Source organism: Gasterosteus aculeatus, chromosome 10 (genome assembly GCF_964276395.1).
Source record: "Gasterosteus aculeatus chromosome 10, fGasAcu3.hap1.1, whole genome shotgun sequence".
In the NCBI taxonomy this organism is placed as follows: domain Eukaryota; kingdom Metazoa; phylum Chordata; class Actinopteri; order Perciformes; family Gasterosteidae; genus Gasterosteus; species Gasterosteus aculeatus.
In genome coordinates this window covers 14,931,700-15,212,759 of record NC_135697.1, presented here as the reverse complement: position 1 = coordinate 15,212,759, position 281,060 = coordinate 14,931,700, and the positions used below count along the sequence as shown (strand labels likewise).

At 47.5% G+C, this 281,060-nt stretch overlaps 15 protein-coding genes and 4 long non-coding RNA genes across 27 annotated transcripts in view; 10 read left to right on the top strand and 9 right to left on the bottom strand.

Annotated features, from left to right (window-relative positions):
• LOC120826222 (cholecystokinin) overlaps window positions 1–2,632 on the bottom strand; it is a 3,210-nt gene extending 578 nt beyond the window's left edge. Inside the window, exons 1-3 of the mRNA XM_040188317.2 lie at window positions 2,490–2,632; window positions 1,761–1,881; window positions 1,514–1,663 (exon numbers count right to left, since the gene is read on the bottom strand). Coding sequence (XP_040044251.2) covers window positions 1,514–1,663; window positions 1,761–1,881 — 271 coding nt within the window. The 5' untranslated portion in view covers window positions 2,490–2,632. The remainder of the gene's footprint in view (window positions 1–1,513; window positions 1,664–1,760; window positions 1,882–2,489) is intronic.
• Window positions 2,633–19,483: 16,851 nt separating this feature from the next.
• Window positions 19,484–41,973, bottom strand: trim71 (tripartite motif containing 71, E3 ubiquitin protein ligase). The gene is made up of 7 exons (XM_040188932.2): window positions 40,015–41,973; window positions 29,513–29,680; window positions 26,463–26,597; window positions 24,327–24,569; window positions 23,740–24,237; window positions 23,053–23,193; window positions 19,484–22,871 (listed from the first exon to the last, which is right to left on the bottom strand). Exons 1-7 carry the CDS (start codon window positions 40,807–40,809, stop codon window positions 22,299–22,301), a joined length of 2,553 nt encoding a protein of 850 aa, XP_040044866.2. The 5' UTR covers window positions 40,810–41,973; the 3' UTR covers window positions 19,484–22,298.
• LOC144383469 (uncharacterized) lies at window positions 41,409–43,522 on the top strand. The gene is made up of 2 exons (XR_013450883.1): window positions 41,409–41,529; window positions 42,868–43,522. It is a non-coding gene; the product is annotated as an uncharacterized LOC144383469 (long non-coding RNA).
• A 252-nt stretch (window positions 43,523–43,774) lies between these two features.
• topaz1 (testis and ovary specific TOPAZ 1) lies at window positions 43,775–53,596 on the bottom strand. The gene is made up of 20 exons (XM_040189395.2): window positions 53,214–53,596; window positions 49,858–51,856; window positions 49,719–49,768; window positions 49,538–49,641; window positions 49,010–49,056; window positions 48,861–48,922; window positions 48,699–48,748; window positions 48,143–48,229; window positions 47,541–47,598; window positions 47,252–47,403; window positions 46,970–47,062; window positions 46,766–46,881; window positions 46,449–46,512; window positions 46,186–46,357; window positions 45,997–46,097; window positions 45,722–45,887; window positions 45,184–45,336; window positions 44,895–45,098; window positions 44,616–44,802; window positions 43,775–44,515 (listed from the first exon to the last, which is right to left on the bottom strand). The coding sequence occupies exons 1-20, from the start codon at window positions 53,425–53,427 to the stop codon at window positions 44,317–44,319; spliced, it is 4,278 nt and encodes a 1,425-aa protein (XP_040045329.2). The 5' UTR covers window positions 53,428–53,596; the 3' UTR covers window positions 43,775–44,316.
• Window positions 53,597–54,013: 417 nt separating this feature from the next.
• On the bottom strand, window positions 54,014–57,834 carry LOC120826835 (uncharacterized). Its single transcript, XR_005713295.2, has 2 exons — window positions 57,556–57,834; window positions 54,014–54,841 (listed from the first exon to the last, which is right to left on the bottom strand). It is a non-coding gene; the product is annotated as an uncharacterized LOC120826835 (long non-coding RNA).
• An 11,677-nt stretch (window positions 57,835–69,511) lies between these two features.
• On the top strand, window positions 69,512–73,421 carry LOC120826690 (1-acylglycerol-3-phosphate O-acyltransferase ABHD5). Its single transcript, XM_040189161.2, has 7 exons — window positions 69,512–70,338; window positions 71,017–71,099; window positions 71,246–71,648; window positions 72,047–72,198; window positions 72,327–72,438; window positions 72,669–72,849; window positions 73,135–73,421. Exons 1-7 carry the CDS (start codon window positions 70,268–70,270, stop codon window positions 73,237–73,239), a joined length of 1,107 nt encoding a protein of 368 aa, XP_040045095.2. The 5' UTR covers window positions 69,512–70,267; the 3' UTR covers window positions 73,240–73,421.
• A 3,178-nt stretch (window positions 73,422–76,599) lies between these two features.
• LOC144383468 (uncharacterized) lies at window positions 76,600–77,494 on the bottom strand. The gene is made up of 2 exons (XR_013450882.1): window positions 77,370–77,494; window positions 76,600–77,169 (listed from the first exon to the last, which is right to left on the bottom strand). It is a non-coding gene; the product is annotated as an uncharacterized LOC144383468 (long non-coding RNA).
• A 595-nt stretch (window positions 77,495–78,089) lies between these two features.
• Window positions 78,090–89,712, bottom strand: LOC120826468 (SNF-related serine/threonine-protein kinase). Its single transcript, XM_040188773.2, has 8 exons — window positions 89,488–89,712; window positions 87,299–87,598; window positions 86,800–87,018; window positions 85,835–86,081; window positions 82,806–82,947; window positions 81,892–82,104; window positions 81,510–81,644; window positions 78,090–80,582 (listed from the first exon to the last, which is right to left on the bottom strand). The coding sequence occupies exons 2-8, from the start codon at window positions 87,419–87,421 to the stop codon at window positions 79,298–79,300; spliced, it is 2,364 nt and encodes a 787-aa protein (XP_040044707.2). The 5' UTR covers window positions 87,422–87,598; window positions 89,488–89,712; the 3' UTR covers window positions 78,090–79,297.
• Window positions 89,713–91,411: 1,699 nt separating this feature from the next.
• On the bottom strand, window positions 91,412–93,870 carry rpl14 (ribosomal protein L14). Its single transcript, XM_040188819.2, has 6 exons — window positions 93,627–93,870; window positions 92,835–92,936; window positions 92,650–92,744; window positions 92,023–92,122; window positions 91,800–91,853; window positions 91,412–91,509 (listed from the first exon to the last, which is right to left on the bottom strand). Exons 1-6 carry the CDS (start codon window positions 93,627–93,629, stop codon window positions 91,450–91,452), a joined length of 414 nt encoding a protein of 137 aa, XP_040044753.1. The 5' UTR covers window positions 93,630–93,870; the 3' UTR covers window positions 91,412–91,449.
• A 399-nt stretch (window positions 93,871–94,269) lies between these two features.
• On the top strand, window positions 94,270–103,966 carry LOC120826469 (uncharacterized). 3 transcript variants are annotated; one of them, XM_078080935.1, is made up of 10 exons: window positions 94,317–94,379; window positions 94,995–95,029; window positions 99,969–100,021; window positions 100,115–100,495; window positions 100,625–100,739; window positions 101,323–102,058; window positions 102,188–102,210; window positions 102,520–102,637; window positions 102,741–102,914; window positions 103,053–103,966. In XM_078080935.1, the coding sequence occupies exons 6-10, from the start codon at window positions 102,056–102,058 to the stop codon at window positions 103,713–103,715; spliced, it is 981 nt and encodes a 326-aa protein (XP_077937061.1). In that variant the 5' UTR covers window positions 94,317–94,379; window positions 94,995–95,029; window positions 99,969–100,021; window positions 100,115–100,495; window positions 100,625–100,739; window positions 101,323–102,055; the 3' UTR covers window positions 103,716–103,966. The 3 variants fall into 3 exon arrangements, 2 of the variants coding, with proteins under 2 accessions (XP_077937062.1, XP_077937061.1); XM_078080936.1 differs by lacking the exons at window positions 99,969–100,021; window positions 100,115–100,495; window positions 100,625–100,739; ... (3 more) ...; window positions 102,741–102,914; window positions 103,053–103,966 and adding exons at window positions 95,386–95,438; window positions 95,532–95,911; window positions 96,037–96,151; window positions 96,820–98,191 and having other exon boundaries at window positions 94,270–94,379; XR_013450881.1 differs by lacking the exons at window positions 102,188–102,210; window positions 102,520–102,637; window positions 102,741–102,914; window positions 103,053–103,966 and having other exon boundaries at window positions 94,324–94,379; window positions 101,025–101,440.
• A 1,946-nt stretch (window positions 103,967–105,912) lies between these two features.
• Window positions 105,913–111,936, top strand: LOC144383031 (uncharacterized). Its single transcript, XM_078080938.1, has 6 exons — window positions 105,913–106,552; window positions 109,243–109,278; window positions 110,465–110,517; window positions 110,611–110,990; window positions 111,120–111,234; window positions 111,819–111,936. The coding sequence occupies exons 2-6, from the start codon at window positions 109,253–109,255 to the stop codon at window positions 111,830–111,832; spliced, it is 588 nt and encodes a 195-aa protein (XP_077937064.1). The 5' UTR covers window positions 105,913–106,552; window positions 109,243–109,252; the 3' UTR covers window positions 111,833–111,936.
• A 483-nt stretch (window positions 111,937–112,419) lies between these two features.
• On the top strand, window positions 112,420–114,462 carry LOC144383010 (uncharacterized). The gene is made up of 5 exons (XM_078080937.1): window positions 112,420–112,554; window positions 112,684–112,706; window positions 113,016–113,133; window positions 113,237–113,410; window positions 113,549–114,462. The coding sequence occupies exons 1-5, from the start codon at window positions 112,552–112,554 to the stop codon at window positions 114,209–114,211; spliced, it is 981 nt and encodes a 326-aa protein (XP_077937063.1). The 5' UTR covers window positions 112,420–112,551; the 3' UTR covers window positions 114,212–114,462.
• Window positions 114,463–118,538: 4,076 nt separating this feature from the next.
• Window positions 118,539–124,024, top strand: LOC144383467 (uncharacterized). The gene is made up of 6 exons (XR_013450880.1): window positions 118,539–118,640; window positions 121,331–121,366; window positions 122,553–122,605; window positions 122,699–123,079; window positions 123,209–123,323; window positions 123,907–124,024. It is a non-coding gene; the product is annotated as an uncharacterized LOC144383467 (long non-coding RNA).
• A 486-nt stretch (window positions 124,025–124,510) lies between these two features.
• Window positions 124,511–126,550, top strand: LOC144383026 (uncharacterized). Its single transcript, XM_078080932.1, has 5 exons — window positions 124,511–124,642; window positions 124,772–124,794; window positions 125,104–125,221; window positions 125,325–125,498; window positions 125,637–126,550. The coding sequence occupies exons 1-5, from the start codon at window positions 124,640–124,642 to the stop codon at window positions 126,297–126,299; spliced, it is 981 nt and encodes a 326-aa protein (XP_077937058.1). The 5' UTR covers window positions 124,511–124,639; the 3' UTR covers window positions 126,300–126,550.
• Window positions 126,551–128,496: 1,946 nt separating this feature from the next.
• LOC144382970 (uncharacterized) lies at window positions 128,497–135,153 on the top strand. The gene is made up of 6 exons (XM_078080933.1): window positions 128,497–129,136; window positions 131,827–131,862; window positions 133,044–133,096; window positions 133,190–133,569; window positions 133,695–133,809; window positions 134,479–135,153. The coding sequence occupies exons 2-6, from the start codon at window positions 131,837–131,839 to the stop codon at window positions 134,685–134,687; spliced, it is 783 nt and encodes a 260-aa protein (XP_077937059.1). The 5' UTR covers window positions 128,497–129,136; window positions 131,827–131,836; the 3' UTR covers window positions 134,688–135,153.
• Window positions 135,154–148,505: 13,352 nt separating this feature from the next.
• Window positions 148,506–175,542, top strand: LOC120826229 (growth factor receptor-bound protein 10). Of its 3 annotated transcripts, none has more exons than XM_040188333.2 (17): window positions 148,506–148,632; window positions 150,629–150,727; window positions 154,618–154,711; window positions 158,403–158,658; window positions 159,115–159,238; window positions 166,544–166,700; window positions 168,602–168,717; window positions 171,028–171,102; window positions 171,360–171,497; window positions 171,722–171,832; window positions 172,777–172,875; window positions 172,990–173,067; window positions 173,369–173,485; window positions 173,786–173,852; window positions 174,224–174,311; window positions 174,428–174,521; window positions 174,842–175,542. In XM_040188333.2, exons 2-17 carry the CDS (start codon window positions 150,677–150,679, stop codon window positions 174,986–174,988), a joined length of 1,812 nt encoding a protein of 603 aa, XP_040044267.2. In that variant the 5' UTR covers window positions 148,506–148,632; window positions 150,629–150,676; the 3' UTR covers window positions 174,989–175,542. The 3 variants fall into 3 exon arrangements, with proteins under 3 accessions (XP_040044267.2, XP_077937057.1, XP_040044269.2); XM_078080931.1 differs by having other exon boundaries at window positions 148,628–149,983; XM_040188335.2 differs by lacking the exon at window positions 148,506–148,632 and adding an exon at window positions 148,652–148,780.
• A 5,333-nt stretch (window positions 175,543–180,875) lies between these two features.
• Window positions 180,876–236,580, bottom strand: LOC120826246 (triple functional domain protein-like). Of its 2 annotated transcripts, XM_078080929.1 has the most exons (63): window positions 236,205–236,580; window positions 223,066–223,116; window positions 215,271–215,345; window positions 213,688–213,802; window positions 211,963–212,155; window positions 209,528–209,632; window positions 209,187–209,383; window positions 208,729–208,990; window positions 207,942–208,064; window positions 207,351–207,542; window positions 205,912–206,043; window positions 204,951–205,181; window positions 204,110–204,232; window positions 203,294–203,485; window positions 202,781–202,950; window positions 200,494–200,668; window positions 200,144–200,339; window positions 199,346–199,512; window positions 199,114–199,233; window positions 198,800–198,991; window positions 198,549–198,698; window positions 198,343–198,457; window positions 197,958–198,073; window positions 197,741–197,863; window positions 197,430–197,624; window positions 197,212–197,327; window positions 196,703–196,769; window positions 196,449–196,558; window positions 196,190–196,259; window positions 195,710–195,799; window positions 195,532–195,624; window positions 195,327–195,438; window positions 195,059–195,249; window positions 194,827–194,928; window positions 193,941–193,970; window positions 193,333–193,478; window positions 193,141–193,240; window positions 192,790–193,033; window positions 192,595–192,702; window positions 192,299–192,492; window positions 192,034–192,204; window positions 189,433–189,528; window positions 189,117–189,265; window positions 188,946–189,012; window positions 188,751–188,854; window positions 188,585–188,654; window positions 188,412–188,501; window positions 188,226–188,318; window positions 188,063–188,113; window positions 187,891–187,968; window positions 187,574–187,765; window positions 187,140–187,320; window positions 186,811–187,035; window positions 186,210–186,718; window positions 185,285–185,532; window positions 185,027–185,165; window positions 184,911–184,938; window positions 184,648–184,810; window positions 184,440–184,561; window positions 184,276–184,354; window positions 183,975–184,175; window positions 183,749–183,887; window positions 180,876–183,399 (listed from the first exon to the last, which is right to left on the bottom strand). In XM_078080929.1, the coding sequence occupies exons 1-63, from the start codon at window positions 236,272–236,274 to the stop codon at window positions 182,842–182,844; spliced, it is 9,306 nt and encodes a 3,101-aa protein (XP_077937055.1). In that variant the 5' UTR covers window positions 236,275–236,580; the 3' UTR covers window positions 180,876–182,841. The 2 variants fall into 2 exon arrangements, 1 of the variants encoding a protein (XP_077937055.1); XR_013450877.1 differs by lacking the exons at window positions 180,876–183,399; window positions 183,749–183,887; window positions 186,210–186,718 and having other exon boundaries at window positions 184,002–184,175.
• Window positions 236,581–239,672: 3,092 nt separating this feature from the next.
• cfap90 (cilia and flagella associated protein 90) lies at window positions 239,673–244,037 on the top strand. Its single transcript, XM_040188905.2, has 3 exons — window positions 239,673–239,896; window positions 240,858–240,974; window positions 243,780–244,037. Exons 1-3 carry the CDS (start codon window positions 239,780–239,782, stop codon window positions 243,918–243,920), a joined length of 375 nt encoding a protein of 124 aa, XP_040044839.2. The 5' UTR covers window positions 239,673–239,779; the 3' UTR covers window positions 243,921–244,037.
• Window positions 244,038–245,668: 1,631 nt separating this feature from the next.
• LOC120826532 (adenylate cyclase type 2) lies at window positions 245,669–277,518 on the bottom strand. Of its 4 annotated transcripts, none has more exons than XR_013450878.1 (25): window positions 276,691–277,518; window positions 269,925–270,122; window positions 266,500–266,661; window positions 265,493–265,642; window positions 263,666–263,814; window positions 262,588–262,699; window positions 261,626–261,753; window positions 260,682–260,840; window positions 259,465–259,597; window positions 256,794–256,970; window positions 256,656–256,696; window positions 256,488–256,568; window positions 255,677–255,746; window positions 255,271–255,368; window positions 254,567–254,651; window positions 253,225–253,365; window positions 252,986–253,114; window positions 252,429–252,613; window positions 250,734–250,818; window positions 248,668–248,809; window positions 247,893–248,039; window positions 247,703–247,810; window positions 246,885–246,999; window positions 246,683–246,807; window positions 245,669–246,578 (listed from the first exon to the last, which is right to left on the bottom strand). XR_013450878.1 is itself a non-coding variant. In XM_040188899.2 (25 exons), exons 1-25 carry the CDS (start codon window positions 276,955–276,957, stop codon window positions 246,426–246,428), a joined length of 3,357 nt encoding a protein of 1,118 aa, XP_040044833.2. In that variant the 5' UTR covers window positions 276,958–277,518; the 3' UTR covers window positions 245,669–246,425. The 4 variants fall into 4 exon arrangements, 2 of the variants coding, with proteins under 2 accessions (XP_040044833.2, XP_040044834.2); XR_013450879.1 differs by having other exon boundaries at window positions 253,225–253,362; XM_040188899.2 differs by having other exon boundaries at window positions 248,668–248,826.
• Between the last annotated feature and the right edge of the window lie 3,542 nt (window positions 277,519–281,060).

Genomic DNA, 281,060 nt, shown 5'->3' with positions numbered 1-281,060 from the left:
CGAGACAGTTGGAGAGAGCTCGTTTTAAAAATTAAATGTGGTTAAATAACAGAGGGAATGGGTTTATTTTATCGTCTGGGATTAATTGCTCTTATTTTATTTAAATAAAAAATTCTGTTATTAAACCCTGGTCGCAGTTGTGGGCGAGAAAGGAAGAAATTGATGTTCTCACATGTGCTAAAATGTGTTTATGCTTCTAAACTGAATAATATGTCATCGCTTTTGGAGTTTAGCAGTTATTTGAGTTTCTTACCAAATGACACTTTTCACTACTTTGTGCTTTTTGTGCTGAAGAGGATTTGTGTTTTTGCTTTCTTGGACATTTCATCCGTCTCCTTGTCTCGTTATTCATCTCGCGTTCTCACCAGACCACAATAATTGGAGACGTTTCACCACCAGCTGGTCTTTTGGGTGATAACACACTATTTGTGTAACCGCACATTTCCGACTGTGCGGCCTCCACGTGCACCAACTGGGCCTCTGTGCCACTGAAGCAGGAGCAGGGATGATAATTCGCTGATCATTTGAACGCTGGAGAAGATGCGTTTTTCACTCCACCCACAACCTCCTACGCACACGCGCACGCACACACACACACACGCACACACAATTTCCCCGGCGTGCTGGGAAGATTGGCTGCAGGAGTCTCGCCAACGACACCTCCCACAAGGAAACGTGCACGCGAGCAGCGAGCACACGAACACCGACACCCACGGACGCACGCGCACGGCCGAACACAACGCGCACGCCTTCCCCTCAGGGATCGCGTGTCGATTTCCAGCGCGACCTTTGACCTTTCACAGTCGACGCCGTCCCGGATGAGTCATTTGGTCGTGTTGCCGCGGACGCTTATGCAACAGCGGGTCATAAACTTTACGTGCAATATGCGAATGTGGCTCCTAACTTTTCTTCGGAGCGTTTGTGACGCCGCGTCGAAACGTTCCACACGTCTTCAGTTTCAGAGACGTGGACGCGTGAAACCTCTGGAATTCATGTTGAGTGTGTGTCTGTGTGTGCGCGTGTGTGTGTGTGTGTGCGCTGTGTCAGAGACGTGCACGCAGCCAGAGAGATCAGAACATGAGGAACTACTTTTTTTCTTCGCATTGAAGGAGGAGAAGAAGAAGAAGAAAACGGAGCCACTGGAGGCCGATCGGGGGGGGTGGGGGGGGAGGGTCGAAGGGGGGGGTGAGCGATGGTACTGAGGCGAATGGCCGGAAGGCATCGCACACTAATACGCGCTCTTCCAAACCACAAAAGCTTTTGAAACCCACTAATTCATTTTACAAAGCTGGCTGTGTGCTGATTCCAGTAATTAGCCACATCGGGGGGGGGGGGGGGGGGGCACTTGTCTCTGATAATGAACCTATTTTGCACGAATACGTAATTACCAGATTTTTTTTGCACGCATAAAACAACTGCCCCCCCCCCGCCCCCCTTAATATCCTTCAAGATCCTGCAGGTGCCGCGAGGATGATGCAAAGTAACACACACACACACACACACATATACACACCTTTCCTGGACGAGATGAGTCTTGCCAGCAGCTCGCTGAGGTTGGCCCGGGGGTCCGCATCCTCCTCGCCCATAGCTTTCAGCTGGGGGGCAGTGCGGCTGTGTTGGACGTGGGGCTCCCCCAAGGAGCGGGTGACACCCTCAAGGAGAGCTGCTCAACACACACACACACACAACATGTCAGATAGGGAAAGGTAGAGTGACACACAGGTGCACCCCCCCCCCCCCCTGCAGTGACAAATAAATACCTTCAGAGGCGACGGATGCGGAGCGGTGGCCGTCGTCCAGCGGCTGGGAGGAGAAGGGGAGCCCCAAACAGCTCGTACACAAGACCAACAGCACGACACACACACACAGCCCTGCAGCCATCTACAGCACGCACAGCGAGAGAGGAAGGGGGGAGGGAGGGTGAGGGGGGGGGGGGTGAAATGGACGTGAGATCCTCACTGAGAAACGATCTCTGAGCCCATCTGCCTGGACCACTGCTCCTTTGCAGCTGCTCAGAAATAATGAATCATAACGTGAATCAGAAACAGCAGAATTCCATCTGACACCCGAAGGGGGCAGAGGGGAGGGGGGGAGTCGGGGGGGGGGGGGAGTCGGGGGGAGGGGGGGGGCGCCACCGTCTCCGTTTCAGCAGGTTAAGTGAAAACCAGATTGTCTCTTTTCCACCAATGTTTGCACAGGAAAAAGTTGTTATAACATAACATGTCATTTAAAATCCAAACCTCAACAAAATGTGACGTATTTTATTACTATTATTATTATATTCTACTTTTCCACCGTACGATAAAATGAAGGTAGAATCGACACAAAATGTTAAAATGTTTGATCTTTCAATTTTTGGACTAAACTATAGATTCATGTCTGAATCCCAGTTTCATTCTAAATAATAACCGACATTTCCCCAGAATTAAACCCATCCAGTAAAGCGACGTTAAATAGAGAGTTAAATAGAGAAGTAGCGGTTTCCTTACCTTGAGGAAAGAGGTTCGGTGTCAGACTGTGTGAGAGTAAGCAGAGCACTTCTCTGGTGAGTGGGAAGGATGCCCCTTTTATACTCCCTGTGTGTGTGTGTGTGTGTGTGTGTGTGTGTGTGTCTCAGCGCACATCCTGTGTGTTCCTCGGTGTGTTTGCGATTCTTATGTGAGCACATTTGCTACAAGCTCAACAATACCAACAGCGGGCTTCACTTTCATCATCTTTGTTTGCCCATCATAAAAATTCAGAAGCTGTGTGACGATGCTTTACCGACAACGTGTGTGTGTGTGTGTGTGTGTGAAAGAGATTGTGTGTCTGTGTGTTGTTCACGTTCAACAGGGGATGATCCGGCATAAAAATGCCTTGAACTTGAAGTTAAATTGAGTGTATTCTTATTAAGCATAACGTTATGACACACATGTGAAATGCATTCATACGTGTGTGTGTGCGTGTGTGCGCGTGTGTGTGCGTGTGTGTGTGCGTGTGGTTGATAGGGAGGGGGGATGTGTGGGTGTGTATTTGCACACATATGCATTAGAAGTCAGTGGATGTTCACACATACTGTGTGTTTGTGTGCGTTTTGTGTGGGGCGAAGTGGGGGGGGGGGGGGAATATTGTATTCTGTTGTTTTAACAGGTGACTGAGTTCCAGCATCCCTCCCTCCCCCCTCCTCCTCCTCCCCTCCCCCTCCCCGTCTCCCCCCTCAGCACACAGAATTAACCCGTCTGATCGATCAATCAGGCCCGTCTGACCCGAGTCGATAGCCAATCACCAGGCTGATGCTTTTATTAACGGGATCAGGGTCTCTGCGGCGGCTCCAGATAACGTGGAGCACAAAACGCAGCCTCGGCGGAGCCGTTAACCACGGAGGAGCAACACACACACACACACACACGTCGCTTTACCGCCGTGGTCTAATTAGAAGGGATGAATGACTGACAGTGTGAGGCTGCTACACACACACACACACACACACACACACACACGTGAGCTGTATTCAAAAGTATCTCTCCCCGGAGCGCTGACATTCCATGAAATATGGATCAAGTGCTCATTCGATGGCAAATAAAAGAAGAATAACGGCAATTACATCTGTGGAGCGTCTCTGTTATAATTAGCAACCGCTGGCCGGACTCTTGAGCTGAGCTGCTGCACCGAGGATGAACGACTGTAATCCAACTGTAAAAAGGAAAAAGGTTTCCCCAGGAACGAGAGTCAAAGGATTGAAATGAATATATTTGAATAGAGAGGGAACAACTTGAATAACAAATTGTATAAACTGTAGATTAAAACTCTACAGTCACACAAGATCCACTATCTTTATGTTGACGGCAGGTGAAACTACATGAACACGCAAACTATGGCGCTACAAATGACGCAAACTACGCCTGAATCCTTTGTGAAACCTTCTTGGTGAGCAGCTCGCCGGGTCCGGGCAGAGTTTGCTGGCACTGCGTCGCCCGGTTGTGTAAATGGCTAAAACAACTGAGCGGCGAGTCGCCCTCCATCACATCGGCCCCCTCTTTGACTCCCATATCCGCGGCTCTGCTGCGCCCCATCAGAGGACGTGAGTGTGGGAGGGGAGGCCACGGCAGTGCAAATTGGAATTAATGAACCATGCGGAGTGGGCGGTTAGTGTGTGTGTGTGTGACGTATCCTTTTAAAGCGTACTCGAGTTTGAGATGTGCGTTCAGTGCCCCCAGGAGGGTGACCTTTCACCCGCTGGCTGCCGCGATGCACGCGGCACACATTCCGGACGGGCAGCTTAAATGACGGGTAAAGCATCTAATTAGTGTCAGCGTGAGAAAAAGATCAAACTTATGGGGAGAGTCGGTGAGGGACCCCGAGTCGATGGTTTACAGTCAGTAGACAAGATGAATAATGCAAAGATCTAAGACACAAACGCACTCCAGGGCTGTGTGATAATTAAACACGATATCCTTCAACAATTTAACTCACTTTAACAAGCAAATGAACAGAAAAACTGCCTTTATCACCAGGAACCAGGGGAGGTCACGTGATGGCGTGAGGCCTTTGGGGCCCCGGACGTCTCTCAGCGAGCGTCGAGCCGATAATGAAACGTGCGCGGCTCTCCGGGCGGGTCTCATTTCGAAGCTCAGCGGGAGCTTCGTGTCTGCAGGAACGCTCCGTGCTGAACACCCGTCTGCCGGGTCTGCAGGAGTAGTCCAGTTTAATCCCTTTAAAAACGAAAAGATACGTGAAATGAGTTCAACCCGACATCAAGATGAGGACACGTTTAATCGACCAGCAGCATCAATGGGATAAAACAGTTATTGTATAGATATCACCATAAACCTTCCCGGCTGATTGACGGTTTCTAACAACGTGTGAATATGGAAACGAGACGTTGTCTTATTTTATACGTGTTGGTTTGTAAGCGTCACCAGAACACGGGTTAAAGTCACTTTGATTCTCCGTACCTGCATTTTCACTCCAACAACAGCCATGAAATAAAAAAGAATGTCAACGTGCATTAAAGAATGTGTATAATTCAGACTATAAGTGATACAAGAACAAAGCCCTCGGATTTGAGGAAAACATCATTTAAATAATAATGACTATTTAGATTTAGATTGTGAATTTATAGAAAAATGTTTAGTAAAATAAACGGCTAAATGTATAGTTTGAATGATTTCCTTTAGAGCCTGAAAGACCAAAAAGAGGATTTATTCAGACGAGGAGTGAAACCTTCTGGTACACAAACTATCGACCATCACACCTCCAACAGACCAAGCGGCCTCACGTTGGTTCCAGACCGTTTCCACCGCGTGGACCATCTGTGGGACTCGTGCCACTTCAACCCAGGTGGCACCAATCTCCCCCCATTTGGAGCCAATTAGCCAAATGCACTTTTATTAATCAAACGTACCTTCTCACGAGCTATAAACAAAAACAAAAAGGTTTTGAGTGAAAAAAAAACAAGTAAACAAATTATCACTTGGAAATTGAATGGAAATTGCTAAAAAAAAAAAATCGTAAAATGAAGTAGTAGAAGTTCTTGGTGGTGTGGTGGGGGGGCGAGAGGAGATGGGGGGGGCGAGAGGAAGACCTCTATCACACTGTGTGCTCCCATTGTTCCGCCTGGCTGGATGATGAGACAGAAACCTGCCTCGGCTCGGCACTCTGGGCCCTTTGTGATGGAGACGTTCACATGTATTATCATGTGCAAATTGCTCAAATCTTCTTCTGGCGGTCGGCGCCGTGTTCCCCCCCCCCAATGTTGTAAGAGAGCGGCTGTTTGATTTACATTGGATCCCCGTCTCCCTCGTTTGTCAATTACAAAGAAATGAAAGTGACCTTCAAACAACAGGAGGGTTCGGTTTTTAATGTCCCGGTGAGGGAGCACCAATGAGATGTGGAGGGACCAGAGAAAAGAGGGAAAATGTGATTTGAAGGGCGAGCTGGTGGTTTAGGAGAGATGTCTGATGCCCGTCTTTAGCTCCGGTGGACTCAAAGGGTTTCAGTCGATGCCACTGATCGGTGTTTCCTCTTTCACATAGTCTCAGTGAATAAACGCTACAACTAGCAGGGTTTGCCGAGTGATTTAAGGGAATAACACAAGTCCAAACATCATGGCAACAACCTGTGAATCTCAGGGAGCCTGACCCAAAGCCCGCCTTGCTTTATGCATTTCACTCTAAACAGGACCAACTTTTAATGAATAAGCATCATGTGGTATCGAAGAAGAAGAGCTGAAACTCACTGAGATCAAACCGAGCCAACATGAATAAAGCAAAGGTAGAACATAGAACAAACTTTATACTCTCGTTATTATTAATGTTATTATTATTACTCCACTCTGCTATATGCAAACCTTTAATAACCGGCCAAGAATAACTAGCAGGAAATATCTATAAAAAGCTTTAAAAGCTTCAGCCGTGGTCCTTCATAATAGTACGAGGGATCAGTGTAATGTTATTTTTCTTGGAGCTTGAGGACTTATGAGGACATTTTTGATTAGAGGTCAGGATTTTGTACTCAACATGTCGCTGCTTACCTTACGACTGCCTGTGCTACCCAGTGCTACCCAGTGCTAACCGATGCTAACCAGTGCTAACCAATGCTAACCAGTGCTAACCGATGCTAACCAGTGCTTTAACACGCTGCTGAGCCACGGACACGTGTTTAAAGATCTATTTTCTCTCAGAGCGGTTTTCTCAGGAGGAATTGAGGCGCATCAATACGTCTTTTGCCCTCGGCTACTTACCTGCAAACTGCTCCTTGATGTCGTGATCTTCGGCTTATTCTCTTGATAACTTGTTGTGTAACGGCAACAGTTTCTCATTTAGAATGCGTTTCCGTCTATTGTCCAAAAACAAATATGAGAGTGTGCTTTTCTTTTTTTAAATGAGTTTGTACGGTAGACCTTACAGCCTCTGTGTGTGGATGCCTCTCTGCAGCAACAGTTTCAAATAGGCCAAATATGTCACAATTGGGACAACAGAAATATATTCCCTGCACATGCAAATATGTGCATGTCAATATTCTGTATCCAGTCAACCTGATGAGTGTTTAATAAATCATGGCACAGTGAAACTCAATTAAAAACAAAACATTGGATGGAATGGACACATTCAGGATGTTTTGTGATTATAATGAAGCTGAAAACCTCGTGCTCGGTGATGAGAAACGGGCTCCTGCAGATGTGGGCAACACCTAAAAAATCACGAGCACGACACAGCGATCATTTTTTGGGCGTGACGAGACCAATCCTCTCTCCTCAGCACCGGACTCGTTGCCGGGGAAATGCCATCACCTGTATGTGAGCCTTTGTGTCTTTGCACAAGCCCACATGGACGTGTGGAGGCATGAGAGGCGGGTAATTGTGTCTCCACAGTGCCTCTTCTGTTTCGGCTGGAGCTCGATGCTGAATTATGAATGACCCTGTGGTGTGTCGCTGATGACAGGGGAGAGTGGATGTAGGTTACTCCCTCTGAGCAGACGCAGGCACCCCACAGAGAAAAGATATCCGCGAGTCCACTTTATTGCCTCGCTTGTACTTAGAGAACGGCTCCATCTTTCTTCTTTTAGAATAATTAAAGAGTCTTCCTCTTTTTGTCACGGCGTTTTTTCAAACCTTCAACCATATTTTTACTTTTTTTCGACCTAATAGTTTTTTTAAAACATTTTTACCTAACATATTTTTTCCCCCATTATAATTTTGGACCTGATATATTTTTCCTTTTTTTTCAAAAAAAATTTTGAGCTTATTTAATTATTTTCTTTTTTTTTAAACTTTTTTCAAGAATTTGGACATTTCTTTTCAAAACATATTTTGACCTAACACTTTTGACTGTTTTTTTAAAACTTGTTTTAACATATTTGGGATTTTTTTTCAAATAATTTTGGACCTAAATTTTTTTCTCTCTTCTTCAAAACGGATTTTGACTTAATATTGTTTGCCGTTTTTCATTAAATATTTTGAATAATACCAAGAGTTTTGAACTGCATGCTTTCATGCAAATATCACTATATATGTGTAAATACATGTAATAATGTAAATGTAAAAAATAAACAAAACTCTAAACAGATCCTTGTTTTAAAGCCTTGATACACTGTGAGCTTTGTGCACCTCTTCTGTTGCTGAGCTAATGAGTGTTTGATATATAAGGAGCAGTGAATGAGTGAACAAGGGAATGATGTCAAACAGCCGGAGGCTTAAGTTGCACACACTGTTTACCTTGAATCAGAGATAATTAATCCCAGTATTAAGGTTATGCCAATAGTAGTTCTTTTTAAATCATGTTGTATTTATTGATTTCTACAGCTGCAAAGAGCAAACACAATCTTTACAAAACATCCAAATATTGATGATCTCGGAATAAATGATTCTTTAATTACTTTCACTTGACAAGGTCTCTGCATAGGCCTGAGGAAATGGAAAAAAAATACAACGCGTTCATCTGCGGAGGTAATGACCACATTGTGTATGCGCGTTTACTCCGGTTTGTTTGTCCGGGGGAAAACAACATTATTCAAACTCTGGCGGGACCAAACAACAGCATCAGTCAGCTCAAAACGAGCGCCGGAAATGTTTGTTTTTCAACCCAACCGGCGACACGTGAAAGTGAAATCCCATCAACGGCTAACAACCCCCCCCCCAAAAAATATCACCATCTCCCACCAAACGGCTCTGCTTGGAAACAGCCGCATTGTTCAAACCACGAGGCGCAATTCAGATTCAACCTTGTGAGTATATGCAGACTCCTGGAGGCTGTACTGAATATGCTTCTACTGGTTCAGCTAGTTGACTACGCCCAAGATATGTGTAATATTGCACGTATGTAAACGGGTGAAAGAAGCCAAAAAGCTGCCGTGTGAATATTCTCACTCGGGTTCAAATGGACACTCAGGACCATTAATTAGAAAAACGCATGGCCCAAAGGTCCTGTTACATAAATGAAGCACGGCGATCGTGTCCAATTAAAGCTCCGGGGGACAATCGCTGCCAAAAATCTGCAGACCAGCAGGTGGGCGTCCTGCACCAATCAGCGATCTCTCTCGCCCACATGACCCTAAAAAACGTGGCTTCGAATAACCGAGCCGTCGAGACTCAGCCGAAGGAGCGGCGACCGCAGCGGACGACTCGTCCCTCGTGTGACTGCTGCTCTGCATCACGCGACAGACAGACAACGGACAAAGGATTCCCACGGGTTTTTCCGGGGGGGGTTTCGTGTCTCGCACTCGTGTGTTTGCCAAGAAATAAGTCTTTCTTTCTCTGCCGCTCCGTTGGCTCGCCGTCCATTTTTAAACACTTGTTGAATGCTAAAGACAGAAGGGGATTTAATGATTGCCGGGGACTCACTCGCCCACTCTGTCTCTGCCTCCGTCTCTCCTTCCCGTTAGATGTAAAATTCATGAGGCGTTTGGCAGCCACTGGTTGTGCGAGAGTTGTTCCGTGCAAACTCCTGGAGGACATGTTCTGTCCAGACAGGCAGAGACGGTGGGACAGAAAGAGCTTTGGCGTGATTGTTCTGCATAATGTCATCTTGGCTCAATCGGAGTTCGGGGAAAAAGAACGTTTACTTCCGATAATGTGACACTTTTCCCTCCAGGGAAAAAGCCTCCTTTTGCCTGATAGATTTCCAGTCGTGTGTGGAGGAAAAACTGTGAATTACTCAAATAAGTTCAGCGGCGTAACATAATATCAGAGAATACGATCCTTCTCTAAACAGATTGTGGCCGTGGTGGACGTCGGATTGAGGACGACGCCATCTTGGGGTTTTTTTTGCAACGGAAGAAACCTCAGATCCTTCAGGTTGGCGGACAATCAAGGAAAAGTCGGATCCGACTGCAAGGAGTAATTATTACAGAAGAAGGAAACAAAGGGTGCTGGCAGAGCAGCGGAGCTTTTCATTACTTCAGATGAGCTACTTTAACGTTGGGACGGATCGGCCCTCGGCCCTCCATCTCGCCGACCAGATGTGGACCTCTTTTGTGTTGCTCTGCTTCTGCTTTCAAAGCTTTCATCGCAGAGAGAAAGTCAGAAGGAGAAGAGCAAACGTGCATTTCTGCCGACCGATTATGACGAGCCTACAATTAGCTATGTGGAAAATGTCGCCTTATAACATTTCTCCATTAATCATCATTATGGAAGAGCAGCTAACCGGAAAAACTTTCATTTCTAGGTCAGTAGTTTTCTAGTAATATTCTCTTGATGTTCTTGTTGGTTCCCTGGAAGGGGATCACATTTTCACTTAACAATCACTGCTTTCTCCTTCATGTTGTGTTATTATTCCTGCTGAGAGAAACTAAACCGGCGTCCCGTGCAACTAAAGTGCAACCTCGCACACACACACACACACACACACACACATGCTGACAGGTAAATTACTCTCATCTTATTGCATATGGACGCACGCCGCCTCTGGACCGTCCCCTCTGCAGTATGCATGGTTCACCTGTGTGGATCATAATGAATGAATATTTCATCCTTGGCATTCCTTGTCTGGAGAAGCAGATGGTACCCGTTCGCTCGCGTGCACCTGGACCCTGTCGTCGTATTAGCATTTGAGAACGTCTCGTCCCGCTCTCACTTTTCGTCCTAACGTCTCCCCCTCGGTACCTCTTCTTCGTCTGTTCTCCGTCTCTCCCCGTCTGATCCGGGGGCACGCACTCAATTTCCAGGAAACATCTGGTTAGTTCGGCATGAGAGGAGACGTCAGCTGCTCGAGACCTTCTCGATTTCCACCACATTTTTAAACGAAATCTGTGCTTAATCCCATCATCTGTCTCTTTATAAACACAGTTGAAGCCATAGGTTCACCAGGACAGTAAGTAATGATTAGTACCTGCTCGGGGACTATTATTTTTATTTTTTGGTTGGTGTTGTTTGAGGTTTGTCCGTGGAAATGCTGCCTCACATTCATTAGACAATTTGCATCAACCTGATGAAAACCTAAAAGAAATGACCTCAATAAGCTGACTGGACGGAGCTGTTCTTCACCCGAGAACACGTTGTATTATTTTGGCCATGAAGCCAAGCTGACAATGTTCTTTCATCTCAATCCTTTTGGAAATTTCCCGACAGGAACTGGAGTCGAGTCAAAAGGCTTAAACAGAAAGAGGAAGTATTTCTTCTATCATTGTAGAATTTACCTTTTAACCAAAGTTAACACATTTGTGTTTGTGTGCACAGCGGACTGAGGCTTGGGGATGTATTCTCCATCCAGTCCACGGGCATCCCATTAGTCAGCCGTGTGGATGCCAAAATAAAAAAGAAGAAGGAGAAGAAGAAGAAGAAGAAGAAGAAGAAGAAGAAGAAGAAGAAAAAGCCACCTGAATCTACAGAGAATCCCACAGAGAAGAAGCCAGACGCGAGAGGCGTCGCTGAAGCTCGACAGACGACGGCGGAGGAGCCAAGCCGCCCATCTCCCAGATGGCTCAGTCCACAAGCAGGGGGGGTGTAGGCACAACTCTCCTAGAGGAGCGATATACGAGCTTAACACAGTCCAGTGATGCTCAATTTCAAGTTTCCTGAGACATTTAAAGTTTCTTTTTATTTCCACATCTATACTTGACGTTAGAAACACACATGGACCAAGAATAAATAACTGTGTGTGTTCATGATAAAACATTTATAGTTCAATAACTAGAACCGTTTCCCAGCATGCTCTCTGCTTCGACCCCTTCAGTTGACTCACATGACTGTAATGGACAATAAGGGGAGTGCGGCACCTCACCGGTTGGAAGATGTGAGTTCGCCACAGTTAATGAAAACCATTTCGTACCAACAGCTGGACGCTTCTGCCATCGAGGTCATGAGAACTAAAATTGTTCCATCCGTCTTTCTAGGGAGAGAAAAAAGCTTTAGGTTGTTTTTGATCGACAGTGAGCCCAATCCTTCATTGTGGGCTGCAGTTTTCAAGCATTTTGACCGTCGCCATCTTTGTTTGTTTTTCAAGGCCAAAATCAATCTCCAGCGACGTCGGTCGAGGGATGATTACTGTACGTAAGCTGTTCCTGCACTTTACTGAGATATTGTTGCAAATTGCAAAATAAACTGCAAATAATTGCAAAATAAACTGCAAATAATTGCAAAATTACAGTTTTCAATCTTAGATTATCTTGATTGGCCGGTTTGGAATTGATGTAATAAAATAAATGGAAGTGATCTCACAATAATATTGTCATACTTGGATCAGGTGACTGATGATAGAAAAATCAAGGTAGCAGGTTTTCTTAAAGCTTTAATACAGTTGCATTGTGGGAGCTCGCAATTGAAATGTGGATTTATATTCCTACATCAAAAGTATCTCCACTTATGAAAAAAAAAATACTTTCAAAGATGCATAAAGAAGTCTATTCTCACTGTGTCTTTTGTTCGTGTTGCCTGTGGCCCTTAATGGTGTCGTGTGTTTCCGAAGTCTCTCTGGTCTTCATTAGGCTCTTTTTTTTTATCCTCCACAACTTTTGTTGCAGATGAAAAGAGAAAAAGAAAAGGGAGGAAAAAAAAGGAAAAGGGGCTCCGGATGGACGAGACAGAGAGAGACGTGCAGCACGAGCGCTGAACATAACAGATCAACGGCGTTGAATCGTGTGAAAATAACTGCAGCCGACCAGCGGAACATGCGAGTGTGACTTATGCAAAACATCCCCGGCGTGTGATTATTGCAGCAGCTCGCAGCTCGCTGGCTGTTTTTACAAACGTAATAGAAAGAGAAATGAGTTATAAACATATGAGAAGCTGTATTGACTCTGCTATAATAAAAACAAATACAATCCATAACCCGTAAACCCCCCTTTTCTCTGTCTCCTCCACTAGAGTTTTGGAGACACATAATGTGGCAGAATGAGTGCATGTGAGCGGGAATCCATCTGCGTGTTTGTCTGCGCCCTTTAAATGTGATCAGGAGGAGAAGGATCAGAGAAATAACACAGTATTGTTAACATCGTGCATTTTTAATGCCCATCGCTTCAATATTTGATGGGCCGGGAGGCCTGACAGATGTCAGCCGACGCTGGCTTCACAGGTCCGGGGGGGGGAAGAACCAAAGAGCTTAAAAGTTTATGTCTCAATTTCTCCCTCCGTGAGAGGACAGAATAGAGACGGAGAGAAGATTACAAAGAGGCGACAGCATTTCCTGTGATGATCCACCTTTCTGGACCTGCTGCTGGGATTCTCTTACCGGGGCTGTTGTGTATGAACCTGGCTGAGTTGCATGAAGCAATAAACATATCATCATCTAATAAACGTTTGAAATGATCATTTTCTATTCATCTGTTGTGAATATAAGTAGAATTGCTTGTACCCAAAATGTCATCACTTCATTGTTGTTTGAAATTGGCACAATTAGAAAAGCATATTTCGAGACGCTGTGAGATTTATTGCGTCATAGTTAAGAACGTGTCTTTCACCATCAGTTTCTCATCACTTCAACCGTCTGAAGAAAGTTTATTAAGACATTCTGCATTCATCCGAATGGATCAAACGCACAACTCAAACAACATCATCCCTACGGCAACGGCCGTAACAACGGAATTAAACCGCCGTGAAGCTTTGAACTTGCTCTAATAGCAGCTGTAAATATTTGTCCTGAAGTGTTTATTTCTCCATAAGTTGCTCTGGAGCTAATTGGGACAAACAAATGTATCTTCAAGAGGATGCACAGACCTCAATACCAAATAATCCTTTTGCTTTTGAATGCGCAACTGAGTGTTCCACTCAATCGATCAGCGATCCTTTGTGCCAACAGCCCCGTGTTTGCTGTACTCCATTTGATATTGACTAAATCATTTAGCACAGAAGCCGTCCCGGCCCCTTATCTCGCTATCGGATGACTTTTAAATGTTGTGCATGCATCATTCCGCTCAATGAGACCTGCGTGCTCGTTGCCTGTCAATCATTAACACTTCAGCATCATTTACCCATTTAGACTTTCTCCTCCTGCTGAGACACCAGCAGAGACGTCTGTGTTAGTGGCTCATGGATCATTTACTAACAAGGACAGTTATTGGATTGTCGAGGGGGGGGGGGGGGGGGAGGGATGACCACTGCTTCGTGCAGGTCGCCCCCCTCCCCTCTCCCCCTCTCCCTCCCCCACAGACCGACGGTGACTCGAGAAATGACGACGCTCTCTCTCGACTTAAGAAGCGAGCGGCCCCAAAGCGAGTCCGTCTCCCAAACATCTCAGCGCCGCGGCGTCAGACGGAGCTGTGATGAACTCCGCCGCCGGGCCTCCGGCTGTCAGGGGGGAGAAATAAATCCTTTTTGTTCAAACACAACCATCTACGAATGAGTGGGAGAGGAGAGGGAGGGCGTCACAGGAAGCAAAGATCATTAAGGGCTGTACAATACGTGTGTGTGTGTGAGCGTTGACCTTTTCACACTGAGGCAACAAGGGAAATCTGTGGTTTGATATGTGGAGTGTGCAGCTCCCCCCCGGCTGCCCCCCACCAGTGAGAAACAAGAGCAAAGAGAGACCAGCAGAATGAATAAACGATGAGGTTTTCATACTGACGGCAGCGTCTAAAAGTGTACGTAACAAACAGCGGGAGACAAAGTGGCTCTGCGTGACTTCCTGTTAGCACCACTAGCTAAAGGTAAAGCTAAATTTAACCACTTTTTGAAGGTAAACCTTTCATAATATGCTCAAAACTTTGACGTCTTGTCGACAGTTATTATTTGGTACCATCTGAGGGCGAAAACATCTGAGGGTGTAAACGAAAACCCTCCCGATTTCCCACCAGACACAAATGTAACATGATATATGCAGTATATAAGATTTATACGCAGGTAGAAAATGCTTCACGTGCTCGGTAATATCTTCCACCCATCTGATAATTACATGTTGTCAATTTCACGCCTTCGTACCTGAAATTTGAGTTTCAGTTCAGCCGGTAAGTAAAAGTTCCTCACGAGGACACATCGGCGCGTCCTCCCTCACTTCCTCTGTGGTTATTTCCGTCCTTGTCGACACACACGCGCACGCATGAGCGGACGGACAGCGGCGGGACGGAAGGACGGGTAATTTCGAGTCGGGGGGAAGGAGGTCAACGAGCCTCGCATCCGTCGCTTTGTGTGGCTGTCACTCCACCGCCCGCCGTGCTGGCTGGACGTGTGTGTGTGTGTGTGTGTGTGTGTGTGCGTAGAGGTTAAAAGGCCCGTGTCAGTCGGCGACCCCCCCTCCCTCCACATCATCCACATTCCATCGCATTCCGCCTGACGACGCCTGAGGTCGCCATGGCTCACCGACGCGGTCGATCAGTTCAATCTGTGATGGGAAAAGGGTGCTTACGTCTGAGAGGAGGGGGGGGGGGGGCGCATGGGGGGGCGGGGGGGTCCTCTGGATGTGATGGTGACATCTAACAGTACGGTGGAGGGTTTGTTGGTCTGCAGGAAATCAGAACATGAGCAACATTGAGCGTGCAACACGAGGAGGATTTTGACGCCTCATCTTCAGCTGAGCTAAATCTGTCTGTGTGTTTCTGTTCGCAGTGCGACACAGACGCACAAACACACAATATGGTGCAACAACGTTATTGTTGCCGATTATAGATGCGCAGTCGGAGAGGCACATTTGCATTTTGTAAACATATTCGGACTCGTGACAAGAATCAGTCACAAGGGCCCGAGTGGATGGTGACCTGTGACCCCTGACTGTGTGAGGCAAAATTACAAAAAAAAAAAAAGAAAAAACACCGCCGAGGGCGAGCGGGTTGTCTCGCCATCTCGAGCCGTCCCCGCGGCGGGGACGGCGTGCGGACGCGTCTCGACCGCCGGTGGAAGTCAGCAGGCTTCAGAAGTGAAATAAAGGACAAAATCAATGTCTCTTCTGGTTTTCCTCCCCGTGCTGCTGCCACACATCTGCACCTCCGTCTTCTTCTCCGTCCTCGACACGTCACCTCCACGTCACCGCCACGCCAACGCCACGTCACCTCCACGTCACCGCCACGTCACCTCCACGCCAACGCCACCTCAGCCGCTCGCTCTGCTCGGAGCGGGGAGACATTTTGTTTCCCCCACCAGCAGGTGGAGAACAAACACAGACCTAAAAGAACTTTTAGACGTTTGTCTAACGGAAACGGGTCAAAGAACGATAACATCTGTAACATCTGCAGGATTTACCAAATCCACTCACACTCGAAATCTGGTGCATGTCGAACACTGAGCCTCTTAATGTCTCCTCGGTGTAAACAAGTAGAGTCGGAAGGCAAACAATCCGGATCTCTGTGGCTCCTTCTCGGTCTGCTACGGCTAATTGGCTCCTCCGAGAGCCCCTCACACACACACACACACACACACACACACACACAGGACCTCCCAGCCATCTGCTGGGGGGCTTGCACATACGGGTGTTCCTCTGCTCCTCTCAGGTGTGTGTGTGTGTGTGTGTGAGGGGGTGGGAGGTTGAGGGGGGGGGGGGTTCATCAGCCTGCTGTTGTGTTCGATCAGTCGTGTCTCGTCATTGTAATTTTTTTGCAAAACCTGCAGTTAATGACTCATCTCGAAGCAAATCACACACTCACCTGCCTCCAACACACACACACACACACACACACACACACACACACACACACACTCACACATCGAGGCGCATCGTTCATTCACACGGTGCCACAGAGATGCAGAGATGCTGCAGGAGTCTGAAGAGAAGCTCTGCTGACATCAAGCTGTGGAGGCGGAGAAGTGCAGCGCGGTCAGAATCGTGTTCCATGTGCGCAGGTGAGATTAGAATCATTAATAAAGCTCAACAATAAAATGACGCAATAATGCATTTTATTAACTGGGGCACTTTGGACCTTTTGTATTTGATCTTGCTGATTTCCTGATGAATGAGAAAAGACGCTCTCAATTCTCAACGGGGGAGGAAATCTGTCTTTCATCCCGTCATCTCCACCAGAGGGGGGGGGGTGACGGCCCATGATGCACGAGTGCACGTGTGAAATGTGCACGTGAGGTCATGCGTTTTTGTTCAGTGCTTTGAAATGGTCACACACAAATCCAGTTTGTAACAGAGGGAAACTTTCTCTGTGGTGCAGCGTGAAAACGCATCCCTGAAACAAATAAACCTCCTAAATGACATTTTTCCTTCATTTGGATTAACATGCTGCTCTATGGTTTATTACAGTGACAGAGTGACGCTACGCCGCGGTACTGTCCTCCCCATTGGTGGAGGTCTGATATTACTACTGGTGGTAACGCTCACTATCTGCAGCCGGTAACCAGTCCAAACCAGTTTCAGGCTGACTGGGACGTCACAAGGTGTGTTTGTGTGCTTTGTTAATTATGGGATGGAACAATAATTTATCATCTACTGCTGTTGTACATTGTTCTTCTTGGTATTAAAATATTTTGTAATGTTTCCATTGAGCAAACCACGTATTATATAAACCTTTAAGGAACAGTTTGTAACGCGTTGATTAACATTACTGATCACATATTGGGAACATTTTCTCACATTTAAAACAGAGGTTTGCAAACAGCCGTTGTTAAACGGTTAATACTTCATAAAGCACACATTAATATTTAGATCGATCGTACAATTTACATTGTAAATAATTGATTCATGGTTCATCAATGTAATGTTTATGTTACTTAAATCACAATATGAATTGTATCTTATTAGAAATCATTCTCAAACTAATTTCATAATAGAAGCTAATAAATTACACTAAAAATAATAAATTAAAAAAACTAAACTTTAACTATGAATTTACCATTTAATAAAGTTATTATAAAGAGACAATTAAAGGCACATATCACCTGTGAGAAATAAGTTCCTTGTGTATACTTTGAAGAAGTTGTATACTGCGTCTGCAGTTTGTGCGTCCTCCCAGTGCGACAAAAAGAGCACAAAACGAGTCACGGGATTTGAAGTCAAAGAAATACAACTTTATTTAAGTGTAAACAAAAAAACAAATGGAAAATAACTGCATAGGAAATGTTTAACGTCCACAGAGTACAGAGACAGCAGCAGGGGGCCAAAATATTATAGTCTCCTCCGACTTTAGACTGAAGACCTGACACCTGCACTACAACTCAGCAGGAAGTGTGAGTGTGTTTGAAGAGGGGGGGGGGGGGGGGGGGGTCTGACTGAACACACACACGGGGGGAGACACACACACGCACACACAGACGAGGATGCGGCAGCAGCAACAATCTAAACTCAGCCGGCCACACTGCCCCCCCCCCCGTCCCCCCACGTGGACTGTTGGGAGGATACATTCAGTGGATTTCTGCTCAAAACATCACGGATGCAGCGCACAAACACAAAAATCCACACCGCGCACAACCGGCTGCCGGCAGGACGCGACAACGCGACACAATACGACAACGCGACACAACGCAAAACCCACCGGAGCGTCTGGACGCGGTGAGCAAAAGGCCCCCGGCTGGTTTACAGGACGTGTCCCACCTCACACTCACACAACGGCTGCTGGGGGACAATTGGCCCCAAAAGCAGAGGGGGAGTGTTTTGTGTGTGCGCGCGTTGTGCGCGTTTTGTGCCAGCAGCTGGTTGGCGAGAGTGAGCATCCACGTGATGTCACTGAACCCTTTTCTTCACAAAATACATTCTAAAAGGGCCAGTGAACGTCAGGCGGTCAAGTGTTTGTACTTTAATTTGAAAAAGAAAGTATAATTGGCAAAAAACATTTTTTTTTTTTAGGAAATAACCCAAATTAATCAGGGAAACCAATCAAAATAATTGTTTCATATTTAGATAATTTGTTTTATAATATGTAAATGAGCACACAAAATAATTAGACTAGTAATGGGAGGTCATCACGTGGGGGGGGGGGGGGGGGGGGGTTACTACGTCATCACTACGGGACACGTTTCAATAAGACACCTGCTGAGAACTACCTGAGTTTTATTTTACTTTTTTTTCTTTCTCCTTTCTAAATTTTCGGATTTTTTTTTGTCTTTTTTCTTTTCATCTTTCCGTCTCCGGAGTTCACAATCGTTAAGAGGAGGTCTACGACCTTGAACATGTCACCTGGTGCAGCTTCGTCTCTTAAAGCCTTTGTGAGGCTTCTGAGGCCAGCAATAAAAATAAAACAAAAAAATGTTTAAAAAAAAAAGGAAAGGGGGTTGGAGCGTTCCCGCCACGAGGTCACGACCTCCTGGCGGGTTCGCAGCAGCTCGTCTGCGCTCAGCAGGGAGGAGAAGGAGCAGGTTGAGTCATAGAAGCACTGACGGCTTTTTTCCGTGTGCGGCCGGCTGAACAGGTTCGTGCTCCGGAGAACAGGAAATACAAAATCGGCAGAGGTCAAAAGGTTAATCCCATCCAACGCAATCCGAGCACGCGCACATCTTTGGGTAAACATTTTGGCGAAACCGTCCCCGCTGTCGGCTTCCAACCCCGAGTTTTTTCTTTTTTCAACACCGGTCTGAGCGACGTCAATACAATACAAGGACTTTTTAAAGCATGCAACAAAATGAAAAACAAATTTTAAAAAAAGAATTTAAAATACATTTTCCCCCCCTCTTTAAGAGTGAAGACCTTAGATCTTAAAGATATAATTCTGCTATTTTAATAAAACAAAAAAAACAGATGCAAACATTTCAGAGTAACACTGAAAAGCCAAAGACAATCTTACTGGTGGAACTGAACTGAAGTGTTTTCGGCTTCAAAGCAGCTGGTCTGTGGAATCAAACTGGCTCCCCGTCAACAGCTGCACCTCAATAACGCGCCACGGGGCCGCGGCCCTACGACGCGGCGCCGCCCAAAGGTCACCGAATGAAAGATGCGTAACTTGTGCTGAAGTCGGAGGTGGTTCTTGTGCATTAAGAAGGCGGATTCGTGAAGTTCTCATCTCTTTAAAAGAGGCCACCTCCTCTTGCCCTCAGCCCACAGATGCAGCACAAGTGGAATTTTTATCATCATCATCATATGTTTGAGGTAAAAGATAAATTGGGCCCAGCCCTCTTAAGTGCATCAATCAGAGAGACAGAGCGAGGCAGAGGAGATGCATCCTCGGCCGCTCTGATTTAACATCTGCACCCGTGGCAAAATGGTCCGGCGAGGTTCGCCGTCCCTCGCGGCCCCCGACGCTCCGCCCTGTTTGGCACGGAACGCTCACAGATCATTTTGGCACAATGCTTTCATCTGAAATATTTGGTTTCTTGACGATAAAAAAAAAAGGCAAAGTTCAGCAGACACTTTCCAGTAGATCCGATTAAACCGAAAGCCGCTCAGAAAAAACAGAAATGTGACTTGCCCCCCCCCCCCCCCCCCCCCCCACCAGACAGTACCATGATCTTTGGTCCTAGAGCTACGGGACATCTACTGTAACACCAGACACTTTCAAAAGAACGAGCTATATTCATAATGCATAAATATCCGACAGCTATGCTTAAATAAAAAACAGTCAAAATGAGGTATTCAGAATGTGTAACAAGTTGAGGTATTTGAGTGACCCACTCGAGGTATTCAGGAGATGAGGAACGCGAGACGGGCGGTAAAACGACCCATCGTGAGGTATGACCACGTGAATCCCCTCAGAGGCGAGAGCCGGGCGCTCGATCTTTGCACAGGTCCCGAGATGCGTTGCTTGGAACGAAGGAAGTTCCCGACAGAACCAGAATTGTCTAGTGCTTCCAGCGGGACACAGATTGAACGAAGAGAAAAACATTTAGAAAAGAAAAAAAAGGGGCAAAGGGGCAAAAGGGGGGGGGGGGGGTTCAAAACCCCACAATGAGCTAGTGTCGCGTCTACGGTGATTAGATCGGGATGCGAAGGCTAATCTGAGACGCTACTTTGAGTCCAGACGAGGAGGTCGGGTTGAGGTCTCTTTGGTGCAGACGAAACCCGGCTCATGGGCCCGAACAAACGGTGACCCCGACACACTTTATCCTACTGAGCCGAACGGTCCGATGACCCGCAAACTTCCCAGCAACGAGAATTTAAGAGAATGTATTTATATATATTTTTAAGTTTCTTTAAATCGCCAAACCTACAGTCGGCCATTGTGCAGAGATTCTACCTTTGGTTGGTCTATAGACCTCCGTCTTTAGAGGAATCGGTCTACTAGCGCTCGGCCTGGAGAGGTCTCCTCGACTCAACAGCGTCAATAAATAGGGCGGGGCTTTGTGAGCGCACCCTCTCATTGGACCAAACCCCGGGGGAGGGTGAGAGGGGGGGCGGCCCTGGGAGCCGATCCAGAGGATCGCAATGTTAATGTTAATGTCCTCTGGACAGCCAGTCGGGGGTCTGCTCGCGAGGCTTTTGTCACACAGCATGCCTCGTCGAAAAAAGGTGTCATTCAAATGATTAAATCTCTACGCGAGGATCGCCAATGGATCCACAGCGCGGATGAAATTCCCCACCAAAATCCTTCGGTGGGCGTTACCTTTTGGGAGGAGACGCCGCGCTCCTTGCATACTTATCTTTGCGTCCTAGTTGTTCATGCAACTGACAGGGAGGGGCGTGGGGGGGGGGGGGGTCTAGATGATCAGAGGATTTCTATCAATATATTCATCGGATCAGCATTCACCAGTAAAGGGCCTAAAAGGGAGAGGCTGAGAAGTACTGAGCGCTCGGCCCGGGTTTGATTCTGTCTGGTTCCGCGTGGCGGCGTCCGCTCTTCTTGACCCCTCGCTGCTCCAGAGAGAAAAAGGAGCGAAAATCTAACGCGGCTAAAACGCGGAGGAGGACGCGGCCGCCCCCCTCCAGTGAGAACACACCATGGGGCCTCTGCAGCGGCCTCAGCAACAACATTCAGGAGGTTCACGCGAACTCATATTTTTCAAAAATGCACAGCAAGGACTTCTTTAATCCTGTGCAAACGTCAACTGAACTCACTATCTTTTTTCTTTTTTTCGTCTTTTAAATAAAGTATAGAGGTAGGCTTTTTCTTCTTTGTAGAACTTCACGGACTAAAACCTCTGCTCAGTGACTGTGAGTACATTCATAAAGAGCGAAATGAGGTAGGTGTGGAGCAAGAGGGTACAAGATTTCAAGAAAAGTGAAAAAATCCCTGAGATGGATAACTAAGGAGAGCTTCCGGAGAGAATTCAGAGCCGCTGAGACTTGGGGAAGGGAAATATGGCTTCGTCGATTGATTATCAATTTGTAGAGGTCCCCCTTCGTGATCCACACCACAGGCATCCCGATCGGGAATGGGGCATTTTAAATGAAAGAAAAGTTCTGTAGTTTTAATTTCCCTTCACGTCGGCGGGCTCTCAATCCTCCCTCAAGTCGCCTCCTGTTGTGTCTGTCGATTCGTTCTCTCGCCCCCCGTTTCCTTCATCGAGAGAAACCGCTAAAAAGGGACAACGGGGGGAGAGGATGCAAAAAAACAAAAAACAAACAAACAAACAAACCAAACAGTTTTTCCTTTTAGAACTTGAGGATGCGATTATTTCCAAAGTCCACCACCACGATGACCCCGTCGGGCGTCACGGCCACGCCCGAGGGGCGGTCCATCTGTCCAAAGCCACTCCCCTGTGTGCCGAATTTGCATAAGAAGTTCCCGTTGGGCTCGAACACTTGGACCCGGTGGTTGCGGGAGTCGGCCACGATGATGCGGTTCTCCTGGTCCACGGCGACGCCCTGCGGCCGCAGGAACTGCCCGTTCCCGACGCCCTCGGAGCCCAGGAAGCGCGCCGACTGGCAGTCCGGCCGGATGACCAGCAGCCTGTGGTTGTTGAAGTCGGTCACCACCAGGTGGTCCTCGTGGTTGAAGGCCACTCCCCGGGGGGAGTCAAAGTGTTTCCACAGGGCCCCCTCGAAGCCGTACTTGTTGAGGAAAGAGCCGTCGGGGGCGAAGAGCTGCACGCGGTGGTTCCTGGTGTCCGAGACCAGGATCTTGCCCTCGGAGTTGACGGCCACGTCCCAGGGATAGTTGAACTGCCCGTTCTTGGTGCCCTTCTCCCCAAACTTCAGCAGGAACTGGCCCTCAAAGGTAAACACCTGTCAGACAGAGCAAATGCCTTAGGGCCCGACATGAGAGCATGTGTTTACACGTGTGTGTGTGTAGGGGGGGGCTGAAGAGCTAACTAAGCTCACTTCTTTTGTTTCGTGGAGACTCACACGATCCACATGTGAGAATCCTGCAGATTCAGGCAGGTGGAAATGTGTCTGCTTCCCCTACCTGCACGCGGTGATTGTCCTTATCGGCCACGATGACTCGCCGCTGACTGTCACACGCCACCCCGGCCGGACGATCAAACTGACCAGGCCGAGAACCCAGAGAGCCAAACTTATGGTGGAAGGCACCGCAGGGCTTGAATATCTGAGTAAGGGGGGGGGGGGGGGGGCACAAGAAATACAAATCATTTGAAGAAAAACCCAACAAAAGATCTCCCTTTAAGCTGCATGCTCAATGTGATGGTTACTTTGCTGCAAATGTACATCCAGCTTCCACATCCGCCATGCAGAGCCCCCATACACGTGTAAGCTCTTTACAACGCAGTCCATTATACAGGGCTGGTTTTAGTTACTAACACAACCTTTTCGGGGCGGAGGGTTTGCGGCGGTGGGGGCGGGCGGGGACGTGCGCTTTTCAACATTCTAACACAGAGTTTGCAAAGCAGACTCTCCGCTGAGTAAACACGCCGACGCCAAAACCAACACGTGTGGAGCCGGTGGGGGAACGACGAGAGGATGATGGACTGCGCACGGCCACCCGAAGTGCAATTCACCGCCTCGTATCCGCGATGTTCGGTGGCGACGGACGGAAACGAGAGGAAAGGCCACCCGCCCCAGCAAGCTTTCACATGCAATAGTTCAACAGACCATCGACTGTCGGCCGCGTGGCGGCGTGTTCGCGGTGCTCTACCTGTATGCGGTTGTTGCTGCGGTCGGCCACCACCACGTATCCCTCCTTGTCCACGCTGATGCCCCACGGCCGACACAGCTGACCGTCTCCCTCGCCCTCGCTGCCGAAGGACGACACCTGGTTGCCCAGGGAGCCGTAGCTCCGCCCCGACTTCACCGTCACCTTGAAGGGGCTGCCCTGGATGTGCTGGTTGCACACCAGCACCGACACCAGGTGCTCCCCCTCGCATTTGGGCAGGTAGCCGACGGTGTACGAGCCGTTCTGGTGGTCCGTCACCTCGGCCGCCGACAGGTTGCCGTCTGGCACCGCCACGGCTACCGCGGACACCGCGTCCCCGCCGGAGAGGCGCGGCTCGCCGTCGTGGTCGTAGCCGATGACGGTGAAGGAGGCGGGCTTGCCACGCAGCGCCGTTTTCAGCCCCTCGCCGTGGGCTTTGGTGACCGGGGCGAAGGCCCCGCTGCTGATGAGCCCCATGGACTGGATGGCTACGTACAGAGCCTGTAACCACGACAAAATACACGCCTTTGTTTAGCGGGACGCTGTAGCACGTCTCCTGCTGCCGCTAGCACCGCACCCCGGGCGCCTACCTGGTCTGGGGGGGTGAACATGAAGCGGTCGTCCTCCTGCGCCTGCAGCAGGCCCCTCAGGGCCTTCAGCTCATGGATCTGGGTGAGCATCCGCTCCCTGGCCAGCAGCACGTCGAGGTGGCGCCCCTCGTCCAGCACCTGGCTGACGGCGGCGATGGTGCTGTCCAACTTGGTCAGACTCTGGTGCAGCTTCTCCACCTGCAGGTACAAGGACTTGGCCTTCACCTTACGGATCTTCTCCACCTGGGAAGCAGACGGGAGAACAGGATGTTTACCACCGCCAAACGGGAACTGTAAGTAGCTCAGTTCAAGTAGCAGCAGTCTTCTGTACCTGGAACCTCCCTATTGGCCAAATGTGGTTACCCGCATTCTCTTTTTTTTTGCACATTTGCAACCAGTTGATCCACTGTGTTTCAATTTGCAGGTAAAATGAGAGCAGAAGTACACAAGTCTCCTGGTGCCTCCCCGCCACAGACGTTTAGTGACAAGTCGGCCCACAGGATGGCAGCAAAGTGCTGAAGAGCCAAATATAAAGCAAGAAGAACTCTTCCCTCAGCTGACAAAGCTGAAAAAAAAGGGGTACGATAGTATTTGTTGCATTTATTATTTCTTCGGATTGTTGAAGCGTGATCGTCAGCTAACCAGGATGAAGATAAAGTCAGTGTAGTCAGTGGGAATAAAAGCCTTAAAAGAAGGTGTTCGATTCTCAGAAGCGTGGATCGGGCTCTCACTTACAAAGAGTCCGACACAATAGCCCCCGTGCCTCTAGAGCTGGAGCAACTATGAACGAAACAAAGGGCCCTGAAGTGAGGCGTCCTTTGTTAATCCCCGGCACAAGTGGAACTCCAATTTGCATCTGTGAGACTCAAGTTGCACTTTATAGTCGCCCCGGGAACAAAGGCTGGCGTCGGGCTTCCTAATGACATCTAGTTTGAGGTCCTCCCTCAGTGGGAAACACTCACTGGAAGTGTCGGTACGTATTTCACAGGGGGAGACCCCGAGGGACTTTGATGACGTCGTATTGAAAGACCCGATAAGTTAAGAGCTCACGTCGACAGAACAGCGGCCTCCCGGGAGTCGGTTTCATCGCACAGTGCAGGAGGTACTGGCCGAGGGGGGCACGGTCATTGGGCTAAAAAGGCCCAAAATCTTTCTCAGTGAGCAAAGCAGGGTAAAAGAAGTTTGCCAAACGAAGCTGTGAGTGACTTTAAATTAGTGAAATCGTTTCACCCCCCCCCCCCCCAAAAAAAAAGCTATCAGATCAATAACAAAAGAAGTCGTTGGCCTCAAAGCAACGGATCAGCACCGCCCTGTTTGCATGCAGCCCTCCTCTGCCCCGGGGGGGGTCACTGGAACCGGCAACAACAGTAAACATTCTCAAAACTCCCCACGGGCACAGCACCTGCATCCATGAAACGTGTGTGTGTGTGTGTGTGTGTGTGTGTGGTGCCTGTAACGACTTTATCATCAGGTTGGGGATGACAAGCGAGAACCTGTAGCGGTGTAAAAAAGGATTAAAGAGGGAACACGGGTAAATGGAAACCTCCTTTTGTGACACTTTGACCTGCGCACACACACACACACACACACACACACACACACACACACACACACACACACACACATCTGCGGCAGAGAGACGGAGGTCTGCTTTTCTCTCAGGAGAAGAGGAGATGGGAATAGTTCGGCCGACCGCAGAGTGTGTTGAGGGCAAATCACTGGTTACGTGACGCCAGACCCTGAGCGACACACACGTGTGTGTGTGTGTGTGTGTGTGTGTGTGTGTGTGTGAATGCACATTTTACTGATCTGGTTTCAGGTGCGTTTGTATGCGTGTGAGAGCCTTGACCGGTGCCATTTCATGCATCTGGTGCAGTTTCCTTTTTTATGAGGTAGGGATTTGGAAAACACATTTTAGAGTAGGTGAGGGGCCTCTGGGGGTGGTGGGGGGGGGGAAATAAGAGGGGCGGGGTTCTTTCCTTCACTGGTTCTCTGGCTAACTGTAAACCAGGGAGGCCGCTGCAGAGGCTCCTTGGATTCTTTTAGCGTGAATATTACAAATGAATCGGCCCCGAGTGTCCGAAGGAAGAGCCTTTCTGCTGCTTTCAGTGCTCCTGACTGAACAGCGGAGCTCACCTTCCACAGTAGTTCACACTCCCTCTCCTCCAGCGCCTTCTTGTGCCGGAGCACCAGGGCCTTCACCTCAGTCTGCACCACCTTGGCTTTTATCTCCACCTGCTCCGCCATGGCCTGGACCTTCTCCATGCTCAGCTGAGGAAACAAAAAAACACAGTCGTGTTGATATAAAACCCCCAGTAGGCCGATAAGACACGTGAACATTACTCACTCCGCGGCGTCCCAAATGTACGATTAAATCGCCGGGGCGCACTGCGGCCTGTTTTATTACACCGATGGGACACGGAAACAGGAAGCAGGGGAACAGGAAACATTCGGACACCTTCCCGGCCGGCGAACGGCCAAACGGCGGCTCGGTGCTCGTGATCAAGCCTTTCTCGCGTTTGGATGCTCATTTAGAGGGAAATGGGGAAACCCGGCTGAGGAGCGGGAAGTCCCTCCAAACCGCTCGCCATGGAGCAACTTCCTGCTGTGCTTCCTCCCCTGCTCCGCGTAGGACATTCAATTGAACGGGATATAATGTGTCAATATAGTTGACATATTAATTAAAAATATGTGGAGCAAATGTGTATTTTAAGGCTGATCCGAGGAACCATGTAATGTCCCTTTAAGTTACTCTGCAGGTCCTGGTTGGTGGTCTGGTGGTCTGGTGGTCTCCTTTACAGGCATCAGCATGAAACTGAGACATTTAAAAACTCCTCACAGTAAAATGTAATTAGTGTTTTCACTGTTGGTAAAGTTCTTCATCGGGTTCGGTACGACAGCCACGTGCGGAAAAAAAGGGAAAAATGTGTTTGGATTTCCTTAAACTAGTGTTTCTTTTTTAAGACATTTCACAGGAAAACACAGCGTTCTCAACGAGGAGTTTACGTATTTCCTGATGCTACAGGCACAGAGTAGCGACTGTACGGCTTATTTAAAAGGTCCCAGCTTTTACAACCCACAATTTGGGCTAAATGCCCATTCCTCTCTTTGCCCCCCCCCCACGGCCCCCCGGGTTTTATCTGGCCTTTTCCTCTGGCATTTTCTGGAGGGTCACAGGGTGAACCGGACCTCACAGCGACGAAGGGGAGGTGGGGATAAGGCTTCTCTTTGTGGTATCGGCCGCAGGGATCAAAGGTCATCTAAACCTCTACAGGTCACGATCTGCAACCCCTGTCTTGAGGCGCATACCACCCCCCCCTCTCCACCCCGCCCTGCCAACCGCAGGAACAAAGCCCGGCAGCGGGGCCCTTTTCTCTTTCGTCTGGCCATTTGAGGTGGGCAGCTAAAAGAGTCAAATAAATCAGGCCCCCAGAGAGGGAACAGCAGGGGGGGCAACGCTGGGCGTGTTATCAATACAGAGGGAGGACGCAGGCAGGGTACAATATAACCCCCCCGCCCCCCCCCGCCTTCCTCCAGATGGCCTTATGTCATCCTTTAAGCTGGTTTTCTCTATTCATTGGTTTTTCTCCATCATTGTTCTCCTTCCTCCTCTGATGTGGTCGCGTTTCCCTCCATCTTGTTCACATTCGGTCTCCGTGTCCCCGGCCGATCTCTGTCCCGTCTCCTCCTAAACATTCCCAGAAGAGCACAGCCGGGCACACAAAGAGGGTCAAACTGACCAATCGGGGCCGCAGGAGGGGGGGGGAGGAGCTCCGGCCAACCGGGAGGTCACGAGCCCGGGGTCGAAGGTCAGGGAAGATAATGTGTGCGGAGTGAGTGGAAATTTCCTACCTCGGGGGACGGGAGCGTGTGTGTGTGTGTGTGTGTGTGTGTGTGTTTACATATTATCTGGCGTCAGCATTTATCCCCCATGGTGACCTGGGACCAAATGGACAAACATGTGATGTCCTGCCAGATGGTCGACGCTGTTGCTTTTGATCCCGCTGCTTCTCATTAAATCAAGATATCGAGCCGCTGGCGACTTGACTCCCGCTGGTCAGGAGCAAGAGGTTTTATTCGCCCTTTTTCTGCATGCGGCCTGGTGTGTCGCGTGACTCGGCATGACCTGCCGTATGGGGGAACTCGAAGGACACCCAGAGTGAAACAAGCGGCCGTCCGTTAACGCACAAAAAGGGTCAAGCTCCACTGAGGAGATGTGAGCGACCCACCGCTGTTGAGCAACATCAGGGCGTCTGCAGCGGACGAGAAGTTTTAAAGGTAAACTGAAGATGCAGACCTGATCCTCCAGAGTCCATGAGACAAAGTGCAGACGCTCACATATCTAACGGAACCTTAACGAAAGCCTTTTGCCAAACAACTCCCGTCAGCACAGATGGCGCTTTTGGACACGGTGAAAAAACGTCCGACTAGTTTGGGTCGTCAAAACTGAGTGAAACCTCTCGTCCCCCCCCTCTCGAGTATTAACAGGAATCAACGGGGGGGGGGGGGGGGCTGACTTACAGGAAACTGACACCCAATCTATAATTACGTAATTGAAGACAGTGTGTTTGTGTTGGAGTGAGAGAGGTTGGGGCAGTGAGTGATTGGCTGGGTAAGTGACTGAAAGGGGGTCGGGGGAGGGAGAGGGGGAGGGGGGGTGCAAAGTCTTCCACTTCTTAAAAAAAAGAAAAGAAAAAGGGCGTTTTCCTTTCTCCGAAATCCTTTAAATACCTCACCCCTCCCCCCCCCTTTGCCGCTACTCCTCCCCTCTGACCCTCAGCCCTGCCCCCCGGCAGACCTCACCCCGTGTGACCCTCCCCCCCTTCCTCCCCCCCTTCCCTCAGGGCCAGCTGGACACCTTTAACCTCTGGCTCCTCGGGACTGGTCACTCTCAAACACAGCGGAGAGCCGACGAGGGGGGAGGCCGGAGAGAGACGCAGCTGCTCCCCCCTCCTCCCCGCTCCGCTTCTCCTCGGCCTCCCCAGGAGCTCGGTGAGCCTGGACACGTGTGCTCCGACCTGCCAGGCCGTTATCTTCTTACGTCGGCATCGTGCGTGTTCTTTGCAATGGTTCAGATATCGCTTGAACCAGCGGGAGCGATCGTCTCAGCGGGGCACTAATGTATCCGCCCACGTACTTGGTAATAAGAAGTACTCGTTATACAGGTTGCACGTTCCCCGTCTCACCTGCACGGCCTGGCGTCCCTGCTGAGCGTCCGCCAGCAGCTGGATGGTGACGGCCCGGCAGTCCTGCACGGCGTCCTGCAGGTAGACGAAGGTGTGGCCCATGTGGCGGCCCACGCTGCACTCGCGACAGATGGGCACCGAGCAGGACTCGCAGAAGAAGAGGAACACCTGAGAGAACAGGGGAGGTGGGCGGACGGATCAGGCGCGTGTTCAAAATTAGGTTCGGGAAGAAAGAAAGACGAGGGAAAAGAGCGGAAATATGATAAACGGCAGAAAGGTTGACGGCGCGATCACACCTTTACACTCAAATTAACCAAAGGTTTGAGCTGTTAAATGCAAATCGATCTTTTCCAACTGTCTCATAATCTCTCGGGTAATAGTTCTGATGCACGTCATAAAATCATAAATATACAACCATATATGAATGTTTAAAGGGTTTAATTATGACACTTGCATGAAAAATCATCTTAAAAGGCAATTGTTTACCAAACTGATGAAAACTATTTAAGCGGTTTAAAAGCCACAGAAGAATTTAAATATTTTATTTGAGTAAATGGGAATTTTCCCAGTGGGGAACAACTTTTTCCTGATTGTTCGAGACAAACACAGAAGTGTGGCGTGTTTTCTTGTGGACAGCGTGATGGAGAACCGCACGTTACTTATATCTGCGTTGTGATATCGACCCGCTGCTGATGTGACAATGTGGTCAGAGCTTTAATAAACGTCTTCCTCAGGCTTCCTGCGGCAGGAGGGCGACGCCGCCCTGCGGAAGCTAATGTGGCTTTTCATGCTGGAGTCACGCCGACAATGAAATTAGACCGGCAGGATGAAAGCATCAATCAGCGTGAGCCTCCTCCCTCCCCCCACCACCACCACCACCACCACCACCACCTCCCCCCGGCCACACAAAGCTAATTAATGAGAAAAGACCATGAATGATAAACATGTCATCCGGTTACCGGGGAGGCTCATCAGAGGTCTTCTCTTTCAAAACAAGAGCCAGGGAGAAGCAGAGGGAACGAAGGGCCACCAGAAGACACTAATCCTCAACATCTGTGCGGCGGGGGGGGGGGCGAGATGTTGCATTTCCTCAAACAAATGTTACCTAAAATACTCAGAAGCTTGTTGGTTTAAATATACATCTACGTATAAACATCACGCGTGGGTTAAAAGGGAAACACGTCCTTCAGTTAGAAGGAAGAAACGTCCATCAGATTTGCTTTAACGCGCTTATCTGGATGCAGATTGTGTGTAATGGAAGACTAATGAAATATACACGAGTCATCATATCCCAAAGAGACACCAGATGAATGCCTGCCCCCCCCCCCTCGAGACCTGAGTGGTCAGGGAGGGGCCTGCAATCAATCCATCAATCACAGCTGCCCCCCCCCCCCCCCCCCCCGGGGAGCAGCACAATCTAATGACACACACACACACACACACACACACACCCCCCTATATCTGACTTCCTCCTCCCTCAAGCCTCTCTTGCATCCTCGTCTTTGCGTCTCCCTTTTCGCTGAGCCCCCGTCTGCCGTCTCCGCACCTCAGCGCTCTTTGCTCATCCCGCCCTCGTCGCCGAATTCCAGAGGGACGTGACACACAAAGGGCAGGAATGCAGCTGGGCCTGAGTGGAGGAGGAGGAGGAGGAAGGTGGGGACGGACGATGACGGGCTCAGGGCGTTTAGGTGGATGAATACCTACTGGTGGCTCTCAGGGTCGACCTTTAAACGCCGGCTGCCGCCTCAACAAGAGCCTCCAAAATCAAACCACTCAGAGATGCTCCAGCGTTGGAGATGTTGAGCCGTTACCGGAGGCTCTTCAGGGTTCGTGCTTGGTCTCATTAACGTTTACATGCGCTTCACTGCGGTGGACACCGGCTGAAATGTTGTGGATGAAACGCACAAAAATCATCTAATATTTAACGTCGGTGCACTTTTTTATTTTGGCGGAAAATATGAAAACTAAAAGGATAAAAAAAAAGAAAAGATGTAAATCGCTTTCTGGAAATGTGGATTTCCTGAAGGTCCTACGTACTAAAATATCACAGCCAGCGGAATCAATTATAAGAAAAACAACGTCAGTGCATTTTAAGATCGATACGACCGATTAGAATTGATATGGACCATTCAGAAACCAATGCCGAATCATCTCACGTCCACATTTATTTATGCAGACAGAATATGAAGAAAAGGAAAACAGAGCAGCAGACGCCCGTTATGAATGAGGCCTGTTTCACAGAACGAGGTCACGTGACAAATAGCTGCAACAGGCTTATGGAATCGTAACGTGGTCACACACACACACACACACACACACACACACACACACACACACACACACACACACACACACACACACACACACACACACACACACACACACACACACACACACACACACACACACACACACACACACACACACACACATCCCCCTCCCTTGGAGAAAAAAAAAAAAAAAAAGGGAAACTCTCATTCATCCCACGAGGGAGCGAATTCTCTGCGAGCCACAAAGTACAGCTGCTGCCTTCCACATGTGGCACGGGGGGCGGAGCCGGGAAGGTCACAGCGGCGCCGCGCCGGAGAACCTGGAACGTGCGAGGACTCCGCAGACTTCCAGTGTGCGTGTGACGTGGAGGCGGGGGAGGGGAGGGGAGGGAAAGGGAGGGGGGTGTTTCGGAAAGACATAAAAAGGAAGGGTGGAATGGGCGTGGTGTCATGCTAATTAAGTTGTAAATTCCACCCTGGGGGGGGGGGCGGGGGGGCTTTCAGGCGGAGGTGACTCACCCACAGAAGGCTTCCCACACATCAACATGCACACAAAAGAACAAAAAAAACCAGAAATACGCGAGTAGGGAAAGCAAAGCGGCCGCGTGCGGTTTGGTTTTAGGACGTCGGGCCGACGGCAGGAAAACAAAACCCGGACCTCGGAGCGCCGCGTTATTGGATTTCATTAGTGCGCCGGATGCCCCTCATCCTCGCTCAGTCCATTACGCTCCTCCATGTGGGAACTACGCTCACATGTTGGGAGGGGGGGGGGGCGTGAAAATGTCTCGCCATAAACCAAAGCGAAGGACCTTTGGTTTTTTCTTTTTCTTTCTGCCATTTACAAGAAACATTAGCAAAACTATTAATGGATTTACAAAAAAGAGGAAAAACACATTTGATCTTCAATTTGAATCATTTTTTAATATATTCTCAAAATAATTGACTAAATGAATCGGCAGCTGCATCACGGATGAAATGAATTCCAGTCATTTGAGTAACTCGCCGGAGTGTAAAACTACAAAGCACCCGAGACACACGAGACGCGGCGAGGGGACAGAGACGTCGTAAATCTGCAACACAACACACAGAGTAATCTGAGGAGGAAAACGGCACTAGAAGAAATCCATGATGGCTTTGATGCCCCCCCCCCCCCCCCCCCTCCCCCCGCGTAGGCACTGGGAACTGTGGGAGAGGACACGAGCTAGCCAGTAAAATCCGGCCCTCGCTGGCTGCGTGCAGGACGTGCAGAGCGGGGGGAGGGGACGGGGGTCGCGTGGTGTCACACCGAGGTGCCAGAAGGGGGGGGGGGGAGAGACCAGAGCCGAAGGCTCAGTTCTCTCAGAGGCGCTTTATGCGAGACGGCCCGAGACCGTCTGCAGCGGGGACGTCCAACTGGTTCGTGTCCCGCCGGGTCGCATGCCAGGTAGGAGAAGTGGACTTCCTCCGCCCCCCCGGGAGGTAGAACTAGATCATTGTGGTCACAGTACGAGGGGAGTACGCGGAATGTCTCTGCAAAGGAAATGAATTAAACTTTAGAGAAGCAATACTCTTAGAGGCCTGATCTGTATTTTTCTCTGTCAGAGATGAGGTCAGATGTTTCCTTTCGGGATTCGAGGTTTTACAGCAGCAGTGTGCCGTGAAAAACAAGTTTAATATATTATTATTTTAACCCTGAGAAACAAAACAGTTCGAAACCACAACGCAAAGTGGGACGATCCATCATCTCACAACAAACAAGGGAACCGTCCAGCTACATTTTGGTATTTGCTTGAACCCTTTTTGACTTTTTTTAAAAGCTTGTTTTTGCTGCGGGGGGATTAACCGTGTTGACCGTAAACGTTCTTTTCTCGTCATAATCCTTAACGCCGTGGGCCTGTGTGCTTTACCACTGAGAGGTGTGCACACAAACAAACACACAACAAAGGGAGGCTTAGTCCGTGTGCTCATCAGCTTCACACTAACATTAACAAAAGGTGGTTTTCTGTTGAGGAAAGACGAGCTTTATTTAAAACAGTCGTCTTAGAGTAGATGTCTGACCTTATTCCCACTCACTCTATAACAATTATGTATACGTACAAAATTAGCTGCTGAGAAAGATGCATATATTCCACAGATGACAGAAATGTGAGCTCAGGCCGTATAACACATATTTGAAAACCAATGTCCCTTATTTAAAAATAATGAAATGCTTTTTTTCCCTTTGAAGAATGTTTCAGACATGGAAATAAAAAGCGGATTTAATAAAAGACATCAGGCCGCAGATTTGAATCAAAAGTAAATCCGCCGAGTACTCGAGAGGTTTGATGACAGACGCATGAACTCCGCCAGTAAAGCTTATTTCACGAACACGCCAAATATTACAGGGATTACACTGCGGAGCGTTGCGTACTGCTGGAGTAGAACTGGATCGGGCCAATGGAGGGAATGTAAAACAGGCTTTTCCTCTGGGAATATAGACGGATGACGGATGATTCCGAGCGCCGGGCTGGGAACCAGCAGAGAGCTTAGCGGAGGTACTTTACTCATGACGGGACGGGTCTGGTGCGTCCGCCACGGATAATCTGGGGAGCACCCAATCCCAGCATTCCTAGCAATCCCGGGAGCGCCGCCATCTGCCAGAAACAACACCCCCCCCCTCCTCCCTTTTGTATTGAACTCGCATCCACCCCCTGTAATCTTTTACAAACACCCTCCATATCGAAGCTCGCATGTGGGGTCCCCCCCCCCCCTCGTCCCGCCCGTGTTCTCCCATTGCAACTCCTGACGGACACAAAACACACACACGGCGATGTTTTCAAACGCGGCCACATACGAGGGCGGCGGCCGCGATCCGGCCGTCTCATTGGACGGCCGGACGGGAGCGAAAACAAACCACAGTCAGCTGGCCTTCCTTAGCCAGAGCGGAGTGTGCTGAGCGTATTAATGCCTGAGCGGGGGAGAACAGAGAGACGGGGGAGGAGGAAGTGGACTGGTCGGGGGGGGGGGGCAGAGCAGTGTGAATGAAATGTGGCGCAGCTGAGAGACGCGCGCTTGTGCAGTCGGCTGTTTGTGGTAAGCGAGACATTAGTGAGCATTGACGCTTGATGACACACACACACACACACACACACACACACACACACACACACGTGTTTAAACATTCTCACAGACCAGCTGCATGTAAAAGGTACCCGGAACACGCAAGTGATCCATGGAAGTTGGTTTCTAAAACTACGAGGAGAGAAAAAGGCACCAAACACTTTATCCTCACAGGGACCAAGAGGTAAACGGCAGATATCAGATACTTATCAGATGTTTTTCCTACAGGGAATCACCTTCACCTTTAACAAGTAAGTGTAAAAGCGTCCACTGAAGGTGGACACAATGTGGCTGGAAGCTTGCAGCGTCCCCCAAAAAGGGCTTAAGAGTCTTAACGTCAAATGTGTTAACTGCGCGATCCCGTTGAGCGAGGTCAAATAACGGCCAATTAAAAGCCCATTTGTGCCGAACCCCGGAGTAGGAAGTCACAGGTTCCAGCTCCTGAATGGGCTTTAAATCCTGTTGTCAAAGCCAATGTGATAAATTCTATCCATTAAATTTATACGGTCCAAATGGACATCAAAGCCGGGAGACGGTCACACATACACATTCCCCCTTAGCCTACATGAAACGCACGCACAACACACAGGAAACAGGGAACGCACTCTAATTACTGGCCACATGTTGTGCATTAAAACCCGGGAAGTACAACTTCATATAATCCAACTCTGCTGGCTCTGTGGAAACACACACACACACACAGACACACACTCAGTAAAATCCTCTTCAGAGGGTAACTACCTACAGATGGGAGATGCACTCAGACTTCCATGAGCGATGAAACGCAATCACTCGCCCCTCAGCGGCGACAGCTGCTCAATCTTCCCGAGGAGACTTTTCGCATCTATAATGTCCATTGTCTCCGACAAAGAGCCGACAAAGAGGGTTGATGAGAAAGGCAGCAGTCGACAAAAGGAAATACCCAGTGTGCGTGTGTGAGGGGGGGAGGGGGCGGCGGGGCAGAAGAGAACCCAGGAGGTATAAACTCAAGTTACAGGAATTCCTCTGGCCTTGTATCAGCGTCAGTGTTGGGTTAGGTTTCCTCACAAACATTCCCTGCTCAGGAGCTCTGGAGTTGAGAGGTGGGGGTGGTGGGGGTGGGTGGGGTTGTGGGGGGGTAGGAGTAAAAACCGGCCATCACACAGCCCAGCATGCGCTTTAAAGTGATCTTCTTCCCCCTACGGAACCCGATAAAAGAGCCGTCAAGCCGCAGGAAGAGACGGAGAATTGGGCAAATGTGTGACGAACTACAAAATAAACTTTAATGGACCTCCCACGGCAACTGGACCACCGGCGCCGGGGCCGAATCGGGCACCCCCCCCCCCCCTCCCGGAGGAGATCCACGAGCGCTGGCGGGCCGCCAACCCGATTAGTTCTACTTCACCTCGTCCTTACGTGCGCGACGCGTTCGCCCGGCAAACGCACTTTCCAGCCCGCTCTCGGCTGCACGCCGGGCCGACGTTGCATTACAAACACGTCCGCGCCACGTGCACAGCCCGGGCGCGTTGCCATGGCGACAGCGATTTAATTCGAAGCGCAGATGGATTAGGTGGGATTATCGCGCCGTTGGCGGCGTCTCTCGGACGGAGGGGCTGACATCCCAGTAGGAAGGGGGCACCGCTTTTGATGTAATCCAATTCTCCATTTCCACTGCAGACGAGCCGCCCTCTCTCCGCCTGCCAGCGTTGCAGATGAGCAACTACCCGACACTTGTGCACCAGCGGATCCCCTCGTGTGTGCACAAAGCCTTTACATACTTATCAGTGGGTAGCCGACTTAGTCCGCTGCCCCGGAGGCCTCTTCTTCCCCACTGAAGCCCCTCATTTCACGGTCCATCCGTCTGTTTCCTTCGTTCCGGACTCAATGAGGTTGTAAATTCTGCCGCATTGAGTCATTATCACCGACACAGACATTTGCCATGAAAACTCAAGCCAAAAGCCAAGAAATGGGATATTAGATTTTTTTTAAACGGGGTCCATTAGATTAAAAAAAAAAAACCCATTCCATACAGTTGATGAAGTTACACGCTCCTCACCCGCTTATTCAATATCAAGCCCCCCCATAAATGTGCCTGTGTGAAAGCTTCCTTCTTTTATTCAAAAACCAAATGTTAAGATTAGATTCTCCAAATCTGGAGACCAGATCTCAAAGCCCTTTGTCAGCTAAATGAATCAGGTTGGCCTGAATAGAAGTAACGGAGCGTAATCAGCCTTGACGTGTAGGAGTGAGGAGCTGTTCTCAACCAAATAAATACCTGGATTCCTTGAAGTTGTTTCAAATGTAAAACTAATAGCCGCCAACTCTTTAGTTAAATATTCCCGGTTTAACCTGAACCTCCAGAAAAGCTTTGTGACGCTAACGCTCGCTAAAGCTAACACGTCCTGCAGCTGGATCAGTCGGATGTCATTAGCTTCAGCGCTGGCGGCCGCGGCTAACTGCTAATGTGTCCCCATTAGCAGAAGCCGCAGCACAGAACCATTAGCGGGCTTCAGTCACGATTGACTTACTGTTGGTCATTAAAAGGCCCTTTTCTTTATTCTATCCTTGAACCCCCTTTTCAGGCCCAGGGGGCCGAACACCGCCGCAATAACAAAAACGGACTAAATCTCTTTTCTTGTTGTTTTGGAGCCACCGCCGGCGCTACCGTTCTCCTGGGAGAGGAGGAATTCCTCGGCCCCCGGCTCACGTAACACTCCCCGCACTACACGCTCCCCTCGTAATGGGACGGAGGGCCCCGACCCCAACGAGGAGCAGCCCAGACAAAAACATGACCTGTGCCTTCTGCTAAGAGCTGCGCTTAAATACACAAAAGGAGTCTACAGCCGGCCGACTGTAGATACACGTGTTGGTTCTGGGCGTGCGTGAGAGGAAACGATCGCCGTGGCGCTGCTGGACATCCCATTTAATACGAGGGCAGGATAGCGGAGGGGATGATTAAGATAAGAGACGACACGCGGCACCGCCGCCGCCGCGAGAGAAAGATCAATTTGATGAGTGCAACAAACGGCTCTCTGGAGCAAAAGCCGCCGTTGTCGCCTCAAGAAATCCAGAGCGATATGTGGATGGAGCTTTGTGCCGCTCTGCTCAGGGGCATCTCGTCTGCAATCATGTGACTGGGTGATCCGCACGATTCAGATGAAGAACACGGAGCAAACTGGAATTGTGGAGTAAAGGGAATCCATGAGATGTTTGGGCAGAGAATGGAAACCAGCATTGAACGAGAGGTGGAGGAATCCGAGGCGTAAAAGACTAATTTTGTGGGCCGTTGGCTCTGAGACCTCAGAACCAAAGCCGCATTGGACTTATTGGTGTCTTGTGGTTTTCCCGGCCATCCCTAGCTAACTAGCTAGCCTCCCCTTTTATGAAACAAAAAGGACAACAGACTATTGTGCCGGTAACTAAGCCAGCGAAGTCGGTCCTCCAGTTCCTGCCGATAGGACAGTGAGCATCACTGCTGCAGCGCGGAACCTGCCTCCATCCCGAACGTGCGACCTCATCAGCAAGGAGCAAATTGGCATGGTTGGCAGTTTGAACTCTGGCTGCTCCATGACAAAGTGTCCCTGAGCAAAGCACCCGACCCCCAATTGCTCCTCAGGCCAAATGTGAAAACCGTGGGTTACAAATGCAATTCGCTTTGGATAAAAGCGTCAGCTAAATGACATGTAGTGTAGAACCAGCGCATTAAATCAATGTCTTCCATCGGGGGAAGGGGTGTGTGGGTGGGGCGCTGCTTCACCACAACTCAAGGAATTTAAGCACATTTGCAATGCAAACGCAAACACAGGGTTTAAAAGAACCAAAACAACAAAGCAAAGCAGATCGGAGACGTTTCACTTGACTCGTCGTTATCCAATCTGAAAATCGGGGGAAGTGCAAACAGGCCAAAACCGGTCCTTCCAACGGAGTGACTGCGAATATAAAGGAACTGTTTTATTATCTGATGGATGAGGAGCCGGCTGATGGACAATGACTGCTTGCTCAGTGCTCATAGGTAAAGAAAGAATGGCCTTCTCTCGTGTCACTCCCTCCCCCAGGGGCGCGCACAGCGAGCGAGGGCGTTATTGGGAAATAAAGGCCTTACTGGAAAACAGGGCTCACCTCTTTACTGGCAATGACCAGGGGAGGTTGGCTTTTTGGTGATCGGAGCCTTGAATACTTTTTAAAACTACGGACAGAATTGCATTCATGCGATTGTTTTAAAATTAAAATTCAGCAGGATCACGAAAATAACTCCGAGCCCGACTTTATACGTTTTGCTTTTGCACCGCTGGTTGTATTTTGGGTGGTTGTGTTTCTCGATGGTTCAGTTAACAAAGAGTATCGGCTGCTTGCTTCGTAACTGGCGGTAAAGTGGACGCATGCTACGCTTTATTCAAAGTTGTGTGAGAAGGTTACGATGGCTTTAACCGCCCGAGTGGATTAATTGAATCCTCAGCGTGAGCGTTAGCGCGCTCTGCACACACAATCTGTCGACTTACCGGATCACTTTTCATAATGTACACAGAGGCAATAACGTGTGACGCTGGTGCTGTATTCTCTCCAGCAGCAGGGAGAACTTCCTTAAGCTCAAGCCCCCCCCCCCCCCCCCAATGCGATTTGTCATTCTTCCCGAACCATATGACCAAACGCAAGAAAAGGTTGGTTTGCGGTTTTACAGGCCTTTGTAGTTTATTATGACCAGATCACATGGTCCCAAAACGAGGAGTTCCAGCTCCTCGTTTGCATTATCAGAGAGACCCTCAAGCTCCAGAATACGTTCATGGATAGAACTTCCAACAGTCAAAGAAACATGTGTGCAGTTACTACGGGGCCTCTCTCTGCCCTGGATGGATGGTGTGGTACAGATTAACCAGACTCTGCATGTGTGTGTGTGTGTGTGTGTGTGTGTGAGAATCCAGCCAAGCGCACGTGCCCGTTTGTCTCTGGGGAACTAGGTGAAGAGCCACTCAGCTCCCTTTGAACCCAAGGCCATATGTCCACCAGTATGGTTCTTACTACACACACACACAACTCTATTAGACGATGAGATTGTGCAACAAATACTACACACCACTGCTTGCCTCCCTTCATAAGTGCCAGAGCCCGACGGACGGATGGATGGATGGATGTATTCTGTGACCCCGGGTGCAGCAGCTGTATTCGCGCCCCACTCACCTCGTTGTCATGGTGTTGGCAGAAGCTCATTTGGTCCTGGAACAGAGACAGCAGGGCGAAGTTGTTCTGCAGGGACTGGGCGAGGGACACCGACACCCCCGGCTGCCCCGGGTTGCTGTTGACGTTGACCCGGCCCAGGTGGCGGTTGTCCCCCAGGCGCTCGATGAAGTGGTCCTTGGTCAGACGCACCCTCTGGTGTGCCCGCACGCAGTTGTCGCACAGGTACTCCTGGCAGTCGAGGCAGTGGGAGGTGGCCGGGTTCTCCTCGTCGCAGGAGCTGCACTGGGGCTCTCCCAGGTGGCCGGGGTGCAGGAGGCCTCCGTGAGGGTGGTGGAAGCCAGAGGAGCCCCCACCCAGGCCTCCCCGCAGGTGGTGTTGCTGGTGGTGGTTGTTGTGCTGTTGTTGTTGTTGGTGGTGGTGGTGGAGGAGATGGTGGCCATTCTTGTTGTGAATCTGCTCCTCAGAGCTCACCACCACGTCCAGCAGGTTGCTGAAGAGGAAGTTGGAGGAAGGCAGGGAGTCCACGCCGGCCTCGGAGATGCACACCTTCTGGTCGCAGGTGGGGCACCGCAGCTTCAGCGGGTCCCCGGGGCTCCGCTGGCCCTCCAGGCACTGCCTGCAGAAGGCGTGCAGGCAGGGCAGGACGTGCAGCCTGCGGGTGGTCTGGCTGGAGGAGGACGAGGTGTGCGAGGAAGACGACGAGGTAGAAGAGCTGGAGGAGATGGGCGCAGAGGAGCCGCACAGCTCCTTGCAGAGCGGGCAGGTCTGCAGGTCCGAGTCCGGGAACGAAGCCATCTGTGGCGGCGCCGAAAACACGGGCTCGGCCTACAGTCGCGCGCGGCGATGACGTTGAGGTGTTTATTCGGGGACGCGTCGGGCCGCCGGGACGCGTCGAAAATAAAGTTGCGTTTGAGGTAGATTCATGAGGCAATCGAGTCAGTTCAACAGTCAAAAACGAGCCGACGCAGATCAACGAGGTAGGCCGTTCTTCAAAAAAAAAAAAAAGCAAGGTTAATTCAGAGGTCACCGAGCGAGAGAAACACTCGTGGAGAGTCGGTCGTGGAAGGCATCCGCGTCGAGATCACAGCAGTCCGACGGAGCTTCGTTCCGGCTCGTGAAATGAAGCCGAATGTGCTGGAGGGACGCTGGATCGGCGTCGGGGTTCTTCTCTTCTCCCCCGCCGGCCCGGCGACATGACTCCGGGGCTCCGCGCTCCAAAAATCCGCCCCCACTCGAGTTTAGAAGATTCCACAGTTATCGAGCTTTTTCTAATAACACCACCACCATCCTCCCACACACACACACACACACACACACACACACACACACAACCACCGCCCCCCCCAGTCCAAATGAGGCCCGTGCGGTCGCTGGGGCTCCTCACTCTAGTCCACCATCGGGGTGCGCGCGGGCGGCGTCGGGGCGCAGCCGCCGGTCTGTCGGTATCCTCGGACCGCGACACCGCGAATGACTCATCAAAGCGAGCTCATCGCACGTCGTCACGCAGGAACACAGGTGTGTGTCTGTTCCGGGACGGGGGCGTGGAGTGTGTTTGGGGGAGTCCGGTAGAGTCAAAACATCCAACGGGGACGTCTGCCGCGGTCCTCCGCTGGGTGAAGTCACCGGTCCGACCTGGCGAAGAGGCCGCCGCTTGGCTCTCCTTTCCCCCGGCGGGTCGGTCTCCCTGCCCGGGCTCTGTGCCTGGAGGAATGCGCAGTGGTGGGAGGGGGTTGCGGGGGGGGGTGTTCACCCCGCTAAAAAAAACAACAGCTCGGTCCAACGACCCAATGGAGCCGAATAACGTCCGGTACGTCGTCGTTATTGTTGTTGTTGCTGCTGCTGCCGCTGTGTACTCCCGTCGCGTGTTACCGTTAACGCGCGCTCTCGCGGGTGTGCGTGCGGCTATCGCTGCTCCTCGAGCCTCTTATTCGATTGAGAGAAAAAAAATGGACCCACTTCCGCCCAAGGGAGGAGAGAGAGAGAGAGAGAGAGGGAGGGGGCGTAGGGGGGGGGGGGCGGAGGCGTCACACGCTCGTTCCTGATGGCGAGTGTGGTCACGCGCGCGCTCACGAGCCTTCGGTGGTCGTGTTGTAGTGGCGTGCACGCGGTTGTAAACTAGCCATCCGGCCTCAGGTCACTCTGGTTAAAGTTGTGTACGGAAGTCATGTTTAAATATGTACAAATATTTCACTTCTTTTAATATATAAACTATATATGTCTATATATTATACACACTTATACACAATTGTTTGTTTTTATTTCTTTTTAAAACCTAAAGCCCTTTCAGCCACACAGACTGTGTGTATGCATGTGAGCAACACACTGTATAAGTAGGAGTGTACATACATTGATACATTTGGAGATGCTGGGGATCATAATAATAATTGCTCCTGTCAGCCACTTAAAAACGTCTCATTTGATGCGTCGCGGTGGCAGGTAAACACTGGGTTGAGAAGCAGGGAGTGGGCTATAAATAGTAATAACAATGGAGGCTATTGATCTGCTGTCTGTCTTCTTTCCTCCTTCCTTCTAAAAACAGGTGGGAGCAGAAACACAAGAGAAGGCAGTAAAACAGGGAGGACTCGCCTCAAAAGCGCTTTAGTCAGCCGTCAGCAGCACAAGTCAGTCAAGAAATAACAATGATATAAAATAAACTAACACAGTAAAGGCAAACATACTTTAGTCAGAATTAAATATTTACTTAAATGAGCTGCGAGTCCCTGAGCGTTTAGTTCCACCACCAGCGCAGGATTGTTATTTACAACCTGGATAAATGCTGTTGAAGACGCGGGTGAAACTCAAAACTGCGCTTGTGTTTTTCTTTATCTAACAGAGGCATTTCATTTGACGCAGGTCACTCCGTTTATCTTGGGGGTCAAAAGGAAAGAACATGGCGGAGTTGATTTACAGCACCCTCTCACAGGGGGGGATCGATGACACGCCGGGGGAAGAGGGGCTTTAAAAGACGCCATTGGTTCTGCTGATACATCAAAGGGAGAAAACGCACTCGCCCCTGAGGAGAAACCCGTGAAGCAGGATGTTTCACTCAGACCTTCATGGAGGCACCGCGGGGCCCAGCGAGCCAGTGTGACGGGCCCTCTATCCCCGAAATATGAAGAATAATGAGGTTATTGAGAGCGAGGACGAACAATGCACTTCTGACCATTAGCAGTAACAAAAACACAAGTAGCTCAGTGTTCAGATGATCTCTGACCCTCACCTACATTGTTATCGGCATCATCTTGATTTAACTTTAAGTGCCCTTATTCAGTCTCAACAAACTAATTTATGACACTAAGTGTAGCACTTAACAGGACTATAATGTTGCCAGGATGGAAGTAATACAAAGTCGGTATGTCGTCTTTGACAAAAGCGGGAGACCGAGCTCTTTTCGTATGAATTCTTACGCCTTATTGCAGGCAGCGGCGCCCCTCAGCAGAGCGCTGCTTCCCTCTGCTGGTTCGGTTGTCCACTAACAAGGATCTGTGAATAAATGCGTAGAAAAGGAGTTCTTTGACTTTAATATCTGACTATGTAAACCGAGGAAATAAAGACATTTAGATTTGACTTTTTAGATGTGGAGTTAGCTTAGAGAGTAGCGACAAACACGCTCTCATTTCCTAATCACAAAGTCTGAATGTTACAGACACAAACCACCGGTTTACAAAGCATCTTTGGCTTCATATTGACAGCGATCGCTTAAAAAAAAAAAGAAAAGAAAAAAAGTTCTATGATGGAAATAAACACTACAGTCAAAACCTTTTGGAGCAGAACTTTTTTTTATAAAAACATTACAAAGAAAATGTAGATCACAGCTCCTGAACAATTAACAATTGTAGTTTCTACAATCAGTACAATACAGCAACATAATACCGTCACAGACTTACCAATATATGTAAATATATACACACAGACCAAAACATTATTTACATTGTTGTTATAAACTAAATCTAATACTTGTAACAACCATACAAAAAGATCGTGGCCTCCACAAAGCTTCCTCAGATGGTAAATCACACAGTCACATTAATCAAAAGAAAATAGCTAAAAGAACACTTCAGCAAACAACGATTTATTGTTGTAAAAACCAAAACACTAAAGAAGTTCTGGCGTCAGTCTTTGTTTGTGATTCTTTGCTTCCTGGTCAAAAGGCAAAAATGAACTACGAGCACAAACAAGCAGGGACGCACATGGGCGGGTTGTCCTGATTTCATCGGCTGTGTTTTCCACTGATGTCTCTGAATCATGAGCAGTTTGGAGCGCACGTGCGCGGCGTATGGGGGCGGGACTGAGCGCGTTTGATCAGTGCGTCCACACCTCATTGGCCCACATGCGATTGTGGCGGAGCCAGCAGCGGGCGGAGGGAACGTCGAGTAAGAACACTTGATCGTGCGACGCGTTCACCGCCGTGTATTGCACGAGGACTTTGGGATGAAGGACGCACGCCGCGGACAGGATGCGGCTGCCGGCGGCGAGGTACTCGCTCTCGCAGCTCTGAGTCCTGGGAGGGGAGGAAGCGGCGGCATCACGCACAGAGCAGATCACGTAACACCACAAAAAAAAAAACACATCGAGCGCGACGGGCGCGCGGGCGGCGTTACCTTTTGAGCGTGATGCTGAGACAGGAAGTGGAGGTCTCGGAAAGGTGGAAGATGCTGGTGCCGTTGACGGCGATGAACATCTCCAGGCTGAGAGCCAGCTCCACCTCCCCCAGCCGACAGGGGACGATCAGCGCCATGAAGCCGGGGGGAGCCGACACGGCCGGGTAGTAGCCCGTGCTCAGGGAGTCTGATGAACGCACGCCACCGTTAATAGACGCCCCTTTTTCTTTGAACCTTTTAGACGCGAGCCGGTCGGAGGAACCGGACGGTGGTACTTACGTCTGAAGACCTCCCGCGCCCGGAGCCAGAGGTTCTGATTGCCCAGCTTGTTCAGGAGCAGCTGCAGCAGGGCGGGGTCAACCGGCAGTTTTTTAGAGAGCATGAAGTTCACGGCGTCCGAAGCCACGGGGAAGATCTGTCGGTCGACGAACGCTCGCAGCTGATCGTTAAACAGAGCGGCGTAGCGGGAAGCATCCACCATGTCTGGATTGAAACGAAAAACATACAATCACATGACATCTGGGAACCTTGGAGTCAGCGCAGCACGGGGTCATTTTCTCTCTCTCACCGTTTGGCTCCTTGAGTCCGGGCAGATTACAGAGGACCTCCAGCGTGTCTCTGTGGGAGGTTTTTTCAGCCAGACGCATCAACACGCGCGTCCTGCTCTCCAGGTCGGCGGGCTCACACGGCCACGCGCACGAACTCACGAACCACTTGTTCTCTGAAACGACAGAAACACGGACAAGAGCCAAACTCAGAATTGTGAAGATTCACCTACAAAGAACCCAACCAGAAGCAAAGAGGTGTTTTAGGCGGTTGAATGGGGGTGAATTTAATTTAATCTCTTTAACACAAACGCAGCACACACCAGATCCGCTGCTTGAGGTCTTTACTTTCAAAATAAAAGCCTTCAATGTACTGCCACATTCTGCGCTGGGTCAACAGCAGCACAGCAGCTGAACTTCTATGAGTGAATCTATTGAAGAGTTTATTGCGGCGACGGTGGCGCATGGAGTAGAGAGGTTTGAACCCTGGCTGCTCCATGTCCCATGCGCCCCTGGCAAAAAGTAGGGTCCACCCGTTTAGCCGCGGGTCGGAGCAGTCACCTCGGAGTGTGTTGAGGGCTCCCTCCAGGCTGCCACTCAGGAGGAAGAGCTCCGTTGCCACGGTGACCAGGTAGCAGCGTGACGCTCCGTCCTCGTTCCCAAACAAGCCCTTCAGTGTCGCGTAGTTAATTTTCGAAACAGACAGAACCTCCACCACCCTCCGACCCTACAGGCGGACACACAAGCACGCTTCAGCGTCACATTCAGGTCATTCAGGCTGGAATCAACAGGTGTGCTGCTTTAGCAAAGGTATCCCTAAAAGAAACACACACAACCTTGGCCCATTGATGCGTTTTGTGGTATCTCAACATGAGAGAGACGCCGATCCGGCCTAAAGAACTCCTGATCGGGTTGTCGATTCTTTCGCTCTGACACACTAAAAATGAGAACAATTATAATGTATTATTATTGGGAAGGAAGAAGTACATGTTTTGTATACTGTTCTGGTCTTTCTAACCCTTTACCGGTCTCAGCGAAGGCTGCAAAGGGCAACGACAGCTTGTCTTTGCCTTCAGAGAGGAGCGCGATGGCAACGCGGCCGCTGATCTTCCCCACCTGGTTGAGACACTTGCTGGACTGGACGATGGCGCTGAACACCGTGCCCATCCTCCCCCAGTCCTCCTGCTTGGAACAAAGCTGACAGAGAGGGGACGCGTTGCACTGACGGATCATACACAAAACTATTCGTTGGATGAGAGTGACAGAAACAATCTTCTGATGCACTAACCTCTATTTCTACCATGGAATGGGCCAGATTCAGGGACTCTGGAAGAGGAGCGCTGGTAAATGACCTTGTAGAACAAATATGAACAGAGAGCAAGCAAGTGTTGACAATAGTTGACACTTTCCCAAGTCCTTCGATTCGGACCCAGTTTGACATCCTGTATAAGTCCATCAAACGCATATTGTGCTTCTGCCCGCCTCGTGATATTTATCCAGGGAGTGCAGGTAGTGACAGCGTGGTCTCCACGGCTCGTTCAAACAGCATCAAGCGCCTGCAAAGGGTTAACTTGTGTTGGTTGAAGTGATGATGATTCCACTTACTTGTTGTTACCAGACACCAAAACGAGGGGGTTTGCGTTGACCGCCTGCTGGAACTCCGGAGTGTTTTTGACGCAGTCGAGGCAGTCCACACTCAGCACTAGACCCGCACTGGCCATCTGTCAACGTTCATTTAAGCACGATCACTTCCTCAACCTCCACATACAACCACCGGGCGGGAAATTCAGTGCGAGGTCGTCACGATACCTTGAATGTGAGCTGCATGAGTTCAGGTACCAGACCGGAGAGATCCTTTTCTCTCACGTGGTTGAAGAGGGCCAACAGGAACTCATGAGTCGGCTGCAATGGGGGGGGAAAGAGAGGAATGAGTTCAGCATCCACTCTAAGGCCCACTGCGAAGGTTATTTGAAATAAAACCTTTGAGTGTTTCCAACAGAACAACGCCCCCTTCTGGACTGCAGGGCGTACTGCAGAGGCACATTTTGACTGAACTGATGGATAAAAAAGAAAAATTAAAACAACACTGACCACAATCTTGTGGGTCAAGCTGACGCTGAGGACCGACAGGACGTCGGACACCATGCCGGCTTTGAGCAGAGCCCAGAGGAGCATCAGGAGCACCTGCATGGAGAAGCACGCTCCCGGTCGGTTGCTCTGGTAGTAGCACACAAACATGGCTCCTGGAGGCCAAAAGGAGACGGTTTTACGCAAAGAAACCGGCTGTCAGGTCACGCAGAAAGTTACATAAAAAAATAAACTGTCATAGTTTTAGTTTAGTCAGTTTTAGTTAGTGAATTAAAAAATAAAAAAAACTCACCTGCTTTTTGAAGGCATGTTGGATTTTTGACGAAGCGTGTCAAAGTGTCGATGCACAGCTGAAAGAGGAGAAGTGACTGAAATGAAGCGGGGTGTTGGTGAGCTTTAGCATGAAGAATGACTCCACCAGGACTAGAACAGGATTAATAAATAAAGTTACAGTATGTCCACGCATTGACCATTTCTAGTCAATCAATTGCTCCTTGTTAACTTGGTCGGACAATCAAAAAAGAAAACTAAATGAATTAAAATATTGGCCATGTTTAGCAGCATAACGTTATCCAAAGATGAATTGACAAACTAGTGATTCCCTCTCAATACTTCAAAGATGCAGGTTGGCTGAAACATTGTTAAAAAAAAAAAAACATTGTCTGGACTCCCAGATGTGAAGCCTTTTAAATGTTACGGTTTAGGTGCAGATGCATTTGACGAACAACTTGGATTCCATTGCATGAGTTATGAAAATGATCAATTGGAAAGTTAAGATTTCCTTTAATCCAAAGTAATAAAAGGAACAGTAGAGATCTTTAAAGCGCCGTGAGCTTAGAACTTGGTACGAAGCTGGCAGGCTTACGAATAAGGGATTTGCCCTTTGAGCAGTACCTTCTCGTTGCCCTCAGCAGGCACATGCTGGAAGCGACACATCTTGAACCCACAGGACAGCGACTCACTGAAGTACTGCCTGCAGTACTGAGGGATCAGAGGAAAGAGCTACGTCATCAAACACAGGAGGTGAGAATCTTAGGAACGCGTGGTTTAGAAGAATCTAGATGACTTATCAAGCTGTATTTATACAATATATAGCGATGACACCAGGCAGATTAACTGCATTAAGCCACACATTATTCTTTCATGGGCTCTTTGTCTTTGTGCTCAAGTCTGCCACAATAGTCACTTAGTACACTTTCTCCTAGAATTTACACAATTTCTGTGATTTCTTTTGAAAAGTCATGACTTTAATCTATGGAACTCAAGATTTTTAGTCTCTTGAAATCAAATCGATCAAGTTTTATCTGTATGGTCCTTTTGAAAAGAGAAAACTATTTTTAGCATTTTAGAGGAAAAACATTGAGAAAACGAAGAGACCAACTGCGAAGCCGCTCCGTCGTAGTTTATATTTTTCAAATAAGCATGTTCGTAATGAGGCCTTAACACTCACAGAAATCGAATTCTGCCGCCTGAACTCTGTGGTATTTGCAGCCGGAGGCCCTGAGCAAGAGAGTGAAAGGACACACCGTCAGACACAGAAGCGGAAGGGACTCTTCAACATCTGGTTTCAGGTCACAGAACGAGTAGCAAAGCCAGACACGTCTTGGTTTACCGTTTCTCGTGGTCGTGGGCGCAGGGAGGTTATTGTGCAGAAGGCTCGCGGTCCAGAGGCTCCTTCATCAAACACAGTGATCGTCAGAACAAAGAAAGATCGAGAGGGTTGGAGAAATGTTTCATTGCGTGACGAGTGCAAACAGCTACCTCTCCGGGACTCGGTTCACATGATTGTTGTTGGCATCCGGCAGACTCTGCTCAGACCAACAACAAAAAAAGATTTAAAATGACAAAATGTACGTCTATTAACTGGTTCGGTCAATTTCACAATGCCTTCCTGATGTTAGAAGATGTACGACTGTTTTTGCTTTCGTCTCAGCTTTTCATTCATCACGGAGGAAGAGTAGTTGTTGCGTTTAAAGGATGGTTGGAAATATGAACAGGACAATGGTTTGTAATGTAAACAGATCAAAGACACAGTAGCAGAAAGTAAAGATTGTTACTGACAAACAGCATAAATGTGTAAAAAAAAGAAGCCTATTAACTAGAATTGTAAAAACAAAACTATATATAAAATAAAAAGAGGAATTTTAAGAGACTGCTCAAATCCCTGCTCTCTTAATTCAATACAATCAGTCCAGTTTCTCTTCATCCTGGACTTTAGTTTAGGAAAGAACTACATGTTCATGTTGGCTGTTGCAGTGCAGTTAGAAGAGTTAGACCCCATTACGTCACCGTGTTGGTGGTTTGCTTTTCTGCATCAGGCCATGTGCTGCTTTGAGTTTTGGAAGAGGTGCTGCTGCTTCCCTGAGGTCTCCATGATCTGCAGTTAGTCTCCTCTGGAAAATACACATAAAAAGTGCAATCAAGAGGATGATCTTCAGATGAAATCGTTGTGGCCGACTAGTGTACTAACCTGCAACATCAAAACAGACCAAAGGAACACTTTTATTACCTGGAGTCAACCTGAAAAACAAAAACAGGGATTTTATTTGAAACGGGCTGAGAAGCCAGCTTTAAGTGTGCGGAGCGTCAACCAGCATAGAAGATCTCACCTCAGTCTCTCCAGTGACGCTGCGTTTATCCTCGGCGACGGCGTACTTCTCCCGGCTACAGGAGCCACAGGAGCCCTTATGGGGCCCAGCTTGAGCAGACTTTGCTCGGGCAGGTTTTCAAACAGCTCCGGGTCGTCCTGGATCACGTCCACCAGCAGGATGTCCTGTTCGTAAGCAGCGATCTCATCCAAAGCGCCGGGCTGCACATGGATCGCTACGTCTGCACCGGACTCATCCGCGTCGCTGCGCGCTGCGTGAGACGGAACTGATCCCTCCTCCTCCTCTTCAACATCATCATCCTCATCATCACTGCTGGGATGGGAGCCGGGTTCTGTGAGCTCCCCTGCGGCGAGGGCTGTGGTCATTTTGGGGTCGGAGAGAACTTGTTTAGATTTTTTGTTACTCTGTTCCCCACCACCATCATCATCATCATCATCGTCATCCGGAGAGGAGTGAGGCATCAATATAGTAGTTTCAGAGTCTTCCTTTTCCCCACTACCATATTCAGGATAATCCTTTCTACCATCAACGATTTGCGGCGTGCGACATCCAGAGGACATTTTGCGTTTTCTGGAGTCTTTGTTGATTTGCTCGTCCTCCTCCTCTCCGTCTGAGCAGCCTGCTGCTTGGAGAAGGAGGCTTGTCCCTGAAGGCCCTCGTGGTGAAGTGACAGGAGAGAGAATCGGAGGAAGCAGAAAATGATTTGAGTCAGTTTCTACATGGTTTTCCTGAAGGACCTCGCGCAACAATCCGTCGTTGACGCGCCTGTGGTCAAAGGGCCACGTATCAGATGGCGGGCTCCTGACGGGGGAGAATCTGTCCCTGCTCTCTCGCTCGTGATGAGGGAGGAAAAGGGAGGACTCGCATGAATGAATGGAGTCAGAGTCGCACGGCTGTGCAGAAGATGGAGTCCACGGAGTCATTGGAGTTACTTCAAAGAACAACGTTTCCTCCACCGCTTTGAACACACATTCGGGTGAAAAGGACGTTAGTGGTGCACCGGCAGGGTCAGTGCGCCCAACGCCTTTGACCTTCACTGGGGCCGATGAAGGTGGGAGAGAGGACGCTGTGGATAGAGACGACATGGGAGACAAAGTGCTGGTGGTTTCACAGTCACTCAGGCCGAGAGCCGAGAGGAAGGGGGTCGACTTGTAGCTTTCAGCTTCGTCGAGCGGAGGAGACGACGGCGCGTCACGCTCCTCTCCGCTCCCACTCGGGTTGGACATGCGGGCCAGCGCAGGCGAGCGAGGACCAGCGAATAACGCTTCTGCTGCCGCACAGTCGGGCGGAAACTCCGCAGCGTGCGCCGGCGTTTCATCTTCTTGAACGCTTTCTCCGTTCTCGTCTCGCGCCTTCACATCGCCGCCACAAAGCCGGTGGGCTGAAGGTGCAGCGGGGAGCTCGTCGCTGGACGAGCCCGGCTGATTTTGGTTTGGTGGGGAGTCGCAGGCGACTCCAGCTTCGGGACCTAAAGCCTTTGCTGGACCGCCTGCAGATCCAGCATGGACTCTACTGGTGGAGAAGGGCCACGTGATGTGTGTGCGCGCACAGCTGAATCTACTTCTCATGATGTAGGGCCTCGCTCTCTGGCAGGTGAATGACTCCGCTTCATCCAGTTCTGCCTCGTTCCCATGAAACAACCCTTCGGACGTCATCTGTGGGGCGTCAGCTTCTGTGGCTTTCTCAATCTCACCACCAGGCTTCCCCCGGACACGGGTATCGTTCGCGGTCGAGCTGCTGCCGACAACCGGCCGCGACTCGCTGCCGTCACACGTCAAAATGCACGCTTTCATTGGGTCTCCGGAGTCGGTTGCCGCTGCTGGGTCCCTGCAGCAGTTGCTTTCTGGACCCAGAGCGGCTGGCAAAACCCCAACTTCACCGCCACCCCTGAGCTTCATCCTCTTGGCTCCTACCTGGCGACATCCCGTTCCAGGAACCTCTCCGACGTCTCTGTCCCACATGCCAGTCCTGCACTCCACCCCCGTTTGTATACCTCCACCTAGTGAGAAAGAAGCAGAACAGGTTGCAGAGCTTTCACTCGTCCAACTCTCGAGGAAACTAGTGGATAACGTCTGTGCACCCGCTCGCTCTGTCGGTGGCCCTCGGTGTCCGGTCGGACTCTGAGACCGACGGACGCTCCTCTCAGGCTAAACTCTGGGGCAAAACTCGCCGCTTGGAGCCGGAGCACTTTCCTTGATTCTGTGGCGGTCGTGCACGAGACAACCAGGCCAGAACCGACCTCCAGCTCCCTTGAAGCAACGCACGACCGCGGTCTTGAGAACGTCCGGCAACACGTAGCCACAATCGGGACTAAAAGCCTCACATTTTCCTGGTACGTCGCAAACTTCGGGTACCGGCCTATCCAAACGATACTCTTCTCCTGGTTCTCAGTGACTCTGATCTCCCTGTTGATCTTAACCTCAAACACGAGACGCTCTGGCCCTTTTTGCCTCAGTTTGCCAAATGTCTTCTGCTGGGGGGGCGGGGGGGTGTTTACCACCACCGGGGGCTCTGACAAATCTCTGCACCACCATGTCCAGTGGGGCTACGGTGTGCGTTTCTATTAATGTCTGCAAGTGGAAACAATCTTGTCAAGTAGTGCAAAAAGCGAACTGGAGTCATTTATGAACTTTTGAATTTTTATTACCACAGAAATGCGTTTCTGTTGATCGCTCATGGACTCCCATGTTCAATTGGATGGTGAGAAGGAAAGCATGTGGCTTTAGCTGCTTTTATCATCTTATTTAACGCGCAATAAAAATGTAATGTTACTCACTGCCGTTTGTCCAACTTAACATCAAAGTACATCACCCCAACTCAATGTAACGTTACTGCGACGTATTAAACGTTACATCAGCGTCCCTACTATAACCCGCGCTGTTAGCTTAGCATCACACGTTGCCCCCCAAAATAAAAATAAGAAAAAAGCTATCAGCTAAGAGTTAATGAACGTTCGTCTTCCAGAAGGCCCTCGTTTAAACCCCCCTCGCCTGAACACCAGTAACTTCACACGCTCGCTCGCGGGTCAATTAACAATCACGTGAACGTTAGCCGAGTTAGCTCACCAGTCGCTAGCATCCCGCTCCGCTCCGGTGGACCTGGCCTTCGCGTTGAGTTTACCGGCCCCGCCTCCGGACCCCGTCGCGCTTAATAACTTCGCGGCTCACACGCGTTTATTTTGATGTGTTTGTTGTTTTTACGGTCGGCTACCGCGCTCTAAGGGCGCGCGAAATTTTTGTTCCGGACCGTCCGACCCGGCTGTGAGCACCGAGCGAACCTCGGGGTCCTCGGGTTCAAAGCCGCACGCTCGCGATCGCCGACCTGCCGTCACGTCTCCGGTTCGGGCCTCTGCGTACCTACACGACTCTCCGCCGGCTCTCCCACGGCGGGGTTAGCGGTCACATTTTCCGGGCTCGTTAGAGACGTCTGGACCGGTACTTCGTTGCTAGAGGCCGGTTTCGGTTCCTCTCGCTTTTTGGGCGGTCGTCTCCGCCGCGGCTCCACGTTAGCTCCAACGACGTCTTTTAACGTGACTCGGTTTAGTTTGACCCGGCTAGCTGATGGTAACATGCTAACAATTAAAACAAATGGATACGGGAGGCTAGAAAAACGGCAATTTCGTAGCCTGGTTTGTATTTTTTAAAACTTCTAAACTTCGCACTGGCGTTCACCATCTGCTCAAATTGATCAACCAACGTTTGCCAAGGTGTATCCGGCCACTGCGCATGCGCGAGGTGTCAATTGGTGTTCGGAGCCACGTGACACGTGTATAAACACAACACAATAAAACGCGTTGAAGCGTGTGTCGAATTTGTGATCACACTACTTAAAACAGTAAATACAGATAAAATGTTGAACTAAAACTACTGAACGACAACCAAGTGAAGAAAACTAAAAAATAACAGATTTACAAGGTCAGGTATGGAAACATGTATTCTCGTGAAAGAATATAGATCAGTTTTTTTTAGAGATAAATTAAACTTGTGTGATTGCAATAATTCTGCCTTTATTATATTTGTCATGAGTTTTACGCTTTTACGTAAAAAAAAAATATATATATATATATATATTTAATGGTGACAGTGGCAGCCTTTTATATGATTCATACAAATACAGTATTTGGTGTAAGAACACAGACACACAAGTAAGGCAATCAGCAGAAGGGTGGTGGTTTATTAAGATAATGAGCAATATACATTTTCATCCCTTAGTGGCCGGAGGTGATCAGCTACAGCTTCAGCAGCTTAAGGGCTTAGTTTGGTGTGAACACACTGCTGTTCATGAGGGGAAAAAAAGTATATACATTCAGGTCATTTTCTGGTGGCGCATTGCCATTATATATTATAAATACTCCCATGAAGTCTTTAACAAGTAGCTTTTATTAAAAGACAAAACCATTGTCATATTCTTTTTAAATTCACATTTAATTCATTTATTAGGGAAACATTTTTTATTGTATTTCATGTCATCATTTTTTGTGTGTGTTCTATGGGGTTTGAAATAATTTAACATTTTTATTTGGGATATTTGCTGTACTTTCTTCTAATTCCTAATTTCAGGAGATATGATGTAAAAGGAACATAAACTCCACACAGATTTGTACAAAGTCCCAGTATTACCGATCGCCATTTCATCCGGAGAGTACAAAGCACTCGCTTTGAAACATACGCTGAGCGGCTCGTTGCCAGCCGAGGCGATGGGGTGAGAGGGGTCAGATCCTGGTGTTGGGATGGGGTGAGAGGGGTGAGGGTGAGACCCTGGTGTTGGGAAGTAGCCGTTCCTTTGATTGTGGCGGCCTGATTCACAACACCAGCTGTCCCGCCCCACCGGGCCAGCAGATGGCGCTCCGATGGCGGGAGAGATGGAACCATTGGTGAGCAGAGAAGTGGTTCCATCTCACCTCGTCCTCCCCCCAGGGTGGTGGAGTCATCTTTCCCTCATCTCTCTCTCGCTCTCTCTCTCTCTCTTCTAATCATCGCTCCATCTGTGAAAACGAAAAAGACAAACAAACAGAGCATGCAAATTGGATTGAGAGGAACCGATTGGAGGTGAGACGCGAGGGAGCTTTCTGTGGGCTCCTCTCGCTGAGCTCTCGTCATAAAACCCCCAGACGTGGGGGATTGTGGGAGTCTCTGCTCCACCTCTCTACACCTGACAGGCATTAGACCATCGGCGAGCCCGGGCCTCCAGCTCTGGTAGTCCTGCACCCCACAGCTCCGACTACATCCTCTATGCAAATTTTATAATCACACCCCGGAAACGAGGGATGTGTGTGTGTGTACAGTGAAGAGGAATATGAGCTTTTACTTAGCATATGAAATGAGTTGGGATTAGAATGAGATAAAGAGCGGCGTGTTACGAGAGAGGTCACTCATAATTTTGCTTCCGCGAAGCACTTTAAATCTTCCCGACTGCTCTCACAGGCGTTGGAATGGCGCGCCGGGCTCAACAGAGGGAGAAAGGAGCACAGGCTGTTGCACCAATAACGGTGCACTTCAAATAAAAAGGATGTAGAATATCAGCATAAGAAAAAAAAAGAAAGACATAATAACCTTTATGGGAAGAAAACCAACCATAAGCTCAGTGAGTCCAGTCGAAGTGTTTTAACAGAACCAACTCACAGCTACTATCAGTATTTGTTCATCTTTTATTACAATAAAAGATGAACAAATAAATAATTCGATTCAATTAAATATTAAATTATAATATATTAAATATCATCTAAGATGCCGTAAAAAAGATTCGACAGGACAAAAAAAGGATCGAATGCTCGGAGAAGCTGGAACTTGATCATCAAAATAGTGAACAGCCGATTAACTTCCTGTCAGTTGACATTGATTTATGGACTCAGCTCAGGTGTCTCATTGCACAAGAACTACAGAAACAACAGCTTCTCCGTCTCTATTCGCTGAGTCAAACAGCGTTCCTGTGGTTGTTATTCAGTGACAATAAATAGAAATTAAGCAAGGTCAAAGGTTCAGAGATACACGGTTAAGTTAAATCTGTGTGGGAAATAAATGTAAAATTCCTCAATCTGTCAGAGATGTGTGAAAGATGCTTCTCTCTGCATTAGGTGCACAGCGGTTGTTCCTCTTCACACTCGTCTGTCCACTGAGAAATGCCTCCCGAGAGAAAAAGGTCTGTTTTTTTCATTTATCGTTATGAATAATGTGAGTCAGTACGTTGCGGTGGCCCCTTCTGCAGATAATTCAAGCATAAGCACATCGCCGTTAAAATAAATCCGCTATCGTGGAGGCGAAGCTTTTTCGGCTGCGTTGTGCAATTTAATGCGAATGGCTTTAAAATGTGTGCAGAAATGTTCCCACTGAACTTACGAGACGGTGCGTTCACGGGTTTAGCCGCGGTGTTAAATGCGAATGCTGCATTTTAATCTGATTTATTTAACTGGCACCTGCACGTGCATGAATACCAATGAGCGGCGGAGAAAACACCAAACCTGAAGTCCATCTGTAGGGAGATTGTAAATTAGCTGTTAAGGCAAATTAACTAAATGTTCAAACACATTTTTGTATTACCGTTATCTTTCTAAACCATTCTTCATACAGACATTAGATTGTAGGAGTGGAACTACAAAGGATCTGTCTTCAACGTCTACCTCTTTGTCTCTACCTGGACCGGTGTGAAGAGGGGGGGGGGGGCGCAAGCAGCAGCTGAATTCCTTTAAATAGCCCTGCCCGCCTCATCATATGGTTGCCATGGCAGCCAGCCCTTCGTTTCAAGATAACGTCCACACGCTCGGCGAGAGCCACCTGAACGCTATGGATCCGCACAGCTGCTCGGTGAACGAAGGAAAGAAAAGGAAGAAGAGATGCCCATGAAAAACGTCGAACAAAGTGGGATTTTTATCTGCTTATTGAAAAGGAATTGACACGTGTTTTGAAGGATATGAGGGAGGAGGAAGAAAATATTACGGAGCTAGAGAAGGAACATGGTGGAAAAATGATAATCGAGATCAAAAGTGAAACAGACGAGTGAACAGCTGGAGTGTTACGGAGAGAAATGAAGGGTGAAGAAGAGGATGAATGAGCCGTGACAATTTAGAGCGAATGAAAGAAACCGAAAGAAAGACAAATAGCCGAGAAAATAATCGCAAATCTCTTTTCGTCGCTTTTCCCATCTCCTTTCTGACGATCCCAGCCCCCATCCTTTGTCCTGCCTGCCTCTCAGAAGAGACGCTTTCCACCCCGTTCTCTCCATTAGACATACGTTCCGCTGAGGGTCAAACAGGCATTAGCAGTGCAGGCTTGTATGCAGCTGTTGTGTGAACATGGATGTACCTCTCAAGCTGACTTTGTCCTGAATCTCTCCCATAAGTGCACTCAGGAAACTATTGTGAGGCTCAAAAAGGTGTGAACTCAATTACAGGAGAGAGAGAGAGAGAGAGAGACACACCTTTAAAGAGCTTTTTAATGCAAGACAAATTCTTAAATTCTTAAATTTAATATTGTGTAAAAATGTATTAATAGTGGCAATATTTCATCTTATTTGAATTATGGCAAATTATGCCATAAACTCATTTGAAAGGACGCCATCAGTCACTTGAAACATGAATAATGCGCTTATTGCTGGGTGGAGAGATATTACGATATTAAGCCTTAAATTAAATGAGTTGAAACATTTCAGTCACTTGATGAGTAGTGTGTAAATAGATAAACATTCACAAATGGGCCAACTTACCTCAGGAAATAAATCTTTATGAGGTGAGTTTACGGGCTTCACTAGGCTTTTCTGTCGCAGCCTGAAAGGGAGATCACAATTAGCAAAAGAAAATCCTTAAGCAGCCGTTTACATTTAGGAAGGATTTCTAAAGAGGAGCCGAAAAGAAAGCTGATGAAGACGGCACCCTCCGAGTTCCCCTTAAAAACGCACACAAGCAGGCTGATTGCATTTGAGAGAGCCGGGCGCGCCTCGCCGTCTCCCGATGCCCGTAAATCGAGTTGGGAAATGAAGACGCCTGCTGTCTGCACTCGAGGACGGAAGCCGGCGAGGACGGAAGCCGGCGAGGCCAGCGGCTTCTCGCGGAGCACGGCCTCTCCTCGGCTCTGCGGTTTCCGACCCCCGCCATCAGCCAGCAGACCGCCACTCGCGTCAATCATTGCTCTCTTCTATTGCGAGAGAGAGAGAGAGAGAGTCAGGAAACCGACACTTCCTCTCAGTTTGTCTCTCTCGCTCGCTTTACGCGTTGGGCCGCGCCGCCTCGCTCGCTCCAAATGGCCGCGCTGAACGGAACGAAGGCGTCTGCGGGATCAGGACGCGTCGCTCCGTGCATCAGCGTCGTCGGGCAGCGAGTGAGCGCTGCGCTCGTTACTAAAGGAGCTGTGGTGGTCAGCTGCCGTTGATAAGGAGGCATCCATTTCCTCTTTACTCGGGTCGAAGAGGCCCCTTTGAAACACACACACACACACACACACACACACACACACACACACACGCACACTCTGCTGTCCTCACGGTCCCTTTGCTCACTATGTGGACATCAATATCTTTGTAGATTGCCATTCAACATGATCATATTCTACTTTGTTTAATTGTATTTTGGAAGCTTAATTTTGGCTTTTGGCCATTTATTATAGGTATTCTTTTGTTTATAATAACAATTATATACATTATATAGCAGAGGTGCCACACACACACACACACACTCATCCATCGTTGTACATCGTCGTCGTCTTTCCTCTCTGCTGCATCTCGACTCGACGGTGTGACCGCGCTACGGCAAACGCATTACAACCGGGGCAGATTCTCGCTTTCTCCCTCCCTCCCTCCCTCTCACGCCCCCCTCCCCCCACACCCACACAGTTGAGATAAGGCCTGAGCGCTGGTAGTCGTTTAGTTCGGCTTTGTCTTTTTACGGTCTCCCTGATGAGAGAACGCAGAACTGCACAAATTTCAATTATTAGCAAAACACAACCGATTTAAATGAGTCTAGTGATGTTAATAATTTGTGCGTGTGTGTGTGTGTGTGTGTGTCTGTGTGTGTAATCTAATGTGAATGGGACAACTTACTTGGACAAGTAACCTCAGGAGTCGTTGCTCTCTTTGTGGCAAAGCGAAATATGCATGTCGATGTTTCCCCTAAGACCGACCCTCTGCTTGTCTCTTGCCTCTTTCTATTGAATCAGAAGAAATACCCCCCTCCCCCTCCTGCCCCCCCCTTCAAGTACATCTTTGATTGTCTGGACTTTGGTTTAAGTGCAGATCCTTAAATGTAAGTTTCTTGAGGATGATGCCAAAGGCGCACTAACCCTGATGACTCCTGCAGGTTGCCAGTTGTGGGCGGGGCCGTGCAGGTTTGGGGCGGGTCCGGTTCAGGTCGGCGGGGGGGCTGGCCGGGTGCTGGGCAGAGAGCTGTAAAGGAAACAACAAGGTCAGCACTTTTGGTAAAAACCCATTTAGCGGGTCTCTTGCACTATGTTGACTTATCTGTCTTGTTGTCCATTGTCTCACTGTCGGATGTTGTGCACCAACGGACAAGTCAAACTCCTTGTTTGTCTAACATTTTGGTAATAAATGTTCCTGATTCCTGAAGGTGGCCGTGAAGGGGGCGAAGATCTTCTTTTTTTTTTACAAATTCATAAATTCACAATCATGCACTGGCACGGTGGTGCGGTTTGACACGTCTCCTACACGCCGCGTATGGAGGTAATTATGGATCAGACTTTAGACACAAAGCAGTCAGTAAAAAGAAAAAGCAGGATCACTCTCACAAACACACAACTCGACAAACAGGTGCACACACAGACGCCTAGACCACTGCAGCCACACACACACGCACACACACACTCACTCTCGTCGGCCATCACAGACAGCGTGCCGGCTCGGCAGCCATTTTGCAGGGCTGCTCCGGAATGTTCAATTAGGGTAATTGTTGCGTACGGCGACATTTCTCAGCGCCACAGACGTCGTATTTGCAACAATGTAGCAGGTCGGGCGTCGCAGCGTGAACCCGGACGCGTGTGACGGCCGACATGTCAGTCACTGTGCGGTCGTGTGTAAACTACTCATGGTCAATGTATGCACTCGTTGTAACGTATGGAGGGGGGGGGGGGGGCACGCCCTACAGCTCATCAGTGCTGGCATATGGAGGAGGGGAGCACAGAGAAAAAGGGGGAGGTAATGGGGAAAGGGTGGGGGGGGGGATGTACAGCCTGCTCCCGACCGCGGCGTCTGGTCACCGCTCTGCTCACGACGTTCTCATGATCCAAGCAACGCCTGCACACGTCACAGCCCGCCGCCGTATGAAACACGCGTGTTTAAGGGATGGATGGAGCTCTGCGTGCGACCTGTGCACTATGCATCCCGTCCTTCTAACACGAGCAACCCGCCTGTCTCCCCCACGCGACACTGATCAATTAATACCACAAAAAAAAAAAAATGCAAATCTACATGATAGAAACTACGCTGGATTGTGCGCGCCCCCCCCCTCTAAAAAAGGTCCGCAATCACGTGGGCAGGGTTTCATAAAGGCCTCTTTCTAAAAGCACAAGAGCGCATCTATTACAGTAGTTGTTACAAAGAGCGGATTGATTAGTGTCGTATGAACAGGGCAGCCCAGTCTGGAGACCGAGTGGGACGGGACAGGTTAAATAAGGGCGTCAGAGACTGGATGGGGGGGGGGGGGGGGGACGACAAGGCAGCGCAATGCGCACATGTGGTCAGCTCGGAGACGACTGCCGCTTCACAGGACGAGCTCAGACGTGACAGCCCGACATACTGTACGTAGAGAACACGCTTACGGAGGCGCCCTTCGTACATGTGAAGGCTCAACACCCTCCCCCCCCCCATCCCCATCCTTCCCACCCACATACACACTCGCTCAGAGTGTGACACAAGACTGCATATATGATCGGCCGCCCTTTGTCTGCCTTCGGTCAGAAATGGCTGGCAGTTCTGCCTATTTACGCTCTTTATCTCCGCACACGCACACGGGCAGTCATGTGATGACCTCACATGTGCCTTCACCTCATTCTGTATGGCATGTCTATCACACATTACACGTGTGTCATGGACACTTCCCCGCTCTCAGCCCCCGTGTCCTCAGAGCACATCCCTCCATACACCCCCCCCTCCCCCCCTCGAACCCCCAGCCTGCCCCCCCCCCCCCCCTACCGGGTGATCATCCGCTGTGACCGTGTCCTCCCATCACCGTGAGTCAGGAGTGTTCGACGGCGATGGGTGGGTGGGGGGGCATGTGAGTCGGGGGTGGAAAAGTGGGTGTGGGGGGAGGGGAGGGGGGGGGGGGGGGGGGGCTATTTGACTTCCTTTCTTTTTCCGATCAGACATGATTGGTGACGGAGAGAACTTTCCCACCGTGCTACAGCGCCAGACAGAGGGGACCCTTTGTCTCCCACCATCACGCCGGGAGGGACGGCGTATGTACACACACACACACACACATTCTGTACGTTCTGTACACACAACCACGGGCGCGCGGACACCAACTTACACGCCGCACTATTAGCACTGATTTGTAGTAGTGACATTACCCCCATCCTGGAGCACATCGGCGGCTGCACACCTGTGTGTGCAGATCAGTTCAGTTTGACGCGTCGTCGTGTGAAACCGACGTGGAACTCATCCCTTGTGCACGTGCATGACATGTGCATGTGTGTGTGTGCGCGTGTCAGAGTGCCTGTGTGCGAGAGTACATGCGTGTCCTCAGACTCACCTGGCAGTGACCCCGGAGCCGGTTGTCGAGGTAATGCAGCATCAGCTGGGGGGGGGGGGGGGGGGGGGGGGGGTTGCAGAGCGGTGCCAGCTGACGTCCCTCCTCTCGCTCTCTCTGCTGTAGTACAGGACCAGCAGCCTCACCCGAGCACTGACAGAAGACAGGGAGACAGTAAGGAGGGGTTCTTATCGAGCCTGGCGGGTCGTACCACCGGCCGCCCGCAGACGGGGGGACGTCGAGAGCTGTTGGGGGGGCGACCCTGACCACGCTCAGTGGAGCGGCCCACCAACCCTCCCCACCCCCCCGCCGTCTGCGCCCAGATGGTCTCTCCTGGCTCGCGCTGCTCCGATTGGACAACGTGCTTCCTCCTTCATCAAAATGTAAAATTCCAAGACAGAGAGAGTAGTGGAGCGTTTGTGTGTGTGTGCGTGCGCGTGTGTGTGTTTGTGAGAAAAAATAAAAAAAATTGCGTGTGTATGTTTGTGTGTGGATTTGATAAATATTTGTCATGCAGACCAGAACAACTGCATGCATGAATGTGCGTGCGTGCATGCGCGCGTATGTGTGTGCGTTTGCCGGAGTTTTCACGTACATGTGTGTGTTTGCGCCTTTGTGTCAGGGAGACGATATACAGGATGCCATTGTCTGTGTGGGCGTGTGGTAGAGGAAGAGGTAGCGGAGGGAGAGACACAAGACAAAGAGAGCGAGCGATGGGAAGACACGGTGAGTGTGTGCGTGTGCATGTGTGTGTGTCTGTGTGTGTGCGGCCCGAGAGCTGTCATCATCCATCTCTCCGCAGTGTGCTGGTGTTGGGCTGCGAGGGGGGCTTGTCGCTCAGTTTCTGTCACAACATGTCCCACCAAAAGGACACACAGAGACACACACGCAAGCACACACACACTCTCCCAGAGGAGATCATGTCAAGATGGGGGCCAGTTGCTCCTGACCAGCTGATCAAAACCCCCACGCGCAACCTTTCAACCCGCTCGCAGGATCAATCCCTGCTTCGTCGCCTCCGCTGGAAGCGTTAGGGGGCGGAGAGGTGGTGCGAGACGACCTGAACGTTCAAAAAAGGGGCGAGAGGCAGATGGCAGCGAGCGCTCGCACACGCGGCCGAGTCTCCCGAGGACGAACCGGTGAAATCCTGCTGACTCACTCTCGCGCTGTGGCAGGCCGACCTCCACGTCCACTGCGTCCGCTGAACGACACGACAAAACGCACAAACACTCAAATGTATGGCTGCTAATATGTAACGTAACAGGAAGAATGAAAAGACCACAAGACGAAACGGTCTCTCGTGCTCGTGCGACTGAGAGGGGGGTTTTGTCCTCTTTTCCCTGGCTGTTCTCTGTGCGTCTCTCTCCTGCTGCCGATTTAATTACCTTCTATATTTATCAAGCTCAAGATGCTATTTTGGTTTCGAGACTCTTGTCACTGATATCGGGAGGGCTACATTATTCAGAGGGAGAGCACCGGGGGCCGTCAGGCGCAGGCCGAGAGCTGCTGTTAACCCCGTGGAGAGGGACGGGGGCGGAGTGGGAGCCGAGGGGCGGGAAAGGGGGGCATGTCGCCCTTACAGTGTGGCCTATTGAGGCCGCGTGCTTTGGCCTACATCCTCATTTCATACGCTGTGAGGCTGTGTGAAAAGATAAGGTGGTGTCTGTCTTTCTTGTGTCTCCATTTTATGGACTGCTGCATCTCAAATCTCCACGCGTCGGGAGAAACACACACAAAGAGGCCCACATGTATACAAGCGGGTTACCGCAGGCGGAAAAAACGAAAAGACAAGAGGCGCTGGGGGCGCGTGCAGCCGGTATAGATCGCTGGCCTCCATATTCGGTTGTGATTTATGATCGCTCTTCAGCAGAGGCCACAGTCATTTGGGAGATGATGGCCGTATCGATCCGGTAAACAGTTTCATTTGCAGCCGGAGCCACGCCGCTCAAACTCACACGCGCGCTCACAGCCACAGCGCGAACGCACGCGTACAGTAGATTCACAGCAGGAACAACCCTGGCTCTCCGCTCCACCAGTTCCCCACCTCCTCCACGTCTGCTTTTCTCTTCCTCTCCTCCTCCCCCCCCTCCCCAGGCCACCTCACCCTCTCTCGACGCTTTAACCCGTTCCTCTTCTGCCCTCCTTCTTTCCGCCAGCGTCCTCTGCCAGTCACCTGCTTCTCTAAAAATATTCTCCCCCATGCACAGCGTGGCCTCTTTGTTTCTTCACTCCGTCCTAAGGTTCCCGTCATGCGTTGAAACAGTGACACATTAATGGTGAGACTATAACCGAAGTGGGTCGACATCCACGGTCATAGTTTTAAAGGCCGGTGATGTCAGGTTTCTTCATCGCGGCGTTTCCCGGTATGATAAAGTGCTTGAAGAATCCCCCCAACGATGCGCGGCCAGTAAACACGGCGCAAGGAGGGACTCATGTGCAAAACAATGCGGAATTCATTTCATTTAAAAACTTTGATCCTAAGAAGGACTTCATCTTTTACTGTCCATGCAAACGCTTCCTGCTTTCACCAAAATAAAAGCACATTTGCATCGTGTTACTACAACGCAGGGGGAATAGTGAGCTATGGCGGCTGGTGCAGCAATAGTCAGGAAAAAAGCCCAAAAGTCACTGATTGTCACTGTAAATTGCGGATGACATGAAACGGCCCAGCTCTTTATTAACGTGGCTAGAAATTTTAAATATCACACACTGTCCTTGTAGCAATGATGGACTGCCGTCAAAACTGCCTTTTCTTTAATGGTACATTATATTCTTTAGTTTGATCTTTTAATAACGATGTCAGGAATTAATCCGGCATTCGAAAGAAGAATGTTTCCAGAGTTTGACTGCTGTTTAATTGGTGTGACGGGTCAAACCGCCTTAATTAGCCCTTCTGGTAACTATAATTAGCAAAGAGTCATAGTGTCTGATGAAGCCCTCAATGTTCATTCAAAGGCCTCAAAAGAATAACGGTGAACCGACTCAACAAACTTATGCTTTTTTAGAATAAAAATGTCCAAATCAAAAGATGTATTGAATATGAATCATAAACATCTGTTGAACCCGACGTGTCCTTCTGTGTTTGTGTGTGTGTAAGTGTGTATCATTTGTATACAGATAACGTTGGAGGAGTAGAACTACACACACCAACATATTCCTACACACACATGCACACTAGAAGGCTTTCAGTTTCTAAATCAATCCCACATCCGTAGCTAATGCAGTGCCGGGCCCTCTTCAGGAAGCATTAGGCCTATTAGTCAAAGTGCGTACGCATTCCTGTGTGTGTGTATGCATGTGTGTATGCTGGAGTGTGTGTGGAAGCCGCACACTCAGCAGTAGCCGATCTCAGTGGATCCTGTGGGGTCAGCAGGTGCAACAGGGAATGAGGGACCATCTTATTGTGTACGTGTGTGTACGCGTGTGTGTGTGTGTGCGTGTGTGTGCGTGTGTGTTCCCTCCCCTTGATATCCGCTAGGCTCTTTATCGCTCTAAAATTATCCTCCACTTACTGGAAGACACTGGGCGAACTGAGAGGAGAGAGAAATATGGCCACTCTAGTTTGAATGCCTTCCTGGATCACTTATGCTCGCCAAACTAAGAGACAAACAGACTTCTTGCTTCGCCAGAATGATCTAATTTAATAAGTTCGGAAAGGTTAAGAAGTCAAGAGTCAGACGAGGCCTCGGGCGAACCGGAGGAGATATTTTAGATTTGTAAAAAGCAAAACATCTGGGTCGCTGGTGGGACATCATCAGTACTAAAGCTGAACTTATAACTGAGGTTACGGCATCGAAGGCTTCTTCGTGTGCTGCATAACGACTGAAACACGCCTGGTAATTACAAGTTACCAGGATGTAACTCCAGTTAGCTACGGACATTTGTAAATAATTAAATAGGTAAAAGACCTGATCATGTTAAGAACACCCGTACAGAGATGAGGTGAAATAAATAAATAATAAGAAATAGCAGGAATCCCATGTGGCCCCTTTTGTCAACTATTAAACCAGAACTCAAAATCAATCAATCAATCAATGGCAATCCCATAGAATCAACAGCAGTCGATGAATCTTTTAAATCTGGCTTAAGAAGCCCTTTGCACAATAGTGATTTTGTAGGAATATCTTTTAGTGGAAAGTTTAGGGTTTTATGAAAGTTCTGTCCTGAGAGAAATCTCCACCCAACCACAAGTTTCTACTTACTGTACTTTTTGCACGAGGAATATTTATTTTAGAAGCTGGCGTCAGCCTTCAAAAACCCATAAGCTTACATCACTACACTCTTGAATGACATGCTTTCATCTTACACATGGCCCTCCATTTTGCCTTTTATCTCTTCCCACATGGCCTCCTCCTCCTCCTGCTGCTGCTGCTCACTGTATCTGTCCCCTGAGCATTCTCACATCGCGAGGTGGATCAAGTCCCTGCATCATCGTGTGAACATGCACGCTCATTGAACATGCACGCTCACAGGGTACATAGTTGCTACATGTATAGAATTACATTTTGCATTAAAAGCGAAAAGATTCCAAATTAGTCATTATTTCCAAATAAACTCAAGTGTGTGTGCTCGGGATGGAGGCCAGAGGGAATATCAGGGAAACCCATATAAATAAAAGCCTTCGCCAATGCCACCAGTAAGTACTCAGATATGTGCAGACAGGCCCAGCTAACAGACCCGGAAAGATGCTGAGGATAGAAGTTGGGGTAGTGGATGGAGAGAGTTGGTGGAAAAGTGAAACGGAGGAGAGGAAGGAGGAAACTAGAGGAGAAAGCGAGACGGTGAGGCTGGCCATTATAAATCATACCCGCTGTTGGCGCCGGCGACGTATCCTAGCAACCAGACAGACCCACACGCCTCCCCTCCATCCCCTCTTCATCCGACGCTCAGAGCTCGGTTACTTTTATAACCCACGCTGCACTGGGCCATGCCCCAAAAACTCATGACAGAGTGCAGTTTGTGCTCACAGCTGAATTACTTATCTACTGTATTAACCCCGTGCTAATCAAATGTGACGCTAGCTGACCTCTGGGAGCAGACAAATGGACACACTGCAGACCAGGTCACAAATACACACAAGGATAGAAAATATAGCAGGGACGTGTTCAGAGACTCTGCTCTGGCGCACTGCTCAGACACAATGATACAGCTGACATATATCACTATGATACAACATTCATTGCGATCAACTTTTTACTGAGTATGCAACAGATCCGGGACCTGTGAGGCGTGAACAATTAAAATAACGATGCATTGTTTGCATTAAGCTCCTCGGCTCTTCACAGCGACATTCTGTCGGATGTCTACGGCTGCTGAGAAAAGGGCGTCCTGTGCGCGGAGAGACTCTCTCGGGCGGAACGGAGCATTCGCTGATGTTTTCTGTCCTTTTTTTCTGCCGTGACACGTCGGCGTGGCTGCTGTGACGAGGGGATTTATGTGACTACAAGAAATGATGCAATGTTCACAAGGAGAGACGTCGAGCAAACTGCAACGTTGGGAGGTCACTTTCCACCCAGCTTAAAGGAACAGAGTGTAGGACTAAATACGGGGCGGCGATGTCGGGGAAACTACGGGGGTGTAAGAAACACGGACGTAGAAAAATGGCGGCTCGCTGAGACAACCTGCTCCTTATGTAGACATGAAGTGCTCGTTCCGAGCGAGGCAAGAACGCGACAATCCTTAGTTCCAGGGGATTATGCACTGATTTAAATAATACTATGAATCCAGTATATATTTGGTTTCTGCTAATTGATTTACTAGAAAACCTACATACTGGACCGTAAAAGAGAAATTAAAAAGGATTTAGAGATTTTTTTCTGAGCCTCCCAAACACCATCCACATTTTCTTTTTACATGGTTTCGCATCTCTTTGAATCGATTTACGCATTGCGTTTTGCAACAATAGTGTGCATCAATCACACAAATTAAACCTTTTTAAGATGCATACCGGTTTTAATGAGTATACGAAACTCTATGGAACACGCGGTTTAAATTGGTTCAAATGCCAGTATTCACTTGAAGTCCAACCAGTTTATCTTTACCCACCTATATTTGTTATTATTTTAATAACGTGGTGTAAGTATTGCAAGATAATGACGTAATCACGACTTTAAGACACATCCTCGTCATCACTGAATAGAAAACTAATCATGCACTGAATGGCGCATGTGTGTCTCTTTGTTGTTCTTGCTTCTAAATGGTGGAACGAGCTCTCTGATGACATCAGGACCGCAGAGAGCCTTCAAGAGACAGACTCTACTTCGACTAAAAAGACTAACAAATCGATGCACTTAAATTATAATTATAATGACTCTTATCTATAGCAAGTTGTATATCGGCTTATTTGATGAAATTGCACTTTCCTGATTCTTGTGCTTTTGTGCCTGTATTCTTATGGTTGAAATGCACTTCGTCCAAGTCGCTTTGGATAAAAGCGTCAGCTAGATTACATGTAATGTAATAATGTGTAATATTTATGCATTCAGGACCTGCACAAGGCGCTTTTCCCCGAGTACAGTGATGCCACTTGAATTGTTACTGTTACCACCTCCAAGATAGATTAGCCATAGACCCATAGATTAGACAATTCAGACCCATTTGTAATACGTCTTGCTGATTGTCCCAGGTCTGATGAGACCTAACAGACGTTTTGATCCAGTCCATTTGCGGCTTACCGGAGGCGAGCGTCTGATAAAAGAAAAGGATACACTGTGAAATCTCTCGCTAGCGTGACAGTACGGCTGAGAGTCACTGAGCAGCCCTAAAAAAGTCACTAAAAGCTTCACGTTACCGGTCTCCAGACGGCTTCAGCCGGCCTCGACTACGCCCTCATTGTCTACTGCTTTGTGAAATGTTGAGTGTTCAGCGGAGTGAAAGGACGTTAACGCACAGCAATAATAAAAAAAACAAAAAAACAAGAGAGTGTGTGCATCTATGAGAGCGAAGGAAATGAACCACTCAGGAACCACTCAGTGGGCGCACAGTCAAAGAGCCCCCAGAAGTGGATGGTGTGAGAGGGAAATTGTGTTTGAGGAATGAAGGACTAAGTTGTGTGTTGTCTGTGTGTGAGTGTGTGTGTGTGTGTGTGTGTGTGTGTGTGTGTGTGCGTGTCTGCGTATACTTAAAGAACACAAGTACGCCACCTTGTGGACCAGGACTGGTTGGACTCCCCTCAAATTGTCCTTGACCTGGAAAAGGGAGAAAAATAACCAAACATTTATGAGAAAGAGGGGCTTTTTTTTCACGAGTCACCACTGAAAATTGATTAAATACACAGTGAAGTTGCTCACTTGCTGTAAAAATAAAACTTTTAACATTTTAACTTTTCTCTTTCAAACATTGTATATAATGTATGTTGTTTGCTGGTTGATTCAGAGGTGGTCTGTAGTTAAGCAGCGTTTCCTGAAGGGTGCTCCTAATCATTTCAAGGGTAAAACCTCCATAGATCTGTAAGATAAACATCCTTTTAACATTTAATGAGATTCAGAGGAAGAAATTTTAAAAAGTGAGGGTAAAGTGAGATAGAAAAAGTGCTATTCCTGCAGCAGCAGGATCATACTGTACCACTCAAATCCTCAAGGATGATGAATTAAATTAACTTCGCCTTTAATCTCTTTTCTTATCTTAAATTATAATAGGAAATGTATGCAGATAAGAAACGGTTTAATCTCTGTGCCAGCGATTGTGTTTTCCTGGATAATATTAGTTTGAGGAGAGCGAAAGTCATCGTCCTTGGTTTGTCATTGCGAAAGGCTTTCTTGCAGTGCTACGCACATTTCTGCATTTCATTTAAAACATTTTCCGAGCAACATGAAGCTTTGCAAAATGTGGAAATATATATATATTTTTTAATGGTATTTACTTAAGTAATGTTAAAGTAAATAATACAAAAGGGTTACTTAAAAGCATAAACTGCTAATGTTCAATGTGCAATTCGGCCTCTGATTGGCTGAGTGACGTGAGACACGTGAGACGGAGTTAGCTAATGCTAACTGATATGCTAGTCGACAAATCCTCATCTTTCCTGGGATTTTAGCTAACGTTACCCTTGTGTTCAATGTTATTCTTCTCTATAAAAACATAATTTATTCGAGGACTGTTCAAGTAAAAAACGTCCCGGTTAATGCAAAATATATTTTTTATAAATGTGACCTTACAAAAATACTACTTCCGTTGTTAACTTGTAACAGAAACCTGGAACAACGTGTTATGCTAATTGACATGCTAACAGTCAATTAAATATCAACGTTACCTCGGTGAAATGAAGCCATTGGGGGTCAGCTGTCTAACTTTAGGGAATTGATTATGGTTACACGCCTCTTGAAGAATCCATAGCATTTATTCGAGAAGCACAAAGTGTGTGGAGGGGGTTTCTTCTAGCAAACTACCGCCAGAGGGTCAAGACGACGACACCGGCTCACCACCAAGGGGCGTCCATAGCACATCTACGGACCACGCTGCTGCCTTCACGTGTAGTCGGACGTATTAACGTCCAGCTCTCTCAAAGCCCTTCTTGTCCACAAAGTGCAAATTCCTCCGGATAATTCGTGTTTTTATTCATATTTGTGTGTTATTAAATAAACAAATGCTGCGTAGACAACGACTTGGGTCAAAGTGTATTTTGCGATAATTGCAGCTGGAACTTCTTTATATAAAACGTTGTGTGGAGGTTTTTGCGGAGTGTACATGAATGCATCACACTGAATTTTGACAGTAGCTTTTCAGATGGTCGCCAGACCATCACACAGCACCATGCGAAGGATGGCAGAGGAGATACAACCTACCAAGGAGCAGAGGTGAGGTTCATCTGTTAAAACGCGTTTTACTTTGAGCCCGTCTTCATACAGTTTGTTGTGTCCCCTTATGAATGAACGGGTCGCTGTGTTGAACTATAACCTTCGTGACAAACATACCAAAACACAATTCAGTTGATTTCTGTTAAAACCGTGTTATTACTGTGTTAGCATTAAATATCCACATGGCGTCGAATATCAGTTAAAATTTATCAGGATCCTCCAATGTTCCATTAGGCTGATCGGCATTCTTCATTCAAATAAAACTTTTTTTTTTAACTCCCTGGGGGTCATTTCGGTCTGCCCCTCTATTACAAATACTACATTTGTTTTGGAACTGTGCCTTGATGAATTTGGTAAATATTGAATTGATCATTGGCCACCAGATATTTATGGTTCTGAAGTAATCGTAACATTAAATTCCCAACTTTTAATCCCACCTGGTGTCAAGATAGAAAACAGTGTAAACTAAGTGTCTGGGCTTCACTCCTTATGTTGTTCGCATGATGTCAAGTTTGTCTAGAAGGGGGATTTCGGGAAATATAGATTGCATGCCAACAGTGATGTTATCAGCAACGTCATATGGTCAAAGTTCAAATGATAGTTTGCTTTTGTCTGAGTTTGCATGTACTTTACGTGTTCTCTCTGCCTGCCTGTGCATGTCTGCTGTCTGAATCACAGCTCCTGGATATTAAGTTGGCTTCCCTCCTGGTGTCCCACCTCCCCCTCTCATCTGAAAGATGCCGAGGAAAAAATGCTCAAGAGTAAGTGAGTTGTTGAACCCACGGCTGAGAACTTCTGTGGCTCAAAGGTTTAATATTTTGTTTTGTAAAAAATGGTCAAAATGAAGTCTACGTGGAGCCTTTGGGCCGAGTCCCATTTCTCTCATGTTTTCCCACAATCCTCCCAGGTGTGAATCGGCCCTTCTCCAGGCAGCACGTCCGCATATCCAACAACAACTACCTGTGGACCTTAGCTTTTTCCACCAGGCCACAGCCGGGCTCGCTCCCCGAGCCCCCCGCCCGGCACAGATCTCCTCTGGTTCTGCTGCACGGCTTCGGAGGCGGGATCGCCCTTTGGGCCCAAAACCTGGACTCTCTCTCCAGCAGCGGGCCGGTCTACTGTCTGGACCTGCTGGGCTTCGGCAGGAGCAGCCGCCCTCAGTTCAGCACCGACCCGGAGGGGGCCGAGGAGCAGTTTGTGGAAGCACTGGAGGAGTGGAGGGAGAAGGTGGGACTGGAGGAGATGGTGCTGCTGGGTCACAACCTGGGAGGATACCTGTCTGCCGCCTACACACTCAAATACCCGCAAAGGTATCTGAAGGTCCATCGCATTCATAGCTTTGTAAAACACAGTGTTATATATACATAGATATACACTTACTTCATTTAGATTTATTCATAGAATTAGAAATTGCACACCAGCAAAATCTTCAAAACCGGATCAGGAATCCAAAACCCAGGATAAAATGTATACAGTAACATAGAGTAGAATTGAATAGATCAGACCCATTGCCACTGGTTTACAATCCAGCTATATTTGAGTTGGTATTTTATAGCTGTCATTAGTCTACAGCCACTATAATGTGCACTCGTAATGATATAATGATGCTGGAAAGCAAACTCTTTTCTTACTTTGTTACACCGCCCTGTTCACACCAGTAAATGGTGGGATCTGCAATTTAGAGGAAGTAACTGGCTTGTGTGTGCAGGGTAAAACATCTGGTGCTGGTGGAGCCGTGGGGCTTCCCGGCCCGCCCCGAGAACCCCAACCACCACTCCATCCCAGTGTGGATCAGGGCCATGGGGGCCGTCATGAGCCCCTTCAACCCTCTGGCTGCACTCCGGCTGGCTGGGCCTCTCGGTGAGCAAACACACAAACACGCTCACATGTACTCTTCTATTTCATATTCAGCCCAATACATCGGCCGGGTAATTAAAGTACACCTCTTTGCGGCTAACAACCACTGGAGTAAACCTTTTCTCTCTCAGGTCCGATGCTGGTCCAGACGATCCGGTCGGATTTCAAGCAGAAATACTCTTCTGTGTTTGACGACAACACGGTGTCGGACTACATCTACCACCTCAACGCCCAGACTCCGAGGTGAGAAGCAATTATTCAAATTGATTCCATTTATTTTGTATGTTCTTTTCCTAAAACGGAACATTTAAAGGGTAGAGAGAAAAGGGGGAACCCGGAGGGAGGCCGGCAGACGGCGTCACGCTTACAAAATGAACGACATAGAACATTTGCAGTGCGTTCGAGGCCTATGACGTAAACGATTGATATAAATACAGAGTTTATTCCCCTGTCGTTACACCTCTCTGTCTCAGCGGAGAAACGGCGTTTACGAACATGACCATCCCCTACGGCTGGGCCAAGCGGCCCATGCTGGAGAGGATCGGCCAGGTCCAGGCCCACATTCCCGTGTCCTTCATCTACGGGTCGCGCTCCAGCATCGACAGCGACTCCGGATACGCCTTCAAGAAAACCAGACCCGACGTGAAAATCACAGTAGGATCTTTTTGTTTTGTCGTCGGTTAATCTCACAGTTTCGGTTTCGGTATGCGGCGTCAGTGGAGACGGCGCAGGTGAACGGGGTAAAAGTTCATCGCCGTCTCTGTGAGATTTTATAACTTAAACAATCACTATTTCTAAGTGTTTTTCATGTATTTCAACATTCTTGTTTATTTTTGTCGACAAAGCTTTTTACTGAGGGGATATTGGATAACGACCCTCTCTCTCTCTCTCTCCCCGTCCGACTGCGTGTTTGTTGTTGTTTGTTTGTTTGTTTGTCAGGTGATCAGAGGAGCGGGTCATTACGTCTTCGCCGACCAGCCCAACGACTTTAACCGGACGGTCCTGCAGATCCTCGCCGGCACGCAGGAGAAAAAGCCGAGATGAGGAAGCGAGGCAGCGAGATCTCCCTCATTCGGCCGACACACACACACAGACACACACACGGGGTCTAAATAACACAAATCCATTACACAGCCTCAGCCTCTCATGCACTTTAGTCTTAAGTGACAACCGTCCCTCGCCGCAGGTTTCTTCATCCGTGTTTTGTAAATAAACGTGAGACGCAGCCTGTGTCGTCCGCTCAGTCTTTTCTTTTAAAACACTGCATTCCATTTGGAAAATACAGAGAAACTGTTGTGCAAATGTCTTCTGCCCAAGAGGAGAAATCCTTCCTCGTGGGGAAATCTCATTTTATGGTTCACATCCAGGCAAAGTCTGTTTTTTTCTGACCCCTCACCCGCTCTATGAGGGAGATATGAGGGAGGAGGTGTTCGGGGCAAAGGGCGGCCGTGTTTTCCACGGAACTCCCTCGGCTCTCGGGGGGGGGGGGCAGAAACCGGAGCAGCGCGGTGACGGCGCCGCTCGCAGCGAATCCCACGGCGAGCGAACCTCACGCGACACTCAGCGGACCTGGACAGTTGTGCTTTAAGAGCAGCGCGACACCCGGATCTCTCTGCTAAGTCACAACCGCAATGACAGAATAGGGTCAGCGATGGGTGCTGGACTAAAAATAGGCCTTCTGTTTCAAGGGGGAGGGAACGGGGGGGGGGGGGGGGGGGGGCATAAGTTAAAGTACCCCTCAAGACACAAGTATGCAGAAATAGTCTGTGATGAATAACATTTTATTTGCCGTGGTATTCCCAACTAAAAAAGGAGCTGAAGCACATCTTTCTCCCTCGCTGAGACGTTCAGGACGCGGGAATAATGTGAAAATAGTACATTGAGCTTTTGGATATTAAACCAACTCGGCTCTTTGCTTTTAATAGCGTACAAACATTTATAACTTAAACACATACAACAAGAAAGCGCTTCTTTTGACAATCGTCCGTCCGAGTGGCACTTTGTGGGATTGCTGGTTGCAGTTGCTCCACACACAGAATTTGTATTTTCATTTGACTAGTTTTTGCTCTTTAATTATCTGTACTACAAAAAGTCACCATGCGGCCTTGTTAAAATGAATCTTAAAAATGTTAAAACCTAATATTTGCACCTAAGTGTTGCACAAAGTGCATTTAATTGAGTTTGCAGACACCTGAACGATGGATCAGTCCAGTAGAGTACTGGAGCCTCGAGGCCTGTCACCTCTGCCCGTCTCTCGTCACTGACCTCCCCCGCCCCAACTGTCTCCTGGCAACAGGGTAGCCACGGAAACCGATCCTTTTGGACTTCCGACCTGCTGGAAGTCACGCGGTGGTGGTTTGGACGGGGTAATTAGGGCGTGCTTGTTCGTCTCGAAGACGCCAGAGGAGCGTTCAGCCTGTCGGGGGACTGAGGCGTGCGGCGCCGCGATACGCGATTGATAAACTCTCTGTCTGTCTGTCACGTGGGCACGAAAATCATGATTAGGAAAAGAGCCCCAGGAGAGAAAAGTGACAGGAGCTTTCATACTGTGTTCGGATATAATTGAAGGCTTGAAGGCCTGAAATAACTGCACATGAAAAGATGTGTGCAGATAGAAACACACACACACACACACACTCAGTGGCCTGCTGGCAGCCTATCAGCTCTCGGCTTCTCTTTAATCAGCATCACCACATGCAGGTTTATGCAGCCGACGCATCAGGAACTCAGTTATAACAGTCGCATCGCTCTCTGCCCTGCAAAAAAACCCTGTTTCACTGATTGTTCTCCCTCCTTGTTGGTGGGCAGCCATGGTCAGGTTCAAAGTGTAAATGTTTAATACGCAAACACAATTAAAGATTAATGTTAAAAACATGCCGAGGCCAGCACCGCTCTCCTTTTGACTCCGGAGGTATTGATCCCCACATTGCAAAAGCCCAATAGAATCATGTGACTGGTGTGATGGGACGTGCACGTGCATCAAGCAACCCCCCCCCCACCCCCCCTGACTGCATTTATTTTTCAGCTGTGTTGGCAGCTAAATCGACATTTGCACCATTTGCATAAAAAAGGGCTCTGTGGCTATGAGGTCTGTGTTGTGAAATGTGAAAAGAATATCTATCTTAAAGGTTAAAGGTCTTTTATTGCATTATACAACAAAATTCCTGACAGTTAATTATTTTTCAAAGAACCCCCGATAAACCCTCAACCTTTATGCAGGGAGAGCACTCCACAGCACCACCGTGCATTTCCCATCATGCATCAGGAGAGACTGAAGTCTGCCAGCTGGCTGCTTGTTCGCTGTCGAGACTTCTCCGGGCGAAATGGATGCAGAAAGACATTGAGACTGTTGCATTGAGACTCGTGCGACGGCAATCATCCCCGGGGCCCAATGCCCAAGTGCCGCTGATTCATAAAATGCTGTAAAGCGGATAATTTATCTCTTTTCACTGAAACTCTCGATTCTGCGGAGCGGGATCTGGTCTTGAAGCCGACTGTCACCAGTTTGTTTACATGGATTTAAAAAGTACAGCTGGGCCTTCCTCCCCACTTATTCATACATAATATTTAAATATAATTAGCATTCAAAGTTAGAAGAGCTTGTTTAAATATAATGAGGCTACAAATGTCAATTTATAATGGAGTTAGTTATTGCAGTGATTGTCAAAATATATTTGTGTTAAAACGACTATAACGCAGCTATTCGTATTACATTGGATCACATGACTACCTGAATGTGAAAAAAGGATTTGAGTAAAATCATATGAATGAAATCATATTTGAGTAGATTAATGAAATGCTCCTATAAAACCAACCAGTGACCTTTCACCCTCACCCTATTTTACCTCATTTTGCAAAAGGTCGCAGCCCACAATGGTTTATTCAGAAAGAGCTTTTTGTGCCAGGATGTCTGCCTCGCGAGGGGCTCTTATAAAAACCTCGTTGGGAAACATCCAAAATAGAAACCGGTGTCCTTCAGAACCAAAAGGACGTGGCTTTGGAGGACGTCCTGTCCTCGGAGCCAGGAAACCCTCCCTATTGTCCATCATGTCTTAGCTCTTAAAGCTGCCATGTGAAGCGTTGGCTAAAGGCAGCGCAGGAATACATCTTCCCCTGTCCCCTCCAATACGCGTCCAGACACTCCAAACGTGCAGTCAGCAGATATTGTTTTTGAAAAAGCCAGCCATGAGAAAACGTCGTGCTCCCCTTCCTCGCATTCTGTCTACGACGGTCCTCTTTTTTTCTCTCACATTACCTCTGGAGCCGAGCCGCAGCCACGTCGGCCTCTCTGCTGAGCTGCTTCGTGAGCTGCAAACTTTTATTGCTGTGATGCAAAATGTTCTCCAGATGTGTCCTGCTTCCTCGCAGTGCAAACATTTTTTGTTGTTGTTTTTTTCATATCCATTTCCTGGTGCACGCCCTGTTAGTGTTTCCTCCTTTCATTCCACCTCACACAATCAGAGTTTTACGGGGTTTTTTGTTGTTGTTTTTGTTGTTTTATTGCGATGAATTCCGTGGTCTCCCATGTGATTACCGTACTGATGGTTTTCTTTTATCCCCTCCTGCCACAGCTAATAAAGAAGCCCCTTTAAATTGACTTCCCCCTCCCTGCGCCGTGGCTACACGTTGTGCGAGATGGGCAAACACACAGTTTCAGTAGCGCTCCGAACAAGCAGACAGTGAAATCAAACGCACACATACAAAGAGACCATCATTGCACACACACACACACCCACACATACCTCTCAATGTCAGGCTCCATCAGGTGGCCAAACACTGTATGTTTACTCTGAGAGCAAATGTGTGTGTGTGTGTGTGTGTGCGTGTGTTTGTGTGCGTGTGTTTGTGTGTGTGTATTTGTGTTGGGGGGCTTTGTTCCTCACAGCAGTTTAATCAGCAGCTCGCATTGACAGCCTGCTGACAGCAGCTCCGCCTGAGCATTCAGCTCCACCGGCGGTCACATGAGATGCTCTGCTGGCAGACGGAGACCACACGACGTTGAAAGAGAGACACAAAAACAGAGACACAAAAACAGGAAATAAGTGGAATAACGGCGGACGGTGCTGAAGCCGCCGTCATTATGCACCTGGATACAAAAGCAGTGCTTCATCTACCTGCCTGCAGGAAAAGTCTGAGTATAGAATATAAAGCATGTCGTCCTTCAAAGGTTTTACCTTTTTGTTGTGGCCGCCTGCTTATGACCTCCGTGTTTGTATATGTTGATGTATTGTTGAATGCATCCGAATTGAATCGGGAAAATCTTTGTCTGATTCCAACGTGTTTGCCGCAACCTAGAAAAAAAAGAAAAAGAAAAAAAAGGGAAGTAAAGGATTAACTTCAACAGACCACCGCTGCCGAAGGAAGGCCGGGGAGCAGATGGTCCGCCTGCAGACGCTCTGACGGATTGATCCCCTTCATGTCGCACACACAGCGTCGCCTGTAAAAAAAAAAAAACACACGCAAACCAAATCTGACCTGCAGGGTGGCCTCACCCGACACGCTCCACATCTGGGAGCTTGCATGACGTGAAACTGCTAACGCAGCGGTGGAGAGAGATGAGGGGGGCAGGGATGTTTCTCGCCGCGCTGGCGGGCGACGTGGGATCTGCGTTGTTTGTTTTGTGCGTGTTTGCGTGCGTACATGTCACACACGGCTCATCCGTCGACCCCGCGAGCTCATCTGGTCTGATCTGATTTCCTCCCAGCTGGCTGATCTGGAACAGTGGCCCAGATGTTGCACAGATTACAACTCCCTGCAGTGATAGGGGGGGGGGCTTGGAGACCATTGAGGAACATAAACACAATAACACAATGTCCTGCTCCATCAAACACATGTTGTGTTGTTGTTGTTTGGCTGATCGACTCTCACTCAGCAAAAGTCAATGAACAGACTTCTTTCACATAGTTTCCTTTTAATATATATATATATATATATATGTATCTATCATATACAGTACAGTACAATATGCTCAAGACAGGTTCGATGGCACATCCACTTTTGTTGTACATTTTGCAGTCGCTGGTTTCGTTGTGAGGCTACGGTAAAGTGACCATGAGAATCTGTTACTTAGATGTAGATACAGCAGGTGGATGGAATAACGTTGCTACAGCAAAAGACGCATGCACCGATCAAGGTATATAGTCCGCCGGCGGCGGGTCGCGCATCCAGTCACACGGGCCGACACTGGAAGGGGCGGTGGGCCCCCTTTTTTGTTGTTTCAGTCTCGGAACGTGCTACAACTGTGGCTACTGCGACGCTGGAGCGCCACGGGACGTACGGCGGCGAACACGCGCCGACCCAGAAGCCGGTCGCTTTGAATTTAAAGAGCTGCCGTCGCGTGATCGTGTAATAAACTCTAACCTCGGCTCTGGGGTTCAACCCCCGCCGTGGACATCCAGTGGGAGTGGAGAGTAATGGCGTGTAACGTTCTAAGTATTCAGGTCCACTACTGCGATACAACTTCACCGTCAATACTACGAGTACAGAGTACTGCTAGGAAGGTTATTCACATATGTACAAACTCTGGACTAACTGATATAGAAAAATAAAACAGTGATAAGACTACAAAACACTGTGGTGGACACGTCGAGTCCATTTTCACCCTGTTCTTTGAATGAAAAAAACACACAAAATATCTGAATTTATAAAAAAAACAGATAAAATGATTGTCTGGGAGAGAAAAAAACAGCATCAAGCACAACACGTAACGTGACACAACAAACACACGGTGTGTCTCTTTTGCCAGCTTATCGGAGAGTGATGTAGGCGTGCGCGTGGACGTGCACAAAGTGCGTACAAACAGTATATACAAGTGTGTGAAGAGCGGGGATGTGAGCACCGTTCCCATATTCCGTGATGAAGGGGCATCGCGGGGTTGAAATGCCCCTGTAGTGTTTAATCTGCAGAAAGTGCTTCACATACTCGGCACCCAGCGTCCTCCACGGAGACTTCTGTTTTTCTTGTTGTTGTTTTTTTTTTTTGCGTCTCTGAATGTGCAAAGTAGGCGTTTGGACTCCCCGTCCTCCACCCTAAGTGTTAAATAATTGTTAAATACGGCACAAAATAACAGCGAGGCGGCGGAGGAGATGGACAGATGGAGCGGCTAGATGACCTGGCAGCAGCTGTGCGGGGTGGGGGCGCACAGCAGCCCCTCCTTGGTGCCGCGGTGGATGTTGACGGACAGCGTCTTGTCGCTCAGGGGCATCTGCAGCACGCGGTTCTTCATGTTCCTGTGGTTCTCCCGGGCCAGGTCCAGCTCCCCCAGCCTCAGCGTGCCCGCGCAGGAGCCCTCCAGCAGCGGGTCGGCCAGCGCGTCCCTCAGCGGGGGCTGCTGGTGGTACGGGTTCCCTCGTGGGGAGGGGCCGCCGAGGAGCGAGACCTTGTCCAGGCTGCCGGTGGAGCCGCCCATGCACATCCTCCACACGGGGAGGTCCTGGGCGTCAGCGACCGCGACGCCGCCGGCGCTGACGCTGCCACCACCGCCGCCGCCTCCGTCTCCACCTCCTCCTCCTCCTCCCCCCGTCAGGTTGTGGAACTGAGAGCTCAGGCACAGGCTCATCAGCTTTAAGCTCTCCACCAGGCCGCTGGCCGCCTTGGGGGGGCTCTTGCCTTGGCCCGAACCCGATCCAGGACTGGTGCAGTTGGAGGGACTGCATTGCCCCGATCCCCTTGTCTCTCCATCCTCTCTCCCCCCTCCGCCCTCACCCGCCTGTCCGCCTACAGTGGCCGTATCTGGTTCATGGTGGCTCCCCGTCTCGTCGTCACTAGGCGCCGGGCTGGGGGTGAAGGCGGCGACCGGTGCCGTTTGGGGCGATGACATGAGCGTTGGTAGTGAGGGTACTCTAGAGTTCAGGTTGAGGCTCAGGCTGGGTTTGGGCGGGCTGAATCCGTGCAGCTCCCTCCTCTCCTCCTCTTCCTCCTCCTCTTCCTCCTCCTCTTTATCCTCCTCGTGGATCTGGTTGAGAAGTGGAGCGCTCATACGGGACGTCAGGCGATTGGCGGAAGCCGACATGGACGAGGAGGAAGAGGATTTGCAACGAAGCACCACCTGAGCGGGAAACGAGGAGGGCGACGAACATTTATCTAAGCCTTCTTCCTCCTCGTCCTCCACCACGCTGAACAGACTGGGACTACGAGGTTTGCAGGGGGTCACTGAGGTCAGAGAGCCCAACCTGAGGGGGTTGGAGTGGGGCTTCACCGGAGGCCTGAGCCCCCTCTCCTGGGTGTGGCTGGACGCCTGCGTGAGGTCCAGCAGGGCCGTTTTGGGCCTGTGGAGGCTCTCGGCGCTGCGGGCGGGTGACTGCGGCCCCCCCGGGTGGGAGATAGTCGGACCCCCCAAGCCGTCACTGACGTCCTGGTGAACGTCCACTCTGGTGGGCCAGGACTGCCTGTGGAGAAAAACAGGTTTATGGAACAGAATGAGCAACACTGCTTTAAGCAAGAAGTAATTCAACATGGTGGTTAATTTGCATATTGGAGCGAAGCCTAGCCTAGCCTAGCTTAGCATACAGACGGAAGAGCCAGTCTGGCACAAAGCACATCCGCACTAATGAACACACTGTAGTGCCAAGAGATAGTTACAGCAATTTGAACAAGAATGTCAAACAGTCCGCTCACACTGAACCTTATTTTAATTTTCCCAACAAAAGCATTGTTAATATTTAATGCAGCATGAGTTTAAAATGAGGATTCATCCCACTAAGCAACTTATGTATGTTATGTATCATTTCACGTAACCGTGCTACGGGTCGGCCTCTGCATCATCTGCCCGACCAATGAATTAGCACGATGCCAACACAGCGGCTGCGTGGCTGATTATACAGCAAGTAGCTCGGTTAGACTACAGAGCAGATAACAAACATGCTGTTACTTAAAGTCCTATATTTCGGCATTAGTTACAATTGCTGGTCCGAGTGCCTTTTTTTGCAAGCTGAAACTTTTATAAATATTCTTTATTCCCTTCGGGAGAGGATTATTTTTACACAAATAGGCGTGATGTAAACACCCGCTTACAAAGGACCCTACACACATATTCATTAATCACACACGGATCTACACGTCTAGACTCCATAGATGGTCCTTCACGGGTATCGAACAGGCGGCCTGAAGATATTTTGGGGGGTACGTTCCCGTTCTAATGCTGATCTGAAGCCTCTCTTCTATTCTCAGTCCGTCCTTCAGTCTCTGAGGGGACGGAAGGCGTCGTCCGTCCATCTGGCTGTCAAACATGTCTTTTGCAAACTGACAGTCTGCAGCCCTGCAGAGGCAGCATTCTGTCCATCACACAGTGTGTGTGTGTGTGTGTGTGTGTTCACCTGAACTGGGCCTTGCTGGGGCTGGGTGATCGCGTCTGGCTGTGCTGCTCCTTCTCCTGCCTCTCCCTCAGCATCCTCTCAGCCAGCAGGAAGTATGTCGCCGTGATGTGGTTGTACTGATTCGACTCCAGAGCCCTGACGTGATGAGAGAGAATTATATTTGAATTCCAAATACACACACAGACACACACACACACACACACACACACATGCCCGCCTACATCCACCCACACATCAGTCAAAAGGATTTGACGGAACGAGTTTTGATTTGATCGCATCAGATCAGGATCGACCGCCGCCCGGTCGTCAATGGCAATTAAACCGTTGACGACACTCAATTGTTTTTTTGCTGGAATCGGACTGCGATAGAAGGGACACGTACTCGGTTATGGTGTCTCGGTCTGCGATGCCCCCCAGCACCATGCGCTGGATGATGGAGCCGTGCTCCTCCTCCGACAGGCTGCGATGGGACACCAGGGGGGTGGACAGCTTGGTGGCCGGGGAGGGGTCGACGCCCTGAAGCCACCCGTGGGCCCCGATCTCCTCCAGGGTCGCCCGTTTCTTGGGGTCCCTCTGCAGCATCCGGGCGATGAGGCTGGGGGGGGGGGGACACATGGGGGATCAGCAGATGCAGAAACATCTGGTCTCGGCGTGCTTTTATTTATGCATTAATATTCACATAGTAGTTTGGATGATGATAATTTGTTTATGAGCTGCAGCCTAAAAGGGATTTTACACAAACGACGGTGTCAGCCCAAACTCATAATAATAATAATAAAACAGATTTATCTTATTAATATGGATAATGTTGCATGTCACACTTCTCTGCTTTTTAATCCTCCAATAATTCTTTGATTATTTATCCTTCCAGTGTTTCCTCCCTCCAACACGTGGTAATGTGATAAGATGCACCATAATCGGTAACAGATATTTAGTGTAATTAAACAATCATAACAAAAAGATAATTAAAACATATTTCAGACACACAATAAGTGAACTGCCTCCGCAGCAGATATTTGAGAGCACTGTTATCCGAGTTTTCCTCTGGGACGATCCTGGAAACATCGACTGAGCCTCTCTCTGCTTCCATGCAAAGCCAAACCCTCACAATGATAAAAATAGAGGCCCGATTTTGAAGGGTGCATTAGATCCACTTAACGCAGCGCTGCGTCTCTCTCCGCCGGAGCAGCTGACCGCGGAGGACGACGAGCAGCAGCAGAACCTCTCTTTTCTTCACACGTCTGTGAACATGAAATATGCAGCAGAGGACCGGGCCCATCTGTGTGGGTTACTCACTCTGTGCATGCACGGGAGACGTGTGCAGGCACTGTGTATTTGCAGTCCATGATCATCGTCAGCGTCTCGCTGTCGTTGGCCTCCTGGAAGGGCGGCTGGCCGCAGACCAGCATGAAGAGGATCACCCCCAGGCTCCAGATATCTGCAGAGACACAGAAGAATGCTGTTAATACCTGAAGGATCCTGTGTGTGTGTGTGTGTGTGCACATAAAGTAGGGAACATACATCTTATTAGTGACCTAGATATAAAAAGAAAAAGATAACAAGAGCTGCCCCCCCCCCCCAGTTCAAATGAAGCATGAATCGGCTGATGAATCATATCAGCCATTTCCATAAATATGCACCGGCTTAGGACACATTTATCTAACCAGGGTTGAAGCTCTGCACTGCTGCCCGCCGCCGGCTTCATGCTCACACGCACAAACACACACACACACACACACACACACACACACACAGGTGTGCACTGCTGCACAAACATGTAGACATGTAGGAAAGTGGGTTAACGTGTTCATCACCCCCTCAGAGCTTCACGCAAACCCTCCGTCGGTCCGACTATCTGTTTGAATAAGAGGGACTTTTTGCTCGGGGGGTTGGGGGGGATGTGGGGGGGGGGGGGGGGGTCCACTGATCCACTGACACACATTCTGAGTCAAAGAGACGGTGAACAAAAAGCACGCAGTCCCGCAGTCCCGTGTGTTGACCTTGTGTGTTTCACCATGCCCTCAAATCTTGCACAAATATTCCGGGGACATTTGTGCAAGATTTGAGAGCTGTAGAAGAGGGGAAATGAAAAAGCACTTAAAGCTGCATTAGTATCAGCAGACGTCAGTGAAATTATAATAGTGTTCTGCATTTTTTAAAGCTACATTATTACTATAATATACATCGATTTGTTGGGCCACTTTCTATTGGACAGCCAAACACGCTGTAAACATGCTGTAAACACGCTATAAACATGCTGTAAACATGCTGTAAACATGACATGGACGTGCGACCGAGACGTTGGCATGGTTTCTTTTTTCTCCCTTCCTCATATGTCTCCCTCACACGGAGGAGTTAGCTGGACATTTCCATCCGCTAAAGTCGATGCGCTGGTTTAATGTGGGTGGCGAGTATTTATCTGTGCGCGGCCGTGAAGCGGGCGTCTCATACTGCTGATGGAAGGAGGGAAGAAAAAAAAAAAAATGCTGCGGTCTCCACTATCGTTCCCATAGCCAACGTATCCTAGCAACCGCAAGCCTCCTCCCTCACTACTTGCGTCAGCGGTCCGCCAAACTTCCTTCCTCGATAACTTTTTTATTTATAACCCAGATGGCGGACACATCTGTAGATACCGTTGCACATCAGCCTAACTTGAGCTGCTTGCTACTTGTTGGCGACGGCGGGACGTGTAAAGATCCTTTTTATGCGTGTTGCATTTTAACACCTAACCGACCACCACTTCCCTCCACGCCGTTTGCCTCCGGGGTCCGAGGGGCCGAGTTCAGCTTCCTGTCATGCTGATCATCAAACACAACGTTTGTTTTCTCCAAAATCCTCCCGCTTGTTTGAGTTAAAAAGGCAGAGATATGCTGTGAGTTGTGCAACGAGCCAGGATGTGAACTTTGTAATCGCTATTAGGTAACTTGATTTTTTGCTGTGCAGCTTGTGCTTTTTGAAGAGGAAGCAGGAACCTGTATTCATCTTTCCCGTTTACTGGAGACAAAAAGGAGCCCTCGCGCTGCTTAAGATCAAAAGGCAAAAAGGAGGCAGGCATCTTTTAGTAGCATTAGACGCTCCTGGAAGTGAGCAAACACGCATACATTGTGCTCAGCCTGTAATTGCCTTCTAATTTTTATTTTCATAGGATTCCAAATATTATCATGTCATGAAAATTCCTTTTATTCTGTCACACTTTGGGAGCTGCGAAGGGAATTTACACTTATGAAAAGGTTTTTCTGCTGGTAAGAGAATCTGACACCTGGATTAATAAGTGTACTTTTCTCTGCTTCTTCGCAGTTTGGCTTAATTGGCTGCTAATTTTCCTCCCAAATTATTTCTCAGAGCAACAGAATCCAAACGATTTGACCGGAGATGCCTGAGCGAGGAAATCCTCTTTATCTCTGCAACAAACCGGGCCAGAACCCTCAGCACCGGTCCGTCTGTCTGCAGCCGGTACCCGCGGCAGCGATGTCATCCCGGGCTCAGGTTACCCGCAAGCCCCCCGAAAGACCGGACGTCTGACCTCCGCTTGGCCTCTTCCAATTCAAACAATCACATCGTGTTCCATCCCGGCCGGCTGGATTATCCCCCCCAATCAAAACATCATCGTCTCATCTGAATGAACAATGCAGAGGACAGAACCGACACACACACACACACACACACACACACACACACACTCACACACACACCTGACTTGTCATCGGGGCTTTTTTCAGAACAGCTGACCGCACACCATCATCCAAAATACACGCCTGCAGTCAAATAACTACTAGAGCTTCGCTTTCGGGGGAGCAGCATTTTTCAGCTCGGCCACTAAAGAGACGGAGGGGGAGGGGGGGAGGGGGGGGCAGAAGAAAACAGCGGCTGCGGATCCACTCAGTCAGAGAAAATGTGACGCAGTGGCCTCGCCGCGGACTGTATCCATTCTCCCGCTCTGCTCTCTCCAAATCTGCATGCCTCTGTTTCATTTCTTTCCCATTACATTTCGGATTGAATATCTAAGCTCTGCGAAGGATCGCTCCCGCCCACCGACGGGAGATACGGGCGGCTCGAGAATGCTGAGAAAAACCAATTTCCCAGCCTGATCAGATATCAGATTTCATTACACACCGACGGGGGCAATGACTGTCAATGAATGGAACCCTGGGGCAAAAATGAACTGCAGACTCTGCAGGTTAAGTTCATATTTCCAAACCGCCTTGTTCGCTGACAGGATGTGAACTTCGAGCGGCCAGCCGCCCCGTCCGCCTCCGAATTGCGAAAGCGGGGGCCCGCGCGGCGCTGGACTTGGGAACCCGGCAATCGGCGGGAGGGTGGCTCACCCACGGCGGGAGCGTCGTACTCGTCGCCCAGCAGGATTTCGGGGGCCGAGTAGGCCAGCGAGCCGCAGGAGGTGCTGAGCGCCTTCCCCGGCTGGAAGCGGTTGCTGAAGCCGAAGTCGGTGAGCTTGACGACGCCCTGCTTCTCGAAGAACACGACGTTCTCCGGCTTCAGGTCCCGGTGCACCACGTGCAGCCCGTGGCAGTAGGAGATGGCGTGGACGATTTGGGCGAAGTAACACTTGGCCACCTTGGAGAGGAGAGACCGGAACGGAATTGAGGAATAGTGACGAAAATCAGATTAGTTACGAGAAAGAATGTGAATTACATGTGTTTGTGGCTTGTGGGCTGAAGACCAAGAGAACAAAGCACAAAGCAAACTAAACTACGACCCCCAGTTTTTATGGTTATTTCTCTCAACCAACTGTGACACAAAAGGGAAGAGCTCAATAAAACCAGACATCTGCCAGTGACCTAAATGTCACTATAATCTAAACACACCTTGAAGACAACTCCCAGACACGGTGGCAAATACCCGTCAGTTAAAGTAAGCACAGATCCTTCCTTCTATTCCATCAAGTGAGCATAAATACTGACCATGGGTGTTTTTAAGAAAATATCAAATGGTAATTCTTCACAGTATAACACTAAAAAAACATGTTGAACATAAAAAGGCGGATAAAAGGTCACTGTCACCGCTGCGGAGCTTTGAGAACGTCTCCTCGCTTTGTTCAAGCTTTCAATGTCAGACAGTTGCCTCCTGGTGTCTGGAATTGATTTCGACTTAAAAAGAATCGGTATGCGCGGTGGACTGGTGCCCTTCACGGCCGTCTCGCACAGTAGCTTAGAGATTCAAAGAAGAAAATGCCATCGACATTTCGTTAATTGGAGAGCGGACCCCTCGCTTGCCGGGTCGGCGCGAACCTCCACCTACCGCTTGACGGGCCGCCACCCACAATCCCCCTCACCTCCTCAGCGAGGCCCCCGTCGTACTTCATGATGCAGTCGTACATGTCTCCGCCGTCTCCCAGCTCCAGGATGAGGTAGAGCTTGGTGGCCGTGTCGATGACCTCGTAGAGGCGCACCACGTTGGGGTGCTGCACCATCTTCATGCAGCGCACCTCCTGGAACAGGTGCGCCCGCGCCACCGGGTCCAGTTTGTGCTTGTCTATCACCTTCACCGCGACCTGGACAGGGGGGAGAGGGGGGGGGGAAACATGGCGTTGGGTTTTTAGAGTCAAGAGTTTCGAAAACCGGCAACCGACGGGGCCCCTCGCCTCCCCCACTCTGGGCAACGGCCGCCGCCTCAAACAGATGGGAGAGAGGTCGGGACGTCCCGCTGGAGGGACACCGCTCGGATCTCTGTGATTACAGTCTCTAAGGGTGAGTAATCTATTCAGGTGTGCAGGAATTCGATCGTCGGCAGCGGGACATTCCACCTGCATGCACAGACACGGACCAGCGTACCTTCTCCCCGGTGAAGACGTGTCGGGCCAGTTTAACCACAGCGAAGTGGCCGCGTCCCAGCGTCTTGTCCAGGTCGTACAAGCCGGCGATCTTCCCGTCGCGGTGGCGCTTGGGCCCCGCCATGGATGCGGGCGGAGGAGGGGAGGAGCTACCTTCTGTTGCTCGCCGCTCCGTGGTCAGTTCTTCATTTCCTCCTCCCGGGTGTGGGGGGGTCAGGCGAGCTTTGTGGTTGATTCTAGAACCGGACTACTCACCGAGCTCACGGAGCGCTGTCCTCCTGCGATCGCATCTTCTGCTGGCCTGAGGGTGAAAAGAGAGAGAGGGGCGGGCTGAGTTCACCCATTCATGTCGACGGCTCCGCCCTCCGGAGGAATTCCTGCCGAACCTGTCTGATGAACGCGTGCGTAGTATCTGGGAGTTAGTCATTCGTTTTGTATGTTTGAGTCCACTAACCTATTGAACACATTCAAATTTGGACCTTCTGATGGCTCGAGATGAACGTCAGGAGACGTGTTCTAATTCCACCGCGTTTTCAATGATAATTCATCCAATGGTTGAGCGATTTAAGTCTGGATTTTGGCTTCAATTAACTACTATTTTTAACATTGATTATTCCGATTTTTCCGATTCCGAGTAATTTTTCTTTAAAAGAAATCAAATGAAATTGTTAATTGCTTTTGCAAAGGGCTTTACAATAAACTAAACTAAATGTTTAGTGTATAAAATGTCTGAAATGAATAAACCCAAGTTAATATCTTGATCTTAGACCAACAGCCCAATAAACAAATAAAACAATGGAGCAAATATTTATAATTTTCTCTGAATGAAAACTATTGGCTATTAATATTATTTTCCTCTACACTGTCTATTTTCCTGATATTTTCCTGCCGCTGTTTTTAGAACTTCTTCATGATTCCTTTTCATTCATTTGAGAGCTTTCGGACCCCTCGCGGGTGACAAAAAGATCTCCGAGGCTCCTCGTGCCGCGCACGCGTTCCTCCTGCAGGAGGATACCTGCGAGGACAGACGACGAGGACACACAACGTCCTCGCACGAGAACATTCCTGCCAGCTGATCCTCGCCTACAGGTGTGCCCAACGCTCACCTGGACGCCCAGACACAAGTTAAGCGTCGCTGGGGAGCACGCCTAACAACACCACCAGATACAGTGAGATGGAAAAGGGAGTAAAAATGAGTCTGTCGTTGCTTAAATGAGAAGTCTGAAAGCATAAGACGCTCTGTGGGGTTTTCGTGTGATCCTCAGCTGGAGGTTTGTGCTCGCGAGAAGAGAGTGAGTCATTTGTCTTATAATAGGAAGATGACATCTGAATGCGTCTCTGCTCTCTCTCTCACACAAACGCACACAAACGCACACAAGTACCCAACTCGTCGCCTGACAATTACAACGTGTAGGTGTTGATGTTTCAGGAACTGTGCGAGGATGCACACACACACACACACACACACACACACGCAGACGCAAGTGAGTTGTGTGTGTGTTTCATAAAGTACATTTTCTGAAAATATCCGTGATAAAAGAAAAAGAATGTTGCTTCACTGCAGATGGTAAGTTAAGATGTAACATTATTTCATGATAATATAGTGGTTCCCATGCGTAATTATCAGTAGTTACCAGTTCAACGGTAGACTTACAGGTTATTGTTATTTTAAATATAATACATTTAAATTATAAGCACTTGAAAAGTTTAGAGATTGAAGAAATATTTGGGATACATCGTTCCTGCTGTACGCAACGCCTGCGCAGGGACCACTGCTACAAGAATACAATACAAACACGACAGAAAACACAGATAAATATCCCGGTGACGCCACAGGACTTGCGTGGTTATAACGCAATAATAACACCTACAGAGACAATCACGTGCTCTTCTTCAGCACCGACACGCTGTTGTGAGGACTAACATCTAAGTGTCTAGAAGCATCACTTCTCCCTGATCAGGTGCTACTGCCCACTTGGGACCCATCCGACCCCCCCCCCCCCACAGTACAGACACACACACACACACACACACACACACACACACACTGTCAACACGCCTGCATCCACAACAACATGACAAGCTGCAGAATAACGACCCAAAGATGCGCATTAAAGGACAGACCCCCCCAGCCTGCAGCTGACTTAACACATGTATTACTATGCGGGGGACCACAGCAGTCCTACTCACCACGGGGGGGCATCCGAAGCAGCGGCAGCCGTCCTACCGTTGGCCCGGTGCGGGGGTCCGCGCGCTGTACCGGGGCTCGGTTCGGTTCTGCGGTCGGTACCGACTGACGAGGGGAGCGACCCGACGAATAGGTCCGAGGAGTGTGTCACACTGGCAACGCGGCCTCCCTCCAGCCTCTCCCCCCTCCCTCGCTCCGTCAGCTGCGCGAAAAAAACAAACACAGGTGGAAGGTATACACAGGAAGTAGAGCTTTCAGAATAAAAGCAAAGTATGATGTGAGTTCTAGCTTCAGATATCGAACGAATCGTTGACGTTTAATGTCGATGTTTTGAGTTCTAATAGGTTATTGTTGAGTTTTTTCATAATCACTTCATTATATTAGGAATGAATTTCGTGGATTTGTAATCGTTTGACGTACAATTTTCAACTCTTGTTATGGATTTAAACTTTAATATATTCACAATGAGGTATTTTTATTACAATTTTGTTAACATAATGAAGAAAAAGAGCTGCGATAAATGAAGCATAAAAACTAAGTAGGCTAAGACAAAGAAATAGACAAACACCTCATCAAAGGTGTGAACAACTAACCATGTGCTGTTATAAGTCAATAGAGATAAAAAGGCTTGAAATCTGATATCCCAGAAATGATCCCCCATGGGTCATAAAATAAGATTTATGTGCTTGTTTTATTTTGAAGACCAACTGTCTTGTTTCCGGTGTCTTTGGTACTGAACGACAGCTCTCCAATCACTGCGCATCCGTACCGTTCATCTCTGACGTCAGAACCACGCTCAAATAAAAAAAAGCATGTTTATGAGGCCTTATAATAAAGCAGAGCTGGAGCTCTTTTTGGATCCTTACCTAAACACACGGTTTGGATGCGGATTTTAGGCATTTGATGCAAATTGATGGAGAGGAAAATATACATATTTATTTTATGGCCCAGGAAAAAATTGATTATCAGTTAAAACACACGGTGTATTGTGTGTGTTGACAACCCGGGTGCTGGCAGGGTTTCACATCAGAAGCTGCTTGTGTCTGATAATAAAAAAAGATTGTTTTATTGATCATCTGCATCAGGACAAAGCCATTGCTTTGTGTGTCGGTCCGTTTCGGTGACACCAGCTCAATTAGATGAATATTGATTTCCTGCCATCCTCTCATGGAAGCAAACGGCTCAGCGTGTGTTTAATCCACGAAGGACTGTTTACAAATCAAACTACACGCATATGTGAGCCGCTATAAAGTAAAAACAAAGACAAAGGAGTCAACAACCACTTTTAGTTTAGACTGTCATCTAGTGGACATTTGAGGAATAAGTTAAGTCATGAGTTTCATTTTGTCCAACTCTTTACTTTGTATGAATTTCACATTTGATTAAACTTTCTAAAATTCCTTGTATGTTTGACATTTTGGTAATAAATGTTTCCTGATTCCTGAGAAGTCAGCCAGCTGGATTGCAGCTCTATTTAAAGTTAAAACCGGAAAGATGTTCTGTTGTACGTGAATAAATCACAGGTCCATTTGTTTTATGTGCATTTGGAGCATTCAAGTGAAAACTTTCCACAAACTGAAAGGTGCTCAGTTGGTTGATCCCTTTAACAGTCAAAATGAGTTGAACATTTTACTCATGTGAAAACATACGTGAAACTATGTTGGCTTATGACACGTTTATTTAAACTGAGCTTCTGAATTCAACTGCAGAGCTGAAATCATTGAATCAAGCTTCTGCATTTATTTAACTTGCAGATTAGAAGTCTTAAAGCGCTTCATCCGCACTGAACCGCAAACATGCGAGAGGCCGGTTCAGCTAAACGAGTGAAGATCATTTTCATGGGACCTTTTCTTTTGACCAGAAACAAGGTTTATGGTCAATAGATTAAACCACGCAAAGCCTTTAAATAAGAGATGAGAAGATCAATTAACAATTGAACAGGAGATTTATTTTGTGGGAACTGTTCACTTCTTTGCTGCCTCCTTCTGGAGCTTCTTCACCTCGTGCTTGATGATCTTGTTCCTCTGTGGAAACAAAGAGCGTTAATACTGTAGGATGGTTCGCAACTTAACAAAACCTCAGCAGTGGAAACAATCAATTCATAAACACAATGTGATTGGGATTTTTTATCCAAAAAGCAATTGATTAAAGTTACACTTTATTCTATGAGGAAGAAGAATAAAATAGAAGATTGTTAAACTACTGACATTGACGTGTAAGCGCACAATCAAAACATTGTTTTTCTTGTGAACAGGATTCATTTGCACGAGGAAACCGGCATTAATGCAGCAGTCAGCGTCTCTGTTGAACTCACCATCCTCTTGGCCTTCATCACCCTGTAGCGGTCAAAGTCAGACATGTTGGCTCTCTGCAAAGAACCAGAGAAAGAAGTCAGGGAAGTGAGACATGTTTCACCACAACATTGGGCGAGAGACAACCGATGTACGTCATAGCCGGTGCATCACTCATAATGATGATAATGATCAAACTAATGTCTTAAGATGTTACATGATATTGACCAGAGACGTAGACTTTACCTTCTTTCTCGCCTCGATCTTCTTGGCCCAGCTGCTTTGTTCCCACTTCTGGTTGACCTCTGCCTTCTCCCAGGCTCTCCTCACAAACTTCTGGCGGGCACTGTGAACCATTAAATACCGTCAGTGCCGATATCGTATACTAATACTTAACAACAAAAGACAAGTCACGTTGACTCTACGGCGCCGTGTCCCCTGACTCTTCTGGAAGTATTCCATTCGAGGTGGTTCCACTTACATGCACGTTTACAGTACAACATGCACACAAATACGTCTGAGACCAAAACATTGGTTTGCAAACCCCCACAACTCACGCAATGCGTAGTCTCGCGTGCATTTTACTATTTAAAAACACTTTGATTCACACCTACACGGGTGAAATGCATCTGTAAGTACAGAAGGAAAATAGTCTGCAATTAACTGGATAAAGAGACTCATTATACTGCACAAGTTAGCAAATGGCTATTTTGAAATAATTTGGGTGTTTTACTGTTGAGAAAAAAAATTGTCAACATGGCGAGTAATGTACACCAATAGGTTTCACGGAGTGTACTCATTTAGGTATTGACATTTTAACTTTAGATCAGACGTTAGACTGGATTGTGTAGAAACTGGTGTGCTCCCACTTACCTGTGAGGTACTTTGATGACGTAGTCTGTGAGCTGCATGCACTTGAAGGGCATGGCTTGCCTCTTCACGCCTGTGCAGGGACCATCAACAAGAGCCTGAAAAGCACAAAGTCCAAATAAATACCAGCACCAGTCAAGTTAACACCAATTAACACCGATCCACCAACTATCCTCGAGGGCGCTCACCCTGTTTTGGTCGATGACGTCTACGATGGCCACCAACTTGCCGTTGTGGGGTCCGAAAGAGATGTAGGCAACACGGCCGATCTCAACGAAGCGTTTGAACACCTGAGGAAAACACCAGAAAGCTGCTGATCAGAAATAGAGTTTGAATGGGACGTTAGGTGCCCCGTGACGTCACGTGGACATTCGAATAGGGCAAAGTGAGTTACAATCACACTGGGGAGACGTTATCGTTAGCATCGTATATTATTTATCAGAGGCGCACAAAATTACACTCTGTTGTTTTAATGAGACGAAATGAGCAGTTTGATTTATCTAGTGAATACGTGTGACGTTGGCCGGCTTGTAGCGCCGAACTGTACAGCAACAGATCACTTAGCGCTAAGCTAACGTTAGCTGACGATAACTAACGTTAGCTTAATTTCACCGCTAACGGCCGGGGTGCCGTTCACAGACGATATTGTATTTAACAATAGGAAAGCACGACATTAAACGCAATAATTTGCGTGGTATAAGTAGTTGTTGTGGTGACGCAAATAGGATAAATGCGTTCGCTTAACCGAGCAGCGATGGGCCTTTTCAGCCCGGTGGACCACGTTGTATTGCGACCAGCAGCCGACATTTTACAGACATAGCGTTTAAACTTGAATATAAAGCCACGTGCACACATCCGACACATCGCCGATATGCTCGCGGTCACGTTAACGACACACACGGCCGCTGTTCTCTCAGAACAAAAAGTTACACGAAAACAAATTCGACATGAAAAAGCTAGAACTCTCATGGCGAACTCACCATGATGGCAGTCCCGAAGCAGAAAGGACGTCACAGCTTCCGCCTGGCGCAGATACGGCTTCCGCTGACACGCTGCGCATGCGCAGTCTTTCCTGGTTTTATACGATCACTCAGCGTCTTATTAAAGCCATTGGGTATTAAAACGTTTCAATGTTTGGAAGTTTCGGTCAAATTACACTCAACAGTGTGTAACGTGAATGTAAAACATCCACCAGGACGCCGTATTACACTTCTGCGTCACATTCTCTTTTGCTTTCACGGACGTGGTGAAATATCGGAAATAAGTACGAGCTGTTTTTCAGAGTGGCACACTGACGCAGAATCCAACTCTTCAGTCCTTCTAGTTAAATTGTTGAGTGTTTTATTTATTACGTGATACACATACCGTGGGAGCTGGAGGTACAACAAGTAGTGTGTATGGTCTAGACAAGTGACATAAAAGAATGGAGAGTGATTTTACATGACTTACAATAAACTGCATTTCAACCATAGGTGCATTTTAACCGTAAACAACCAGATCTACGGGCTAAATAAATGTATTTAAATGTGAAACGTCGAAGGCTTTGGCATCTTCTGTAATAAAGGGAAATTTACAATTGATTAGAAAAACAGAGTTCCTGTAATTTTCCGCGTTATGCCCTTGTAATTCCGATGCGCACTTGAACGCAGCACACGGGTTTAAGGGCGGTGTCGCAATAGCGAATGTTCACTTCCGGGCTAGCAGCGACGGAGAAAACCCCGTCCTTAAACCAGGTACCAAGTCTACTCTTATTTCAATAAATGTAATACATGTTTAATCTTAAAGGATTCCTCTCACCCTTTTGATCAATATATATAATTTTTTTCCGGTCTGTTAAAACAACTTCGTCACGTTATCGACCATAATAAAACAACATGGTTACTTTCTGTTTTGTAAACATTGTTTTCCGGTGAAATCATTTTAATATTTGCGTGTACTTTTCAGATTGGATAGGTTTAAGATTAGTGAGGAGAATAAAAGCGACCGTGGGGAAAGGCCCGAGTATTTTCCAGTTGAGTCATCTGTTCTTGTGATCACACAAAGGGCGAAGCCGAGTTCTTACAACGCTGTTATTCTACGTGCGAATCCAGAAATGTTCCGTATCTGTATCTGCTAAATGATGTGGCCAAATTGGTAAATTTGTTTGTACTTTTTGCATGACGTCATATGATGGGGAAAAAATCAAGTCCGTATATGGTTGATTTTTCTACCAACTGGTATATTTTCTTCTTAGGGATGCATTATATTATTTAGCGTTTCCCCCGTGCTGTTCCTTTACCGTCTTATTTTGTTGTTTACTCGAGTACTACTGAGAACTACTTTTAACATGTATTATTTTGTTCTCTAAGTGCAGAGGAATGGCAGCTGTTCCAGTAAGCTCTCGGTAAGAACCAGTTTTTAATTTTTTATGTGTATCATTAATAATTATCGAGCCCATGTTGACATATATAATGAAATGAGAAGCCTCCAACAGTGTAAATGTGTGGATCTAAGAAGACGCCAAGCAACACGATCTGGACAATGTTCACATTTCTTCTGTGGAAACGTATGAAAATAAAAGATTTGTGTTGATACCAATCGGTTATTTCGAATTATTTTTGCCCTGTAACCAGGGCACCATTATGCCACTTCTCTTCTATATTCTGTCCATTGTTCCTGCAAAATATTCTCAATATGGTCCAGTAAATACTGTCGAGGGTACCGACGCTTATTTTAGTTCTGTTCTTCACTTGACTGCAGGTCTGCAGATGAGCTGTTTACTGATCTTTTGACCCTGACAAAAGGACAGAAAGGTAAACTGCTCACACGCTTGCTTCACACGTTGTGCAGTCTTACTATGATGAGTATTTTCCAAATTGAATCAATACTTTTGACATGTGTTGCAGATCCAGGCTACTCATCATTGATATTGAAGTTTGTGTACGAACACAGAGATGAAAGAATCTCCTTGAAGAACCCACCTGGTGCCACTTTGACGATTGGAAACTTCAATTCAACCATCTACAAAGGGAAGAAGAACATTCTGAATGGGTGGAACAAATTTTACCTTCCAGATATCGTAAGCATGCAGGTCTTGGGCGTAGTGACGGGGACTTCGTGCCCGGGGGACCATCTCGTTCTGATGACCTGTGAGGACGGACAGCTGTACGCCTACGATGGAGAGGAGCTGCATGTGGTGGCTGTAAGCGTGAAGCAGCTACGCAACAAGGGAATCGAGTATCCAGCAGACAAGTCGTACTACAAAGGAGAGGCCTTCCCGAACACGGTGAGAAGTTACAGTGATGTGCTACGAACAAATGAGTGATTCTGCACCCTGATGATTGGTCACCTGTGTGCACTGAGAATGTTTTCATATTTTAATATCGTCTTGTGTGTGTAACTCGGACTAAGGACTGGGAGGAAGTGAGGAAGAGCGCTGTTGGGAGGCGATTGGACCAAAAGCATCGAGAACTGGTGACCGCAAAAACGCCAGAATTCATGCAGAATCTCAAATCCATCCAAACAGGTAGTTTAGTCTGTGCTGCAAAGTAAAGATAAAAATAGTAGTTTTTCTGTTCTGCGTGTATCGATATCTCACATCAACCCACTCATACCTTTTCACGGCCTTTTCTCAATTTGCGTTCTTGTCTGGACGTGATCAGCCAGATCCAATTCTAAAGTCTGCGTCTCGCCAAGGATGCTCAAAATACCTATTGTGACTCACCCCGCCCATTAGAGGAGACTCGTCTTTGTGAGAGCAAAATATCCCAGAATGCATTTCACCTCAGCAACAGGCAACAATGGCAGAGGAGAGTAAACACAACTGTCACTCAATGGAATTTTAGGACTTTTTCAGAGCAGAAGTTAGTCACTTAAGCAACACTATTGTTGTCAGTGTGTCAACATTGAGCCTTCTATTAGCTCCAGGATGTGGGAGATGTGAGGTGTAGTTAACGGGACCGTCAGACCCCTCAGCCTCATCTCACCCCGCAGAGAGCAGCCTGCTCCGCTGGTGTTCACGTCTCCGTTATACATGAGATATAACTAGACTTGTGTGTTCACAACCTTTAATTTATTCACTTATGTTGATAAAAACCTAATGTTTTATTGTACCTTAACGTCTTGTCTGTATCCACATCCAGGCTTGTTATTGTTTATCATTGTGCATTAAAACTAACAATGTTTAAATCAAAGGACATGAGGAGACCCGGGCTGTCATCAAGACTCCAGCAGTCATCAAGAACCAGCAGCAGGACGGCAGCTTAAAAAGGACTCTGGACTGTAACAATGATAAAGCAGCGATGGACGGGTGGGCACGTTGGGACACCGGCCGGACGGCTACAAGCGCGGGCAAGAACACATGCGGGAGTCTGCCAAAGCATCCGCGAGTTGTTGTTGTCTAGTTAGATAAAGTCAGTGAGTTGGAGAATAATCCGAAAATATTTAAAACTACGAATAAATTAATCAAGCACATAATCTATTTTTCTTAATTGTTTGACAATGTACAAGTTCAAGACAAATATACTGAGGTTAATTACTATATTCAGATCATAAGAGGGAAAAATATAGAGGGACAATTAGTAGAAATGTCAATAACTGCCTGAAGCACAAGAAAGTGGTTTGATAATCAAAAGTTCTTTTCATGGGCTTAGTTGGGGGTTCGCTGTCTTGTCTTGATTTAAGAGTTAGGTAAGGGGGGAAGCAGGATGTGCCAAGCAGGCAGACACGAGTCTGACAGGATGGGGAGTCAGTTTATGTCCTGGCTGAGGAATGTAAGGTCTGCGGGTCAACTAGAAGATTTACCAGCCAAAGGGGGGTTAGAGACACACCAACACTATTCAACATACACACTCTGTTTACGATGTTTACGTTAAGTCAGGAGTCTGGACATTGGATGTGACCGGATCTTAGATGCGGGAGGTGGAAGGTCCTCCTCTACGCCAGTTTAGGGCCAATAGAAATATTTCCTTCTCTGTCTTTCAAGGGTTATAAAACATGATGTTCTTGCTGATGTTAGTTAGTTGTTCTTCCGGCCTGTGTGCTGCCTGAACTGCTCCTGCCTTTGCAAACGCAGCGCTGATACTTGACCTGTGATCTGACAAATAAATTTTCCAGAACGAGAGAAGTCATTCGGCTGAATTTTTGATAACCCCGACCAGGCTCCAAATCTTGAACACGTATTCTTACAGGTTGAATGGCTGCCAACTGTCTGAATGTCACTGTCACTTTTCACTCGTCACTTTTGTCACTTCCTGTTCGCTAGTGCACTTTATTTTAATATTGTTTAACTTTTATTCGTATTCTTTTATTTTAAACTAACTCATAGCATTACGTTTTTATTTTACTACTCACGCACTGTTATCGTCTATTGTTGTACTGTCTACTGTTATGCACCAACCGCCATATCAAATTCCTTGTATGTCTGACATATTATGGCAATAAATGTTTCCTGATTCCTGTATTTATTGCTGTTGATTGTTTTATCCTGTAAAGCACTTTGGCTGGCCATTGGCCTTTAAAAGTGCTATATAAATAAATATATAAATAAAGTTGACATTGACATAAAGATTGCTGATTTGTTTTGGTTTTTACTCACCAGAAGTGATTCTTTGCCATTCAATACTGTCTGGTCTTGCAAAGAGGCAGAAAGTGGTGGAATTTCCACAGGAATTTTTGGCTCGGGAATTTTGAAAAAAGTGCCAAAGCTTTTTTGCAAAAGTACATAACGGGGAACTTAAATGTAGTTGAGTCCTAGCTCCGCTGGACCCTGGATGCAGCTGGTTGGGAACATTGTCTTCCAGAAACATCCACGTAAAACGTTCTTTGTCATTATGGAGCATATTGATTATTTGGTGAAGTCATGTTCATTTTAATATCAAGTTTATTTGTATACAGTAGACTAACGTTTTACAGCAGTGAGAGTAGAATGTATGTATCTCCACACAAAATTACACCATCACCTCGACTATTCACTTTCGGGGTCCATCAAAAAGCGCAAGTTGGGCAACTTATCACACTACATCAGGGCTATTGAGGCCACACTACTGCATTTGAGCACAAGTTTGGAAGATATTACTGGGGTTAATATATTATTGATAAGACAAGCTGCTAGTCATTAACAAACTGACATCTTATTGTTTCAGTTTTGAGGTACTGGCTGTGTTCAAAAACTCTTAACAGTAAGATAGCTGTCTTACTACCTTGATGTCTCGTCAAGGTGTCTGACTCATGGGTGAAGCCATCACAAAAAAACGTTTTTCGCTTTTAAGATAGTTGCGTAGATGATAACGTGTGCCGTTGGTGCGCTGAAAACACTAGGCTATCTAACGTCGGCTAACGTGCTAATGTTAGAAATTTGGCTGACTGAGGCCTCGCAAATCACAATTTTCAAGTAGGAGGTTTAACAAACTCTGAGTCAAACCCTCAACTCTGAGTTTATTTACCCTGAGATGGGAAACTGAGTTTTGGTTTCAGAACAGCGTAAGATTGGCGCTCTTCAAAACCCGCCCTCTTTGCGCTTCCGCCTTCCGGTGTAACTGAGATGCCTTCCGTATGCCAGTGAGATTTCACTCACACACCAGTGAGATGCGCATGAGTGTTTCGAGTATTAGTACGCTTAAGAGTGTCTCAGTAGTTAAGTCCTAAACGGCCCCTCATACGACCAGGTGATGTTCACAGGCTCAGTTACCATGGTGACTGACCCTGAGCTTTAGTTACCTCCCTTTGTGAAACAGACAAGCCAGAGTTTCCTTCATCTCAGGGTTAACAAACTCTGAGTTTCCACTAAACCTGCTTCTTGAAACGGACCCCTGGATAATGTTCACATTTCTTCTGTGGAAATGTATGAAGATAACAAGACACAATTTGACAGGACAATCTTTTATGTTTTGCATTTGGCAAGATTCATGTTGATATCAATAGATAGATAGATAGATGTATAGGGGAGAAAATAGAATAAAAAGATACACATTATATACAATATAATAAGATAGAAATATTAAATTATTAAATTAAATTAAATAAACTAAAACTGAAACAAAACAATAACAATAGTTACTTCTCATGATTTGTACCATCCAATAATTCCCGTTGATAGTAGCATAGTTCCAGGGGCACTCCGGTCAACATAAGAATAAAGTGAAATTGAAAGCACTCAACTTTGCCATTTTGTTGATGTCACTAAGGGGATTCTTCAACTGTTATGCCCTGTAACCAGAACACCATCATGCCACTTCTCTTCTATATTCTGTCCATTGTTCCTACAAAATATTCTCAATATGGTCCAGTAAATACTGTCGTGGGTACCGACGCTTATTTTAGTTCTGTTCTTCACTTGACTGCAGGTCTGCAGATGAGCTGTTTACTGATCTTTTGACCCGGACAAAAGGACAGAAAGGTAAACTGCTCACACGCTTGCTTCACACGTTGTGCAGTCTTACTATGATGAGTATTTTCCAAATTGAATCAATACTTTTGACATGTGTTGCAGATCCAGGCTACTCATCATTGATATTGAAGTTTGTGTACGAACACAGAGATGAAAGACTCTCCTTGAAGAACCCACCTGGTGCCACTTTGACGATTGGAAACTTCAATTCAACCATCTACAAAGGGAAGAAGAACATTCTCAATGGGTGGAACAAATTTTACCTTCCAGATATTGTAAGCATGCAGGTCTTGGGCGTAGTGACGGGGACTTCGTAGCCCGGGGGACCATCTCGTTCTGATGACCTGTGAGGACGGACAGCTGTACGCCTACGATGGAGAGGAGCTGCATTTGGTGGCTGTAAGCGTGAAGCAGCTACGCAACAAGGGAATCGAGTATCCAGCAGACAAGTCGTACTACAAAGGAGAGGCCTTCCCAAACACGGTGAGAAGTTACAGTGATGTGCTACGAACAAATGAGTGATTCTGCACCCTGATGATTGGTCACCTGTGTGCACTGAGAATGTTTTCATATTTTAATATCGTCTTGTGTGTGTGTGTGTAACCCGACAAGGACTGGGAGAAAGTGAGGAAGGGCGCTGTTGGCAGACGATTGGACCAAGAGCATCGAAAACTGGTGACCGCAACCAAGTCAGAATTCCTGAAGAATCTCAGATCCATCCAAACAGGTAGTTTTGTCTGCTGCAAAGTAAAGATTAAGATTGTATTGATATCTCTCATCAATCCACTCGTACATCACACATGAACGATCTCTAGAGTTGTTGGAATCACAAACCTGTGGCCAGTTATCAGCCTATTAAGTCAACTCTACCTTGACTTAAACAAATTGTAGCACTTAAATTACACATTTATAAATTGTACTTATAATGGCTCTTATCTACAGCAAGTTGTAAATCGGTTTATTTAATGAAATTGTCTCGTTTCTTGTTCTGTGCCTTATGGTTGAAATGCAGGAATCAGGATCAGGAATCCGGAAACATTTATTGTCAAAATATGTCAAACATACAAGGAATTTGTCTTGGCGGTTGGTGCGTGACAGACAGTGTAACAATAGACAACACTTATTGTAAGTCGCTTTGCTAAATGACGTGTGATGTAACTCAAGTCAGTCTTTGTCTCCTCGGCTCCGCCCCCTTTGGTCACCACTGCCTGTTTATCTGATCACTTGTTCCATCTTAAGTTCTATATGTTCATGTCATAATTTTTTGCTATTGAGCCGTCTAACATGTTTCTTTTTTCTCTTCTCTCCAGCAACATGCAAATGATCCCTTGTGTGGAGTGGTGTCGAATATGTAAATGTGTAAATACACACGAATATCTGAGGATTCTGCAATATAACTGTTGTGTTATGATTAAAAAACCAAATGTACATTGTCTTGAATTACATTTTTTTTTCGCAATTAAAATATTTTCTAAACCCGTGTGAGGATAAAATGCAAACCGACAAACGTATGATGAAGTTGAATTCTGTGACTAGCTTTATTACACAACAGAACTTCACCTTCAAACTCATTTAAATGCCGTTATTTGGTCGTCACATCGACATGAAATATAAAAACACGTTGCTCGAGGACGTCTACATTCTTATGTACCGTCATTACAACACGCCCCGCTAAAGCAGAACTCAAAAGTTCAAACTAGATACTCTGATGGTGTACTAAGTTTCTACGACACCAGCATTTTAAAAAATTGTTTTAGTCCTGCAACTTCTCCGCCACGGTTGAATGAACCCACCGACGCAGACGTCCTGCCGCTGGGGCAAGATCATCTTTTTGTTGTTCATGTTTTTTGGGGAGAAGTTCTTAAAGAAGAAGAGAGAATTGGCCAGTGTTGAGCAAACCAGTAACGACGGCATTCCAGTAGAACAAACACACTGAACTCCTCCCTGATCTCTACGTACTGGAAAGAAACTAAGGAGTGGTACCCGACTGCGGATGTGGAGCTTCACTTCTTGCTTTCTATTTCATTTACTGAGGACTCCGCCATGGTGAGAAGCTGCTCTGAAGGCCTTGTCCATGTCGATATTTAATATCCATATTATTGAACTGCACATTGATCATTTCCGCTGTTCTTGTTGAAATGTGTAACTGTTGTAATGTGCTGTGTGTTATTTCAGGCTTCTCAAGTACAAAGAGAAAGGTGCGTAAACTGATTCATGAGTCATCAGGTGAAACAAAACAGTTTCTGCTTAGTTGAAGTTAAAAAAACTTGGGTAAATTAAAAAAAAATAGTTTTGGAATCTAATTGGGTGATTTGAGATTATTGGAAAAACAGTTTTTAACCTAATTGAAAATGTTTAGTTTTCTTATAAAATAGACGTTGGTTTAAAAAAATGATACGTGTAGTTATCATTCAACTTTTTTTTATTGACAGTTTTTTAAGTACATCTTATTGCTGCATTCTGCTTTTTAATCTTCTAAACACTTTTAAAATATGTATCTTTTTTAGAGAAGAAGCCTTTCTGATAGATCAGGATCCATTCAGACGAAATGCTTATAAGCTCATCGTTAAAATGGCTCAGCTGATTTCCAAAGCTGGTGGTGGTACCACACATCTACTGGATGAGGTATGTCTGAGGACTCTTTTTGAAATGCACTGCTTTAATCACATAAATATTACGTGTCAAGAATAAATAATGACACCTCTTTGAATGTGTTGTGACTCCACAGATGCTTCACAGCATCTTCTTTTTGGGGAAAGTCAACGAGCCGACGTTTTCTCCAGAAAGCATCCTGCTGGATGAGGAGGTGTTAACTGAGTTGAGGGAGTTGTTCCCTCAGGCCTTTGAGCTCTTTTCCACCCACCTACCCAGACGGAGTCCATTTTCATGTGTGCTGGACATGGTAGGATCATAGTTTTTCAAAAAGATGATTAAATTCTTATTTTTAAAGATGCATAGAATATGTCACAGGCTATAATGACTCTACATTGTTGCATTTCACAATTAAAGCATGACTCAGTAAATTTGCAATTGCTTGCAGATTGTCTTCCTGAAAGGACGAGAAGAAGAAGGAGAAATACTCAGTGGCCTACGAGAGCTCATCATTGGCCTGGAGCTCGGTGACTCAAGGGAGCTGATCTCCTCCACCCTCTGCGTCTCACAAAGAACCGGCATCAGAAATCAAGTCAAGTACTACGGAGTCTCCATCGCCGCTGCCAGTGCTATTGCTCCCAAAAAAGGTCCCTTTCCTCGGCGATTCCTCATCGCGGCGTCCTGTCTCTACTACTGGGACGAGTATATAGCTGGTGCAGTGCTCACCTTCTCTCCAAAAGGGAAAAAGAAACCAGATTATGATGGAACCATCCAGCTTTCACAGTGGGTGAGGTGCCAGGCGTTTAGCCTCAGCCAGAAAAAAAAAGAAGAAGAAAATAAAACTCCTCCGTGCCTCTCATGTAGCAATTTGTTTGGTTTGAGGACAAACTCTAATGATAAGTGGGTCTACGGCAACTGTGGCGAGGTTGAAAGTTTGAGCAACTTGTTCAAAACGGAGGGTGACGTCAAACAGCAAGTAAAACCAAAATCTGCCAAGTACTCAGATCAGAAGAGGGACAAATATAAAAGGGAAATGTGTAGAGATCTGATAAATTGCCTGAGAGAAAAGAATTTTACCTGGAGGGAGGGAGATTTCTACAGCCCCTCTTAAAAGGGAGAATGATAAATATCCTGTTGATGAGAAGGCCAACAATTCTTAGGATGATTACTTTTGATGGGGTTATGCCCCATAAAACAATGATGATCTCCCTGCATCGACAGTTACTGGGGAGCTGGTGGTTCAACGCTTGTTGTTAATGATCCAGCTACTTACTTATGATAAAGATATGAATGCAAAGCAGGCAGAAGATATAAAGAGTTGATGCATTGATCATTTAAGTCACAATAAATTCATAAAGATTGCTCATTTGTTTTGTTTTTATTTACTCATCAGAAGAAGTGATTCTCTGCCATTTAACGCAGCACGAAGCCGGTGGCAGCCGACTTCTGGGGGGTCAGTTTAGAGTCCACAAAGAGGATCATTAATATCACCAGGGAGTATTTTCAACAGAAGAAGAACATGTTCAGCTTTACGGATGCTGTGTTCACCACATACGTTACTTCACATTAAAAATGAACTCACCCTGAATTAAAATAAGGGGTGATACATCTTTTCAGATGCACAAATTCCTCACTTTAAGTAGATAGTAGTACTATCCCCCATTTGTTGTGTGACGGCCCTTTGGTTTCGAGCAGAGCCTGCCGTGTGTGTGTGTTGTATGTGTGTGCTTGTCCCTCTGCCCTGTCTTGGAGGTCCATGGTAGGAGGAGCTCGTCAGCGCAACTAGGCTCCCGGTTTCATTTAAGACCTCGGCTGGTTGTTGTTTTGGGAATCTGTCGTTTTTGTTCACGTGAGCTTTATTTGGTTGATAATAAATTACACGTGCCGTCTACCACCCTGGGTTTCTCTATTTTTGTCATGGCCCAAGAGCCAGGTCGTGGCAGTTAAGGTCAAGTCACAAAAATGAAGTAAATGAAATTGTATTTTTAGCATGTTATGAAAAATTATGTTAACTAACTGAAAAAAATGTTTCTACCTCATTCGTAATGATGATTAGCATAAACCTTTGATCTTCTGACCCCACACGTCTGATTTGACTAAACTCCTATTCCGTGGCTTTTGAAGTGTGAACATACAAAAAACTAAGAAGCTGCCTTCAATTAGTATGAACCAGTGTGCTTTAATATATCGAGACCACAATTAGTCTTTTAGCACTTTCTTATTTCAAAACTCCACACTGTAATGTGGTAAAAGTATGTTAACAGAAGTATGTTAATAGATATATATACTGATTCAACACAGATTCACACGCACACGAGGCTGTTTAGGACTTAACTACTGAGACACTACGTACGAATGAAACACTCTTACGTTCGCTATTGAAATGCTCTCGCGCACACTACTGAGATTAGGGCTGCAACTAACGATTATTTTGATAATCGATTAATCGGTCGATTATTTCTTTGATTAATCGATGAATCCGATAAAAAAACAGCATTAAAAAGCTTTAATTTCCTAGCTTTTATTCTAAAACAAAACTGCAAATTCACATTGCAGTACAGGTTGCTCCTTGAACCTGATAATAATATATAAAAAATAAAGAAAAATGCAAAAAGGATTGGTTTTTTCTATACTATACTACTACAATATATATATATATATATGGTTCAATTCAGTACACCCCGTGACTCACTCTCAACCAATCAGAACGCTTGATTTCATCTGCCCCGTATTATAAAAGAATATACAATACGGGATATGAAAAATAACCAGTAGTCGAAGTGCAAGCAGCCAGTTGAATGGTGAATTTATGCTACTTTGTTGTTGTTGAATTCATATATATGGTCCACGACTGCTGATGCAGAGTCGTCCGTGCCGGAGTTCTTCACATTGCCTCTCCAACTTCTCACCATTGTAAACCTTTCAACTGGCTCAGATGTTTTTTTTGATGTGTGAGGCTGAAATGCAAACCACAACGTATGAGGAAGTCTACTTATGAGGAAGAATTCTGTGACCAGCATAACTACACAACAGAACTTCACATGGAAAAGATACATCCAGAAAACCACAAATAGATAAATACGTCAACAAGGTCCAACAAACTCATTTAAATGCATTAAAGGCAGTTAAAAGCAGAACTCATAGTTCTTACTCATCATTGTTACATGGTGTTTTTTTTTTTTTTTGCTTTTAGTTCTGCAAATGATCCCACGGACACAGACGCCCTGACATATGAAGAAGAAGAGAGAATTACCACAGCATTCCAGCAGAACAAACACACGACACATTAAACCCCTCCCTCGCTTTACATCATGGAAAAGACCAAAGGAGTGGAAGGCCGAATGCAAATGTGGAGCTTCACTTCTTGCTTTCTGTATAATTTACTAACAACTCCGCCGTGGTGAGAAGCTGCTCTGAAGGTCTTATCCATGTCTATATTTAATATTCATATTTCTGCAACAGGCTTAGTTAGTCACTATACAATAATAACCTTACTCAACATAGCCTCACCGGTAATTTGCTTGGAAGTAGTTTGCTTGTTTAAACATATTAATTAAAACAGAAAGAAGGAAGTGAAGCTACACTTTTGCACAGACATTTGCATTCGCCCGGCCGTTCCTTAGTTCATTTCCATTATGCGATAAAGCAGGCTACAGAAAGATCCATGTTGAAAAAACGCATTTGCAAATCATGCGACCATCGGGTGAGTCTCAAAAAACGCACACGCAAATGGGAAGCGAGCAACAAACAAATACATACAAATCCACAAATAAATATACGTAATACACATACATACATAATGTATTTTGATCACAACAGAACTTCTGTTTCCGCTTTCGTACTGACCACATTTGACTAAGCACAATGACTGAGGACGGTGTGGCAACAGCAAAGGTTCATTCCTCTTTCGGCCGAACATCGGCGGACATAATCTACTCGTTAAACCAGGTACCCAGCCTATTCTTATTTCAAGAAATGTGATAACACTTTTGATTAATCTGTCATTTTTGTCTGGTTAAAACCAGTGTTGGGCAAGTTACTGAAAATGAGTAATTAGTTAGTTACTAGTTACCTCTTTTGAATGTAAATGAATAACTTTACCAGTTCCTGTATATCAAAAGTAATTAGTTTCTAGGGAAAGCAACCTTTAAGTTACTTATGTCTGCTTTAGTTGAAATGGGCCAACAAGTCTCATCTCTCACCTCTGACCAGTAGCCACAACATTGTACCTCAAGAGGAGAAGCTTCTCAAACTTTAGATCTGAGAGCCTCTCTATGGAGAGAGAATCTGGTTCCCAGGGCTAAAGAGTCTTTCCAGCGGGGCACTGGATGGAGTGGCTGCATTATATTTAAGTGATACTTTCTTCATTATGAGAAACTGATTCAGAGAGTCCATCCCTGATTTAAACTACTCAGCTACTTCATTTTAAACAGAGACATAGGCGTCCTCCTGCCTCTCATCAAAGCTAAAGAATTCATCTTCTTTGGTAGATGGCCGGTGCTGTGTTGTGGGGGTTTCCCCTGGGTGCTAATCCTGCTCTGGGACATATTTTCTAGACTTGTTTTTACCAGGTCCTTCCTCTCCTGGGGTCCGTTTCAAGGAGCAGGTTTAGTGGAAACTCAGAGTTTGTTAACCCTGAGATGAGGGGAACTCTGGCTTGTCTGTTTCACAAAGGAAGGTAACTAAAGCTCAGGATCAGTCACCATGGTAACTGAGCCTGTGAACATCACCTGGTCGGGAGCAGGTTTTCTTCAATAAACTTGGAGTTTCTTTCCCAGTCTCCTTCCTCTGACAGCCGCCCAGCTAATCACACAGCACGCGTTCATTTCCTCATTCATTCACGTACTCTGTATCAGGCGGATTGTAGCGCAGTTTACACATATGCACAAAATAAGATCTGTTACGTTAAAGACTAAAGTGTTTTCTCGGACATGACACGTTCTTTTCTGGACGATCCTGTTGATCAGGGCTGTAGTGGAGGGTAAACGCACGTAAACGCCGTTTACGCACCTCTAGAATTTTGGAAAAAGCGTTTACGCACCTATAAATAGCGTTTACGCACCTCTAAGTGGCGTTTACGTACCTCAAAGTTCAGTGCTCCTTGTATTCTTCCGTTGGAATAATCCGAAATAAACTTGGTGTAATTTTAAAACAGCTAAGACTACGTTTCCTATTGTCGAACATATAAACGCCGTAGTCTGAATCCTTTTCATCTGCGCTGTATTACGGTCTGTGAGCATCCAATCAGTGACTTGCGGCTGCAGCAGCGACCAATCAGGATCCAGGAGGTGTGTAAACCTGCTGTATAGGCTATTTATGATGACATACACACTCATGTTCCAAGTACATGAGTGTTCCTTTAACTTATGTTGTCAGTGTAATTGTCAGTGTAAATTCAACATATTTTTTCAGGCAGTGAGAGGACAGCCAATGATGCAGAGAGCACAGGGAGAGGAGAAACACCAGGTCCAATAGAGAGAGGAGAAGCACAGAGGAGCCATGAACCCCAGAACGCGTGTTTTGGGGTTCATGGCTCCTCTGTGCAAGGCAGGACCTGACGTGGAGGACAAGGAGGCCCTCTGGGCACTACTGTAAAAAGGAGACTCTGTATGTAGATAGTTCTTAATCTGCAATTGTGTTGTTGTGTTGTGTTGACATACTTTTCTTTACTGTTTTCCTAAATTTAATAAACTACAAACTACTAACACATTTATTCATTGTCATTGATTGTATATGACTTTTACTGATAACATAATGTAATATAGCCAGGACAGCCTTACAGAGTCGCGACGCTTTGTGTTGCGTTGCTTCGCATCGCGTCGAGGTCTGCATGATCACAAAATTCAGAGTTTACCCACCTCTAATTTTACCACTACAGCACTGCTGTTGATGAAGAAGTGGTTTTACTTCGCAGGGTGTTAAACACGTCGGGAGAGAATATTGAGGCCCGATTAGATATATTGTAATTTCCAGATAACTACTTGTTTGACTGTTTTTTCTTCACAGTCCATCAAATATGTACATAACCTCATCCGTCCTCATATAAGTAATATCCCCCATCGTGCACATGCTCTCACATACAAGCACATTCTTTGTGTAGCATTACGTTTTCTGCAAACGTCAGTTTTCTATACAACATTAGAATATTAGTAAAGCTGCTGTATGCAGAGCCGTGAGAAACGTGTGCGTCGCTCTGAAACGTCTTTAAAACCTTTTTGTTCCCTGGACACAAACCAGTGAAGCCATTAAAGAGGAGTTCCACAGGATGCACCTGAATAAAACACATCATAGGTTCAATACCATTGTTCCAGTTTTTACCAGCGATATTATTCTTGTGGTTAAATATGAGCATGGGTGTGTATGTCAAGCCTGTGTGTAGTGCATTCTCGACCTACATTTTCGCATTTTCTGTCTAAATAGCTGGAAAACGTTTTCCTGCACATTTGCCCCGAGTTTCCATTTATCGCTGGTATTTTGCTTATTAGTGGCCTCCACTGCGCACCGGGCCTAACACCCCCAAACTGTTACATTATTGGACGATAAAGTACAGCCTCTCGTAACTTATTGTTTTAGAAATATCTCATTTTAGTATTGAATTACTGATAACTACTTTTAACCATAATTATTTTGTTTTCTAGGTGAGGAGTAATGGCGGCTGTTCCCGTAAGCTTTCGGTAAGAACCGGTTGTTTTTCATGGGTAATTTAACTAAGCAGTCACATAGAAAAGGCAGGTGTATTTTGTGCAATCATTTTTAATTATCCAGCCCATGTTCACATATACCACAAGAATGAAGCTTCTAACAGTGTAAATGTGTGGATCGAAGAAGACACCAAACCGGACCTGGGGTCCGTTTCAAGTAGGAGGTTTAACAAACTCTGAGTCAAACCCTCAACTCTGAGTTTATTTACCCTGAGATGGGAAACTCTGAGTTTTGGTTTCAGAACAGCGTAAGATTGGCGCTCTTCAAAACCCGCCCTCTTTGCGCTTCCGCCTTCCGGTGTAACTGAGATGCCTTCCGTATGCCAGTGAGATTTCACTCACACACACAAGTGAGATGCGCATGAGTGTTTCGAGTATTAGTACGCTTAAGAGTGTCTCAGTAGTTAAGTCCTAAACGGCCCCTCATACGACCAGGTGATGTTCACAGGCTCAGTTACCATGGTGACTGACCCTGAGCTTTAGTTACCTCCCTTTGTGAAACAGACAAGCCAGAGTTTCCTTCATCTCAGGGTTAACAAACTCTGAGTTTCCACTAAACCTGCTTCTTGAAACGGACCCCTGGATAATGTTCACATTTCTTCTGTGGAAATGTATGAAGATAACAACACACAATTTGACAGGACAATCTTTTATGTTTTGCATTTGGCAAGATTCATGTTGATATCAATAGATAGATAGATAGATACTTTATTGATCCCTCGAGAGGGAAATTTGGGTATCACAGCAGCATGTATAGGGAAGAAAATAGAATAAAAAGATCCACATTATATACAATATAATAAGATAGAAATATTAAATTATTAAATTAAATTAAATAAACTAAAACTGAAACAAAACAATAACAATAGTTACTTCTCATGATTTGTACCATCCAATAATTCCCGTTGATAGTAGCATAGTTCCAGGGGCACTCCGGTCAACATAAGAATAAAGTGAAATTGAAAGCACTCAACTTTGCCATTTTGTTGATGTCACTAAGGGGATTCTTCAACTGTTATGCCCTGTAACCAGAACACCATCATGCCACTTCTCTTCTATATTCTGTCCATTGTTCCTACAAAATATTCTCAATATGGTCCAGTAAATACTGCCGTGGGTACCGACGCTTATTTTAGTTCTGTTCTTCACTTGACTGCAGGTCTGCAGATCAGCTGTTTACTGATCTTTTGACCCTGACAAAAGGACAGAAAGGTAAACTGCTCACACGCTTGCTTCACACGTTGTGCAGTCTTACTATGATGAGTATTTTCCAAATTGAATCAATACTTTTGACATGTGTTGCAGATCCAGGCTACTCATCATTGATATTGAAGTTTATGTACGAACACAGAGATGAAAGACTCTCCTTGAAGAACCCACCTGGTGCCACTTTGACGATTGGAAACTTCAATTCAACCATCTACAAAGGGAAGAAGAACATTCTCAATTGGTGGAACAAATTTTACCTTCCAGATATTGTAAGCATGCAGGTCTTGGGCGTAGTGACGGGGACTTCGTGCCCGGGGGACCATCTCGTTCTGATGACCTGTGAGGACAAAAAGCTGTACGCCTACGATGGAGAGGAGCTGCATTTGGTGGCTGTAAGCGTGAAGCAGCTACGCAACAAGGGAATCGAGTATCCAGCAGACAAGTCGTACTACAAAGGAGAGGCCTTCCCAAACACGGTGAGAAGTTACAGTGATGTGCTACGAACAAATGAGTGATTCTGCACCCTGATGATTGGTCACCTGTGTGCACTGAGAATGTTTTCATATTTTAATATCGTCTTGTGTGTGTGTGTGTAACCCGACAAGGACTGGGAGAAAGTGAGGAAGGGCGCTGTTGGCAGACGATTGGACCAAGAGCATCGAAAACTGGTGACCGCAACCAAGTCAGAATTCCTGAAGAATCTCAGATCCATCCAAACAGGTAGTTTTGTCTGCTGCAAAGTAAAGATTAAGATTGTATTGATATCTCTCATCAATCCACTTGTACATCACACATGAACGATCTCTAGAGTTGTTGGAATCACAAACCTGTGGCCAGTTATCAGCCTATTAAGTCAACTCTACCTTGACTAAAAACAAATTGTAGCACTTAAATTACACATTTATAAATTGTACTTATAATGGCTCTTATCTACAGCAAGTTGTAAATCGGTTTATTTAATGAAATTGTCTCGTTTCTTGTTCTGTGCCTTATGGTTGAAATGCAGAAATCAGGATCAGGAATCCGGAAACATTTATTGTCAAAATATGTCAAACATACAAGGAATTTGTCTTGGCGGTTGGTGCGTGACAGACAGTGTAACAATAGACAACACTTATTGTAAGTCGCTTTGCTAAATGACGTGTGATGTAACTCAAGTCAGTCTTTGTCTCCTCGGCTCCGCCCCCTTTGGTCACCACTGCCTGTTTATCTGATCACTTGTTCCATCTTAAGTTCTATATGTTCATGTCATAATTATTTGCTATTGAGCCGTCTAACATGTTTCTTTTTTCTCTTCTCTCCAGCAACATGCAAATGATCCCTTGTGTGGAGTGGTGTCGAATATGTAAATGTGTAAATACACACGAATATCTGAGGATTCTGCAATATAACTGTTGTGTTATGATTAAAAAACCAAATGTACATTGTCTTGAATTACATTTTTTTTTCGCAATTAAAATATTTTCTAAACCCGTGTGAGGATAAAATGCAAACCGACAAACGTATGATGAAGTTGAATTCTGTGACTAGCTTTATTACACAACAGAACTTCACTTTCAAACTCATTTAAATGCCGTTATTTGGTCGTCACATCGACATGAAATATAAAAACACGTTGCTCGAGGACGTCTACATTCTTATGTACCGTCATTACAACACGCCCCGCTAAAGGAGAACTCAAAAGTTCAAACTAGATACTCTGATGGTGTACTAAGTTTCTACGACACCAGCATTTTAAAAAATTGTTTTAGTCCTGCAACTTCTCCGCCACGGTTGAATGAACCCACCGACGCAGACGTCCTGCCGCTGGGGCAAGATCATCTTTTTGTTGTTCATGTTTTTTGGGGAGAAGTTCTTAAAGAAGAAGAGAGAATTGGCCAGTGTTGAGCAAACCAGTAACGACGGCATTCCAGTAGAACAAACACACTGAACTCCTCCCTGATCTCTACGTACTGGAAAGAAACTAAGGAGTGGTACCCGACTGCGGATGTGGAGCTTCACTTCTTGCTTTCTATTTCATTTACTGAGGACTCCGCCATGGTGAGAAGCTGCTCTGAAGGCCTTGTCCATGTCGATATTTAATATCCATATTATTGAACTGCACATTGATCATTTCCGCTGTTCTTGTTGAAATGTGTAACTGTTGTAATGTGCTGTGTGTTATTTCAGGCTTCTCAAGTACAAAGAGAAAGGTGCGTAAACTGATTCATGAGTCATCAGGTGAAACAAAACAGTTTCTGCTTAGTTGAAGTTAAAAAAACTTGGGTAAATTAAAAAAAAATAGTTTTGGAATCTAATTGGGTGATTTGAGATTATTGGAAAAACAGTTTTTAACCTAATTGAAAATGTTTAGTTTTCTTATAAAATAGACGTTGGTTTAAAAAAATGATACGTGTAGTTATCATTCAACTTTTTTTTATTGACAGTTTTTTAAGTACATCTTATTGCTGCATTCTGCTTTTTAATCTTCTAAACACTTTTAAAATATGTATCTTTTTTAGAGAAGAAGCCTTTCTGATAGATCAGGATCCATTCAGACGAAATGCTTATAAGCTCATCGTTAAAATGGCTCAGCTGATTTCCAAAGCTGGTGGTGGTACCACACATCTACTGGATGAGGTATGTCTGAGGACTCTTTTTGAAATGCACTGCTTTAATCACATAAATATTACGTGTCAAGAATAAATAATGACACCTCTTTGAATGTGTTGTGACTCCACAGATGCTTCACAGCATCTTCTTTTTGGGGAAAGTCAACGAGCCGACGTTTTCTCCAGAAAGCATCCTGCTGGATGAGGAGGTGTTAACTGAGTTGAGGGAGTTGTTCCCTCAGGCCTTTGAGCTCTTTTCCACCCACCTACCCAGACGGAGTCCATTTTCATGTGTGCTGGACATGGTAGGATCATAGTTTTTCAAAAAGATGATTAAATTCTTATTTTTAAAGATGCATAGAATATGTCACAGGCTATAATGACTCTACATTGTTGCATTTCACAATTAAAGCATGACTCAGTAAATTTGCAATTGCTTGCAGATTGTCTTCCTGAAAGGACGAGAAGAAGAAGGAGAAATACTCAGTGGCCTACGAGAGCTCATCATTGGCCTGGAGCTCGGTGACTCAAGGGAGCTGATCTCCTCCACCCTCTGCGTCTCACAAAGAACCGGCATCAGAAATCAAGTCAAGTACTACGGAGTCTCCATCGCCGCTGCCAGTGCTATTGCTCCCAAAAAAGGTCCCTTTCCTCGGCGATTCCTCATCGCGGCGTCCTGTCTCTACTACTGGGACGAGTATATAGCTGGTGCAGTGCTCACCTTCTCTCCAAAAGGGAAAAAGAAACCAGATTATGATGGAACCATCCAGCTTTCACAGTGGGTGAGGTGCCAGGCGTTTAGCCTCAGCCAGAAAAAAAAAGAAGAAGAAAATAAAACTCCTCCGTGCCTCTCATGTAGCAATTTGTTTGGTTTGAGGACAAACTCTAATGATAAGTGGGTCTACGGCAACTGTGGCGAGGTTGAAAGTTTGAGCAACTTGTTCAAAACGGAGGGTGACGTCAAACAGCAAGTAAAACCAAAATCTGCCAAGTACTCAGATCAGAAGAGGGACAAATATAAAAGGGAAATGTGTAGAGATCTGATAAATTGCCTGAGAGAAAAGAATTTTACCTGGAGGGAGGGAGATTTCTACAGCCCCTCTTAAAAGGGAGAATGATAAATATCCTGTTGATGAGAAGGCCAACAATTCTTAGGATGATTACTTTTGATGGGGTTATGCCCCATAAAACAATGATGATCTCCCTGCATCGACAGTTACTGGGGAGCTGGTGGTTCAACGCTTGTTGTTAATGATCCAGCTACTTACTTATGATAAAGATATGAATGCAAAGCAGGCAGAAGATATAAAGAGTTGATGCATTGATCATTTAAGTCACAATAAATTCATAAAGATTGCTCATTTGTTTTGTTTTTATTTACTCATCAGAAGAAGTGATTCTCTGCCATTTAACGCAGCACGAAGCCGGTGGCAGCCGACTTCTGGGGGGTCAGTTTAGAGTCCACAAAGAGGATCATTAATATCACCAGGGAGTATTTTCAACAGAAGAAGAACATGTTCAGCTTTACGGATGCTGTGTTCACCACATACGTTACTTCACATTAAAAATGAACTCACCCTGAATTAAAATAAGGGGTGATACATCTTTTCAGATGCACAAATTCCTCACTTTAAGTAGATAGTAGTACTATCCCCCATTTGTTGTGTGACGGCCCTTTGGTTTCGAGCAGAGCCTGCCGTGTGTGTGTGTTGTATGTGTGTGCTTGTCCCTCTGCCCTGTCTTGGAGGTCCATGGTAGGAGGAGCTCGTCAGCGCAACTAGGCTCCCGGTTTCATTTAAGACCTCGGCTGGTTGTTGTTTTGGGAATCTGTCGTTTTTGTTCACGTGAGCTTTATTTGGTTGATAATAAATTACACGTGCCGTCTACCACCCTGGGTTTCTCTATTTTTGTCATGGCCCAAGAGCCAGGTCGTGGCAGTTAAGGTCAAGTCACAAAAATGAAGTAAATGAAATTGTATTTTTAGCATGTTATGAAAAATTATGTTAACTAACTGAAAAAAATGTTTCTACCTCATTCGTAATGATGATTAGCATAAACCTTTGATCTTCTGACCCCACACGTCTGATTTGACTAAACTCCTATTCCGTGGCTTTTGAAGTGTGAACATACAAAAAACTAAGAAGCTGCCTTCAATTAGTATGAACCAGTGTGCTTTAATATATCGAGACCACAATTAGTCTTTTAGCACTTTCTTATTTCAAAACTCCACACTGTAATGTGGTAAAAGTATGTTAACAGAAGTATGTTAATAGATATATATACTGATTCAACACAGATTCACACGCACACGAGGCTGTTTAGGACTTAACTACTGAGACACTACGTACGAATGAAACACTCTTACGTTCGCTATTGAAATGCTCTCGCGCACACTACTGAGATTAGGGCTGCAACTAACGATTATTTTGATAATCGATTAATCGGTCGATTATTTCTTTGATTAATCGATGAATCCGATAAAAAAACAGCATTAAAAAGCTTTAATTTCCTAGCTTTTATTCTAAAACAAAACTGCAAATTCACATTGCTGTCACGGTGTGGTTCACTTCCTGTCTTATTTTGTAGTTTTCTGCCACTCGTGTCCCCGGGTAACTTCACTTCCTGCCTTGTCTCGTCATCCCCTGTGTTCGTCTAATAGTTTCCACCTGTGTCCAATCACCTGCACCTCCCTTGTGTATTTAAGCAGTGTGTCTTCTGTGTCACTTGTCGCGTCATTGTCTTTCGCCACGCATGTCTTTCGTCTTGGATCGCCGTAGTTTCTCGTCTGTGTGCTTTTGCCTCCGGTTCCTGTTTTTTGAGCTTTGACTATTAAAGTCTTTTGTTTTCTACAAGTCTGCGTTTGAGTCCTGCCTTCCACCCCGCAACCCTGACAGAATGACGCGACCAAGAAAGGGCTCAGCAGACCCGCTGCCAGACTATGGTCCGGACTACCTGGACGTAAGGAGTCCCTTCTGGCAGCGGAAAACAGACTGTGTTTTTGGTCCCAGGAGCTATCAGCTCGCCTGCCTCGAGCTCCGGGACCTCCTTAACCCTAGGAGGAGCAAGCGGAAGAAGCGATCTCCCGTTCCCGCTGGGCCGCCGCAGCGATCTCCCGTTCCCGCTGGGCCGCCGCAGCGATCTCCCGTTCCCGCTGGGCCGCCGCAGCGATCTCCCGTTCCCGCTGGGCCGCCGCAGCGATCTCCCGTTCCCGCTGGGCCGCCGCAGCGATCTCCCGTTCCCGCTGGGCCGCCGCAGCGATCTCCCGTTCCCGCTGGGCCGCCGCAGCGATCTCCCGTTCCCGCTGGGCTGCCGCAGCGATCTCCCGTTCCCGCTGGGCCGCCGCAGCGATCTCCCGTTCCCGCTGGGCCGCCGCAGCGATCTCCCGTTCCCGCTGGGCCGCCGCAGCGATCTCCCGTTCCCGCTGGGCCGCCGCAGCGATCTCCCGTTCCCGCTGGGCCGCCCCGACTCTCACCCATGCCCCCGACCCGACCAGTTCCAGCCCCACGCTCCATGCCCCCGACCCGACCAGTACCGGCCCCACGCTCCATGCCCCCGACCCGACCAGTACCGGCCCCACGCTCCATGCCCCCGACCCGACCAGTCCCCGCTCCGAGACTCATGACCCCGACGCCCCCAGTCCCCGCTCCGAGACTCAGGCTCCCTCCCTCCCATCCCATGGTCCTCTCCCACCCTCCCGTTGGTGATTTGAGGGCCGTCTGGGATCCGGCCCTTGAGGGGGGGGCTACGGGGTGGGTTATGGGGGGGGCCGAGCCGCCGCAGACTGCGGAGTTGTTCCATGTCCCCGAGCTGGAGCAGACTGCGGAGTTGTTCCGTGTCCCCGAGCTGGAGCAGACTGCGGAGTTGTTCCGTGTCCCCGAGCTGGAGCAGACTGCGGAGGTGTTCCGTGTCCCCGAGCTGGAGCAGACTGCGGAGGTGTTCCGTGTCCCCGAGCCGGAGCAGACTGCGGAGGTGTTCCGTGTCCCCGAGCCGGAGCAGACTGCGGAGGTGTTCCGTGTCCCCGAGCCGGAGCAGACTGCGGAGGTGTTCCGTGTCCCCGAGCCTGAGCAGACTACGGAGGTGTTCCGTGTCCCCGAGCCTGAGCAGACTACGGAGGTGTTCCGTGTCCCCGAGCCTGAGCAGACTACGGAGGTGTTCCGTGTCCCCGAGCCTGAGCAGACTACGGAGGTGTTCCGTGTCCCCGAGCCTGAGCAGACTACGGAGGTGTTCCGTGTCCCCGAGCCTGAGCAGACTACGGAGGTGTTCCGTGTCCCCGAGCCTGAGCAGACTACGGAGGTGTTCCGTGTCCCCGAGGTGCCGACGACGACTACTACTACCCCGGACGTTTCCCGTGTCCCCGAGCTGCCGACGACGACTACTACTACCCCGGACGTTTCCCGTGTCCCCGAGCTGCCGACGACGCAGACTACTACTACCCCGGACGTTTCCCGTGTCCCCGAGCTGCCGACGACGCAGACTACTACTACCCCGGACGTTTCCCGTGTCCCCGAGCTGCCGACGACGACTACCCCAGACGTTTCCCGTGTCTCAGAGTCTGCCATTCTAGAGACGTTCCGTGCCCTGCAGTCGCCGCTCCGGAGCCGGATTGGTGACCGCCCGCCGGGCAGACCCCCAGAGGCTCCCCGCTCGTCTGGCCGCCCGCCAGGCCGCCCGCCAGAGTTTCCAGGGTGGTCCGACCAACGTCTATGGTTTCCCTCCCCACCCACCCCTTGTTCGCTCTAGTGTTGGCCGTCTGGAATTCGGCCCTTAAGGGGGGGGTACTGTCACGGTGTGGTTCACTTCCTGTCTTATTTTGTAGTTTTCTGCCACTCGTGTCCCCGGGTAACTTCACTTCCTGCCTTGTCTCGTCATCCCCTGTGTTCGTCTAATAGTTTCCACCTGTGTCCAATCACCTGCACCTCCCTTGTGTATTTAAGCAGTGTGTCTTCTGTGTCACTTGTCGCGTCATTGTCTTTCGCCACGCATGTCTTTCGTCTTGGATCGCCGTAGTTTCTCGTCTGTGTGCTTTTGCCTCCGGTTCCTGTTTTTTGAGCTTTGACTATTAAAGTCTTTTGTTTTCTACAAGTCTGCGTTTGAGTCCTGCCTTTGCTTTGGAAGTAGTTTGCTTGTTTAAACATATTAATTAAAACAGAAAGAAGGAAGTGAAGCTACACTTTTGCACAGACATTTGCATTCGCCCGGCCGTTCCTTAGTTCATTTCCATTATGCGATAAAGCAGGCTACAGAAAGATCCATGTTGAAAAAACGCATTTGCAAATCATGCGACCATCGGGTGAGTCTCAAAAAACGCACACGCAAATGGGAAGCGAGCAACAAACAAATACATACAAATCCACAAATAAATATACGTAATACACATACATACATAATGTATTTTGATCACAACAGAACTTCTGTTTCCGCTTTCGTACTGACCACATTTGACTAAGCACAATGACTGAGGACGGTGTGGCAACAGCAAAGGTTCATTCCTCTTTCGGCCGAACATCGGCGGACATAATCTACTCGTTAAACCAGGTACCAAGCCTATTCTTATTTCAAGAAATGTGATAACACTTTTGATTAATCTGTCATTTTTGTCTGGTTAAAACCAGTGTTGGGCAAGTTACTGAAAATGAGTAATTAGTTAGTTACTAGTTACCTCTTTTGAATGTAAATGAATAACTTTACCAGTTCCTGTATATCAAAAGTAATTAGTTTCTAGGGAAAGCAACCTTTAAGTTACTTATGTCTGCTTTAGTTGAAATGGGCCAACAAGTCTCATCTCTCACCTCTGACCAGTAGCCACAACATTGTACCTCAAGAGGAGAAGCTTCTCAAACTTTAGATCTGAGAGCCTCTCTATGGAGAGAGAATCTGGTTCCCAGGGCTAAAGAGTCTTTCCAGCGGGGCACTGGATGGAGTGGCTGCATTATATTTAAGTGATACTTTCTTCATTATGAGAAACTGATTCAGAGAGTCCATCCCTGATTTAAACTACTCAGCTACTTCATTTTAAACAGAGACATAGGCGTCCTCCTGCCTCTCATCAAAGCTAAAGAATTCATCTTCTTTGGTAGATGGCCGGTGCTGTGTTGTGGGGGTTTCCCCTGGGTGCTAATCCTGCTCTGGGACATATTTTCTAGACTTGTTTTTACCAGGTCCTTCCTCTCCTGGGGTCCGTTTCAAGGAGCAGGTTTAGTGGAAACTCAGAGTTTGTTAACCCTGAGATGAGGGGAACTCTGGCTTGTCTGTTTCACAAAGGAAGGTAACTAAAGCTCAGGATCAGTCACCATGGTAACTGAGCCTGTGAACATCACCTGGTCGGGAGCAGGTTTTCTTCAATAAACTTGGAGTTTCTTTCCCAGTCTCCTTCCTCTGACAGCCGCCCAGCTAATCACACAGCACGCGTTCATTTCCTCATTCATTCACGTACTCTGTATCAGGCGGATTGTAGCGCAGTTTACACATATGCACAAAATAAGATCTGTTACGTTAAAGACTAAAGTGTTTTCTCGGACATGACACGTTCTTTTCTGGACGATCCTGTTGATCAGGGCTGTAGTGGAGGGTAAACGCACGTAAACGCCGTTTACGCACCTCTAGAATTTTGGAAAAAGCGTTTACGCACCTATAAATAGCGTTTACGCACCTCTAAGTGGCGTTTACGTACCTCAAAGTTCAGTGCTCCTTGTATTCTTCCGTTGGAATAATCCGAAATAAACTTGGTGTAATTTTAAAACAGCTAAGACTACGTTTCCTATTGTCGAACATATAAACGCCGTAGTCTGAATCCTTTTCATCTGCGCTGTATTACGGTCTGTGAGCATCCAATCAGTGACTTGCGGCTGCAGCAGCGACCAATCAGGATCCAGGAGGTGTGTAAACCTGCTGTATAGGCTATTTATGATGACATACACACTCATGTTCCAAGTACATGAGTGTTCCTTTAACTTATGTTGTCAGTGTAATTGTCAGTGTAAATTCAACATATTTTTTCAGGCAGTGAGAGGACAGCCAATGATGCAGAGAGCACAGGGAGAGGAGAAACACCAGGTCCAATAGAGAGAGGAGAAGCACAGAGGAGCCATGAACCCCAGAACGCGTGTTTTGGGGTTCATGGCTCCTCTGTGCAAGGCAGGACCTGACGTGGAGGACAAGGAGGCCCTCTGGGCACTACTGTAAAAAGGAGACTCTGTATGTAGATAGTTCTTAATCTGCAATTGTGTTGTTGTGTTGTGTTGACATACTTTTCTTTACTGTTTTCCTAAATTTAATAAACTACAAACTACTAACACATTTATTCATTGTCATTGATTGTATATGACTTTTACTGATAACATAATGTAATATAGCCAGGACAGCCTTACAGAGTCGCGACGCTTTGTGTTGCGTTGCTTCGCATCGCGTCGAGGTCTGTATGATCACAAAATTCAGAGTTTACCCACCTCTAATTTTACCACTACAGCACTGCTGTTGATGAAGAAGTGGTTTTACTTCGCAGGGTGTTAAACACGTCGGGAGAGAATATTGAGGCCCGATTAGATATATTGTAATTTCCAGATAACTACTTGTTTGACTGTTTTTTCTTCACAGTCCATCAAATATGTACATAACCTCATCCGTCCTCATATAAGTAATATCCCCCATCGTGCACATGCTCTCACATACAAGCACATTCTTTGTGTAGCATTACGTTTTCTGCAAACGTCAGTTTTCTATACAACATTAGAATATTAGTAAAGCTGCTGTATGCAGAGCCGTGAGAAACGTGTGCGTCGCTCTGAAACGTCTTTAAAACCTTTTTGTTCCCTGGACACAAACCAGTGAAGCCATTAAAGAGGAGTTCCACAGGATGCACCTGAATAAAACACATCATAGGTTCAATACCATTGTTCCAGTTTTTACCAGCGATATTATTCTTGTGGTTAAATATGAGCATGGGTGTGTATGTCAAGCCTGTGTGTAGTGCATTCTCGACCTACATTTTCGCATTTTCTGTCTAAATAGCTGGAAAACGTTTTCCTGCACATTTGCCCCGAGTTTCCATTTATCGCTGGTATTTTGCTTATTAGTGGCCTCCACTGCGCACCGGGCCTAACACCCCCAAACTGTTACATTATTGGACGATAAAGTACAGCCTCTCGTAACTTATTGTTTTAGAAATATCTCATTTTAGTATTGAATTACTGATAACTACTTTTAACCATAATTATTTTGTTTTCTAGGTGAGGAGTAATGGCGGCTGTTCCCGTAAGCTTTCGGTAAGAACCGGTTGTTTTTCATGGGTAATTTAACTAAGCAGTCACATAGAAAAGGCAGGTGTATTTTGTGCAATCATTTTTAATTATCCAGCCCATGTTCACATATACCACAAGAATGAAGCTTCTAACAGTGTAAATGTGTGGATCGAAGAAGACACCAAACCGGACCTGGGGTCCGTTTCAAGTAGGAGGTTTAACAAACTCTGAGTCAAACCCTCAACTCTGAGTTTATTTACCCTGAGATGGGAAACTCTGAGTTTTGGTTTCAGAACAGCGTAAGATTGGCGCTCTTCAAAACCCGCCCTCTTTGCGCTTCCGCCTTCCGGTGTAACTGAGATGCCTTCCGTATGCCAGTGAGATTTCACTCACACACACAAGTGAGATGCGCATGAGTGTTTCGAGTATTAGTACGCTTAAGAGTGTCTCAGTAGTTAAGTCCTAAACGGCCCCTCATACGACCAGGTGATGTTCACAGGCTCAGTTACCATGGTGACTGACCCTGAGCTTTAGTTACCTCCCTTTGTGAAACAGACAAGCCAGAGTTTCCTTCATCTCAGGGTTAACAAACTCTGAGTTTCCACTAAACCTGCTTCTTGAAACTGACCCCTGGATAATGTTCACATTTCTTCTGTGGAAATGTATGAAGATAACAACACACAATTTGACAGGACAATCTTTTATGTTTTGCATTTGGCAAGATTCATGTTGATATCAATAGATAGATAGATAGATACTTTATTGATCCCTCAAGAGGGAAATTTGGGTATCACAGCAGCATGTATAGGGAAGAAAATAGAATAAAAAGATCCACATTATATACAATATAATAAGATAGAAATATTAAATTATTAAATTAAATTAAATAAACTAAAACTGAAACAAAACAATAACAATAGTTACTTCTCATGATTTGTACCATCCAATAATTCCCGTTGATAGTAGCATAGTTCCAGGGGCACTCCGGTCAACATAAGAATAAAGTGAAATTGAAAGCACTCAACTTTGCCATTTTGTTGATGTCACTAAGGGGATTCTTCAACTGTTATGCCCTGTAACCAGAACACCATCATGCCACTTCTCTTCTATATTCTGTCCATTGTTCCTACAAAATATTCTCAATATGGTCCAGTAAATACTGCCGTGGGTACCGACGCTTATTTTAGTTCTGTTCTTCACTTGACTGCAGGTCTGCAGATCAGCTGTTTACTGATCTTTTGACCCTGACAAAAGGACAGAAAGGTAAACTGCTCACACGCTTGCTTCACACGTTGTGCAGTCTTACTATGATGAGTATTTTCCAAATTGAATCAATACTTTTGACATGTGTTGCAGATCCAGGCTACTCATCATTGATATTGAAGTTTATGTACGAACACAGAGATGAAAGACTCTCCTTGAAGAACCCACCTGGTGCCACTTTGACGATTGGAAACTTCAATTCAACCATCTACAAAGGGAAGAAGAACATTCTCAATGGGTGGAACAAATTTTACCTTCCAGATATTGTAAGCATGCAGGTCTTGGGCGTAGTGACGGGGACTTCGTAGCCCGGGGGACCATCTCGTTCTGATGACCTGTGAGGACGGACAGCTGTACGCCTACGATGGAGAGGAGCTGCATTTGGTGGCTGTAAGCATGAAGCAGCTACGCAACAAGGGAATCGAGTATCCAGCAGACAAGTCGTACTACAAAGGAGAGGCCTTCCCAAACACGGTGAGAAGTTACAGTGATGTGCTACGAACAAATGAGTGATTCTGCACCCTGATGATTGGTCACCTGTGTGCACTGAGAATGTTTTCATATTTTAATATCGTCTTGTGTGTGTGTGTGTAACCCGACAAGGACTGGGAGAAAGTGAGGAAGGGCGCTGTTGGCAGACGATTGGACCAAGAGCATCGAAAACTGGTGACCGCAACCAAGTCAGAATTCCTGAAGAATCTCAGATCCATCCAAACAGGTAGTTTTGTCTGCTGCAAAGTAAAGATTAAGATTGTATTGATATCTCTCATCAATCCACTCGTACATCACACATGAACGATCTCTAGAGTTGTTGGAATCACAAACCTGTGGCCAGTTTTCAGCCTATTAAGTCAACTCTACCTTGACTTAAACAAATTGTAGCACTTAAATTACACATTTATAAATTGTACTTATAATGGCTCTTATCTACAGCAAGTTGTAAATCGGTTTATTTAATGAAATTGTCTCGTTTCTTGTTCTGTGCCTTATGGTTGAAATGCAGGAATCAGGATCAGGAATCCGGAAACATTTATTGTCAAAATATGTCAAACATACAAGGAATTTGTCTTGGCGGTTGGTGCGTGACAGACAGTGTAACAATAGACAACACTTATTGTAAGTCGCTTTGCTAAATGACGTGTGATGTAACTCAAGTCAGTCTTTGTCTCCTCGGCTCCGCCCCCTTTGGTCACCACTGCCTGTTTATCTGATCACTTGTTCCATCTTAAGTTCTATATGTTCATGTCATAATTATTTGCTATTGAGCCGTCTAACATGTTTCTTTTTTCTCTTCTCTCCAGCAACATGCAAATGATCCCTTGTGTGGAGTGGTGTCGAATATGTAAATGTTTAAATACACACGAATATCTGAGGATTCTGCAATATAACTGTTGTGTTATGATTAAAAAACCAAATGTACATTGTCTTGAATTACATTTTTTTTTCGCAATTAAAATATTTTCTAAACCCGTGTGAGGATAAAATGCAAACCGACAAACGTATGATGAAGTTGAATTCTGTGACTAGCTTTATTACACAACAGAACTTCACCTTCAAACTCATTTAAATGCCGTTATTTGGTCGTCACATCGACATGAAATATAAAAACACGTTGCTCGAGGACGTCTACATTCTTATGTACCGTCATTACAACACGCCCCGCTAAAGCAGAACTCAAAAGTTCAAACTAGATACTCTGATGGTGTACTAAGTTTCTACGACACCAGCATTTTAAAAAATTGTTTTAGTCCTGCAACTTCTCCGCCACGGTTGAATGAACCCACCGACGCAGACGTCCTGCCGCTGGGGCAAGATCATCTTTTTGTTGTTCATGTTTTTTGGGGAGAAGTTCTTAAAGAAGAAGAGAGAATTGGCCAGTGTTGAGCAAACCAGTAACGACGGCATTCCAGTAGAACAAACACACTGAACTCCTCCCTGATCTCTACGTACTGGAAAGAAACTAAGGAGTGGTACCCGACTGCGGATGTGGAGCTTCACTTCTTGCTTTCTTTTTCATTTACTGAGGACTCCGCCATGGTGAGAAGCTGCTCTGAAGGCCTTGTCCATGTCGATATTTAATATCCATATTATTGAACTGCACATTGATCATTTCCGCTGTTCTTGTTGAAATGTGTAACTGTTGTAATGTGCTGTGTGTTATTTCAGGCTTCTCAAGTACAAAGAGAAAGGTGCGTAAACTGATTCATGAGTCATCAGGTGAAACAAAACAGTTTCTGCTTAGTTGAAGTTAAAAAAACTTGGGTAAATTAAAAAAAAATATTTTTGGAATCTAATTGGGTGATTTGAGATTATTGGAAAAACAGTTTTTAACCTAATTGAAAATGTTTAGTTTTCTTATAAAATAGACGTTGGTTTAAAAAAATGATACGTGTAGTTATCATTCAACTTTTTTTTATTGACAGTTTTTTAAGTACATCTTATTGCTGCATTCTGCTTTTTAATCTTCTAAACACTTTTAAAATATGTATCTTTTTTAGAGAAGAAGCCTTTCTGATAGATCAGGATCCATTCAGACGAAATGCTTATAAGCTCATCGTTAAAATGGCTCAGCTGATTTCCAAAGCTGGTGGTGGTACCACACATCTACTGGATGAGGTATGTCTGAGGACTCTTTTTGAAATGCACTGCTTTAATCACATAAATATTACGTGTCAAGAATAAATAATGACACCTCTTTGAATGTGTTGTGACTCCACAGATGCTTCACAGCATCTTCTTTTTGGGGAAAGTCAACGAGCCGACGTTTTCTCCAGAAAGCATCCTGCTGGATGAGGAGGTGTTAACTGAGTTGAGGGAGTTGTTCCCTCAGGCCTTTGAGCTCTTTTCCACCCACCTACCCAGACGGAGTCCATTTTCATGTGTGCTGGACATGGTAGGATCATAGTTTTTCAAAAAGATGATTAAATTCTTATTTTTAAAGATGCATAGAATATGTCACAGGCTATAATGACTCTACATTGTTGCATTTCACAATTAAAGCATGACTCAGTAAATTTGCAATTGCTTGCAGATTGTCTTCCTGAAAGGACGAGAAGAAGAAGGAGAAATACTCAGTGGCCTACGAGAGCTCATCATTGGCCTGGAGCTCGGTGACTCAAGGGAGCTGATCTCCTCCACCCTCTGCGTCTCACAAAGAACCGGCATCAGAAATCAAGTCAAGTACTACGGAGTCTCCATCGCCGCTGCCAGTGCTATTGCTCCCAAAAAAGGTCCCTTTCCTCGGCGATTCCTCATCGCGGCGTCCTGTCTCTACTACTGGGACGAGTATATAGCTGGTGCAGTGCTCACCTTCTCTCCAAAAGGGAAAAAGAAACCAGATTATGATGGAACCATCCAGCTTTCACAGTGGGTGAGGTGCCAGGCGTTTAGCCTCAGCCAGAAAAAAAAAGAAGAAGAAAATAAAACTCCTCCGTGCCTCTCATGTAGCAATTTGTTTGGTTTGAGGACAAACTCTAATGATAAGTGGGTCTACGGCAACTGTGGCGAGGTTGAAAGTTTGAGCAACTTGTTCAAAACGGAGGGTGACGTCAAACAGCAAGTAAAACCAAAATCTGCCAAGTACTCAGATCAGAAGAGGGACAAATATAAAAGGGAAATGTGTAGAGATCTGATAAATTGCCTGAGAGAAAAGAATTTTACCTGGAGGGAGGGAGATTTCTACAGCCCCTCTTAAAAGGGAGAATGATAAATATCCTGTTGATGAGAAGGCCAACAATTCTTAGGATGATTACTTTTGATGGGGTTATGCCCCATAAAACAATGATGATCTCCCTGCATCGACAGTTACTGGGGAGCTGGTGGTTCAACGCTTGTTGTTAATGATCCAGCTACTTACTTATGATAAAGATATGAATGCAAAGCAGGCAGAAGATATAAAGAGTTGATGCATTGATCATTTAAGTCACAATAAATTCATAAAGATTGCTCATTTGTTTTGTTTTTATTTACTCATCAGAAGAAGTGATTCTCTGCCATTTAACGCAGCACGAAGCCGGTGGCAGCCGACTTCTGGGGGGTCAGTTTAGAGTCCACAAAGAGGATCATTAATATCACCAGGGAGTATTTTCAACAGAAGAAGAACATGTTCAGCTTTACGGATGCTGTGTTCACCACATACGTTACTTCACATTAAAAATGAACTCACCCTGAATTAAAATAAGGGGTGATACATCTTTTCAGATGCACAAATTCCTCACTTTAAGTAGATAGTAGTACTATCCCCCATTTGTTGTGTGACGGCCCTTTGGTTTCGAGCAGAGCCTGCCGTGTGTGTGTGTTGTATGTGTGTGCTTGTCCCTCTGCCCTGTCTTGGAGGTCCATGGTAGGAGGAGCTCGTCAGCGCAACTAGGCTCCCGGTTTCATTTAAGACCTCGGCTGGTTGTTGTTTTGGGAATCTGTCGTTTTTGTTCACGTGAGCTTTATTTGGTTGATAATAAATTACACGTGCCGTCTACCACCCTGGGTTTCTCTATTTTTGTCATGGCCCAAGAGCCAGGTCGTGGCAGTTAAGGTCAAGTCACAAAAATGAAGTAAATGAAATTGTATTTTTAGCATGTTATGAAAAATTATGTTAACTAACTGAAAAAAATGTTTCTACCTCATTCGTAATGATGATTAGCATAAACCTTTGATCTTCTGACCCCACACGTCTGATTTGACTAAACTCCTATTCCGTGGCTTTTGAAGTGTGAACATACAAAAAACTAAGAAGCTGCCTTCAATTAGTATGAACCAGTGTGCTTTAATATATCGAGACCACAATTAGTCTTTTAGCACTTTCTTATTTCAAAACTCCACACTGTAATGTGGTAAAAGTATGTTAACAGAAGTATGTTAATAGATATATATACTGATTCAACACAGATTCACACGCACACGAGGCTGTTTAGGACTTAACTACTGAGACACTACGTACGAATGAAACACTCTTACGTTCGCTATTGAAATGCTCTCGCGCACACTACTGAGATTAGGGCTGCAACTAACGATTATTTTGATAATCGATTAATCGGTCGATTATTTCTTTGATTAATCGATGAATCCGATAAAAAAACAGCATTAAAAAGCTTTAATTTCCTAGCTTTTATTCTAAAACAAAACTGCAAATTCACATTGCAGTACAGGTTGCTCCTTGAACCTGATAATAATATATAAAAAATAAAGAAAAATGCAAAAAGGATTGGTTTTTTCTATACTATACTACTACAATATATATATATATATATGGTTCAATTCAGTACACCCCGTGACTCACTCTCAACCAATCAGAACGCTTGATTTCATCTGCCCCGTATTATAAAAGAATATACAATACGGGATATGAAAAATAACCAGTAGTCGAAGTGCAAGCAGCCAGTTGAATGGTGAATTTATGCTACTTTGTTGTTGTTGAATTCATATATATGGTCCACGACTGCTGATGCAGAGTCGTCCGTGCCGGAGTTCTTCACATTGCCTCTCCAACTTCTCACCATTGTAAACCTTTCAACTGGCTCAGATGTTTTTTTTGATGTGTGAGGCTGAAATGCAAACCACAACGTATGAGGAAGTCTACTTATGAGGAAGAATTCTGTGACCAGCATAACTACACAACAGAACTTCACATGGAAAAGATACATCCAGAAAACCACAAATAGATAAATACGTCAACAAGGTCCAACAAACTCATTTAAATGCATTAAAGGCAGTTAAAAGCAGAACTCATAGTTCTTACTCATCATTGTTACATGGTGTTTTTTTTTTTTTTTGCTTTTAGTTCTGCAAATGATCCCACGGACACAGACGCCCTGACATATGAAGAAGAAGAGAGAATTACCACAGCATTCCAGCAGAACAAACACACGACACATTAAACCCCTCCCTCGCTTTACATCATGGAAAAGACCAAAGGAGTGGAAGGCCGAATGCAAATGTGGAGCTTCACTTCTTGCTTTCTGTATAATTTACTAACAACTCCGCCGTGGTGAGAAGCTGCTCTGAAGGTCTTATCCATGTCTATATTTAATATTCATATTTCTGCAACAGGCTTAGTTAATCACTATACAATAATAACCTTACTCAACATAGCCTCACCGGTAATTTGCTTGGAAGTAGTTTGCTTGTTTAAACATATTAATTAAAACAGAAAGAAGGAAGTGAAGCTACACTTTTGCACAGACATTTGCATTCGCCCGGCCGTTCCTTAGTTCATTTCCATTATGCGATAAAGCAGGCTACAGAAAGATCCATGTTGAAAAAACGCATTTGCAAATCATGCGACCATCGGGTGAGTCTCAAAAAACGCACACGCAAATGGGAAGCGAGCAACAAACAAATACATACAAATCCACAAATAAATATACGTAATACACATACATACATAATGTATTTTGATCACAACAGAACTTCTGTTTCCGCTTTCGTACTGACCACATTTGACTAAGCACAATGACTGAGGACGGTGTGGCAACAGCAAAGGTTCATTCCTCTTTCGGCCGAACATCGGCGGACATAATCTACTCGTTAAACCAGGTACCCAGCCTATTCTTATTTCAAGAAATGTGATAACACTTTTGATTAATCTGTCATTTTTGTCTGGTTAAAACCAGTGTTGGGCAAGTTACTGAAAATGAGTAATTAGTTAGTTACTAGTTACCTCTTTTGAATGTAAATGAATAACTTTACCAGTTCCTGTATATCAAAAGTAATTAGTTTCTAGGGAAAGCAACCTTTAAGTTACTTATGTCTGCTTTAGTTGAAATGGGCCAACAAGTCTCATCTCTCACCTCTGACCAGTAGCCACAACATTGTACCTCAAGAGGAGAAGCTTCTCAAACTTTAGATCTGAGAGCCTCTCTACGGAGAGAGAATCTGGTTCCCAGGGCTAAAGAGTCTTTCCAGCGGGGCACTGGATGGAGTGGCTGCATTATATTTAAGTGATACTTTCTTCATTATGAGAAACTGATTCAGAGAGTCCATCCCTGATTTAAACTACTCAGCTACTTCATTTTAAACAGAGACATAGGCGTCCTCCTGCCTCTCATCAAAGCTAAAGAATTCATCTTCTTTGGTAGATGGCCGGTGCTGTGTTGTGGGGGTTTCCCCTGGGTGCTAATCCTGCTCTGGGACATATTTTCTAGACTTGTTTTTACCAGGTCCTTCCTCTCCTGGGGTCCGTTTCAAGGAGCAGGTTTAGTGGAAACTCAGAGTTTGTTAACCCTGAGATGAGGGGAACTCTGGCTTGTCTGTTTCACAAAGGAAGGTAACTAAAGCTCAGGATCAGTCACCATGGTAACTGAGCCTGTGAACATCACCTGGTCGGGAGCAGGTTTTCTTCAATAAACTTGGAGTTTCTTTCCCAGTCTCCTTCCTCTGACAGCCGCCCAGCTAATCACACAGCACGCGTTCATTTCCTCATTCATTCACGTACTCTGTATCAGGCGGATTGTAGCGCAGTTTACACATATGCACAAAATAAGATCTGTTACGTTAAAGACTAAAGTGTTTTCTCGGACATGACACGTTCTTTTCTGGACGATCCTGTTGATCAGGGCTGTAGTGGAGGGTAAACGCACGTAAACGCCGTTTACGCACCTCTAGAATTTTGGAAAAAGCGTTTACGCACCTATAAATAGCGTTTACGCACCTCTAAGTGGCGTTTACGTACCTCAAAGTTCAGTGCTCCTTGTATTCTTCCGTTGGAATAATCCGAAATAAACTTGGTGTAATTTTAAAACAGCTAAGACTACGTTTCCTATTGTCGAACATATAAACGCCGTAGTCTGAATCCTTTTCATCTGCGCTGTATTACGGTCTGTGAGCATCCAATCAGTGACTTGCGGCTGCAGCAGCGACCAATCAGGATCCAGGAGGTGTGTAAACCTGCTGTATAGGCTATTTATGATGACATACACACTCATGTTCCAAGTACATGGGTGTTCCTTTAACTTATGTTGTCAGTGTAATTGTCAGTGTAAATTCAACATATTTTTTCAGGCAGTGAGAGGACAGCCAATGATGCAGAGAGCACAGGGAGAGGAGAAACACCAGGTCCAATAGAGAGAGGAGAAGCACAGAGGAGCCATGAACCCCAGAACGCGTGTTTTGGGGTTCATGGCTCCTCTGTGCAAGGCAGGACCTGACGTGGAGGACAAGGAGGCCCTCTGGGCACTACTGTAAAAAGGAGACTCTGTATGTAGATAGTTCTTAATCTGCAATTGTGTTGTTGTGTTGTGTTGACATACTTTTCTTTACTGTTTTCCTAAATTTAATAAACTACAAACTACTAACACATTTATTCATTGTCATTGATTGTATATGACTTTTACTGATAACATAATGTAATATAGCCAGGACAGCCTTACAGAGTCGCGACGCTTTGTGTTGCGTTGCTTCGCATCGCGTCGAGGTCTGTATGATCACAAAATTCAGAGTTTACCCACCTCTAATTTTACCACTACAGCACTGCTGTTGATGAAGAAGTGGTTTTACTTCGCAGGGTGTTAAACACGTCGGGAGAGAATATTGAGGCCCGATTAGATATATTGTAATTTCCAGATAACTACTTGTTTGACTGTTTTTTCTTCACAGTCCATCAAATATGTACATAACCTCATCCGTCCTCATATAAGTAATGTCCCCCATCGTGCACATGCTCTCACATACAAGCACATTCTTTGTGTAGCATTACGTTTTCTGCAAATGTCAGTTTTCTATACAACATTAGAATATTAGTAAAGCTGCTGTATGCAGAGCCGTGAGAAACGTGTGCGTCGCTCTGAAACGTCTTTAAAACCTTTTTGTTCCCTGGACACAAACCAGTGAAGCCATTAAAGAGGAGTTACACAGGATGCACCTGAATAAAACACATCATAGGTTCAATACCATTGTTCCAGTTTTTACCAGCGATATTATTCTTGTGGTTAAATATGAGCATGGGTGTGTATGTCAAGCCTGTGTGTAGTGCATTCTCGACCTACATTTTCGCATTTTCTGTCTAAATAGCTGGAAAACGTCTTCCTGCACATTTGCCCCGAGTTTCCATTTATCGCTGGTATTTTGCTTATTAGTGGCCTCCACTGCGCACCGGGCCTAACACCCCCAAACTGTTACATTATTGGACGATACAGTACAGCCTCTCGTAACTTATTGTTTTAGAAATATCTCATTTTAGTATTGAATTACTGAGAACTACTTTTAACCATAATTATTTTGTTTTCTAGGTGAGGAGTAATGGCGGCTGTTCCTGTAAGCTTTCGGTAAGAACCGTTTTTTTTCATGGGTAATTTAACTAAGCAGTCACATAGAAAAGGCAGGTGTATTTTGTGCAATCATTTTTAATTATCCAGCCCATGTTCACATATACCACAAGAATGAAGCTTCTAACAGTGTAAATGTGTGGATCGAAGAAGACACCAAACCGGACCTGGGGTCCGTTTCAAGTAGGAGGTTTAACAAACTCTGAGTCAAACCCTCAACTCTGAGTTTATTTACCCTGAGATGGGAAACTGAGTTTTGGTTTCAGAACAGCGTAAGATTGGCGCTCTTCAAAACCCGCCCTCTTTGCGCTTCCGCCTTCCGGTGTAACTGAGATGCCTTCCGTATGCCAGTGAGATTTCACTCACACACCAGTGAGATGCGCATGAGTGTTTCGAGTATTAGTACGCTTAAGAGTGTCTCAGTAGTTAAGTCCTAAACGGCCCCTCATACGACCAGGTGATGTTCACAGGCTCAGTTACCATGGTGACTGACCCTGAGCTTTAGTTACCTCCCTTTGTGAAACAGACAAGCCAGAGTTTCCTTCATCTCAGGGTTAACAAACTCTGAGTTTCCACTAAACCTGCTTCTTGAAACGGACTCCTGGATAATGTTCACATTTCTTCTGTGGAAATGTATGAAGATAACAACACACAATTTGACAGGACAATCTTTTATGTTTTGCATTTGGCAAGATTCATGTTGATATCAATAGATAGATAGATAGATACTTTATTGACCCCTCAAGAGGGAAATTTGGGTATCACAGCAGCATGTATAGGAAAGAAAATAGAATAAAAAGATCCACATTATATACAATATAATAAGATAGAAATATTAAATTATTAAATTAAATTAAATAAACTAAAACTGAAACAAAATAATAACAATAGTTACTTCTCATGATTTGTACCATCCAATAATTCCCGTTGATAGTAGCATAGTTCCAGGGGCACTCCGGTCAACATAAGAATAAAGTGAAATTGAAAGCACTCAACTTTGCCATTTTGTTGATGTCACTAAGGGGATTCTTCAACTGTTATGCCCTGTAACCAGAACACCATCATGCCACTTCTCTTCTATATTCTGTCCATTGTTCCTACAAAATATTCTCAATATGGTCCAGTAAATACTGTCGTGGGTACCGACGCTTATTTTAGTTCTGTTCTTCACTTGACTGCAGGTCTGCAGATCAGCTGTTTACTGATCTTTTGACCCTGACAAAAGGACAGAAAGGTAAACTGCTCACACGCTTGCTTCACACGTTGTGCAGTCTTACTATGATGAGTATTTTCCAAATTGAATCAATACTTTTGACATGTGTTGCAGATCCAGGCTACTCATCAGTGATATTGAAGTTTGTGTACGAACACAGAGAGGAAATACGCTCCTTGAAGAACCCACCTGGTGCCACTTTGACGATTGGAAACTTCAATTCAACCATCTACAAAGGGAAGAAGAACATTCTGAATGGGTGGAACAAATTTTACCTTCCAGATATTGTAAGCATGCAGGTCTTGGGCGTAGTGACGGGGACTTCGTGCCCGGGGGACCATCTCGTTCTGATGACCTGTGAGGACGGACAGCTGTACGCCTACGATGGAGAGGAGCTGCATTTGGTGGCTGTAAGCGTGAAGCAGCTACGCAACAAGGGAATCGAGTATCCAGCAGACAAGTCGTACTACAAAGGAGAGGCCTTCCCAAACACGGTGAGAAGTTACAGTGATGTGCTACGAACAAATGAGTGATTCTGCACCCTGATGATTGGTCACCTGTGTGCACTGAGAATGTTTTCATATTTTAATATCGTCTTGTGTGTGTAACTCGGACTAAGGACTGGGAGGAAGTGAGGAAGAGCGCTGTTGGGAGGCGATTGGACCAAAAGCATCGAGAACTGGTGACCGCAAAAACGGCAGAATTCATGCAGAATCTCAGATCCATCCAAACAGGTAGTTTAGTCTGTGCTGCAAAGTAAAGATAAAAATAGTAGTTTTTCTGTTCTGCGTGTATCGATATCTCACATCAACCCACTCATACCTTTTCACGGCCTTTTCTCAATTTGCGTTCTTGTCTGGACGTGATCAGCCAGATCCAATTCTAAAGTCTGCGTCTCGCCAAGGATGCTCAAAATACCTATTGTGACTCACCCCGCCCATTAGAGGAGACTCGTCTTTGTGAGAGCAAAATATCCCAGAATGCATTTCACCTCAGCAACAGGCAACAATGGCAGAGGAGAGTAAACACAACTGTCACTCAATGGAATTTTAGGACTTTTTCAGAGCAGAAGTTAGTCACTTAAGCAACTCTATTGTTGTCAGTGTGTCAACATTGAGCCTTCTATTAGCTCCAGGATGTGGGAGATGTGAGGTGTAGTTAACGGGACCGTCAGACCCCTCAGCCTCATCTCACCCCGCAGAGAGCAGCCTGCTCCGCTGGTGTTCACGTCTCCGTTATACATGAGATATAACTAGGCTTGTGTGTTCACAACCTTTAATTAATTCAGTTACGTTGATAAAAACCTAATGTTTTTATTGTACCTTAACGTCTTGTCTGTATCCACATCCAGGCTTGTTATTGTTTATCATTGTGCATTAAAACTAACAATGTTTAAATCAAAGGACATGAGGAGAACCGGGCTGTCATCAAGACTCCAGCAGTCATCAAGAACCAGCAGCAGGACGGCAGCTTAAAAAGGACTCTGGACTGTAACAATGATAAAGCAGCGATGGACGGGAGGGCACGTTGGGACACCGGCCGGACGGCTACAAGCGCGGGCAAGAACACATGCGGGAGTCTGCCAAAGCATCCGCGAGTTGTTGTTGTCTAGTTAGATAAAGTCAGTGAGTTGGAGAATAATCTGAAAATATTTAAAACTACGAATAAATTAATCAAACACATAATCTATTTTTCTTAATTGTTTGACAATGTACAAGTTCAAGACAAATATACTGAGGTTAATTACTATATTCAGATCATAAGAGGGAAAAATATAGAGGGACAATTAGTAGAAATGTCAATAACTGTCACTTTTCACCTGTCACTTTTCACTCGTCACTTTTCACTCGTCACTTTTGTCACTTCCTGTTGGCTAGTGCACTTTATTTTTTTATTTTAATTATTTTTTAACTTGTGTTCTTTTATTTTAAAATAACTCATAGCATTACGTTTTAATTTTACTACTCACGCACTGTTATCGTCTATTGTTGTACTGTCTGCTGTTACGCACCAACCGCCAAATCAAATTCCTTGTATGTCTGACATATTATGGCAATAAATGTTTCCTGATTCCTCCATTTATTGCTGTTGATTGTTTTATCCTGTAAAGCAGTTTGGCAGACCATTGGCCTTTAAAAGTGCTATATAAATAAATATATAAATAAGACACATAAATGAGACACGCTTTCAGTATCTGATACAAATACAAACATATCAAACTGTTGATTCGCCTCCTTCACAATGAGCGTAAGCTAGTGACGAGTCTTAACGAGGGATCTCATCACGTGCTTCGTTGTCTTAGAGGCACAGACGCACCACCAGATGGCAGCCCAACCTTTCTCCTGATGAAACAAGTAATCACCTCACAGGGAGCTTCTTCTACCACCTTCACCTCCGGCAAAACACAACAACAGAGACAAGACGCTCAGAGGAGAGACAGGAATCAGAGAGCAGCAGGAAGAGCAAATAACTCACAGCCATCCGTCATCAGGTCTCCACTTCTATCAGTGTGAGGCTGATACGCCGTCTGGCTTCTGAGGAAGTCAAAGGCCGCAGATTCAAACAAAACGAACGGCTTTTGACCTTTGTTTTCACAGACATTTGACTAACTATGGTCAAAGGATGAAACTCAATGTGGACTAATGAAATACCCCAAATATCTTCGGTCGATATCGAACTGTATCCTCATTGCTGTACTTGCGTTTTGATTCTTGCCATTTCTGCATACATGACGTCAGAGACTCTTTCCATCTCTCCAGTAACCTGCTTGCTTACAGCTGCACACACACACAGCAGTGGAATGCTGCATCTTACATGCGTGCACACACGCAGATAAACATACACATGTGGTTGCGGTTGGACTGGAATATTTTGCCCTCGCTGTTTCGCATCTGTAACTTCTGAGTCATGCTGGTTTGACAGGTCGTCTCTGATGTAATGTCGCCTTTGTTTAATCACTCTGTAACGCTTTAAAGCCCTTTTGTAAGAGAAACAGATGCTCCAATAATTAACACTCATCTGTGAGTGCGCTTGCTTGTATGATTAACTGGTCAACCAGCTGTGCTCACTCACTCTCTAACTAACTGGTTGTACAATCATTCACCAAGCACAAGCATCGGTGACTAATACTGTAACATTCCACCGGTTGCCTTTAGCTGAAGGATGCATTTACCAGATTTCCTGCACGTTGCATGTACGACAACACAAACATGATCTACAGAAGCTTTGTAACTGAAAAGGTTCACTTTTAGCAATACACACGCTAACAAGACGACACAGGCTAACGTCTTTAAAGAACTTGTGTAACCTCATTAGCGATATATATTTGCATCCCTTGTTGTAGATTTCTGTCATTTAAATACATTGTGGCCATTGGAACAGATTTGATTCCATTAGTGTCTGTTTGCGTGGACCGGCGCCTGGACCACAAGACGCTTCCCGGTCACGAGGAGCTGTGAACATTCTAATCATTAGGACTGCTGGTAGGCGGATTTTGCACAGCTGTGGTTTCCAGTCGTGCTGAGCTAAGCTAAGCTAGCTAGACCTGGGTATTGCTTCACAGGCCCATAGCGCATCACGCCTTCGCTTCTGAGAAGTTCTCAGGAGCGACACGATCCTTCGTTGGTTGTCACTCTTCAGAGACCTGCCAGTTTAGTTAATGCCAAGCTCTTCCTGTAATGTACCACCGAATAATCAGCATATTTGTTTGGGTGTTAACACGGTGGACGACAGGAGGGCTGCGTTTTCTAGTTACTGGCTGTTTTGTTGTCGTTGGGACATTTTGAAACAGGCCAGTGCTCAGTAACCACGTCCAGCGTGGCTAACAATAGCTTCCTGCGGATGAATACTTGTGTGTGTGTGTGTGGGTCACGTTGTTGCGTCTGTCTGCAACCACTGATCCAGAATGCCGGGCAGCAGAGCAGCAGGGGGGCCTCGAGGAGGCCGCTGACTCCGGATCACCACTTCCCATCATGCTGTTCAGTATGGCCACGTCTGCACGGGTGACTCAGCAAGACCTCGAATGGCATTTTCATGTCGCTGCTTTGCAACAAAGAAAGGAAAGCAACACAATGCTTCTGTGTGTGTGTGTGTGTGTGTGTGTGCATTGAAGAAGCCGGGCCGTCCCCACCAATCAGTGACCAGCTGTCTCTAATGGCCTCTAATGAAGACGGCGAGTGTCTTCCGTTTTCCTGCCCTCACGCAGTTCTATTTTTACGACCTCGTGCGCGTGCCGTTCTCACGCTCTCTCACAGAGTGACGGAGCTGCTGTTTTTTATTTCGCGCAGCATTCAGCCTCCGGGGCAAGAACAATGTGAGACGCGAGTCTGATTGCAGCGCTAACTGGGTGGAGAAATCCCTCTCTGCCCAATAAAACCCGACATGAAGTCATTTATAAAGTGTTGGAGCTGGAGCACACAGGGAACTGACCAGCATCGGTGCCGGTCTTATATAACAGGCCGCATACAGAGCCAGTGGGCCCCGGCCCTTGTGAAGCTGTCATCTGCTGGAGTAGTGAAACAATGGGAGTGAAGGGTGAGAGATAACGGCGTTCTACCCCTGCTGAGATAACACTGGGCTATATTTAGGGGCTTGTTTGGTGAATGCGTATGTGTGGTTAAGTGGCAGTGCACGCTGGGCACAGCTCAAAGATCCCAATTTCCACATTCGAATGCGAAAATCCCGTTCGAATGCACAGAGATGTCAAACAAAAAGCATTAGTGGGTGATTTAGTTTGTTCACGTCCACATAATGTGATGTTTACCTCACGCCGATCGGAGGGGGGATGGTGGCTCTGAGGTTGTGTTCACAATCGCGCACACGTCTGTTACTCAGTTACATTTGACCTTTTCCTAAAGCGACATTGTGGCCTTTGACCCCGTGCTGCAGGGCTGAAACAGACCCCTCATTAAACCACCTCCAGAGCTCGCCTGCAATGAAAACGGCTCCGGCCCGAGCGGCAGAATGACGACTCCTCACCGCAGTCTGGGGCCAGCTGATGCATTTCTAGGAGGAGCGATAGGGCTGCTAATTCCCCCCGTGCCCGTCTGGAGCATTTCTATACAGCAGCACACTACTGCTGCCTGTGTAAATATATAGAGGAGTCCTGTTTATCTGAGCAGAGAGGACAGATGTTACTGCTGGGAGCCCCACTGGTTAACTCGCGGCCCCATCGACGCCGCAGCACCCGTCCTGCCCCCCTCTCTTTTTAGCTCCTAAGGGGAATATCTGACCTCATAGCTGCTAAACGTTCCACTATGTTCACCCGCTAATCGCTGGCCTGATGGCAGAGTCAGTAGTGCACAGTGGCTTTCTTGAGCGAGCGCAGCTGTTCGCTGAGTGAAGCGAGTCGGAAAAGTGCGTGACCGACCGACCGGTCGGTGCACGTTGAGCTGGAGCTCATCACGAAGTAAAGGATCATTCCCAGTAGGATCATTGTCACGAGTGACCCCTTTCACATAACTGTCACATTGTAATTTGATTCATAGTTGTATTAAAACTTGTCTTCCGGTTGTTTTTTTGTTTATTTTCTGAGTAAAACGAAGCTGCACTCTGTCGATGTTCTGCACGTCGTCAGCAGGGTTTAGATCATAAATGTCGCGATGCGGTTCTCGGTGGACCCCAAAATGCAGAGACAGGAGACAAGATGGTCTTCAAAAGGTTTAATCCTCACAGCAGGATACACAAAAACACAAGGCGCTGGAAAAGGAGGAGACGACGGAGGTTGAGCTGGCTGGGCTGGCGTAGAGCACGGGAGAAGAGAGCCGGGAGCCACGAGTTGCAGCGGGTACGAGCGGGAATACTCTGGCACCGGAGTGACGAGCAGAGCCTGTCTTTATGGCACAAGTGATTAGGTGGGATGGGAACCAGGTGTGTCTCGTTCAGCACCAACCTCGCCCTCCGCCGTCTCCTACTGCCAGGGAAATGGAAGAACACAAAACAACAAGTATCAAAAATCACACCACGACAGTACCCCCCCCTCAACGGACGCCTCCTGGCGGCCTACCAGGCTTGTCGGGGAACTCCCGATAAAAGTCCCTCAACAAGTCCGGCCCCAAAATGAGCGAGCGGGACACCCACGACCGCGCCTCAGGACCGTAACCCTCCCAGTCCACGAGGTACTGATACCCCCGGCCGCGCCTGCGGACATCCAGCAGCCGCCGGACTGAGTAAGCAGGATGGTTGTCAACAAGCCGGGGGGGTGGCGGGGGTTCGGCCGGAGGGCACAGATCGCTGGTGGAGACAGGTTTCAATAGGGACACATGAAAAGCAGGGTGGATATGTAATTCCGGAGGCAATTTGAGTCTCATCACACTAGGATTGATCACTCTCTCAATCTCAAAAGGACCGATGTATCTGGGATCCAGTTTCTTACTCACGGTCTGGAGCGGGATGTCCCGAGAGGAGAGCCACACCTTCTGACCAGGCTGATATGGGGGCGCTGGGGAGCGATGTCGGTCCGCCAATCGCTGATTGCGAGCAGCAGTACGTCTGAGGGCCGCACCAGCCTCGCGCCATACCCGGCGGGCTCGCCGGAGATGTTCCTGGACAGAGGGGACTGCCACTTCGGTCTCCTGAATGGGGAAAAGGGGAGGTTGGAAACCCAGGGAAGCCATGAAAGGAGACATGCCTGTGGCGGAGCTGACCAGGGAGTTGTGAGAGTATTCCACCCAGCTTAAATGGGTGGACCAAGAGGCAGGGTGTTTAGCAGAGACACAACGGAGAGCTGACCCGAGGTCCTGATTGACCCGCTCCGTCTGGCCGTTGGTCTGAGGGTGGTACCCAGACGAAAGGCTGACCGACGCCCCTAACGCTTGGCAAAAGGCTTTCCAGACCCGAGAGGCGAACTGAGGACCCCGGTCCGACACAATATCCAGAGGAATGCCATGGAGTCTGAACACATGTAGGACGAGGAGGTTGGCAGTCTCTAGAGCCGAGGGGAGTTTGGGCAGAGGGACGAAGTGCACAGCCTTGGAGAAACGATCAACTATAGTAAGGATAACAGTGTTACCCTCCGAAGGTGGGAGTCCAGTAACAAAGTCTACTGCAATATGGGACCAGGGGCGGTGGGGAATCGGCAGTGGGCGAAGGAGGCCTGCGGGCGCTTGGTGGGAGGATTTGCTGCGAGCACAAACGGAGCAGGCTGAGACGAATTCCCTGGTGTCGGCTGCGATGGTAGGCCACCAGAAACGCTGCCGGAGGAGTGTGAGGGTCCGGTGAGAACCGGGATGACAGGCGATCTTTAAAGCATGTCCCCACTGGAGCACGGAGGACCTGGCCGTGGGCGGAACAAACAGCCGATCTTGGGGGCAGTCCTCCGGGGCGGGTTGGTCACGTAGTGCCTCCTGGACCAACTGTTCGACCTCCCACCTAGCTGCTCCTACCACACAGGAGGCAGGGAGGATGGTCTCCACGGGAAGGTCTTCCACAGGGGAGGAGAACTGGCGGGATAAGGCGTCTGGTTTTATGTTCCGCGACCCAGGACGGTAGGAGAGGGTGAACTGGAAGCGGCCTAGGAACAGGGCCCACCGAGCCTGGCGCGAGTTCAGACGACGGGCCGAGCGTAGGTAGGAGAGGTTCCTGTGATCGGTCCATACTAGGAACGGGTGTGTGGAACCCTCCAGCCAATGCCTCCACTCCTGGAGAGCGAGGACCACAGCCAGAAGCTCCCGGTTACCCACGTCATAGTTCTTCTCGGCTGGGGTCAGACGACGGGAGAAAAAGGCACAGGGGTGAGTTCGTTGATCGACAGGGGATCGCTGGGAGAGCACCGCTCCAACACCGGTGTCCGACGCGTCCACCTCCACGATGAACTGAAGAGAGGGATCTGGGTGAGAGAGCACAGGGGCTGAGGTAAACAAGTTCTTAAGACGTCTAAATGCAGTCTCGGCTGCCTGTGACCACAAAAAGGGGGTTTTGGAGGACGTCAGCTGGGTAAGTGGTCCTGATACCTGACTGTAGTTACGGATGAATCTCCTATAGAAATTAGCAAATCCCAGGAATCTCTGGAGTTGCTTCCTGGTGGAAGGGGATGGCCACTCTGCCACCGCTTGGACCTTGGCAGGGTCCGCCTTCAGCTGTCCCTTTTCCACCACAAAACCGAGGAAGCTGACAGAGGTGACATGAAACTCACACTTTTCGGCCTTTACAAATAATCTGTTTTCCAGCAGTCTTCTCAACACCAGCCTTACGTGCTGCACGTGTTCCTCCAGGTCTCTGGAAAAAATCAAAATGTCATCCAAGTATACAAACACGAGACGATTGAGCATATCCCTAAGCACATCGTTGATGAGGGCTTGAAAAACTGCGGGGGCATTGGTCAGTCCAAAAGGCATGACCAGATATTCAAAATGGCCGAGTGGTGTGTTAAAGGCAGTTTTCCATTCGTCCCCCTCCTTGATTCTGACGAGGTGGTATGCGTTACGAAGATCCAGCTTTGAGAACACTGTAGCATGATGCAGGGGGCCAAAAGCGGAATCGATCAGGGGGAGCGGGTACTTGTTTTTAACAGTAATGTCATTAAGGCCCCTGAAGTCAATACACGGCCGCAAGGTCTTATCTTTCTTTTCCACAAAAAAGAAACCCGCCCCCACCGGCGAGGCGGAGGGGCGAATGAGGCCCGACGCTAATGAGTCTGTAATGTACTGCTCCATGGATTCTCCTTCGGGTTTAGATAAATTGTACAGTTTCCTGGAGGGAAGGGGGGAGCCGGGGAGTAACTCAATGGAGCAGTCATAAGGACGGTGAGGAGGGAGAGACAGTGCACGGTCCTTGCTGAAAACCTCCTGGAGGTCGTGATAGGCGGAAGGGACGTTGGACAAATCAATGGTCTCAGACGGGCTTGGCAGTGAGGGGGTACTGAAAGGGATAGCCGAATGTAGACAATGGGAATGACAGAAAATGCTCCAATTGGTGATGGTCGAGTTAGACCAGTCAATATGGGGGTTGTGCAATCTTAACCAGGGGAGACCTAGGACCAGAGGGCAGGTGGGCGAGGGAATGACAAAAAAAGATATGATCTCCTGATGGTTACCAGAGAAAACTGACTGCATGCCCCTAACTCACCCGAATACCTGTCTGGGGTGGGGATGTGAGGTTCACGGACAGGGCTGGGAAGCGGGGCTGAGGGCGCTGCTGCTGCCGCGGCCGAAACCAGTGGATCTCCGGTGGGGGCCAACGAGGGGATCCGGGTGACTACTTGATCCAGACGACTACCGAGCTGGGTGACCCCGGAGGAGAGTTTCTGGAGCGTTTCCATGATTTCGTGGATTACTTGCTCGTGTTGTCCAACTCGGGTGCCTTGCATGGATAATGCCTGCCGTAGTTTGTCGGTCTCTGCGGGGTCCATGACTGGCCAGAGTATTCTGTCGCGATGCGGTTCTCGGTGGACCCCAAAATGCAGAGACAGGAGACAAGATGGTCTTCAAAAGGTTTAATCCTCACAGCAGGATACACAAAAACACAAGGCGCTGGAAAAGGAGGAGACGACGGAGGTTGAGCTGGCTGGGCTGGCGTAGAGCACGGGAGAAGAGAGCCGGGAGCCACGAGTTGCAGCGGGTACGAGCGGGAATACTCTGGCACCGGAGTGACGAGCAGAGCCTGTCTTTATGGCACAAGTGATTAGGTGGGATGGGAACCAGGTGTGTCTCGTTCAGCACCAACCTCGCCCTCCGCCGTCTCCTACTGCCAGGGAAATGGAAGAACACAAAACAACAAGTATCAAAAATCACACCACGACAATAAACTCACATCTCGCTCTGCAGGTTTGACCTTTTACGGCCACTTTAAACGTAGTCCTGCTGTGCTCTGACACGGCATTAACCTCAGAAATGACTCATTCAGCTGCATGTTCCACCGGGGGCTGCGTTTAATATTAATTAGTGAAATGACTGAGTCAATGCCGCTGAAATGACTTGATCACGCGTTGTTTTTCATGTCTGTTGAGGTGCACTAGATGTCCCTGTTTTACCCTCAATGAGCTTTGCCCCACTAACTAATTAAATTTGCTTTAAAGGTCTGAAACTCACTGCTGATTTTTCAAAATGAAAACAGTCTTCTCACAAAAAAGTAAACCATAATAATAACCATCGTTAATAATTAATTAAATACTTAATAATTCAAATTGAATTGGTGGAGTCAACCACACTTTATTAGGTAGTGATTTAGATCAACAAACAATTACGTTATTGTAAATTAGCTTATATTTGATGAGATAAGGCCTCACGTGCAAACAATAACTTATAATACAAAAATCCTTATTATTTTAGGTGATCAACTTGGTGAGATGTAAATCTGAATTATTTTTTTTATCCCATTTACCTTCGGACTGCCCCCTAAAAATAAGCACATTAATTAAAGCAATTATTGGTGAACATTATTTCTCCGCATGCGTGTTCAGCATTTACAATGTTTATGGTGTTGTGCGAAATGATCCGTGTCACCCATAACGTGGTCGTTGGTTTTGCAGTTGATCGCCTGCAGGCCAGCGAGCTCTTTGGATGATTTACCTCCTCCGTGGACTTTTCCACCAGACGCAGTTAGAACATGGAATATCTGTTTGCTTTATCTCTCGCTGCTCTTCTCTGCGCTGCCAGACCCGTTTGAGTTCCCCTGTGTGGTTTAATGGACGCTGAGCTCGGCCTTGACCTAAACAAATGGGGTTTAGGTTCTGGGAGTGTTGCTATTAATATCCCGTCAGTCTTTTGGCAGCGGACAGCTGATACTTAAAGAGGGGGGGGGGCGGGAGCGGGATGGGAGGGAGCTGCCGGCCTGCCTGGTGCACGGGGGGGGGGGTCAGCAGCTTTAATAGATCAGCAATCTGCAATTACACAGCAGCCTTTCCAGTGGGACGGCTCGCTTCAGCCACGTTGGAGTTGTTGCTCCAGTCTTGTCCAGTCAGTGTGATTTGGATCCATTACCAGTGATCGTTTGGCAGTTGTGGGTTCCTGCATTCCTGGCATTTGGGATACGATTGCGATCCCGGCTGTAATTCAGATGGATGTCCCTTGTCTAAGAATGTGACCTCCTGATGACAGGTACAAATATATTCATGGTTTTATCGCACCCTAAAGCCTCATTTGCCATCCTCACAGGCGGTTTGTTGTTTTTCCATGCCAGCCTCCCTCCCTGGGATCGTTCTGCCCGCCGTATTATGTAAATCCCCCGGGAGGCACGATGCAAACATTCCTGGTGATTTAGCCGAGGCGATAAAAATAAAGTCCCTCAAATGATTGTTGCACAAGTCTCTTTTTTTGCAAGAAAAGGCTTGCAGGTGCAGGAAGAACTTTCCTCCATCATGCTATCGTTACTGAAAACGGGGTGGGGGTGGGCGGGGGGGGGGGGGGGTTGTGTTCCCTGCTTTCTCGGTACTCTATTCCCGTCGTCCAACGGAGCCCCGAGCCAGATGGAAGGGCGGCGTTCCACCGCGCGCCGCTCCAACCCAAACATCTGCCTGGCCGCGGCCGAGGCCTCCTCGGCTGAGAGGAAACACAGGCCCGCTCTGTGCGAGGCCGTTAACAAATGGTTCCTCTGTTTGATCGGGAAGAGCTGCGACGCACCGCAGGTGGGAGACGATGTGTGGCTCTCGGAAGTGGTCCAAGGAAGGAGCGTCCGTGGCCTCGTCCAAGGGGGGTCTGAGGGGACGTTTTTGAAGCTTCTCGGGTTGTGTGAGTGGTGGTCAGCACACCCGATGCTAGACCCTCCAAGGAATCTTCGGGTATCCGTAGCAGGTCACTCGTGGTCACAAAGCAGAGGTGTGTTGTGTTCCCCTTCGGCCACAGGGAGCATTTTCAGCTTCTCTCGCGTTTTGGGTTTTTACGACCAGCAGATTCGGCTTCCACCAACCTCTTTTCCAGAAGCAGCAGTCGGCTGTATTCAGAGAACAAGTCTCTTTAACCGTACAGCACCTGCTCGGCGGGGACTTTTTTTAGGACTCGCAAAGCAATCCGAGCATCCTCCGCCGCCAGCCGGCGTCTTTGTCGCTTACTGGATTCCCAGAAAGAACAAATGATCCCGTTGCGACGAACCACCCTGGGTGCAAAACACACACCTTCCATCAAACCCAAATATTCAAAAACCTAAAACGTCCGGCATCAGCCACCAAAAGAGCCTCGAGGACCTCACACCTTGTGGAAGAACATTGATTGACGGATGAACGGCTCCGGAGGTCTGCGAACGGACACAACAGTCGTATTATTGCCGTGTGGGTTTCAGCCAATTGGCCTGTTTGCATCTACTTTTGGGGGCACGATGGAGACAATGTCCAAAACCGAGGAGGGGAAATATTTTAACGAGCATCACAACGATAATCATGGTGAACTAGGCGCGTGAGGGGCGAGCTTTGGGAGTTATAATGTAACACTCAGGGACTCACGGAAGCTGCGGTTGCGTGTGTTTTTACGGAGGTTGGTTTGAGGTCCGTGTGAGCGGCTGCAGACGCTCGGTGGCTCCGACGTACCAGGCAGCCACAATGAAAAGAATGTGCTGTTATTAGTGGAAAAGCTCCTGTTATGTGGATTAATCTACAGCTTCGACTTTGATCTCCTCTCTGAGCGACTTTGGAGGGCCATTTCTCACACACACACACACACACACACACACACACACACACACACACACACACACACACACACACACAGAGCGAGTGATTCAAATAACGTCCATCATGAGTCAGATAATCGAGGTTTAAAGGAAAATTTCCAGAAAATGTATTTTTTTACTTTGAAATTTAATGTAGATTTTGTGTCAAAATAAAGGCAATTAAAATGTACTTGTTGGTGTGTGTGTGTGTGTGTGTGAGTGTGTGTGTGTTTTGTAATTCAGGGCTTATCGACATCGAACAAAAATCTCTGAATAATAACACACTTTTCCAAGCTTTTAATAAGAGTTAAGCTTGTAATGTAGCTGCTCTATTATACCCCAATCTCATGTGGGGGCCAACAAATTATTTTGTCGCTAATTCAGATTTAGTGATTTAATGATTTAGTGATTAGCGATGAATTAGTTTAAAACAAGACAACCACGTTGACGCAGTTCTAAACCAGCAGTCAAATGGAAAGAGGATCAACAAAAGCACTGAACTAGTATAATTGTTGGCTAATTTAGGGAAGATATATTTATATATATAACATTATATAACATTAACTTAAAGCGAAACTGTGAATCTCAGTGTTACATATAAATTGTTGTATGGGTGCTTTGGCGTTGTACACCATCACAATGGTCGTGCGTATTTAAGTCAAGTCAAAGGATTACCTGAATTCCACCAAAGTCCACAGTGGAGACATTTGCTGTTGCCATGGTTACCGGACATGGAGACATCGGCAGCTCACTCGGAGCGCCGCGGCAGGGATGACGCGCACAATCCGCAGGGTCGCGGTGACCCGGAGTCACTCTCTGAGTTCTAAAACGGTCACGACGCGGTGAGTTTGGGACGCAACCGCTGTGTGCGTCTTTCTCGCATCATCGAAACGCACACTCAGACCGCTCCTCAGCCTGTCGTGCGTCCAGTTTCAGCATACTAGACGTGGTATTTGCAACTGGAGACAATTTAGCCCCTGGAGGACGGGGCCGGGGGCGAGGACGGGGGGGGGGGGTTGCCTGTGCGTGTTTGTGTGTCTGAGTTGACCTCCTGTGACCTGCAGAGACCCAGACTCCGACACATCTGTGCCAACAGTGTCCGGTCTCAGGGTGGAACTCTAACGCAGGAGTCACGGTGTTCTCACAACGCGGCGCGCGTCCGTGTGTTTGTGCGTCTGAACCCGTCGCAGTGGGAAGCTTCAGGCTGTTCCTGTTGTGCATTGCGTAACCCTGTTTGCACCAAACCTGTGAACCTTTAGAGCCTCGCCGGTCATCCGACCCGGTCAGGCCGCGGCCTTTTAAAGGGCTGCAGGAGGTGCTCGTCTCCTTAAGGCTGGTGCTCCGGGATACCTACCAGCACACAGGGCCTTGTGTTCGAGTCCATGCCACTCAAACAGACCGCTAATGCACCCAAAGGCTTTCGGACGAGCCTCTAGCGTTGATTTAAAGGAAGTGAGAGGAAGTTTGTTCCAGGCGAACGCCGCATAAGTGCAGAAAAAACTGTGCTCTAACCTCAAAAAGACCATCAAACGGCGATTAAAGTGTTCAATCTGACCGGTGGTCACAGTTCGTACTTAAATGAGTACAAATACTAAAAGTGCTGCACTCAGAGAAGCTCTGTAAGTGAGTGTAAACACTCCCACATGATGGCCCGCGTTTGTTTTTCTAGTGCACCTCCCGCTGTTGGCTTTGGAAACAAAGGCCTACGTGGAGCACTGACTCTGGAAATAGCCCGTACCTTTGACCTATTTAGAGAGACGACTCTTTTTTTTTTTTTTTCCCCCGGAGAAACCGGTAGAAGCTTCAAATCCGCGCGGCCTTGGGCTCCCGTACAGCGTGTGCAGGCTCATGTTGGGGCTTGGCAGGCTTGCGCTTGTGCATAAGCCGGCTGTCAGACACGTCCGCGGGAGTTGTGCGCTTAAATGAAAAGCTGGTTTTCAAATAAAGTACCGTCTCTCTCTCCCCCCGACTGGATCCTCTTCTCATGGCCTTCGCCTTATCTGCTGCGAGTGCGGAAACCCGACGTCGACATTCACAGGGGTCAGAAGAAGAGTCGTGGCTGCCACCGAAAATTAAAAAAAACAAAAACACACTAATGCCTCAAATTCACTAAATGGTTCAGCTGGACTCGGCCTCCCTCACTAGATGGGAATGGAACATATGCTGCAGGCCGCAGTAATGTGCACAGTGTAGCGCTGCAGTGGTGAAACCAGATGGATGGATGACTCTCACCACTGTGTCACAGAGAGGACACCACCACCCCCCCCCCCCTTCTTGAAGCATTAAAGTCAGGTATTGAACACGCTGCAAAAAACGTCTAGAAGCCTAGAAGCCAAGAAAGTGGTGAAAATTTAAATGAAAACTTCAGAAGACTAGTAGCGCATTAAAATATATATATATATATATATAAATGGGTGAGAGGGGAGCACGGTTGTCCTCCAGAGGGTTGTCGGTTCGATCCCAGGCTCTGCTACCCCGCATGCCGTTGTGTCCTTGGGCAAGACACTTAACCCAACATTGCTCCTGTAGCTGCGACTACAGTGCGTGATTGTTGGTTACTGGTGTGCAGGTGTCACTGTGTGTGGTTCTCCTGTCATCAGTGGGTGAATGATGTCATGTAGTGTTAAAGCGCTTTGAGTGGTAGAAAAGCTCTATACAAGTACAGTCCATTTACCATATACATTATATATTATTATTGTGTAAATACTATATTATTGTAAGGCGCGTGTTTGTGTGCGTCTGCGTGTGCGTACGTGCGTCCCAGCGTCGCGCGAGGTTAGAATCAGCTGGTCGACGAGGGCACGTGGAGAACGGCGCGTGCTCGCGCGTACGTGCGCGTAGGTTCCCACTCGGAGGGAGGGGGGAGGGGGGAGGGGGCGGGCCGAGCTGCGGACAACGGGGCAGCGCACGGAGCTCCCATTGGAGGAAACAGTGTGCGCGGAGATCCGGACGAGGACGGTCGCAGCGCGTCCCGGGACACGGTGAGTGATCCCGTAAGCGCCGTCGCTCCTTTCTCACGCAGCGCGGGAGGAACGTGCGTCCCGTCCGCGCTGCGTCTCGGTCCCTCGTGCGCAGGAATGCGGCGGAGGGGACGCGCGCGACGTTCGACCCTCTGCAGGGAGATGTGAGGTGTTGTTGACTTTGTGAAGCTCCCCAGCTTTGCGTTCTACTTTCTCGCACTACTTTTTTTTAATGCAAACATAAAAACAACAACAACAACAACAACAACAACCTGCAGCCGCTGCTTCATCTCCTCGCTGTAGATGCACTTTGGTTTCTTCCGCTAATTGCTGCTTCGCAAGGGAGCTGAACCCACAAGCATGTAAAGAACGGCTGCATTAAGGAGGATACTGGGTGTGTGTGTGTGTGTGTGTGTGTGTGTGTGTGTGTGTGTGTGTGTTGAAGCTCCATTAGCTGTGACCAAATGTAGGCTAATCTCTGCATGCTGCTAAACGTCCTGCTTCCTTCCTTCCTTCCTTCTTGGTGCACAAAGAAGACTTTGGGTCTGTTACGGATCAACATTAGGGCCTTTAAGAGGCTCTGAGTGGGAGAATTTAACTACTGTTGTGTGTATGTGCACGTGGCTGCAATGTCCTTAAATACTGCTTGCATTTTATTTTTTTTGTTTAGAAAATACAGTTAATCGGTAAAACACACCTGTGGTTATTTCTAGAGATATGATGTTTGTTATCTGCACACACACAAACACACGCGCACGCACACACACGCTCACACACACGCAACAAAAGGTTTCTTCATGCTCAATTCAACACTCTAGGTCTCCTCTTATGACCAGTAAATGACTCCCTTTCTCTGCAGGAGGAACCACAAATGTCAGCAAATGTCAATCCCTTGCAGTTTACGCTTTGCTTTCAGGCGTATTACCCCCCCCCCCCCCTCCACCCCTGCACACGCACACACGCGCACGCACACACGATCAGCACAGCCTGTCCTTTTGGCCAGCTGTTTGATTGGCGTGAACACACACACGCAAGCGCATGCAAGAACGTGTGAGATATAAAACCGTGGTATAAAAAAAAGATAGTGTGCAATATATCAGCAATGGAGAGGCTGTGTGTGTCTGTGTGTGTGTGTGTGATGGTGCACACACACACACACACACACACATCTAGACGCAGATTCTCAGTCAGCAGAGCGACCTAAAGATAGCAGAGCCCCAGTGGAGACAGTAATTGGTGGGGTGAAAGGAGAGGGAGGGAGACGAGGAGGGGGAGCGGGAGGGGGAGGAGATATTGTTCGAACCATCTGATATCTGTTATATAATAAACTATACAATGGAGACCTGCTGGGAGAGAAACCAGCAGTCCAAGAGTGAGTGGAGCTATTTAGTGAGAAATGCTTTCAGTGTGTGTGTGTGTGTGTGTGTTTGTGGATTCAGTTGTCTGCTAAAAAAATCCATTTCAACAAGTCATTTCTTCCTTTTTGGGAGCATTTGTGTTATTGAGTTGAGCGAATTGGCTTCATGTCTCTGAAATGAGTTTTCGGAAAACCTCAATTTGCATCCAGTTAACAGACGACTAAATGCTGAACAGCTCGACTTTTTGCAGAGTGTGCCCCCCCCCCCCCTCCCCTCTAGCCCCCCTCCCCTCCCTCCCTCCAGCCTCCCCCTTCATTCTGCAGGTGGTGAGTGGTCTTGTGTTGCCAGCTTGGAGGGGGTTTCTTATTTAGCCTTAGGCCCCCAGGCTTTGTTTAGCCGTGTGTGTGTGTGTGTGTGTGTGTGTGTGTGTATGTGTGTTTTCTCTTCTGCAGAGAGGGATGTATAGTTTTGTTTTGTCCCTTGTCTAAAATAGACACACGTTTTTTAAGAAAGTTGTTGAACTCACACTCACCTGGTGATGATTATTTCATTGTTTCCTCGCATGCTTTAGATTATTTTCACGTTCTCATTCAGTTAATGTCGTGATCTCTGTCTTGGTGTCGATTTTAATGCTTCTTTTCCATCGCGTGTCCACCCAGGATCAGGGTGCTGGCGGGACCACAGGCCGGGAACGCTGAAGGAACACCATGGCCTTAGCGGGATGCCCTGACTACTTCCTTCATCACTCAAACTACCAGGTGAATACAAGCGTGTTGATCACGCGCACGTTGTGGTTTAGTAATGCAGGAAAAGCACCGGTGTCACTTTTAACGACGACTCGGCTCCTTTTAGCTCAGTGGGCTGCGAGTCGGCATAAAACCAGAAGATCTCAGTGGGATATGATGAGTTGCACCTGTAGTGGCCCGCGTTCATGGCCAACCACGTTGGCGCCTGTTGCTATGGCAACGCTCCGGCGTCGGTAACCGCAGAGCTACGCCGGCTTTTCCAGCGCGCGGCTCGCACCACCGGACACGCCCCATAGAGCTCCTGGGGGCCCTGTTAGGTTTAGGCACCAAAACTACCGGGTGAGGTTTTAGGAAAACATCACGTTTTGGGTTGTAAAGAATTAATCCACTTCTAATCGCATTTAAAAAAAAAAAAAAAAAAAAAAAAGGAAGGGATTTGCATTTTGGATCTCCAGACTTTTTAAAAATCATCCTGGATCAAAGGAGGGATTTGGGCTTGTAGTCTGAAAGATGTATGAAAAGGGTTTTTAACCCCATAACATTAGGAGCCCAGAAAAAATGGAGGTTTGCTGCTATTTGAGCCGTTGAGAACGGCAACGGCGTTAATTAGGCCTCAAAACCTCTGAAGGGCGAAGCCAAGTCATTGTTCTGCAAGGAACTCTCTGCACTCAGGTCCCAAACCGAGACCTGAAGTCCTAAACTGTGATTTTTCAGTCCTAATAGAGTCGTGATGCGCTCTTCACTAATGCCATCTCTCCCTGCATGCTCACACATTTTGTAATCCACAGTTCATTGTTTTATTGATCATTGGAAAGTTCAATTATGCAGCCAATATTATCTTTAGTATAATTTTTCTTCAATCGCTGCTCAATAACTTAATGCTCCTCATGGTTCCTGTGTCGTGATTGGATGCTGTCTGATTGGCTTCAGCAAGGTGTCATCATTCTTTCCATGAGTGGCGTTTGATTGGTGCGTGAGCGAGGCCACTGGCTTCGCAGTGAGCGACTCCCGGCCCAGTCAGGTGAAACATGGCGTCCGTGCAGCTCAACAGACCCACATCTCTGTTGAGCTCCTGCAAAATGAGCCCTTTGTTGCTGCGCTGGGATTTTCTCCAGCACAACCCGCCAGTCACCCAAAGAATTTGGCTAAAAAGCACCGTGTGGGTCTATAAATAGAGCGCTGAACAAACAACATCAGCAAGCCGTGGGCTTTGTTGCGCGATCGATTTGGCGCGGCGTTTCGCTGGTGACGGAAGCGGTGGAGGAACTTCAGCTCCCTGGTAAACCAAACCGTGGGACCGCCGAGCCCCGGCGGGGCTGACATGAAGTTGGATTGGTTTCGCGTTGGCTTCCAGGAAAGCGTTTTGCACCAGTGAGACGGCAGTGAATAGTGAATCGAATCCCCACAGAAAACCACATTCCTCCACACTGCATCAAGCGGGGAATAAAAACACGGTTTTAATAGTCCGAGGAAGGGAAAAGTGGGTTACAACATTGTGTGTGCGTGCGTGTGCGTGTGTTACGTAAAGTTTGCTCGTTGACGTGATACAGCATGACACACACACACACACACACACATTACCCCATCTGTAAGCAGTCACTGTAGGTTTTAGTGTGTGAAGAAAAGAAGCAAATGAGCCCTTGTTTCTGCATACTTGCATAACGCTATACATAACTGGGCAGCGTTTCAGGCCTGTGTGTGTTTGTGTGCGCGTGTGTGTGTGTGCGTGCATCTTTGGTGAGAACGTTAGAGCTCTGCCAGAAGTGTGTCGTCGGAGCCAGCAGATCTTTTCCCTGCGAGCTCCTTGCACACTAGTGCTCATGTGCGTCTGCAGGAAGGAATCCTGCGCAGCGCAGAAAGTCCGCCCCCCCCGGACCGTGTGCGTTCAGCGAACGCGGGCTGCAGTTCTGTATTTATTTACCGAGGGGGTCAGAGGTCAGCGGCTTTATGCGGGAGGGGGGGGGGGGAGCACGGGCGCGCTTTGGAGGAGGGCGCGGCGGCGATTCTCCGAGACGGTAATGCGGCGGGCTGCGCAGTGGAAGGGGAGACGTTTCTACTGACGACAAACAGATGTCAAGACGATCCAGAAAAACCTGAACGCGTCGAGCTGATCGAAGCTTCGGGCCAAAGGTTTTTTCTGACTGCAGGGGAAAAAAAGAGCCCGGCCCAAACAGATTTTTGTAAGACACAAAACCTCAGTTAAAACCAAGGGGGATCATAGAGGGGATTTAAACTGTATATCATGTATGTAATGATGGCATTCTGCTCAAACTGCCACCAGATCCTGACGGTGGTGCATGAGTCAGAAAAAAAAAAAAAATCCGGTTTCACATATAAATAAAGATGATGTCACTGCATTGCTTAAATTCCTTCCCGCAAATGTTTTCAGAAACATTATATAATAAACTGTTGGTCCGTGTTATCGTCGAATTAAGCGAATGGCGGACATTTGAGTTGTCGATAGTCCCTTTTTATATATGTACAGAGACCAGACCAAAATCAACACGCAGAAATGATAGACGGTCCACTCTACAAACAAGAACATTCCCGACATATTTATGCCTAAATGATGTTATTTGGAGTGCAGCTTGAGCCACTTTAATGTTTGCATAGCCTTGCAGCGATTAATCTGGTAACTTCTGTTTGGAATGCAGCCGTTAAAGAGAAACTTTTACTGTACGAGGGCTGCAGGGGGAGCGGATTTGCCCTGGACCTCTAATAACGCTGCGAGTATCGTTGCTCCTGCCTCCAACTACACACCATGTACACAATTACCCTCTTGTGTCCACAAGAAGGTAATCCCAGACTATTGCTGAGTGTGCTGAAAGAATGACGACGGCCACACCCATGTAAGAGATGTAGCATACTTAATTATTGTATTTATCAAGTGGATATTCTTATCACAACTCTTCTCAGTGATAGGATTTTTGCACTTGTTTTATTTATCCAGATCTGGCAGCTTTAGTGCATCTAGTAGAAATATGTCATTGCATAATTTGTATATTTACCATAACACCGCCTGACGTATCTGGTCTGTTAATGAGTAAACATATCCGAGGGGGGTTTGGGAGAGAGTTGTTGTAGCTGACCGCTTTAGCTGATGTCTGCAGACTTTCCCTTTCAGCACACAGGCCTTGCAGCCAAGTTGCCTTCCTTGGAAAGCTTTTGGCTGCTGCTTCTCAGAGCTATAAATCTCACTCTGGGCATTTATGGATGTTTTCGAAGCACAGAGTGTAGCTGTGAGTATATATTTCTCTGTGTGTGTGTGTCTACGTGCACAGCATGAACCCAGGCCACGGGCAGTTTCCTGGAAGCATCTTTTCCTCGTTTTTCCTTTTCCTGGAAAAGGGAAGGTTGAAAAATTTGTTTGGCTTTCTTCACTCCTCTTCTCCACTGCGGCTCTCTCGCCCGGAGGCTGCTTCAAATTAGACAACATGTGAGGAACTTGGCAGTGTATGAGTGTGTGTGTGTGTGTGTGTGTGTGTGTGTGTGTGTGTGTGTGTGTGTGTGTGACTTGTGAGATTGCATAAGTGTTCCTGATCTTGTATGTTTTTGCTGTTAAAATGGCCCGATCTGTTGTCTTTTTGAAGCATACTAATCAGTATCTGGGGGTAAGTTTCACATGGGGCGGTTTTGTGCGTGTGCGTGTCTGTGTGCGTGTCTGTGTGCGTCCGTGCGTGAATGAGAGAGAGCCGGGTTCAGAAAGTCACCGTTCAGGCTTTAAGTTTCACTGACCTCTGAACTGGAGGCTTGATGTTCCTCGAGAGCAGAGCCTTGAACCCGCCCTCTGCACGACCCTGTGAACCCTCCACTGAAGTATCTGACGTGTTAAACCCGCCGCTTGCGTTTTACGACGCCGCCTTTAATCCACCTTCTGCTTGTCCTTTGCCCTTTTTTGACAGGAAAACATGGACCGCACTTCCGCCCGCCGGCCCGAGGAGCTGATTGTTCCAGGCTTTCAGCGCTCGGCCAATCAAAACCTGCCACATCACCATGGTAACCGTCCTCTCCTCATCCGACCATGTCAGATCTGTTTTGGGGGGGGGATGCAAATATGAAACGATGAAATACGGCTGTTATCCCGTCTTTTTCTACTCCCGATGTCGTAAAAGATGACACCGTTCTTTCCATATTTCACACTCTCCATTTTATTTTCCACAGCTTTCTTTATGGGATCTCAGCAGCACATTTGCTGGCCGACCGAATGTTCCTACGGTGTTCCTATAAATCCCCCCCCGCTATCTTCGTCTCCATCCAGGACATTGTCTCCCTTCATCACTGCCGGCTCTGCTGCTCAGAGGTTACAGACAAGCGTTGAAATGCCGCCTCCCCTCCCTCATTTCAATCGGCCACCTTCTCTTAATATTTTCCCAGAAATCCTTTCAGCCAAAGCTTGGATTTCACCTCCACGTGGAAATGTTGAGAATGAAAAAGCGCTAAGCGAAGGTGATGAGTCCGGTTGAGAGGAAAAAGAAGAAGTAAACCACAACAGGCATCATAAATATTACATAGGCCGCGCCGCATTAAACCGCTGTGATGATATTAACTGCATGAGATCGAGCTCTGAGAAACATTACGTCAGCCTCGCTGACGGAGCGGCTGTATATTTAGATCATTCCAGGCTCGGGTTGCACGCCCCCCACCGGGCCTGTGTTTGGAACGGGCCGATGGCGGGTGTCCTGATGCATCGCACGGTGTCGATCGCACGCGAGATAGCCGATTGACTCGAAACAGGTTGCGTGTTTTGTTCACAACCACGATTGCCGCTTGACTTCAGCGTCCTTGATCCTTTGTGCTGCTCAGCGGAGGAACGCGGTGACCTTCTTTGGGTCTTAAAGGGGAGGCCAGATGTTAAGAGGACAGAGGTTTCAGGTAGTCTGCGGAAATACGGCGACGATAAGGCGTCACGTGTTGTGATGGACCACAGTGAAAACACGTGCAAAATGTGATCACACGGATCAACGCAATCTGATCCGAGTACAGTTTAAAGTATTTGTTTACTACTTCTGTAAAATGCACTTTTAAGTATTTTTATTGCGCAGAAAGTACCTCAGTTGCACTTTGCTCTTGAACGTCCAGCTCCGTTCTCTGACCCCTGGACTGCCGTCAGAGATCGCTGATTGCAGGTTGTCATGGCGAGGGACAGCGAGCGCTCATTCGGCGTATTCTGGAATGTGACCGGAGTGCATTGGCCCGCGGTTGTATGGCAGCATTTCATCTGCAATCAGATATTTTAAATGCTACGTGTCCTCTGGCTTCCCTCGCTGATGCCGGCACCGGGGAGAGGAACGCCAACGACGGCATCGCTATCCTCTTAAAGCCGCGCCGGGAAACATTTGAATGTAAAACCGGCACTCAAACACAAAGTGACGCTTTCACAGAGGAGATAAATATGACCGGGGTGGATTCTTGCTGTTGATGAAATGTTTGCACGTAGAAAGTGACACATTGGAAACTTTTAGTCTGTTCAGAAAACTGATCTTTCCAATGACAACGGAACCAGTTCTTCTTCATAACCTCCTCATTCACGACTGCTGAACTTCAACCACGCCCCAAAAGTAGTCAAGATTTACCGTTTTAGTCTTCCACCAAATAGCGATGATGAATCCTTGTTAAAAAGGTCTGAAGTAGAGCAGTAAAGTGCAAATGAACACAGGCGGGACCGGCCTGGTTTTTACGAGAGCTGTGTTCGGATTTGTCTCGGCCCGCTTGTCTGCGATGGAGCGAGATGTTGCAACAACGAGCGCGATCCAGACAAGATAAGCGATTAGGTAACGACGCACTCACTGGTCTGTCAAGTTAAATTGGTTTCGATTGACGACCATCCCGCTCTGAGCAGAGGCACCCGGATTCATCCTCTCAGAACCTCAGATCTGGGCAAGTTACATGGATCTTTGTTTACCCGTCTGGGTTCCTGCTGTAAAGCAAACAGAGTCACACCTGTGTTTTTTCTACTATGACTAATCAAATGTCTCCCTGTAAAAAAATGCAAAGTATGTTGCGGCTTTACATAATAATCACCTCTGAGCTGTCCTCGTGCGCTCTCCTGTTCTTTTCCAAATATGTGTGACCCCCCTCCTCCCCCCTCTTGTCCCACTCGTGAACCCCAGCGTCACATGACCTTGTGTCCCAGACTGTCCTTTCTGTGTGCGCTTGCGTGTCCGTGTTCAAGTATGTCATGCAAGCCCCTTTTGTGGTCTGAGATCAGACCGGCCGACTCCTGCTGTTCCTCCTCTGCAGCCCCGGCGCGCCTGTTTGTGTGCAGTACAATGTGTGCTTTCTCTCCTGTGTAATTACATGCACACGATCATCGGCGCTGGATATCGTACAGGATGTCCTAGACTCCTCTGTGTGCAGACGTGTGTGTGTGTGTGTGTGTGTGTGTGTGTTTTGGAGCCCTGCTTAGTCCCGATCATTTGGCCACCGTATGCAGTGTGTAGGCTGTAAGAAGTGCTGTAATTTCTTCTTCCTGGAATTTCAGGAATTCTGAGTTTCCAGGACACAAACATACAGAAACACATGAAGACCTAATAGGCCTTGCACCCCCGCCCCAAAATGATCATTTAGAAATCTTTATGCATTGAACAACAGCGAAACCTGTGCAAAATATCTGATACAAACTCTCACTCGGCACTTGCAGTATTATTTTCCTCGTACAAAATGCATGTAATGCAAGTTGAGCAAGTTACTTAAATTCTGTATATGACCAAACTGCTGGTAGAGTAGTCCTTTAACCTAAAACAGACTTCCCACCCAGAAGGAGACTTTTTAGCTTCTGCTATGCTGAGGAAACGGTGAGTAACGAATCTGCAGTCCGAACGTTCTACTCCATTTGTCCCAGAAGGGTAATTGATTAAGTGTTAATCCTGGATGGACTTCAGTTAATTAGTAACAGGTCAGGTGAAAAGCGCGGCCCTGCCACTTGTTGACTGCGTCCTTTCGCTGGAGCGGCGTGTGGTTCCCGTCCACGGGGGACGTTTGGTTCCAGCTTCCAGTCGCTTGATAAACTGCTCGGGCCCCCGCCATCGCTCGCGTACGGCTCAGTTATTGGAAGAACTCCAAAGTGAAATCCAACACAAGGGGGAGTGAAACCTTAAGACAAGACTCTGTGTTGCCTCCGTGGTTCAGGAACTATTGCTTCTGGCAATATTTTGACGGTCGATCGTGTTAAATTACCCCCAATTAAAGGTGCTTGCCAGAATGCATTGACTCGGCATGTAGGAGTGGGACAAAACGTCAAAATGCTGAGCCGGTCTGTTTTAACAGTTAACCTTTTGTTCACCCCGACAGGAACCATTTCATAGCAATGTTTGACAAACCGGCTTCCACAGTTGATTCCTCTCTGTCTCTTAATGCAGAAATACAAGACAAGACACTTTTTAAGGAATGCAGACATTTCAATAACCAGACTTCATATTTTATTTATTTACTGAGAGAAAACATGAACGACTGCGATGGTTCTGGTTCTCTATTAGCTCCACTTGATCTGAACAGATTCATTATATTTATGATGGTGATCAGCTGCTTTTGGACGTTTAAAAAAAAAAAAATCTCGTCGCCCACCGAGGACGATGGACCGTCCCACAGCTTGTCGCTCACCACCTTCTTCCTTTCCTTCTCCCTCCCTTCCCTTCCCTTCTCCCTCCCTTCCCCTCTCCGCCTCTCGCATCCCGTCGACCCCCCGCAGAGGACGACGTGGATCTGGAGCAGCTGGTGAACGACATGAACTCCTCCATGGAGAGCGTGTACTCTACACAGGCCGACACGGCGCGGCTCCTGAACAACGGCCACGCGGCGGCGCCTCACCAGCACCACCAGCAGCAGCAGCAGCACCACCCGGGACACGGCCAGGCCCACCGCCGTCACACCCCGCCTCTGCTCCCTTCCCCGCCCTCCAGGGACAGGCCGCGGCCGTCTCAGCCGATGCACATCCACGCCGTCAGGTAGACGCACGCAACCCGCCATCTCAATTGTTTTTTGGGTTGTTTTTTTTTTACTTCAGAAGCTTTGAATGCAATTTTGTTTTTGCAGCCCGGATGCTTCCATCTGTTGCTTTTACTCGCCAGCATTTAAGGACGGGGCGAAGATTGCACGCAATGATTGCTGGAAATCTAGCTGGAAAATGTAAACAAACACTGTTTAGAACCCACATTGACCACAAATGTGGGATTAATCAGCTTCCGAAAATGTTCATATTGTTTTGTTTTTAATTATTTCAGGTCTGTTCTGCCACAGCTCAGTTAGTTATTTTATGTCACCGGCAATCACTCTGCAGCTAATCCATTTCAGCCTTTACTTTACAGCCTTTTTACCTTTTCTTTGCCCCACACTGATTTATTATGGTGGTTCTTCTCGTCGGTCACCGGCCTCAACATCAGTGTGTGTGTCTCCCTCTGCAGGTGTCTGCAGGAAGAGCATCTTCTGCGTCCGGCCTCCCTGCCTGCCATCCCCAACCCTTTCCCCGAGCTCTGCAGCCCGGACGGCTCCCCCGTTCTCTGCCCCCTGCAGACCTCCAACGACCACGTAAGCCCCCCCCTCCCCCCCGCACCACCTCTCCTCCACCCTTTCACGTACGCTTTTTTTTTTTTTTTTTTGTTACCGGTTGCCGCTACGGTTGCGGTTGACGTCCTTTGCTTGACCACAATCACAAGGGAGGATTTGTGCGTGTGTGTGTTTGGAAAGCAGCTGACTGGCCTGTTATGTTCCAGTCGGAGCGCCATGTGTTGACTTTGGCTGCGGACGGCCTTTTCTTTCCATTACACAACCGCTCACCCTGGGTTATCTGACCGTGTGTGTTATTGTGGAAGCGTCATTATCAATCACACACACACACACACACACACACACGCGTGGTGACAGCCGTGTTTTGCTGCGGACGGAGGTGAGCGATGTCTCCAGGATGCTGCAGACTTCCGCAGCGGAGCTGGGAAAGCGGCTGGGAACGTCTGCAGGTCGGAGCTCTGTGAACCTCCCGAATCCGCCCCGAGGCGCAAGACAGGCGCCCGTTTCCGGTTCACACGCCTCAACCTTGGCTCTTCACGTCACTGCGCGTGTGTCCGTGTGTGTTTGTGTGTGCGGGAGTGTGTCGTTAGCCTTGCCCTCGCCCCCCCCCCCCCCCCCCCCCTCTCCCGCCGGTGCAGCGTCCTGTCTCAGGAATTTTCCATCCCTCTCAAAAGAAGTTTGCAGGATGCCCACCCCGAACAATAAAGGTTATTTCAGATGCTTCCACTTTCTTGTGCTCTCAACGACACACTCACACACGCACATTTGATAAGGCCAAGCGTCATTTATGCATTTTGTTGACATCGTCTCACAAGGTCTGGAGTCAGAGAGCAAGTTTGCCGGTTGCACAAAGGATCTTTTGTACGTGTTTGAGCTGAACAGATGCTGCATCGTGTCTTTTTCTCAGGACGTCCTCATTTCGTTCGGTTTTTACTCATTTAACTCTTCTTGTGAATCTGAACCATCTGAATCGTTGTAAAGGCAGCTTGGTGTTGTCTTTTTGCTGCTTTGCTTGCGCTTCGTCTCTGTATCTGACATCGGTGAGTCATTTATTTTTCATGACAGGTCACCAGGTTCCCGTAGGCAGGAATTTCCTCAAGAATGCTTCACCGTGCCACAAAAACAGGAAGATTGTCTTATTCCTGCAGCTCCGACTGCTTGTGCCGGAAAGCACACGGAAAAATCACCTCCAACATTCCATCGTGTTTATCATCGTCCGCTAAAGAGGAAAAACCTTTTGACCGAGGAGGAGGAGGCTGATTCATGAGTGCCTAAACGTGAGCGGATCATAGGAAACAAAAAACACTGCAATTCATCAGTTCACGAGCAATAATTGATCAGAAATTGACACATTGATGGGTAACTTATGTAGTTTTCAACCGGCACACTATCTTTCACACATCTCTTTAAACTCGGTCCGGTATTGAGTCGAAATGCTGCACGCAGCGGACGTTAAACGGGCGGCAACGTCACCACATCGGGTTCTATTTGATGCCGTCATTTACCCCCCCGTGGTGCTTCCCACCCCGCCGGGCATCGGCACGTCGGCCCTTTTGAGCACGTTAGCGTGCTGTTGTTAGCATTCAGCGCAGAGCCCCGCTTTCCTTTGCCTCACACGGCTGCTAGCACGCCGCTCGGTGGCCTCCTTTCGGGTAGGAGCGCGCGCGTGTGAAACCTTCACGTACTTCAACCCTGATGACGATGGCGCGGCTGTGCTTCGGCCTCCTGCTTTTGTACAGCGCACACATCTCGTGCGTGACGTGGAAGCTTTACGGCTGGAATTTGCTATGTTTGGTAGTTGCAAGGGTTCGTCCTCGGGGGTGCCATGACGGCGACCGTTACATGAGCGTCAGTAGTCTGATCGTAAGGCGATGCTGACTGCCGTTTCCCACGCAAGTTATGGCGTATTACACCACACAGTTTAGTCATCTCCCCTCGGCTTTCACAAGAATTTGGTCATGCTCTGACTTGGCGTCACGACGGCGGCCGTAACGCAACTCCTGCTTTTATTTGTGGCCAGAGACGCGGCGTTACGAACATCTGGGAGGCCCAGCGGTTAACGAGCGGAGAACTCGGGGTTCACGCCCCCCTCCGACCCCCCCCCCGTGCTGGCAAGCACCCACTCTGCTGCAGCGGCCTTGAGCAAGACACTGGATGTGTTCCAGCTCAGGGTACGGCGCTCGTAGACGGACGCTGACCCCTGACCTCCCCTGTGGAAAACGGCAAGAGGAAAAAAAAATGGGATGTCAAAGAGTCAGTTTCCCATGGTTTGTTTTTTATTGTTTTCTGATTATTTCAATATTTGGTGTTTGCGAAATTGTGTTTTTAGCCTTGCCAGCAGTGTCTCGGAATGGCAACGTTGGTCGATTTGGTCGGCCCAGCGCTTTGATCCAGTTGTTGGCCAAACACCACGAGATTTTTCAAAGCCTCTCACAGTCCCCAGAGGAGGAACACGACTTGTTAGTGTCAGTAATTCACTGTTCCGTGTGTGTGTGTGTGTGTGTGTGTGTGTGTGTGTGTGCGCTGTAGCTGTGTCATGAAAAGTAATTCTACACCAGAGCTCTGAGTCACACACTCCCCGTTTAGGACTCGTACCTCCCCCTCTGTCTGTGGTCAGCTGATGAACTTCTGCACGCAACGGTCTGCTGACCCACTGCAATCAGATCAGGTGTACGTACACGTGTGTGTGTGTGTGTGTTTGTGTCATGAAGACGTTCATGCAGTCGATGTTTGACGTGTCGGGTGATGACTGGTGATGACTCGATACCGTCATTTTGCAGCAAACTGTGTTAATTTTCCCACGCAAATACACACACACACACACACACACGTAAGCTTGCATGCGCTGTCTGAGGACTACATGCGTTATTACGGTCAAACTAGCGTCATGCTGCATTAACCTATTGCCATGGAAACCATAGAGCTGATAGTATAAGGAACCTCAGTTATCATCGTGTTTTATGGTCATTTCTTCCAGTTGGCAGAAGTTGCATTTTGAATGAAGCGGTTTTTAGGAACCATTTTTTTGAAAAGATTTGTTTCTAATTCCTGAAAAGAGGGAGTTTGACTCGACTAAGATCAATGATGTCTTGTGTGTCATTGTGATCAACTATTGTCTATTATTACTACTTACTATTTTAAAAAACAATTTGTTTTACTGGATCGATATCACCAACACTCACACACAGTGGACGTCTATCAGTCAGTGGAGGCGGTGTGTGTGTGTGTGTGTGTGTGTGTGTGTGTGTGTGTGTGTGTGTGGGGAGGTGAGCCACTCGGTGAGTCCTTGTGGTGCCGCTCCGATGGGGTGAGTTGAGTTTGGGTTGCGTCTGGCTTGAAACCCGACCACTCGCACACGAGAAAGACGGCTGAGTGAATTGTAATGGCCACCATTCAGATGCCGACATCAGTAGAAGAATCAGAATTGGGTTTATTAATAATTAGCCTTTTCATATACGGGGACTCTGCTTTTGTGTTTGGTGCATACGACACACAACAGCTATCGCGCACAACACGTTGAGGCAGAGTTTCCTCTGCCGATGTAACAACTGAAGAAATGTGCAATTCAAAATATATATATATAAAAAAAAGTTTTTGCTGTCAAAAAACTGAATATATAATCAAAATACTGCATGCAATATTGAAAAGATATAGAATACTATGAATAATATGTATTATAACTGTGCTTACGCTACATGCTATTTCACAATAGAAGCTACATCAACACGTTTTTAAATTAACAATTTAAAACAACAACAACAACAACAACAAAAACACACGGCATCACATAATGGCCTTTCGTGTGACCTTCAGACCCGGCAACTGTTCCCGTGGTAACTCCACATCAACGTGTAGTTTGTAGATTGGGTTCTTTGGGTCTAGTTGATGTGATTTAGTCGGCGAGTGCATCGAAACAGCAGCGTTCCGACGGGGCGCCGGGGGCCTGCAGCGCGTTCCTCAGCATAAACTGTCCTGGCAGACTTAAGATAGTTAAGTGTATGTGTGTGTGTATTCGTTGTGTGTTTGTGCACAGCCTGATAGGTTTAGGGGCCCATAAACCTCTTGGTCAAGTGGGCCTGACCCTGGTGCAGATTATTGTGTTCGACCTCTCACCCCTTATGTACCGCGTGTGTGTGTGTGTGTGTGTGTGTGTGTGTGTGTGTGTGTGTGTGTGTGTGTGTGTGTCTTTGTTAACAGGCATGCAGGTGTCTGCCCATGACCCTTCAATCCAATATACCGTGACCACAAGCCCCGCCTTACCTCTGCGTGTGTGCGTGTGTGTGTGTGTGTGTGTGTGTGTGTGTGTGTTATAAGCAGCATAGGGGACCAATAACCCCCCTCACACACCTCTGGTGGGGAGAAAAGGGCGGATGTGGGGGAGGGTAAAGCAGAAGGGGGAGGACCAAGCCACGGTGAGTTCAATTTCCTCTTGTAAAGATAAAACCCGGCTAAAAGAAAGAAGGATTATATAGTACAGCAATAGTCAGAGGATGTCTAGAAGTCAAAGAAGAAGTTCATGAAAGGGAGGGACCTTCGGGAGAAGAAAGGTGGAGCTCGTCGACGCTTCCGGCGCTCAGTGGGAGCCCGCCGGCGCACGGCTCCCCAGATGGGGGCCAAACCTTTGCGTGAGACGGGACGAAATAACCCGAGCAGTAAAGTCAAAGAAAGAAAAAAACTGCCCGCTCTGTTTGTCATAGTTCACATTTTGTCTTTTGAGAATGTGTGTGTGTGTGTGTGTGTGTGTGTGTGTGTGTGTGTTTGGCTCACGGTTCCCATGCACACTGTATTAGGGGCCAGCTGGGTTGGCCTGTGCCCTACACATGAGCCTTATTATGACTCAGTATTGCATTACTTGCATTCCTCCCTTTCTCTATTCCTCTCCCTCCCTCCCTTCGTTCTCTCTCTCTCTCTCTCTCTCTCTCTCCCTCTCCCCCTCCCTCCCTCCCTCCCCCTCGGCCAGGTAGATTTGCTGAGCAACCTTCCGCTACTCGAATCACCCCACCGCTTTCTTTCGAGTGTGTTCCTCGCAGCCGTCAGTGTGTGTTACACATGTTGCTCCGGTCCCAACACTCCGGCATGGTATTTCACACAGGGAGGGGGAGGAGGAGGGGGAGGAGGGGGAGGAGGATGAGGAGGATAAGAGGAAGGGGGTAGAAATTAAAACCGTCAGGCAGCTCAGATTAAATGTCAGTAGATGCATAAGAATAAGGCAAGTGTGTGTGTGTGTGTGTGTGTGTGTGTGTGTGTTCAGCGATTGGCTGCAGTAGTTTGAGCTAGTTTCCCTCCATCTGTGTGTGTGTGTGTGTGTGTGTGTGTGGGAGGGGGGGTGGTGGTGTTTCTTTCGGTGCGGCGCCATTGGTAAAAGGAGCTGACGGAGGTCTTTTTTTGGACGGGGATGAGGGGATTTGAACGCCGCCCTGAACATAAGCGCGTCGAGGACGTGACAGGTAGCAGCTCACCGTTTGAAAAATCCCACACTGGGTTAATCCAGTGTGAGGGGGAGGCGGGGGGAGGAGGCGGGGGGAGGCGGGAGGAGAGGAACGGGTGGCTCACACAAACTCCTCGCCGCTCAGCCTTCATGCCGCCCAGCAGCAGGCTTCTCTCTCTCCTTCCTTCCTCTGTCACTTCCTCCCTCCCCCCTTCCTCCCTCTTACCTCGCTTGCATTCTCCCTGCCAATCTGTCCCTCCCTCCCTCCCTCTCTTCCTGACTTCCTTCCCCCCTCCTCCTCCTCTCCCTCCCTCCCTCCCTCTCTCCCTCTGTCTCTGTATCACTGGAGAGCGTCTCAGTGTGAAAATGCCATCCTGCTCTCCAGACTGTTGCCTCTTTCAGGCTGTGGAGGTAAGAGACTTGTGTGCGCGTTCCCGTCCTTTTCTGATGTCCGTCGCCAGCTGTGTGTGTGCGTGCGTGTGTGTGTGTGTGTGTGTGTGTGTAAGCATGTGTGCAGTTTGCACCGATGGGGACCTTTTTTGTTTTTCATCCCTCTCGATGTTCCAGAAACTTTTCCCGGACAAAACTCCTGCGTCATGAAATCACTTTTTTTTTTTTTCTCTCTCTCGGTGGGGGGGGGGAGGCGTGAGGGGGGAGAGAGGGGGCGGGAGTCTTGTGGCTCTGCAGGGGCAGAGCGCGCTGTGACGTTGTCCCCGGACGCATTGGGAGTCTCTCTTCGCGACGCCGCCGCTGGTGCTTCGTGTCATTTCCAGGCCGCCGTTGCCGTCGTTCGCTGTTTTGTGCGTTTCCCCTTTGCAGTTCCATTGTTCGACTTCATTTTCCGTACCAACTCCCCCCCCTCCCCCCCACACACACCCCCCTCTCCCCCTCCCTCTCTCCCTCCTTCCCCAAACCCTCCGGTCCTTGCCTCTCACTAGCTTTGTGTCTTGTTTCACGTAATTTCCAACAGTTGTTGGTTTTGTGCGGCGTGCGGGACGGCGGAGCCCCTGCTGTGAGCAGAGGACGTGTGTGAGGACACACACACACACACACACGCGTGATTCCTCTCTGGTATCTGGAAGATGATCGCGGTCGTCTCCCGTGCTCATTGGCTGGCGTCACTGTGTGTTTTTGTGCGTTACTGAGCGGCGGGTCGGCGGTCGTCTTCTGCAGCGACGCAACTCGGGAGAAGAGAGGGGAAGAAAAAAGAAAACTTACACTGGTTTTAAATGTCGCTTTTGGCACTTTGGCTGTAATGGTTCAAGATGGCGCGGCGACGGGAGGTAAAGTGCGTCGGTGACCACGGACCCGTTTACTGCCCCCGGCGGGGGGGGCACCTTTAGGAACCAAGTAAATCCAGCGTAAACACAACAACTGGGTGTTTTGTGTCGGCCATGAGCCCTTTTCTGCTCTGCTCATCGTGTGCGTGTGTGTGTGTGTGTGTTTGCATGCGGGCGAGGATATTTCGTTACGGACGGCGTGTGTGTGAACGTGCGTGTGAGTAAGTTCGGTTGAGCCGTGGACAAAATGGTTGGAGTGGAAGCGCCGGGGCCGGCCGACCTTCCCTGGACGTCATGCTCCTTTTTTCTTTTCTTTCTTTTTTTTTCTTCTTCTTCTTCTTCTTCTTTTTTTTTTTTAAGCGGTTCTCCTGTTGGAGTGACAGAATAATGTGAACGGGACCTTTTTAAGAGGGGACACCTGGTCATGGAGGTAAACGAAGCCTCTCATCTGTTCATTTCTCCGGGTTCTTTTTTTTTCCCCACGAAAAGTGACTCGGGACGCGTCCGGCCTCCAGAGGAGCGTCACTAGACTTCCTCCGGCCTGACCCCTCGCTGCTCTGCGCCGCCCTCACCGCTTGTTCCCCCCCCCCCCCCCCTTCCCCCCGTGTCTTTCTCCAGATAGTCAAAGTGTGGAGCGAGGACGGCGCCGGCAAAGCGGTGGAGATCCCGGCTCACATGACGGCCAGAGATCTGTGTCAGCTGCTGGTCTACAAGAGCCACTGTGTGGACGACAACGCCTGGACGCTGGTGGAGCACCACCACGCGCTGGGCCTCGGTAAGGATGCCCGTGCACGCACACACACCCGAATCTAGACCCCCCCCCCACCCCCCCCGGTTGATGCCGCTGCCTTTTCTTTGGCTACATGCGATGACGCAGCAGTTAAAAAAAAGGGGATTAAAAAGGAGAGTTTTCTTTAGAAAGCTTCCATGTGTTTGTGTGTCTCCGGTGTTGTAGATCTGGATCTATATGTGTGTGTGTGATGGGTGTTGTGGGTCCGGCGTGGTTGGGGGTACTCGTGTGTGTGTGTGTGTGTGTCCACTTGAGCCTGGCCTGAGTGCCTGTGTGGCTCCTGCTCGGGGAGGGAGGCGTGGCGGTCGTAGGATTAAACATTTTCCATGTTCTGCTCACATGCCTTTTCCCCTCGCAATGCTCTGCTCCTTCAGAGAGAAAAACCCTCGACTCATGCTTTGCTTCTTCGCTTTGCAGCGTCTGGCGTTTTTTTCTTTGTTTTTTTTCTTCGTTATTTCTTTTTTTTTGTCTTGGTCCCCGAGTGAGGCTTTCCTACTCCCGCCTCGTATTTTTAGAGTCAAAGGATCGCTTTGTGCTTTGCTGCTTGATCTGCGTTTCTGGAAAAAAAAAAAAAGTGCACTGGAGAGGTGGAATGTGAGGTGAGGAGAGAGAGAGGGAAGGAAAGAGAGAGAGATGAAGGGAGAGGGAATGAGGGAGGGAGAGGTTGAGTGGGGGAGGCTGGACTAAACGTCATACCAGAGATGCGAGGAGCCAATCGCGTGTCTCCGTCGGACGAGCCTCTCGCCTCTGCAGCCAATCAGTCGCTCCGTGACCCTCCACAGGAAATTCCGCCGCGCGCACGCACACACACACACACACACACACACACACACACACACACCTCAGCTACAGCCAGAAGGCTTTCTTAGCAAATAAACGAAAATTTTACCAGAACATATAAGTGTGTGTGTGAGTCCACGCGGAACATCCCGTCAAAATCAATTTTTAAAGTGGCCTCTTTCTGAGATCATGTGGCCTCAACTCTAAGAAAAAAGAGAACACGCGCACACACACACACACACATAAGCGCACGCGTGCACGTGCACGGCGAGCAGGTCGGGCCTCTTCATGTCCGCCGGTGTGTTTGTCTCTGTGGCTTCTCCTGCTTTGCTCACGGCTTCGCTGCTCTGAGCAATCAGCCTAAACACATGACATCATCTTTCTGCAATGCCCTCGACACCTCACCCCCCCCACGTCTCCCCCCGCTCCCCCCGCTCTCCCCCCTCCTCCCTGCCTCACACTGCTCCCTCTTCTCGCTGCCCCCTCCTCTCGTTTTAACCTCTCACTCCCTCGCTCGTCTCCTAGTAACAGGAGATTATTTTTCTCGCTGTGTCATTGTGTTCGGTAACAGTTTAACTGGTGACGCGTTCGAACCATCAAAAGACCTGCAGTTAATAAAGCGAGCGCTGCGGGATGATGCGAGTCCCCATCCTGGAGCTTTTACGGGCCTTTCGAAAAGGTGGTCGACTTTTATTTTCTCCATCCGGTTTGTGGCGGCTTCCTTTTTAAAACGCGCCGGATGGAGTGAGATGGACTCGTTTTCCATCCGAAGGTCGCCGTGTGTCCGCAGCAGCTGGAGGACAGCGTTCGAAAAACCGCTTACGGTCAACAAGGTCCTCTGGCGACGAGGGCGTCTCCGAATGAGCTTTCAATGTTAGAGAGAAGAGAAGCGTGAAGAGGGAGAGACGGCAGCAAAAGAGCTTGTTAAGAAACTCCGAGCGGAGAAACCTGAGTTACAATTTCAACTAAATGTTTTTATTGAGTTCCATTAAACTGCAGCAGCGTACACTGATCTTTTTCCATAATCTGCCTCCAGTTGCATCCCAGAGGACAACGTGTCCCGGCCCGAAGGTGACTAACGCTGTCTTGTCTGTGTCCTCGTGCAGAGAGATGTCTGGAGGACCACGAGCTGGTGGTTCAGGTTCAAGCCTCCATGAGCAGCGACAGTAAATTTCTCTTCAGGAAGAACTATGCCAAATATGAATTCTTCAGGAACCCCCTGGTGAGTCTCCGACACGCTCAGCTGTTTAGAAATGACAAAGAACGATTGATAAGGCAGCAGTGGCAGTCTTGGTAGACGGAGACCAAAATCACCCCAATCATCCGGGGGGGAGGGGCTTCAGTTTAGCACCACCCACACACGCAGCCGGGGCTCGGACGGCTCTCTCGCCGTGGTATTTCTGGATCTGAGGACAACATTAGAAGTCATGCTGACATTGTGTTGCTTTAAGCACACTAATAGATTTTTCTGCAGCTGTCACTCAAATAGCGATGACGAAATCAGAGACAACGGTTTTATCCCTTAAGTCGATATTGGACGTTAATCATAACCAACGTGTCTCCTGGACATTCTGAAACTAGTCACCTCGTCATTATTACCCAACCGCAGAGCTCAAACCCGCCACTATTCTTTTAAGGCAAACAACTGCCAGTAATTAATTAAAAAAAAGAAAGAAGTAAAAGACAATTCCGTGCAAGGGACCGTGTCTTCTGCAGAAGAAGGAAAGACGAGACAAAGGAGGACGGGATGACTCGTAGCGTGTCAGGAACCAAAGAGACAGCGCTTCCGCATTCTGGAGGTCGAGAACAAAGACCAGAGAGACCAGAAGATCATGAACCAAGATGCTCACAATAACAAAGCTAGCATGCTGATGTTCAGCATGTTGATGTTCAGCAGGCTGATGTTCAGCAGGCTGATGTTTAGCAGGCCGATGTTCAGCAGGCCGATGTTCAACCGGCCGATGTTCAGCAGGCTGATGTTCAGCAGGCTGATGTTCAGCAGGCTGATGTTTAGCAGGCCGATGTTCAGCAGGCCGATGTTCAGCAGGCTGATGTTCAGCAGGACGATGTTCAACCGGCCGATGTTCAGCAGGCCGATGTTCAGCAGGCTGATGTTCAGCAGGCTGATGTTCAGCAGGCCGATGTTCAACCGGCCGATGTTCAGCAGGCTGATGTTCAGCATGCTGATGTTTAGCAGGCTGATGTTCAGCAGGCCGATGTTCAACCGGCCGATGTTCAGCATGCCGATGTTCAGCAGGCTGATGTTCAGCAGGCTGATGTTTAGCAGGCTGATGTTCAGCAGGCCGATGTTCAGCAGGCTGATGTTCAGCAGGCCGATGTTCAGCAGGCCGATGTTCAGCAGGCCGATGTTTAGCAGGCCGATGTTTAGCATGCTGATGTTTAGCAGGCTGATGTTCAGCAGGCTGATGTTCAGCATGCTGATGTTTAGCAGGCTGATGTTCAGCAGGCCGATGTTCAACCGGCCGATGTTCAGCATGCCGATGTTCAGCAGGCTGATGTTCAGCAGGCTGATGTTTAGCAGGCTGATGTTCAGCAGGCCGATGTTCAGCAGTCCGATGTTTAGCAGGCCGATGTTTAGCATGCTGATGTTTAGCAGGCTGATGTTTAACATGCTGATGTTTAGCAGGCTGATGTTCAGCAGGCTGATGTTTAGCAGGCTGATGTTCAGCAGGCTGATGTTCAGCAGGCTGACGTGTACCTTGTGTACCAGCCTGTGTTTAGTGTGTGACCGCGCTAAACACACAAAGTTTTGCAAGCAATCAGGGGATTTGAAAAATAAATCAAAATTGTTATCTGATGACCGGCGGAACAAAACGTCAGTTTCTGTACTAAATTTCACGTTACCCCATATTTTGCCAAATTCTACTATTAAATAAAAACATGTGCTCCCTTATCCCGGGTCAGTCTAACTCAACGCACGAGGCCTTGATTTGTTTCGTCCTCCGAGGACACTCATGCGCGGTGATGTTGAAGTCTGTTTGGATGACGGCGGCCGGCCTCTGACCTGCCGCGCTCGGCCGTTTTTTTTCTTTTCGCGCTGGCATCCCCCGGCCGCTGTGGCCTCGGCCACGGGGCTCTGCCGGGTGCACGGTGACACCGTCGGCGCGGTGATTTAGGAGAGTGTCGGAGCCAGCAGGTGACCTCAGCTCTGTGGTAATGAGCACGGCGAAACACCAGAGTGCTGTCCGCGGCCTGTCAATCACGCTGAGAGTAGCGCTGCTGGCTAAAGGGGATTACATCAGCGGATGAGATCATACTGCATCTACTCTCAGGCTGGAGTGCCCTCTCTCTCTCTCTCTGCATTTATCTGCCTCTCTCGCCCCCCACCACCACTTTGCCTCTGAGGCTTTGTGCTCATCGGACACACACACACACAGAAGGAGACACATATTCTGCATAAAGAAACACTACCCCACTCTGAGCTTGCATATTCACTAAGTGGTTTCTAGTGGCTCCCTCTCTGGCTTTCTCTCGCACTCATTGTCAGCCTCCTGTGTGTTTTTCCGTCCAGAACTTTTTTCCGGAGCAGATGGTGGCTTGGTGTCAGGAGTCTGACGGCTCGATCCCTCAGTCACAGCTCTTACAGGTGAGGGGACTCGACTCAAGACATGGAGCTGAACTCTGAATTAATCCTAAATGAGTTTTGTCTTTGCGAGGACATCTGGTCGTCAGAGACACACACACACACACACACACACACACACACCTACAGGGACACGCACACATTTCTCTGCTAAACGCATTCAACAAAAAACCCGCCATCTCGAAACACAAACGCGTCGGATCACGCGGCGTCTCTGCGTTCTGTTCGCCCGATTGTTGCAGCTTGTGTCTCTTTTGCAGAACTTTCTGAACTCCAGCAGCTGTCCAGAGATCCAGGGCTACCTGCACGTGAAGGAGCCCGGACGCAGGTCCTGGAAGAAGCTCTACATGTTCCTGCGGCGCTCCGGGCTCTACTACTCCACTAAAGGAACGTCCAAGGTGACGGGTTACAGCTGCCGGTCTGTAATAGTTTACTTTTGTTGGTCGGCGAAGCTTTTGCATCAACCGGTTGAGCTGCGGTTGCAACGTTAGTCTTGACGTGTCAACAGTGAAAGATTCTCCTTCATTGAACATTTTTCATTGAACAATACTTAATTAAATAAAGAGGGAAGAAAACCTCAACCTGACGTTTTATTTCCGCTGGTTTGCTCACAACTACACAGGAGCCCCGTCACCTGCAGCTGCTGTCAGATCTGGACGACAGTAACATCTTCACCGTCATCACGGGCAGAAAACTCCACAACGCTCCGACAGATTACCACTTCTGCATTAAGGTGACGCGCCAGCCAATGCTGCCACCCGGGCAACTCATTAAATCCGTTGCTGGATAATTATTCCCGTAAAAATGAGTATTTTCAAATAGATTTGTGGTTTTTGTGTGTTGAGATTACCTTTTTTTTAATGTAAATTTTAAGAAATATCAGGAATCAATTCCTAAAATGATTACATCTTAATTTTACAAGTTAATAAAGCATCTATCTGTCTACCTTCTATCAGAGGTGGAAGACCGGCTGTTACGTGATCTTTTGTTAGATTGCTTCTTTACGGGTGCACCTGCTTCCCTTCTACGTGTGTGTGTGTGTTTGTCAGAGGGCACAAAGGGTCAAACCACCCAGCAGGGCTTCGAACACGCATTCAGCCCAGTGTGTCCCACTCCGTGAGTAATCGGTGGTGGGTCACCTGCTGATCTGGGATAAGCCCACTGGGATAAGCTCAGATGGTACAGGGAATCTGGCTCGCCCAACCTCCCTCCCTCACACACACACACACACACACACACACACACACACACACACACACACACACACACACACCAGACAACCGGCGTGTCAGATGCTGTCAGCGGGGGTGACAGTGCAGGATTGGATGAGGGATTTTACTCGGCTGCCGGGGTCGGTTGCATTGTTGCTATGGTGACATGAATTAATTTAGCGGTGGGGTTTTCATCAGAGGAGCCGTGTGTTACCGACGGAGGAGAGAGTCTGCGATGCTGGTACCGTCCTTACCAGCAGGACTCTGATGCTGTACATGGTTTCAATGGTGTCATCCTGTACATGACAACATTAGCCTGTGGATGCTACTGTTCGCCGTCTCTGCAGAGATGTTGCTGTCTAACTGACATTAAAATGGCCTTCTGGCTTTAGGGCTGTTTACTGTTACACACAAAAGAGGCCTTTCTCGTTCATGTCTCGTCCGTTCGCATCTGTTTGTTCTGCAGCCCAGCAAAGTGACGAGTGACGGCAAGGAGCTGAAGATGCTGTGTGCGGAGGACGAGCAGAGCAGGACCTGCTGGATGACGGCCTTCAGACTCCTCAAGGTACTTTCCATTATCCCTCCTTAAATCCAAGCCTGCGGCTCGTACGGCTTCACGGTCAACAGTGAGCCGGCGGTTTGATGGTCGATGGCGTTCTCTCCCCTTGTGTCCTCGCAGTACGGGATACTTCTGTATCAGAGCTACAACGTTCCCCAGCAGAGGAAGTCCAACCTCCCGCCTTTCTCCGCCCCGGTGGTGAGTATCGGCTCTCTGGCGTCGCCGCTGTGCACCCGTCCCAGGTGGATTAGCAGATGGTGAAACACTTTGTTATTAATTATTATTTTCAGCCAAAAGAGGAAAATTTAAAAAGTGAATTTAATGAAAATACTAAAATACTTTGAGAAAAACTGAGCTGCAGTCTTGTGCTTCTCCGCCGTGTCGCTTGTGGGTCTGTTTGCAGATGGGATTTGTCACGGCCCAGTGAGTGTGTCTGGCATGTTTGACCTCTGACCTTTGTCTCTCCCCCTCCTCCCCAACCTGCCGCTCCTCCTCACAGCGCAGCGCGTCAGAGAACTCCCTGGTCGCCATGGACTTCTCCGGGCGGACCGGCCGCGTCATCGAAAACCCCCTGGAGGCCCAGAGCGCCGCCCTGGAGGAGGGACAGAGCTGGAGGGTGAGAAGGGGGACTTAAAAAAAGAAATCCAAAGCCAAACATGAGCAGATTTACGCTCCGGGCGTTTGATGTGATGAATGCGAAGAATAGTTTCTCACGGCGTTTTTACCATGAACACCCTCTCGCTTTAGTTTTGTATCGCGAGTCATTTCGGGAGCTCAGAACTTATTCTTCTCCGTCCGATCTGTTGATCACAGCTCCGACGCGGCGAAAGCGGCAGCTCGCCCCGGCCGCGCTGAAAGAAGTGGGTGATTTGAACTCGGGGTAGATGTCTGAACGTGTGCTCTCTCTCCTCCACAGAAGCGGAGCCAGCGTATGAATGTCCTGGGAAGTCCCAGCCCTCTGCACCCGTCCTCCCTGAGCACAGGTACCCCTTAAACTTCAGACCTGACAAATACAACTTCAATCACCAGGCGGTTTGGTAGCTGCAGATACTGTGAGCATTGGAAGAAGGTCCCTGCGCTCCGCTCTCGTAACAGGAGAGCCTTGAGGGAAGTTATTCCGATTTAGAACTGATGATGTTTTAAAGGGTAAAAGGTCACCGTGACCTCACATCCGCCTCGTCCCAGGCTGGATTGAGGGGAACAGGGAATTATTCAGCATTTGGCAGGAGCAGCAGCTCGGACTCATGTTTTCATCTAGTTTGGATTCGCTTGCCCAGAGCTGCTGTATAAACTGGGTCACGTGAACGTACCCAATGAGTCGCAAACACTGAGTGGGAGACGTCTTTCTTTTTAGTGATCCACAGGACACAGATATGGTTTCATGGTCGCGTCGTGAGAGAGGACGCCCACAAAATGATCATCCAACAAGGCCAAGTAGACGGGTGAGAGCCCTTTTTTTGAAAGCTGACCTCCGTGAGCGGGGAGAAGGTCGGAATGTCTTTGTATGAATATTTCATGTGGCGGCTCTATATTTGATCTCTAATCTCCTGTGTGTCAGATTATTCCTGTTGCGGGACAGTCAGAGTAATCCCAAGGCGTTCGTGCTCACCTTGTGCCACCACCAGAAGATCAAGCACTTCCAGATCCTGCCGGTCAGTCACGTTACGCAACGCGGTCACCCGTAACATTCACCCAGACGAGGCACGAAGAGTTGGCCTTCTTCTTTTAGTGAATGAAAGTACCACTTTTTAGATTTCATGCCATGCAAATGTCAGCCGGTCTACTGAGACGCTCTTGGTGTAGAGAAACATCCGGCCTGCTACACTGAATTAAAGTCGGCACAAACTGTTTTTCTTTAAATCAGTGACGTGAATGTCTGCGCTACATCTCGTGGCCCTGCATCCAGCAGTGTTGCGATGGTTAACCGTCTTCTCTCCTCCCCCCCACTCTCCCCCTCCCACCGGGTCTGAAGTGCGAGGAGGACGGTCAGGTGTTCTTCAGCCTCGACGACGGCGCCACCAAGTTCACCGATTTGATCCACCTGGTGGAGTTTTACCAGCTCAACAGAGGACTGCTGCCCTGCAAGCTCAAACACCCGTGCACCGCTGTGGCCTTGTGACACTCCACGCCCCCCCCGCCCCCCCTACAACACCCCCCCGACCCCTGAGACCCCCCCCCCACCCCTCATCTGCCCCTCCCTCACCAACGCAATGAGGTTTAGGAGAGAAAAGTCGGGTTTTGGGGGATGTGAACAACTCTGCCGCGTCGGCGGTTCGATTCCATGGACGTTGGGATGAGAGAAACAAACTGTGTCCCCGGCAGTTTCCCTTGTTGTCATGGAGACTTGATTATTTGCTTTTGGCCCCCGAAGACGGAGCATTAACAAGACAAGCAAGGTCTGCTCACAAGGAGTCTCTCAGCCTTCAAAACCCATTTCTCATCCCGCGGGGCCCGATAAGCTGTGGTGACCGCCCGACCCCCCCCACCCTACCCCCCCCTCTCCACCCTCCCCCCCTTGTTGCACCGAGGTGGGCGGGGGGAGCACCACCCTCTGACCTCCTCATCGATAATCAGGGATGGACGGGAACCTCTCTGGGTCTCATCAAACGCGATCCAGGAGTCGTCTCAACCTGTGCGTTCCAGTCTCAATAAGCTGACACCCTGACCCCCCCCCCCCATTACCCTCCCCCTTCCGCGACCCCACCACCCCCGACACACCGGACAGGCGAACCCCCCCAGATGAAACCCCCGATCCGGCCTCTCCTCCTCCTCCTCCTCCTCCACCGAAGCTCGGGGAGAAGTCTGCAGGGCGGGAGGGGAGCCGGCGAGGGCTTGCTGACGGGACGGAGGAATGTTAACCAGGAAGGCTGCAACAAGCCGCTCTTGTCCAGTTGATTACTTGATGTCATTTTAATGCTGTTTTATTACTGTTGATTCGTTGCAGAACTAGTTTTGCACTCCCCGGCGGACAGACGCACAGCTGTTCTCTCTCTCTCTCTCTTTGGCTAAACGAAGCCGCCTGCTCCTCCTCCTCCTCCTCCTCTTCCTCCTCCCGCATGCCTTCTGAGGAGCGTGCACGTGAGCGTGCACGTGAGCGTGCACCGGTTGCGATTGGATTACGGGGGGCTGCGGGAGCGCCGAGAGTCGGGGCTCGGTTACGCGGTGCCTTTCGGGAAGGTTCGGGAGACGTCTTTGACCTCCGTGTGGCTTGAAACCAACGTGAACATGCTTGAAGAAAAAAAAAAAAAAAAAGAATGTGCGTCTGAAGACGATGAGGAAGAGGAGGAAGAATGGACTCCTGAGAAGTGTGTCCACCCGCAGGCTTTTTGTTTTAATCGAAAGGGTTAAAAATCTGTTGGGTGAATTTGTCTGAATGTCCTTTTTTTTTTCTTCCTCCTAAGTCTGTTCTGATCTCACTACTTGCACATTTTTGACGGGATGGAGCTGTAATTTTTGGATTCTGACCACTGTTCCCTCTTTCCAGAAAAAGACAAATCAACAAAAGCACTCCCGTAACCTTTTTTTGTTTGTTTGTCTGTTTTTAATGTGGAATCGATCAAATGACTTGAAATGTGAACTCCGTTGAACTCCTGGAATGAGATTCACGCGCCTTAAGTGAAAAAAGTGGGCCTTGTGTATGAAATCCAAACTAAACCGTGATGCACATTCAGTAAAATGTATCCGATGTCAAGAAGATGGAGTAACATCAATAGTGTAAAAGGTTTTGTTAAATGGATGGTTAAACATTTTTGCAAATATTTTTATTTTACTTTCTTGTGGAGAGTTCGACATTAAGATCGATAGGCCTACCACTCTTTGCTTAGCTTAGCTTAGCTTAGCATAAAGAGGGAACCAGTGGAAACGACTAACTTGGCTTTTCCAGACATATCAAACCAGTGACACAAGTTCCACATTGTGCATTTAAAAGATTTAAGTTTTACCAGTGGTTTTGTGCTGTATTGTTGCCACTTCATCAATTAAGCTAACTAGCTATTAGCTAGTACAGTTGCTTCGCATTAACTGTATTGTTTCAGTTAAATGTCACGTTGGGCTCATTTCCCTCAATGTTTGACATCTACAACTGGTATCAATCTGAATCTTTAAGAGAAAGCAAATAACTATATTTGCCAATGGTGACTTTTCATAAAGAAGGAAAGATAGCGGTAATGCAAACTGTCATTTCTGGCCTATTTTCTTCTCGGGTGCTGCACAGTGACGACGTCTTTCTTGAACAACACTTTTGCAATAATCCACCTCTGTGGACCAGAATGCCTCGTAGCCGTCAGGCGCGTTGGTTATTCAGGCGTTCATTCATTACTTTGGAGCCGATGTGATTGATAGATTAGTCAACTGTCGGCAAAATCACAAATCGGTTTTTAAGCCCAAATATAAGAAGAAATAAGATTCCAGCTTCTCACATGTGAGCTTTTGCTGTTTTTCCTCGCCTTACGTTTTAGTAAACTCTATCTTATGGGCTGTTGCACAGACAAAAGCCTTTTAAAACATCGCCTCGCTATCTAGGAAATTGTAATGCACCTTTTTTTTTTTAACTTTGACATTTTGCAGACCACAAACTATTTTCCCATCAATTAAGAAAATGATCATATTTGAAAAACAATCAAAATGAGGCCAACCGGCAGCCTTTCAGAATCAATTTGCGTAGCTGATATCGCGTTGAGAACAGCGTGGTCGTGCGTATTTCTGATGGTGGTAGGAAGGTTTTGTGGGAGGACGTGAAAGGAGACGAGGCGCCGTGGGTCCGTAAAACAGTACAATGTGACACTTAATCACTAAGCGAATCCACTTTATGGCCATTATTTGTATGGCTGGAAATGATCCGCGTGTCGTCGAACAAGCTGTTTCCACGCGCTATGTAGTGTGACTTTGACATGTGATCTCAGTTTGTTTTGGGGTTACTGAGGACCAGGTCAACACGGGAGATGTTTCGATTGAGTGCGTACTCGGCTGTTTGGGTCAATTCTCTCTGTCTTCCCGGCCCCCCCACGATCCCCCCCGAAAGAACCGTATTCAGAGGCTCTCTCCTGATGTCATGTGACCAGAACACCTGCTCAGCCTCACCTGCACCTCCTCTCCATCCCGGGCTGGGGGGGGGGGGGGGTTAGCACGCGGTCATCGGACCCCACCCCCCCCCCCCCCCCCCCCCGGTGTAGTGTCACCAACTCCCGATCCTCTGCCACCGCTAGTCGACCAATCGCGTGACTCGAATGACTCACCAGCTCTGTGCTCCACCAATCAGGCCTTTTTCAGTCAGCCAGTGCAGATTCGCTCCAGGGATCGGATAATGCTTGAACCCCCCCCCCCCTTTCCCACCTGTGTCCAGCCTGTAAGCTATAGCCCTGTGGAGGATAGAATATATGTGTGTGTGTGTGTGTGGCCAGACTGTTATATTCATTATTCAGGATTGCTTAGTCTGCTGGTTATCATAACTTGCCTTTTTTAGACAGTAAGAGGAAGGTTGCTTGTCGGTCGGCTGAAGTCGAGCTAAGCCGTGGGGATTTAGAGGAGCGGGGGGGGACCCTCCTCCTCCTCCTCCTCCTCCTCCTCCTCCTCCTCCTCGTCCTGCTCTTCCTCCTCCTGCTCCCTCCATTTTTTATCACTGTGCTACAATGCAATCCCATACACAAGCCCAAGTATATGAATATAGCAGCATACAGTTTGTTACGTGAAGCTATGGAGGACGTAGATGTTACACTGTACCGAGGTCACAGATCACTATGTACGGGCTGTTATGTTTGTGCTCATAACTCTGTGTAAAATGAAGAATTATTCATGTAGTCCTTTTTTTTCCATTATTTGATTGTGTGTATATTGACATTTTACTGTGCTTTCTTTAGCTTGCCACGAGATGACCTTTTTATATATATACATATAAACAAAGAATATACCACAGTATTAAATTAAGCAGGTTTACATTTTGATTTTCTTTTTTTTTAGATCAAACTAGATTTGGGCCTTTTTCAAATATCTTACACACACACACACCAGCGCTTAACCCTCGGGGATTTTCTTAGCAGGTTTTGCACACCTTTCATCACAAGTAGTGCAATTATACTCCTCAGCTCAAGAGGGCAGTGTATTTTATTAACAAACCTTTTTTTTTCTTTTTTTTCCACCCCAAATATTTTTCCCAACCGAGCCTCTTCTTGCACCAGGTGCCTCTTGTTTGTGAACATATCAAGTCCTTTGCTGCCATCCGTCCACTCGCTGCGTTCCTTTCCAGTCGGCTGTAACTGTGGAGGAAACCTGGAACTAAGACTAATTTGGGGTCAACATCACACACACACACACACACACACACACAGTCCCATCGTGGGGACCCGCGGTGCAGGTGGAACTCACCGTGTGCTGGTGGGGTTTTTATTTTTTGGGGTTGAGGTCATCACGGACTGAAGTCAAATAGACATTTCAGGGACAGAATTAAAGAGCAAATAAGCGTTTATGATATTTTTCAGACGACCCCACTGTGCTTTGCTTCGTGCTGTCGTTACGGCTCCTGGATCTACATTGTATCCCGTTCAGGTATTTTTGTACAAATAAGGGACTGATATATTCTCTGTTTATTGGAAATTAGAATAAAAGTCAACATTGCTACAAACCAAAAGTGGCTTACCTGGTTCTGTGTTATTTATGCCTTAAACTAAGAAATACTCGGATAAGACTTCCACGTGTAAATGTACATTATGACCTTTTTGGACGAACTAACGTATGTTTAGATTATTTTGACAATATAATTAAATCCAATTGAATCAAAGTGTATCCAAACTTTGGACTGTTCCACTATTCTATGACGTTTTCATATTTCTTCAGCATGCATAACTTTTATTTGATTTTATTCAACAGACTATTCTATGATGTATATAATAATTGTAATAATAGTTTTGACATACTATACTGTGAATCATTTCACCACATTTTCTTACTTTTTTTGACACGCTGCAGTAGAACTTTTTAAAACTATTTAATATACAATGAGTGTTTCTATTTCAATCAGCAGCTGATGAGCCAGATCTGAGCCTGGTTATAAAAATACTAAAGGATTTTTTAGAATTAATTTTGGCATACCAAGCTATGACCTCATATGATTTCAACATATTATTCTATATTTACATAATTCCAACATGTACTTTTTCGACATAGTGTGCCATGACTTCATTTTGACATATTTTAATTACTGGACCACTAATTGTAATGAACAGAATACAACTGTGGAGAGAAGGAGGCCCTGGGAGGGATTTTATTGTGAAGATAATGCCTAAAAAGCAGCGAGGTGGGTGAGTACGTTGCCCAAATCTTTGCAGAGACTTGTGACGTCAGGGGGCGGAGCCTGTTCCCACCAATGATGCGCTTTGCGACAATTAAGTTGATGGACCATCGTGTTGAAAACCTTGATCGCATAAGCTTTTAATACTGCTGACTTCATCTCTCCAAATGCATATTCCAAAAAACCCCAACAATGCATCCTGTTGTATTTTTCACGTGTGGCAAATGAAATACCATTTTGTCGTATGACCTTGTGTTAAATAATCTACCATGAATCAAACGTTTTTACATTTTAGGACTTTCGTAAAGATCGTTTACTGTGAATTCCTTTTGCGGTGGAAATTTCTCCCCCAAGACCTTTCACATGTTATAAAGATGTCATACTAGTCTTAGACAAAAGGATTACTTTTTTTAGCATATTATATTACTTTGACAAATACTTTTATGTACTTTTTGCTGCATACCAAGACTCACTCGACAAGCTATATAAGCTTTTCATAACTGTATACTTTGTTTTTTCCCACTACACTATGATGTATGATGGTTGTGACATTTATGTCGGCAGATTCTTGTGAAATGTCCATTCACAAATATTCTCCTAAATTTAAGTTTGTGCTAAAAATAAACTCATTTTAGTGTGACTCTAATCTGCATAAGATGTGGCTGTTTAAATAATAAAATAAAAACATGCCATACATACTTAAATAAAATGTCAAACAGGGTACTTGTGTTCATTATGTTTAATTTTCAAATAACTGATGGTAAAATGAGAATATTTACAGGAGAAAACGTATATGATCTGTACAAGGAAATATACATGCAAAGATAAAAAAAAACATAAAAACATGTCATTTAACAAACTGGACAGAAACGTGACAAAAAAGACGGACAACGATGAAAAAAAACAACAACAACCTAAACTGAGGTATCCAGTCCAGGTGTGCGTGTTAACGGCCTCTGAAATAAATAACGGTCGCAGAGCGGATCTCCGCTCCTGGTGGAATCGCTTTGCACGCCGGACGTCGTCACTGCGTCGCATCGCTGTGCGGTTAAAGTGGTTCTACCAACGCCGGGCCTTGTTTTTACAAGGGGGGGGGGGGGACAAAATTAATCAAACAAACATTGTTTAAGTCGCCGTTTTAGGGTAAATTTTCTTTCTTTAAAAAAAAAAAAAAATACAACAGGATTTGTGAAGGAAGTATTTTGGCAACAAGTACATAAGGTTAGAACACTATTTAACAAATGATGTACAAAAACCTCTGATTCAAAACAAAACAGCAATGCTCCATTCTCTGTTAACTATAAAATTTTCTTTAATCTGCGACCTTTTAAAAAAGGCACCAGAGACTAAATGAACCGATCGTATTCCCCCGACAGCGCTTGAAAATCGAGTAAACAGTCATTCCAAATGGTCAACGATTACCTAAAAGTGAAACACCATCACAATAAAACACGGTTTTATTAAGTACTATAAAGCTAGAGCAACTTTGGTGTACCAATACTACAGAGGCAAACAGTCCCAAACGTGTTAAACAGCTTCTGATTGAGTGATTGTAGATCCTCTAACGCCGCCTGGAGCTCATTAACACTCGAGAGATCAAAAAAACACAAACTACCAGCAGTGCTCGCAGTACCAAGTACATGCTTTTCTCTAGGTTTATTAGATACAACAGATGTCTTCATAAATAGTTGCATAAAATGTTAAAGCCGCAACATTGCACATGATAATCAAACAAAACATACAGCGAGTGCATTTACAGTAATTTGTCCTCCGTCCGACCTCCACATTCACTGCCGCTGAGGCGCCGGCCGTCTCGCGTCCCGCCCGTCCCCGAAGCGGGACGTGAATGCGAAGGGGGGGAAGGAGGCAGAGGTCTTTGTACAAGGTAAGGCTTAAACATCTGTTATCCGCGCAACGCGACTTTGTTCTAGGGGGAGCGAACGGTGGAGGTCCATCGTTTCCTCTCAGGTCGGACAGTGCAGCATTTTTTACCCGCGACGTGGACTTAGATTTGGGTACATTACGTAAGCGCGGCCGTCGGACGTACGAATGTCGGCGGACTCCGAGGAAGCAACTCTCACCCGACGAGCGTTTTTTGTTCCTATATTGATAATAATTGTTCTTGGGAAACGTAGAAGCACTTCTCCTCTGTGCACATTATTTCTGTAAGAAAAGGGGGGCTGCTTCTCAAAAGTCTTTGAGTTAGTTTTAGTCTAAAAGAACTAAAACGCATGATGTCTGTGTCCCGCCCCCCCACAGCACAAGCAGGGGGGGGGGGGGGGGGGGGGCAGTTTGCTCCGAGCGCCGTCTCTTCCTCCCGATAGTTCTGTAGGTGTCGAGGCTCGATCGATCGGCTCTTCTGATCAGCTTTGACTCTTGCAGAGCAAAATAAATTACTTGATAATGTTTTTTTGTTTTTTTTGTCTTTTTCTTTTCTTAACTACAAAATGAATTTTTGAGTCGAAACCAGCGAGCAGCAGTAGACGAGGGCATCCGTTAATTTACGTGATTGGGGGAGAACGAGGTTCTCCAGGGCTCCGATTGGCTGCTTAAGACTTCAATGGGTCTCAGTTTAATTGGCGCAAAGGACTACAGGACTCGAGTGAATCAACATTCTGTGAACGAGGATTAGATCAGCGTTCATCATTTCTCCTTCCTCTTACATGGAGACCGTCACGGGGCTCCTCCCTCTAGACTTGGGGCTGAAGGCGACCCTGGATGAAGCTCCGGACGCCTCCGATGGCCCGGGCGTCCGTCTGGTGCTTCCTCCTGTCTATGAAGGAGACCAGGCGAGAGGTGTCCAGGCAGCCCTCGGCTCTGGCCGGGCCGTCGGCCGGGCCGGCCTGCAGCCACGCCTCCTGGAGGCACAGCCCGGCCGGGGGCCTCCGGCCCGGGTCGGTCCTCAGGAGCAGGCAGATGAAATCGCGGGCCGCTTGGCCGACGCCCTGGAAGTAGTCCCTGGGGAAGCTGAAGTCCAGCCGGCAGATGTTCAGGCAGGTCTCCTCGGCGCTCTCGTCGAGGAAGGGGGAGGCGCCGCTCAGCAGCACGTAGGTCACCACGCCCAGGCTCCACAGGTCGGAGGTCAGCGAGACGGGCTCCCCGAGGACCAACTCGGGCGAGGCGAACTCGGGGCTGCCCAGCAGAGGGTGGACGTAAGGGAGGCTGCTGAGCTGGACGGCGTCGCCGAAGTCCGTGAGTTTGACCGTCGGCTGGCCGCTGGAGTCGTTGGCGACCAGCAGGTTCTCAGGCTGAGAGAAGAGAGCACGATGTCACCAAGGGTCAGAGGTTAATCTGGTGTTGCAGGAGAAACATCATGCAGAGTCCGATGGAACTTCAGCAACTTTCCATTTTAGGCTGAAAATACACTTTGTGAGCTTTAACGGCAATGAGAATTCACTCAATGTGCAATAAGAAGAGAAAAACTGTTGAGCAACTTAAGATTCACATGATTGAAACACTTTGAAACAAAATGTCAAACAACTGTCTGTGCTGAAATCAATGTGTGGAGCTTCATCTCGTTTCACACTGTGTAAGCAGCACACCGGCACATTTGGCAACTCAACATACGCAACATCAAGCGCGTGTGGGACGACTTACTTTTACGTCCAAATGCACTATCCTGCAGTTATGCAGATAATGTAAAGCTTCTAAAATGTCCTTCAGGTAACAGGCCACTTTCTCCTCCGTCAGATTCCCCCAGCTGACGATGTAGTCCAGCAGACGACCTTGGTCGGCCCTGAAACATCAAAAGCCGACCGTCAAAAGGCGAAAAAGCCTCGTCGAGGTCCACCATCGGTGTCCTCCCGAGCGGACCCGTACTCACATCTCCAGGACGAGGGCGTAGCTGCTGGGGGTTTCGTACGTGTCGATCAGGCTCACTATGTTGGGGTGTTGGAGCCTCTGCAGCAGGTTGAGTTCCTGAGTCACCCGGTCCCGCCTCATCAGCTTCTTGTTCACCTGTTTGACCGCCACCAGACGCTTGACGCCCTGCTGGTCACATCGCTTCACCACGGAGAAACGGCCCCTGGCGAGACGGTCGCAGGTCAGAGGTCAGACCTCAGCTTGAGAGGACATTTGACACAGCAGGTAAAACGTGCAGCGGCGCGAAGTTGAGGCGATATTACCTGCCCAGTTCGACCACCTCGGTGTAGTGGGACTCGAAGTTGTCCTTCCAGCTGACTCTGATCCCACAAGTGGACACGGCTGAGACACACGGGACACACGGACAATCAGTGCATGCCCGCACTCGGCGGCGGGATTGTCCCCGTGTCGTTCTGTTGGTCCTTACCCAGCACCCGGAGGCTCGCCGATGACGTCACGCTGCCCAGCTCGTTGGTGGCGACGCAGGTGTAAACGCCATCGTCCTCCGAAGCCGCGCCGCTTATCCGCAGCGTCGCCTCGCCGGTATCACTGAAACCGTTTGACATTTAGTTCCTCGTCGTCGAGTGCCGATTTCGACCGGGAAAAGTGAGGCAGCGAGGGGACAGCTGTCTCACCTGTAGGCGATGCTGAAGTGTCCGTTGCTGGTGAGGTTGCTCTGGTCGGGGCCCTTCCAGGTGACGGCGGCCCGGGGCCGACCGCAGACTTTGCACCTGAGGGTGACGCCGTCTCCGTTGTCACACGTGACATCGCTCAGAGGTACAAGGAACTCTGGGGGAACTGGAGGAGCGAAAAGAATTGGTCCAATGCCGAAATTCAAAAAGTAGTCAAACTTAAACTTTACATGTAATAGATTTTTTTGAGACAAAGCAACACTTACCATCATAGATGTAGTTTGGATTTAGAAGCTGAAAAAGACAGAACAAAGCGCGTCAGGGTGAGAAAGTCCCGGCGGAGCAGAAGCTGGACTCTCCTCAGATGCACCGATGAACTGACCTTTACAGAAACCTTATTGGCCAGGCCTTCTCGGGACTTCCTGTAACCGTTTTCCAGCTTGCCGTCTTTCTTCGCCTCCTTCTCCTTCTTCTCGGACTTTTTGCGGATGCGCAGGGACGTGTGCCAGGACGACGGCTTCCTGCCGAGCAAAGAGAGAGAGCGAGAGAGAGACGCACACAGAGCACAGGAGTTGGTTTCCAATTTACTTAAAACTGAGAGTCCGAATGCTCCTCATGTCATTCCCCCCAGAGCTCTTACTTCATGGAGCCCTCGGGGCAGTCGGCGGCGATGGCCGAGGTGTGTCCCAGCACGAACCCGGGGATCCAGCCCTCGGCGGCGGGGCCCTGCTCCGTGGCCGCCCTGAACACCAGGAACATGTTCTGCTGGTTGCTGGCCAAGATCTGGACCACCTCGCCCTGGCTGACGCTGATCTCATCCTCCTTCACGGCCATGTAGTCCTGGGTCACCAACATGGTGGATACGCTACTGCTGCTGCTGCTTTCACTCTGCGCCACAAGGGACACCAACACGGGGACAACGGTCAGCGCAAACGCACGCCGAAAACACGCGGCCAGAAGTCAGACTTCATGACGCAGGTGGAACCGAAGGGGTCGAGAAAACAGACAAACAACAACGGGAGAGTTGCGTTTACTTCCCACTTGATGCAAAGTCTTCAGAGAGGATTAGAGTGATGCGCAAGGAGGGGGGAAAAAACACAGTGGTCCATTACGGTCCTCTTGGAAAAAACAGAGTTGAGAGAAGAAAGGCAGGAATAGGATGAAGATCTCCACCTCCGGGCAAAGAAGAGAGGAGCAGCCCAATGAGAGGATCTCATGTCGAGAACATTTGTGGGGACGGCCACAAAACGCCGGAGGTTAGTTGCGGGGAAAAAGGACGATTCAGCGAGACACCATGAAGACAGCAGGAGGTCAAAGGGCGGCCGAGAGGAGAAGTCGGGTGTTAGTATGAGCTTTGTTAGAGTTAAGAAATCTAAGGACAGCTTTGAAGAGCCGATTGATCCGTTGACAGTGGAAACGTTCGCTAGAGAGGTTGATGTCGAAGAGCAGTGAAGTTTGTCAGAGACAGATTAGTAGCACCGGCTGCAGCAGGAGACAGACGGGACAGGCCTCCCCCTGCCCGGGTGTTAGTCGGCGCAGCAGTGGGCAGCAGGAAGTAGTCTTACCCCATTGCTCTGGGTGGACTGGATGGACTGCTCGCTGGCCGAGGAGCACGTACTCATGCGGTCGGCCTCCTTGCTGTGTGTGGAGTGTCTGTGGGTTTGGCTCCCAGATCCGGAGCCCGTCTGGATCTGGTTAGAGTTCTGACGCACCGGAGACTCTCCCGCCTCCCCCGGGAAGGTGAACGAGCCAGGCCGGCTGGCCGGAGAGCCCGGCATGGAGCTCCAGAATGCAGATGAGGACTTTGGACCCGGGCTGGGAGGGGGAGGGGGCAGGCCGTCCTTGCCGAAGGCAGGAGTGGCCAGGGGCGGGGCCATCGGGGACACGGCTCCCGGCCGTGGTTTGGAAGTGGGCGCGGAGGGCAAAGGCCCGACTGTGGCGCGGGGGACAGGGGCTACGCCGCTGGCAGAAGCGGCGGTCGGAGCCGGGTCCTCTGGGGTCTGCCCCGGGCGCTTGCCCTGTGGGCTGCCCCCAGAAGGACGGAGGGTAGGGGGGGCAGGACAAGGGGACGGACCTGGATCATAAGTGAGCAAAACTCACACCTCAGTCAAATCTTTCATTGTGCCAGAAGGAAAGAAAAATTGAAAAAAACAAGACGCGTCGTACCTGACATCTTGTTTGGGCCGTCGGGGTCGGCACCAGGGTGATGGCGTAGAGGCTGGGGCAGGCGGGAGGGCTGGGGGATCCTGGATGGCCGACGAGAGCCACCGGGGGTCATTAAAGGGACGGCGCTAGCCGGGGAGCTCCCACCTACGACCCCGGCGGCCACACCGGACCCGCCGCCTGCGGTTGGAGCTCCTCCGCTCGCCCCCACGTGGTTCCTCTGATACTCTATTGGTGAGGTCAGAGCTGGGGTGAATTACAGAGGACACAAGGGGGCGTTGCGTGCGTGTGTGTGTGTGTGTGTGTGCGTGTGTGTGAGAGAGTCAGCCTACCATTGAGGAAGTTGCGTTGGCTTTCGAGGATCTGGCCGATCTGAAGGGTCCAGACCTCGCGCACCCCCGCGTGGGAGGAGTGGAGCACGAAGGACTCCACGGTGCCGTTGGTCGACCGAGAGGTGAGGATGAACTTACAGGGGTCGCTCTCCATGGTCTCCTCGATACCCAAACAGCTCACCTGGAGATGAATCGTTGGATATATTATATATATAAATATATCAAGCTCACATACACAACAATCTAGAAGACTTTTTCTTAAAAATTGAATTGCATGAACATTAAAATGACCAAACCAGACTCCTTCTATCAGTAAATCTACATTTGTGAAGCTTGTAACTCAAGTTGCTTCTACCGTATTCTGCACATGCCCCGGTTCCTCCACTAGAGGGAGCTGCAGGCTCTGTACTGATTTAATGCAGCACCTCGCTTACCTTTATGCTGTTCTTGTAGAGGAAGCCTGGCGCGGAGAAACCTTTCTTCTTATCAAGGAGCTCGCTAAAGATGACCACCTGCTCAAAGAGGAAGACCCTCCTCTCCTTCATGCGGCCCAGCAAGCTGCCCTCGGGGTCCGACACCATGAAGGTGTCCTGCAGCAGAAGGCGGCCCTGAGCCACAATCTTCCCCTGCAGAGGGCGATTCAAATAAAAGGGATGGAAACGGAAGAGAGAAGTGTTTTTGTCAATAAGGCGACGTGCTGTGAATAAAGTAGCGTTGCTGTTCACATCAGTCATTCGATGTGATTTCTTACATCAAATCCCTGAAGCCTGCCGACATTCATTATGTCGTTGCACTTTTTCGGCACGATGCACATGACCTCCACCGCTTTCTGCGAGAGTCACAAAGGACCAAAAGGGTTGATGCAACAGAACACGCTTGGCTGGACTTGAATTGAATATAAAGCAACAACCTCATCATCTTACCTCCAACTCCACGGACTCCAGACCCGCCTTTTTAGAGAGTTTCAGGAAATCCTTAAACAGAAAAAAAAGTTTTTTTTTTAAAAAAAAGATCCGCGACGGTTTAACTTTTTAAGCGCGGGCGGCTAAAGCTCCGGCGCCCTCTGCTGTAGTGCAACGGACCGACCTTCAGCAGCAGCTGGTACTTCATGATCCTCTTGACCGGCTTGTTGAGCAGGTCTGTGATCTGCAGCCGGTGTCCCAGCCGCTGCTTTAAGTCCTACACGATCGAGGGTCAGAGGTCAGAGGCTGATGGCTTGGCGCATGCGTGGCAAAGTCTGATGATAAAATCTTCAAAACAAAGGGCGCATACCTCAAAGTAGGTGTCCATGTACTCCGAGACGATGTGCTCAGACTTGGGCTTGTTTTGACAGTACACGACATACATGTTGAGTCTCCGTTCCTGGGTGCAAAAAGCACACGCAGTTACCACACGACGGCGTGTGCAAAAACACGGGCGGACAGAGCAGAGCGTCGAGCACGAACCTGTTTGAGAAAGAGCGGTCCAAGTCGGTCCGGGTCCTCCAAGCACTTCTCCAACTCCCCGAGATAGAAACTGAACGACACAGAGAGCGGGGAGAGGAACTTCAGCTTCTGTGCTAGCAGACCGGGAGTGTGTGTGTGTGTGTGTGTGTGTGTGTGTGTCACATACTCTTTGTGCCAGTCGTAGATCTGGTGGATGTTGCCGAACACGATTTTGTCTTTTCCCTTCATGTCATCAGGGACGCCCTCCTCCTTCATCCGGCTCATGTAGCCCTGGTGATGGAGACATAAGGATGCACATTTATTAAAACACTAGTCTGTGCTACTCATGGGAGGGACCCCCAAACACTCATACTGAACTCACCTCCACCACCAGGCTGAGGTCTCTGACATAATCTCTCTCCGTCTCCACCAACTCCAGCAGAACGTAACTGCAGAAAAACAAAACAGAAACAAAACATCACGTTTTCCTCTGAAAAATTCAAGACGCAACACGTTGGAGTGTCCTTGTAAAAAAACGAAGATGCGAACGTACTGCCGCTTCTTCAGGGCGCCGGTCCGGCGCTCGTCCACCTCTTCGATGGGCGAGGAGGAGGAGAGGAGGGAGTTGTCCGAGGGGTTAAAGGAGGGGGAGCTGCTGTCCCCTGGTTCCACTGACAGAGAGCTGGGTCTGTCCTCCAGAGCCTGCAGGCGAGCACAACAGAAGGTGAAGCAAAGCGATGGGATCCGGATGTTAATGGCACGGAGTCGCGTGACTCGAGTGCGTTCATTTCGCTTTCTCCGATATCTACCGAGGAGCCTCATCTCACTGCTGTACATCATCGCTGCGTGACGCTGAACTATTATCCTACCATCTTGCTTTTCACCAGCTCCTCGATGGCGCTCACCAACTCAGCAGCACTGGGCGTCTCCGAACTGGACGGACGCACGGACAGGCGGGACGAGGACTGGGTGAAGAGAATAGAGAGATGAGAGTCGGGAGGAGAGGACAAAGGAGATTAGAGCTCGACAAAATCAAACAAAACTAAATCTGCTCTTTTGCTCTTCCTACAGAGAAAATGTTTAAAGCCTCTTAAATCGATCGATAACTCCTAAAGGCTTTATTTGTCATTTGACACCAAGTTGAAAAATGATATTTATAAATCCCCAAAACAGACATTAAATGCATGATGTGCTTTACGGGGAAAACTTACTGAACCCACGGGGGAGATTCTCAATCTACTTGTAAGTCTGAAGAGGCCATAAACAGCTGACTATTCTAAAGTTCTGGTTTGCGGCCCAATGAGAAGGATTTGTAGGCTGCAGAATTTTGCTCTTCCTCAAAACTCCGGTCTGGTCCCAAGCTCCTCACGTTACGCCTCGCTGTACTTGCCTATTCATTAAGATCCTGCTCATTCCTCCTTCAAGGATCAATTTTGTTTTATTTTTGTTATTTGAACAATGACTCGGTGGAAAATGTTTATTAAATGTTCAATGCTGTCGCCTGAAGAGAGATCTGAAAAGATGTTTCAAACAAAGTGAAAGTATATGAAAAAAAAAATGAAAAAAGGTCAAAACATGAGTCTAAAATCGTAGTAAAAGTAAATAAAGATATGGGAAAATAAAGTCAAATATCAGAAAATGGTGATGGGAAAGGATCGGGGGAGAGAAGGTGACGCTTCCGTTGCTTTCGCGGGTGATGATGGACAGCTTTTGGAAACAAAAGAAAGGATGCCGACAGGGCGGGAAAGAAAGAGGCATATGTATGCATGTATATGTATATATATAAGTATATATATAGTTCAGGAGACTCTCACCCTTGCTTTGCTGTGCTTCGAGACTTTCCCCAATTAGGTTTTCTGGGTGAGGCTGCGTGCCCTTCTGGCCTCGCCAGCGTTTAGAGACGCCAATTACTCGCATGGGTAATGAGGTCAACGCACAGAGGGTAGAAGGGGGATGAGGACGAGCGGGCGGGGCAGGTGAGGGAGGGCATAGTGAGGAGTTGGAGGATGATGGGAACAAGTGAAGAGGGAGGTGGAGGGGGTCGGGAGGGGGGGGGGGGGGGAGGGGCTTTCGAGTGCTCACCTCAGCGTGCGGGTCTAAATTTCGATTATTGTCCAGACGGGGACCCCCGAGTTTCCTGCTACTCGTCTGCTTTCTTTTCAGCCGCCAACATTCCCGCAACCAGACGAGTGACATAAACATGCAGGAGGAGCTGCGGCCCCCCCGCGTTGCCGTAACAGACTCACGCCGGCATTAGAAAACTAAAAATGTCCTTGGAATTCACAGATCTGTACTGAAACGCGACGTCGTCATTCATATACATTTTAAGAGCTACACGCATCTTCTCTTTATTTACATTTTCCCCAAACGGCCACGCTCATCTACAGTGGTGTGTTGTAGAAACAGGGCGGAAAGTCAAAAATCAATGAAACTAAGAGAACGATGGAAGGAAACAAATCTCCACTAGTGAAATTCAAGAATGTTTTTTAAGGGGTTCAGAGAAATACAAAAGTTAAGGACAGTAACGTTAAGGGGATAGAGAAAGGTGGATTTTAAAAAGAAGAAAGTCTCAAAGGAAAAGCTGATTTGCTTCATTTCCATTCGATCCAGAAACCGTTGTAGCAAACAAAGAATAAAGCTTCAGTAGCATTTAAAGCTGAAGAGTGGGGGGGGGGAAAAGAGAAGAGAATTAAAGATTTGACCGAGGGAAGAGACGGGGGGAATAGCAGGGCATTTCAGATGGAGAGGTATGGAAACTGAGACAAAGCAAAGACAGGACATAAATCAAGGTAATGCTACAGTGTGGCAAACAGCAAACGATACAACCAGGAAACAAAACAAAAGAGAAACAGAAATTAGTGTCAGAGGAGCCTTCGCTTTAGTCGAGGAGACTTGGAGAGCCTGAAACTTTTCATTCATTTCTGCTTTAGAAGAGAATATGATGCAACATGCAAAGATAACATGTTATGCATAACAAAATCTAAGGAGTCGCCTAAAACTGTGCCTGGAAATGCCCTTTTTGGGGGAGACTGAAATGAGCAAAAAACTGAAAACCACAACTGCAATAAAAAGAAAGAGGATCTGTAAAGATGGATTCCTTTTCATAGATGATGCTTCAATGAGCTTAACTACCATGGCGCCTACATCTTAACCTCCCCACTCATTGTACACAATCATGATTAGATCAGAGCACAAATGTGTCCAATTAAATACTGCCTCCCATGATGAAACCAAGCAGGGCTTCTGCATCTCGTCCCGTACCACTATGTATCAATTCTGCCAGGCCTGACCCTAAAAGGAACATCTAGTAACATCCTTTCTGACCTAAAATTGAAAGAACTCTCTTGAGGAAAAGTCAAAAGGGCAAAACAGTCACAATCCCTCCTCCCGACCCCTCCACTTTCCCCGTGTCCCTTTTCTTTCCTGTCCCATCCCCGTCGCCTCCACCGTGGCGTCCTCCCCCTCCTCACCTTGTCGTCCTGGGAGTCCGGCTGCAGCAGGCTGTGCTGCTGGATGGCCATGGGCGGAGGCAGAGGCACCGAGTCGGCGCCCTCCTCGCCCTCCTCCTCCCCGCAGCTCTGCATCCCCGAGGAGCTGGACTTGGACAGCGTTCCGCTCGACAGGCCCTCGTTGCGAACCCTCTGCGGGCGACAAAGTGGGAGGGGAGGCGGATTAAATGGCGGCGGAGAGCGGCCGGCGGCGACGGAAGGAGCCGAGCGCGGCGCGTCCACCCACCTCCTCCACCGTCTCGTCCTGGGGCGTGGCGGCGCTGTCGTCCGAGTCCTTCTGGGAGCCCATCGTCACCTCCCCGCTCTTGCGCACGTCGCGGCTCTTCTTGTGCTTGTGGGCGAGCTTCTTCACGTGGCCGTCGGCCTTGCCGCTGCTCAGTCGACGCACCGGGCTGGTGAGCCATTTCCGCAGAGTGTTGCCTTGGAAAAACGAAACCCAACGACGGCAAACTCAGTTCTTTGCCGCTCGGGGAGCGGAGGCACGCGAGCCGAGCGCCGGTGGCGGTGCGCGGGTGAACCTACCTGGCCGTTTGGGCCCCGGCGAGGCGTGGGAGCCGATGCCATGACCGGGCTGCAGCGTGGCGGACGACCCCGGCATGATGGAGTCGTTGCTGCACACCGACAGGGTGTCTGTGAAACACAAGAGGGGTGTTAGGGACGTGCGTCACGCTGCCGACGCGCCGAAAATTACCCTTACGTCCGCGCCGCCTGCCCCACCTTTGTGGTTGTAGATGCCCTCCATCTCCATGGAGGAGCGGGAGTGGGCGATGCAGAGCATGGCGCAGGGCACCAGGCCCTCCATGGCGGGGGAGCGGTCCGTGGTCCTCACCAGGCACCAGTCCGGCTTGTCGTGGCAGCGCTCCAGAACCTCCACCGTCTGGCCGCGCCGCACCGTCAGCTCGTTGCTGTTGCTGGCCATGAAGTCGTGTATGACCACGGTCAGCTCGCAGCCACCGGAGAGCTGCGGGGGCGGGGGTGGGGACACAAGCACAGCCGCTCGGTCGGGGGCGGTTCCTCTGGCTGACGTCGGTCACCAGTGTGTGTGTGTGTGTGTGTGTGTTGGCTCACCTTGTCGCTGTCCAGCGTGTTCTGTGACGTGCGGGACGCCAGAGAGATGGTGTCGGGCTGGCTGCTGCCTTCACCCTGACTGTCCAGGTCCTCTCCATCCCTAGCAGACACGCGCGTCATTTCCACGAAAGCCGTTAGCATTGATTCTATTCCACCAGAACATCCTAAATGGCCGATGCGCCGTTCTTTTACCTTCCCCGTCCCCTGTGCGGCTTGGCTGTAGTCGTTTTGGGAATGTGAATGGGCTCCTTGAGCGCTCCTCTCAGGTGAATGGTGCGCTCCTGGATCACCTCTCTGATGTGCTTGATCCAGTCCTGCTTGTTCTCGATGCTCGACGACTGTTGTTGGGATCGATGGAAGGAGTTGAAACGGTTAGAGATGCCTGGAAATGAGCTCTGTCTGGAATTCTTGCTTCACTCTTTGCGTTTCACACAAGCCCGAAAGCTCCGCTTGTCACCTCTTATCAACTGAAAGCATTTTTTCTCCCCCCTCCAGCCGTAAACGGTGCTTCCCAGACTTATTTGTCAGCTGTAGTCCGATAAACCCCCTTTTCCCCCCCATTTAATGTGTCCTCAGAGGACTTTTCTTGCATGCCTCCTTAGTGAAGGAGGCTAAATAAAAAAAATAATAGTTTATATATAGTTTTTTGTGTTTAGCTTCAGACTTTTCTCTTCAAGTAAAGGGATTGATTTTCAAAGAGATCATTTTGGGGGTGAAGCATTCTTTGGTTGAAGGAGGAGGATAAGAGGTGCTAAGACTTGTGTTTCAGACTCGTGAGAAGGGGTTGTGTTTGTACTCACCATCGCTCCGTGTTTGGATCCCTGACTTAGCTTTGAATTTAAAATAGAAAATAGAGAATTTCACTGGTTTGGTTTAGGAAGATCAACATGACATTGATTTTAACGTTGACAAAAAGGTTTGACATGATAGAAACGCACAACATCAAACTGTCAGGCAATTAGATGTGTAGCATATTGTAAAGCATTGTGTGTGTGTGTGTGTGTGTGTGTGTGTGCATGAACACGTGGAGTTACTAATGAGACACAATTCATTTACAAACAAACATCATATGACTGCAGCTCGGTTTTCTACAACGGCGCTGAAGTGATTAAAAAGCGTATTTTCTGCTGTGGCTGTATTAGGTTGTGCTCATTTTATTTACTTTAAACACTCTTCTGTAGTTTATTCTTAAGCAATACCATTTTATCATTGAATGATTTATAGCCTCGCTGTCCTGTGAGAAATCCGTGTCTCTGAAAAGAAAAAACAGCCGTGTTTTCCAAAGAACCCAAGAGGGTTTTTAAATGCTTTATCCAGCTTAAGTAGTAGGATGATTTCCATACAGCATACTTCTTCCCTCAGTGAGCCAAAACATTCAAAAACAGCACATTTTGCAGATGGACCGGACAGAAAAGGGATGAAACAGCAAAGTAACTAAAGCTGTAAATATAGTGCATTAATAATACCAATAACTACCTCTGAGATGTATCAAAGTGTGTGTTTGCTCAGATAAAATACAAGTGCTTCACATATGTACTTGAGTAACTTAAAAAAAATAATTAAAAACCCAATCATTTTTTTTATAACAATTCATAATGAAATTTTGAGTCCTGTTGTAGAAAGCCTGTAGCGATGGAACCCTTAAGGAGGCTTCAGAAGGAACGGAGCAGAGGAGGAGTGTTGTACCTTGAGCACTATCTTGTTGTCGGACGTCGGGGTACGGCCCACCCACAAAGCAAACTTGCAGGGGTCTCCCTCCACGTGCTCAGTCACCCCCAACTCTGACGTCTGAAAGGAGACAAGGACCCGGTGAGAAGAGATCGCTGTGTAGAATCTGAGCAAATTCCCAGAGTACGACGAGGAAAAACACAAAGCCAGCGTTCGGTTTATCGGCTCGGCGCGACCGCCGTCCACTCACAAACAGCTTGCTCTTGTAGATGTATTTGCTCCTGCCGTTGGAATCCTTGACCTCCTTGCTGAACACGAGAGACATCTCGAACAGGAAGAGGTGACGTTCTCGACCCTTGCGGATCAGAGTCTTCGGATCCCACACCTGGAAGGAGTCCTGCAGGATGAGCTCCCCCTGGGATTCGATGTTCTCATCAAAACCTGGGCGAGGAAGGCGGAGATTAGCAACAAAACCAACGGCAGCATGATGCCCGATTGGCTCGGAGCGTGTCAATCACCTTCCAGCATAGAGAGGTGCATCGCATCGTTGGCTTTCTTGGGGACACTGAGCATCACCTCCAGGCCGTCTTTGATCTCTCCCTTGCCTTCTTCGCAGCATGTGAGGAGCTCCTACTCACAGACACACAAACAAACAGGAACCATGACAACAAGCACCTGCTGGAGGCGGCCACCGAGGCAGAGCGCGCGGGTTTGGTGGCTTGCCTTCAACAGGAGCTGGTACTTGGTGATTCTCTGCACGGGCTTGATCAGATAGGAGGAGATGGAGTTGGCCAGTCGGTGCCTCTGTTGAATTTCCTGCAAAGAGGAGAACAGTCGTGTACGTTGAACCTCACGTTTCATACGAGAACCATCGAACTCCTCAGGCGCAGGTGACACTCACGTCAAAGTAGTTCCCAGCATGCTCCAGGATGAGCTGGGTGGAGTCGGGTTTGTTCTTGCAGTAGTTCACGTACATCTGGAACTTATCGGCCTGAGCGAAAAAGAGGAAGACGTAATGATTATTAGGACAATAAGAAGTAATCAATATATATTTATAAAAAAACATTTAGTTGGCAATATGGAAGATTTCCATTGAATGTTTTTGGATTGATTAAGCCTCCAGCCGACTGATCGATGTATTGCAATGTTTACAGCATGATAATCTTAAATCTTATCTAAAAGTATCTAAAATACTGCCTGATTTCTTGATTAAAAATACATTAAGTATTCTTATGTGGTATTAAACCACCAGTGAAAAGCCAAATCAACCTGGAGTGAAAGGTCAAGGTTCACTTCAAGCAGTTCAGAATATGAATGTGTACTGGCTTCAGGTGACATTGGAAATGATTTCACTGAATAGCAGGTAGCTGGTGATACATACCCATGTGACAAAGCAGTGCCCGACATCCTCTGGTAGCTGCTCATATTTCTCCAACTCTTTGAGAAAGATGCTGAGCAGAAAAAGAGAGATTTAAGTTGGTATGAAAAGAGCAAAAAAACATGACAGCTTAATTAAATAAGTGTTATTTCAAAATGAAAAATAAAACATTTAATCTATTCACCACAACCCTCTAAAGCGTTCTATGATTGAGTATTAATTACTAGTTAGTTAAAAAAAAGTGCTCAAAGGTTTTTCTTACTTATGGTGAAATTCAAAGAGGTCCTGCATGTTCCCAAAGATGATGTGCTCCTTGTTGATGATTCCTGGAGGAATCTCCTCGACCCCACTGGTCATCTCCCACAGGTAGGTCTGCACAGAGAGAAGATGATTCAGGGACAAAACTAGATTTTAACCGGGGAATCTGATACATATTAAAACATTTGCGTGAAAACTTGTTACACAACTCTTGAGAAGAAACAGTGAAACAGAGGTGGGTTGTGAAAGTGAACTCACGTCCATACACTCCCGCAGGTCTCGCACGTAGGTTTTTTCTGTCTGAATCAGCTCTGCCATGATGAACCTACACACACACACACACAAAAAGAGAGACACGCACACACAATTAGCGATTGTTAAACTGTTCTCATCTAAAGATCGACAGACCACCAGGCCAATTTCCCTCTTTCTGCCTCCTCCAGCTACACTGATGACCGAGACAAGGAGCTTTCAACACATTAACAAGGAATTCACTTATTCGGAACCTTTGAAGAAGCCTGGTTTCACACTGACGGGCGCAAAGATTGAACCCGTGACCTTCTCATGACAAGGCGAGCCCTGCTGCATATTTTCGGGCGCCGAGCCAATCATCTAATGACACAGCTGAGGTGGAGCTTTTGACCAAGGAGGGCTGAATGCAACCTGATGCGGAATAATTTCTAAGAAAGCGGCTCTCCAAACCTTTTGTATGTGTTTAAAAGTCTTTTTCTGATGAAGTGCGACATAACCAGGACGCGACGACTTACTCCTTTCTGCGCGCCGACTTGCGCTTCTCCTCGTTCAGCTCGTGAGCCGCGTCCCGCAGTTTGACCTCTGACCCGGGAGCCGTGGCCGGGATGATGTCCAACTGGAGATCCTTACTCTGCCGCAGGAAAAGGAAACAAAAAAAAAGAAAGAAAAGAGGTCATTTTAAGGGATGGACACAGTGTAACTGATCCCGCCATGAAAACACGTGGGCACGCACGGCCTTGTTGGAGTCCGAGGAGATGCCCAGCGCTTTCTCCAGGCTGCAGCGGTACTTGTCCATCCGCAGCGAGAAGTCTCGGTAGCGCTTATCCACGGCCGTCACCCATTTCTTGATCTCGCCGGCGTGACTGTGGCCCTTCTCGCAGAAGCCGTCGGCCAGCTGGATCAGCAGCTTCACGCGCTCCTTGGTTTGCTGGGGGGGGGGGGGGGGGGGGGGGTTATACATACGCTTACACACTCTCATGCTTGTGTGTGTGTGTGTGTGTGTGTGTGTGTGTGTGTGTGTGTGTGTGTGTGTGAGAGGCCAACCTTGGCGGTGATGTGGAAGTCCTCGTGCTCCTTCAGCAGCTCCTGCGTGTGGTGGATGCTCGAGCCGGTGGAGGTGTGAGTGGACAGGTAAAACTCCCCAGTGTCGTGAATCCACTCCAGAGCCTGAGAACACGCAGCATACGGGGAAGCGTCAGGTCACAGCAGGGCGCGCGTGTGTGTGTGTGTGTGTGTGTATGTGACTGTGCGCTTCATTGACCTGCTTGGCGCTGCGTTCAAACACCACGTATTGCTGACACTGGTCCAGCCGTCGTTTCCTCATGGTCCAGAAGTGGAGGACTCGATTCTCTCTCTGCAGCAGCTCATTCAGGATGTCTAAACACAACAGAAGGAGAAAATAACTCTGACATCCAACAACAGACTGAATGTAACTCCTCACATTAAGTCAGTTCTGCGTATTGGCAGCACAACGGGAATTTATTGGGAGCTTTTCTACCGTTGAATATTCTAGCCTGAGCTGAAGGGCTGTCATTACTGAACACACTTAAACAGACGAGTGTGCCTTTTAGTTCACGTCGCGCGCACGAGTGCACCGGTTTCCCCATCATCATTCAGTTATCCATCGCTTTGAACAATTGACTTACTTTTGACCTGCTGCTCCGGCGCTTTGACGTGGCTCAGCATCCCGGGCATGTTGACGCTGTTCCTGTGCATGTACTTGAGGAAGACGTCGGCGTTTCTTCTGGCCAGAGTGCACGCCTGACGGAGAAATCATGAACACGCAGGCTGAGCTCAGAGAAGTGACTTGATCGTGAGTTCAGGGTTTGCCTTGATTGTGTGGCGTGTTAACCTTGAGGAAGGCCTCCTTCTGCTCCAGGTGTTTGGTGATCATGGGACTGACGTGGTCCGTTTCACAGTTGGGGCCCAGTTTGTCGGCTCCTCCGCACCAGTCCTCCTCTCTCTTGTATTCCTGCTCCAGGCTCTCCAACACACTGCAGACCTGTCGGGACAAACCCACTTAAGTCGAGGAGAAAACATTGATGTCTCTTTTTTGTTCGAGTGGTTCTCATGAATGCAGGACCCTCCTTTGGCGCCTCCTACCTGTTCAGAGGTCTTGTAAAAGGCCACGGAGGCGTTGACCAGCTTGAGCCGGTCCTCCATTTTCAGCATGAGCTGCTGCCAGTGGGAGGCCACGCTCTCTGCACAGTCTCTGATCAGGTCCATGTCGTAGTGGTTCGCCTGAAGCAGAGCCTCGGCTTTCTGCTGAACCTGCAGGGCACTCTGGTGAGTTTTCTGCATAGCGGGAAGAGGTGGCGAAAGGACAGGGGTCAGACACAATACAATGTGTCAAAACGGCCTTCAGAGTGTGGACAGAATACATGACGGCGGGTGAGATTGGTGGGATGAACAAACACCTCGATGGCGTGTTGAAACTGTTCGTGCTCTCTCTGCAGTTGTTCGGCTTCCTGTAGGGAGCTGGCTGTTATTAAACCAGCGTTCAGCATCGACTCGCCATTACGAATCCACCCCAGGACCTGAAAGAAAGAAAGGAGGCTGCGATCAAAGGCCTTGGAGATATCCTGGTATGCTGCAGAGTCCCGGCCTGCAGAGGGTGCCTGGTCGCAGAGTCGAGCCTGCGGGTGCTACCTGCTTGACCTCCGCCTGCAGGTGTCTCAGCTGGACGCACTGTTCCAGGTGCCTGCGGTGCTGCTCGGCCGCCAAGTCCAGTTCTTGCTGCTTCTCGTGGAGAAACTCCAGCAGGTCCTGAACCCGTGTAGCCATGTCCACGTCCCGGTCACACAGCAGCTCCACGCCTGGAAGGCGAGTCGCACTTTAGAGTTTGGACGGATCACAACGGACCCCAGAATGCGCCGCAGTTCTGCCTGCGATTTCAATCAACTTCAAATACTTTCATCCCGGGTCCTGTCAATTATTACTCTAATTTGTATTAATCTTGTAAAGCACCATATAATCAGTGTGTTTCAATAATACATGTGATGTAACCATTCTTTGTGCTGTTCCAGAGAGCGCCTATTAGCATGTGAGATCACAGGTGAGTTATTATGGTTTGTGAGTGGGTGCCTCTCATCACAAACGCGGACCGAATCCGACCCGAGACACCTACACAGTATCAATATTATACTAATGTAGCCAACGGAGAAATCTGTGCAGCAACAGCGAACAGGCGCTCTGTCCTACTTTAACCCCCGGCTGCATGATGGTGCGGCAGCCGGGCGACAGTCAAACATCTCTTCACTTCACCTTTGCGGCATTTGAGATTTAATAGCTTATAACGCTGGGACAGATTCAGATTGAGCAGAGTGTTTTCTGGATTTATGCAAACATAATGAAACATAAAGGAAGTAAACAGCAGGAGGGAGATAGTTAATTCTATTAACAGGCTATAACGCGGCACACACAGTACAGTCTGGGCGGTGTTCTCACCCGAGGCCTGGACTTCGTTGACGTACTGCAGCAGCTCCTGGCCCTGGTGGATGACGTCGAAGGTGAGGTTGTTCATGGTCAGGGCCTTGTCGGCGTGGTGCTGCAGCCTCTGCTCGGCCACCGTCAAATCCTCTGTGTCAAATTCAGTCATCTGACCCACCAGCTCGTCGTTCCACGACTCCAGGTCGGAGATGATCTGAGGGAAACACCGCCGGGGTTTTTACAATGCACAAAGACATATCATGGCATCGGCTTTAACGCTGTTCTCAAAGAGGTCTTTGCTTTGCTCAAACGCGTGCTGATTCTTTACAAAAGAGCCAAAAAACACGTCCCCTCCGAATCAGACTCACGTCGATGGCGTCCCTCTCGAAGATGCGTAGCTGTAGGAAGAGATCCAGTTTGATCTTCCTCTCCTGGAAGAGCTCCTCCATCTGGCCCTGGGCCTCTTCGAGCTGCTGCAGGACGCTCTCAATGTGGTTGATGGAGCTGTTGTGAGGCGCCTTGTTGCTTGAGATGGCCGAATCCCTGGAAGATACACAAGCGATTGAGCAATGAGAGGCAGCGCTGTACAATAAAAAAAAAGAGAAAGAAAGAAAAAGGCACAGTTGGGCCGCCGCCAAGCGAACTCGGCCGCTGCGGAAGCTGCTGCAGAGCTTCAGTTCAGCTTCAGTCAGCTGGAACATGGCAAAGAAAGTAAAAAGTGAAAGGTTTTTCTAAATTGTGGAAACTCATTTTCAAGTGAATTTTGTGAAGTGACTTGTAAAGATTTCTTTGTTCCCCTTTTTATCTTTATCCAATAACGACAATCCTGGACTCAAGTGACCCACTGAACATGTGTTAAACAGGCAAATAACACAAAAAGTATAGAAAACATGTACTTATAGTTACATTTGTATGCTTACAGGCTCTTTAATAGATACTTCTAAGGGTTGCGTTTCTCAATTATTTTTTGGTTCTGGTCCGGTGTTCTAGTCCAATACCTCAAATGTGTTTTTAACTCAAAAGTAGATGTGTCAAGATAATCCCGAGATTCAACTTTTCAAAAAAAAACTCCAATATTCTCTTTTGCCAGAATGACTTCATATAAAAAACATTTACAGAGAGAACCTGCGTAACGTGGACCAGTCAACAACCCGACAGAAGCACACGTGTGTGATGCAGGAACACGCCGCCGACGGCGAGTTAACGAGAGGCAAAACATGAGTCAGCAGAAGACAGCGGCGGTCAGACACGGATTCTGATTGGCTGATGATTCAGCGTGAAAGACGCACTTCAACACTCACGTGCACGACCATGAACACGCACACACACACACACACACACACACACACACACACACACGGTGTAGATACAGTTGCCTCCCAGGGAGACTGTCACACAATTAAGACGCACAGTAATAAAAAACAAATTATGTAAGAATTCCCCGTGGAGCCAATTCAACAGGGAGGGAGGGAGGGAGTGGTGGGTGAGGGGTGAGGGGGGGGGCAGAGAAAAAAAGGGGGTGGATGAAGAGGGACTGGATCATCCTCTGGGTAAAAGCAGGGGAGGAGACGGAGGGTCCACTGCCTCCCCCTCTTGAACACCTCCTACAATCCTCTCAGCTTTTTTGGGGGGGGGGTTTATGCCTCTTCTTGCTGCATTTTAAAAAATGACACTGACTATATTTTGCATTTCATTCTCACTTTCACTTCACACACATTTCAATTCCAAATGTCTAAAATAACTTCTAAAGCTCTACTAAGCAACAAGACAAGTCAGGACCGTTATGTAAGTAGACCGTTTATTTTCACATTTCTATCGTCCTTTAGAGATCTTGTTGACTTGTCCAAATCATTTTTTTGGGGGGGCATATCCAGATTGTATCCAGGGTTAGCTTTAGAAAGTCTGGATGTCTGCAGATGTGGCTACATCCGGCCGCTCTTGCTGCTCTAAGCGGATTTGAATTGGGAGGGCAACTGTGGGTCAGAATCCGCTGCTAGCAGAGATCTATCTAGGACAACAGAGGAGACAGACGTGGACGGATACCGAAATAAACTGTCCGCTGGTCCTTTTTTGCTCGATGCCGCTTCCCCCCCCTAACGTTGCAATGTACATCGGCCTCCTCCGTGCCCGAGTTCGTCTGGTACCAGTGGAGACCTCGACTTGACAGCGGTTGCTTCTTTCTCTCTCTCGACGGCGACCGTTTCCTCGTTGGAAAGCTGCGTCACGAGCGTAGCTACGTGATGACGCCTACATCGTTACCATAGCAACCCTGGGAGGTGGTTTGGTGATCTGATCAAAACAGCAATGCCCGAGTCTGTGTTAAAGAATTGATGGTGTTGCCTGCAGTGTGGACCAGATGGTTTCCTGCATCGATTGTGGGCATAATGTGTCATGTTGGTACTTGGTGCTCTCATAATATATTAGTGGTTTGCAGAATAGTTTGGGCTTATTTCACTATTTGCTTGATTTAGCGGCTCCTAATTGTGCATATTTGCAGGTACTATTGTCAGAAGGGGGGTATTCAAAGTCGGAAACCAGCGGACGTTGTGTGGCACTGAATCATAACTCAAATGACTTCTTCTGTTCAACAATGTGTCCATTCGCCACACAGATCATCATGGTACTGGTTCTCTAGTCGGGCACATTCATCCCTACCTGAGCTGCTGGATGAGGTCCTCCCCCTCCTTGATGACGTTGACGGTGACCTGCAGCGTGGTCTGCTGCTGCTGCCCGAAGCGCTTGATCAGATCCTGGACGGCCTCCACCGACTCGGCGTAGACGTCATCCAGCAGCTCCTTCTGGAGCTCCTCCAGCCACGTCCACAGCTGCAGGAGGACACGCGTTTTTTTGGACGTTCGCAAGCTCACTCACAGCACACGTCACTTTTGCAATTACAAAAGGTCAGTCCATTCACGCCTCATCTCAATATTCCCCTTCAGCTAACTCGATGCCATTTCCAACCCTCAACTCTCTTTGTTTACGAGAGGACGGCAGCGGAACGTCCACCTCTGTGTGACTAACAGCACATGAGCAAAACATCACACGCATATTCCATTTGATCTGATAATTACTTCCCTCTTGCTCAAAGAGCCCTGCAAAAAGCTCTCATCCACACAAACACACAGCCCACCATCTACTTCAGCGTTACGTAATCCCTTCCCTGCCTACCTCTTTGACGTGCGTGTGGAAGGCGACAGACATGTCCAGCAGGACTTTGCGCTGCTCCACGCGGCGAACAAAGTCCTGGATCCTGTCCTCGAGCTGGTGGGCGGCCTGGTAGATCTCCTCTGGGTCGCACTCTCCCGTCTGGGCCAGCTGCTCGGCCGCCTCCAGCAGCTTGTCTGCATTGGTGTACGTATTCTACGCCGAGAGAGAGCGAGAGATGGATTAACCCGAAGATGAAGATATAATGCAAAAACAAAAACAAAAAGCGTATGTCGAACACGAGCAGAGAGGAGCAGAAGATGAAGAACAGGATATGGAGGAGACCTGCTCACTGATTATCAGCGTGATAGCGCAGTTACGCAGAGATAGAACCAGTGAGAGGAAATGGACACTGAGTGGGGGTGAAGGTGATGGAAAGAGGAAGAAAGAAGATGCCACAGAAACCAATGGCGACATCGAGGTGAAAGCCATTCTGACAGGTTCATTTAGTGAACGTAACAAAACCACTCATCACCAAAGCCAATATTCACATCAGCAGGGGAGTGTGTTACTGATAATTAATTCAACTCTTCATTTACACACAAGAAATGTAGAATCTATTCTTTCAAAAGTTTACACTTTGAAATTATATTGCCTAAAAACATTACAGAACAAATAGGAACAAACAAAAATGAGGAAAGGAGGAAAACCCACTTTCATTGCAGACGTTGCAGCTTACTTTCTTGTAGCTTTGATTTAAAAGGAATGTACTCAATGGTACTTATGTGCTTTTTTTTGTTTAAACGTGGTGGAGGGGGGGGGGTGGGGGGTGCGGGATACCTGGGCCACTTCCTCAAAGTCTTCGTGCCGTTTCTGCAGAGCTCGGGCTCGGTGGAGGGACTTCCCCACACCTGTGTGTTTGCTGAGGAAGGCCTCGCCGTGGTTTTCTATCCAGTCCAGCACCTGTGCAGAGAGACCACGCGACCGTAAAGCAAAACAGCCACTTGGGAAACAGGCGACCAGGAGGGGGCGCCCGAAGGTGGGCGCCGCTGTGGAGCATAATCCAAAGAGTGCGTGAGGGAAGCGCAAAGACAGAATTAAGATCGGTGCTGTGTGAGGCACCGAGCATCTCTCTTTCACACTCCCCTCCCTGCACTCTGTCCTTCATAGGGTTAATAGATGAACACAGCATTTGCATGGACATATGACCTAGTTCAGTTGCCATAGCAACAGTTGCCATGTCAACACGGTCAGGAATGCCTGTAATTTTTATTTATTTTTGGGCAGCATGCATATATATAATCCTATTGGACTATTTGACAGTGCCAGGCTCACTGTGCTCCTTTTCAAGCCTTTATTCTGCAGAGAACACTTCACATTTCAGGCATTTATTTATTTTTCCTTTCCACTGAACCGCATGACGAGTGAAGATACGACGTTCCAGCGACTTTTTCGAGGACATTATGATAGGAAACATGGCTGCTGCTGGGATCCAACCCTCTATTAAGAGTAGAACGCTTTTAACCAGCAGGCTACCCAGCTATTTTCCAATTACTGTCTAACCCTCACAATGTTTTACTGAAAAAACTGGCAATTACGTTTGCTCCTGGAATTACAGCGCTTGGCCATTTGTGCGCATGCTTGAAAACAAAAACGTGCATTCGGTCGCAGTGTGTTTTACCTGTTGGACGTCTTGTTGAAAGACACAGAGCTGCAGACGTTGGTGCAGCCGCACTTTGCGGTGTTGCCAGATGTTTTCCAGCTGTCTCTGGTGGTGCAGCACCTCGTGGATGATGTCCAGGACGTGGTGCACAGCCTTGGAGTAGTTTGCTGATGCCGTCAGTGAGTCGGCACTACCCGGGGTCAAAGGTCGCTGCAGCTTGTCCAACAGGGCCTTGCCATCTTGGCTCACCTGATGAGTTAGAAAGAAAATAATAATAATAAGAAAATATTCACAATTAAAGAGAGAACAGCATCAACGATAGAACTCTAAAGGTACAATTGCCTAAAAATATTTTTTATCTGACTTGACCAAGAAAAAGAAAAATCATCAACAGCCAGAAGTGGTGCAGAGCTTATTCCTTTGATGTTGAGAACTCGAAAGAAAATCATAAATGAAAGAGCCACAAAAAAGAAATGAGCGAGAAAAACTTTTTCGCCCCCTGTGCAGTTTCAATTCCTACTCACCAGGGAGGCAAATGAGGGGGTTAAATACAGTTATGAAACTTCCTACTGTTGGCATTAATTAAGTGTGTGTAGGTGTGTGTGTTCACATTTAGGTCTTGTGTATGTACGTGGAGGTGAACATCTGTATCTGCCTGTGCATACCTGTCAATTTATAACAACCTATAACATATATGAACATTATTATTGCTTCTATATTGTTTCCGCATGGCAGGCAATGTTATGTAGATATATTTTTTTATTAATATGAACTTCCAGAGAAAACAAATAGTATCGAAGTCATTTTTTGACTGAAGTACAGTATGGCACTGTGTTTGGCTTCATCCTTCATTGGATTATCAATTATGTTCTAATAACACAACACATCTAATCGTGACTCTGAAAGGGAACAAAGACGTGGAGTTCTGCCATCTACGCAGCGCCGGTGTCCGTGCCGCTGGCTCTCAGGCTGCGGTTACCTCGGAGTAGGCAGCGGTGATGTGCTCGTACAGGCCTTGGTGGTGGTGGATGGCGTCTTCGAGGTCTTGCAGCTCGGAGGGCAGATCGACCTCGCCGCACGCCTTGCACCACGTGTCCACGTTACCCATGTACTGCGGGGGAACAAACACACACACACTTACACAAACTGACGCTCGGAGGTGGAGCATTTCACAGGAGACACGGCGGGAAGCAGGTGAGGTGTTTGCATCCGTGTGTTCCTCACTTGCTCTTCGACCACGGCGTACAAGAACTCGCCCGAGGAGCAGTTCGGATAACATTGCAAAGCTTCAGAATGCAGAAACGTCCCTGTGTGTGAGCTCGGTCAGAGGAGTTATGAATAATTCTGATTGTAGAAGTTTCAGTGGTCTCCAGTGGGAGGTGAGGAAAACAAAACAATCAACCAGGAAGAGATGTAATTATTCCCTTTTAGACGTTTCTCCCGTGATGATTCGACGAGGGTACACAAGCAGAACAAAGATTCAAAGTGCGCCTCTCGCTACGTGTGGAGGATAACGGTCGGGGTGAAACCTCTGGAAAAAAGAAGAAGCCGTTTCTATTTCAGCTCACAAGCATTCAAAGGCTGGTCAGATGACGGCGATGTTCCAGGTCGGAAAAGTCGTACCACCCGTGTTCCCCAGTTGGGATGTTTCTTATTCAGCCAATGAATCAGTCTACAGTTGCTCGACTAATGAGCGCAGACAGAAAGCCGAAAACAAAAGCCCTACTTACATTCTGTATTTGTGTATGTAAAGATATGTTAATGAGATGCATGTTTGGCCTTATAGATTTAATGAGGCCCAATGAGAATTCCCCCCCCCAGAAGGTGTTTGCATAGGAGTCAATGAGCATCCATTAAGACTCGGGAGGTCAACACCTCGCCTGGTTCCAAAGGAACTTTAATGTGCGTCTTACTTAATTCCGTTCCCACTTGATGTTCAAGAGTTCAAGCATTTTGGGAATTATGTTTATCTGCTTTCTTAGGGGCAAATATCAATGCTAAATTAATAGTAAATATGAAGCTACAGCCACTTAGCTTAGTTTCTGACTCTTTTACGGCTACTTCTTAAAGTCCTGCTGTCGACATAAATCTTTTTTTGAAGAATTGAACAATAACATGAGGTTAATTAAGGGCTTGATTATTTTCTGACTTCGTGCAACTTGAAGGAACTGGAGAATGAACATCTATTTAAGGCAAAAGCAATCAGCCAAACCAGTAACCGTTTTGATTGTAATTAAAGGATCAGGATGAGTGGTGAGGGATTGAATATGAATGAGTTTGTAAAAGGTTATTCAGACAAAACGAGCAAAAATTTCACCTTGGAACTCCGGGACATTTTGGAGATCAATCGAACAATAGACTAAATATTCACCGGACGAATCAGTAACTAAAACCAACTTCAGTTCAAATGCAACTCGCCTGGTCACACTTCTGGTGGAAGCTGGCCGACATCTCCAACAGCGTGCTGCGCTCGTCCAGCGCCGCGGCGAAGGCCTTCCACTCTTGCTCCAGCTGGCCTGAGATCTGCTTGATCTGCTGCGAGGCGTAGTGACCTGACTCCAGCAGCCGGTTACCCACTGACATGATGCGATTGATGTTCACGTACACGTTCTGCACAGCCGGGAGAGAGGAAGGGGAGAGGACGGGAGACGGTTAGCTGAGCACCTAACGTTAGGAGGCGAGCACAATGCGCTCTGCAGATAAGAGAGGAAAGGTGGACGTGTCGCCGTTGCTTCTCGCGCATGGACAGTAAATGGATTGATTCCTCCGATTGGTTTCATAATGGTTACGTAAGGCCGACTGTGGATACAGAGTCAGATTACCTAATACCTGGTTGTGCTGCTGCTGACACGCAGAAGAGCACACAAGCACAGGCTGCTCCAGTTCAATAAATATACGATTATGGAGCGGCGTGGAATTGATAGCCCAAGTGGGCTGAAAAGCATTACGTCCTGCAGCGAATCAGCACGTCTGTGTGCGTGTCTCCGTGTGTGTGTGTTTGTGTCCTACCATGCAGTTCATAGCAAAGTGGCTGTGCTGGGTCTGCAGCTCTATGGCGTGCGGGTGGTTGTTGCCGATCTCTGTGTAGCCTGCCAGGAACAAACCCTTGTTGTGCATGATCCAGTCAAACATCTGCAGCACGGGGAATGACAGAGAAGACACACGCGGAGAACAAAAAGTGAAAACATATACACACGCACACACACACACTAAATGAACTTTCGCAGATCAAAAGCAAGTGAAAACGAAACGCAGGGACTTGGCCGTGTGGGTCGACCCGAGGTGTGTGTGTGCTTTGCTGCAGAGTGCGGATAGTTGTCGTCTTTCGGGGCCAAAATACAGGAAAATGGACTGCCTCTATTAAGAGTATCCGCTCAGGCTCTCCTAGAGAACAAACTTGTGGCCTATGGTGTCCTAGCAACAAGCTTCCACGACTGCAGTGAATCCAAGACTGCAGCTCTCTCTTGTTGCTGCAACCTGCTATCTTATTCTGCTCACTCAAACGCGGCTCTTGGGATTTTCTCCTCCTGTCTCCTTCTACTTTGTGCCGCAGCTCTCATCACCTGAGCTGTCTGGGTGGCCATCAGAACAGGTGTCTTTGTACCTGCATGAAGCCTCCTCCGTCTACCGCTCTGAGATCCCAAAACCCTGTTTTATACTTCCGTTTTTATTTGTGAGATCAAATTTAAGCCGCTGTTTGAAAACGTGGATCCACGAGGTCCTCACACACATAATAAATCAATGCCACTGCGCGGGTGTAATTAAGATGTTGCTGGTATTGATATTTGATATCGACCTTCTCGGCGTCCTGCTCGAACAGGCGGAGCTGGAAGCACTGATCCAGCTGGAGCTTGCGGACGTGCCAGGCCTGGTGGAGGTGCTGCCGGGTGGAGTGCAGTTTGTCCAGCAGCTGGGTGATCCGTGGCACCAGGCCCTGGGTGTCGGCGTTGCACATCCCGCCGCCCCCGCTGCTGCTGCCGCTGCTGCTGCCGCCGCTGCCCCCGCCGCTGCCGTTGCGGTTGGAGAAGGACTCGCTGCTCTGGATCCTCTGGAGCAACCTGCAGGCCGATTCAACGCAAGTCAGCGGTCGCGCTTGTGATCTGCTTTAATCGCCGAACAAAGCTTCGCATTTCTGTGGAAGTGGATTCTTGTACACTCAAAACTGTTTTATTAGGATTAGAGCAGAATAAGAAGTGTCCGCCATGCTTTCCTAATCCCTTGGGAATAACTGTCCGTAGATAAATGTGTGCTGACCTCTGTCCCTCAGTGTCCAGCTCCTCTATCGGGGCCTTTATGACTTTCTTCTTCAGCGTGGCGTGTTCTTCTATCATCCGCCTGGCTCCTTCCAGGTCTTGGGGGAAGTCTTTACGGGACACGGTTTCTTGCATCTCCTCCAGTCGAGACAGCATCTGGGTGGCGTGACCAGAGAACTCCTCGAACGCCACACGCACCTTGATGGAAAAAAACGAGCAGAAGACGTCTGAGTGGGGGAATGCAAGTTTATCAAAACACAAACAGAAATACTACTAGTGGATTTGAACGCCGTTGGGGGGGAGGCGGGGGGTTTCAGGGCTTGTGAGATGCGTGGGCCTCACCTCGATCCACTCCTCATGGTTGTATTCAAGGCTGCCGTCGAAGTCCGCCGTCAGCTGGGAGGGGTCGACGACCTTCGTCAGGCCCTCTAGTGACACCATGGTGGTCTACAGAGCAACGGTGGAGGTGAAGTTAAAATCAGCGATCATACGCAGTTTTTTTTTTTATTTTAAATAATTTTGCCGGAAAAGGATAAGAGACGACGTGACCGGCTCCTTGTTCCCACAATCAGACCACACACACTTTGCTTCTGGCAGTGGAGCTGCAGGGATGTGATTTCCAGACTAAGCCATGTGACAGATTTTTAAAATGAATCAATTATTTATTTTATCCTCTTCGTCGTGATATTTAGCGTGTAATCCCTTTCACACAAGACACGTCGTCTTTTTCTTCTTTTCTTCTAAACTCAGTGTGACACTCTAAACACTGTGGCACTCTATTTTTGTCTCTTTGTTTTACACTGAGGTGAAATTAAAATTCTCAAACGCATATTACAATATCAGTTTCAAAGATACAGTGAGGAAACGTCCTCCCGTTTGGTTTCTGTGCCTCTGTGTTTCTGCTAAGCCACCTCCGCACAACACCCCCACACACATGGCCAGAGATGGATGCAGACGAACAATGCGGAGACACACTGCCGTCCTTGGGTGGATAAGCAGAGCGGCCCTTGACAGGGGGGGGAGGCACATCCTGATATGTTCCCTCATTGTTGTTGAAGTTAATTGATTTGTACTCTGCTGAATGGGGAGCGGGAGAATCGGGTCAGGCGCCGCCGGGTACCCTTTTTCCTCCCACGGGCCCGGGCAGCGGTCTATCAACAATCAAAATGGAGCTCGGCTTCGGCTCGTCCTTTCGTTCCCATCTCAACGCCAGCAGAGGGGAAGCGAGGACGGTTTCCGTTTCTACCGTCGACACACGCGCACTTGCTACAGTCGCGCTCGGCGGCGTGAAAGCTGGACGCGGCGGAGCGGAGTTTTACCTTATTCTTTGCAACTGTATCCCTAGCAACTGTCCTGCAGGAGACTTGGTTGAATAAAAAAAAAATGAATGGTCAAAAATAAATTGTTGTTGAGCTACATTTGTTTTGAAACACAAATGTAGCTCACAAAAAGAAAAGCAGGGAGTCCAATCAATGCCTGTGTGGCAAGGCTGGGCAGCGTGTGGATAACTAACCTGCCCTTTGGCTATCATTCCTCTCGCACAATCAATTCGGTGTCATCGGACGAACGTGGACCTGTGCGTGTGTGCGTGTGTGTGCGGGCATGTGAAAAATCGAGAGCTATTTCCACCCAAGTGCTTCCACTCAACCGCTATAGCGAGAGGCTGAAGGCAGCAACACACCGAGCACATATTGTACAGAGAAACAGGGCTACAACTACGTCACTGCTTACACGTGATACATCTCCCTCAACCCTGCGGCTTTTGAAAGGGGAGCTAATCATTCGCACGCTCAGCAGGCTCCTTCAACGGCGGATCACGCGCAAAGGCGAGTGCGCTTATTGAGCGGAGCGTCGGTGAGCGCACGCCGCCGCACTTCCTGGGCTGCACCGGTGCGCGTCTTGGAATCCGTTCAGCTATGAAAAGGTCAGAGCGTAAAAATAAGCCTGTTCTTGCGAAGATACCCCCGAATAGAGTGTGGAAGAATGTGTTCACAGCATCACAGCCACTCGTGTTCTGCTGCCGGGAGCCGCTTCGGGGTCGGATGTGATGAAATTCCGCCTCGAGCAGACGGCCGGCTGGTGATGAGCGCATCCAAAGCACAGGGGAGAGGAACATAATGGATTGCCCTGACAACGAGCCGCTCAGCTGGCTACAGCGGTTGTTATGACGACTCAGCTGACAGCCAATTAAGGGAGGATTTTTCTGCTTTTGGAAGTGAATTGGCCGATATAGAACTGCGGCACTTGGTTTCACGCTATCGGGAGGCTTCCAAAAGTCATTACGGCGCGCTAAAAATGTGCTAGCGCCAATTCTATCCTCGCCGGAGCAGCAGATAATTACATAATAAAAGTATCGCAGCCGTGAGTTGCGAGTGAGCGTTGACGCGATACGCTCACATCATAACTGCAGCAGTTTATTCTCCTCTGGTTAAAACTTTAATCCAAATAAAATAAATAAAATACAATCGTTTTGATGAAGTATCTTGATAGCCGGATTGTGACACTCTTGACCATTAGAACAAGACATTTAAACAATGACAACGAAGACATAATCATCCGAGATCCAAAATCAAACACAATATCTACTCTCATAATATTGATATAGACAAAGACGTGCAAGTTTACATCGACATGGAGATATGACGATTGGATGGTTATCTATTCGACAGTAAAAGAACCATTACGCAGCCGCACGTGAAGGCAGTAAACAACGTGATCTGCCAGAGAGCAGATGACATGTTGTTAAGAATGTGGAGCTTTGTTTTCTCCCGTCGTACCTCAAACTCGAACTTGGAGCTGCCGAAGTTGGTCCTCTGCTTCTGCCAGAAGTTGTCCGGTTTGATGATGAGGGCGACGTGGATGCAGGACGGGAACGACTCCTGCAGGATCTTCAGCAGCGGCTTGATGCTGTCCCACTTGGAGCCGCGCATATCAACGATGACTGTGAAGCCATGTTTACACACCTCCTCGCTGCGATGGGCGGACGGAGTGGGAGGAATTAGAGAGAGAGGAGAGGAGAGGCAGGGGAGATGCAAGATTGAAGAGAGAATAATCCAGTGGGAGAGAGCGAGAGAGAGAGGGAGAGAGGGGAGACAGATGACAGGCGTGGGAAAGGTTGCGAGAGGGATGAAGAGAAAAGAGACGGGATTGAAAAAAGGGGAAGAGAGAAAAAAAAAGAAAAACAATTGAGAATAAAAACAAAACAGCGCGATGACGCATTTTCTCTACTGCGAGAAACCTACGCAGCAAACGCACATCCCACACACCCACGCACACCAACACCCACACAGAGAACCTGCGACAAATGAGTCACAAATGTGTGCAGAAATACAAAAAAAACAAATCAGCACATTTGTGCAGCAGAAGCCTCGTCTCCCTCTGGCGCTCTGTTCTGGTGGACATTAATACCACATAACCTCACACACACACACACACACACACAACATCCATACACCTGGAACCTAATGCAGAACGTACAAAAAATAACTTTTGTGGCTTTTCTGCGATTTGCATCGTGTTACTATGACTACTTTGTTAAGCAAACCTGGGTGTCATTTTAATCCTTTTGGTCTTTTTTGTGCAGTCGGCTTAACGGATATCTTTCTAACACAACCCAAACCTCTCCCTTTGCTGCTGTAACAGCCTGTCAGCAGACAGCTAGTGTGCAGATGTTGCCTTTCCCAAAATAGAACACCTTTGGTCACCGAAAAAAAGAGAAAAAAAAGCTCACAAAAACATGCACAACATGACGTGATGACGGTTTGGCTACCGAGAGGATATTTAGAGAATATAAAACAAACAGACCATTTGCAGTGAAATCCGCTGCAGTCTGATCCACGCAGCGAAGAGCTGTTGACTCAAACTGAGACCCGAGTGGACGGACGGAGACGGAAGGAGGGAGGCGGGAGATGTAAACAGAGAGCTGCTGTACCTGCGAGGAGAGCAGCCACTCGTCCACGGTAACTACCGCCGCTGCTGCTGCTGCTGCTCCGCCTCGGCTACTGCGACACTTTGTTTTGCTTTCACACTCGCTCACACACACACACACCTCCTCACACATGCGCTCTCCGACCGCCGTTGCTTTTTAATCCCCCTCTCTCTCTCTCTCTCTCTCTCTCTCTCTCTCTCTCTCTCTCAACAGCTCGCTCTCTGGTAATCGCTCTGGTTCTCTATCATTTGTTTTTTGGTTACACCCCCCCCCCCCGTCCTCCTCCCTCAGCCCGGGCTTTCCCCCCTCTCAGCATCTCTCCGGGGGTCTCGAGGACGGATTTTATTGGCAGCGAAGAAGCGAGCGAGCTGCTCTTGAATTATTTCTCTCTCCAATCCGCCCTCTCACACACACTCATCTCTCTCAGGCTCGCTCACGTGTTCGCTTTAAAGAGCCTCTTCCACTGCGCTCCGGGGAAATGACGGCACACACGCAGACACACACACACACACACACGCGCAAACACACACACACACACACACGAAACAAAGAACAAATTGAATGAATGTGTAACCTGGGGATGCCGGCTAGGTAGCCGATGAGTCGCCGCAGGTCGTCTGTTCGTATTCTATCGTGGTTGCTGCGTGAAGGAAACGTCAACACCGGGCCGCCGCGCCGGTCTCTGCCACCTGAGGACACACACACACACACACACACACACACTTTGTTGATTTGGTCCTGAAGAGAGCAGTCTTTGATATTCCCATTGCAACTTGTGTCGCCTCTGGTTCGTCTTGGTTGAACAGAGTACAGATCATCACTCACGTCTGTGTGGAAATATTTCAGACGCCTTCATTCCAACTCATTACTACAATTTTAGAAGAGTCAATAAAAACGTCAAGTCAATAAAAAAAATTCTAAAAAATAAAGAAAGTATATTTGTGCAAAAACTAAGAAAAATCTCACTAGACTGGGCTTGATCCTCAGGAGAAACATTTTGTTGAAAATGTTGTTTTAATCCCACCCAGGGAGCTGAATGCCTGGTTTCTGTATTGAATGCAGCGTATAAAGTAGAAACCGCCTTTGACATTCTCCCGGCCTGGATCCTACATTTTCATTTATTTTGTAACAGTACCTGGTGGTTTTGGTAACACTTGCTGTTTAAGGTACGGAGTCATGAGACATAATTATGAACTCGTCTGGCACACTAATAATTGTGTTTTGCTTCTCGTTCCTGAGCAGAGAGCCGCTCGCGTGGAAACACGTAAACACGGGCTGACTGCGCTCGGCCCGCAGATGACTGGCTTCAGTCGGGTCGCCGCCCGCCTGCAGGCTCGACCCCGTCTGCTCAGAGGAGAAAACCAAGCGCTCACGTGGCGAACGGGCGCACAGGAGCGAGGCAGAGCGCGGACGAATTATTAAGCAGCCAGATTGGGAGTAATAGGCTTAGTTCGTTCACACTGCTTTTACACTAGCGGCCGCTCCTTCACCCCTCCCCCCCACCCTCCCTCACCCCCACCCTCCCCCGTTTCGAAGCCAATTACCCCGCCAGTGACTACTACGGGATGCGGTAGCTGAGAGTAAGTCATCTCCATGGCAACGCCGCCCTTTCGCTCCCTCTCTCGACTTGTGTGTGTTTATCGGAGTCATTTTTCTTGTCGTTGTGGACCAAAGAGAAGTGTGCACGTAGGAAACACACACACGCACGCTAGTACACATTTAAAGGACAATACACAAAACACACACACACACACAGCTGGATAATGTTTTTTGTGTTTTGTACAAATAATCCTGCTGGATGTTCTTGGCAGTCCGTATCTCCGGCTCGGCCTCCTGTGAGTTTTCTCTGGCATGACTCTAGCGTGTGTGTGTGTGTGTCAAACATGGCTGAGCTTCCCTTACAGGGGGGCAAAGACACAGCTGTAGTTTACTATGCTGTAGTTCTGCTGATGCTGCCTAAACAATGGATGTCTGTGTGTGTATCATGTGCAGTCTGAGTGTCAAGAAAGGTCAAAGGTCAAGTGTCTGGGACTCAGTCTGACCCGGAGAGTTTTTATAGGCACGGATCGTTATCATGAGAGAGACTTAGAGGAAGAAGTAGTGGGAGAATATGTGCGCAGGACACTAGGAGCCATACTTCATGTTTCAATATCTTACCTGACAAAAAGGCAACTTTTTCTTTGAGGATGGGCAGCACCTCCATTGCTCTCATCTCTTCATACCTCTTAAAACCTGCAGAGAGAGAAAGAGAGACAATGTGGAATCAACACAAGCAGAAGGAGGCGGAGCAACATTCAAGGCCGGCGGCGGCTTCAGGTCCCTTGGACGAGGGTCAAAGCACAACACCGGTTTTCAACTGGCGGGTCAGAAATACTTTTCCTTGCCTCCACACAAATACTTATAAAATTAAAAATAAAATGGAAACTGGTCTCAGATACTCGTCTCTGGTGGAACGAGCTCTCTGACATCAGGACCACAGAGACTACAAAGACACACGCCACTTATCTATAGCAAATTGTAAATTGGCTTATTTGATGAAATTGCACTTGTTTCTTGCTCTTCTGAGTGTATATCCTTATGGTTGAAATGCTCTTATTGGAAGTCGCTTTGGATAAAAGCCTCAGCTAAATGACATGTAATGTAATGATGCAATAATCAGAGGGAATAATCTGCTAAAAAATGTATCCAAATTGCCACAAATGATTGCCATGATAAGCAGGTTTGACCATCGTCATAAACAGGCACCAGCTACCGACTGCGGCTTTTCAAGCTAGAAATCAAAAAATCTCTGCTTCCCAAATGTCCCTCCGCGTCCTTTACAAACCAGTCAGGATCTTTTATTTTAATTTTATTAAATGGCACTAAAAGGCGCACGAGCCGTCAGAGGAATCTTATTAGTTACTTCATCCACTTTCACCAGGTTTTTCTTCTCTTAGACTCCCGATCTTTGACATTCTGCTACGAATCAATGTCTTCCTCCACATACGTATTCAGTGATGAAGCACACAACAGTGTCTGAGCCTCGAGTTGCTTCAATAACTGTGGCTGCTTCTTGGAAAAAATAAAACCCTCTGGCACTGCACACCAGTACTGATGTGTTTTACATACCGGTTTGTCTCGAATAAACGGAGGTAGAGCTGAATATTAAACATGGGAATTAATGCAGGAAGAAAAAGCCCCCACAGCAATAAAGCAAAACCACTGCTAATGTTCTGTCACGAGTGAAATTGAGGCAGTCAGGGGACGGTCAATAATTGAAAACCTGTTCAAAAACAGTATAGACGGACAATTCCCCCAAGTGATTAAACTCTCACCTCAACTTCCGCACACGCGGGTGGACGGGACGTGGCCCGGATTTCGTCCTTCAGACCGAGCGCAGGTCTGAGAGACTCTGGACCCACAAGAGTCGTATTACCGTTTTTAAAAAGGACGTTTTAAGTGTCTCTTTTTCCCTCATTCTGACTCCCTCCTCTTCTTCATCGCCAACCCGAATGAGGGATTCCTCCGACGTTTTCTTTCCCCGAGGGACTTCTTAGCAGGTTTAGCAGTAATTCAAATGAAACGACCTCTCAGGGGTGTATTTCGTTACAAACGCACAGTAGTGTGTGTGTGTGTGTGGCAGAAAACGTCTTCAGATATAAAGGAGAGAAAGAAAAGACGACGTAGCTCTCGTCTCTCTCAGAGATAGATGAGCTTTTCATTTCTTTGGTGTGTTCAAACATGCCGGACAACCGGGTCATAGAACAGTGAAAACATTCCGTCTTTCTTTCTTCCTGTGTAGCCACATAAAGGCGATCAGAGAGCAGAAACAGGCAGTGGGGTGGTGAGGGAATTGTACTCGTCTCTCAGCACGTCGCCGTGTTTACAACTGTACGCTAATGACACGCCGAATGCTTTCCACCCCCAGAGGAGACGGATGAGATTCAGGCCGCGTCTCCATCATCGTCTCGTTTGTCTAACGACTTCCTTCCGGGGGAAACAAAAACAAATATTACCACAATCAACTGCATTTCCCAGGGTGCACCTGTGGAGAGAGAGAGACGGTGTCTGGATGATGCGTGAGAGGAGGCTCGTGCACACTGTCAAACTATTTGGTATTAAATATTCGCTGCAATGTCATTGGTCACTTCAATGTCCATGAATTGTGAAGAAAAGGCCAGAAAGCAAATACGGACATTTGAGAAGACGCACATAGTAAATAAGTTTTGCTTGACAAATCATTTAACAATTTGTTCCGGTCTTATACAAATATAACACGATAGAGGTTGAAAACTGCTTTTTGTCCGTAGACTCCTTCAGTATAAAATGGCGCCACGAATATTCAAATATTCTGAAATTTCATTCATCCAACACAAAACACAAAAACTCCCCTTAAGAGCCGATTGCACCACATGTTGGCACCTCGTCATATGTTTTATTTTGTCGTACCTTGCTTCATGTTTGCTTCAGTGCTGCTGAATATTGCATCACGCATTCTTTGTATTTTGCAGCAGGGACGGAGAGGAACACACAGTCACTTACTCTGCTTCACTCCAACGCATTTAGCAGGAGCCGCTAACGAGACCTTGTGTTATCAGAACACATTAGTGGGAAATATCCGCGTCGTCGCGCTTAACTCTAAAGCGCCCTGCGCACGGAGGGAAATGTGCACAAATTGCTGAGCATTGAGTACGAGTTGGATGCCAGCAGACGGCGGGATGGTCAAAGGTCAATGAGAAACCTGATGTGATGTTGACACGATGAGAAGCAGAAAACCGTGTGTGTGTGTGTGTGTTCACGGGGAGAAAGAGCGCACACTGAGAGCTTTGTATCGTGGTGTGAAGTCAAATGTAACGGTCACAAGATTACGGTCAGCCTGCTGCACAAAACACGGACGCACACTTTAACCCCGAAGGACCTTCCCCCCCCCCTCCTTCCAAACGTCAGGTTGTTTCCTCCTGTTTTGCAGGTGAAAACATCGAAGCGAGGCCTCTTCTTTGGGGACGATTACGTCCCGTGTGACTGACCGCCTCGCTACGCCCGATCGCTGGCTCTCATCGCACGCTTCATTGATTATATCCCCTGAATATGAATCACACTCTCACATTATGCGTCAAATCGGTTTACCTTTAATCTGCGACGCTCTCCGAATCCTTACAGGAAGTCACCTGACAAATAACTTGCTTTCAGCTTCGACTCTAGAAACAGGTTTTGGTTTGGCCCATTGACACGAGTGAAACATCAGCACTTGAGTGATGACGTGTTTCTCTAACCGGCTCGGCCACGACAGTACGCTACTTCCTCCGATACGTGAGGGGGGTTGAAGTGATTTGAGGTCTGGGTTTTCTCTTCCACCACTCAGACACACGTCGCTCGTGCTGCTCCGGGGGGAAGAAGTAGCACGGAAGCTAAGTATAGAGCGCGCTGGTCCCACGCGTTCAAGTTTCACCTGCTTTGTTGTCAGTTGAATCAATCTGCATAGTCGCGTGTGATATGACGGCTTCAGCTGAACTTTTCACCCCGCTGTGAAACGGAGAGGAGGGCGATGGCGTCATGATGGATCAGTGATCACCTCCCACTTCCACACACACTCGCAGCATTGTACCTGTCAACTGGAAGAGGGCGGAGCCTGTGTGGGCGCCCCACCACATGTGGCTGGTTGCCCAGCACGTCATGCCTGGTTATTTTCACAAATTCTCACGTCCGCCCGCTGCCGTCCGAAGGAAACCCGGTCCTCTGTCGCAGCTGCATCCACACGTTCCTGAGGGGCGGTATTCCCGATCCAGCAGACGAGCAAAACCTCCCAGCGCACCGCGTGGATGCAAAGACCGTGTGAAAGCCCCCCGCCGCCCCAACGCGTGAGCCGGTAATCTGCCCCTCTTTCAGAAAGACCCGCTTCCCCCGGGGTAATCCTCCATGTGTAGGAGGAGCAGTCGTTAGAAAGTGCCCACGCTGCATTTGTGCCCCCTGCGAAGCCGCTTAGCATCAGGCGGGAGACTCGGGAGTGATGGGGAGAACCCTCACGGCGCGGGGGAGGCCTGCACACGACATGGCATCCACATCACAGTCCTTCCTTTCCCGCTGTCGCTCCAGTGCAGCCAATCAGTCACAACAGTATCAGATCCTGATGTTATTCATACCGTAATACCGTAAAAGTGTTGACTACCCAGACCTCCACAACACGCACAAAGTAAAACGTGAGAAACACAAGAATATTATGAAATTTCATGATATTCCTGCTGGCGCACAATCAATAGGCAATAAGCTGAGTTGGGTTATTATCATCCATGACGTCATGACTCAGAGAAAAGGGGTGAACTTACTCTACGGCGAAGATCGATCCCACACAACAAAAACGCACCATCCACCAGATCAAGCTTTCCTATTCCGCCGTCAGCTCCAATATTTCCAGGTCCATGGCCCCGTGTGAGGTGTGTAGTGGTGGGCAGTGATGAACCGCCACCCCCCACCCTGAATGTGTGTGTGTCAGAATGTGTCAACACTCCGCCTACACGTCAGAGGCTTGAGACTTGTCGGGGCCTCCGGGAGGTCAACTGGCCGTTAGGCTGGCTCACACAACAAAAGGAGTTTACTCAGCAACACCACTAGAAGCCGGCCGCGGAGAGATCGCGTCAAATACCTCGGGGAGGGGTTGGAGAGAGAGCGTGTGTGTGCGTGTGTGTGTCGACAGAATGCAACAGCTGTCTGGACCGGGACGGGTGGGACGAGTGGTACGGTCAGTCAGCGAAGGGAGGGGGGAAATGTTGCTGACATACCAAAAAAAAAAAAAAAAAGGGGCTCACTCGGAGCATCTTCCCTTTCTGATTTAAGAGCCGTCGCGCGGGGGCGTAATCTCATGATGGCTCCGCGGCAGCTGATTTGGACGCTTTGGTTGCAAAAACCAGTTGTTGCGGGTTGAGAGAAACCCACACCGGACACATGTGTGTGCGTGAGCATCTCTGCGTAATTGTGAACTCCCCGCATTCGCGGCGTGCCAGAAATTCCACGGCGAAGGATGTGGGGGGCGGTTCATGGGGAGGGGGGGGGATTCCTTAAAGCCGAGGGAGGGGACAGGAATTTGGGCGTCCGTGACCTTGACCTCCGACCTACATCCTTATCACAGATGGGCTTAAAAATGAATATTATAGAAGTATATTATAGATAATGCTACTCTGGTTTTGTTTAGTTGCATCGTCACTGTGGGAAACTGTTAATGGTCCAAATGACACATTACACAGTACAACGGTCTTAAATAGATATGGCGCTAAAAGAAGAAGAAAAATTTAATTAATTTGTATTCAATATCCAACTATGTTAAGCTTCTAAGTTTACTTGGGTCTTTTGTATATCAAAATAAAAAATGGCGGACCAAACTTTAGAACTGTAGAATAAAGGGGTCCCTGCTCCATCTCGCCATCAGTTTGGGGGACATCGGCCTGAGAAACGTTGAGACCCTTGTTCTAAACCCTTTAAACACAGAGTGGCTCTCGTTGCAGCTCCAGCCAAGTTACGGTGACTCCGCCATGGCTGCACGATTGTCCAGCTGGAGGCATTTAGCAAAATGTCAGTAACAGCTGAACTGGATGCGTTCTACAAAGTCCAATGAAAAGCAGTACAACCAGCTGCAAATTTGTCTGAGAGCAAATGTTAAGAACATTTTCCAAAAATGACAGACTTTTCCTGCACCCATGGAAATGTAAAGCCAGCCAAATAAAAGTGGACCGTCGCTGGGACAAGAAGGGGGGGGGCTAACGCGATTGGCTGTTGGGATCAGACACAGCTGTGCTACAATGCACCTACTGTGCACACAGCTGGCCGTGACACACAACAAGTTGGTGAGCAGTCAGAAAAGAAGAACACCTTGTTACGGCCCCTTGTTATCGGAGGACTGAGCAATATGTACCCGTTTCTGGCCGCCATTGGTGCCGAGTCACTGCACGATGAGACGCTCAAGCTCTCTGCAGGCACGTCAGTAAGTCAGTCTGCCATATTTGACCCTTTTACCTACAATCCTCTTCGACCGGAATGATTCCTCCGGCCAGCCGTCTGGTCTGAACCAGTCCGGCAGACAGCGTGAACCAAAGGAGGGTAATTCTTTTAGAAGACGTATTGAGTGAAGGAAGGATTCCGCGCTGCATTGAAACGCGTCCTATGAAAGTGGGGTATAATTATCTCGAAGCACAGAAGTGAAAGCGTGAGCGATTCAGCAGCACAGCCTGGGTGTTTGTTGCCATGTCCTTCCCCCAGTTTACCCGTTTTGTCCCCAAAATCCGACCGCTGGCCTGGGCCGAAGGAGCGCACCAGCTTTCCTTTACCTCCGCCTCTGTAAGTTCCCTCCACCCGTCCAGACCTCTAATAGCAGGGTAGGCTAAACGAGCGACCCGAACGCAGCGGGGGAGGAGCGGATGGGGGACGGGGAGGGAGGGGGGGTAAAGACAGGGAGACAGGGAGAGAGAGAGAGAGAAGATGGCTTGTTATTGGAGCCAAGGGTTGATTTGTCCGGGGCTTTTAATGCCACATGATGTCATTCTGACAAACCGTGACGAGACCGAGGAAAGGCCTTTTCTGCAACACTGAGGTCAGTAAATAAATACCCCGTATCACTGTGATAGAAACCGGTTTCCTTTGTTTTCCACTCTCCCTTCTGCTACCAACTGAGAGTCAGTGCAACGCACAGCGTCACTGTCAAAAGCAAGGCCTCGTCCTGCGTCAGCGCTCCCGATCCGCACGGACACGCCATCTGGAGGCTACTGCGAAATGAAATTTCAGCTTGTAGAATGAAATTGATTACCGAAGATTCCCACAAATTCAATTCAATGGAGAGTTCTACATTTGGACCAAACCACCAGGGACACAGACAGAGAGGAAATGCACAGGTCCTCCTTGCAAAGAACCCCCTCCGGCACATCTGTCAAGGTCCAAGGGCATTAGCATTATTACGTAACAGCACTGCTCCCCCCCCCCCCAACCCCCTCCTCTTGGAACCCACTTGGTCAGTCGCCCAGTCAGACCAGTGGCTGAGGAGGCCAACAGATGGACAGATGGTTACTCCCCCTTCCTAAACCAGGAAGTGATCATTGGGAAGCACCGGGGAGCTTAAGGAGAATGGCGCCCTGACAGTGTTGCGCAGACAGGAGCAACGGATCCAAGAGCCCCCGGGCCCCGGGGCAACCCGCCAACTCACTGGCCTCCTTTGTTTCTCGGGTTTGAGGGTTTCATTTTGAAAGGCCGACACTCGGCCTTTCTCAGCGACTGAGAGTCGATAAATTGCAGTGCTCCTTTTGAAATGAGAAAGTCGGTAAAATATTAAAACTTCCCACTGACGCACAGGAGAGGAATAATCTTAGACATGAAAGTGGCCGTGTGTCTCCTCAAAATGTCACATCAGAGGCATACAATATATTAAGAAGCAGATATGATCTTATAGGCGGGAACGAACCGCCATAAGAACCTTTTTGACCGTCAATACTACATAAGTGAACACAACGGGGAGAACGAGTGCGCCCGAGGAAAGAAAGGTCAATTATATTACAAAGGAATAATCAGTAATGGGGAGACAGCAGAAGCAACTGGAGGTCTTAAATAACCAAATAATAAGTCACAGGGCCGAAAAACACATAAAGACATCGTCCATCTCAACTCCTCCTGGGGAGCCTGCTGGAGAGACCTAGTGACAGAGGTGCTAGACACCGGCAGCCAATCACAGGCCGGGAAACCTGGTATGTGAGGGAGGAGAGGGGGGGGATGGAGACGGAGAGGGTAGGGGGAGTCAGGGCGATGTGAGAAACGACTGTGACAATGACAAGTCTTTGTCACTGGAACACTGAAATATTAATCTTGTGTGTGTCTGTGTGTGTGTCTTCATATTTCCACCACGCACACGAAAACTGACAAGATGAGGATGAAATATCAGCTGTGAAGTGTTGGAGCAGTGGGTGTGTTGTGTTTTTGGACTTGTGCATGTTGATTTTACCTGCAATCTGGCTCGATACGTCTCCTTTGGGCTCTTTAGGGAGGGAGCCATCTGTAGGACACACACACACACACACAAAAAGGGGTTTCATTACCAACATAGAAGTAGAGCAGATTTAACCCCAAAACAAATACGGAAAGGCGGATTGAAAAGAATACACAACAAACCAACAATGGCAAGGTTCTTAAAACAGTCCCCTAACTTTGCCGATCGACTCAAAAAAAAAAAAATTTCACATCTAAATCACTCGTAACACTTCTTTACTGACACATCGCATCCAAACTCCCAAAATGGTCACAGAGCCAAAACGGCGTGACGAGAAAACATGGCTGAGAGTCCACAGCCACTCAGCTCAGTGTGGCTGCACAAGCTAAATGCTAACATCCGCATGCTAACACGTTGTTGTGAAGCAGCCACGTGGGTTCATCGCGTGGACTATTTTGGTTTTGGGTAATGCAGGTGAGAGAAAACGCATTGTTGGGCCTGAAATATTTTGACAAGAACATGTTTTGATGTGATGATCAGTGTGACGGTTTCGTGTTCATAGCCGGTGAGGTGTGTTTATGCTCTTCAGAATCGCCGCGCATATTTTTGTCACTCAACAAGAACATTTTCCTGGATTTCCGTTACACAACTTTTGAACAAAACTGCATATTTATAACGGCTGAATTTGTACAACTTTGTTGTTAAAATGCCAAAACATGCATGACCTCCACAAGCTAAACGTAGAACCAAGGCTGATGGGAATACCATTCATTGGCTAAGCGAGTATTATAATTGCAAATTTGCTCATTTTGAAGAAAACAAATTCCGGTGTGCCGATTGTATGAGATAAAAAGTCCAGCAATCATCAAAGTTCTTATTGTTCCTCCTGAGGGGGACATACATGTCTGTACCAAATGTCTTGGCAATCCATCCCATCACTGGTTGTGTAGCGTTTCACTCCAAAACACAAACAATCACACACTGTTGACATTGCTGTCAGTGCGGTTTTTAAAAAAAATCCGCTGAATTGCTTTACAGCTAAAAAGGGAAGCGTTGGAGGACAAAGAGAACCCTCATGGGTTTGTTCTGCATTATATAAAAGGTCAATGGAGACTTGTTAAGTAAACCAAGAACGTATGTATGACAAACACTTGTTATTTTTCATAAATAGGAGCATGCTCAATTCCACTGGCGTGATCTGCCGCCCGTCTCCACCTACGATTATTACACCAACCGAGCACCAATCTGTTCCACGTCCTACCAACACTGGACCGCTCATCCTCCTGTCGACCAGACGTCCCGTGACCACGAGGGCCGCTGGCATCTCGGGCCGACGCCAACAGTCGGCCCATTGATCCGGCCACTGGTGTGACGCGCTCGGGGTCAAGCCTTACCCGACACGTAAGCGCTGCTCAGCTGGCTGACTCAGTGACACGGCGTTCTGACTCAGGCTGGACTCCTCCCCCTTTAGCCTCACAGACGGCGAGAAGATGGGGGTCCGTACTGAACAACGACTCGTATTTAACAATACGGAGACCTGAAGTACGCGGAGAATGCTTAACGGTACGCGTGGGGTGCGATTGAAATTCGTTCTGATCTAGTGATTACGTGCTTCCTTTGGGGAAACTGACTCAAAAACAGGTTTTGGCCGTTTCCTTCCTCTGCACACAAAATATCCCGTCACACACCTCAGTGCGCTCAAGCAAGGAGGCACACGTCGACACACACACACACGGTCAAAGTGAAATGCTAGATTCCAGGCGCTAACACAGAGCCTCAGTTGTGACCAATTTAGCATCGTCCACATGCCAGTAAGTCAAATCAAGTGTCCCCGCTCACTTTTCAGAGAGATTTCATCCGCGGTGTTAAAGTCCTCCACCATTAACGCTGAACCACGATCATTTGCCAGTAATTCTTCCACGAGTTGCAATGAAATTAAATAATTATTATGTAGTTTCAGCAACGTTAGGTCTTAGTTTTCAGTTATCCAACTTATGCCATGTTCTTGTCACATTAGATAAAAATAAATAGCGCTAAATCCATTCAATTTGGGTTAATTTTACTTCAATGGACAACTTAATCCTATTTTAAGACGATGTTTAATACTTAGACTGAATTCCACAATAGAGGAAACCAGCCAGTCTGAACACAATCTCTATGGTTTTGCTAGAAAAACTGGTTTAAAACCAATAAAAGAAAAAAAAAGGTGCATAGCAGAACCAAACCACGGTCTTTAGGGCGGAGCTTCATGCCGAGGCGACACGCAGAGGGGCGGGGCTTACCTGCAATCACCTGAACCTGTTGTTGCTGCAGCTACAAATCTAAAGGACGGATCATTAAACAGTGGCTCCGAGTTAAGACCTGTTCTGCACTGCTCAAAAGCAGAGGGGTGTGTGTGTGTGTGTGTGTGTGTGTGTGTGTGTGTGTGTATTGAGAGTGTGGGCCGGGCCTGGTAAGATTGTATGAACAGACCGTGACCTTTGCCCTTTATGACCTCGCTCTTCAGGAAGAGGAAGTCAGCAATATCCTTCCATCACATTAACAAATCTGTGGTTTCATTTTCCCAGCTAAATCAGTCTTTACGATAAAATACTTCTTTCTGTGACGTCTTCCGTTCCTTAGTGGCCACTTGAGTGATAGACAGTAATCACCCGCTTTGTTTTAGGGATATTTAGTCGGTGCAACATAAAGCAGCACCTAACATATATAACTACACTGTACACAAACCTGTTAGCAACGTCGCTGCAGGGTCCTGTGTTCAGAGGGAAGCACTAAAGTCTGAGGGATTTTCCTCCACAGCGGTGAACCTGAGACAACGTAACAGGGCATGAATGGGACGAAGGAGCCGGGGAGGAAATAGAAAGACCAAACACCCACATACTTCACATATTTGCAATGCCAAAGATGTCCACTCCGGCCGCAGCGTGCAACACTTTAACAGCGGTGGTCCACAGCAGCGGGGGGCGGCGGTCTCATCACAATCTAAACACGGGGCGCTGTGGCCGAGCCAGGAGTCAAAAAAGGACACGATGCACGTTGCGCGTGTTTGCATAAAAAGACAGATGGACAGCTTTGAAGGGAGGCTTTTCCTCCGACATGTGGCCTGTTGAAGCAGTGTTAATCCCACAACACACACACACACACACACACACTGAGCTACAGCCATAGTAGGTTAAGCCAAGCGCTGAAACGCCAGCCAAGCTATCTGGACTGAGTTAACAGATCGGACACACATCTAACGGCTGCGGCGGATATGAAAAAGCTAACAGATGCAACAGTCCCATAAAACATCCAAAGACCCCCCCGCCCCCCCTCACCCCGTCTCACCAAAACATGTAAACGCTCTAAGACACAGTAAACTCGCCCTCAGCTCTGCTGAACACCGGCCAGACTGTATCCTCAAACCACGGCTCCCTCTCGTCCTGACATGGCGCTGCCGTCTCTGAGTCAACACGAGACCACCCTCTCCGCGGGCCCCCGCCTCTCCCCTCTGTCCCTCTGTCGGCGGGAACACTCATCGGTTGACTCATGAGCACGGTAGGAAAGAACCCCCGCCCCTTCATTTACACATACCTATTGTCCGGCTCACAGGCACAAAGACAATGAGTAGTCCCCGGCGGTCGAAGGCGACTGGGAGAGGTAGATAGTGCTGGAGGGGGGCTGGCTAGCATTTAAATGTCACCGGGCCACGCAGGACACCTTTAACAGAGACGGGCCATCTGGTTCTGGTTGCCTGGCAATCGGACCGCAGGTCGCGAGATAGCTGATGTGAGAGTGAGACTTGTGGGATGTGTGTATGATGCCCACTCGTGGAACTGACGGGGGTATTTAGCACCAAAGTAGTAGGTGACCCTATTTTCACAACCCCTGAAGAAGGTGGGATGGGCGAGTGTACCGAGGTTCACGGGTGCTTGTGTGAGACGGTTTGGAGTAAACTGCTCCGAGTGAGGCCTCTCTCTGCTGGTGTGCGTGTCTTTGCGCGACACATCTCGGCAGAGAGAACAAAAAGATCAAAAGTGTGATCTTGTGTAGGCGGTCTCAACTCTCGCTGTCTCAAATGCCATAAAACCCGTAAAAGTAAGTAAGGGAGGAATTACCAGCTGAACATAAATCTTCTGAGATACTAAGTAGTCTAATTAATGAAAGCTAAACCGCTTAGCTTATTGTTTAGCTGCGACTGTATCTAAAAGATTGTGGAACTTTATGTATTGCAGGTTAAGAAAGACGGTTGACAGTTTTTCAAAAAGAACCATTTAGAGTAAGAGCACAATATCTTGCTATTTACCATTGTATACAATGCATATGCTAAGCCATTTCAATGAGAACTTTTATTGTTGAATTTCCACCGTGCATGAGCAAATATGTGTGCAGAACGCAGCATTTTGCTTCCCGGTTACTTTATGGACGTTTGTGGTTTTCAAGATATTTGTCTGGACTGTGCACATATTTGAAGCTGATCTGGTATCTGACAGACGTGACCAATCCACGTTGAGTACAGGATCCGTGTCTGCTGGGTACATTCAGTCCGTCATGATCAACTTTAACCTGAAAACCAGCTTCCCCGTGCACCTGCACGCGCAACCCTGACGGGATTCATTAACGTCAACTAGCGACGATGAAATCAAACACATCACTGTGTGCGCGCCACAGTACGTTTAGCAGGAAATGCACAGCTGGCTGTGTTAGGTAACGCACCATAAATCATTGAGCAACACTAAATATATGAAATGGTGTGTTATGTTGCGCTCGCGCGGGATCCCCGGTGCAGAGGAGTGTCCCTGTCGGATTGTGCAGCAGTGATGACAAAGCGCTGCCCTGCCGATCAGGATTTAGAGCTTTAAAAGCTCTGAAGGACCTCCACGGACACACAAACGCCCCCCCCGTTTGCATCGGATCCACTTCTCTGGTTTACCGGCGCTCGGCGGGAGGGACGGCGCGCGAGAAGGAAGGCGGCGAAAGAAGAAGTGAGCGTGATGAGAAGGGCAGCGGTGAGACGGCAGTTTTGAATGCACCGGAGACACAAAGAAAAAGGAGCACAATGGTCTTTCAGGACTCGTCCTAGTTTGGTTCCCGCTCTCTCTCTCTCTCTCTCTCTGTCACGCTCTCCTCTCAAAATAGGAGCACAGTGCAGTCTTGCAGAAATCGTTCACACTGATCCTAATCAATTGCAAGCTGATGCAATTATTGCACCGAGTGGTTTTATTGGCCGGGAGAAACTGTTCCCACAGCTCTGCACACGTCTCTACACCTCTCCTCTTTTTATCATCTTTACAAGGTCTCCCTCACTCCCTCTGCCTTTGAGTTTCTCTCCACCACCTGCACTAAATAGACTTCTTTACAGGACAATAAAATCATTCACTCGATCCGGGGCTTATTGTTTATGCGCCTCGAACAAGAATGCGTAAAGAAAATGGTTATCTGCGTCGTGGGATTTCACGGCCACTTGCAGCCCACCTCCGTCTTCTTCCCCGCGTTCCTCTTCGCCTCCCCCTCGACTCCTCCCCCCCCTCTCGTCCCAGCTTGTTTCAGGGGGAGACGGAGGTAAGAAGCAGGGGAAGAAAAGTCCCAGAGCTCACGGCAATTAGTTATCACGGCAGAGAAATTAGCGAGCGAGAGCACGGCGACGAGAGGGAAAAGTGGGACAAGCTCCTTTTTATAAATGCACAGAGGCAAGAGGTGCGTGCGTGTGTGTGTATGTGTGTGCATGTGTGTATAGTATCATGTTTTTCATTGCCAACAGCCTAAGATTAATGTAGTATATAATTTTCAATAACCTACGAAATACATTCCTTGACTCGCAAGTCTTCCCGATGCGGATAAACGGTGTTTTTAATGCATCTTTATATGCAGCGCGTCATCCGGCCTCGGGCTACGCACCACGGAGAGACCCCATTCACGCCCATCAGCTGACCTTTGGTCTTATCTCGTCCGTATCGTGTGTGTCTGTCTGTTTGTGTGAGCGGTAAAGCCTCACTGATAGCGCAGGCCTTTGTTGACCTGACCTGCTCGTTGAGCCCCCCCAAAGCCTCCCTTTCAGCACTGGAAAAAAAACCCAACATCCACTAACACGCTCTAACATCTGGATTTTGTCTTTGGTGAGAAACGCTGGGGTCAGAATTGGATCCCAGGACTAAAGGCTGGCGACGCTTTGTGACGCATGCTGAAGTGCACATGCAATAAATTAAATCTGAAGAGACGCAGACAAAACACACAATTTCATTCCACAACTATCCCACCCTCTTGTTTGAGAGTTTGGAATAAGTGAATAAAAACAAAAAGAGCTTTCATTTCACCTCAAAGGGTTTTGGTTTAAAAAAAAAGGTTCGCCCTTGGGTTACCGTGGTGACCGACTAGCAACCCAGACTTGTTTGATGGACGCGAAAGCAAGATGTAAAATGCAGCGTGTGTATTTATAAGTTACACTAATAATTTACACGTCGCCTTGTCGTGGGACAAAGGGGCTCCCACCGTTCTTATTGTGTTTAGATTGCTGATTAACTTTAAGAGTTGCGATGGTGTCAAGAGATGGCCAGAGTAGATTACCCAAAAGACAGGAAGCAAACAGCTAGACAAGCTCTGAGCAGAAAGGTACCAAAATCTACCAACCAGCTTAATGAAAGTCCATATAAAATAAGCGTTGTAGGCGTGCGTGATGCGTCCTGGTCTGCGTTCCAGGTGTGTACATTTTAAGACGTTGTAATATATTTTTAATCGCCGTTTGATGGGTTGAAACCGTAATCTCCGGTGTGTTTCAGGACACTTTATCATGAGCATGCAGGCAAGTCCAAACATTGGACACACGACTACAGTGTAACGGCAAAGTGAACCTGACCCGGCTGACCGGTCCTCACGGGCCTGTGAGATGATACGCAGATCAGCAACAAAGGCCTTGACCTGAATAAAGCAGCGTGCCGCCCTCAGCATCAAGTTTACCACAGAAATTGTCTAACAAAATATTTTTTCCGAGAAAAGTCCTGCATAGCGTAGCATTTGAAAGTGTCTTCATCGGTATCTTCATACTACAAAGGAGCGGGAGTGGCTGTATTTGAGCGGGATTACAGGTAGTGTTGAATCCGCAACGATCTCCTCATCTCCACGGAGCATTTAAGCGTCTTTAAGCTCGATGTTTAGCTCAGTGTTTCTCTCGCGGCGTTGTTGTTTTTCGCACGGCAGTGGTTTTCCGTACGTTTCCTGCTAAACGCCAACAGACGAAAGCTCGCGGCCAGCTGGGGAACATAGTGGAGTAGTTAGCAGCTAAAGAGCTACCTCGGGGGCCACAGACACCAGAAGCACGGGCACGAGGAGCGAACGGGACCTCGGGCGGTGGTCAGAAACGAATGTCCACGATGCCACTCAGCTGCTGGGTGTGTTATCGAAAGAGGAAAGGGAAATGAGGCGGCACCTGAGTCGGAGAATGGCTCGCGGCGTCGGTGGAGTCTGAAAGCAGGACAGGTTCCAGTAACAGCGCCGGGCTTTACGAATGGGCACTTTCTGTCATTTTGAATCAAGCCCGTCCCACGGGCTTCGTGCACTGACCCTGATCTGCCGCGTCGTTCTTGTCATTGGACCGAGAGGCCGGCGACTCTGTCCGAATGCTAATGATTAAAAACAACTTTGATCGCACTGCCGCGGCCTTCAACAGATGATAATTCAAACAAGAAAAGAAACACAATCCTCCCACTCACACTGACCTCAGGGGATTTGGGGGGGGGGGCGGGTTAACTCGGCTTGCTGTAATCTGCCTTTAAAAATTAATGCAACTGCACCTGTTACTACGGATGAGAAAGATTATGCGTTGACACAACTACTCGGGGGAAATGAGAGCAATTTGAATTATTTATCCCTCACCAACCTGCCAATGATTTCAGCGTATTTCTGCTGGTATGACAGAACGGAGTTGTGAAAGTGGATGAGGCTGCACTGCTGCATCTTCTCACCATGTGTTTGTGCTTTGGTTGACGAATGCCTTTCTAACTGAAACACGTTTTTGATGCCACAATAAAGGGGACAGCTCTGGTAGTGTTTTTCATCCTCGTGCTTTAGTTTAATCTCCAGCTCCTTTTTCAAAAAGCTCTTTACCCAGACATCCCTTTGCCCTTGATTGAAGTTGCCTGGCTATATAAAAGGCTAAAAACCTCATAACCATCATCGCCTGGCTTCCATCTATTATACTCACTCCTCTCTACTGCACAAAAGTGCAGTTGCTCAGAGGTGTGTGTGGGGTACCCGATATTCTGCAGCCGAGCGCGCGCGTGCATGCGTGCGTGCGTACAAATGTGGCTCACTGTGGGTGTAAATGTAGTACGCTGTGGCCGTAACAATACAAAGACAGCGAGAAGACGAGGTGGAGGAGACGGTGGGAACGGCAAATCAGAGAAAGTGCTCGTGTGAGCAAATGTGAGAGGAAATTCAGCGGCTGCGTGTCACAGAGCCACTCGCACGGTGCCCCACATGACGCCCGAGCGTCAACAAGTTATCCTGATTACTCCGCCTGCGCTTCTGAGAATTTGTCGTTCTGATGCACCGATTGCTGAGCGCGGAAACCTTTTATGCAACCGAGTTCTGCTCGTCTGTTGCCTAAAAATGGGGATTTATCGAATGGTGGTTGTCTGTGTGATAGCGAACACGCCTGAGCCAATAGCACTTTGCGGTATTAGATCGATGAATCCTCCTATATCACTTGAATATATCCGGGTGTGTCCAGAGAATTGTGGACAATGTTGCCAATCACAAACAGAACTGCTCGATAACTTCAAAGTCATTTCGTTTGTCAGGTTCTCCAGCAATTAATTCCTCAATTCCTCTGAATTTTGAGACTATTTACATCGCAATACGTACACGGCCTCTCCCCTACATATTCAAAATCATTAAACTTCTGGGGTGTAGAAGATTTACTGTGTTTTACCGTTAAAGGCTACTAAGATGTGCTGCAGCGATCTTCTCTGAATCTGAAGGGATTTGTCAAGTCAGACAAAAAACAAGAACTGATGACGCTATCAAGTGCCGTCAAGTTGCACTGCGGGAAACGATGCATCCGGTGTTTTTGGGGGTGTGGTTTTTACTAAAGGCTGAAAGTCAGGATGTAGAACCAGCTGGTTATCTGTGATTACAAGTTCTGAACAACCTGTCACGGTAAACAAGCCAAAAACAAAAACAAACCTGTTAGCGAGAAAGGAACAAAAAGAAACACCCCAAATCGTCAGTGGTTTGTGTGCAATGATTCACTGTCGTTTACTTCCGTCCCGGGAACAACGGGAAGAGGAGAGAAATCTGCGGCGTACAGCATCCGGCTTCCGCCCCTGCTCTGTTTGACTTGCCAGCTTTAAGCCTGGAGGAAACCTTACATGAGGGACCTCAATCAGTCTCCATCTCCTGGATCAATATCCATTAGCCCCCGAGTGTGTGTGTGTGTGTGTGTCTCATCCGGGGCGAATGGGCCCGAGTCATAAATGTAAGCTCTGGATCAGATTTCCCCCCCACTGCTCCGATTTTTTTTTACTCATTCTTGCACAAACGCACGTACACACACACACACACACACACACACACACCGATGCTCATTCAAACGTACGGACCGACCGACCCTGTGAACGGCGCGCTGCAGCCTCAAAATGTTCATTCATGGAGGCCTGGCAGTGTGTTCTTTTCGACAAGTGCCCAGCAAGTAATAACTGCAGGAAATCAACACTTTATCAGCCTCTTAGTCACCGCTGGAGTCAGAGATATGTTTAGTGTGGAAAAACACGATGATTGACAACATGCCACAACGAAACTCCCCGTCTCAGAGCTCTGAGGCCTCGGTATTAATTCCTGTCTGGAAGACAGGGGGGAGAGACGGAGGGAAGCGCTTTTTTATTAGATGTCATTTTGCATTAGGACAATGAGGCCCAACACGATGCAACAAGAATGAAAGAGGGAGGAAACCATGAAACAGACATTGGCTGATGAACACACAGACAGCAGACAGGGGGGGGGAGAAAAGGAGACCAAATACATAAGGATGGAAAAGGAGATGGGGGCGGGATGGGAGGGAGGGTGAGGGGGGGCATTGCCTGTGGTGAGACACTCAAACCTATGCATGTCAAAACAAGATTCACAGATTTACAAGGAGAAAGTTTCCTGAGAAGAACCGAGAGGCGTGATGCTCTCGCCCTCCATCCAGCCTGTTGTGGAGAACCATCAGTGAACCTTCTACACTCGGGCCTTTTGGGGGGCGGGACGGGTTCACTACTGGGACGAACCTCAGCAGAAATGCTCCGCTTTGAACTGTTTGAGCTTTTAACCGCACACATTTATTCAGCGCCAGCTTACTTGGACTCTTTCAAATACAAACCAGACAGTGCTCGGAAAGAAACGGGTTTACAGGCATTAACATCGCTACACACTGTTTTGGGAAGAGATTGGCTTGACTTTTGCTTTGAAACAGAAGTCGCTGCACTGATCACGTGTTTACAGTCAATATCTGTGCACGGTTATCATCATCTCATGATGGTCAGGTGGTCAATCGCTGTCCTATTGATACTACTACTGATGCCAGACTCTCGCTGCGGAGTAGAACAACACTGAATCCATTTCTACATCTTTCAAACAGACAAATTAGCAGTTTCACCTGAAAAAAGATCCACACGGTTAGGTGAGTGTCGTGTTTAGGTTAAGAAGATTGTTGTGCTTTGGGTGCATTGAGGCAGGACATCCATCTCCGCCCATCGCTATGGCGATCGAGAGGATGCTTCACGCACAGGTGTGTTTCGGCCTGGTGCTTATTTAACAAATAGTTAAAACATTCATATGATTTTTTTTGCCAGCGGCAGATAGTAGCATGAAATGTTCATTCATGATCCTTCAAGTGCTTTTGTTAAAAACAGACAAAGATTTGTTTGCAGCAGTAGCCCCACTACTGCAAGAGAAATATATGTGAAATGACAAATCATTACTTATGTCACTCATTCTCTTAAACTAGCAACAGAGATGTTAGAGTAGTGTTCGTAAATAATTAGCTATTCTAAAACTGCAATCCATGACTTCTGCAGATGGCCTTGTGGTTAAAATAAGCACAGCCTATCTAACATTTTAATTACATCTAATTAGCAACAGATTTGATTTTAAAAAAGCTGCAGCTGTTCTTCGTCAACAAAACATACAAAGTGTGGTTGTAAGTGAGTTACAGGATGCCTTTCTCCCTAAAAAGGAGGCCAGCGAATCGGCTCAATATAAATACTGAACATCCCTCTTGGGCTTATTATCTTGCTTAACATAAAACCGCAGGAGCCAGAGGCTGGATGTCAATACTCTGCTACCCCCCACCCCCCCTTGTTTACACCCCTCAAACTGTACAAAACATCCCTTCGACCACATGACAGCGCGTAAGACAAGACAGTGATTTGGCAGATGAACAGTACACGCAGTGCATCACCATTATCCGTCCGTCATTTCATCCACCATGCCACAAGTTCCTATTTAAGAATCGCTTACGGGTGCTTCACTGGTAGGGAACAACTACCGCTGTTCACATACAATACTTTATATAATAGATACAATCAGTAAGCTAGATGGGCGTGCGAGGATGACACTGGCAGAAATGACATCAGGCGCTTGATCTAATTTACTACTTGCAGTGAGTGAACATGGCTAGAGGGTTATCTGGCACATTCATCCATGAGCTCATTCACCCCATGCATCCACGTTACATTCAACTGTATCCCAGGAAACACATTAGAATATATATTATCAATCTTTGCTCAGGGCGGTATCAACCGTTACACTGAATAGGGGCAAAGAAACGAATAGTAAATATGACATCCGTACATATGTGTTCACTGTGCACAGACAGCTGGTTGAAATAAATAAAAACGCCATTGATTTCTAAGACCCCTTGAATCTCTGCTAGGACCCCTGGAATTCACATTTTATGAGCCATTGTTGCAGCCCTGGAAATGTCTGCAGGCCTGTGTCAGGACTTCAAGTCCACAGTCCATACTGGTTAATTAGCCTACTTGGCTAATGTTAGCAGTCTGTGCGCGCGAGCGTGCGACGTGTAATGGTGTCCAAAAGCAACATTCCACGCGTGAATCAGTGTGCAATCTCATTCGGCGGGGTAATCTCAAACAGCAAACCGGGCTATTGGTAAAAGGCAGCCTTTTGGCCTTGATAGCGGTGTTGCACGGCTAGCTTAGCCTGCACAGTGCACACCCAGGCTATGTGTGCCACGCCATGTATTGTTTACATAGCGTCCACGGTCGCGCTATTTTTGACAGCACAGATCGCGAAGCAAAACAAATACGTTGACGGAATAGTGAATTTAGGACGTTGTCTGTGTTTGTACTTCACGCGCAAATAAGCCGTTTGGACAGACGCGAGCTCGGTCAACTGACTGGCAGGCTAGCGATGCTAAACCAGCTAGCATTTGTCAGCTAACCAAGCAGACAGGATTCACCAAATCCAATTCAGGATTCACTAGCTAGCAGGCTAACACTCAAAGCTAACGTTGGGAGTAGTTGTTGAAACGCCAGTTCATTACCGGACAAACCGCGACCTGCTTCTTCTTTCGATCAAAGTAAAGCACAGTCTCTCCCCTGGATTTAGACAATAGTAAATCATCCATACAATCTTAGTTCTCCATTTTTCTAAATCAGTTGCGCTGATTCCAAACCTGTCGGGCTTTACGTGCACCGACACACACACACATCTGCCATGCTTTCCTTTCTGGGTCAAAGTTACACCCCACACCAGCAGGGCAACAAGGCGAGGTGTTTGCGTGTTTCGCTAAAAAGAGAAACGTGTTTTGGAGAAAAGTAAAGCAAAGCGAACAAAGTTGCGACGAATATAGCCGAGTGTCCGAAGATGGAACTCGGACTAATAGCGACTAAGCTAACGTTGCCTGGCTACACAGTCCGGTCGGGCTATCCGACCATTTACTTGACATGAACTCAATAAACCACTTATGCAGATGTCAGTGACTGTATTTGGCATCTGTACACGTTGAACACGTTGTTTATAACAACAGCTATGGCATCCGTGGGCTCGAGACGTCCCTATCATTAACTGTGAGCCCCCCCCCTCCAAATAACAGTCAACACATTCGGGAACAATGTCCCTCGCGTAGCTGCTCTCCGCGGTGCCCGGTCCGACCTCCCCCGGCTCATCACTCGGCTTACCGGTCTTGAATAACGCCGCTATGTCGCCAGCGTCCTTCGTCGTCTCCTCCGCTCCTTCCCCGGAGCTCATGGCTGCCGCAACCCGAACCCTGGAGCTCAGCTACTCCCGAGTAGATCCCCCCCCCCCCGAAAAACGACGGCAAGGCGGCAGGAAAACACTTCCGTCCCGACGAAAACGCCGTTAGAGACCCACGGGCGGTTGCGGCGACTCGCGGGCGCTAGCGGAGCCATCTGCGGACATCCATCTTGGCGTAACTGGAACCGATCAGCCGGGGGCACCGGGTTCCTCCTCGGAGTGGAGCCGAGGGGAGCGTAACCGTAGCGCGGAGGAGACGTAAGGGGGGGGGGGGGGGGGGGGGGTCGGGTAGGGGAGGGGCCGGGCCGCCGCTCGGTGGATCTCAGAAAGCTTTCGGAAATGAGCAGGCGGTGGGTCATCAAGGGACGTTTCCGACATCGGTCATGTGGAGAAGAAGAGAAGAAGAAGAAAAGAAAAACCCACACATGGACGGGAAGAAGTCGCCTGCAGGACGTCAGTTGTGATGCTTGTGTTTCGGCAGACTGTGATTCACGTGGCTTACTAAAGCCTCCTGGACAAAGTGGCTAAATGTTACTCATAGTCACTCAGACTGCTAAAGTACAGTCCAGACAGAAAAAGGTCAGCTGCTTCAGTCATGGGCCTCTTCTCGCTGCCTTTGGTCATCTGAGACGTATGGCTGATGCCACCTGCTGGTTCGTGATGGGACTGATGCATCTGCTCAGATAATAAACTTTCAAAAACTGTTCCAAAGTCAGGTGAAATGTTATTAAATTCCACTCCTTTTATAGTAAAATGTCGCCTTGTTGACGTACCATCTGATTGGGTTCACGCTGCATCGCAACACATCATGCATTTTCACGAAACACATTTATGCAATAAATGGGAATAAAGTTGTATTAACACGTCCGTGAAATATCTTCAATTAAATTACTTGTCAAGTCAAGGTTTTCTTGGGACATTATCCATAGTAAGCTGCAAGGCCTCTGGAAACATTCAATTAAACAAGGCTGAGTTTTAACGCTAATCAATTCAGATTGTGTAAAAGGAAGAATTGCAGATTGAAAGCAATTATTGGTCTGATCATCGTGCTTACTGTTTTTCTTTCTGTTGCATATTTGCACATCTGGTGTAATTATTCGTATTGCTGTGACAGTTCATGGTGTTTTCTTTCCTGTGTGGTTGCTGATGTGTTACTTGTTATGTCCAGCAGGTGGGAGACGGATACCAGTGATGGACCGGCTGTCCTCCTCACAGGGAGGGATGAGATGAATCTCTTCTGCACGTGGGCGAAGTTTGCCATCACATTTCTCCTCTCAATGTATTAGCGTTTAATAGTTTTTTTGACCAAATTCATATTCATGGCCTGTCATCACCCTGAAGTTCATTGGTCAAAATCGGTTCCTTTTCACAATAACGTCTTGTTCCTTAATATTGTCCTCTTTAATAACACCTGTTGAAAGGTTATAATCCTAATCTTATGTTGTCCGGGTCAATTGGGTTTGTTATGCCCTTAATTGAACAGGCGATCTTTTGTGTAATCTTTTTATATTGTCCTATAGCGATCGCAGATGTAAACTAACATTCATGCAAACTGTGGTGCGCTTCCATCTTGTGTTTCTGTAGCTACTGATGTTCATAAAGAGGCTCTGTCGCTATCAGATAAACAAGCACAGCTGAAGCTGCCCGGCTTTCTACTAATGAAAACTTCTAGCTCCGAAAATATTCAGCTCTATAAAGAATGTTATGAAGAAGACATTTAATTCCACTTCAATAAAACATTGTCTGAGGCAGGGGAAGAAGATATATTTGGATGAGAAAGAGGCTCAGTAACATTGCTACCATCACTTTAATAATGCCGCATCGTTGAAAAACTTCAGGTGGTTTCATCACCAGTGATTCCTGCCAAATAGCAATATATCCCCCTGAAATGTCAGCAGTAATTACTCCTGTGCTCCGAGACGACCTCTGAAATGAATGGCAGCTGGTGGGTATCGTGTCACATCTCCCTCACTCTGTCTGTTTCTCTCTCTATCACATTGTAGGAACCTACATGGATAAAAACAGGTCAGGTGGGAGACATTGTGAACAATGCTGTCTTAAACACACACACACACACACACACACGCATGCACGCTGTGAAGTGATGGATTAAAACGTTTTTTTTTGTTTGACGAAATAAAACTATTACACAATTATTTCCCTTGTGTATTTTCTCATTATCTCATTTTTATCAAAACACAGTGCAAAATATAATTGAAATCACATGAGAAATTGATGAGGAGACAGTGCTATGACCTCTTTCTGTTAGATATGAAGCTACAATCAGAAGCTGATTAACTTGACAACATGGAAAAAAATCTCAAAGATAAGGTTCTGCGCATAACTCCCAATAAAACTAACTTTCAAGATGGTAAACTTTAAATTATTTATGCTATGCTCCGGTAGCTATATGTTGGCTTTAACTTGATATTTAAAAGCTATAAAAGTGTCTTTCAACCACCCATAGGAAGAAAGTAAATTAAGAACATTTTCTAAAATGTAAAACTGTAAAATTCAAGGATCCCCACAACATTATGGATTGAAACTTCTGGTCAGACAGAAGTTGTTTTGTAGCTACTTTCTCAATTTTACTACAATTAACCTGAGGTGAACCATCTGTATCTTTCCACACTGCAGAGGCACTGGGCGGTTAGCCTACTTATGGTTTATCTAAAGCCCGAGCAATTTGACTTTTGATCAGCCATAACTGAAGCACATATTCCACACTGCTAGAGATATTTTCCATCCAGTCTAATAAAATGTATTCTGCTGCCAGAGTTAAGCACTTTACATGCTGCGAAAATACCCGACTCAGTATAAAAGCATGGCGTTTAAAGGTCTTTACACAGCAGGTTCTGTGAGAAACATTTGAAGGACATTGAATGGGCAAAGGTTATAAGCATGAAGGACAAAGACGGCGATGCAACCCTACGAGGACGTGCCTTAACTTTATTGAAGTCCATTGTCGACTCTCAACGATTCCAAACGATTCTCCCATGGAAATATATAATAAAGCTATAATGGTTGGATCAGTTGAAGAGCTTTAGTCATATGTCCATACCTGTAAATACATCTGCTTAAATAGCCGTACACCTCCTAATGCCAGATTGTCTTTATATAAAGTACTATAACGTTATATCTTTAGTGTAAGGCAACTGTTTTTTCAATTGGTTTTATAAACATATTAAAATACAGAAATCATCTTACAAAGTGGAAAGGAATGGTAGCTCCATAAATTGTATGTATAATAAAGTGATGGTGTCTGAAAGTGTTTTTCAATAAGGTAAACATATTGTAGCGTGCCTTAAGACACGAAACGTTACAATATATAATATAAATATGACACTTTGAAACCGTGAACTTCAGACAACGAAAAGAGTACTTGAAGGCAGCATGTCAAAGTCCGTCTCCTAGCAACCAGACAACAGCGTCGTCGGGCTGAGGATTCCGGTTTCTGATTTTTATTTATCTTTTAGCGAAGGATTTCGGGCCGAACACGATGGACGCTTCGCTCGAGGCTCAAACCAAACCGCTTTCCACCTTGTCCGCGTTCAGTTACATCCCACCGCGACGGAACGACCCCAAACACATGTCGTATTTTAACACTAAACAGACGGTAAAGTGGCCCGCGGGCTAATCGCACTGCTAGCGCTTAGCTAACGTTGGCCATTTTTTTAAAATTTTGTCTTTATTAGTTTTTAAATGTTCGGAAAAAACCCTTTTAGCTCAACAGCGATCAAAACAAAATCTTGTTAATTCACATATATACGGATGGACGGGCAGGGAGATACTGATAAAACGTTAATATCTCAAATTAGTACAAATATTACTTTCTCTCACATTAAACATGTATATATTCAAACAATTGGGTGTACTGTCATTTCCTTAGAAGGTTCAAAACGTGTGTTATTGTTATCCTTGAGGGGTTATTAACAGACAGGAAAACAGCTCAAATAATAATAATACATATCAAATATAAGACAAAAAACGAAAGTAGGCCACTCAACGACATTATGAGGGCGGCCATTCGCAGTGTTTTTATTTCCACGTATATCGGTGTAGTGTCTTTGTTGCTCATGCTGAAAAGTGCCAACCATATTTACAGTTTCAATCAATAGCTAATGCCTTGTTGCGAGGTTGCCCGGCAACCACTTTTAAAAGTGTTTAGGGCATACTAGAACCTACAGAACTATATTGATATTGTGACTCATTGACAACTTCTCTTTGCTTGCGTTAGAACTCAGCCAAGCACAATCTTGGTGCTTTATTAAGAAATACAGTATAATATAAAACAATATAATATAATTTAGGAATCAATAGCTTGGAGCAGTTCTAGGAACAATCATCAATCTACATTAAGAGGTTTTTACAAAAATACCATGAGACCGTCTGTGTACCGCCTGTGATCCACAGCACTTCATTTGAAAACGAATTCTGAAGAAGTATTTGTGTTCGGTGCTTTCGGTTCCACCAACACCTCCTGCTCTTTCCGCAAAGTTGCACAAACGCCCCCCCTCCTTTCTGTTGAGGGCACGCTTTGAATGAGACACAATCAACCTCTGACCCTCTTTCTGCAGGTCCCAGAGGTCTCCACGTACGACCGAGTGTTCCAGCAGGCGGAAGGTTACGATATGAGACTGCACCGAGACGATAGGAGACACTTCAAGGGAAGAGGACTGGACATAAACGAGGAGGTAATGGACACAATTTACTTGTTATTTTGGTTTCTAAGCATCCCATTTAAACTCTCATAGCTTGCTGATGAGGTCAAACTTGAGTTAAATGAATCTGACAGGTGTGCTTAGAGGAGCCTCAGCAAGATATTAGACTTGACCCATTTTAATTTGTGGGAAATATAGAAGTTTCTATATATATGCTTATTTGGTTTGTCGAGAAATCATGGATCTTCCATTAAATGAATAAATAGATTCTTCAGTTATTCAAACTTGGTCATGGATTTTATTTCAATCCAGCGTTATTGCTGCAAAATAAATCTTGATCATAGCTGAAGTTTATTATGACTTGAAACAATACAAATTCAAATTGGTTTTACATTGTATTCATGTTATCACTGTAATGGTAACACTTTTTATGGCAAACATGTCTAAAGTGAAATCAAACTTATAGTCCATTAAAAAGCTGCTAAATACCACTGAATAATTCTTGTAATAGCATATTATAAAACGTTAAGGACTATACGGTCAAGTATTCTAACACTTAATAAACATAATACATTCTCCACCTATTCACACAGTAGGTATTTCTATGGTAAAAGCAGCCAGAGCACATTTATGCATTGCTATCTTATTTATATATTTTCTTTTTTTCCTATTTAAAATGAGTGATCAACATATAAAAGAGAAGAAAACATTAAAAAACACATTGTGTGTTCAAGCATAAATAGGACGGATCACCTGTAGAGGTATGAGTTCATGATCCAGGCCTGGTTCTTTGTTAATGGGCTTCTGTTTTTTGTAAATGGAGCTGGATGAATGGATGTTCTGCATCACATCTCGTATCCATTGGATATGTGATGCACTGGTTAGATCCTACCATTTAAATAAGATTAGGTGTCCAGCAAGAACAAAGAAAACGGCAACATTGCAGTTGTCTGAAATTGAGAACATACCAGAAATAGAAACTGTAAGACATAACGTAATGTTAAAACAGTGAGCCTTGGATGTTATGTCAAGAGAGGATGATCAGAAATGGAGGCGTTATCATCACTCAGCGACATAGATGCTCGCTGGGGTCTGTTTGCACCTGTCACATATCAGGCTGAGGCTTGGAGAGTATATTTATAGTATGTGTATTTCTATCACATCTTAAGTGAAGTTTTAAACTCATAAATTACAGTTCAGCAATGACGTAGGGGAACATCGCCTTATAGCACTGACCACCTACACACTTGGCACACAAACCGACATTTACTCAGCTCATAACACTTTCTCCTGGTGTTTCCTCAAGCTTATTAATGCAAACAGAAAATTGGCAATATGGCTTTTGGAATGTTTTCGTGAGGGTCTAGGTTTAAAAAGTCATAGACATTCAGATTTGACAGAAGTCTATGTTAGAAAATGACTCTACTTCTCATTTGATTCCAATGGTCCCACTTTTTCTTCAATACAACATGATGTCCAAACTGCTCCCTGTCTCCTGTGGTGTTCCGCAAGGGTCGGTCCTCGGCCCCATCCTCTTCATCATTAAAAATTCTCCCCCTCGGTCGTGTCATCAGCAAACATGGGACGTGCTCCCACTGTTATGCTGACGACACACAGCTCTACATCAAGACTTCCCTGAGCCTTTCTGCAGCCATGTCATGTACCACCTCGTCTTGAGGAGATAAAGGCATCGACGAGCAACAACAACTGGCCCGGGCCAAAACGCCAAAAGTCAAGCCCTTTAAACCACAAATCATCAGGTTACTATTTTAACCTGTACTTCCATTTCCCTAACTCCCTAACCTAAAGACATGTTTTCTTACACCGCGTGGGCACTCACATATGTAGTTTCATGACATTTATGCATAGCTTTGTTTCATTTCATCTGCATTATTCATGTCGAGGAAACTAGCTCACAGGCAGGTTCTCGCTCACGGAAAGCAGAGACGGTGGCGAACGAAGCTGTAACACACACGCACTGCTGAGCTTTTAATTACAGCGAGTTGAGCGGCTGGCTCTCGTGCACTTGTGACAGATCCTAATAAATGAGGGCGTTTTCTCTGAATGTGAAACAAAAATGATGTATTGTTTGAACTCTTCAGCGGATGTTGGCGATGTGCTATTTTGTTCGTCCTCTTTCTCACTGTCGGTTCTGCAGATGGTTGGTTCGACCTGCTGGAAGTCAGAGGTGCCCACTGTTCACAAATGTGGGGAAAATGATCACACTGAGGCTCTCTGGGTCAAACTGAGCAACACGTGCATCAGTTCTGTCTAATAGACCATTGAGGATAACAGCTTCATCTGTTGGGGCCATTTTTGCTTCAGCCAACATCGCATCCTATTGGAAATAAGAGGCAAAATGAAGAGTTAGGTGGAGTAATAACCATCTTCCCACCTCAGTACAAGTGTGTCCTCTTCAACTGCACTGATTATAGCTTCATGAAATGATGTCTTATTACGCCGGTACCGAGAATTTTGCCACTGACATGCTTCAGAACAGAAGCAAGGTCAGTGAATTGATAGAATATATCACCTGAAGCTGTTCAGTGAACCAACACCACTTAGTTTTCTGTGGGCGGAAAATGAATAAGTACGGCGACTGTAAAGGCACATTTGTTGATTTTTAACTGCACATTCACCCGGCTCCCATTTCAGCACTAAATATATTAAAGGCATTTACTTTAAAAGCAAATTTGCAATTCAAACCCAAGTGATATTCAACAGGAAAATATGTGGGACTTTTTAAAATTGTAATTTCAATGGCTTATTGATCACAAGGCTAATCCTCAGTTTTAATTGAACTGCTTTGAATATTTATCCCATCTCTCCCAACCACAGGAGAAGTCCAGGGCCGTACCGGTGCGCTCCTCTGCAGAACACGGCCGCCACCCGGTTCCTGAGCTCTGGCAAACAGGCCGGCAGTATGCACGCGTGGGTTGCATAAACGCTGAATTTTTCAGGAAAAACGGGATCTTCTGAAATGTGGACGAAGGATTCGGATCAGTGGCCCCGACTTGAAAGCATGAGGTGTTTGATTTTGCTAAGAGAATAATAAACCAGTGTTATAGTTTACAGATTATTTTTTTTTTTTAATGGGTCCTCTCGAGCCAGCATTTAATTACGTTGATTCATGATATTCTGTCTTTTGTATCGTGATAATAAGCAAGGACAAAGGTTAGCATAAGGGAAATGTGATCCGTCAAAAAAATAACTGTAAATAGGAAGATGTGACCTTTTCGAGGTAGCCGATGTTGGACTTTCTAGTTTGAGGCTGAAATCACTCCATCACTATGAGCCTAACTTAAAGTTCAGATGGTGCAGGCACACTACAAATCCCCCAAAATGGCTCCCAGTTATTGCATTTTGCTTTTACACACGGTATCAAAGATCAGTCTACGTTTTCCAATTTCTGCCTCCACTCTAATAGCGGCTCGTATTAAGAGACCGAATGTTCTAGGTGACAGGAATAATGTGATTTCTAAAACCGACAGGATTTCTCTTTTGAGAAAACCTTTCACTACCGAAGCAGGGAATAAGATTAACTCTCAGAGACTAGACAAGAAATTGCTTCAACCAGACCCACAATCATTCTCATGCCTACAGCATCGCACCCTAAATTGCATTTCCACCTGATTTTCTCTCATGCATTCGGTCCTTTCTTCATAAATGCAGTTCCTTTGAGCATTACCAACCTCTTTGATTTGCAAGTTCTCTTCCACAATTAATTCTGAACCCACATGACTGAAACCAACCTCCTCCACAATAGGAGCACAGACAGCTCTCATTTTCTTCTGCCTTTGTACTCTGGCAGAAATAGACAATTTATTCTTGGAAATGAGTACAGTATTTGAATCTGTTTGGTGTTAGAACTGCAGTGTTTATTTAAGAGGATCGGGAGCTAATACAGAAGGTGTTGGTTTCAAAAGGAGGAAGAGAAGAGAAAAATGGCTGAGTAAAATGTAAATGTTGCATGAATTGGCGCGTGGTCATGAAAGCCTTAATAAAAGAATGGTTTCACACCTCAATCATCAGATTCAGAGGTTTTTTTTGCACAGTCCCGCAATAAATTTAGCTCATTGCATCACTGTGGGTTTCACCCAAACCTGTGAGCCTTTGATCATTACTCCATGAGTCGGCAAAGCAAACTTTATATTTCACAAGAAAAGAAAAAAAAATCTATAGTAATCATGCGAAAAGTTTTGAGAAAAAGTGACATTTGGTATTTGTTTGCCAGTGGGTGTACTGGTGTGTGTGATGGTTGCAAATGGTCACGTATTTAAGGAGTAGTTTAACATTTTGAGGAAATGTTTCTACGTCGGAGACGATGTAGATGGCAGCAAATTAGCTTCATTTAGATAAAGACAGGAAACAAGGGAACTGTTGGCATAGTTCTATTTTTAAGAAAATCAGTTACCATTACCTTAAACACCTTATTTCATTTTATGTTATACAATGTACGTTCAATCTGTACAAAAACAAAGAATAAACAAAAAGAAGTATGCCGTTTTCAGGTTTGCTATCTTCCAAATTCCAGTATTTGTGCTAAACTAAGATAAACAGCTCTTGGCATAATGCCTTCTGGCATGTTTGATGAATACTACAGATTACGTTGCCAAATAAATTATTATCTGTCATCATTCAAACCAACGACCTTACAAGGACTTGCATTGTGAGCACAGGTGATTGTCTAGCGAGCACAAACAAACATACAAAGACAGAGGACATCAATTTATATACAAATGTTTAATGAATACCAAAAGGACAGCAGTGGACAGCTGCACGCATTTCTCTTTGTTTGGTTCCAGATGGATTATGAAAAAATGAAATAGGAAAAAAAGTCTACTTCCTTCTCGGATCTGGAGTCCAACGTGTCTTCAGCCGGACACAAACGCAGCTCCGAAGCGATGAATACAATTCACAGGTTTTTGGCAAACTACTCACCACACATCAACTGCTCTATGACGAGAAGCTATTGTAACATCCATCTGAAACTAAATGGAACAAACCGTTTCACGGTGCCAACCAGGCAGATATATATCCTACATTATATACATATATTTATGTTAATAAATATATATATCAACACGGCTCAGTAAGGCTTAGAATCACTGCAATACACTGGAATGGGCAAGTAGCTCGGCACCACCACTAGCTGCACTGATGAGGCGTCCCTCTCGTCAGTCAGGCACTTCTTCAGACAGTGAAGAGGCAAAGTCCTGTGAGGTGAAAACCATCCAGCGGCCGGCGGCGGCGGCTGCTGACGGCAAAACCGGTGTTCTCGTCGTGCTGCTGGTAATGGGTTTTTAGTTTTTTTTGTTGTTGTTGTTGTTGTTGAGGAGCGCGACGGGTCGCTTCTACGGCCGCTTTGCGTGTGATTGCGTTCTCGAGTCTGTGCGGTGCACGCGGGCCCCTTCAAGGCCCCCTTCAAGGCCCCCTTCAAGGACCCCTTCAAGGCCCCCTCCATGGCCCCCTTCAAGGACCCCTTCAAGGCATCACGGTCCCCTGTGACAGAGATCGGGTCATCTCCGTGTGAACAAAGTAGGTCTTCAGCTCTCCTTTGCCCTTCACGTTGATGATGCCGCGGCAGGAACACATGTAGCCCAGCGTCGACAGGATGCGACTCGTCTCCTCCGTCACCTGTGAGAGGGAGAGAGAGAGAGAGAGAGAGAGAGAGGACTGGATGATGGAGTTGACGGGACTCCGTGATGACACGCAGCCGTGTGCTCTGCGAGACTCCCCACCTGTATTTTTCCCAGGAGCCCAGTGGTCTCCATCCTACTGGCCACGTTCACACTGTTTCCCCAGATGTCATACTGAGGTTTCTGGGCCCCGATCACTCCGGCTATCACCGGCCCGTGGTTTATACCTATCAACAAAAAGAAAATTCCAAATGGACAAATGCACAAAAAAGTAACACCGTTAAAGACAAAGATATGTTCTCACCGATTCTGAGCCTGAATTCGTTGAAGGAGTGTTTGTTGATGACGTCGAGCTTCCCCACGAGCGCGAAGGCAAACTCCACCATGGTGCCGATGTGCATGTACTGCCTGTCGTGCTCCTGAGGGGATTGCAAAGACGGGGGGAGGAAATCAGTGAAAGGTGCTAAACGATGTGTCATTGTCAAATGAACAGAGATAACTGTCAATAAGTGTCAAATGGTGGACCTCTGTAGTAAGTGGTTTCTTGTAATGAGCGGGATAATAAACAGCGGACCGGGGAATTTAAGCCCCTTAATGAAAAGCTTATGTTGCTACAAAAAGTGAAAAATACCGAAGATAAAACAGTAACTAGGAGCGGTGGACTTTTAGCAGAAAGCCACTGAACTTTTTGGGTTCCAATCTCCTTTGACGCTTGTAGCTGAATGAACTGATGAATCACTGACTCTTGACTGTTGATGTGTAACACATTTTAACCCACACAAATCTATTTACACGGCAATAAAACCGCCGATGCTGAAGCTTCATCCTGCTGCGTGGCAGTAAATTAAAAACAAGCTCATTGAACGTTCGCTCGAGCTGCCAAAGAGAGATTTTTTTATCAAACACGTGCTGGAGTTTAACCCGGATGGTGGGAGTCTAAAGCTCACAGTCGGACGGTTTGTTTTCCACACAAACACCGTGCAGCTTTCCCTGCATGCACGGGACTCCCGTGCCGTTCACTCGGGGTCACGCTTTCAAGTTCTCCTCAGCTTCGGATGTCACTTCTGGGATGAGCCAGCAGTAAATGTGTGTGTGTGTGTGTGTGCGCGTGTAGAAGCGTGCCTGCGCGCACTCCGGTCCCGGCGTCACATTGAGTCCCGTCGCAGCCATGTACGTGCTCCCGATGGTCTTTATCTTCTCCACCCCGCTGAACTTGGGTTTGGACAGCAGCTGGAGACACGAGAAGAAGGCGGGACACCGGCGTGAAACACCCGCGAGGAGCGCGATCGTCAGCGTAAGAGCAACGGTTTACCTCGTCAAAGTCGGCTATGATCTCGTTGAGGAGACGCAGGCACTCCAGGCCCTCCTTATTGACATCGGACTCGGTATAGAACTCTTTGAAGTCGGGGATGGAGGCGAACATCACACACACCGACTCGTACGACTGATGATAAAGGTCCTGGTAACGAGCGAGAGGGAGATAACAGCTAGACGTGTGTGTCGTATTGATCGGGCGCTGATGAAAGTCACACAGAAAGAAGATCTACGAGCTGTGAATTGACTCTTTGAATAAAATAAAACCCTAATCATCTCAGGGGTCACCGGAAGCAGCTGAAATGCAAACAGCAGCCCCTCGCAGGAGGGACGGGAGGGAGGACCCAACCAAACATGGACAGAAAGGGATCCAGTTAAGGAGAAATATAGGAATTTAAGTGGGAGGAGACACAATTACAGCAGCAGAGCACGAGGAGTAAAAACAAAGAAAACTAAAAGTAAAATAGGTTTTATTAAATTATATTGGGAAAGTAAATTTAGGAGTTGAGGAAATAAGAATTAAAAAAAAGTGGAGACTTGATTTCCCGTTGAACAGCATTTTATTACTATTTCACTTTAACGTTTTAGGAAGGAATGCAGAATAATGCCCACGTTTGGCATAAACCATCTCATCAGTTTTATTCATCCGCAAAAAAAAAAAAGGCCGCCATAAATCGCGAGATACGATAAGTGTGAAGCGGGCAATTTGGTTGCTGTGAATAACACGTGAATAATGAGTGCAAACAGCTCAACGTGAGTGTAGTGAGACTCGCCTCATTCTTCCAGTTGCGTCCCAGGAAGTGTTCGGCCACGTGGGCCGGTAGAACGTTCTCCAGCAGAACCCGGTTGAGGTTCTCCATGGTCTCGATCTCCTCGCACTCCCTCTTGAACTTGTCCCTCCACAGGAAGTCCAACCTACAGTAATATTCATTCTGTTACAGGAGGACACAGAGTAAAGAGACACCCGTGTCATTCACACACAGCACTCTGCTCCGAAGCTCCAGGACACACAGAAACTGAGAAGCTGTCATTTGGTTTTCCACTCAGTCGTCCTCCATCTACAGAAGCAACGTGAGAGCTTCTCTTCTCTCAGACTGGCTGCATTAAGCTCCAGTAATTTCCCACAAAATCCAATAACACGGAGAAAATCCAGCTCGCTCGGTATTCACAGAGAAGGAACGTCTCACTAAAGCCGACGATGACTCACGAGGCTGTTTTGCATGAAAGTTAAGATAAAAGCCGCCACATCTTTATTCTAATGTTTGGTTTATTCACGCCTGAGGGACTTTTCTATCCACCGGGCTCAGAGCGTCCAAGCGGTGTGCATCTTCAGGATCCTGAACACACCCTTCATTACGACGCTGCGGGCCGTCTGGGTGGGACGGGATAGAACTATTGGACAGTCAGACGGATTCCATGTATGCAGTTAGCAGCCTGGATGCTTCTCCCTTGAGGTCAAAGTGGTGCCAATTTAGAAAGCTCCAACAGATGTGGGCTCGTACGGCTCGGTGTGCCCGGATCTTGCGCTACGGCTTTGATGGCCCCGGGCTTGAAATATAAATACAGAAACCGACTTGTGCGTTTGTGTGTGTGTGTGTGTGCACAGTTCGAACACGTCAGTACCTCCCGGGGCTGAGAAAGTAGGCCGTTGAGAAAAAAAAAAAAAGCAGCTAACAAGCCTGTAAATGAGCTCGGCTCCATCGCGCATCTGTTCTGCGGGGATGAATTACAGATGCCTCCGTTCTCCCGACCGGCTTTCCTCCTCCCTCTGACTAAACTGCTCATTACGGTTTCCACGATGAAGATTTCTTTCCGAGGCGCAATTAGTTAATCGCAGGCGAAAGCCTTTGAGATGGTTTCATACCCAGCAACCAATTTACTTACTTCTGCACCTCTGACACCGTCTGACCTGTTTCCAGAGTTATTTTGAGGATGATTGCTAAAGCGTTTTTACCGCACCATTTTATACCCAAACCCCCCCACTCCGCTGGTGACTGTGACCCAGAACGGGGACGAGGAACGGAGCCGCCGGGACTCACAGGGGAGCCACGGTTCTGGTTTCAGAAGCTCTGGGGACGCTCTTTCTGTCCAGAACATCTGTCTCGGGGTCAGAGATGATCAATGGTACCCTCGAAATAGGAAAGCGTATCTGTGTCAGCTGAGTTTAGCTCTCGTGTGAGGCGAGGAGGGTGGACACGGGGGGGGACTGGCTGCACCAACCAGTGAGGACCATATAAATTCCTCTGGTGGAAGATTTCTCTCCTCACGCGGAAATATTTAGCGTAATAACATTCTGTGACAGCAGCGGATTAGATGACATGGACACACTTGTAGTTTGCATGAGAGGGAGAGAGAGAGAGGCCCTTTTTTTAATTTAGATTGTATTGGTAAGTAGGTGAAGTGAAACGCTGGCCTGGTTTGGTTTGGAGTCGGGAGACATCACACCGGTTAGATGGTGCAAGACAGGTGGACTTTTGAAGTAAAAGCACCATCAGGAAAAGCAATGTGTTTGAGATCAACACTGACAACTATCGTTCATCAAAAATACATCTACATAATGCGTTTTCTGCATCTCCCGACCGCAGCTGACTTTGAAGTATTGCGAGGGGTAATGGGAGAAGGAGCCCCGGCGAGCCGTCAGATGCACACCGAGGACACCAACCGCTTTTCCTCTAAAGCGGCTTGCCGACTCGAGGCGGGCACGGCATAAAAAAACAGCACACTGCACCGCAGAATGCTGGAAACGGACGATTATTAACAAACTTATTTATGAAGAAAATGAAGAGCTTTTGCTGATACCAGCGGAGAGAAGGACTGAGGTCTGAGGAAAACAACTGACCTGCCTGGCCAATACCAGAAGAGTGACGAAGAAGATGAAAAGAGACACGGAGCCCATCGTCTTTAGATCCTTCAGAACTCCTGGTCTACACAAAGAGAGAGAGAGAGAATGAAATGATCGATTACTATAATAAGAATTGAATTCAAAGTCAAGTTTCTCTTTTAAGAAAAAATGATCTTTGAACTGTTTTGTAATCATCACGTGTCTCTTTATTGATGTGGATATAAAGATAAATTCCTTCTAAATTAACTGAACGTCATCTTTTGTTTTTATCAGGCAAAGCCAGCATGTCTTCCGTGAGTGTAAATTGATGCTTGTTGTGACACAAAATTGATTAATTAGGCAGTCCTGGTCTTTGCATTCTATTTATATGCCCCAGTTCTTATAGAAGAACATGGTCCATGCTGGTGAAGCCGAGGTAAGAAAGAGAAAAGAAAAACGAAAGGAAACATATTCTGCTGCTTTAAAACATTCTCTGCATAAAAATCTTTCAGCGGTGAGACTGCAGCCGTCAGTGAAATGTGAAGCATCTATTTATTCAGCCTCCTCTCCGAAATTTGACCAACAGTCATGTGGAATATTTGAACCTCAGCGTCCCCCTAGACCAGGGTCCGGCCTGGGGGGACCGCATCCGCTACACCAAGAAGGCTGCGAATGATTACCGAGGACACACAAAGCCTGGGCTTTAGTCCGGCCACACATCGTCCCCCCTCAGCTGCGGGCGAATCACAAAGTATCTCTGGTTCCAGCGTCACGAAGCGGCCTGCACCTGGTGGCGCTTTACAGCGGCAAACCTCGCACAGCTCGGCAGCCGACGGCGACGTACCTTCTGGCAAAGGACGTTTTGAGGGAAGAGACACGTGCTGCGCGTTTGTTACTTTTATGCTTCTCTGTTCCTGCGTGTCTTTTAATTGCTGTCACAGCGACAGAGAGGGCAGAAGCCACGAAAGGAGTCTCGACTGCTTTTTGAAATAAAATCATGTTCTTTTGTCCGTTCTGGGTTGAACGACGTCTGGCGTCTGCCGTGTTTTCTGCCATGTGACTTTTAGCAGCGTAGATATGACGTGACCAGCATGTGGAGCATTGATTACATTATTAACCAATGATATAGGGTTGAAGCTAACCTGAGCCTATCGGATATTTATTTGACAACGATTTTAACCAGTCGTTTTGTTGGACTGCGTTCCAGCCAAATGTTCTATGGCTCTTTGGTCCCAGTGCAACTCCAGAAAGGAGGACGAATGCTTGATGCTTGATGCTGCGCCGGACGCCGGACGGGGCATCAAACGTCCGGACTGTCCGGCTTTAATCCGGATGTCTGGTCACCTTAGTCCGGCCCCATTTGTCATTTTAATACGCTTCACTCAATTGATGATAGCAGAAATGGTATTACTGCAAGCAAAGTCAATATTAACCTTTCAGCATATTGTTTTCTAGGAAAGAAACTAAACATAAATAGGGTAGAATTTGCACACTATAGCCGTCCTCTCTGTCTGGAGCCCCATCGGGATTGTGATCAACCTCTGTGCCTCTTGTGGGCCCGTATAGCTGAATACTCTTTATTATTGAATTTGTCTCTAATGATACCAAAAATATGCTGCCTACCCTGCTTTTGAATTTCATCAAGATTAGATGGGTTTCTGCGTGTGTGTGTGTGTGTGTGTGTGTGCGTGTGTGTGTACAGCTCGCAGGTACCTATCAAGTGTGTCGGTGGTGTACAGCGCTTTGCTAAATCCATCCAGCAGGGAGGCGTGCGTCTGGAGGATAATGATGTTGTAGATCACCACGGCAACCAGCATAACCACCATCTTCAGCTCGTAGTTGATCCTCAGGAACACAGAGCACGACACCAGTCCCAGTATACAGCAGTAGATGAAGTACTGGGGACAAAGAGAGGGGGAAAGAAATGGTATATAATAAAAGAATAGTAACATGTAGCATCTTTAAAAACACAGTTTAAAATTGTCTTTGACGAAGACGAAGAAAGCAAAAAGTCCAAAATAAGAGAAAAAATAAATAAGAATAAACAAAAAAATCAAGTAAAGTAAAGTAAGTCCAAAGCACCGTCACCTTTAGTTCTGAGCTTAGGATGTTTTAAAGTGAGGGAAAAGGAGAGGGAGACAGAGAGAAGAGAAGGGACTCACCCTCATGCACGCGTGATAAGCACGTGTCTTTGTGCACCGTGTTTGTGTTATTACTCTCACAGGGAGAGACGGCGGTTCTTGTGTTCAGTAGACTTTTATGGTACTTGCCGGCAGGTAAAACTTATTTTCTCCGGTGTTTTCTTCCAGGTAGCCCAGCAGGCTGTCGTTGGTCACGTTCACCGGGGGAGTAGTAGCCAGGATGTCCTCAACGGAGCCTCCGGGATCCTCCACGAAGAACTAACAAAGGAAACCAAAAAGGCTGGTTTACTGAACTGAAATAGCTCTACGTCGTGCAGTGGAGCAATATTCAGCATCCAAAACATCTGGACCCGTAACCGGCTCCTCACCATGTTGAAGACGGCCATCACAAGAATGAGGGCGGTGGTCGTCATGGTGAGGACCAATCGCAGCCAGGGGTTATTGGTGACGATGATGCGGGAGGAGGTGGGGAACCAGGTTGGGGAGCAGAAGGACCCCTTCCTTCCCTGCTGAGGTTGCAAAGAAACAGGTGGAAGGATTAGAGCAGGAAGAAAGAGGGACAAGCGGTACTTATGTGTGATCTGTGACGCGTCCGTGCCCAATAAACGATCCACAGCATCGCCTCGGTGGAGACTCTAAGTGGATAAAAAGTTAATTACTCTAAAGCATGAAGTGACCGAATCAGAAGCACAGCAACCATAAATTATTCAAATAATATTAGTGTTGATTCTCCTTTTTGATTGCAAATAATTAACAGCAAATTATTCACAGGAGAAATTAGAAATGCAACACATGGTCCGGGCCGACTCAATGTTCTAGATAACCTTCCACTAATTAGACATGACCATTTTACTGGGCGATAATAGCCTCTTGAGAGAAAAACAGGCCCTTAAGGGAGAAAGTATTTATTGATTGTGCATAAAACACTGGTGACAGGTGCAGCAGCTTAATAAAAGCCATCCCTCCACTTGAGCTGGATAACAAACAACAGCAGCGTGTAGATGGAACTATTGGAGGAAGGGGAACAGAAGGCCGATCGGCACTCGTGAACCTCGCAGAGAACGGATGCAGCTCCCGCTAAACCACGTTGGAAACTTCTGGCCAGCAAAACACAAAAGGCGAGTAAGCCGCTGCTGCACATACAACACGTCATCGCTGAGTCACGCAGCGGTTTTAGAAGAAGACGTCACAACTTTACATTTCAAATGTGTGCATGCGATGTAATGCTGTTGCCATATATTTGATCCTTTTTTTGGTCAAAGCACAAATAGATTTTCAAGTGGCAGTTGGCTCAAACCGGTTTTCTTAAACAATCGCTTGCTGGACTAGGTCACCAGTGTAAGTCTCCCACGTCTAAAGTCCGTATCCACAATCCTCTGTGCAGACTCCTCTTTTATAAAATCAGTGGATCCTGTCTTTTGATTCCTTTTTCCTCCAATAATGCACAAATAACCTTTAATTTCAGTGGAGTGCTGGAATCTATTTCTACAAAAAGTACCACGCTAATAACATTATTGTAGCCTTATCTGCAAAAGTATAAGGCATTGTGAACGCAAACATTTAGAAACAGTTTCATTAAGCCTTATAATTGCATTGTAACTCCTTATGACTGTGCTCGTAATGCAAGTGGACACGACATCTATATAAAGTGCGCACAAGCACACTCATTCATTCAAATTCATGCCGCACGATAAATCCATGTAGACCCACCAGAATGTGACCAGCAAAGCAAAGGAGCAGGATCAAAGCCAGCAGGAGGAATGCCAGGCCAAAGGAGATCCCCAGCACAGCAGTTCTGCAACACACACACACACACACACACACACACACACTTTAGTCGACACCCTGTTGGCTGCTCTCGGACCTCTGCAGTACCCTCCAGCGTTCGGCTCTAATGTATTCTGCCTGAGACCTGCAATGCATTAACGCTGAGCTTGCAGAGCCGTGGATGGTGCACAGTACAGCGCCCTGTGGGCGCTTTGTGCTGCAGCTGCGCCCGTGTATCACATTCTTTATGGAGGGAGACGGCACTTGTGATTTAAGGATCCCCGCCATAAAACAGATGATGTCACGTCTAAATGTGCGGCGCTATGCGGCGACAGAAAGTGAAGGAGAGCGAGAGTTGGAGGGCTGAATCAATAGCCTCTCAGATGGGGAATCACACCTCTGGAACCCAGAGTGAGTAAATTAGCATGACCGCGACACTCTCTCCCTCTCTCCCTCTCCTCACCCTTAAAGAGACGACACACTTGGACTCAACTCGTCTGTAATCGCTGCGACACACGATGCCCTTTCGTCTTCGTCGGCTTTTTAACATTCTGCCTCCTGCTCCCTTGCCTCCTTTCATTTTCGGCGAGGCGCTGTTGATGATGCAGCTTATCCCCCCCCCCCAGAGAGAAGGGGTGCAGACTTACTTGGGCAGGACGAGAACCTGCACTATGAATATACAGCTGAATATGAGGCAGGCGCAGGTGACGTAATACTTGAAGGCTGGTAATGTTGTGGATCTGTACTGTTGAGAGAAGGCAGAAGCAAACAGAAATGAATCGGCTAGATGTCGTAAAGGATGAGAAACATAGCAGCACAATATAAAAACATACCAGACTTACAAAGTAAGAATGATAAATGCACTACGGGAACAAAGGGATCTGAGGACAAAGGCGTCGTGTAGATTATAAAGGAGACAATGTGTGTCCTGGTCGTTCGCTCTCCTTAATGACTTCTGCTTCTCTGACAACTACACAATTCCAATTGATTCGATTGATTGATTTGTTTCCCCATAGAACAATGCTGGCAGGTGCTCTGTGTGCCTTCGCATACCTCTTTCTCCAGAGCTTTGTTGTGGAAGAACAATGAGATCCTCTGGATGTCCTCAGACTTCAGCCACTGTCTGCAGAGACAATGGAAACAGGCAGATTTAGGCAGCAGAGAGGGACGGGCCTCCGTAATGTGGAAGCTGGAATCTATTCTTCATGCCCTGTAATGATCGAACCTCCAAGGTTGCAATTGTACAGGTCTTCATTTATTCCAGTTTTAAAATATCCTGATGACAGATGTTTTCGGACCATTTTCTCAGGAATCGATTAATGATGTTCTGCTTTTTTTTCTCGTGCAGCCAATGAGTTACAGCTGCGCTCCTTGTGCGTCCCCGTGTTGTACGGGGCGATAGCGCTGCACACAGATGTAATAATAAGAGCCATTGACACAGTACAGATGCCCCGGGAGAGAGAAAACACGAACACACAGTTTTTGTGGACTGAACCAATGTGCTGCCTCTAAATGAACAGGTTCCAGTTTTGTTTTCAGTTAACAACAATTTTTCACACCATTAAGTTCACATAATTCTCACGTGTAATACAATTTTTCATTACTTTTCCATGTCATTGACAATATCACACAATTGAGTCTTAACTCAATTTTAATTTCTCGTGTTAGTATTATTTCACAAACACACATTTTCATTTAATTGTATTTACATTTACTTTTATTTTGCACTGGCGTCATACACATGTAAAACTCTTTATGTGTTTATCATTGTATTCTAGTGTTTTTCCCCCATTGTTCTGTCGTGATATGCTTCCCAGGGGTCTACCAGTCTGTTCAGTGTATATATATATATCTATATACTTACTTCTGCGAGTTGATGCCGTCGATGGTGCGAATCATTCGCTCTGTGAGCTCCTCCTCAAACCTCCTCCTCTGCGATTTGGACCTGTGATCGAAGGACACGCGGACACGAGTCAACCCTTTCAACCGCACGTGAGGGAAGGTCGCAAGGCCAGAGGGAGTCCCAGCTCACCTTTCTCGTCTCTGGAAGTGGTACTGCCCCATCGGCACGTCCTGAAACACACAAACAGGGCCGTTCAAATGACTGGCGTCCGCTGCTGCGTGTCCGCTGCTGCGTGTCCGCTGCTGCGTGCGTCGGCATCCCACTCACAGTCGTGTTGATCTTGCCGTTGTCCGTGGTCATGCTCTCTCGGTGGTGGAGGTTGGCGAAGGGTTTGGCCGCGCCCCAGGACTCCAGGTAGCGGGTCATTCTGACGGACGCCCTCATCTTGCCGCCGTCCAGGGAGGGACGAGAGCGCGCGCCCAGCAGGGGGCTGTGCCGCTCGGTCTGGGAGGAGGAGGAGGACAGTGAGACCGTGGTCCCTGGGTTCACACGTCAGCAAACTGAGCCTGCAGAGTCTTTAAGAACTAAACCCCCCCGAGGCAGCGTTTTTATTACATATGAAGTCCAATCTTCATGTGTGAGAAGAACATCAAACAGTGGCTCACTTTAAAGGGAGTTATATGAGGAAATCAACGCGAAGGGATGCTTACGTTTGTCATGAATGGGGGTCAGATATCAGATTTACACACCGGAAATGTTTTTTTGAGGCTGTAAGCGTGCTTATTTCTCCTGGTGAATATCTGGGATCTTTGGGGATTGATCCAGTTTTGGAGCCGCGTTAAAGAGACATACAGGTGAAAACAGGTGAATATGACAGACAACATGAGAAAAACAAGGTTCTTCTTTAACATAAAAGCATGTAAACCTGTTCTAGTGGTGACAAAACAACAACACAACTGAACCCGAGCGTGCTTTGTCTTGATTGTGTCGTGTGAATCGGCGGCATGCAAACCGCCCTCATTGGGATGAATGTTGGTGAACTGAGGGGGAGCAACGTCAGATTCTTTTCCAAATTAACTGCAAATCTCCCAAAAAGTATTGTTTTCCCAAAAAGTCCCCGCAGCATTAAAAACACACAATTGCCGATGTTGTTCTTCTTCAATCACTGTGCTTTTTGGACCAAAGGTCATGATACATCCAGAGAGACGGGAAAACAAAGTAAGTTGACATTTAGAGCTCATTGATCTGGTAAAACAAAACTCACTACAAACACCGCATGCACAAACCTTTTATTTCATTAAAAAAAATGTAGTATTGCAACAGCAGTCGATGATAAAGTAGAAAGAACTCCAGCAAGTACTTTGCGAATAGTGGTGTACTTGACATCTGTGACCCGGCTGTCGGGATTTCTGAGCAACACAAAACAATTTGCAGCTCGCCTTTTCATTTCGGGCCTGTCGGCTGAGTGCTTCTCTCTGACAAACACCGGACCACTTTACCGCCGAGTGAAACGCCGCGCGGCAAAAAGCCACGGAGCAGAGAAAGCGCCAAAACGGAGGAACGCAGGAGGGATTAGTCAGGCAATGTTCCCTGCCCCATTAATCCAGACCCAGGTAGTGTGGCTGACCCGGAACATGGCCCCTGAGCCTCTTACCAGAAGAGAAAAAAACACCACGACGGTAGTGCCCGTTTACCGCGGGGGTTCTGAACCGCTGCGACACCGACAATCAATGACGATGAGCGCCGTGGGAGACGGCGCCTGCGATCCACACACCACCTTCGTCCTTAATCCATTCAGAGCCACTTAAATGCGCCCAGAGCCCTTTTTCCTTTATACTTGATATTTCAAAGCTTTCTCGGTTAGAGAAAAATACAAAACAAAGACAGTGTTGCAATGTGTTGTTAAATGGGACCCAACAAAGAAAAAGGTTTTTAAAAAATACATAAGCTTGTTGAATCACGTCTTCTTCAAAACCAAACCACCAGCAGCTGGAGTCACGGCAACACAGCGGTGAACATCACGTTGCTCACTGAGACGTGGGTCAAAAGATGTCTGTTGGACGCAAATAGAAGGACTTGCTGATGGATGACAATCGCAGCGCCTTCTATGTTCCAGATTAATGAACATCTGACATTTACAATATTCTGTTCCTTTAGCTGGGAATCTGCTCCCTGTATCTGTATAGTGATGTGATGCCTTCAACGGAAAGCTACCGATCATTGTTCAAGCTCTCCGGAGAGGAATCCAGGGATGGCAAAGACGAAAAAAGGACCAGATTTGTAGGAATCGATGCAGAAAAAGAAGCAGCAGCGGTTTCAGTCAGTGGTGGCGGGGTTTTTTTTCTTCAAAAGATTGCTCTAGAAAGCATAAAGGCCTTAATTCTTCTAAAGGGGAAATGCCACTCGGAACCCTGAGGTCTTTGGAAGCCAGCAGATAGTGAATCCAGGATGCCGAAGGCGACAGCATGAAGGCCTTGTCAGCGGGTGGGTGCATCTCAGCCACGTTATGAAGGGATTAGAGAGGCAGAGGACTGTCAAAGGGCTGTTTTCCGTTCGCCAAGCCAAAAGGCATTGAGCACAGACGGGATGCCAGTCACATGTTCTATGCAGAGATGTTCCGAGCAGAAAGTTAACAGAAGAGGCAGATCTATCAAATGTCCTCGGCCAAACCTGTTGGTCCCGGGGCAAAGCAAGCTCCTAAAAAACATAATCTTCCCTCAGCGTCGGACTGAACCTGCAGAGACGTTGTTCATTGCATAACGTACCTTCATCGTTGCGCTCTCATGGTTTCCCTACACTCGAGGTGGAGGACTAGATGGCGTGGGAATGTTTGCAGAGCAGTGAAAAAAGACCCCGCCCCTATTTTTGCATTATTTCTACTATAAATCAAACCCCGCGTCATGTCTCAAAACATACATACTATAAGGAGTAAATAACGGTACTTGTTGATGTTGACATTCTTAACGGAGGGTTTCTGACTTGGCTGATGGGATCTGACCTTAGGGTTGATGACCAGGTAGGTGACCACTCCATTGTCCTTCAGGTAGGAGTCTCTGCTGGGTCCGTCTCCGGGCTCCACCTTGTATGAGCCCTTCAAATGCTCCAACGTCACCGAGGAGATGTGGACCCTTCTGAGAGTTGAGAGAAAAGCAGATGAGAGGACGGATAATGAGAGAGGAGCTTCTGCCATTAGCAGCTCTCACGAACATAGCATCTACTTTCCAGAGCCTACAATTCTGCCTTTACAGCGTTGTTTGTTTGCGAACGGAGCGGGATGCAGATGTGTTTTCATATTTTCCAGACACCTTTCAGCAGACATGAGAGGAGCCATTAGCAGCCCGGTGAGACAACGTGGAGGCACCAGAGAGAGCTTATTTTCTGTGTAGCATACACGAAACCACCAGCCAATTTTCAGATGCTTGTTACAGGACTGCGAACCTGATGTTCACATAACAAATGTACAGCCAATTGGTCAAATTACCTGTAATTTACTTAAATGTTTATAATGGAGTTTAACTATAGCGTACAAATCACATGTTCCCTGCCAGTCAGTAAATGAGCATTAATGTTAGTAGTTTCAGCTGACTTTTGATTGTGTTTTTGGTGCTGCAGAATATGAATATGTGGGTTTCTCACAAGAAATATCATTGTCATTGGATGAATAAACTAAGAACATCCATGCAATATGATTAAATTGAGTTGGGCCGACACATTCATCTCAAATGAAAAAAAAGTCAAAACATGTGAGGTCAAAAAATGGCATGGAAGAAAACTGAAAAAACATTAGGTCGAAATCTTTTTTGATAAAAACTATTGTTTTCTAATAAAAAGTCTAAAGATAAAAACAACATTTTTTGACAAAAAAAGTAAATTTTAAAATGTATTTTTTTTAAAGGTCAAAAAATGTTTGGGAAAAAAGAGTAAAAATATATATTATGCCAAAAAATGTCATGAAAGAAAAACAAAAGACATTTTTATATTGAAAAAAATAGGAAAAATAGATTTTTAAAAATAACTGAAAAAAGTGGAGGGTGAAATATTCGGTAACGATAAAAATTTTGGAAAGTCGAAAAATATTGAGTCGAAAAATATTTTGAAAAATAATATTTTGAAAAATAATAAAAAAAATATTAGGTCAAAAATATTATAAGAAAAAAGAAAAATATTTTTAACACACATGAAAAAATACGTTTTTAAAGGAAAATAGTATCTTACCCGGGCACACCTCCTGCCTCCATATGATTGGCTAGTGTTACGTCATGTGACCACACATCATATTGCCACTTGCGGAGTCCAATCACACCGCACAGGACGTTTCCAGAATGAACACCAACCCGCATGTTGATTTCGACTCCAGTGGCATCTCGGACCTTCCTGTGGAGAGTCCAGAGCAGAATTCTTCCTTAAAGGAGCGGTTCGCTATATTTTGCTATGAAATGTGCTCATTCGCTTTCTTCACAAGAGTAAATCGAGGAGATTCATATTATTGGCAAAGTTGAGTACAAAGCAGAAGTTGGGCTGTTGTTAGCTTAGCTTAGCATAAAAGACTGGAAGCAAGAGTTTTTTTTTCTTTGTTTTAATATGATTACAGACATTTCAATCCAAACCTACATAGTGTTGAATGTAAAGGGAAAAAGACATTTGGTACAGGCCTGGGTGTGAGACAATTAGCTGGTTTCCTGAGTAACCAAGCACCTAAAACCTTTCAGTTTGCCATTTTATTAACAATGCAGAATCGAATTATAGTCCGGATCGAAAATCCTCCCCGGCAGCATTGAAACACAGACTCTGCTTCATCAAATGGCATCTTTAATCGGATTGTGATTAAAGGTCAGTGCCCGCCGGCAAAAAAAAACGTGTGGTTCTGTAGAAATAATGTGTGTTAGTTCATGCATGAGGGAGGAAAGGGGGTGGGCGGGGGGCGGGCGGGGGGCTCAAAGAGAATGCTTGTGTTTGCTCAGTTGTGAAGCTTATCATGTTGAGCTCACATTGTGTTTACTGTGGAGTTCAAACCGAGCTGAATGATCAAGTCTGGCATTCTTTCTGCTCCATCTGTTTGACAGGCGTGTTTGTGTTTTTGTTTATATGCCCGCGTGTGCGTGTGAGAGAGAAACCGAGAGAGAAACAGACAAGAAAGAGGGAGATATCTGGTATTTTACTTGATAGCCTCACACATATCCAGGCCCATCTTCACGCAGTTCCTGGCGTGGTGAGGCAGCGACTCCGGCAGACCCGACACGCAGTAGTAACAATCTCCCAGGATCTTAATTCGCATACACTCATTTTCCTTAAAAAAGGAGAGAGAGGGTAAATAGTGAGGAGGTGAACATCCATCGTCCAACTCCATAATCTTTCTGAAATCACCAGTTCAATATTTTATTCGAGGGATGACGTTTTTTTGGTGCACTTTCTCACCTCCACACAACCCTCGCACACACACACACACGCAGTCACATCCATCATGCACATAACCACACACCCACGCACAGAACGCATCCACTCGGGTTCCACATGTGGGATGCGTGCAGCGGCTCCTCTTTTTTGGAGCGGGTTTACGTAACCGCGGCTTCGCCGGGCGTCGAGGACGCCGCTGCCGGACACAAAGGCGAGAGAGAGCCTGACTCAAGCGTTTGGACCTGAATAACAGAGTACCCGCGAGACCACACGAGATGCACTCCGACCAGCCCACGCTGCTGCAACCCGCGGCTGTTAACATGCGCGCGGCGCCGCGGGAAAAAAAAAGGTACGCGGCGCGGAGGCCGACGCCAGCCGCCGGAGACGGAGAAAAAGAAAAATCCATTTCAAGGCTGGTTGACAGCGCGAGACGGATCCTCCCCTCTCCTCTCGCCGCTTTTTGTAATTAACCGTTTTGGCTGCTCACTGTTCAAACAGGGTCAACAGTTGCGATGGATGCGAGGTAACACTAGCTGAAAACACTAATTGGGAACCAAAGCGCACCGTAAAGACCCTTAATCGTAATTGGAGCTGTAATCTTGTGTTGGTTCGGGGTGCAGGAAGTGTGTCCGAGCTGTTTTTAAGAGGTCGGGGCTGTTCGTTTGTCACAGCATCCTTCGCTTTACCAATGACAGTGCACAGAAAGGCCCGGCTTGTCTCGAGTCACCTTTGCAATCTGGTCAAACTTGCCGAAGAGCTCGTTCAGCATGTGCACGAGCTCCCCCGGGGAGCAGTCGGTGGCCAGCTGGGTGAAACCCACGATGTCAGCATACAGAATGCTGCACAAAACGAGAAGAAACAACACGTTGCACGATTCACATCGCATGGACTCATTACACGACCATCAAATACCACAGTGGATTTCATTACTAGTTTTTCACTAGTAATTTCAAACGAACACATAAAACCAATCAGCACTTCAAACATTCTGTTTCCAACATTTAAATGACTGTTTTGAAGGGCGTGCTGGCCAGGAAAGCATCATGAGTGTAAAGCACCACTTTAAACTAAAAGTTCTAAATAATATACACAAATGACACTGTACAAACATGTTTTTTCCCCCAAAAATCCGAGGTAAGATGCTGCGACAGCTATTCCTTTAATGCCGTTTTTAACATAACTCCGGTTTCAAAAGGAAGTGACGGCCTTTCAAAGAGCTTTCAGGAGGCAGAAGCTCTCCACTAACGGTCTGCTGTGGATTCATGCGCCCACATGTCCGCTCTTCCTTCTCCAGAGTTTCTCCTCTTACCTGTGAGATAGTGCATGTGGGAATCTTCTATTAATGGAGGGATAAAAGACACACACACACACACACACACACAGTACATCTGAGGGCTGCTGAAGGGGGACAGAGTGATATTGGTTCCAACATGACAGAAAACAGCTCAAGAGGACGTTGTATGAAGATGCTCTTGTGGTTAGCCTGGATCCATTTCTAAGGACCACCACAATAGAACTCTGGATGTCGCCAAGAACAGAGTGACCTCCGAGTGCAGCGGAGGCGGATCAACTCCGGATTGGATTTGGCCAAAGCAATCAAAAGCAATAAGTAAATGGGATGCGGTCAAGATGCCGGGAAATAGAATAGAATGGGACGAGGGGAGAACAAAGCACAGGAGCAATCCAGATGTGAGGAGAACCTGAGGAGGGGGGACGGGATGATGCAATCCAGCTCCGAGTCGCGGACAGGAAAATAATAACCTTTAATACGCGCAGGCCTTTGATGAGGGAGAAGCCACACTCGCCTGACATTGGTGTGCCGCTGCACGTAGAGGTTGTGGAAGTTGTTGGTGCTCTCGGTTCGACCAAAGTTGGGTCCCTGCAGCCGCTGGATGATCTCGGCTTTCATCACTCTGGCAATGTGAGCCGGCAGCAAGGACAGCAGCAGGCGCTCCTGAGCACAGAGGTACGAGACACAGTCAAGCTACTGTATAAAGAAGTAACAAGTTGGGGTATTTTAACCGTTTTTGTGATAATAATGGGGATAAAATAAACTTAAAACTGGATGCTGGGTTTTCTGTGTTCATGTGGCTGGAAATATTCATCTGCATTGTTGTTGATTGTCTAAAACAAAGCAACATGTGATAATTCAGAGTGGTCATTTGGAGTGTTTTCTATAGTGGGAGAAAATAAAAGCCTCCTCGGTACCAACTCATACTCCACAATAAAACATCAAACTTGAAATTATTGTTTAATATCCTTGAACATGAATAGTAGGGGATTTAAAACGCAGAATATGACTAAATACAATGAAATGTTGACTTCTCTGCATCTCTCTCTGGCCGTTGGTAATATATTCTTCACTGTGGAGGCATCAGCCCCGCTGGACGGAGGGTTGTTTAAGTGAGAATTTGAGTGTGTGTGTGTGTATATAATAGTAAGATGGGGAATTGCTTTCCCGGGGGGGGGGGTGACTCATATATGCGGCTCACAGCAGAGAGGGTCATTACATTGTTCACACACCACAGGCTCATTTCCTAAAACACAGCAGCAAATTAAATAGAGAGAGAGGGAGAGAGGGGTTGGGTTGTGGGGGACTGGGGGGATTTAGGGGGGGGTTTGCGCTAAAAATAGAAATCCACTCCACCCGCAATTATTTACTTATGCAGCACTGAAGCAATATGAACCCTCTACTGTGAGCAGGCAGACGGGTGCAATAGCTGGAAGAGATGCTTATTAAGTATGTGTTTGATTAGATGACTAAGTGGGCTGTATTAAGCCACTGAAGGAGATTCTTAATTGTTTAGTTTGGCGGCACACACACACACACACACACACACACACGCAAATACAAGTGAAGATTGTATCTAAGCAAAAAAATGTGTAAATGACTCGTGGTAATAATGAGCAAACACAACGCCTGTACTGCGTCCTAAACTTTATTGACGACCAATGATGAGTGGGCCGCCACATACTAGTGTTAAACTCCATGTGTCATCTTCCCTGGTCCGAGAGGAGAGCTGATGTCAGGGCAAAGATGCCGATGTCAGGCAAATGTGACGGCATAATGCCTCTTTAAACATGACCAACCCACCGACTCCTCATCCCCGACGAAACGCAGAAGCATTTTGTCAATAAAATAAATCAATTTGGGCTCTCGTGCTGTTTGTCTCTGAGAAAGAGAGAAATTACAGCCAAAGGAGCTCTGTGAGGATCCACAGCTTGTTTTAGCATGCTAACATTTGCCTTTTTTTTAACCTTTATTTAACCAGGATGAATCCCACTAAGACTACAGATCACTTCCTAAAGAGAGCAGCGGCCATTTCTCCAATTTTGACAGCTGTCCACTCAGAAGGTTGATATTAATTTCTCTGTTTAACCTCAATGAGCAAACACGACCACCGGCGAGACCACTGTCTATTTCTATAAATACATAGAATATATATATATAATCCTTTAAGCAGCAAAAGACAAAATTCAGAGCAGTAAATGTCACTCTCTCTTTCTCTCTCTCGCTCTCAGAAGCGCATGTGACATGCACGCCTAGAAGAGTTGAATCACATGTTCGCTCCAAATCCATCTGTGTGTGTGTGTGTGTGTGTGTGTGTGTGTGTGTGTGTGTGTGTGTGTACCTGTTGGTGCTTCTCAAACTCCAGCTTGATGGGGGACTTGATGCAGTTGCAGGTGTCCTGGTAGGTCTGTTTGAGGGCCAGGTCCATCAGGTGTTTGTGGTACGCGCCCGCCAGGTTACCGCAGGTGAAGATGATCACATTGGCTAAGATCTGCCACACACACACACACACACACACACACACACACACATACAGAGTAAGGCATTAAAATAATGGCAGGAGGTGACGCATGTTCCAGACACGCCTGCTTCATGTTTCATTTCCCCTGTTTCTAACAAGGCTTACATTATTACCTCATAACGCCCGGCCAGATCACACACTTCTCCACCACTTTGTCAACCTCGAGCTCTTTAAAATGTGGCCCTGCGTATCAATAGGTGGTCCTGGGCCCTCTGAGCATGTTTTACTGTGTGTGTGTGAAGGAGAAAGAGAAGAGAAAGACGATTGTGATGTAAGTTATCAGTGTGAGGTTGATTGGGAGGAGCGTGTGCGTCACCCTCAAACACGCATCTGGAGCAAAAACAGTATTTTATATCTGTTTTGAGTGTTATCTGACATCTTTCTTTGTATCGTTATCTTAATATAAATGAACCTATATTTTGTAATTGCCTCCCCCTGTCCGTCACGCGGCTTCGTGGTGAGTTTTTTTTCATGCATTTGTTGCATTTGTTTGGAACGAATGTTTTGTGAGCTTGTTCTCTCAGTATATTAAAGGTCAGCTAATGTAACTCTGGAGGTTTTGCTGAGTGTGATGGACCATCGGGATGCAGGAAAGGTCCACTCTGTTACGACCTAGTTTAACTGTAAACCTCATTATTTTTACCGACGTTGTCTCCAGAAACCGTGCAGCTGTGGAATCGCCGTAAAAGTTCTTAGGACTTTTGAAAAAAACACAGGAAACTCAAAGCCAAGACGTCTTGGTGACTAACCCTGACCCTGACCGCCGAAGAGGGACGTTGTGTCAATTCCAACAGTCGGCTCGGACGGGGAGCGATTATCGGCGTTACCTGCCAGATCAGTGGTTCCAGCTCCGTGGCGGTGGAGGCCAGACAGATGCTGAGGGTGACGGTGTGCGAGCAGCAGGTGACGGCGCTGGCGATGATGGCGCCTCTCATGGAGAAGGGCAGCATGGTGTAGACGACGAACACGATGAACAGGAAGAAGGACACCTGGAAACGGGGGGGGGGGGGACCAGATGTCGTTTACGCTTTGCGATGTTGTGAAGTATTTTTGGGCAACATTTTGCGCCATTTATTTTCAACTTTGTAGTTCTTCTTCTGGCAATGAATCTAAACAGAGGGCGTTCAGTAATGCAGCCAACATGCTAGGACCGAGCTGCAGGCACAGTGGACGGTGAAGGCCTTTCCTTATATTACAAACATCGGACATCAACCGATTTGGGGCTTTTTGGCAACACCCATATGTAGGGCACGGGAATGGCTGAGGTCGGGTTCTGGTGTGCGCTCCCTCTTTGTCTTTGTGTGCAGAAACACAGCAGAGTGAACCGGGCTGCCCACTCTTCTTCACGAAAAGATCCAACGCCAAAGCCCATCTCATGATAAATTATTAAAAGACGTGTGGGCCGCTCACTCAGCCAATCTAAAAACAAACAAAAGCCGACCTTAAAGGAGATACTGCACCCACTAAATAGCCGTTTGGATCTCAACTCCTCACCCCGTGTTACTTTGAATACTCCAAGAAAACATGTTTTTCTCAAATGCCTCCACTGGGAACGAAGAATTCAAAACGACGGTAAAAGTCTTGATCAATTGAACTAAACGGCGTTATGGCAAAATATATGTTTGCAAACTTTCTACCAACATGTGCAGGTTTTTCTTCAAGGATTCAGGGTAACATGGGCCGAGTCATTGATTATTATTCATCATTATGAGGATAAAGTCGAAAAATGTGTGTGTGTGTGTGTGTGTTTTCTTCCTCGCGCTGCCCATCGACACCTCGCTCCCCGGCCCCGCCCACTTCCCCTACCGCCGGTCCACCCCTTCCTGTTATGATGGTGGCTTTTCGGCGGCGACCGGCGCAAACGGGTCACAGTCTCAACTCCGACCTTCCTGCCTGTCTGTTTATCTCTTTGAGGTTCAGAGAGCTCGTCCCGAAACAGGAACCTACAGAGAGTGACGCTCAGCGTGGAGCGGATTCGCCAAAACAAAACAACCTTGTGATGGTGCCACTTTGGGCTTTTGCGCTCTACGTGGCTGTTGCTGCATTTTCCCACATTTTCCGAGGATTAAGAAGCAAATGAAACAATCAGTGGTGTAGTATCAGGACTGTTATACTCTCGACACACTTATGACATCATCATAAACGTCACTGTGACAATGACAGATTACTTGTTGAGGCGGAGATTATTACTCCTGCCTAACAAAACCGGACTAGAACATTGGATGTAAGTGACCGTTGACCGAGTTCCTCGTGTAGGAGGACCTGAACACAGAGAGCAATGGGGGGGGGGGTTGTTATGAGTGGGCTTCATTGCTTTCTGTCGCCAGGGAAACCAACAGGGCAGGATGCGGCCGATTCACCTCCTCGCCCCCCTGAACTCACGGCCCGCTGAAAATCAACATGGCGGGCAGCGGGAGGGCCGCGGCGTCCGGTCACCTCGGGTCGCTGTGGGAAATCCGGACTGGGGGGGGGCGGTCACCCGCAGCCGAGCTCACTCGCACTCCGACCTGAATGCTGACACCCTCCTGCTGACGGTCCCGCTCCCCCACGCCTTCAACACCCGCATCGAACAAAAAAAAAAAGGCTTTGCTCTTTGCCCGCGTTGGTATTCGTTTTCCGGCTCGGCGGCATTTTGATGGCCGGGAGCGCCCACGTGTCCTGCAGGTAAGTGCCGGCGTCGCCACACTCCCGGGTCAGCGCGACTTGATTGCGGGGCACCAGCTGTTCCAGCCACGTGCAAGCGCTCTGCAGGACCCAGCTGTTGCATTCAGAAATGGAATAAAGCCCAGAATACCCGGGTTGGATCTCTGTGTGCTGAGAGAAGGTGAGCAGGGTACCATTTCCGAGGTGGAGAGGGTGGAGGTGATTGACGGAGCAGAGCACCAGCTTCTCTTTATCTCGACCCTTTCCCCTCTCTCTCTCTCTCTCTCTCGCTCAGGCCTTTGCTGGCAGCAGCTCCGAGAGACGCGCTGTTCTCTATGTAATCACGATCCGTCCGACCCGCCAATACAGCGGTTCTGTGTTTCTTTCTTTCTCTCCCCTGTCTTTTATTGTGGCGATAGAATTAGTAGATACATGTTTAAGCAGACAGACGGATTGATGGATAGATAAATAGATGGTGGATAGAGACAGAACGATTGACAGATGTGCGTCTACGTCTAAGTGTCAGAGTTATGCTAGCAGAATAGAATATTAATAATGCAGAATGATTACGCTCTCGCAGAAGGCTGAGGATAAAAATAACTCCACCCAGGAGGACGGAGGGGGTAAGGTGAGCAGTGCGGGGTGGGTGGAGGCGGGGGAGGTGGATAAGGGGGGGGGGGCGGGGGGGGCCTCAACAGTGCGGGAGGAAGCAGGTGTGGAGAGAAATGGGCTGTGATGGATAAGGGGGGACAGGGCGCTAGATTGAGAAAATAGGATCCCTGAGACGGAGCGAGAAGGAGTCTGGCACTGAAAACGAATGCGTCCGTCTGCTGATTGTCGGCCCCCCATCCTCCCCCCACCCCCCTCCACCTCTCAGGCTTCATTAACACCTGTCACATGGGGAATTAATACTGTGCCATCGCACGCGCACACATTCGTTCAATGCATCTGTTACAAAAGGACCACCTGATCTGACGGACAGATGCGTGGAAAAGAAAAGCTTGTTTTCCTCGAACCGGCCGTAACTTCTTCGTTTGACTGTTCACTTCATCGCCTTAATTAAAAACGCCAGGCCCGTGAATCCCTCTAAATGATGTCTCCGGGGTAGTAAAAGGGATTGACCGGAGAGTTTAGATTTAGACTTATACGTTTAGACCGTCGCCAACATACAAGCGCTGCCGTTTCATGCGCCGCTTTCTTGGTTTGTGTAGGTTACAATTAAAAACCTCTGCTTAGACGAGCTGCCACTGCACTGAGGCTAACGGGCTCTAAATCGCACTCATCCGGAGAATATTCTAGAGCGCTTTCACCAGCCGGGTAATAAATGTGTCCGCCTGAAATGAGAAGCTACCTTTAGTCCGCCTCTGTGTTTCATGAAGAACCCTTTTGTTTCAGAAAGGGCTATGAATCACAGCGCTAAATCTGCCACCATTGTAAACGCCACAATGTGCCGGACGCTTGGCAGGCGAGAGACGGGCGGCGGAGCTCATGGCGAGCAGTCCGACCGAATGAATCGCACCTCCGAATATGTGCGACCGGAACTGCAGACAGCAGACCGAACCGCTGGACGGGCCGATGCGCGGATACGGGATCACGGAGATGTTTCTACCTGGTCCCAGGGGCTGAGTATCCCTCCAGAGAACATGAACAGGTAACCCATGGTGACCAGACAGGCCCAGATGAGGAGAGAGAAGAGCCGCAGCATCCGCTTGAAGACCGACTCAATGCAGACCAGGATGAAGATGGAGAGGAAGAGGAAGAGCGCAGCCGGAACCGTGATCAAGAACGTCAAGTGGTCTTCTGTATTCTGGAGAGAGAGAGAGAGAGACAGAGAGAGAGAGGAGTGTTTCTGAAAAGTACATTTGAGATCAACGTCATTGAACGGCCATTGATTTAGGTAGCAAAACCCGCTTAGGGTTACAAAACAGATCATGTTTGGCGCTAAAAGCAATGCAATGAAACAAGCGTAACGGCGTTGTAGATAAAAGGAAGACTTTCTTATGTAACGTTGCATAATAAAGTTACATCACAAACTCAATAACGTTCAACATAACCGGCCGTGGTTTGCAGAAATGTGAAATGCACAATTTCCCAGGTGACCGGTTTGTCTACGGAGAACCTTTGTAATGTCGGACAGAACCTCAGCGCGAGCTACCGTGTTTGTATCGTACTTAAAGATCAACATTCAATCTTAGGCCCGACGAACAAAAAGCTGCTTATTTCAGGAGATTTCTCCCCCGTTTTGTACCCTAGAGAGGACAGTGCTCATGAGGTGCAACATGAGACACACACACACACACACACACACACACAAATTGATGAACAGACGGCACAGAGTTCAGCAGACAGACTGTCTGAGCCCAGAGAATGTGCCACAGCATCACTTCTGCACTCACACTGTCAAAGTCAGCATTTAGAAGCTGTCAACACACACACACACACACACACACACACACACACTCTCTCTCTCACTCTTTGACTCCGACCAGCCCGCCTCCTCTTCCTCGACAGCCTCTTTGTCGCACTCACTTTATCATGTTTAGAATAAGAAAAACTGTCCATCCAGTTGTGTTGAAAGAGAGAAATCCGACTCAGGGTTTTTCTTACGTGGCAGTTTAGTTTCCTTCTTATATATTTATCTTCAGCCGTGATCTGCTTTACTTGATCTGCCTTGTGCAGACATTGAGACATTAATACATTTGCTTTAAGTGCAAATGATCAAATTGAACTGTGAACTTTCATGCATTGTTTGTGTATGGATGGTATTTTATTGGCTCTCTCGTCGAGTGTTTGAAAGAGAGGCTGGACCTGTAACGGATATTAAAAAAAAAAAAAAAAAAGAAGAAACCATTGTAATATTTTTCACAATTCACCAGCCTTGTTGTTGACAGGGAGGAAAACCCCAAACAGAAGCATGCTCATCTAGTCCCACTAAGAGAGAAGTCTATCGCTGACTTTTTCCTGCATTTGAAATGTAACGAGTGGATTAAAGTGATAAATGTCATGTGATACATTAGTGTAAACAGGAAGAAACTTTTTTCACTTCCCGTTTAATGTCTTTATCCCTCGTACTTGCATCCTTTTGACCCCTAACCTCTGCGTGCGTGCGTGTCCTAAACACAATTCTACCCGCTGTGGGGAAAAGCACCTCTCCGGATTTCGACTGAAAAATACTTCTAATAATAATCGCAGGCGAACACGTCCCACAGACACGCACACTGCGGTCAGGGTAAGAATAAAGAACTCAGAGTCCTTTTGTCCTCTTCACGATTGCCCCGACGGCTCCCTGACAGCTGCACATGTTCGATTAGAACGCCACTGCGAGATTAAATGCCACTGATTTCACAGTAAAAAAAAGAAAGAAAAGGGAACATCCGTGGGGGCAAATGTGTGTTTGATTCGCTCAACTCAGTGCAGCGGCTTTCAACGGAACAGAATGAAAAGATGTCTCCACCGCCTCGGCTTCGAATTTGGGGCTGATTTGACAGTTTATCGACTCGAGCTGCCCGCTGCAAAAAGCAGAAGCTGTTCCCGCCAGAACAAACGCAGGAAGAGAGCATTTGGCTGCGGATTGGTGTGTCGACGCGACGCAGCAGAGTCCGCGTGAGTCAGGGCCCGGCGAGGGGGGCCCGGCGAGGGGGTCCCACGGGAGGCGGCTGCTGCTGACGTCAGTCTGGAGCGCTGATTGAATCCCAACGAGGACGCGGGCAAGAACCCAAACACCTGAGAGGGACCCGTCCTTTGGCCCTCAAAACACATTTTGCACACACACACACACACGCACGCACACACGCACACACAAACAAACCCCATCGGCTCAGGAAGCCCGAGAGACGTTCTCTCACCACTTCGCACATTTTTGATTGCAGGACATGTAATCCTGATAAAACCCCCTTGGGGACCGTTTAAAGCCAAATCCCCCCACACGGCACAGAGGGAGGGAATAATGCCATGATATACTGCATTGTCATCCAGAACAATTATTTCATTTTTTCAGCCCGCTCGGGCTTATCCAGCTATTGTGCTGGGAGGAAAAAAAAAGGAGGGGGAAAATTGCAGCAGCAGCCAAAAAAAGAAAATCGAGGTAACCAAATTATTCGCCGCTGCGAAGGAAACAAACACACTAAATTCATGCATTCATTCATCCCGTGGACGATTTCTTTTAGTTCCATCTTTCGGCTCGGTTTAAATTCATGCATTCATTCATCCCGTGGACGATTTCTTTTAGTTCCATCTTTCGGCTCGGTTATTAAAACCGTCGATATTCAACAAACCTTCACTTCAGTGCTCCATTGCTCAGTGTAGAGGTCAAAAGTCTAAGCATTTGACCCTATTTATACAAATAATTAAAGCTAGTTTAAATCATAACATGTTGCTTTTCTGGAGTCCTGATCTTATTGATAGAGAACGTCATGAGATGGAAGTTCGAGACTCTGCAGCCCTTTGGAATAATGACTCGACTTCAACATATAATATGACTGCAAAGGGACTCCTTCCCTTTCGGAGATATTGAGAGGTTTTGTTGCGTAAATGTCGAGATCTAAAATCCATTCATCACAGCGGCCGGGGGGGGGAGGACTTCATCAGGCCACTGTGATGAAATGGTTACTTCACCGTGCACGCCAGAGGGCGCGGCGGTGGGAGGGGCCCCGCTGAGTGGATCGAAGGGGTTTCAAAACGCTCCCATGCAAGCGAAATGAAATAGTTAGTGAAATGCATGTATGCATGTGCTCTGCAGCATTGTGACACTTTAATAAAAACGATTTAGTCCTCCTTGCTCCGAGTCGTGTGCTGATGAACTGATGAACTGTAAATGAATTAAATTCACTGCCCCATTCCATATCGACATTTCATTATTTTTATGGTTTACGGTTTCATCAACGTTGTTGTATTTTTCAAAATCAAGACGTCGTTCAATGATGTCACAGCATCGTTTTCTCCTCCTTTTGTTCACCTTCCCGCCCCGAAATCAGACTGGCAATCAATCACCGCAAAGCTCTCACTGCTCTGCATGCACCAATCCATCACTGCCAGCGCTATTAATAAAGAACAAAATGTGTCGTAAATGACCATATAAGCTGAAAGGAACTTTGCAGTCGATAAGAGTCGCTTTTTTTGTACCGTTGATAGATTTTCTATGTTTCATCACCAGAAAATATTGATCCCTATTAAAGTGTCCCGCGGTGTCGTGATTGTAACGTACTGCCGCCGCCTCTGCGAAGACGCACACACACTGTCGGGCGTGCCAATATACACGAATCCATCGACACACACCGAACAATCAACTTCGAGACAACGAAGAAAGAACAATAATTAGTTACAAGAAGGAAATGAGAGCAACTTCCGCAAGAAACACACCCAAGATGCACAAGCATGAACATGCAAGTGCACAAACACACAATAAGGGTGGAGGAGCCTTATGAACGCCACATTCGCTCGTTCCAGTTTCTGCCGACCTGCTGATAAACTCTTACAACAACATCCTCCCCTGCCTCCGCCCGCCCGGCCACCAGCTCCACCACCACCGCCCTCCATGTGTTCCTCACATTCTTCTTCCACCAGCAGCAATCAAAAACACACACACACACACACACACACACACACACTAGCCTGACCGCCAACGGCCACTTCGTCGGCACACGCGTGTCTGTTACTTAACGGGAGCAAATTGGAAAGAGATTTTATTTGGATTGACGCTGTGAAAGATGAGGGAAACGATCCCGGGGCAGCGCGCCCCCACAAGGAGAGAATGGAGAGTTCAATCGACCATCTGGGGCAATAAGCTCTTATTGATGTGTCTTAAATAGAGGCGAAGGAATCGATACGGGCGGAGGTCCTCCCGGGAACGACCCTGTTGCATGGAGTTCAATTGAATGTTAACAGGACTTTAGTGACAGCCTCCGGCGAGTGCTTAACCGCTGCAGGGGGGGGGTCATTAGGGGCCTCCGACAGCTAACAGGAGCCAGATGTTTAACCCCCCCCCGCAAGTCCCTGTTATCTCCCACTGGATGGTCACTGAACCCATCCTGGTCGGTGGAAGCCAGGGCGACGCACCAGCCCCGGTCGGCCCCCCCTCGGCCCTCCGGCCGCTACGCCGCTAACACGTGACGCACAAACACGCAGAGCGAAAAAAAGTCCACAGATCACACTGAAAACACTCATTTTGACACCGCATTCAAAGCAATGAGTGGGATTCCTTTTGTGCGGCGATGTCACGAAAAACACGAAAGCGGCACTCGAGGAGACAACAGCTAGGCGTTCGCGGTTGAGTGTTTGTGTCCCAAAAACCACCTGGTTTCGTCTGACTAAAGCAGCGACACCCACACAGCGGCGAAAACCAAAGCCCTCGTCCCGCTCTTCATCCACTCGGCAAACACGCCACTGCGGGTTTCAAGTGGCGCTCCGCGGCCGCCCGTGTTGACACAAACGTTCACGCGCGCACATGAGCTTCGGCCTCCCTTTTTCATTCAGTCTCGCGCAACAACCCCCCGAAGCACTTCTTTTGTTCCAAGTCGATGTGAAAAGGGGCGAGTGTATCTGCTGCATGATAATCCCAGATACGGCCTCTGCTGTGGTGCTGTGAGCATTCAGTGGCCTTTTATCTGAAAACCTTTTTTAAATGCATCATAGTTGGTTGATCAGTCAGGGTAAAAACGAGCTCTGGTGACAGTGGTTGCTGTTATCGTCTTTCTGAGACAGCAAATGTCTGCACTGTGAATAAGAATCAACGGGCAACGTCCAGTTAGCTCAGCGTTAAGACGGCAAACAGAGGGAAACTCAGAACAAATACATCTGGAACATTTTGCATTCTGGTTTCTGCACTGATTGAACTAAAAGGCGTTTTGCATATTGTGTGCCGGCGCGTTGCAGTAATCGAGGCTGGCTTTCCCCTTGAGAACGAGCCTCAGCCAAAAGTCCCGGGATCCTCTGAGGCGTGGACGTATTATAGACAAGAGACCCGGCTCTGCAAATTGCAAAAGGCTCATCGCAGCATTTCAACCGCTCTGCACAAAAAAAGGCTCCTGTAGCGCTTTGTGCAGCACATCGACGCGGGCCGTTTACTTTTTGTCCACGCAAAGCAACATCCGGATTACCAGCAGGGCCGGCGTGTTTCTGGCAGAAGAAGTCACGTAAGATACGTTTTCTCTGCGTATGTTTTCATCGCCTCCCACGATGTCGTTCAGGCGTATTATATTTTCTGTTAACTGTAATTTGGGAGATTTGGAAGCAAAAGGTTCCCACCTTCAGCTCCCTCAGCTGAACCGGGCTCTCTCTTTGTTAGTGGCGTCCATCTTTTTATCCAATCTCTGGAGGACCAACGTGATCTCCAAAACCTGTTTGTGAAAATGTGTACGAAAATCTTGAACATACAAATTCGTGACAACGCATAGGAACTGGCGGTGGTTAACCACGGCCCTTGAGTGAACAACATGTTGGATTTTTTGAGGGGGTCAGGGTTGGTATTCGATTCTTACAAGTTAACATTGATTTCTCGTTAAAAATGCAATCATAACGTGTTTATTTTACATGGTTAGACTTCAGCTGCATTCAAGTGCGTTTACGGGGTGCAGGTCCCCGTTCACTTTTAATAGGGTGACGTCATCAGTCGCAGTCCGTATTTATTTCGTATGTATCACTACGAATTTGTATGTTCAAGATTTTCGTATACATTTTTACGAGCAGGTTTTGGAGATCAGGCTGGGAGGACAGTAAATACGTGATTCCCTCCAAGGTTTCTGTCATCGCATAATTCATTGTCAGTTGTCTTTCTTTAATTGGAGAAGTGATTTTTACAGCAACATAGGCTACTGAGTCCCCTGTAAATGAACTAACACATGTTGAAAAACTCAACAACCTCCAAGTGAGCCGAAGATCCTGAAAGATAGATTTTTGTCACCTTCTTCCTGTCGTCATTTTATGAACATAGAACCGACGTTGCTGAGATTTGAACTACATTATCCTCATGTTCGACATGTTCGTATGTTTCATTTCCCTCTCACCTCCCCATGTCCTCACTAAAGGACGCTCTGCAAGCGAGGAGACGGTCCTGAAGGAGTGGAGCAATTTCAGCCTCTTATTTATGGGCATATATAAATACTAATACGATCAATACATTTTGCACTCAGCAGCTGATGTTACGGATCGAGCAATGACGTAAACCCAGCATATTAGTGGAGGGAATTATGAGTTTGTAACCTGGACCTTAAACACCGCTCAGTAATTCCACATGTCTCAGAACACGTAAACATGGCAAGATTTGAAGATTTTTTATGAAATACAGCAAATCCACGAGTACACTCACCTCTACTTTCTGGATGGATACACTTACACATTTGCACACACACACACACACACACTCACACACACACACTCACCAGTCCCGACGCGAAGAACACCGCCAGCAGCGCCAGGCAGGTTCCCATGACGATCAGCAACAGGAACACAATCAGCGGATGCTGCTGGCTCATTCGGTAGTAGGACTCGTACAGCCAGTCCTGGGGCTTCCCGTCCTCCACGCACACCTCGCCGTGGAACCCCGGGCACCCGTCTCCGGGGCCCTCGGGCCCCTCGCCGCCCTCGCCGCCGCCATCGCTCTTCTCCAGCAGGTAGCGTCCGCGGGTCCACAGAGCCTCCTGCCACATGGGTAGCTGCCTCTGGAGCTCAGGGAGGGGTGGGGGGGGGGGGTTGGTGGTGGTGGTGGTTTGGATGGAAGGGGGGGGCCTGCTTTTCTCTCCGACCGAAACACGTGCGCACAAAAACAGCAACCGGTTGCGAGGGAGGCTTCCGCTCCCCCCACCCACCTTCTCTCCTCAGCCTCTCCTCTCCGTTTAAAAAAAAAAGAAAAAGAAAGAGAGAAAAAGTTTGGTCGGTTGGGGGATGGATGGACGGCGGAGGGGAGACCACTTTTCAGCTGCTCGCCTCCCTCTGCTGCTGCTCCTTCGGCCGGAGGTGACAAACTGAGTCAGGACAGCGTGAAAGCAGATCTGTCTCCTCCACCTCCTCCACCACCTCCTCCTCCTCCTCTTGCTCTCAGGGAAAGTAGTCGGACATCAAAGGCGAGAGATCTTGCTCGTCCTTCTCGTTTGCTCTCTGGGCTTCTGTGGTCAGTAGGACGAGGAGCAGCAGCCTCGGCTCAGCGCGCCGCCGACGACATCCGACCAGGCAACATGTTACTCAGCTGAGGTGCAGACGGGGAATGAGAGAGAGAGAGAGAGAGAGAATGTGTATAAATGGGAGGGAGGAAGAGAGAGCGAGAGGAGAGAGGGTGTGCACCAATATGTGTGGTGGGCAGAGCTGGTTGTGTGTGTGTCTGTGTGTGTGTGTGTGTGTGCAAATGTGACAATGGTGATGTGTGAGATTATGTGTAGGGAACTGGAATACGACTATCTGTGGTGAGCGGGTTTCGTTTGCGAGGTACAGAATAAAAAAGCGACTTTACATAAGAGAGTGTGTGTGTGTGTGTGTGTGTGTGTGTGTGTGTGTGTGTGTGTGTGTGTGTGTGTGTGTGTGTGTGTGTGTGTGTGTGTGTGTGTGTGTGTGTGTGAACGTGTGTGCGGAGAGAGAAAAGTGAGGTTGCAAGAGCCGCGGTGGAACCAAGAAGAGCGGCCGAGGGTGGAGGGAAAAGTGGCGTCCAAGCAGCCGCCGCCGCCGAGATGAGAGGACGGGCGATGGAAAACGCGCACAGGAACGGAGGGGGGGGGGGGGAGAAGGTCGCGGAGGAAGAGGAAGAAGAAACAGAAGTCAGGAAGGAAGATCCTCACGAGACAGAGAGAGTGTGGGAGGAAGAGAGAATGGAGCTCCAAACTACGCGGAAGGAGAGGGAGCTGGTAATGAGTGAATGTGTGTGTGTGTGTGTGTGTGTGTGTGTGTGTGTGTGTGTGTGTGTGTGTCGGCTGTGGGAGTAAAATCTCATCCCAGCTCTCACTTATCGCTCTCTCCTTTCCACTCCTGTGCTGCCACGTCACGTGATCATGGATTGTTGGTTTGGCGCAATTTCTCCGCTGGGCTGAATAGACGCCATCTTGGATTCCAAGTTGGTCCCATCCATGCAGGTGCAGCGATGGAAGTAGCGCTCCGTCGTTTGTGGGAATGAATTGGTGTGTTGTCCGACGATCGTGAACAAAGAAGTATGAAGCCGGCAAAAGCCCCCCCCCCCCGCAACTGAATCCAAACAGGTCATTTCCTGGCAAGAGATAAGAGACCACACGCATAAAACATGTATGAACATGACGCTCGGTGAGGTGTGCAAATGGCCACTGTGCCGTTCGGATGCATCATCTGAGGATCCGTATAAACTTTCGTGAAATCTGTCCGACATTTGTACAAAAAACAAAACAAAACAAACGGAAAGACAGACCGACATGGCCGATTTTCAAATCACATGTAAGAGACGGGTCCCACACGAGTGGACTCGTCGATGATTAGCGGCTTCTTATTCCCGGTGTTCGGGGCGCGTATCGAGCTTCAGTCCTGGGAAATGGAGGGCGAGCACAATGCACGGGGCAGTAATGTCCGTTCGATGCGTCTGCGAAAGAGCGAGAATAAAGAAGGAGACATTTTGAGAGATGGTGTCGAGCTGGAAAAATCCATCACTGCGGCCACACACAGTGACCTGGTGACAAAAATTCATAATCACCATCGAACCTAATGGCAGCCATAATGATGATGATGCCCACATCGCCGTGTCCCGCTGCGCAGGGAGCTGCTGAAAGAAACACGCTTTTTTTCCGACAAATGACAAATAATTTTGAATGCATTCTGATATTTTCTAACTACTTATAGCGATGAAGAAAACATGGAATCGGTCAGCGATTACACGGCAGCTGGAGGTGGATGACACTGTAGGTAACCTATAGGGGAGGATGAGTGTGAATATGACATGAAGGGAAGTGGCAATGATCATCACACCAAAGATATCCGTGTGTTCAGACATGTCGACACGCTGCAGCACAATAGCACAGCTGAGCATCAGTATTTATTTCCATTCAGGTGCGTCGGATTCACAGATATTAGATACACCTGTGTGTCTGCTGCTATTTATGAACCATCAGAATTCTACCGTGAAGGGAGTCGGACAGAGCGGTGCACAGGGGAAAGCCGGGGAACAGGTGAAGGAAAATGACTCACTAATTGCTGAAAATTGGGAGGAAGCTCCAGATAGAATTTATCAAATTAAATAGAAGAACGTATCAAATCTATCGGCAAACACAAAGCTTCTTTCCTGACAAGTTTCCAAATTTTGCTTTGGTGTAACGTCAGCATGCTGATATAGATATAGAGTATTCTAGATATGCAGAGAGTACCCTGCAGCTTTAACTCTCCGTGCTAGCTGGCTGGCTAACATGCTAACATTTTTTAATCATTTCTGCTAGTTTGGTTTGTTACATAATATTACATTACGGATTTATGGCAATCTCTGCTTGTTTCTTTTCCCGATTTGCACACAGGATCCTACTATTTTAAGGCATGCACCACATTGGAGTTCAAAAGTATTAGATTTGTTTTATATTAAATTAGCAGCAGCAGGCACCTAATTTGTTTTCCCTATAATGTGAGCACAACAAGCAACTGTGATGTGAAACAGTTCTGTAGTGTTGTGTTGTTAATTTGATCAAAGACAAGCTTCCCTTCTACACACGTGGCCTTCTCGTCCACGTGGGGAACCACCGCTTTCCTTCCAGTGTAACTGATTAAATACACATTTCCTGCTGTTTGGCCTTTCTGTAAATGGTCCGGAGCCAAAAGAGTTTGGCAGATATCGGCTATTCAGGACAGTCTTAACTTCTTAAGTCCAGCTTCTCCAGCGGTGAGAAGAGGGGGAAGCTCTCCGTGGCAACAACCTCCTGAATGTTATGCAGGGCGCTGCTGCTGCTGCAAAAAAGCTCTGGCAGAGCACAAGCCTAAATATTTATTTTAGTAACAGGAAAGACAGCAGAGGGATGATGACTGACGCCGGGAGTCACACATCGCAGCAACCCAGATTTCCCCGACAGGCTGAGTCGGTGTTGCTCATTCTGCCTCCTGCCCCCCCAAGGCCTTGACTGCCCCCCCCCCCGAACCGCCCCACCGCCCCACCGCCCCCCACCCGATGGAAATTAGTTTTATTCTGTGTTTCAATGTCACATCAAAGGTGTTCATCATGTCTACATTCAACCCCTGTGTGCGTGTGTGTGTGTGTGTGTGTGTGTGTGTGTGTGTGTGCGTGTGTGTGTGCGCACTCATACCACGATGAAACATTTCTTATGCTTCCTGCTCGGTTGACTTGAATAAGTGCGCTCGTTGTAGTCTAATTAACTCCGCCACGACACAACAAAGACAGGATTGATGAACTGAGCCGAGATCCTCGGCACGAAAACACACCACACCCTATTACATGTGTGTGTTTGTGTGTGTGTTCACTCGTTTTTGTGTGAGCGACACCTTTAACTTTGGGTCGTTTTCCTTTATTCAGCTATTCAGCTTGTCCTCCGCTCAGTGTGATACATGATGTGTTGTACGGGCCCCTTAAGCAATGTTACTCAAATTAAGGGAATCCCATCCTCAGCAAACCATAACAAACACACACACACACACACACACACACACACACACACACTAACTGAGAGAGCAACAGAAGTGAGCAACTCTATGGGAGACACACAGTCGCCGGTTCCCTTCATCGTGTATGAGTCACTGCGCTGTAAACGGGACGCTCTTCTTGACCCTCCATCACCTTAACAACAGGTGTGGTTGTGCGGACTATCTG

Excerpts from the sequence above, each read along its gene's own strand:
- trim71 (XM_040188932.2), bottom strand. The coding sequence starts at position 40,809 with ATGGCTTCGTTCCCGGACTCGGACCTGCAGACCTGCCCGCTCTGCAAG. Across the intron at positions 26,598-29,512 it reads AGGGACGCCAGGCCGTGCAG|CTGAGCATGGAGAAGGTCCA; the intron begins GTGAGACGGGGA and ends TTGTTTCCTCAG. Across the intron at positions 23,194-23,739 it reads GCAGCAACAACCGCATACAG|ATATTCAAGCCCTGCGGTGC; the intron begins GTAGAGCACCGC and ends CCCCTTACTCAG.
- topaz1 (XM_040189395.2), bottom strand. The coding sequence starts at position 53,427 with ATGTTACCATCAGCTAGCCGGGTCAAACTAAACCGAGTCACGTTAAAA. Across the intron at positions 48,923-49,009 it reads GTGAACCGAGTCCCGGAGAG|GAGCCTCTGGACCGCGAGCC; the intron begins GTAGCTGTTTGC and ends TGTTTGATGAAG. Across the intron at positions 44,516-44,615 it reads CTCAGCATCACGCTCAAAAG|GACTCAGAGCTGCGAGAGCG; the intron begins GTAACGCCGCCC and ends CTCCCCTCCCAG.
- LOC120826690 (XM_040189161.2), top strand. The coding sequence starts at position 70,268 with ATGGTCGCCAGACCATCACACAGCACCATGCGAAGGATGGCAGAGGAG. Across the intron at positions 71,649-72,046 it reads ACACTCAAATACCCGCAAAG|GGTAAAACATCTGGTGCTGG; the intron begins GTATCTGAAGGT and ends TTGTGTGTGCAG. Across the intron at positions 72,199-72,326 it reads CCGGCTGGCTGGGCCTCTCG|GTCCGATGCTGGTCCAGACG; the intron begins GTGAGCAAACAC and ends TTTCTCTCTCAG.
- LOC120826468 (XM_040188773.2), bottom strand. The coding sequence starts at position 87,421 with ATGGCGGGGCCCAAGCGCCACCGCGACGGGAAGATCGCCGGCTTGTAC. Across the intron at positions 82,105-82,805 it reads GTCTCCCGTGCATGCACAGA|CCTCATCGCCCGGATGCTGC; the intron begins GTGAGTAACCCA and ends CCCCCCCCCCAG. Across the intron at positions 80,583-81,509 it reads CCCAGCAAGGCCCAGTTCAG|GCAGTCCTGGCCCACCAGAG; the intron begins GTGAACACACAC and ends TTTTCTCCACAG.
- rpl14 (XM_040188819.2), bottom strand. Across the intron at positions 92,123-92,649 it reads GTCATCAAAGTACCTCACAG|TGCCCGCCAGAAGTTTGTGA; the intron begins GTAAGTGGGAGC and ends AATGGTTCACAG. Across the intron at positions 91,510-91,799 it reads TGATGAAGGCCAAGAGGATG|AGGAACAAGATCATCAAGCA; the intron begins GTGAGTTCAACA and ends TTGTTTCCACAG.
- LOC120826469 (XM_078080935.1), top strand. Across the intron at positions 102,211-102,519 it reads TCTCAAGTACAAAGAGAAAG|AGAAGAAGCCTTTCTGATAG; the intron begins GTGCGTAAACTG and ends TATCTTTTTTAG. Across the intron at positions 102,915-103,052 it reads TTTCATGTGTGCTGGACATG|ATTGTCTTCCTGAAAGGACG; the intron begins GTAGGATCATAG and ends AATTGCTTGCAG.
- LOC144383031 (XM_078080938.1), top strand. The coding sequence starts at position 109,253 with ATGGCGGCTGTTCCCGTAAGCTTTCG. Across the intron at positions 110,518-110,610 it reads CCTGACAAAAGGACAGAAAG|ATCCAGGCTACTCATCATTG; the intron begins GTAAACTGCTCA and ends CATGTGTTGCAG. Across the intron at positions 110,991-111,119 it reads GAGAGGCCTTCCCAAACACG|GACTGGGAGAAAGTGAGGAA; the intron begins GTGAGAAGTTAC and ends TAACCCGACAAG.
- LOC144383010 (XM_078080937.1), top strand. Across the intron at positions 112,707-113,015 it reads TCTCAAGTACAAAGAGAAAG|AGAAGAAGCCTTTCTGATAG; the intron begins GTGCGTAAACTG and ends TATCTTTTTTAG. Across the intron at positions 113,411-113,548 it reads TTTCATGTGTGCTGGACATG|ATTGTCTTCCTGAAAGGACG; the intron begins GTAGGATCATAG and ends AATTGCTTGCAG.
- LOC144383026 (XM_078080932.1), top strand. Across the intron at positions 124,795-125,103 it reads TCTCAAGTACAAAGAGAAAG|AGAAGAAGCCTTTCTGATAG; the intron begins GTGCGTAAACTG and ends TATCTTTTTTAG. Across the intron at positions 125,222-125,324 it reads CCACACATCTACTGGATGAG|ATGCTTCACAGCATCTTCTT; the intron begins GTATGTCTGAGG and ends GTGACTCCACAG.
- LOC144382970 (XM_078080933.1), top strand. The coding sequence starts at position 131,837 with ATGGCGGCTGTTCCTGTAAGCTTTCG. Across the intron at positions 131,863-133,043 it reads GCTGTTCCTGTAAGCTTTCG|GTCTGCAGATCAGCTGTTTA; the intron begins GTAAGAACCGTT and ends ACTTGACTGCAG. Across the intron at positions 133,570-133,694 it reads GAGAGGCCTTCCCAAACACG|GACTGGGAGGAAGTGAGGAA; the intron begins GTGAGAAGTTAC and ends ACTCGGACTAAG.
- LOC120826229 (XM_040188333.2), top strand. The coding sequence starts at position 150,677 with ATGGCCTTAGCGGGATGCCCTGACTACTTCCTTCATCACTCAAACTAC. Across the intron at positions 173,068-173,368 it reads CGCCTTTCTCCGCCCCGGTG|CGCAGCGCGTCAGAGAACTC; the intron begins GTGAGTATCGGC and ends TCCTCCTCACAG. Across the intron at positions 174,312-174,427 it reads CAACAAGGCCAAGTAGACGG|ATTATTCCTGTTGCGGGACA; the intron begins GTGAGAGCCCTT and ends CCTGTGTGTCAG.
- LOC120826246 (XM_078080929.1), bottom strand. The coding sequence starts at position 236,274 with ATGAGCTCCGGGGAAGGAGCGGAGGAGACGACGAAGGACGCTGGCGAC. Across the intron at positions 203,486-204,109 it reads ACTTTGAGGAAGTGGCCCAG|AATACGTACACCAATGCAGA; the intron begins GTATCCCGCACC and ends CTCTCGGCGTAG. Across the intron at positions 196,559-196,702 it reads ACCTGCGGGAGTGTATGGAC|ACCTACCTGTGGGAGATGAC; the intron begins GTGAGTTCACTT and ends CTCTCTGTGCAG.
- cfap90 (XM_040188905.2), top strand. The coding sequence starts at position 239,780 with ATGGACGCTTCGCTCGAGGCTCAAACCAAACCGCTTTCCACCTTGTCC. Across the intron at positions 239,897-240,857 it reads ATTTTAACACTAAACAGACG|GTCCCAGAGGTCTCCACGTA; the intron begins GTAAAGTGGCCC and ends CTCTTTCTGCAG. Across the intron at positions 240,975-243,779 it reads GACTGGACATAAACGAGGAG|GAGAAGTCCAGGGCCGTACC; the intron begins GTAATGGACACA and ends TCCCAACCACAG.
- LOC120826532 (XM_040188899.2), bottom strand. The coding sequence starts at position 276,957 with ATGTGGCAGGAGGCTCTGTGGACCCGCGGACGCTACCTGCTGGAGAAG. Across the intron at positions 256,971-259,464 it reads ACCTGGTCATCAACCCTAAG|ACCGAGCGGCACAGCCCCCT; the intron begins GTCAGATCCCAT and ends TCCTCCTCCCAG. Across the intron at positions 256,697-256,793 it reads ACGGCAAGATCAACACGACT|GACGTGCCGATGGGGCAGTA; the intron begins GTGAGTGGGATG and ends TGTGTGTTTCAG.